At 42.0% G+C, this 288,358-nt stretch overlaps 2 protein-coding genes across 2 annotated transcripts; one reads left to right on the top strand and one right to left on the bottom strand.

Annotated features, from left to right (window-relative positions):
* The first annotated feature begins 37,121 nt into the window (after positions 1 to 37,121).
* On the top strand, positions 37,122 to 73,309 carry HAPLN1 (hyaluronan and proteoglycan link protein 1). Its single transcript, XM_054986824.1, has 4 exons — positions 37,122 to 37,236; positions 54,641 to 55,009; positions 63,279 to 63,581; positions 69,911 to 73,309. The coding sequence occupies exons 1-4, from the start codon at positions 37,137 to 37,139 to the stop codon at positions 70,198 to 70,200; spliced, it is 1,062 nt and encodes a 353-aa protein (XP_054842799.1). The 5' UTR covers positions 37,122 to 37,136; the 3' UTR covers positions 70,201 to 73,309.
* Positions 73,310 to 105,042: 31,733 nt separating this feature from the next.
* On the bottom strand, positions 105,043 to 263,945 carry VCAN (versican; the record flags this gene model as incomplete). Its single annotated transcript, XM_054987095.1, has 14 exons — positions 105,043 to 108,494; positions 108,959 to 109,141; positions 110,988 to 111,132; positions 155,035 to 155,117; positions 164,716 to 164,874; positions 182,892 to 183,005; positions 185,958 to 186,071; positions 188,604 to 194,027; positions 220,293 to 222,458; positions 234,576 to 234,869; positions 245,679 to 245,806; positions 245,924 to 246,098; positions 257,617 to 258,040; positions 263,922 to 263,945. Coding segments are annotated over 14 exons (9,564 nt in total), but the record flags the coding sequence as incomplete, so codon positions are not given.
* Positions 263,946 to 288,358: the final 24,413 nt, after the last annotated feature.

Genomic DNA, 288,358 nt, shown 5'->3' with positions numbered 1-288,358 from the left:
GCAGTGGAGCTCTCATAAGGCAAGAGTGATGTGAGTGTGTCCTGTGAACCAGAAAACTGCCCCTGAATCTCAGAGGACTCGAGAACTCAGTCACTGGGCAAGTGGGGCTTGATCAGTTTGCTGGATATGAAGCAGAGTGTTCAGACTGTAGTTTTAGATCTCAGACTTGGCATAGTAACACATCAATACTCGGATGGAGTATTTCCTTTGATAGAAGGATTTGTGTTGGTGGATTGCAACTTCCTCATGTCCCCCCTCCTGCTGCAACCTGAACTTTCCCCTGAAATGCTTCTCCTGGGGTTTCCAAAGTGTAGAATTTCCAGGAAAGGTATTTGGGACTGCAGCAGGAAGAACGATGAGAAAAAGCCACAGAATGTCTCCTGTCAGCTGAAACACTCTGTGGGATGTAAACTAATAGTTGCATGTTTTACCATTGCATCAGAAACTTCCCGTCAGGGTTGCCAGGTCCCCCATGTCAAACCAGGGGGCGAAGGGCATGGGAGCTACAAATGTATGTGTGTAAAGTATGTGTGCCCACACTGACAGGTATTAAATCGTTTCCAGCATGACCCAGAAGCAACAAGTTGTGCTGGGATTGATTCTTTTAAAATTCTCCCAAAGCACTATGTTTTGGGCATGTTTGGGCACTGGAGTGACCAGAAAGTGCTGGGTTGCACCAGGAATGATGTAATCACAGAAGTCTGCCAGCCTGCCTCTCCCATTTCTGAGTGTATCTCCCCACCCCACCAGCCAGGTGAGCAGTGATGAGGGTGGAAGCAGTGGGGAAGTGAGTGAGCCACCATTCTAGCAGGGCACCTGACAACCCTTCTTCCCTTCCCTAGTCATGCTCCCCGATGTCAGTTATAGTCAGTCCCACCCAACTGGCACCCAGTGATTCAAGACAGACAAAAGGAAATACTTCTTCACTCAACCAGTAATTAACTTGTGGAATTCCACGGTCATCATGACTAACTGGAACTTCCATGTTCAGAAGCAGCAAACTTCTGAGTATTATTACTGGTGGGAAACAAAAATACTTCATCTTCCATGTCTGGTTTTAGGCCTTCCAGAGGTATCTGATCCTGAAACAGGACAGTGATCAAGCTGGATCCAGCAGAACAGTTCTTACATTCTTATACCTGTACCCTGTTAAAGGCCCAGATGATACCGTTTGTTGTGACCATTTAGCAAAAAGTATCTCCCTCACCTCACCTTCTTTATGCACCTGTATTCCAATTCTCTGAATTCCTGTGTCTCACAGGATCAATGGGATTTGCTTCCCGTTAGTGTAGTTAGGATGTAGATAGGTAAAAATTAAGTCTGAAATAAGTATTTGTCTTTGTACCAAAAATGATTATTAAAATGCCATGAAATATTTAAAATGGTCTCACTTTTTATACATTGTTTGATTGGAAATCAGCAAGATAGTCAATATAAATCAGCACCTTCTGTCCAAAAATGTTTAAAATGTATATATTTAATCATTTTCAACTTACAAACTTCTCTTGTTGCTACTAAGGAATTATTAGACATTCTGGCTCCACAGTTAGCAACTGTTACATACAGTCATGTACTTGAAAAGGCAGTTTGTAGCTTGTAGGTAACAAACTGTTCTTTGGGGTAAGGGGGAAAAAACGCTGAATATACTTGGGATTTTAATCAATGGTGTTGAAGCAGGATTAGAGGAAACATCTGGCTGAACAAATATTGGGCGTAGATGGGATGCAATGGTATAAATTAATAATGCTGGTCTTTATTTATGCCATGAAAGGGAGGTTTTGTGGAGGTTTAAGGTACTAACAGTGGTCACCATGTGCCATCTGGTGGATAGTTCAATGCTTTACTATCAAAAACAGTGTTTTAAAAAAGGCTACACATGTGCAGCCAATCCTGTTATGTTAGTCATTAGCACCCGCTAGGCATGTTTCTTTCCTTCGTGTAATGACTACTGCATCCATTTAAAAAATAAGTTTAATATTAATTGAATATAGCAGGGCCTTAATTGGACTGCTGGAGTTGTTAAGTCACATAATATTTAAAAATCCATGTATTAATAGCAATAGCCATTTTTGAATCCACGTTTATCTACAGCTACCATGGAGAAAGGAAGAGTTTAAGAATGTTGAGCCAATGTGGTAAAAACATAGAAAATAATAAGTATAGAAAATAGTAGTTTTCTGCCTTAGCCAAAAAAAGCTTTATTACTTTCACAACATTTCCAGAACTCCTCCTACTCTTTTACCATTTCTTACTGCAAAATCCAACTCATTTGGTGGCATTTACTGTTGTGCAAAGAATTGGTTATTTTTCAGGGTTGTCAACTCTTGGTAAATTCCTCGAGATTTGGGGATGGAGTAGGGTTGGCAGGCTTAGGGTGGGAGCAGGGAAATCGGAGGGAGGGGGGAACGAGTGACATTAGCTATGTTGTAACACAGCCAATGTCATTTTTCTCCTGCTGGCACTCCAAGCAGGGGTGGGCAAATGAGGCTACCAGTGGTAGGCCTGAGAGCCCTAGTATGAGGTGGGATTTGGACAGGAGAGGGACCTCAGGGGAGTATAATGCCCTAGAGTCTACTTTCCATAGCTGTTCTTGTAGCCTGGAGATCAGTTTTAATGCTGGGAGATCTCCAGGAACCATTTGGACAGCAACCGTAGTGGTACTACAGCTTTATTCTGCAGTGGATTCTTGTGTTCCTTCCACATCTTCTAGAGGAGGGCAAAAGTTTGGAGCATATATAAAAGGTATCCAGTCTTCAAGCACAAATATGGAGATTTCTTTAAACACACAGTGATACTGTGAATAACATGACAGGCCTCTTTTCATTTTTGTCATTTGCTGGAAAACAGCAACTCTGCCATTGTGTAAAAGTCTCCTTCATACAGCTTCATAGTTTCTTTCCTTTTAATTAGGACAACAGTGAAAATTCTAAACATGAGCAACTGCACTGAAATCAAACATTTAAAAGAGGCGATATGAAGTCACAGAATCAATTAAAAAATTCTACATGTTTTGAATAAAATTGCTTGGAGTTATAAGAAATATAACTTTAATAAGCTTCTGTGATGTACGAGCTAATGGTTAAACGAAGCAAAAACCTTCCTTTCTCATGAAATAGTGAAGTTTGCAAACCTAAAACAGCTTAATAAAATGCCTCAGTAAATAATAGGGACAACATATATGATTCCAGACTTTATAGGAGAGGAGACGTGATCTGGTTTCACAAGTGACATTTGTAGGATGCTACACTTGGGTCTTTAATCTGAGATTGGAAATCTCTTTCAAGATCAGGAAGCCTGGGAATGAATGAAGTTTTTCATTAAGTTTTTTCTGTTCAACTGCTTTAATTCTTCTGCCACAGATACAATGAGACAATATGAGTCCTTAATCATATGGTACTGGGTAATAGAAATAAAATTATTATATCGGAAGGTTGCTACCAGGTATTTGACTCCTGCTTAGAAAATAAATGTCATTGTGACATTTAGCTAATAAATAGCAAGACACTGTTATCTTGGCATGGCATTCTATTAACATATCTCTTAATTGTTTTAAAGACTTTACAAAACACAAGGAACCACAAGGACAATGGAGATAGGCTACATAAGAGCATAAACTTGAGAATCAATAAATAAATACTTCAAGGGAGAAAAATTACTTAGGGAGCAATCCTAAGCAGGTCCCATTTTATTCATGGGGCTTTCTCACAGGAAAGTACCTTAGGATTGCAGCCTTAGTTCATATAAAGATTTGATCAGTATCTTAACATAGTGATGGATATTATACAAAAATTTCCCATTGTGAGTTTTGGCATGATCTCTTCTTCTCCCCTTAATTTAACACATCAAAGATAGTGTCAAGTAAACCCTACCTAAGGCATCTACATCTTCTCATACTTACTACTTCTTGCAGCCAGGCCAGATACCAAGTCACAAACAACGTAGCTGAGTCTCTTGAAAAGCCTCTGCATGACGACTTCTCCACATGGAGGTTCCAACGATAACTTCATATTGCAAGATTTGAGTCCAGTAGAACCTTAAAGACTAACAAGATTTCCAGGGTGTAAGCTTTTGTTTTGAGAGTCAAAGCTCCCTTTGTATGACATCTGATGAAGGGATCTTTGACTTTTGAAAGCTTATACCCTGGAAGTTTTATTGGTCTTTAAGGTGCTACTGTACTCGAATCTTGTTCTTCTACTGCAGACCAACATGGCTACTCACCTGAAACTATCTTTATTTTGGAAGTGTCCTGCCTACAACAGGAATATCTGACAGTAATATACATGCAATGGGGGTGATACAGTATGAAGTCACTATCTGTAATGTATTCCATATAGAATGTCTGCCACACAGAACTTGTTTCATGTTGCCTCTGGTTACTAGTTGTACCATACAGAAAGTTTTATTGCAAATCTCATTGAGTCTCATTAGACATTAAGTGCTTGAGAGCAGAAACGATTTTCAGTGTAATCCATTGCAAGGAGAGTTACATACTGTCTATTAAAGTCAATGGGTTTATAAGGATATAATTAGACTTCAGATTGTTGGTTGAAGTATATTTAGGGGTCTAGAGCTATAGTTTGTCCCACCCTTTCCTCAGGAGTGAAAAATAGTATAAAATAAACAGAAGATGCAGTAGTGGAGACTGTTGATAGCCAAATCTAAATATTAAAATTATCTCTTATGTTGCTTAATTATGCACATTATCTTCTGTACATGTATTTCAAACCATATGCATGTGTCTGTATATAATGGAAATTGATTTTATCTGCAAACAAAGCCTTTTGAACTTAGGCCTTGTTTTCTCTGTTCTTCCTGATTGAGAATTTATTGTAGTAAGCTGTATATTCTTTCTTACTTATGGTTCTTTGTACACTGGCCATTGTTTCCCATTGATTCACAACTGGTATCTCATTGTTTGCATTGCTAGAGGCTGGTACTGACCGCTACCATTTTGAATCTCATTTCCGAAAAGCTTGTATCACAATGCAGACCTATTCATTTAAGTGTTGGTCTGATGAATAATAGCGCAAATCAATGGTTGCAGACCTAAGAGTACTTTCCTGGGAACAATCCCCATTGAATAATAGGAGTCTTTTGAGTTGACTTGCTTAGGATTTGTCCCAAAGGTAGGTTCAAAAATCAAAAGTTTTCAAAAGAATGCAGGATGGATAAATTGGAAGTTAACATCATAAAAAAATTCCTTTGCTCTGAAACTTTCTCACATATGGAGCAGTTTTCTAGAAGAGTGCTACTTAGAGATGGGCATGAACTGAAATACGAACTAAAGTTCATCACGAACCAGGCCAGTTTGAGTTTCACGAACCGATAGTTTGTCAGAGCCCATTTCTGATGAACTACGTTGAACTTTAGGCCTATTCGTTTGGTTCTTTTTTTGGTTTGTCACTGCAGACAGCCTGGCACTGATCAATCAGTTTCCTAGGCAACTGTGGATGGGCTTTCTGCAATAGAGGTGTGCAGCTGGCTGCTTCTCAGTTGATGGGAGGGGGATCCCCCATCAGCTGAAAAAAACTGCTGGCATTTGAAAGCAGCAACACTTTTCTTGTGCGGCAAGAAAAGTGTTGCTGCTCAAACGCCTGCAGCTTTTTTTCAGCTGAGGAGAGGGGGAGGAGAGGGTCCCTCCTCTCCCTCCCCTCCGCTGAAAAAAATGGGGTGTTTGAAAGAAATGCGGCAAGAAAAGTGTTGCTGCTTTCAAATGCTGGCAGTTTTTTCTGCTGATGTATTTCTGGAGATGGGGACTGTCCCCAAAGACTTCCTGTAGCTACAGTCCTAGACTTACAAGATACACTAGAAATTAGACTGAACACAATGTGAAAGTCTGAGATAAGTGGAAGTTATTAGCTTTTAACATAAGAAGAGCCTTTTTGTTCACACAGTGACCAATCAGTTATCCTGGAGGGCCAGCAATCAGGGCAGTTGCTCTGGAGGATGAAAAAAGGGAGCACAGAGACCAAAGCATGGGTGGTCTAAGTGAATCTGGGCACATGGGCAAAGTCAAGAATGAAGCCCCAGAATCATTGAGTGTGATGGATGAAAACTTCACCCTTTGCCATCATTACCTTCAGACTTGCTGCAGCAGCTTCAGGGCGGCAGCTGGTAATCAAGAGTTGAGTGATTGGAGAGAGGCCGAGCACCCAGCTGGCTGACTGATGTTGATGCTGCCATGACTCCAGAGGCAACAACTGTTGAGGGGTGGGGACTGATTTCCAGTCACTGTCTGAGACTTGGGCAGTGGCCTACAAATGTCATCAACTGTAGGGTCGACAGGGGCCCCCTTCCACTGCCTTACAGCTAGTTGTCACGATCAGGGCTGGTGCCAGAGGTTCTGGCGCCCGAGGTGGCGCGCGCGCGCTCTGTGCGCGCACACACCACGGCCTGCGTGATGACATCATCACAGATGTCATCACGCGCCGCAGGGGGGCTGGGCAGCTCGTGGAGCCCCAAGCAGAGAAGCTTCAAGCTGCTGCTGGGGCAGCGCGCGGAGGCTGCTCCATGCGCCACCCCAGCAACAGCTCACGGCTTTTGCGCCCAGCTGGGACAGAGGAGCGCGCAGTGGAGCTGCCGTGGCTGGCTGCTGTTGCTGCTGCTGCTGCTGCAGCCAGCCAGCCAGCTCTGTGCCACCACTGCCACGCACCCCAGCTGGGCGCACAAGCCACGAGCCGCTGCTAGGGTGGCGCCCGGAGGCTGCGACCGGCTGGGGTGTGTGGCGGCAGCGGCGGCGGCAGCAGCACGGAGCTGGCTGGTTGGCTGCATCCCAGTCATGCCAGCTTTGCTGCATGCACCTCCGCCCCCGACACCCCCTCCGGCGCCCCTCCAAACCCTGCGCGCCCGAGGCCACCGCCTACCTGGCCTCCATGGGCGCGCCGGCCCTGGTCATGATTGCTGCCAGAGTGATGCCTCTTGCTGTCATTGCCTGAAGCAGCAGTGAAAACAACAGTAGTGGTGGCTGGCAACCAACACACTTTGGCTATTGGGGCCCCCCAGTGCCAGGCCTGGAGCAGCTGCCAGAGTTGCCCTATGGCTAAGACCATCCTTGTTTCAGCGATTTGCTGCCTCTAAATATGATGGTTCCCTTAAGTCACCATGTCTAGTACCTACTGATAGACAGTTTTCCTCCATCAATCTGTCTAACTACCTTGTAAAGCCATCCATGCTTGTGGCCAGCACTGCAATAATTGGCAGTGAATTCCACAACATACTCATTCAGTAAGAATTCTCTTTTGTATGTCCTGAATATATCACCCATAAACTTTATGGGGTGCTCACAAGTTCTTTCTAGGCACTTCCTTCACCCACCTAAAACAGTGGAACTCACTCTGCAGTTCATGGAGAGCCACCTTCACAATCACCATCAGTCAAAACAGTCTTATTTACTTCCATACCTGACTTGATGCCTGTACCTCAGGGAGGCTACAAGTTTTCCCATTCCTCTATCAGCACTTCTCTGAAACGTGGCAGAAGCCTCATGCCACAAGTGATAACAGCAACAACAACAACATTGAATTTGTATAACACCCTTCAGGACAACTTAATGCCCACTCAGAGCAGTGGGCATAACAATCACCTTGTGAGGTGGGTGGGGGCTGAGAGAGCTCCGAGAAACTGCGACTGACCTAAGGTCACCCAGCTAGCTTCAGAGCCAGTTTGGTGTAGTGGTTAAGAGCAGTGGGACTCTAATCTGGAGGTTTGATTCCCCATTCCTCTGCTTGAACCCAGCTGGGTGACCTTGGGCCAGTCACAGCTCTCCAGAATTCACAGCTCTTTCAGCTCCACCCACCTCACAGGGTGATTGTTGTTGTGGGGATAATAATTATATACTTTGTAAACCGCTCTGAGTGGATGTTAATTCGTCCTGAAGGGCGATATATAAATCGGATATTGTTGTTGTTGTTGTTATTCAAGCAGAGGAGTGAGGAATCAGACCCAGCTCTCCAGATTAGAGTCCTGCCACTCTTAACCACTACAACAAACTGGCTCTCAGGTAGCATGTCAAAGAGCCATATGTGGGTCCCAAGCAGAGATGGGCATGAACAGGACAAAAAACTGAACATGATGTTCGTTGTTCGTTGCCATCCACAAACAGGGATTTATGAACATCGACGAACATGACATGTTCACAAACATGCTCATAGTTGGAGGTTCATGGGAGCCAGAATGGCCCCCTTGGGACTTAGCTGAACTTGAACCGGGGAAAGGAGAATCCATGGGTCTCCCCCCTCCGTGTCATTTTCTCTTCACAGTGGCAAAAACTGGACTGTCTGCTGGAAGCTAATTGAGGAGTTACAAACTGACCTTCCCAATATCCAATACCCACCAAATTTGCAAGAGAAATAGTCTTCACTGTCCTCTGAAGACCCCCCAAGTTTCAGAGAGGTTGCACCCCAAGAAAGGCATGATCCATGGGTCTCGCCCTTTCATGTCATTTTCTCTTCACAGTGGCAAAAACTGGACTGTCTGCTGGAAGCTACTTTGAGGGGTTACAAACTGACCTTCCCAATGTCCAATACCCACCAAATCTGCAGGGGACATAGTCCTCACTGTCCTCTGAAGACCCCCCCTCCCAAGTTTCAGAGAGATTAGACCCTGGAAAAGCCATGATCCATGGGTCCCTCCCTTTCCTGTCATTTTCACAGTGGCAAAAACTGGACTGTCTTCTGGAAGCTACTTTGAGGGGTTACAGGCCAGAAGGAAAGCTGGAAGGAGTTCAGACAGTCCATGCCTATGTTGCCAGGGGAATTGATTGAAAGGCACCAGACTGTCTGGCTTTACGAACGGCTGATGAACGCCACAAAGAGGGCTTGGAATGAACATATGTTCGCCAGGAACAGGGCCTCATGAACAGCTTGCTCACGAACAGTGGATTGGGCTGTTTGGGGGGGGGTTGTTTGTATTGCTGTTCGTGCCCATCTCTAGTCCCAAACCACTGAATGTGTATCACAGATATAACATCTCTCTTTTTCAGCTAAAATCACCCTTTCCCAACATCTGCAGGAATGTCCTGCTGCCAGAGGAAAACAATATTAGATAGAACTTATTAAGACTCTGTTCTGGTGAGGACTGTTTGTGTAATACACAAGAGTAGTTTGGATGATTTCATATAATGGTTACAAATTAATATTTTGATTGGGATTACTGAAAATGGTAGAATAATGCTGGAAGGACACGTTGAAATAACAAGTTTTGCTTCTGTTATTCTAAAAAATATACACACACTCATTAAGCAAATAGGTTTTTTATTCAGATACTTCAGAATGTTATTTTTAAAAGAATATAATCTCATAAATTTTGATATGATGTTTGTATAGGTATTTATAGAACAAAGCATAATTTATTTCTATAAGTATCTTAAATGAAAATATTATAATATTAATTCCCAGTATCTCAGGATGGCATATCAGAAACAATAAACATAGTAATGTAACCATTCAATTCTATTTGTTTTGTACAGTGGTCAAAGCTGCATTATTATTTTGTGTTTATTCGTGTTTATTATGCTGCCACCCAGTGGCATATACTTTTATCGGCCAAGATACTGTTGTCTTGATAAAAAAGAAGTTTGATGTTTTTTAAAAAATGTGTTTTCAGTATGTTTTACACAACTGCATAGCTGAAAAAACAAAAAATCCAAAATTCGCAGAATCAGGCATGTTGATAATGCTGCTTACCAACAGACAGTGAAATCAGTTAAAATACTTACCATTTTTAAAGTGCACTCCTATCCAGAGTTACTCCAGTAATTTCAGCAGGCTGTAAAAACTGTGTGTAGGGTTGCACTATTAACTATGAAATCCTACCCCACAGTATAGTTGTTAATCTACATCATTTTTAAGTTGTTCTTATATTTGTGTGACTAGAAAGCCCTTTTATCCCACTAATATGAGTTCAAACAAACAGGTTGCTTGATTATAAAGAATTGCACCAGTGTCCTAGCCCCCACGATGAGAGACTAAGTCAGACAGCACAGGCTCTGGGGAAATGTGTATAGGAACTGGTTCCAAACATGAATAACGAAAGCCCAATTAACACAAACTTTGATAGTGGGGAAAGGTATAGCGGTTGACTTAAATTGAAACTCTTGGTTTCTTTGCATGTTTTGATTACATCTTATGAATAGCTCTATACATTTCCAGATGGTAACTCAACACATTCCAGTTCTGCCTTATATTTGAAGATGTTGTGTTATGATTGAAGTGCTTTATCCATTTACAGAACTGTTTAACATAAGATTATTGACTGAAGAAGCTGATATTGAACAAGTTTTAAAGGGAAAAAGTTACATTAACTGAACATAAATCAACTTCAGAACACTATGGAAAGGCAGGGTTGTTGGACCTGAGATTTATTTATTATAGTAAAAACATGGCATGGTCCAATGACATTTCATGTTCTACTTTCAATTATATATTTATTCTTAATTCCTTGTAAATTTTGTTGATGATGCATCATTTATTAGCATGTTAACTTAAGGAAACTCTCCTCAGAAGCAAACATTCATTTCTGGAAATTTATAACTTTGAAACTGTTTGCAAAATGTTTGCTGAGGCATAGGAAGACATTTTGAAAAGCAGCCTATTTGCTTGCCTGTTGATATAGAACAGGGTTTCCAGGTCTCTTTGTCAACCAGCAGGGGGCAGGGAGACCATGAACTGTAGGGGGAGACTTACTAGCTGCCACATACACTCCCCAGCAACGTAATGACATCACTTCCGGAAATGGTATCATCATGTCACTAGCCTGCTGGAACCACTTTAGTTACCAGGGGGAATTATGGTCTTTGCCCCCCTAAAACCATGGTTTCATTGGTGACGTGCTGACATCACTTCTAAGCTCAAATGAAGCGACATCAGCACATCTGCTGGTGACATTATTACATTGCTTGAAAGCATGGGCACAGGGCAGTGAGTACCCCATTTTTCCTTTAACCCTCCCCCCCAGCCAGGTGGTAGGAAGTAGCAGTTGGACAGCCCTGGTATAGAATAATAAGATTCCTAACCATTTGGTCTACTTGCTGAGAGCTGAGGTGTTGTCTGTTTTGAACATTCAGAAGAGCAAAATTGTTTCTGTTGTATCTTACGTCTTTGCTAGTTCTTACAGTTACTGGCATACCTGGGGTGGTTATTGATTCTGGTATAGCAGAGGTCTAAATTCCCATGATGGCTTCTGGAAAAGGCCCCCTCTTAGTTTTTCCCCACTCAGTTTTGCTGTCTTTTTTAGGTCTGCAGAATTGCAAATCCACAATATGGGTGTTTTAATTTATGAATTATTGCTTATCATTATAAAAATGTAATGACCTCTTTCAACTTAAAATGTCTTATACAGTAAAGAATAAATCTAGGCTGAAGAAATGAATACAACAGGAAAAACTGTAGGAAAAAGGTCACAGTATAAACAGAGGTTGTATCCTGATCACTGTTGTCATATCAGGATAACTTACAGTGTACACCTCAATCAAGGACCAGTGCCTGTCCATCATCAGAGTTGGGAAGAGCCTGTGGCTCAGTGGGAGACCATTTTCTTGACATGCAGAAGGCCCTGGTTCAGTCCCCAGCATCGCAGGTTGAAAGGCCCAGGTAATAGGTGACATGAAAGACCTTTGCCTGAGACTCTGGAGAGTCTTTGCCAGTCTGAGTAGACAATACTAACCATGATGGACTGATGGTTTGATCCAGTATAATGCAGCTTTATGTGCAAATCAGAAATGTGCTCAATTCAAAGGAAGATAAGGAAGATGAATTTACTTACAACAACCAAGCACCCCATTTAGTTTAATGAGACTTGCTTTGGATTGGAACTTTTTGACTTGTGGTATGGGACTGGTGCTTTGAGATGGAATTTGACAAGAATTCTTTAACCCTGACTGAATGAAGAGATCAGGGTTTACCTCAAACTGAATGAAGAAAATGGAGGTTGGGGTACTGAATTGGAATTCTAACTGGGCTACCCATCTCCCGCAGTTAGAGTATATAACAACAACATTCGATTTATGTACCACCCTTTAGGACAACTTAACACCCACTCAGAGCAGTTTACAAAGTATATTATTATCCTCACAACAAAACACCCTGTGAGGTGGTTGGGGCTGAGAGAGCTAGAAGCTGTGACTGACCCAAGGTCAACCAGATGCCAATTGTTTGGGGAACTGATCAAGAAAATATATGCATATATTTTGGAGAGCAGGAGTAAGGTATGCCTCCATCTGTTATCCAGAAGAAAACTACCCGAGGAATTAAAAGCTTGGGATATACTGTTTTAGGCAATAAAGTACCTAGAATGGGCATATGCAGCAGCCCTAATCCCTATTTCTAGTAGAAAGCTACACTTCCTGTGGGTAATACTGACTTAATAGTCACGTTACAGAAAAAAAAAGAAATTCAAGGGAAACAATATGTGTGGACACGTTTATGCTCTTAGCAGGTACTCGCAATATGGAAATAGAAGGCTCATAATTGAGCATATCTTCCTAATGCCTAGCAAGCAGCTTTTCATTGGTGAGCTTCTGCTTCCCTCCCAAAAAGCAGCTCTTTTTACAAGGGCAGCTGGGGATAATCTTTAACTTCAAAGTGACTGTAAATATGCTTGGACTACTTTGTGTTGCTGCCCAGCTCAAAAATAATGATTTGTGCATGCTGGATTGGAATGTTTCTGGTACAGGCAACTTCTTTCTTCCTTTTGAAATACAGATGACACAGGAATATGTCAAAGATGCAGCTGCATGAAACAGATAAGTTAAGGAACTGAAAGACAGCAGTATCTATAAGTACAGATTTCAATTTAATTGCAAGCAGGAATCATGGTAGAATTTCTTATCAGGCAACAGTAGATATGTCCCAAATACAGTTCCTTCAGTGTCCCCTGACCTTCTGCCACTGGGATTATGGATTCTTAGAGCAGAAATTGCAGCACCAGCAAATCACTAGAGGGAACCTTCAATGCCAAGGATTTTGCAAGTGCCATTTCAACAGTGCATTAAATTCAGATGTACATTCTTTAGAGCAACAAGGGTTATCCAACCCCCTGTGGAAATTCTTAAAATGGGAAGAATATTGTCCATTTATTGTGTCAAATATCTAGTATGGTATGGATGTAAAAGGAAATATCACTTTGTGCTACCAGGAAAAAAAATATCAAAGTTTCCCAAAGTGCTTCACAATAGAACGATTACGTCGTCAGTGTTAAGAAACATGCAAACAACCCACTTTAATTAAGCACGTGCAGTTTTTGTCTAGAATGCAATACACCTGCAGAAAGCCCACAGTGTATATCAGCAAGGGATACATGGTGGGTGAAGTTTTTTTCTAGCATTCAGGTTAAAAACACTTTAGGAATTTAAACTTATTTTTGTGAAAGTTAAATAGTGCAGTTCATGATCTTACTGTCTTGCATTAAATGAAATTATCAGTAGTTTAGGTCGAGTAGCTGGTCGCAACCCAATCCACAAATTTTATTAAGTTTATGTTAGTTACAGTCTGCCTTTCTCACCAAGATGCAAGGAAGATTACACAGTATAAGTCAGTATTAAGTAGAAATCCAATAGAGAGTTGAAACAATGCTGAAACAAAAGCATAACTAAATGAGGTGATATAATAAACAACATGAAAACTATCCAGTAGAAGCATATTTACAGCAATAGGTGGTACGCAATAGTATAGTCTACAGTTTCTATCCCTTTATTCAGCATTCTGAACCATTTCCCCACAGCACAGATCTATTATCTGTGATAAAAAGCCCTCCTGAATAATTCAGTCTTGCATAGTTCGCAGAAAAGCAGGAGAGTGGGAGCTTTCCTAATTTCTTCAAGCAGGCCATTCTGTAAGATGGGGGCTACCCCAGAGAAGGTGTATGTATGGGCTGCCCTGGTGGGAGATCTGGGGCCTGGCTTCTACCTTCAAGTTTTTGCTTCCAGCTTGTGTGGGTCACGGACCGCTGTGGAAGTGCTCCTGCGCTCCCCTGGGGGCCAAATTGGGCTGCTGTGGAGTGTGCCAGCATTCCCACACTGTGCAGCAGCAGGGAGAGAGGCAGTCCTGCAAATATGAGGGGCCAAGGCTATGAAGGGCTTTGTATGTGATGGCCAAAACCTTGAATTGAGCCTGGTCGCTGATGGGAAGCCAATGGAGTGGCTGCGGAACAGGAATAATATGTATAATTCCCCTAGCTCCTGATAATAATTGAGCTGAGGCCTTATGCACCAACTAGTGTCTCTGAACTGACTTCGAGGGAAGACAGTAAAGTGGTCTAGCACAATACAGTAGTCTAGTCTCAGTGTTATGATGGTGTGGATCCTGGTAGCCAGAATGGCCATGTCAAGAAAGACTCAGAGCAGAACCACAAGTGACAAAAAGCACAGATTGGACACTTGTCAGCTTCCCTCAAGTTTTGATGGGAAATGTAGGCATCCTAGTCTTGAAGCTTGGCTCTCTGACTGCTGTCCAATGGACTTTTCAACTGTCACTTGTCCAACATTCCACCAAGCTGCCAAGCTTTAAAACAGTAGGTAGCACAACCCTACCTAGGTCTCTCAAAACACTCCCGTTTTCTTTCCCTGTGAATTATTGTCTAGCTCAGTCATCATTGTATTGTCGAAGGCTTTCACGGCCGGAGAACGATGGTTGTTGGGGGTTTTCCGGGCTGTATTGCCGTGGTCTTGGCATTGTAGTTCCTGACGTCAGGAACTACAATGCCAAGACCACGGCAATACAGCCCGGAAAACCCCCAACAACCATCAGTCATCATTCTTCTGGTCTGCTAAAGAGATGGCTATGCAAGGATTCAGAGCAGAAGAACACTTTAAATCACAGCTGTCATGGGCCTTAACTACGCTATCCCCAAGCGGACATGTAGTGGGAGCTTCTGGCTGAAACTTAAGACTATCATGTGTGTGGAAGCCAATCTGAATTGTTCATGCAAATACGCAATGTTTAGTTTTTTCTTAATTGAGTGGATTTTTTAAAAATATTGTTCTTTATTTATGCCCTGGCTTTCTCCCTAGTGGTGACACAGAGCAGCTTACTCTGTTCACCTCTCCTCTGTTTTATCTTCTCAGCAACCCTGTGAGGTAGGTTGGGCTGAAAGTGTGTGACTGGCCCAAGGTTGCCCAGAAGCTTCCATGGCGGAGTGGGGATCTGAATATGAGTGTCCCAGATCCTAATCTAGCACTATAATCACTACACTGCACTGTCTCTAATTATTGTTCTGAACTACTGCCAACATATAGTATGCAATTATTTAGTGGGGAGGGGAGATCCTGGTTAAGAAGGTAAATACTAAAAATGAGATAGGATCTGCAAGCCAAAAGAAGACTCAGCAGTCCACACTGGGCAGCGGGGGGGCAGGGGCGGTGGGGTGGAACTTGAGTAGGAAGAGGTGAACTAGAATGGAAACATGTTTTCTTAAAATATATGAGTCTGTTATTAGCTATTTATGGAGCACTTGATATATAAAACAATCTAGACATTAGTGAGCACGTCATATGGCTTAGAATTTTTTCATTGTTATAAAGTGTGTTTATTGAGGTCATCAGCATTCTGGGTAGCCATTTGTTCTGGAAATTACAATCAGCACTCTCTGCTTCAGCGTGCACACGCATTGTAAATGGTACCCTTAGGCATGGCTATTTATAAGGAATGGTGCAGAGCTGCATTGCAGACTCTGTTCCAGTTCTGAACAATTTTCCTCAAGGTTAGGTAGCAATATGTTATGGCTCTTGCCCAGTTCAGATGATTCCCTCTGTCACCTGTAATGAAAATTCATAGAGCTGATGTCATCATTACATTTGTGCCCTTCTTGGATGAGCTAGTATCAATAAATTGCACTGATAACTGCTTAGTTGTATTGCTGCAGTTGACTCATCAAGCAAGGCTAAGGCAAAATCAGAATGAAGATACACTCTGCATAGTATTAGGCAGAAGAGAACTAGATGCGTGGAATTCTCTGATGAATTTAGTTTTTGTTACACTGTTTCACTGATGAGGGGAAGCAACTCAGTTGCGTCCCCCAAAGAAAAAAATGTATTGTTTAAGGAGAAAAGAAACAGAGGTGGTTCATTAAGAAATACTTCTAACTATTGTCCTCTTGCCCTACACCTTTTTATGTCTGCTTTGGATAAAAGCAGGAGAATGTCATATACTGTAGGAAAGGGGGAGGGGAATTGGGATGCAGGAGGCACAAATAATTTTGAGATAAGAGACTTCTGCAAAGTCTGCATGGTGACAGCTGATGTTGGTGGCTAATCTTGTGTTTTTTTTTCAAAAAATTATTTTTATTTTGTTTATTGTTGACTTAATTTTTTTCATATTCCGTTGGTCTCCGATTTAGGGATGAAAGTTCACTCCTGGTATTCTGAGTACAAATTCACTTATAATCTCCAAAGATAGCCCATAAAACTTTATTAAAAGGCAGCCAGTTAAAATCCTAAAATAAAAGAGCATCCAAGCACACAGATAAAAAAAAACTATATGGCCAAAAACCATAATAACATTCTCTATCAAAACATAAAAATCTGACATGCTCTATCCAAAGCATATTAACTCCGTAAAACGGCAAAAGGTCAAGAGATAAAAACAGAATAATATAATTTCTCTTATTTCTGGATGGCCAAAGCAAGGTGAACGTCCCAAGGTAGGGAATTGCTGAGGGGAGGGGACACCATTGAAAAGCCTGACTCTACATACAGATTTACAATAGAATGAGGCCTATGAGTATGGCATCCTAAGGATGTGAACTACAAACTGCAAAGCATATCAACTGGTGTACTTAAACCAAGGTTAGTCACATTTATTGCAGTCAGACTGATCTGACAACTGCAAAAATGCTAGCTTCATAGCGGTTTGTGGAATGCAGCCATTAGGACTCAAGGTACTCCAGTAGCTTTTGGAACCCACCCCTAAAAACCATCTGTTGAGAACCACATGCTTCAGATCAGAAACACGCACCCCCCCCCCAGCATTTTTATTCATTCCTACATGTTTTTATATGAGGTGCATCTCTGCATAGGATGAATTATTGCTTTTCTTTTTTAGTAGCACAAACATCTTTCCAGATTGTATATGTTGTAGCCATAATGTAATGACTTGAAATACGTTAATCATGCTGAAGGTGATACTGATGTGTATAGTGTATTCATCATTTTCTGTTTATTTTAATTTTAAAAAAAATAATAATTAGATATTTTCTTTCATAAAGTATTTTGTTCTGTGATTTTAACAGCGCATTGTATTTTAATTGGCTATAACTCTTGTATATTGTATGTACATAAGTATACAGAATTAAACTTATATATTGTTAGAATGGTGTGAAAGCTCTCTATGATTTTTAGGACAAAGGTTGTGTCAATTAAATGGACTGAAGTTGTACATCGTTGCATTTTCTTGTGCCATTTTGCTTGTTTCCCTAATCAGTTGTGTTTAGTGGAACTTACTTGGTGTGTGCTTAGGATTTCAGTGGGATAGCTCTTTTATGTATAAAACCCTGTATGTGCTTATTCATTTGGGTAAGGGATAGAATTAAGGCTGAGAGACAATTTCTTCATAAACCTGTTCAGCATTGAACTTGCCCTGTTTGATACAACCAGACTGTGAGCAAATCAGATATATATTCAGATTGCATTGACCAACATGTTTTATTCTGGCACATGTTGTAATTGTTATAAACTTACTGTGCTTAATATTTTGCATTTGTGTGATGTATCTTAGTCAGCTTCAGTTCCTTTTAATATGTAACAGATATGGTGTATAGTGACAAAGGGTCTGTGGGTAAGAAAAAAATTGCATTTAACATCATTCCAAAAGTTAACAAGAATAATGTATAGCATACAGGTTCACAACAACAATGTATATGTGGCGATATCTGAGTAATTACATTACATACCTTCTGTAATGAACATTTAGCATAGCACAGAATTTTTATCCCTTTTGATATTCTGAGATAATTCATCATGTGCAATAATACATATTCCCCAAATATGTTTTGAGACAGTTATAGCTTGTAGGCAGGTTAGGGATCTGGCTGTATCTTACAGTTTCTTTAGACAGAGGCAAACCCATTTAGTGTGGTGACCTGTAATGGGACACACAGGTTTAAAGCTCACATACACAGTCTTTCTGATAAAGGGGCTGAGGTCTGTGAGTTTAAAAGCTCTAGTGTAATTTTAAATAGGTTAAGAAATCTTACAGAAACTTAGTACTCTTGTCATTCAGAAAGTATTCTTGCAGTTTCTGGCTAATTGTCCATACTGAAACTTGATATTTTGTGAGAAAACTGTATCTCAGTGAGTAACATTTGTGTATAGTTGATTGTGAATGCCCACAACTTATCTTTCCTTCCCAGAAAAATAAATTTATTTCTTGTTGTACTGAATCTCTCTTTTTTTTTCCTCCTTGGTATTTTTGGAGGACAAGGTTGTAACTGGAGTTTATCAAGGCAGGGTATCTCAGAGCACCAGATTGTGTGAGAATGTAGGCTCTTGGGTGGAGCAAACAAATGACTTAATTTGCATGCTGGGAGGAGTGTATGTAGCTACTTTGTTCACTGTAACCGTGATTGGTTGTGGAGCATGAGGGCTGGCTGTTTTGAACTGGGAAAAAGGGAGAGGGGGGAGCTTTTTAGGAACCCAGATTTTTGATCCTAGCAGCTTTCATTGCTGAAAGGCTTCAGCTGAGGAAGCCACAGGCAAGAACTACAACAAAAGCAACCTCTACTGGACTGTCATTCAGGAGGACCTTGCTGCTGAGTTGATTTCTGGTGGTGTGGGTCATCCCTCCAGGCCTCTCTTTGTTAAAGTCACTTCCTGGACAAATTGTCTTTTTGAATTGAAGCTAATTGCTTCTGGCGTGGGCCCTCCTAGCTGAAGTCACTTCTTAGAAAGAAGCAGGCTCTGAGATCTTTTATTCAGATTGGTGGCCTGAAACTCAAGAACTGTGATGCATTAACAGATTTTGCAAGAAGTCAGCGCTTCCAGGAGAACAGCTATAAGGCAACCACAGACATTAGTTGAGAGCTGTTGTCTTAGAGGACAGTGAGTAAGGCCCTGGCTTGATAGGCTGTCATCCATCATAAGACTCTGAGCCTTTGGTTTGGGGAGGGGAAGGAGTTTGGGGGGTGGGGAGTACCATATCCAACATTACAATAAATACAGTTTTGCGTATACCAAGGAGTGTGAGTAGAAAGTGGGGTACTTTAAGAAAGGAGACCCTAGGCTGTGAACTTGCTCTTGCACCTGGAATGACATTGGGAAAACACTGTATATAGAAATGTCAATAAGAGGCCATTGTTTTTGGCCACCATGTCAGGCACATATATACTGAGGCGCTCGTTCTCCCATTCCTTGCTGATTTTGAGAATCAAAAACATAAAGATTCTTCTGGGAAATGGACACTGAAATCAGAACGCATCCACAGATGATGCAGTGCTGCCTGGAAAAATGCCAAAGCTGGTTCAGTTGACGTGTGTCTGAAAGTTGGAGGAAATTTCATTTGATTATCCTTCCAAGCTGAAATATCTTGACACGCTCAGCTTCTGGACATCCTTCTCATTTAAGTATTTGTTGCAGGCACTCCCAATTTAATACCAGTGTATAGGCCATGTGTTTGAGGCTTATAGTAAAGAGATTGCCTCATATTAAAAGCTGAAGGGTAGAAACGAGTTTTGAACAGTTAGCAAGCAGTATGTTCTCTCAATGGCACAGTTTCTATGCTGAGGAAATGTACAAGAACTGGGAACTTTATATAAACCAGTGGTAACCAGCTGGGCCCTAAGGAATTACCTAATTTCCTAATTTCTCAGGCCAGGAAGATTGTGAGCTCTGGCATGAATGCTCCAGCTGGAACTACTTGTGTTTCCCTTCAGCAGCACTAGTGGCACAAAAAGTGTGAAATGACAACTTGATCTCACTGTGATGTCTGAACCACAACATGTATTTTAAATCCATTGCAATCCAGTAATTGTAGCCATCCAGTGGATCATTCTGAATGGTACAGAAATACAATTCACATCTTTTTAAAAAATATTTTGAGAATAGATGCTGAAGGTTTCTGAGCTCTACCAGCTACATTTAGTTGTGAGACCAAAACTTAAATGATTGCATTTCATTTCTGTTCTGTGACAATGAAACAATTTGAAATAGTTAGACCAGCACTTCTACTCAAGTGTTCTTGAATAAATATATGTAAGCATTAAAATAAAGTTATATTAATGGTTGATGCAGATTTGGATGAATGACTACTTTTAGCAATTCTGTATGTAAGTGCTAGCATATCTTTTTGCTGTGCCAACATAACATAATACTGTTGCATTTACTCAGCTGTTAGTGTATCAAAATATGAGCACTCATTACATCTTTCGACTGTTTGTTAGAATAGATTAATATTCCATTATTTAAAAGCACTTGAAAATGAAATAAAGTTACATTTTAGTATAATTCCATTCAGAAACTTATTCAAATCTAATGATGGAAAAAACAAGGCAACCACTATTAAATTGATGGTTTAATTCTAAATATGGTTGAGCTGGTTCCGGTTAACCTGGAATGTGTTGGAGCTCTCTTCTGTCACCATTCTGTACCCCTCAAAGCTGCTCTTTGAAGTTGGGGGACCCTCAGGAACTGAGTGGGATGCAGCACAGGAAAAGCTATGGATTAAGATATCAGAAATCAACTTGGTTCCTTCTTTTTTGAGCACTTTCATGAATGCTCATGCAAGAGGATTCTATTTCTGATTATTATTTATTGTTTGCTGCAGCTCTTCATGCATTCCATTCTGTTCCCAAGGATTGTCTGTCCCTCAGGAAACACTTGGGGGGGGGGGGTAGAGGATGCTGGAAGGGGCAAAAAGGAGGAGGAGGAGAGACCTATGAACTTGTTCTGTTTGTGATTCACTGTATTCACTCCCATTGTGTTGGCTTGTGGTTAGAGTGACAGACAAGGTTCTTGGAGACCCAGCCTTAAGTTCCCATGCTGCCATGGAATTAATTGGGTAACCTGGTGAGCCGGTCATGCACTTTCACCCTAAACCACTTCACAGGGACATTGTGAAGACAAAGTAGGGAAGGGAGAAATTTATATGGTGCTATGAGCTCCATCAAGGATGAAAATGTACTGTATAGTAATATATCAGATAAGATATTAGCCTTAGCAAATGCCATTCCAAAATACTGGAACCTTCCTAAAATGTGGCAGCAAAATGAAATTACAATTGCATGAAAAAGCAAACAGATTATTTACATACATATGTGTAAATTACTTTTATGTTTCTTTACTAATGTTAAGTGTTTTTATGCATGTTGGTGTGTATCATAGAATTCATTCGCCTTCTGACACAAGCGATTGTTATAATTTATTACTTTTTATTGTACAGTATTTAATCTAGAATTTTCTGTAAATGACAAACTACAATCTTTATCTTCTGTATTTGAATTCAATAAAAACTATTTTAAAAAAAGCAAACAGAAAACACAATGTTGTTTTCTACATTTATTTTGCTTGCTATAATTGGAAACCTTTATCTGGTATAAATTATATGAATCTATAGAATATATGTGTGACAATGCATGTGAAAATTGGTTGCATGCAAGCTGATAAGCATTTCATTATTTGGAATAGATCCTGATCTTCATCACTGAGTCTATCAAGCTACCAGAAAGCTTGCTGTTACATCTGCAAGTTGAATATACATTTAAAATTATTACAGGAATTCACTATAGTCAGCTCTTAATAGATCCCAAATAAGATTGCAAATGGTTTACAAGCAGTCTGATTACCTAGTTGGCAGAAGTACATAATGCACACACAGATGTTGGCTTAAGATTGCAAGTAGACTTGCGGTCTTGCAAGTTTTGTCTCAGTGAAGAATGCTCTACATAAATCTTTGTTACCAAACAGTTTTATATACCAGCAGAGGATTGGGGAAGAGCCATGGCTCAGTGGCAGAGCATCTATTTGCTATGTCTAAGGTCCCAGGTTCAATCATTGGCTTGTCTAGTTAAAAAAAAACACAGGTAGTTGGTGTTACAAAATTCCTTAGCCTGAGACTCTGAGGAGCCACTGCCAGTCTGAGTAGACATTACGGACTTTGATGGACCACACCTCAACATGCTATTACATGTGAAGATTGACCTGTTCTGTTCATGCCTTATGATGGTGCTTTATGATGCAAAAATAACATTTTTTCAGACTTCTCTGAGCGGTCAACACATCTTGAACTATTTTTAAATGTATGAAGCATTTTATTACAGAACATTTTGTGTATGTTTACTGGTAAAGATGGAGTACCAATAATCTGCATTGAGCTGTAACCAGAGGGCTTGTCCAGAAGGCATTTTATAGCAACACAGAAGTACATTTTACCCTATTTAGTATTTTCTTTTGAATGCTTTTCTGTCTGGCAGGAAATGTCTTATTTATTTTTCCTTCTCTGGAAGTTTGTGTGACTAAATTGTTTACTTGGGAACTATACAAAACTTTGGCCTTGTAATTTTTCTTATGCTAGTGCCATTTGCTTGCATATACTAAGTGTTTTTCAAGGTGAGCAAAACCACAGCAGGAGGTTTGCACAGTACAAAACAGATGCCCTGTTCTCTAATTATCTTTGCCAGAGAAAATTTTTTTCATGTGTTGTTAGCCACCTTTCCCCATGTTGTGGACAGGAGTCAGCAAAATAGAGACTATCTGTCCTCCACATTCTGCTGACAGTAACTGAATAGCTCCATTCTTTTGATGTTGTTCATAAAAAGGAGAACAGGAAACCCCTCACATCTTAGTCAACCTATTTAACTATTCACAGATAGCGAAGAGATCCTTAACCTTCCAGGACAGTTACATGTATGGCAACTAGGAAAGGCAGGTCCCTCCAACAACCAGTGGGAGAGAATGTTGGTTACTTACCTTTTCACACTTATGCTCACACATGGGACCTGCCAATGACATCACTTCCGATGTGACTGGAAAGCAACAGCATCACACTGGTGCTGATTCTTTAGGAATTAGCCCAAAACATGGCTCTGTTGCTTCTGGGTCACACCAGAAGTGATGTCATTGGCTGGGTATGTGGGTGTGTTTGCCTTTGCATCCATTTTCCAAGCCTTCTAGCAAGGTTCCTTCAGATGGCAAGCAATCTCTATATGGCCTGACTTCTGCTGATTACCAGTGATCGGCGGGCAAAGGCTACAGTTGCCAGGAAATTGCCCTTCATTGGCAGGAACATGGCAAGCATAATGGGAGCCCAGAAAAAAAAACATTTATCTTGTCAACTTGTTTCTCAGCAGAGTGAAGTGCTACTGGAGAGTGGTGAGGAGTGGATAATTTCTAGAGGGATAGATGTGTATTTTAGTTAAAATAACAAAGAATATTATGGCACCTTAAAGACTAATGGATTCTGCTGGGATGAGAGGGCTTGCTGTCAGCAGTCAAGCTGTCAGCTACACCTATCGTCCCCAGTCCATGCTGTGGCAAGACCTGAGGAATCTAATCCATAATGTTACGGCCTAATTTTTCTTCCATGTTGTTTTTCTCTCAATCCCCTTCAAGCTGGGCCAACTCCAGAGGGCTGCTGGAGCCTTAAACTGGAGCAATTATTGTGACCAGGTGGAGATGGGGAAGGAGGAGATGACCCAGATTTAGCTCACCCAAGGAGTTTTCATACTGCTTTATGAGGCTTGCCCTCATTTAGCCATCTATATGTCAAACGGGGCAGGGCAAACATACCTAATGGTCAGGGTCCAATTTGGCCCGAACTGCATATTTAAAAGAAGGCAACTGGAGGAGGCTGGGCAGTCTGCCAGCAAAACCCACTCCCTTACCCATGCTTTCATATTTTAATTCTTATGTTGCTTACTATGTCTGCAGGGGGGTGATGGTTAACAGGGCTAGGAAGGAATTTTACACTTCCTTCTGATTGGCTAATAGGCCAATAACCATCCCCATAGCCAAAGAATATGTTATGTTTATGTTTGATCATACTGTTGAATGAGCATGACCATTACAACTGACAGCTGGAGTTTAACTATTAGCTGATGGCATAGGGTGTGCAGAGGTGGGCTCCCTATATGACCCAAAAGGGGGGTCCTTTAAGGTGCTTTTGGGATGAGGGGCATGATAGCCACCTTTGGGGTTGGCTGTGATTCTGCTGCTTCCGTTTCTAGGACTAGATCTCTTTCCTTAGTTACTCCCAACAGATGGGTTGGAATAGGTTGCTCACTGTCAGCAGTTCAGCTGTCAGCTGCGCCCATAGTGCCCAGCCAATGCTCTGGAAATACCGAGGAACCTGTAATCAATAAAGTTGTGACCTGATTTTTCCCTGTCCTGTGTGTCATTTTGTTCTTCTTGCCCTCACCTTGAGGCTCTTCCTTACTCAAGACACAGTGAAGTGCACCTCTTGAAAAAGCCCCTTAGCCTCTCCCCTTTTCCTGCCTCTTTCTTGCCTCCCAACTACCATCCAGCCAACATTTATCTATCCCCACCTCCATGTCATCAGCTTTCTTTCCATCCCTCTCCCTGGCAGCCTCTACCTGGGAAAGCTGGCCCAGTTACATGGTGCAGAACCTTGCGGGAGGGGGCACCTCACCTGCATCCATTCCCCACATTAATCCTCTTTCCCTCCATGTGGCAACTCCCACCTTCCCTGCTTCCTTCTTTCTTCCCACCTAACTGCACTTTACTTTTTATCTGTCTTCCATATTTAGCTATATTTGTTATTTATTTACTTCATTTAAACCCTGCCTTTCTCCACAATGGGGACCCAAAGCAACTTGCATCATGGAGCTTCTTTCCATTTTGTCTTCACAACAATCCTGTGAGTAAGTCAGACTGAGAATGTGCAAGTTTTCATGGCAGAGTGGTGACTCCAACCTGGGTCTCCTAGATCTTAGTCTGAAACTCTAAACGCTATACCACGCTGGCTTTCAGGTAATGGCTGCTCTTGAGCAGTAGCAAGCAGCCAGTCCTGGATAAATCATGCAAGTCAAGTGGTATCAAGTATCCTGGTGGTATCTGGCAGTCCTGGCCCCAGTGAGTCCTCCCTCAAAGACACAAAGCAGCCCTGGAAAAGGCCCTGCCCCTCACTTGTCTTTTACTGACAGAAACCAAGGCTTGAAGGCTAACAAAACTGTTGTGGTTTCCTAGCAGCAGCCACTGAAGACATTCTTTTCTTAAAGCTACATGTGTTGCTTCTATTATTTTGGATGGTCTTAACCTCTTAATGTATTTTTATTCAGATTTCAGATTTTTCTGCAAACCTGGGACTTTTTTCAGGTTTTCAGAAAGATCTGTCTTGTCTGTTTATCACTCCATCCTCAGGATAAGTATCCACAGATTTTGCCACACTGAAAATTAGATAAATTGACAGTACATTCTTGCAAGATCTACTAGAAGTGCCTTACATTTTGGTTCAGTCGTCAGAATTTTCTGAAAGGCTGATGATCCTAAGAACCCCAAAGGAAAGAGTACTTCAAGGAAAAGATTCTGCCCAGAATCCTGTTTCCATAATGATTGATTCATGTCCCGAAAATGAGTGAGGTTGGGATTTCTAAAGAGTAGATATACTATCTTAGCCAAATTTAGCTGCAGAATTATGTTTCTCTCTGTGGCAGAATTGCATTGGTACATATGGCTTATATGATACGATTATGCAATTCTATTTTATCAATGTTGCAGGTCTATATCTTATTATAGAGTTTAGCCATCACCATCTGGATTTCAGATATCGACCATAAATTCACTCGGAAAATTACAAGACTTTGAACAGGAATGCTTCATGTAAGATGTTCTCAGTGGCCAGGAGGAAGATACGTGGATACAAATGGTCCGTGAACCTTACTTACAGTACAGTTCTAAGTTGAATTAATAATAACATTCAATTTATATACTGCCCTTCAGGACAACTTAACGCCCACTCAGAGCAGTTTGCAAAGTGTGTTATTATCCTCATGACAATCACCCTGTGAGGTGGGTGAGACTGAGAGAGCTCCGAGAAGTTGTGACTGACCCAAGGTCACCCAGCTGGCTTCAAGCGGAGGAGTGGGGAATCAAACCCTGTTCTCCAAATTAGAGTCCTACCACTCTTAAACAGTACATCAAACTGGCCATTCTAATCCCATTGAATTTCATGGATTTAGAAAGGCATAACTGTGATTAGGCTTGCACTGTTAGAATTTTAATCTTGTTGGTATTTGTTGGGTTTCTAGCAATTGTAGAGACTTTTAAAAATTTATTTGTATATTTTGGCTTTAAAACAATCTGTAAAATCCCTTTAAGGACAGAACTGAAGAGAAGTTTAAATAAAATATATAAATAAGTCAAAGTTACTGGTTGAATGGTTGTTGGGGGTTTTCCGGGCTGTATTGCCGTGGTCTTGGCATTGTAGTTCCTGACGTTTCGCCAGCAGCTGTGGCTGGCATCTTCAGAGGTGTAGCACTTTTGGTGCTACACCTCTGAAGATGCCAGCCACAGCTGCTGGTGAAACGTCAGGAACTACAATGCCAAGACCACGGCAATACAGCCCGGAAAACCCCCAACAACCATCGTTCTCCGGCCGTGAAAGCCTTCGACATTACTGGTTGAATCTTTTTCTCCACTCATGATTTGTTGTATAAGTAAAAAAAAGGTAAAGGTAATGACCCCATGCAAGCACCGAGTCATTACTGACCCATGGGGGATGTTGCATCACCATGTTTTCTTGGCAAACTTTTTACGGGGTGGTTTGCCGTTGTCTTCCCCAGTCATCTACACTTTACCCCCAGGAAACTGGGTACTCATTTTACCAACCTGGGAAGGATGGAAGGCTGAGTCAACCTTAAGCCGGCTACCTGAAACCAGCATCTGCCAGGATCGAACTCAGGTCGTGAGCAGGGCTTGGGCTGCAATACTGCAGCTTACCACTCTGCGCCACGGGGCTCCTATGGTTTGCTGTATATTTCTTTTAAATATCATTGTGTTCACCAGGCTTTCTTAATGAATACTTACTTGGAAATACTGAGCAAATTTATGCTGTTTTTTAAATCAGAGTTAGCATTCCAGGTACTTGCACACCTTAAGACTTAACTGAACAGTGAAGCCATGAGTCCAAAATGACCTTGTAGCTCAAAGGCAGTCTGTTGAAACAGTCTCCGTTTCTTGGTTAACAAACTGGCAGAGCACACTCAAGACAGATATGTATTAGTGAATACCCATAATGGCACTGCAGCTGTCTGAATATCAGGAGGCATGAAGTTCCATAGCAGATTATCAAAGGAATGTTTGTCCACCCCTCTAATGAGCAGAGATCAAGATATGTCATTTTTCTCTGTGCATTACCATCAAAGGAGTGAATAGTTCATGATGATGTTTTCTCAGTACAAGCTTCATTATAATAATGCAGACAACATCTGGCACTACTACTTTACAGGATTTCTTGCCATTTCTAGTTGAAGCCATGAAACTCAAAGCAATGGTTCACAATAACATGTTCATTCAGCATATCTACAAAAAGTTAAAGCTGTGTAATATTTGTTTTCTTTATTACCGTGTTATTTAATTGAAATGTAGACACTGTTGTTTTGCCTTTGTTTAGCTTGAGTTTCCATTTGGTTCTCCCCTTCCTCAAAACAACTAAAGAGCAGTTGGTCTGCAATATACCATGCTTATTAGTTCTGTAGGTTTCTAAAGTTTGTTGAAGAACATGCTGATTTTGTTGTCGCCACTATCTTCTCAGAGGATTTCACTGAGAATGAAGCCTTAACTATCTTGATGTTATAGGCAAAATAAGAATCTGGTAAAATGTTTCTATGCTTGGTTTGTGGATGTAAGTCTCTGTTATTAGTACTACCTTTTCTTGCAGCAATGAAGATAGTTCTGTTGCATCTTACAAGATTTGTGTAAATTTGCACAGCTTTGCTTATTGCAAAGAGTGGATCTATCTATGCCCATTTAGCCAATGCAGAAAGAGGGGGGAAAGATGCTAAGTTATTTGGTTCTGTTTAATTCTACTTAACTTGTGTGAGTCCTGGCTGAGTTAGTACTCATGTTCTTGATGGCTAAAAAGAACAGCTACCGATATTACTGAAATGTGGTCAGCCATTCTTCAAGAACCATGCATGTTCACAAAATAGGCTTCAGCATCCTTAACTTCTTTTACTTCTTCACTCAAAGAATAAGTAACTAGTAGAATTCTCTGCCACAGAATACAGCTATGGTCACTAGTTTTGTTGACTTTAAAAAGTGCATCATTAAAATTCATGGAAGATGCAACCATCAATAGCCATGTTCAGAGGCAATAATCCTGTGAATTCCAGGGCCATGTACTTAGTAGGAAATGAATTAAGACCATTGTTTTCAGCACTGGCTCAGGAATTGATTCTACCTTGGCTCTAGAGGCTGCAGCATGATTTCCGTGGTTAATGATGAGCTGGCTACAAGATGATACAATGTTCTTCTTCCCTAGTGCTTATCAACGTAGTGTTTATTTAGCACCATATTTCCTTATGATTTTCTCCCTGTTCCTGGGGAGGTAACTTAAGTGGTGCCACATTACCATCTTTTACCACTGGATCCTTTGGTGCTTGCACTACACAGAGGATTACTGCAGAAAAAGTCCATAGCTTCAGGCTATATTGCTTCTCTGGTGAAATATTGATGGTCTTCTGAGCTGAAGTGACTGTCTCCCCACATACTTCCTTCCCCATGTGTGCAGCTTTAGTCTTGTACAGGAGGCTCCATGGGAATCTAGGGCAGGGGGAATGATGGCAAAAATGCAACAGGCCCTTTCCTCCACCTCCTTCTCCAACTTCACACAAGAGAGATGAGATCCAGTCACAAAGATTCCCCTCCATGCACGTAATTAATACCTTGTTGTAACAGATTTATTCAGTAGTGTTTTAAAATATATTAACATCTTCCTCGAATAGTGGGGCTGTTGATCTTCCTTCTCTGGAACACAAGAATTAGAAGAAGATTGTACTCCTGTGAGGGTATTAAATGCAAATATTATGCATTTTTTTTAAAAAAATTAATATGGATAATATATGCATGAACCTTAATGAAGATACTATAGTAGTCTTGTGAGCAATACATTCGCTGATACAAATATATTTTTCATTTTTGTTATTTTTAGACATTGTTAATGCAGTTCTCAGCATGTCTGCTCAGAAGCGTGTCCCATTGAACTCAATGGGAAATACTTCTTAGTACATTTAGGATTGAAGCTTGTATCACAAAAGAACGCCTCCTGAAAATTTTCAGGCAGTTAGGAGAAAGGATATTGGTATTACAGGCATATTCAGGCAAAACATATTTATAATCTATTTCATTACGAAGTATATCTCAGAGTGTTTCTTCAAAGAAAGTGTTGCTTCCTACCAAACTTTAGGCAGATAGGAGAAGAGGCTATTATAATTTTATCTCATAGACCCCAGAAACAGTATTTCATGGGATGCTTTGGGCTGTAGCAGGAAGGGAAGGCAAGAAAATCACACTGTGTGGGCAGAACTTCCATGCATGGAAATGTTCAGCTAGATCAAAGCCAATATGCATCAGAAATATTTGATATGTATGTTCATTTCATTGGTTCCTAGCTTTTCAGTAATTCCTAGTTTTCTTCCTAGCTCAATGAGAAATTATTTTTCATTCAAAAAGGATCTTTGCTAATATTGTTCTGTGCTGAATACTGCAGAACAATTTAGTTAAGGTTTTTTTTATTTATTTGCATTCCACTGTTTGTCATTTCACAAAGTTTATTTATACTAGGGAGTACGTTCATAGTGTATGAAAAAAGAAAATGAAAATGAAACAAAATGAAACATTCAGCTGGATCCAAGCCACAAAATCCTACTGACTCATTATGCATTAATTTTATATTGTATGACCGTTAAATATTCTTCACCTTCCACCACATCCCCTCCTGATATAATGTAAAGGTTGTGATATAGTATGTTCTGTAATTGTAGGAATATAGATTGGTTACTCAAGAGCTCTTTCCATGGTATGTGAGTAGAATGAAAGAGTCTTAATGAGGAGCAGATCTGTAGCAATAAATCCTGCTCTATATATGTTGGCAGGTGGGTAGACCTCACCTCCACACACCCAAGCCCTTCACACACCTTTGTTACCCACCTCAAATCTCCCTTTTCACAGGTTTGGGGCTTCCCAGGCAGGTAAAGGCTGGGAGTCCACCACCACATGCCACCCATCTAGCCTCCACTACAACAGGCAGAGAGCTCTGACCCAAATCCTCACAGGGTCCTCTCTCTCCTTTTCCATAGGTTCCAGCAGACAGGCAGACAGTTCCTTGTATGTACCTTCCCTCACCCAGCTACAGCCCAGGGCTTTTGGGGAAAAGAGAACTCAAAGATACTGTCCTTATATATACGCTGCCACCATTTAATTTGCTAGGCCCTTTTAATGTGACCAGAGCATTTGAGTGTATGTCAGATATTTTCCCTCAACCAATGATTTCAAGCCAGCCAGTGTTAAACTAAACAGAGTTAAACTTATTTACATGATGGAACATAGGAGTGAATGGATTTTAAACTAAAAACCATACTGGGGAATTAAATAGGGAAGGTTTCAGTATAAAAGAACAGATTAATAGCCTATATTTCTGCTGATTCCTTTAGCAATGTTCTTCCCTAGCTGCTCTCAAGAGCCTCCTTTTCCTTTCAATGGATACTCACTCTGATTGGCTCAGCATTGTGCCTGCTCCCATTAGCTGTATCCGGAGAGGTGGAGCTGGAACCGATCCTGTCTGTCACACTATATTTTTTTTCTAAACCTGAGATTCTTTTTCTCATCTTCTTGAAATTGGCAGTAATAATCCTTTGTTGGGGCATACAGTCTCAGAATTTCACTAAAATTAGATGCAGAACAAAGAAGTTACAACCAAAAATGTGTCTCCCATTGTGCCTGAGTTACAGTTTGGATTTGTATTGTTATCTCCTCTGTGTTTCTCTTATTTTACAGGAGAGTAGAGTGATTACATGCAGTTTTTAAAGAGGCAAATCCCAAAACAGGTTTGATGGAGAATTAGAGGGCCATCAAGCAAAAATCAAAGCTTTGAGTTGAAGATGATATCCTCATCTTAAGAAAAACTGGCCTTTTTGTTCACTTTCTGTTGCAATCTGTAAATGGTACATTAATTAAATTTCTATTGCTGTGATCTTTAAATAGTACATTAATTAATTAATAACTATGACAGACACTACAAATGGTATTTTGCCTGATATTCACTGGCAGCAAACTATAATCCTACAATGAAATATGACTTCAAGTAATTACACAAAAGAGAAACAAGCATCATTATCAGTTCCATGGGGTTCATGTATGTGATTATGTGTGTGTTTGTATGTGTGTCTGTATGTGTGTGTGTTTTAAATGAGAAGTCAAATGATCTGGTCAAGGTGATCAAGTATTTTATGCAAAGGATATATAAAAGAGCCCAGCTTTGATATCAATTGCCTGTTTCATTATTTACTTTATCTGCCTCTGATACTCTGAAATAACCAAGTGGCCTCACCCTGTAACATCTTACTTAGTCTGAAGACAAACTTCAGATTGATGTTATCCTTCTTTTGTCTAGCAATATTGTGTATCCATTTGCACATGTAAAACATTAATATACATGTAGAGGTGAGAAGAACCATGTATTCCACATAAGAATATAAGAGGTGCTCTGCTGGAATAGTCCAGCATTCTGTTTTATCTCACAGCTAATTAATTACCAGGGAGGACTTATAAACAAGACAGAAGCCAAGACCTTCCCTTGATGTTGCCTCCTAGCACTGATATTCAGGTTTAGTGTCCCTGGATATTGAGGTTCCATGGCTAGTAGCCACTGATGGTCCTATCCTTCATAAATCCAGTTCCCTTCCTTAAACCCATATATCTTGGTGGCCATTACTAGTTCCACTGGCAGTGAATTCTACAATTTAATTATTGAGCCCCCCTGAGTAACCCAGAAGAAGGCTCAAATTAAAAATGGGATAGCATAACTGTGCAGTCAGAAGACTCATGTCTGTGAGAATGTGGCCCTAATCTACGCTGAAATAGGCTGAGTGTAAGGAAGAAAAGCTTTATTCCACCAGCTCTCATTTCTAGATTAAGGAGCTGCTGGTTTAGGTTCTACATCCAATTTAAATGATGTAGGCAATCTAGGAAAAAAATCCAGACAATAGTAAGGGATCTTTTATCTAAATGCTTCTACTGGCCACCAAGATCCAGAGATAGTAAAAACTGAAAGTTTATTACATGAAATAATTCCCAATCAAGATATTCATATTGACAATAGGAGACCAGATTACTTGCTATAGCAGGAGACCTCCCAGAATTGGCCCCCATTCCCCACCATTGCTTTTCTGGCTGGTGTGGAAAATATCAGAGTGGTGGAGGGCGGGGGGGGGGAGCTCATTGGCATCAGTGCAACACACCACGTCATTTCTGGTAGAAAACTGTAAGTGCTCTCATAGTTTACTATAGATGCATGCACAACCGTCCTCACCCCCAGGGTCTCCTTGTGGGCCCACAGAATCTCTTGGCAGATCAGCACATAATCCAAAATGCAGAAGGCAAAATTACATTTAATAGGTGGTACTTAAGCAGATACACCAATACAGGTTGGTTAGAGCCTGTCAAAAGAATGCTTGGGGGACAGGTTCTAGCTAGGGATTCTGAGAACTTCAGTGTGATTCCCTGCAGTCTTGTCTTGATTGAACTGTTCATTTATATATAAATCATACCTCTTCACCAAATGCATCCTTGAAGTTGCTGTTTGCTGTCTGACCCCAACATTGCTAAGCACATGAAGTTGCTTTATACTGAATAAGACCTGTGACCCATCTAAGCAGGGGTCATTTTGTAGAAAAAAAGAGCTGGAGGAACTTATTAGCATAGCTGATTTGCATATGCCACACCTCCTGATATCACCTATCCTGGCTGTTTTGGACCCAATCCTGGCCATTCAGGGCCAAAATTGTGCCCAAAATGGCAAAAAGGGGCTGAAAATGGCCAAAAAGGGGCCCCAAATGGTCAGAATTGGGCCACTGCTGAGCAGGAGAGTGATCCACCACCCATCAGGCCCGACCTGGGCCATTTCGGCCCCAATCCAGGCCAAAATAGGTTCAAATGGCCGAGAGTCAGGTGGGCAGGGCCACCTGACATGTGACCTCTTCGGGGAACTACCGGAACTGCGTTCTTGCGTGTTCCCCCTCAAAATGAGCCCTGCATCTAAGTTAATTATTGCCTCTACAGACTGGCATCAGCTCTCTAGAGTCTCAGATAGAGGTCTTCCCATCACCTACTGCCTGGATATTAATTGGAGAGGATTGAACTTGGGATCTTCTGATTGCAAAGCAGAGGCTCTGGCCAAAGCCCCTCCCTAGGTCATGTGCCTTGTTAGATAAGTTTGTGCCTTGTTAGGTAAGTTTCATTTGCATCTGTGTTACAGTTTGCACCTGCGTTTGCACTCTGCGCAGTCAGATGTCCAGCTCACATGATTGCTAACAATAAGTAGGATATGAGCAGAACTATGAAGTATTTCTGAAAAGGCCTTGATTATACACCAAAGAGCTTGGTCTAAAACCAAAAGATTTTATTCTTTCCTAGCTTGAAAAGTAGGGAGGAGGCAACACAACTGACCAGATATCCCATTGGATTAGAAGTAGGAGATAATCGGGTGGCTCTTAGCCCTGGAAAGTTTCTAGGTAGGGAGGGATGTATTTGGAGCCTTGGTATGATCAAACAAGTAGGCAATCAAAATTGGTTTATGTTGAGAGTCCAATACCAGAAAGCTATTATTTGGGAAATGTTAATGTGATAGGTTTTTCCATGTGGCTAAAAGAACACCAACTAATCTCAAGATAACTTGGCTAAGAAACTGATCACCAGACACTAGGCAAGCTTGGGCTTCTTGGGACAGCCTATTCAGCTAGCATTGTGAGATGAGGCTTGATTCTTTTCTGTTTACCCATGTGTCACTGAAAATCCAAAAACATGTTTTCTGTCATGCTGTGACACAGAGAGAGGAAATGGTCCCAGCACTCAGATGGACGGGCTTCTAATAATAGAGGGATGTTGTAGTCTACTATATATGAATGAGGCATCTTTTCCCAATGGACATACAAAATTCCATGGTTAGAAGTATTCAAGAACACAGGAATATGCAAGATATTCTCTGGGCTCTACAAGTCATCAGAGAGCAAGGGCATGGGAAGGCAAGGCAACAAACAGAGAAAGAACAGGTTTGCACATCTCTTCTGTACAGGTCTTTTATAGTGATCAGTTCAAGCAGGAAAGAATCCATGGTACACATATGGTGTCATAGCTCAGCATGTTTCATTAAATCTATGAAGCTAATGCTTGCCCTGTGTTTCAGACCCTCTGTGTCTACCATTGGCACAAAATCACTGAATGTAATGGAAAGTGAGACATCTTTGAAATACTGTGTCTGTGGGCAAAGTAAATCCAATTACTGCCATTTTATGAATTTATAAAACTTCTAACGGGGATAGTGAGTCAGAGTTCTCTTGTATTTAAATAAAGAAGTACTTTGCAGTGTGTGCCACCACACATGTTTATTCAGTTCTATTTCAAATCTGTAGTCTAGCAGTTAGTTGAGAATGGGAGAAAAAAATAAGGGTAAATTAGTGTTGAGTGATGTCACCTTGAGCTTTTGTGGATGTTCAGCTTATTCCTGATTTTCTTAGCAGTTGATCCACAAACGTTGGAATCAGTTTGGGTATGGTTCTTCTAAATGTCTGTTCTTCCTCTACATTTTTACAGTTTTGGAATCAGTTTATTTTTTTCTTATGTGCTTTAAATCATTAGAATTTTCAAGCAGGGGTGCTGTCATCATTGGTGGCACCACAGCACTCTCCCTTTTTATTTTTTGCACATCATATCATTATATCATTACTGATACATCAACATAAGGGCAGTATTAAAAATACAAGGTTGAATATGAACATGCTGCCTGTACTTGCACAGGGAAACCTTAAAGGGGAGCACTGCCACCCATCTCTAATTCCCAATCCCAGTGGGCCAAACCAGAGTGCCCCATCCAAGCTAGCTGACCCAAAGTGAGGAGGCAGAGGCCAGCTGGCCAGGAGGGCAAACTAGACTCAGAGGGGATGGAGCCCAGAGCAGCAGCAGGTATGTCCCTTTCAGGCCATGCCATTTTTATGGTGTTTGAAGTGCCCCCCACCAGGCCACAAGAGCATTGGCAATTTCCCCCCCTAAAGTGGCATTAGACTATCATTATATTTGTATACCATTTTAACGATAGGTGCAGAAGGTTATCTGAATTCCCAGTTTTTTGTCTTTTGTTTTTTTAAAAAACAAGTCTCTAGCCCCTTCTTTGCATAGATGTAAGGAAAAGGGTATATCTGCACTGTGGAAGGGGCTAGAGACTTACTTTTTAAATGAAAGGTGAGAATTTGAGAACCTGCTACACAATATATTAGTATAAACACTGAATTTAAAAAAGATTAAAAATGGAACTAGGAGGGGGAAGAAGGAAGGTGGTAGGGGAATGGGTTGATACTGATGAATGTCCAATAAGCTAAAGTGGGTTGGAGGTGGGTGGGACAATGGTGATCAGATAAAGTCCCTGCCTTTCCCCACCCATCCTATCCCATATCACTAATTGTTTGGCCAGAGATACATGTGCAAATACGTGCTTCTGGATTAGGGCATTGTGCTTAGTGTGTGATACTGCTACACTGCCTCCCACAGCTGTAGTTGCATAAAAAAATATCCAGTATCAAATACAAAGCATATAGGATTATACCAATTTGTCGGATTGGTTGAAACACATAGCTGAGTTAGGTCAAGTTCAAATTCCAATAGTTTCCCTTCCTTGGCTATTTGGCATGAGTTACAATAGTATTGCCAGTGCAGCAATGCTGACATATGCAGTTTCTGCAGGATAACCTCATTGATTGGCTCGGGATGCAATTGCAGATATCCTATTGCAGAAGCCTTAATATCCATTCCTAAAATATATTTGCTAGAGCAGCATTTTATGGCTTTGGAGAGTAAAATAGCTGCAGACTAAGGTAGGTACTGTCTGTAAAATCAGAAGTTTATGCAGATTTTGATGGAATGCTTCTTATCTCCAAGTTTATTTAGATCTTGAATTTTGTTTGAGATCCACCTCAAGTACTAATTTGAACAAATGAGGTGAAGTGTATTTTCTGTATCACCCCTGTACTTTCTTATCTGCAGAGCCTTTTCTAAACACATTCTCCTTCAAGAAATATTTCCAAACACTTTTTTTAAAAAAGGGAATTAAGAGCTATGAAAATGCCTCTAAAGAGCGTAGCAGCCTGAACTTCCTGCAGAGAAGCTCTTGAATTTTGTGCCTTCTTATCTATTTTCGGACTTCATTTGCCTAATTGCTACTCTGAGACAGGCAGAGATTTCCCCTGCAGCAGCTCGGCTGACTGCAGGGACCCTACCTGGCACACAATTCAGTGCGTCAGCATTCTAGATAGAAATGAATGAAAAATCAATCAAGGCAACTGCAGCAGTAGCACATGCAACTCTAGCCTACTTTGTGCATGGTTTTCAACATTTCACTGTAGACTAGAGACTCTAAAATGGTAAGTGTATTTGAAACAAAGTGTTGCTTTTTCTGGTCAGCCTGGAACCTCCTTAGATAAGATAAAGACAGCACACCACTTTGCTAAATTAACCGATGCAAGAAACCCCCAAAATATATTAAATTGTATAGGTAAAGACAGATAACAATACAAGTATATCTGAGACATACATGGACGTTTTATGGACAGAAGTGTATTTTTAATGCAAATCCAAAATACACCTACCATTTAAGAATCATAATTATTGCTAATTAGCAGATTTTGCGGTTTAGGAAGGGATTATTGCATGGTTTTTAAAAATTCTTTTAATGGGCAGTTACTCAGTTGCATATCTGATTTCCAAATGCCTATGAAGTTGACTCCATGATAAAAACAATCCCTCTTTTTAAGTTAAAAAAGACACTAGCCTGCAGTAACTTTTCAAGCTGAGTGGGTTAAATTTTTAGAGTGCAATGAGAGAATGATGGGACTGTAATAACTTGTGCAGTGCAACCCTGTTAAGGCTTCCAAATTTCACACGTTTCTTTATATGTGGTACTCTGACAGTGAAGAAGACTCTTGGACTATAGAAGATGAAGAGTCTACTTTTTCTGGTGCTGATTTCTTTCTGCTGGGCTGACCATCATGCTGCCAACTTCACTCTGGAGCATGACAGAATTATTCACATCCATGGTAAGTAAAATAAATTAAAGCAGCAGAGTTATGATGTGATACTGATACAAGATTTGCAGCATTTTAAAACAAACTTATTTAGCCATTTTTATTGCTGTGTTGCATGAATATAGTATGGAGATTTTGAACTGCAGTTTCACACTGAAAAGCTGCAGTGATTTATAAGGTTAAAGCAGTATTTGCTGAAATAAAAGCACACATACTAAAAGCAGTAAGTAAACGACTGGCTTATACTTTAATACAGTTTGCCTTACAGCAGAGTAAATATGATTGAAAACTCATCCTACAGAAAGGATCTGGCAGTAACTGATTACTGAAAAAATAAGCATACAATTTAAGCAGGATAGAAAGAAGCTTACCTCACTGAAGAGATGTGTTTCCCCATAGCTTTCATGCATAAAAAATGGTGTATTATCCCTCTGCATAATCCTGTGTGTCCATTTGTATCCTAAAGCTTACGGCTGTTAGGAGGCTTTGAGGCTGCAGTGCAATGCAGCTGTTTTTCAGCCCCAGCTCAAGCAGTTGAGGGTCATCCTGCACGAAGCAAGCCAAAGCATTTATTAGTGCAAAAGTGACAAGCAAGTGAATAGTGTTAATTCTAATAACACTGCCTATTGAGACCTATGAAATTTGCAAGTTCAGGGCATTTCTTTAACAGTGTCTGTGATTTTCATTATTCTATACTACCATTTGCTACCAAGAAGTGTTTAGCATTTGCTAGCAGGAGTCAACGTTTCCAAGCACCAGGCTATGTTTGAAGGTCAAAACAAGAAGCTGCACAGGATTTGGGACAGTGGGAAAGATTAAAAGAGGGTGTGAGCAGAGGGTGTCAATTTATATATTCCAAATAATTCACTCTTTCACTTCAGTTAGCTATTGTTCCTTTTGTAACATAACTTTTAGAGGAGATGGGGGAAAGAAGAGGGACTTTTTGAACATGTGGCATATAATGGAATTTCTAAAATTTCTTATTTGATTGCTCTTTAAGTTTCTCACTGAAAATGTTGCTCGTAACTCATCAAAACTTTGTATTTAAAACATGAGTAAAATAATATTTTATAAGGGGTTAGAAATTTTTGTAAGTTTTGAGAGGAGTTCATAACTAGACTCTTACCTAAACATCGCTTAATAATGATTTGTGCTTTCTAAAAGTCTCTTCCAGAAACAAATGAATGTGTTTTACAGATGAGCTAGGTAGTTAACCAATGACTATGTGTTTGCCTTTGCCAGTTCAAACAGCAGTACCCTTGCTTCCATATGATCTTTTAGCAGCAATTCATCGGCCCTTCAGATGACACCCTATCTCCAGACCTAGAAATTAGGGGCTTAAGTTTCACACCCTACATAATTTTGCTTTATTTTGTTATTTTCCTTCTGTACTTCTGTTTTTATAATTGAGGTTTGGGGATATTATGAGGCATATTATGAGGAAACTAGCAACAGGACCCGTTGTAAAAACAAATATAATGGGCTCTATCAGTGGGGCTTTGGGGGGGCAGCAGGGCAGGCTTCTCCCCGCTTTTTTCCCTGCATAGCTGAGTGGTGGGCAGGCAGGCAGGCTCTGCCACCACTTTCCCCTCACCCACAGATCAGCTGGGTGGGGAGAAAGCTTTCCTCCCTCTCTAGGCACTGGATGACGTTTCCCTATAGACGGGGATTTCATGAGTGGCAAGTATGAACTTAATGGCCTGAGGAAAGAGAAATTCTCTGAAACGGGCAAAGGAAGGAAGCCGGCACGGCTCGTTGCCTAACTTACTGCTCTTGGAGCCTAAATTCTTGAGTTTGGAAACTGCTGACAGCGCTACACCTGCTGTTTGTTAACGCCTTTGCGTCCTGCAACCACTGAGCAGCGCATTTCATGTTGGATTGTTATTGAACGTATCTGTGCGGACTTTTCTGGAAACACATGTTATGATATATGATATAACGTAGCACTTGTTTATTTATTGATAATATAATTCGCACAGTTTATTCCTTTGTGTCTCTTTTGGTGCACTTCCTCGAGCCCTTTTGCTCTCTTTTGTTTTGGCAACTTTCTAGAGGAAGACTTTCCTGTTTTTTGCGATTATTATCTTCACAACAATTACCCTGTGAGGTGGGTGGTTTTTGAGAAAGTTCTGAAAGAGCTGTGGCTGACCCAAGATCACCCAGCTGGCTTCAAGCAGGGAAATGAGGAACCAAACCTGGTTCTCCAGATTAAAATCCTGCTACTCTTAACCATTACACCAAACTGGCTCTCAAGTATCTCATGTGTTATCAAGTCATCACCGACTTATGGTTAACCATATGAATGAAAGACCTCCAAAACATCCTATAATTAACAGCCTCTCTGAGATTTTGCAAACTGGCGGACATGGCTTCCTTTATTGAATCAAGTTGTCTCATTTAGGTCTTTCTCTTTTCCTACTGACTTCCACCTTTCCTAAAATTGTCTTTTCCGGTGAGTCTTATCTTCTCATGATGTTACCAATGTACCATAGCTTCAGCTTTGTCATTTTAGCTTCTAGGGAGAATTCAGGCTTATTTGATCTATAACATATTTGTCTTTTTGGCCAGTTCTAGGTATTCCTAGTTCTATCCTCTAGCACCACATTTCAAATGAATCAATTTTCTTCCTATTAGATTTCTTCACTTTCCAACTTTCACATCCATACATAGTAATGGACATAGATCCAGAGGAGTTAGCCGTGTTAGTCTGTAGTAGCAAAATCAAAAACAAAAACTCTGTACATTGGACAAACCAGCCAACCTCTACGCAAAAGAATAAAACGGACACAAATCTGACATTAGAAATGGAAATGTCCAGAAACCAGTGGGAGAACACTTCAATCTACCAGGACATTCCACCAAAGACTTAAAGGTCGCTGTGGTTCAACAGAAACCTTTCAAAAACAAAATCCAGCGGGAGGCTGCTGAATTGGAATTCATATGCAAATTTGACTCTGTCAAGATGGGACTGAATAGAGACTATGAATGGTTATCACATTATCACAGGTAACAGATTTCCTTTACAGAGGCGTGGTCTGGGGGAGCCCAGTGTCGCCTGGTGTGGGCTTTCAGGGACCACAGTTCTCTTTGTCAGATGCATCTGGCAGGGAGAGCTGTGGTTATCGAAGGCTTATACTACATAGGAATTGGATACTTTCCAAACAAACACGGCAAACTGACTCCACACCAAAAGGAGATGTTTACATTTACTACCAAATGTTTGGGTTGCCTCCACGCTAATTGCATCCTGTCCCCTTGTGATATATGTCCCCTTCTTTCCCTCTCTCCCCTCCTCTTCTGTATGTGGCCAGTTTGGATCAGGCATCTGACGAAGAGAACGTGATTCTCGAAAACTTATGCTACAATAAAATTGGTTAGTCTTAAAGGTGCTACTGGACTCTTTTTGACATAGTAATGGAGAATACCATAGAGTGGATTATCTCAGTCTTGGTCCCCAGTGACACATCCCTTTAAGGATCTTTCTAGTTCCTTCATGGCAGCCCTCCCTTCAGCCCTCAGTCTCCACCTGATTTTTTGGTTGCAGTTCCCTTCTGCTTGATGTCTGAGCCAAGAAATACAAAATCTTTAACAATTTCAACGTCTTCATTGTCAGCTTGGAATTTGTGTAATTCCTCAGTAGTCATTACTTTTGTCTTCTTGATGTTCAGCTGTAATCCTGCTTTGGCACTTTCTCCTTTAACCATCAGTAGTCGATTCAAGTCTTCACTATTTTCTGCCAGCAATGTGGTGTCATCTGCAAAAAAACCCCAGTTGTCTACTTCTGGATGTGCAAATACTATTTGCTAATCAAACTCAAACCCTACAACAGTAGAAGTTCATCATGGAGTGCTTCCTGCAGTAAACTACTGGTAAACTGCCACTATGATGTCAAAAGTTTCAACAACCCCAAAAAACATTAATGCTTAAAGTATTCTGCCCGCATTCTGTTCTTCAGTGTCCCTCCCTCTGTGCTCCTCTCCTCTGTATATGGAAAATAAATAGGGTAGAGTAACATCTCAGTTAAAACTAATCTGGCTAATGTACATAGGTCAACGTTCAAATTTAAATCTGCCCACTGACTAACACTTAAACTAAGCATGCACACACAGGTAGACCAGCATAAAAGCAGACCCCCTACTAATCAAAGGATGCAGACTTTAATTAAACATAGGGCCAAGCTACAAGTGACGAATGACACTTGAACGGCAAGTGTATTTCTCCCTGTTCACTTGCCCTCCACTCAATCCACTTGCTGTTCAAGTGTCATTCATCACTTGTAGCTTGGCCCATAGAGTGCCAGAAAACCACTAAGGAGACAGTGAGAAGTTTCACTGATCAGTCTCTGAAGCCATGCTTGGATTATATATGCTTGTGGCACTGAGATCAAAACCTGAGACTCTAACTCCAAGCTGTTGCAAGGACCGTTTTTTCATGCATCTGGGAGCCCTTTAGAAGTATTGTCGAAGGCTTTCACGGCCGGAGAACGATGGTTGTTGTGGGTTTTCCGGGCTGTATTGCCGTGGTCTTGGCATTGTAGTTCCTGACGTTTCGCCAGCAGCTGTGGCTGGCATCTTCAGAGGTGTAGCACCAAAAGACATGAAAATCATGATCATGAAAACAGAGGAATACAAAAAGAAGATTAAGGAACTCCTGGACCCCTCCACCTACAAAAAACTAAAACGAGATCCTACTTGCAAAATCACCAGGCTAACAAATGCGCTGATCAAGAATTCCTCACTACATCCCGACACGCACAGAAAACTATGCAAGACTGAAGCACAGCCACCTAGACTATATGGACTCCCCAAAATACATAAGGATTCAGTCCCACTCCGACCCATTGTGAGTGCCATTGGTTCACCGACATATGAATTAGCTAGACATCTGGCAGATCTCCTGCAGGATCACATCGGGAAAACCTCGTCTTACATCAAAGATTCAGCAGATTTCATCAACAAAATCAGTTCTCTGAAACTCAATCCACAAGACATACTTGTCAGTTTTGATGTTGTATCCTTGTTTACCAAGGTTCCAGTAAAAGACACTATTGCACTTATTAATCAGATTTTCCCAGAGGATGTAACAGCCTTATTCCACCATTGCCTGACAACCAGTTACTTCCAATGGGACAACGAATTCTATGAACAGATGGATGGGGTGGCCATGGGGAGCCCACTCAGCCCAGTTATAGCAAACTTCTACATGGAACATTTTGAAAAAACAGCTCTAGAATCAGCACCCCACAAACCTAGTGTATGGTTCCGGTTTGTGGATGATACATTTATCATTTGGAGCCATGGGGAGGAAGAACTGATGGGGTTTTTGAATCATCTCAACAACATCCACCTGAACATACAATTCACCATGGAGAAAGAAATCGAGGGAAAACTCCCATTCCTGGATACCTGGGTCATCCGCAAAGCAAACTTTCAGTTAGGTCACAAGGTCTACAGGAAACCAACTCACACTGATCGGTACCTACACAAAAACTCCAATCACCATCCCCGACAGAAAAGAGGCATAATGAAAACATTAGTGGATCGTGCAAGACGGATATGTGAGCCGCACTTGCTAAATGAGGAAATTAATCATCTAAACCACGCACTTCAGGCAAATGGCTACTCCAGAAATGAAATCCGAAGAGCAATCAAACCCAGGATGAAGCAAACAACCAAAGAAAAACAGTCACCTACAGGAAAAGTGTTTTTGCCATATATCAAAGGAATTACTGATCAGATGGGAAAGCTTATGAAAAAGCATAACCTTCAAGCAGTATTCAGACCCACCCGAAAAATACAACAGATGCTACGATCAGCAAAAGACAGTAGAGACCCCCTCACCTCTGCAGGAGTATACCGTATACCCTGCAGCTGTGGACAAGTTTACATTGGGACCACAAAGCGTAGCATCCAGACAAGAATAAAAGAACATGAAAGACACTGCAGACTTGGACAACCTGAAAAATCAGCAGTGGCTGAACATAGCCTAACGCAAACAGGGCACAGTATCTTATTCCAGGACACCAAAATACTGGACAACACTTCCAACTACTTTGTCAGACTGCACAGGGAAGCCATTGAAATTCACAAGCATAAGCAAAACTTCAACAGGAAAGAAGAAACCTTAAGAATGAACCGAGCATGGTTGCCAGTTCTGAAAAACACCAGGCTAACAAAACATTCTATCCTTGACAATAGCCCTGCAGAGAAGATTAGCACATCAAGTACCAATCCATATGCAAAAGAACCTCCTCAGGATACAGTGAAGCCTCCCGCCATTAGCATTCCACACCCTGGGAAACTCTTACAGGATGACTCAGCTCAACCCCACCCCTCCTGAGTAGATACAAATGACCTACATCTTTTCCACACTGTGACACTGAGAGATCTCTGTCTTTTGGTGCTACACCTCTGAAGATGCCAGCCACAGCTGCTGGCGAAACGTCAGGAACTACAATGCCAAGACCACGGCAATACAGCCCGGAAAACCCACAACAACCATAGCCCTTTAGAAACCAGGCTTAGTTTAAACCAGTATAATTACGAGGGAAAGTGGTCCCCAATATACACTAAACAAAGGAGGAAATTCCTAAGAGACCACTAATACAATAATAAAGACTGTCTCAGTATCAATTAATACAATTTATAGATCAAACCAAGTATAGCGATATTTTGGCCAAAGCATATATAATAATGTAATATCCTTCTACTACAGTAGAACAATGGTTTGTTCATATGACAACCAGAGCCTGTTGGAGAAATCGTATTATGAATCAATTTCCACAATGTCCCTTTCAAGTAAGTATCAATCATCTGTTGATATTCAATACATGTCTCTTTGATATGTTTTTTTCTGTTTTAAGGCAGGATTGCTGCTGATATCCAACAATGGATGAGTATGCTCCAGGAGGAAAAATTCCCAAAATTCCTGGGCACTTGGCAGTGTGTTCCAGGAGGAAAAATTCCCAAATCTCCTGGGCAGTTGGCAATGGGTGTGCCAGATCTTTAGACAGCCCATTTCGCAGTTTCTTTTTCAAGCCAAGAATTCTACTGCTCCATTATTCCTGGTCTTTTTATGTAAGGCAATGGTGATTCTCTATGCCATTTTCTCTGAGCACTCAAGGACCTTTTTTCAGTCACTTGCCCTTTATCAAGCATCTGGGAGCCCTTTAGAAACCAGGCTTAGTTTAAACCAGGCCTCAGTCTTGAGGACTTCATTTGTAAACTAGGATTTAGACTTGGGACTTGTGGAGTAACAACATCAGCATTTCAGTTACCATTAGATAACTACACCTCTTAGGTTTGGGCTCAGAGTCCAAGAAATTAGAGTACAAGGTCTCCAAGTCAAAAAACATAAGATCTTTGGAAAGCCCAAACAGAATCTATTAAACAAATAAATTAATGTTCAGAAAACTGTAGATCTTGATACACTTTCTCAAATTAACACAGAATTTGAGCAATGATTTCAGAAGATCTGTAGTAGCACATGATCTTATTCTTAACATTGGTCAGAGGTTCCACTTTATAGTAAGGTGCACTTTGTTTCTTTCCCATTACATAAACTGTTGTTCTTACTGATATGATCACGTTCAATCTGAATTGCTTCATCTGGCATTTGTATCTTGAACTAATGAGAGATTGCTTATCAGGGCCCCCATCTGGCCATAATCCTTACAATAATAGTGGATAAAATGATTGTTTTTTCTTTATGACAGTCTGAGGATGGCTGCATAGAATTTTGGCACATAGTTCTTTTTCTCATGACCAAAATAAAGTAAGCCAAATGAATGAGCCAAATTTGAAAAATGCCTTTTTTGGTAACATGAAGAGTCACATATCCCCCCAAAAAAGCCAAATACACAAGATAAACCAGACATGCTGGCTTCCATAGAACATCACTGTGATAGTTGTTGTGGAATTTCCAGGCTGTATCGCCGTGGTCTTGGCATTGTAGTTCCTGACATTTCGCCAGCAGCTGAGTTTGACACTGAGAGATCTCTGTCTTTCGGTGCTACACCTCTGAAGATGCCAGTCACAGCTGCTGACGAAACGTCAGGAACTACAATGCCAAGACCACAGCGATACAGCCCAGAAAATCCACAACAACCATCGTTCTCCGGCTGTGAAAGCCTTCGACAATATATCATCACTATGATAGTTTCTATGAAACATAATTGACTCCCAGTGCAATCCTAGAGTTATTCTAGTCTAAGCCCATTGAAATAAACAGGCTTAAACTGAAGTAACTCTGCTTAGGATTGCCTTGTCCATCTTAGAGCCAAACTAAACAAGATGAATGGCACACGAACGACACATGAACGAACTTACATGTGTCTTCCCGTTGCTTTCCTGTACACTCGCCAGCACGGCCAGACTGCGCTTGATCCCGTGTCCATGCTGACACAGGTTTCTTCTGCGCTCCTCCAAGATGCAGGAATGGTATCCCATCATGCACTGCTAGTTTACGCATGCTTAAACCATCCCGTATTCCCTATTGCCTTTCTGTGCTGGAAGAGGGAAGCGGAAGCAAAACAGAATCACCACTCTGCAATGGCGCAACTCAATGATATTGACCGCAGACACTCGCCAATGTGACTACACGTAAACCACTTTTTTGCTGACACGTGCACAGAGCAGAGCCACGGACACAAGTTCACCAGGGGTAAAAGAGACACGGGAAGGTGAGGAAAAACAATTAATCCAGCCCCTCACATAGACTCGTGTAATTCATCTTGTCTAGTTCGGCTCTTAGTGTATCTGTTAGATGAGGACTACGGTTTCTGTTCATCATAGGTAAAATAATTGAATGTGCTTCCCAGTTTAATGCATACACTGAGGTTAGCATGAAACTGCTTATTCTGTAACCAAAACATCTGTGACATACTCATCCTGCCTTTCCATGAGAGCTGTTACATACTTCCCATCAACATGTAGTTTACTGCCAGTCTGCTTTAAATATTATGGCATTATATTATCTGCAACTGAGTGATGCTAGCTTTTGTTAGAGGAATAAGAGCTATTTCAGGATTCACTGAAGAGGAGTTCCTCTGCTCCATGGGAAAAAGGAATGAATTGTCGCCTATGTGCTACATCAGTCTGCGTTCTGACTCAATGACTCACACGACACCTTTATTGGGTTAGAAAATGGCCACAACTTGATGGAGCATTGGCCAGGCATCTGGGCTCGGATCCCCGTTGGCATCGGCGGGCCCCTTTCCGACCGATGCATTCTCCTCCAGCCTCCTGCTGGCCCACTGTAGCAAGTGTCATCCGCTGCCACCACATGCCAGGCGGTCTTCTCTTTCCAATCCGTCGGGGTGAGAGACCCGCGGCCCCATTCACCCTAATGGGATCCGGCCCAATGCCACAAAACCGCCACTGGAGGAGAGCCAAAGGCCCGACTCCTGCCAATGCTCCAACTGCTGCCACCAAGAAAGTTGGAGCCACCTCCCTCCCCTAGGGGTCCCAACTTAGATGACCAGAGGAAGGCGAAAAAACCCCAAGAGGCCCTGTCCAATCTGGCCCCTTGTGGGAAAAATTCCTTGCTGGCCCCCGCAGGCAACAGGCTCAACTGGCCCTCGGGATCTCTGCCGGGACCCAAAGGGGGCCCCCACTGCATCCCCCAGACCCGAGCTTCTGCTGCGCTGCTCCTCCTAGTGTTGCCACCACTCGTTCGCTGCCATTCCCTGGGGGATGCTGCACCTGCAACTAGATCAAACAATGTTAGTGCCTTCTCTTCAACCTGACACACAGCCACTCCGGGAGCCCACTGGCCAATTGCCTCTTCGGTCTGCCGGTACCCCTCCCCAGCTCCTGCCGAAGCTCCTGAGTGAAATGGCGTCGCCCCACGAGGCTGGATCTGAGGTGGGCTGGGCATGCCGCCCCTCCTGGTTGACCCGCCTCCACGGCATCCTTCACCCCGGTGACAGTCCTGCCCGCTGGTGAGTCAGCGAGCTTCTCTTGTTCAAGCCCGTGATGTAGATATGCACTAGGAATGCCTAATAGAAGAACCTTTTTTCTTTTCTTCTGGAACTAAATCTGTCTTGAAGTGAAGCTGATCCAGATGTCCCAGATGTGAAATTTCTGAAAAGAAATCTGATTCATGAAGTCTACAATGAAAATTCTGCAGTTAACTAAAACAGTGTTTATATAAATAAATAAATACACATGTATTCCATGTGTATACTGTTAATGTTATTTTCACATTCTTTTCATACCAAAGTCTAAAAGTATTTGGGAAACTTATAACAGATTTTTCTGTGATTACAGATTTTATATACTGTTTACATTGGTCTGTTTGATATGTTGAAAATGATTTTGATGCAATGCAATGTTCCCAAAGAATTTAATTTTTCAGCGTTCTTGTAACCAGTGTGCAGGTTACTAAAAGACGAGTCCGAAGCTGCCTGTTACTTATTATTAAAGTATCATTAACACGATTCAGTTTCAAGAAGAGTGTACTTTCTATGGGTTCTTCTCCCAAAGCTATATGATCATATATTGAATTTTAACACTTGTTCTAATACACGAGTACAATAAACTGTGTATTATGGGACTCTTTATGATTTTCAGAGATGCATCCTGCTGCTCTCATCCTTCATTTCCATCAAGATCCTTTTCTTGCCTGTCTCTATTGTTTCCTTGCTAATCTGGTCTGCATAACTCTAATTTCAGTCTATCCATAACTGAATACAGAGCACTATAAATGTCTACCAGATTTATATTTTTCCACATTGATTCTAAAACAAGAAACTTCATTATTAATGGCACATGGAATCAGTTTCTAGATAGTTCATGGAAGATGTGAATTCATGGAAGATGTGAATATGTGAATTTTTTTGTCTCTTTTAAAACACCTACCTTTTTGACAAATTTCAGCAATAAGATCTATTTTTCTTGTATTGTATGGATGTTTTATTTTTCACTACTTTGTATTCCTCAGTATCTGTAACGATAATAGCCGTATCTGCAACCCAATCTAAACATTTCTAAATAATGTGAGATAAAAGGTATCAGAAGGATAATAAATGAGAGAGCTGTTTATCCTTTTCAGCTCTGAGTATTCCATGGATTTCCCAGAAGGGTGTGTTACAAAATGCTTATGACTCAGAGAAACTATACAATTCTCAAGATTTTTAAAAATAACAATTGACCAAGCTAATTGTCTTGAAAATGTTAACATTCTTAAGCGTCATCAAATGTACAAGAATTGCCGTCAGGCAAAAATTGGTTATATTGATAACTAGAAAGTTTGCAGTAGACGGAAGGATATGTTATTACTCAAATGCAAGACTAGGGTTTTTCCCAAGTATACCATCAAAACAAGAAAGGGGATCATTTTACAAAACTTTTTACAGTTATGTCCAATAATATTTTTTATGTGTCCTACATTCAGGGTGGTTTTCCTTTCAAGAAAAAACAATAGTTGGTTGGTTGTGATTTTTCAGCAAGACTTACCCCAAGTAAAAACTGTTAGGCTGTTAAAAAGAAAATTGAACACCCTTCATAACTTTGCTTAAGGCAGCTTTCAATAAAAATATCTGTCATGAAAATGTAATAACAACAGCTAATAGAGATTAACAGAAAGAAAAAAACCACAGTCCTTGCTTGTCAGAATAGTCCTGTTTAAATAGCTTCATCTATCCCAATATGTAATAACTTACAGCTACTTACGAGAGATGGTATATAAAAAGGCTAGAAGCTGGAAGAGGGGTAAAGGTTTATGAAGTGACGGTCATTAATGGCATACAACACAGCATGCAAATCTAGTCAGTGAAGGTACTATGGAAGACTGTTTTAAAGGAAGGATGCCAGTTTGTTGTAGTGGTTAAAAGCACAGGACTCTTAATTTGGAGAACCGGGTTTGATTCCCCACTCCTCCATTTGAAGCCAGCTGAATGACCTCTCTCAGCCCCACCCACCTCACAGGGTGATTGTTGTTGTGGGGATAATAATGACATAGGCCATTTTCACGCACCCGTAGCCTCCGGAAAACCACGCAAAAACTCATGGAATGAAACAGGCGTGATTTCCCATCACGATCCCGTTTAATGGCACAATTTCTGATGTCATGATGCCATTAAACGGGAAATCGTGCTAGAAAGACGCTTCATGCCATGAGTTTTGCACGATTTTCTGGAGGGTTACAGGGGGTGTATGAAAACGGCCATACTTTGTAAACTGCTCTGAGTGGGTGTTAAGTCATCCTGAAGGGTGGTATATACATCAAATGTTGTTGTTGTTGTTATGCAGACAATGAAAATCCAAATCTTACAGGGGACAAGTATGCCTCCCTGAAAGTAAGCACCATAACAAGATGTAGTAGCCCAAATGGAATGGTGAGTGGATCGTTTTGGTAGCCCAAATGACATGGTCATATGGCGTGTGAGTTGAAGGTCATTAATGACTTTTAAGATTTAAAACTAGCACATTGAATGGCACCAGGATTCATATCAGCAACCAGTGTAATTTTGCAAGGTTAGAGTCATATACAATCAGGGCCCAAAACCCAGCTCAGCATTTTACTCAAGTTATTGTTTCCAGGCTACCTTCCAGGTTACCAGCTCACGCAAAGTGCATTATATTAGTCTAATCTGGAGGTTACAGAATCATAAATCAGTGTTACTAGATCCGCAGGGGAAATAAAGGTCCATTCCACACAATACACTTTAAGTTGATGATGCTAAGTATTCACTCCAGTTGGTGCTGAAACAACTTGCAGTCCCATCATTCTACACTCCTCGACCTCAAGGCGATTTGGTGATCAAATTGAGATGTGTGTGTTTGGAGCTGTTTGGAGCTGATGTCATTTTTTTAAAAAAATTGCATACGTTGTAACATTGCAATGTTGGAACCCATCCCCCCCCCCCCGCCCATGTATTTGTTGATTGGGTTGTCCTATGCCCACTGGAGAGGTAATTGGTGGCAGAGTTCTGGGAGAAAACATGCTTGTTCTACTTTCATTTATTTTTTTAAAGCTAAGTCAAGAAAGGGTTAAAATGCTGCTGCTTCATTCCTTCCCAGCAGCTTCCCTGCTACTGTGCAAAATCCTTGTTTTTTTTCCTCTTTGGCATTAGGAGAAGCCTGAAACACCTGGGAGGGAGGGGGGGAAAGCAATTTAATCCTTTCCTGGCTTTTAAAGCCAGGAGGAATAACCAGTAACGTTATGACTCATTCCTGCCTTTGAAAAAAAAATGAGAGTTTGCGCATACCCCTGAAGGAGGAAGAGAACAACAGCCATTAAATGCTTTCCTGGATTTTAAAGCCAGGGGGAACGAGCAGTAACATTACGACTCTTTCTTCACTTTGGGAAAAAAATAAGAAAATGAGCACATACCTGGGAGGAAGGAAGTGAGCAGAGAAGCAGCCTAATGACCCTTACCTTGCTTTACTGTTAAAAATGGGGGGGGGGGGTTCAAAGAGCTGAGTAGAGTAGGAGTGGTTATGGGGAACAGACCAATCAACTCCTGGGAGAAAAGAAGAGGAGGGTATGAGAAGCAGAACAGGAGTTTTTGATCCTGCACAGACCAGCAGCAACTAGGCAGTGGCTTAAAAAAAATCACGGATTGTGTGCAGGGGAAGAAAATAGGAAAAGACAGACAAAAACCATCTCTGCTTCCCATGACTTCCTTGCACATGTGGAACTCTGGAGAACATGGGAAGCAGAGTACGTTTTGAAATGCTATAAAGTGACCACGTGGAAAACACCAAAGTGTCTTAAACAGATGAAAATGATGAAAGTCATCCTAGCAGCAACTCCAGCCTCAGTGTCAAAACACTGACAGGAAGTGCTAAGCTTTTCATATGATCCAAAATGTTGAATCAAAGGGTCTAACCCTTAAAGGACAATTGTCTTTGCAGTTATCAAGACATCTATCCAGAGGCTCTCAGTCATCCTTTGTTTGCCTGGGAGCAATTTTTATCCAATGGTGGTGACCAGGAAAACAATGGGAACTGTTCAAGATTTGATTTGATCCTCACGGTGTGGTTGTTTGTTTGTTGTTGTTGTTAGAGAATACATTTTTAATAATAACTTAGTAGCATTTCTGTTTCTCCAACCCATCCATGCCCACCATTTTGAAGCATTTCCTGGCTGCATCTACATACCTGAGCTAAACTGTAAGCCAATCTTGAGTGTTCTTCTGCTTTGTATGAGGCAAGTGCAAATGCTGTACAGTAGCCCTGATGACTGGAATAGTAATAAATGTGTTCTACTACTGTTAGTTGTCCCTGTGCTGGCATCAGAGTACCAGTTACTAGAAGCTTCAGGCAATGGCATATATAGAATTCTGTGAAAGATAGCTTTAAAAAAAACCACAAAAGTGATAACCCAGTACCCAGTGTTTACAGTTGTACATAGCACACACATCTGATTTACCTAAAGCAAGGGGGAGGATTCAAGGTATTGTGGGAGAAGGAAGAGTTTGGTAATCTCCCTATAACAGAGCCCCCCCCACACACACACACACATATACCTTAAGCAGGCTAATTTCCTTCTTCATTTTTTTTCTTTTCCACTCACCTGCTGTCAACATTCCCTGTTCCTGAAACACATTTTTTTCCTCCTCAGGCCATTTTGGGGGGTGTTTCTTTTGGTTAATTTACAAAGTTTTTCTTCCTACCTTTGGAGTTCTCCAAGTAGGTAGAGATCTCACTCACATCTGTGGGTCGCCAGATTTTGCTATTTTCATGGTTGGTAAGTGTCAGCCACTTTACTGCTACTGTGATATAATAATATAATAATAACATTCAATTTATATACCACACTTCAGGACAGCTTAATGCCCACTTAGAGCGGTTTACAAAATATGTTATTATTATCCCCACAACAAACACCCTGTGAGTTGAGTGGGGCTGAGACAGCTCCAGACAGCTGTGACTAGCCCAAGGTCACCCAGCTAGCTTCAAATGGAGGAGTGGGGAATCAAACCTGGCTCTCCAGATTAGAGTCCCATGCTCTTAACCACTACACCAAACTGGCTATCTGGAATAAAATCCACCAATCCGAGCACACATTCCTCTTATGTTGTGCCAGCTGCACTGGCTCCCAGTGGAGTTCTGGATACGGTTCAAGGTGTTAATGGTGTTTAAAGCCCTTCATGGACTGGGACCTGCATACCTGTGGGACCGCCTCTTCCATTACGTCCCCTGCAGGGCATTGCGCTCTACAGACAAGCAACTCCTGATGGTCCCCTTGGCAGCCCGAAGGACATCCGTCTGGCCTCAACCAGGGCCAGGGCTTTTTCTGCCCTGGCCCCAGCCTGGTGGAACACGCTCCCACTGGAGACCCAGGCCCTGCAGGACCTGTTACAGTTCCGCAGGACCTGCAAAATGGAGATGTTCCGCCAGGCCTTTGGCTGAGTGTCAGCGGGTGTCCCCCTTCATCCACCTAAGACTACCACTTTTTCTAGGATTGCCCTCAGCCATCTGCTATGCCCATATACGGATTCCCAAATATTTATTTAAATAGCCTGTGCCTGGACTATTTTAATTGACTCTTAAGATTATTATTGGTTTTATGGTTTTGTGATTGATTCGCAGTGTTTTATGAATGTTGTTAGCCATCCTGAGCCCATTTGTGGGGAGGGCGGGGTATAAATCAAATCAAATAAATAAATAATAAAAAAGGATAACTTTATTTAGTTACCTTTGCCTTTCTCACTGAGACTCAAGGCAGATTTTGCAGTGTAAATCAATAAAGTCAACAAGATAGGACATCCAATAAACAATGCTGTAGGATTAGGATTGCAGAAAACTGAAACCAAGCAGAAATCTGAAATAGATCTGAAACAAAGCATAAGGATTAACATTTTAAATGATCCAAAAATTGCGTAGTAGGACAGTGCATACAGCAACAGAGGTGTGTATTATGTGCCATCAAGTCGCCTTTGACCTATGGTGATCCCATGCAGAAAAGACTTCCAAAACATCCTATCATTAACAGACTTGCTCAGATCCTGCAAACTGGAGGACGTGGCTTCTTTTATTGAGTTAAGCCATCTCGTTTTAGGTCTTCCTCTTTTCCTACTGCCTTCTACTTTTCCTAGCATTATTGACTTTTCCAAAGATTCTGGTCTTCTCATAATGTGACCAAAGTACGATAGCCTCAGTTTTGTCATTTTAATTTCTAGGGAGAATTTAGGCTTGATTTGATCTAGTACCCACTTATTTGTCTTTTTGGTTGTCCAAGGTATCCACAAAATTCTCTTCCAGCACCACATTTCAAATGAATCAATTTTCTTCCTGTCAGCTTTCTTCACTGTCCAACTTTCACATCCATGCATTGTAATGGGGAATACTTTTGTTTGGATTATCTTGATCTTGGTCCCCAGGGAGACATCTTTATCTTTAAGGATGTTACCTAGCTCCCTCATAGCTGCTCTTCCCAGTCTCAATCTCCTTCTGATTTCCTCATTGCAGTCTCCCTATTGGTTGGTGATTGAGCCAAGGAATAGAAAATCTTGGACAATTTCAATTTCCTCATTGTCAACTTTGAAATTGTGTAAATCTTAGTAGTCATTAATTTTGACTTCTTGATGTTCAGCTCTAATCCTGCTTTGACACTTCCTCCTTTAACCTCCATTAGTAGTTGTTTCAAGTCTTCACTATTATTAGTCAGTAACGTGATATCATCTGCATATCTCAAATTGTTAATGTTCCACCAATTTTTACTCCAGCTTATTCTAGATCTAGTCCATCTTTTCTTATGATATGCTCTGCATAGAGGTTGAACAGGTAGGGAGATAATATGCATCCTTGTCTGACACTCATGCCACAGCAACAGATAGTATGTACCATACATAGTAGCATAGTCCACAGTCCCTATTCCCTTATTAAATCATCTTTCTAAAACATTCCATTATAGTACATCCTTATTACCTGTATATGCCTTCCTGAATAATTCAGTTTTGCATAGTTTGTAGAATGCCGGGAGAATGGGAGCCTTCCCCACCTCATCAGGCAGGCCGTTCCATCAAGTGGGTGCATGTGTATTGGTATTGGTATTGGTGCCCATTTGCAGGATGGCACCTGCAGAACCGTCTGATCAGACAAGTGAAGCTGTTGTGGCAAAGCATAGGGGAGAGGCATTCCTGCAGATATGAGCCATGAAGCCGTGATGGACTTGGTATGTGATAGGCAATACCTTGAATTGAGCCTGGTAAGTAGGCAACCAGTGAGTGACTGCAGAATGAGAGTAAGATGTGTGTTCCACCAAGCTTCCAGCTGTGGCATTCTGCATGAACAAGAGTCTCTGGGCTGACTTAATCAGCAAAAAAAAATTAAATACTCTTCCTCTTTAAGGTGCCAGAAGACTCTTTGGTTTGTTTGTTTGTTTTGTTTGCTTTAACACATTAATCTAAATATCTGTCTGGAATATTTTGTACTGATCAGTGTTTCTTTCCTTCCCTGTTGATCAGAAAATGGACCTCACCTTTTTGTGGAAGCAGAACAAACTAAACTTTTCTCACATCGTGGTGGCAATGTCACACTGCCATGTAAATTTTACCGTGAGCATGCATCATCTGACTCAGGAGCCCATAAAATTCGGGTCAAGTGGACCAAACTCACCTCAGATTACCTCAAGGAAGTGGATGTCTATGTTGAAATGGGATACCATAAAAAAAGCTACGGAAATTACCAGGGAAGAGTCTTCCTAAAGAAAAGCACAGAAAATGATGCCTCTCTTGTAATCAATAATATAATGCTGGAGGATTATGGGAAATACAAATGTGAGGTGATTGAAGGGTTAGAAGATGACACAGCTGTAGTCTCTCTAGATTTACAAGGTAAGTGATTCTGGCAATACAGAAATCAGCTAATATAAATATGTTAATATTAATTGTTAATAGATGGGGAATCTGGGAGAATAATTTTGACTTGGTATGTCATTCTTCAGACAGTTTACAGTGTTACTTTATCACTTAGAAATACATGTAACAATGTTACAGGAGTTTTTTTTAAAATTGGTTGATTCTGTGCTGTAGCAGCAGACTTGAATCTTGACACCTTCGTTAGCTAGTTTAAGTCAATTATATCACAAGTTTTATTGATTGAAATGAAATGAGGATTTTGTCTCATTTTGTGTGGAATTCAATAGCTGCTTTAAAGTGAACAGCTTTCAGTCAGGTCCTCAAACATTTATCAAGTATCAACTCAAAAATATAAGTAACCAATCACATAACTAAAGAAATATCTAGTTGTGTACTTGAGTGCAAATAAATGAAGGGTGCAATGCCTGGATTGTTCATTCTTATCTTCTGTGTAGTTTAGTATTTATTTTATTTTTGTTGTAACAGAGATTGGAATGGATTTCTCAGTGCCTGTAAGGTTCTGACAATATTGGCATGTTGGCAGTGGCCAAGACACCATAGGAAACCTATGATATCACCCTGGCAGGTAGATATTTCTTTGCTTTGGATTGGGTTATACATAGTATCAAATTTGTCTGATACATTTGTATCAGTGTATCAAATTCTCAATATGGCCCATCTGTGGATATTTAAATCTAGAGATTGGGGGTCATGGTCAGACAAAAAAGATCTTTCTACAAACCAGAGAACAGCCCCAGGTTTGTAGAAAATCTGAAATTTAAAAAGAGCCAAAACATTGGTGGATTGGAGTGCCTGTAACTTTAAGAAATGAATGCTCTCAGTGGCCACTGCTAAATAACAGTATTGCTAGCCATCAAACCTTGGTTTCTGTCAGCAAAAGGCAACAAGAGTAGACAAGGCCCATTCCAGGGCTACTTTGGGCTTTGAGGGAGGACTCATTAGGGCCAGGCCTGGCAGCAGCCACCAACTTTGTTGCTACCAAGGGAATTCCATGACTCATCCAGGCCTGACTACTTGCTACTTTTCAGCAGCAGCTAGCTCTTTAGCCGGTGTACTGTAGAGGTTAGAGTTCCAGATTAGGATCTGGGAGACCCAGGTTTGAATCCTTACTCTGTCATGGAAGCTCACTGGGTGAGTTTGAGCCAGTTACACTCTCTGAGCCTAACCTACCTCACAGGGTAAGGATAAAATGAAGAAAATGATGCATGCTGCTTTGGGTCCCCATTATGGAGAAAGGCGCATTATGCATGAAGTAAATAAATAAATATAGTTGAAAATAGGGAGGAGGGAGGACTGTGTTCTATACAATTATCTGTGTATATTATTAAAGAGATGCCCCTTTGATAGATATTGGTTCTCAACTTCCAGCATTCACTTTTATTTCATATGTTGTCATGATGTATCTTCAACCTACATAATTTAACTCCAGCGGTCTGACCTTATGATACTGTATCAGAAATAGTTGCTTACTTCATAGGAGCTGCCTACAACAGCATTTATAATTTGCTATCATGATTCATACTGTCTGCCCCACTTGCTATAGAATTCTTTTGGTCTATTTTAAATGGTGCAGTCTTCACGGGGAATTCTTTTTTCTTATATGTGATATGCTTGTTTGTTTATGATATACCATAGATATATGGCATGGTGAGTTGGTAGTTTGCCACCTCCAGAATCCATCTTAGGAACTGCATGTTGGTTTCATGTGATTAGAATGTTTGTTTTATGTTCCTGGGAGTTATTATTTTAGTATCTGTTAGCCATAGAGTTCTGATTGCAAACTGTCTGAAAAAATGGAAGGTTATTTAGCCATATTTGTGTCTGTGGTTCTGAATAATGGCTTATACAGCTTCCTTTGCCTAGTTAGCAATGACTAATGTAATATAGAGCCCCAGAGCTTGTGGGGAGAGAGCACATTGGGTTAGAAAAGGTTTTTTTTAAAAAAAAAAAAAACCTTTACATTATGCAATGCAAATCATTTGCAACAATGATGCAATGCATGCTACAGACCAGAAACAAGGTAAGCTGCATTGTGTAGTGCAGGACTTAAAACAAGAAGAAAGTGGTGTAGCATTACAGACCATAAGATACCCCGGATGATTTGTAGCATGTAGAACAAAGGGTTCTTCTGTAGAATAACAGCCCCTAATGATTGCTTCCATGGTTTGGATGGATCTTGATTTCAGGGACATCTGTTTTCCAGACTACACAGATCCCCTGGAGAAAATGGCAACTTTGGAGGGTGGGCTCAATGGCATGACATCCCTGCTGAGCTCTGTCTCCTCCTCAAACTCCACTGTCCTCAGGCTCTGCCCCTAAAACTCCAGGAATTTTTCAACCCGGAGTTGGCAATCCTAATTAGAGGATTAATACACTGAAACAAAAAAAATATAAAAACTCCTACTTTCAGAATACAGTTTCTGGATTTACCACCCAAAACAGACTGTTCACTGACACAGCAGGATTTGAGTCCAGTGGCGCCTTAGAGACTGACAAGATTTTTAGGAAATGAGCTTTCAAGAGGCAGAGCTCCCTTCTTCAGACAGGTATCTTAAGTAGGTATCTGGTGTCTGGACAGATAATCATTTGGCTAACATGAGTCATTACAGTAAAAACAGGTAATCTCTACTTCAGAGTGCCTCTTGCTGATGCAAGGCATCCAGTTTATAATCTGGAGCAGGGGGTGATTTAAATGTTAAAGCATTCCCGGCGCCATTTGCCAGTGGTGCTAGGAGCACTCTACCTCCCCCCTTGCATTTTCTGGTCCATTCCCACCTCTACTGTCCATGTAATTGAGAGTCATGCATACATCTATACAGATATTTATTTATTTGCCCATTCTCATTCCACAGTCTTCAAAGTTTGGAGCAGTTTACAGCATATACCAAATCATAACATATAATGAAATAACACTTGGGTTTAAAATAGACCCTAACAAGCAGACATAAACCAAGGCTTCAACTGGCAATTCTGCTGTGGTTGTCAAGCAAAAGCAACAAAAGGTTTTTCCCCCTTAAATATATAGGCACTGCTTTTGTTATTTTGGTGGTGTGCAGATTGCATATTTTGGTGTAGTGGTTAAGAGTGCAGGACTCTAATCTGGAGAGCCGGGTTTGATTCCCCACTCCTCCACTTGAAGCCAGCTGGGTGACCTTGGGCTAGTCACAGTTCTCTGGGGCTCTCTCAGCCCCACCCACCTCACAGGGTGTTTTGTTGTGGGGATAATGGTAACATACTTTGTAGACCACTCTGAGTGGGCATTAAGTTGTCCTGAAGGGCAGTATATAAATCTGTTGTTGTTATAATAAAAAGCCTGGAAAGGCTGTACACCCTCAGCTGCAGGACTGTTAAGAGTTAATCCATCACAGAATCAGAGAGCTTTGAGTGACTGGCTACTCCAAGGGATCTGATTGGGTAGCATGAGCTGGAAAAAGGAACTGGAAAAAGGAGGGTCTTTTTCAGCTCTAGCAGACTGAATCGAGTGTGAAGAGCTTGGAGATGGAATCCTAATGAAGAGCAGTTTTAATAATGATGGGAAAACTGGGGAAAAGTTGGCAAGGAGGTTTGGGAAGCAGGTGCAGACTCTCAAATGGGCCGAAGAAAGGGGATAGCTCTTCTAAGGAGAGGAGGCTTTCCCTACCCAGTCAAACAGGGAGGTAGCTCTGGGTAGTGAAGATCCCTGGTTAGGTGTGGCTGGAAACTGCCTGTGGAGACAGATCATTCATAAACCAAGTGAATATGATGGAAGGTTCTTTTAGGAAATGTACCAAATTCTCTTCAATAAAACCATTCTGGGGCACCCCCAGTCTCTTTACTTGATTGGATAATGTTAACTGCACTCTATCCAGCAAAAGCATATTGATCACTTCTGGAACCCTTGCTTTCCAAGCCACCATCAAGATTCAGTTTCAGTTTCTATGCATAACTTCCAATGGATACTCATAAGTTGGGGTAGATCTTGTGGATTAACTAACTTAAAAATGAAAACGAAGAAATCTTCCAGGATGAGTACAAAGGATCATCCATGCAAATGAAAGGGGAATTGTAGCCTAGAAAAAATAGTAGGGAACCATTTGGTCTGCAAAGTTCTCCTAGAGGGAAGATGCAAGTTGGTCAGAGAAATGAGCATTCCAGCAGCACCATGGCACTCTTCCTCCACCCCCATCAGGACACTTGGAGATGACAATCAGTCACTGTGAGGAAAAGTGCTGTTGGGAGGAGTGAAAGTGATGTGTTTGATCAACTGAATTTGATAAAACCCTCTTTCTGTATAAATGGCAACAAAACCCCAGCTATATGACAGTTCCCACCTATTAATCAACCAATGTCATTTTCTCTTTAGGTTTCTGCAATGCCTCCCACCCCATCTAGCATGCAACCGCCAAAACAAATACTATTTAAGAAAAAAAAAAACACGAATTCCCCACAGTCCCAGGATACAAAATTGGAATGGTGTGCATTCAGACACTCATACAAACAACAGTACTCATATGTGTTGTGTATTATTGAAGTGTGAAAAGCTATAGAATTCCATAGCAGTGGGCTGTGCATTTGTGAAAGTACCTTAGTTCTATAAAGTAAACTCTTCCTATAGGGAGCTTTATTGTAATGAGTTGAGAGAATTTGACACATTATCATTATGATGGGAAGAGAGAACATTGTTAACCTCACTCCCTAGTTATAATTGGGATATCATATATAATAGGAGATAAAGTGATAAATTCTCAATGACTGCAGTAAATTTTTTACAGATTTACAGTAACACATCATTTGGAAAAATTCTTGTTAGGGCATATTCATGCCAAGGTAAGATGGTTACCCTATGGTGGAGTGTACAGCAAGTCCTACTGTATCCTATGTTGACTCTGGCTACAAAAAGTCTGACTCTTATGTTTAGACTAGTACCAAAGGAAGCCAATTTCTTTACTCTGGCTAAAGTTAGCCTCTTTTTTCCACAGAGATGTAAGATACAGGAAATTTAAGTTTCTCTGTAAATACAGAGTGGTTACTCTTAAAACTTCTAATTTACTCAGCAGCCCCAGTATTCTTTGCAAGCATCACAGTAACAATCCCAAGGCTGATCAGCAAAAGCAGACTGCCAGTTTGAAAGTGCCGCCTCTCTAGACAAAGCATATTGACGTTGGTCCCTAAATACATAGAATATAGAAGTATCTATGCAAGATACTCTAAGTTCTTTTTTATTGGGAGATTATACATATCTAAGGGGATATCAAGAAATCAATCTTTATCCCTTAATTTTCTCTCACCAGCATGTAGGGATAAAGCAAGAGTGTCAATGTATTGAGCTAGTTAACTGAGCCTCAAGATGAAATAAAGCTGGAAATACATGACTAAGAAAAACAACTTTCTCTGTTGGCTGGGTCTTCCAAGTTGAAGAGCAATGTTCCTCAGTGTTTGAATCTTGGCAGGGATTTGGATGGGACACATGAATATTTAAGAGCCCGTTCTTGGCTGAGAAGACCAACGTTCATTACATAGTGAAGACGTTTAATACTGCTCTTAAATTGATCTTCACTGCACAAGGCCTCAGCTTATAAAAATAATAGAGACTGCCTGGTCATTAATATTAGCTTAGGTTGCCATGTGCTGAGGAACTGAACAGTGTAACAACTGAATGACCACATATATCAGGTTGTAATTTTCACTTTTATTTGAAGGTCAGGATTAAGGCAATTCACTCAAGTTCCTGCTATCACGATCATGCAGCAGAGACTGGCTGAGATCATTGAAAATATTGGCTCAGTGGTAAAAAAAAAGCAGATGCTGGGGATTATTAGGAAAGGGATTGAGAATAAAATGGCCAATATTGTAATGCCCATATATAGGGCCATGTTTTGGCTTCAATAGAAATACTGTGTAAAGTTCTGACTGCTGTGTCCCAAAAAGGATATTGCAGAGCTGGAAAAAAGTACAGAATAGGGCAACCATGAAGGGGCTTGAGAAACTTTATATAAAGAAAGGCTAAAAAGTCTGGGGCATTTTTTAAAAGATGGCTGTGGAGAAAGGTCCTCTACCCAAGAATTCACCCCTGAATTTCAAATGTGGCTGCTTTCTGTCCATATACAGGAGCTCAGAGTCAGACTAGTAGCTCGCAGAGTAAAAGGGATTTGGAGAAAGAAGCCATCAGGCTGCCAGCACAGAGCACTCGAGCTCTTAGTCATGCTAGGGCTGCCAGGTCCTCTCTGGCAACCAGGGGGGTGTGCCACAGGGGCTCACTTACGACATCATTACATCACCAGCAATGTGCTGACATCACTCCTCATGTCAGCATGTTGCCAGGGATGCTCTGGTATTCAGGCAAAAATCTATGGTTTAACCACAGAGATTTGCCCAAATACCAGTGTCCCTCATTGTCCACTGGCAACAAGCTAATGTCACTTCCTAGAATTTGGGGAGTGACACATCAGGAAGCTGCTCACACACACACACACTCACCATTTCCTGCCAATTCCCCTCCCTGCTGGCCAACTTGGCAGTGGTGGACAGCATCCACTGGCAGCAGGGTACCCCCCACTGCTGGCAAATGAATAGAAAGCCTAGGTTATGCTAATGAGGCTGGTCAAAGTAGGACAGTGGTTTATTACCTCACAGTAGTGCCTGGTTACACCCCAAAGGGACAGAGACTGCGAATAGCCAAAATAAACTCTTCCTATAGTGAGCAAAATAAACTCTTCCTATAGCGAGCTTTTTCCTCCTCTTCCATAATATTAGAACTCACAGCTACCCAATTAGGTTGGTGCACAATAGGTGCTCCCAGCTAGAGGTGGGCACGAACAGAAAAAAAAACAAAAAATAATGTTCGTTGTTCATTGCCATCCACGAACAGGGACTCACGAACATGGCCCTGTTCACGAACATGTTCATGGCTGGCTATTCATGGGGGCCAGCAGGCTCTCCTCCAGCCATCATCCAAGTTTGGTTAAGATCCCTACTGCACCACTCCCAGAAACCTGACCTGAGCAGGCACCAGGAAAGGTACCAATAATAATCGATAGCTTTGCCCCACAGCCTGGCAGCAGCCCTGGAACTTGAAGGGGTAGATCCCTACCGCACCACTCCCAGAAACCTTACCTGAGCAGGCAGCAGGAAAGGTACCAGTAATAATAGCTTGGCCCAGAGCCTGGCAGCAGCCCTGGAACTTGAAGGGGTAGATCCCTATCCCAACACACACAAAGAAAATTCAAGTTCCAATGCACTCTCTCTATCAAAATGCCAACAGCAACTGTATCTCTCCCTCCCCACTGTCTGCAAAGTCAGAGCTGGGAGCCCCCCTCCCCCCTGCTCTTTGCTCCCTTGTAACAAATTTGGAGCTCCACACTTGAAAGGAAGACCTGCCTATGAAGCTAAATTGAGCTTAGATTCAGGTTTCCAGGGCAACATCAGGAGTTCAGACAGAGTTCAGACAATCCCTGCATAAGTTGCCAAGGGAATTGATTGCAGGTGCCAGACTGTCTGGCTTGACGAACAACAATGAATAGCAATGAACGAGGCTTGCAATGACCACCTGTTTGTTTAGAGTGGGGCCTCACAAACAGCTTGTTCATGAACAGCAGATTGGGATGTTCGTGCCTTTTTTTTGTTCGTATTGCTGTTCGTGGCCATCTCTACTCCCAGCCACACACACTGCACAGTGCTGTTGAGGGAAGGATATGCAGGTGGTCGAGTGTGGGAAGTGGGAAGGGTCATGAACAGGAATGAAAAGGAAACACGCAATTATGAAGGGGAAGCCATATACAATAAACATACAATACAGTACAAATATATAATAAATATACCACAAAAATGACCAATTGTATTACAGAAAATAAGTATATTTTATTAATATTACGCACCCATCATTGCCTGTCCCTGTTTTCTTTGCTTTGCCCATTTCTTCCTTGAAAAACACTGTTCTAAATAAACACTAACTCAATTAATTTAAAACAGGGATAATTAAAATACTTAACTGACCAGTGACTGAAATACTGTTGTCTGAGAAGACAGTTAGGCAAAACTCTCAGACTAAACAGACAACTTGCTGACATTTTATATCCTAAAATATAGAACTTAACAGGTTGCCATTCTGGTATGACATATACCCTTTCTTTTTTTTCCCCCTTCCAATAAATAATCCATTTTTGCACACGCACCTCCACACTTGTCTTAATGTTTAAATATTTAATAGCCACAGACACACACTTTTATCTTTCTACTTTTCTTTTAGGCATTGTATTTCCTTACTCCCCACGCCTGGGTCGCTATAACCTGAACTTCTACGAGGCTCAAAAAGCCTGCCTGGACCAAGATGCAATTATAGCTTCATTTGACCAGTTGTACGAAGCCTGGAGGTCAGGACTGGACTGGTGCAATGCAGGCTGGCTCAGTGACGGGTCAGTGCAATATCCCATCACAAATCCCAGGGAGCCTTGTGGAGGAAAGAACACAGTGCCTGGAATCCGGAATTATGGCTTCTCTAACAAAGATCAAAGCAGATACGATGTCTTCTGTTTTACGTCTCATTTTAATGGTAAGGAACTTTGACTCCCTTTTTTAAAAGGGAAGCTTTGGTTTTTGAGAAACAGCAGTTTCAACTTATCACTGTTTATCATTCCTTAATTTTTTATTTATTTATTTATTTATTTCTGCCCTATCTTTTGCCTGTACACAGTTCAAGATGGCCAATTTGGAAAATGCAAATTCAACAATAAAAATGAAAACAAGTGAAAACAAAACATAACTAAAATAATGGGGGGGGTGGATAAAGCAGCACTAAAATCAAGTAGTCAGTGAAAATAGCAAGAAGAGGTGTTCTAAACTATATCGAACCAAGAGTTCCTGTAAAGAACACAGGCTTAGTTAGGCACTGAAAAGTGAAAGAGCACCAAGTGAACGTATCTGAGCCACAACCTGTGCACCATCACAGAAAAGACCCTGTCCCTGTGCCCACTGATAAAATCTCTGATGGTGGAAGCAACAAGAATAGGGCTTCTGATAGTGAGCAGCAAATAGATAGGAATGTGTACTGTGGCAATTGGAAGACCATACATTCCTGATATTCAGGTCCAAAAATACTGGTTTAGTATTCATATCTGGGATTTTTGAAGAACTATAATTGGCTCTGTTGTTCTATGGAGGAATCTTTCTGGGGAGCATTTTTCAAGCAACCTAAATCAAAATTGCAGTACAGTGAGGGCTGGCTGTGCTCTGACGATCTCCAAGTTTCAAGAAGATTGTGTCAAGGAGTTCAGTTTTATGGGCTCCTGAACAAGGTCCACCCCCCCCCCCCGCCCCAGCTATTCTCCATTGTATCCTGGAGGGAGGGCAGAACCCCTTGCTTTCTCCTGGACAAAGAAGCCCTTAGCCAAACACACAAGAGCAGCCACTGACCCAAAACCTCCCAGAAAGAACTCACAAAGCCCAACAGGACCAGAGAACCCCATCACACTTTGTATCACATTTGAGCCAGGATTACGAAATATACCTGAAAAATAATGATGAGATATTTTTTTATTTTCAAACTGGGTATACTAAATTGTACACATGAGTGCATTTATAGTGCTGAAAGTTATCCATCCAGTTATCCATTTCTAGTCCTTTTCACTAGAAAAAAGCAACAAAAAGTGTTTGAAAGCACAATAATTAAGGGGAACATAATTAACTATGAAAGGACCTATCAGTAATAGTAAAGCCACAAAAAAAGGTTTTTTAATTGTCATTTTCCATTCAATTGCTTGAGAGAAGTGTACTTGCATGATAAGAATGGGCACTGGTGAATGTAACTTGTGCTGCTGGTATTGCCTAAAGAAGTGGGTAATGGAAAGTGCAGCTATCAACTAACTAGAACAGCTTTATATATTAATTTTGCTGCCATTTGGAGCTTTTTGCCATATTCATGGTAGCATGCTTTTTAACACCATGGTTTGGATCTCATGCGTCCTTTCTGAACACATGAAGCTGCCTTCTACTGAGAGCCAAGCTACAAGTGACGAATTACACTTGCCTGGCAAGTGAACAGACTCGCGTGTTTTCCTCCCTGTTCACTGGCAAATGAACGGGGAGGAATACACATGAGTCTGTTCACTTGCCAGGCAAGTGTAATCTGCCACTTGTAGCTTGGCTCTGAGTCAGATCATTGGTCTGTCAAGATCGGAGTTGTCCTCTTGGACTGGTACCAGCTCTCCAGCTTCTTATGCAGAGATCTCTCACATCGCCTACTACTGGATCCTTTTAGGAGATGCTGATGGTTGAACCTGGAACCTTCTGCATGCTTAGTCCCTAAGCCGTGCCCCCTTCCTACTAGTTCTCCTAGTGATGGTGCTTTCCTCCAGTCCAAGGATTCTAAGTTCTAGTTGGAGCACAAGAGAAAGTTGGGGGGCAGGGGGGGGAATAGACCACTTTTCACTGGTTCTGTAACTAAACATATGCTGTTAAAATAAGGCATGTTATCACACCAAGCACATACCCCTGTTTGTATGGTTTGGGAGAATTAGACATAGAAAAACTGGTCTTAAAACATAAATATATGAAAGCGCTTTCAATCCATATTCATAGATGAGGAAGGAAGAAAAGTGCTGCTACAGGTAATTGATGTCAGGGATTTATCTGTTGCTAAGTCTCAGCTCTCTAGCATCTGTTTCCATTGCCAGGAACTAACCCTGAAAAAGGGGAAGACAGAAGGAATGTAAAGGGACCCTAAGCAGGTGCAGAATGCATTCCTGGTACCCTAACTGTATACACAGCAAAGCTCCCTGAGTGTTTTTAAAAAATAAAATGCAATGAAATATAATAAAGTTATTCAACACTTTAGCTCATGAAATCCAGAGCCCCTGACAAAGTCCAAGGCTCCTGGTCACTCTCGGGACTCATGGAGCCAGGCTGGTAATAGGGTTTTTTTAAAAAGTGTTGTTTGGGTTGGTCTGGCTGATGCATAGGGGACAGGCAGCTCTTGGAAGGTCTGGGGGGAAAAAACCCAACAAAAGTACAGAATAAAAGACAAAAGATGCTAGGTTTTAAAAACATCCTCAATTCAATTAACAGCTCATTGAAAGTTTTCCCCCCTGCCTGAAAACACCTAGACAGAAAGCCAAGTAAAACTTCCTGTATAAGAAGTTCTATAGCTGCGGCATCTTTTTGCCCTTTACAATCTTCCAGTGAAGACCTCTGCAGGCTACCCTCTTTGGCAGATGCAAGACAGGCATCCTCCAGGGGGGCAGGGCTTTTGTGATGGTCTCCCCAGTACTTTGTAACTCATTCTCCCATGATGGTCTTTGTCATGTTCATGTATCATATTGTAAGAACAGTAGAAAACTCTTCTTTTCTCTAATGACTGGAATTTTTCATGCCTCTTCTTGCTGTTGTGATTTATGATTTTAATGACTTTATAATTTTAATAGATCCAGAGGAGTTAGCCGTGTTAGTCTGTAGTAGCAAAATCAAAAAGAGTCCAGTAGCACCTTTAAGACTAACCAATTTTATTGTAGCATAAGCTTTCGAGAACCACAGTTCTCTTCGTCAGATGCATGGAGGGCAGAAAGAAACTGGTCAAATATAGAGGAGGAGAGGGGAGGGGAGGAGGAGAGGAGGGATGTAAACAACTTCTTTGATATGGAGATGCAAACAGCTCCTTTTGATGTACAGCCCCCCAACCTTAAACAACTTCTCACTTACAATCATGAATCAGCTAGCAGAGTCACCAGCACAGGTACCAGGCCCTGCAACAGACCCAGATGCCAGCTCTGCCCCTATATCTACCCAGGGAATACAATTACAGGACCCAATGGCATCAACTACACTGTCTCTGGCTCTTACAGCTGCTCATCCTCCAAACTGATATATGCCCTCATGTGCCAACAATGTCCTTCTACTCTGTACATTGGACAAACCAGCCAACCTCTACGCAAAAGAATAAATGGACACAAATCTGACATTAGAAATGGCAACGTCCAGAAACCAGTGGGAGAACACTTCATTCTACCAGGACATTCCATCAAAGACTTAAAGGTCGCTGTAGTTCAACAGAAACCTTTCAAAAACAAAATCCAACAGGAAGCTGCTGAATTGGAATTCATATGTAAATTTGACTCTGTCAAGCTGGGACTGAATAGGGACTATGAATGGTTATCTCATTATCACAGGTAACTGATTTCATTTACATAGGCGGGGTCAGGGAGAGTCCAGTGGCACCTGACATGGGCTTTCGAGGACCACAGTTCTCTTTATCAGATGCATCTGGCGGGGAGGGCTGTGGTTATCGAAGGCTTGTGCTGCAGTGGAATTGTATGGTCTTGGTGGTGCTGCTGGACTTTTTTTGATTTTGCTACTACAGACTAACACGGCAAACTCCTTTGAACCTTTACACAAGCAAACTGATCCCCACATCAAAAGGAGCTGTTTGCATCTCCATATCAAAGAAGTTGTTTACATCCCTCCTCTCCTCCTCCCCTCCCCTCTCCTCCTCTATATTTGACCAGTTTCTCTCTGCCCTCCATGCATCTGACGAAGAGAACTGTGGTTCTCGAAAGCTTATGCTACAATAAAATTGGTTAGTCTTAAAGGTGCTACTGGACTCTTTATAATTTTAATATGTTCTTAATATGCTGGATTTATATGTTATGAACTGCTTTGAATTTTTAAGTTACAAAGCAGTGTAGAAATTCTGTAAAATAAATAGATACTGTTATTTAGGCTTTTACACCTTACTTTTCTTACTAGTGAAGGCACTTTTTATCTTCACAACAAAACCCCTGTGGAATAGGATAGGCTGAGAGAGAGTGACTAGCTCATGGTCATGAGATTTGAACCTGGAGATTTGAACCTGGATCTGTCAGATTCACTACCCTACTTTGGCTTTCAAATGATATGAGAGCATATTGCAAGGGAGCATCCTAATGCAATCGTTCTGTGTTGGGGGCAGCAGGGAAAAACATATAGGATGAATAATTCTTTAAGATAGATTGATCTTTGGTTATGTAAAGAAATTGCCTTTTGTATGTCCTATAAAAATACTTGTACTGAAAATGGGGAAGCAGCAGTAGTTGAACCACAACCTGACCAATCAATAAATGCCTAGAAACCACTGCACTGAATAATAGCAAATAAGAAAATACATAAACTCCACAGGTTTCATCTTTCAGCAACAAGTTGGAGTCTCTTTTATAACACACATAGGGCCTCTTGCATGAGACTTAACTTTGATGCATGCTGCAGAACAGATGTTTGGCCTGTATCCCGCAAGCTAAGAGATGCTCACAATATCTGTTTATGCGCAGCATTTATTTGCTTTAAAGCATGCAAAGACTAAACACTTAGTTTGCTTTGGGCAAGGATGCTTCAAGCCTGAGTTTGCATCTCCAAAACAAACATCATTGAAAGCCAGAGTTAAAACACTGTGCAAATGTTTACCTGATCTATATCCAGCTTAATTGTTCCATAACAGACTGATTATATTGATACAAGTATACCATTTATGTAGTCTGTAAAAATGGGAGATTTTTTTTTAAAGACTAAGGTCAATCAGCATTGAAAATGTAATTCACCCTCTGAAAATGTATATAGGCTGTTATTTTGTTGCAGGAGTTAACCACATTTCCCTGTGGCAGTGACCGCTATAAGACAAGTCACATGTTACATTCTAGCAGAAACAATAGTTACTACTACTGGGAGAAGAGTTAAAGCAGAGGCTTTGCTGTGCAGATTGCTGAGACAGGGTGAGCGTGCATCTGCTGATTTGGCCATAAGCCCGAGTTTCTCCTGTGCCTCCTCCTCACACACAGTGCATGCACGCACGCACTCACATAATGTAATTGCAGAAGCTGTTGCATTTGCACTCAAGTTGTGTTGGGGGGGTTGGTTCTACCCAGAAAACACAATTTTTCTTTCAAGTTAAATTGCAAAAAAAAAAAAAAACTGGTGCAAGAGTATCTGGGGAAGCTCTGGTGTAATTTTGAAGGCTTCGCTTTTAAGTAAATCTGACCCCCCCCTTATGATTCACAATGGATTTGTGAACGACTTCCAAGATTTTCCAGATAATACTAATTTTAAAAGGCTTTTCATGAAAGTTCTGAAATCTTAAAAAGTTCTGGCCCATTCCAATGGGGCCCATTCTCTGCCTGCCCCTTACCGTTCCCAATATCCCCTATGGCCAATTTAGCTCTTGCAAGAAATGGAGGAAGAGTGTTCTGTGCTATACATCCTTATATTTTCCCCAGACATAACTTTAGGTAACAGGTGATCTGATCCTTGGGGCCCCATTAGGCCTGAAAGCCTTACCAACAGAAACTTTCCAGTTTACTAGTATCTGGTAACTGTAGTTTATCAGGGTTTCTAAGATTCTGCTAAGCTTATTTGCAAGCCTATTCATAATTTAAAGACATTTTTGGTGTAGAGTATGAAAAGCTCATTGTTTCTTATCCCATTCCTCGGACAGTGTAGTATAGTGGTTAGAGTGTCAGCCTAGGATCTGGAAGACCAAGGTTCCAATTCCTACTTTACCATGGAAGCTTGTCGGATGACCCTTGTCCAGTCACACAGTCTTATCCTAATCTCCCTCACAGGGTTGTTGTGAAGATAAAATGGAGGTGAGAAGAAATATGTAAGTGACTTTGAGTTCCCATTGGGAAGAAAGGCAGGATATAAATAAAGTAAATAAAATTCCAAAATTTAGCAACATTATTGTAATATGAGAAAACTTTGAGTAGCTTCTATAAAAAGCAGCAATTATTTTTAAAAGAGCTAGAATTTTACTTGATAGTTTTACAATTATATTCCTTTACTGAATCAAGAAATACGTTTTATTTGTACTTCATTCATTTCTCCATGCATCTGATATGAGTATGTATTTCTTTTTGCTTTCATAAGGTCGTTTTTACTACCTAATACACCCAACCAAACTCACCTATGATGAAGCCGTGCAAGCCTGCCTCAAAGATGGTGCACAGATTGCTAAAGTAGGTCAAATATTTGCAGCCTGGAAACTTCTAGGATATGACCGCTGTGATGCCGGCTGGCTGGCTGATGGCAGCGTCCGGTACCCCATCTCCAAGCCAAGGAAACGCTGTAGTCCTACTGAAGCAGCAGTACGCTTTGTGGGCTTTCCAGATAAAAAGCACAAGCTCTATGGTGTCTATTGTTTCCGGTCATACCAGTGAACATACCTAGAGCACAACAATTTCAAATCCATCAAGAACATGTGAAAGATTTTCTTTCAGTATGAACTCATGCAAGTTACAAAAACTGTGATAAATCTTTTTTACTTACTGTAAAAAGTCATTTTCATAAAACCAGTCCATTAATTTTTTTGATTTTTTTAAAGCTATCATTCAATAGATATTTTAAATTAATATAATTTAAAGGAACCTCTAGGTAAGGAAGTATTTAAAGTGTAATTGTTTAAGCGACATCATTCCATAAAACATATTTTGGTGAATGGGGCATGCAATAGCTTGAAGATTGCTATGACTACATTAAGGAATGTAAGGCTACTCAAAGAAAAAAAAACTTTCCAAGGACAAAGTTTACATATTTGTATTATGTTGAAAAAGACCAGAGGATAATGACTGTGATCTGAGGTCTAAACTACACTCTTTTTCTTAACTGGCATTCCATATGGTTTTGAATGGAGTTGTTTTTTAAGACAAACAAAATTTAAAGCCTCAGTGTTTATGAAATCTATTTAAATTATGTTTTAGCAAAACAGCCAGTTAAATAATTCCATAACATTCCAGCAAGCACAGTTAAATCTTCTGAAAACTTCATTCCTGGTTTTATTGTGTATGCAGTAGAAATGTGTGTATGAATAATTAAAGAGCAGACCCTACTTTCTTCTTAATATAACCTAAATATGGCTGAAATAGTTTGCATTACTTTCGACTAGCTGTATGGAGGCTTTTATTTAAAAAGAATTCAAAAGGCCATTTTGCTAAGCAGCATTTAGCATCTACTCAGGGCAGTTATGTATTAATGAACTGCTGGACAGAAAACAAATGTATTAAATTTAGCAGCTTGATTTCATGTTAGCTTTTAAAATATTATTGTCTTTATAAATGGATCATTAAAATATTTAATACTTCTTTCTTAGTTACACAGATAAGAGTTAAACATTTCAATGAATTTTGAAAGTTATCCATTCTGTGATTTAGAAGATCACTTGCAATCAGTTGCAGAAAATCACTTTCAAGTGATTTAGATCACTTGCAGGGGAAATATCTCTATCCCTCAACCAGTTCCCCATGTTCATTCCAATTTGTAAGTGTCTGAAAGTTCTTGTATGAGTATTTCCATTTGTTTTAATGGAGATGGCAGCAGCTCCATGCACGCTTTCCTTTTGCTATGGAGCTGTCTTACCACTGAATGAGGAAGCTCTTGAGGAGCAAGATTGTGGTATGTTGAGATGTTTATGCTCATAAATGAGCCCTGGATCAGGAAGAATGTGGCCAGTTGTACCAGCAGTCTTCACTTTCACTCCCATACTAAACATCATGGAGACTTTAAGACAGGGGTCCCCAACATAGTGCTTGGGGGTGCCATGATGCCTGCCAACACCTTTTCTGGTGCCCACCAAATGTTCTTAGAAAGTGGGCAGGGCCAGGTGGGGCTGTTGCTCAGCAAGGCTTCTGATTGGCCTTTGGAGATTTGATTGGTTGTGCAGATTTTTTAAAAAAGTTACTTCAGCAGCAGCACAACACAAGGACTGTGTGACTGAAGGTAAGCTACAGCACTTTTATGGCAGGCTCCACCTCCTGAGGCAGCCATTTTGTGGCTGTGCTGACTGCACTGTGTCAGAATTCCAAAGGTGCCCACATGTTCAAAAAGGTGGAGGACCCTTGATCTAGATCAGTTTCTCAAATTTCACAGTTTATAGGAGAGATTTGCCTTTACTCAGATGGAAAATAAAAGAAGCCATGGAGCCGTATCTCTGATGGAAAATATCTCTTTTTAATGGAGCTAAGTCTCAGAAGGAAAATAAAGGAGCAATGTATGCTATATAGTAGATAGACTTGCTTACAAGATTAACAGTCCTGAGCAGAGTTATACACTTCTATGTCCATTGAAGTTAGTGCACTTAAAAGATTGTAATTCTAGTTAGGATTTCACTGTCAGGCACAAATCCAATAAAAATTACTGAAGATTTAAGTCCCACTGAAAATTATGGAACAAGTTAGTCAGAAATAATTTCAGTGTCATTGCTTTCAATTGGACAGTCACAATGACTAATTGATCTGGACTGTGGCCATACACTTCTGATGCCAGCTCTGCTTTCAGGAACATGTTTTGCTTATTTCCAGATAGTTTTGTAATATTATGCTTATGAGGTAAGGAACATTGAATAGGAATGCTTGGGGCAAACATGGCCAATAGATTGTTTCCTTGATGGCTTGCACTAGAGGAAGATGGGGGTGATACATTATTGAAGTTATATTAGAAGTACTCTATCATCCCACTTGGCAAGCTATCACTGAAAGCAATAGAGCAATGAAAGGTGGCAATGTCAGAAACCCAGGGTAATTTTAGATGTTGCTTGAATTCAATATGATGAAGAAACAAGCTGGAGGGGAAATGAAGGCACACCGTTTTCCAGCCTCTGAGCACACAAGCCATGTGGATGGATCAGATTTTGGCAATTTTGTGTGGTAATAAATTTGTAAAGATTCAAAAAGGATGTATTAAAAATGAGTAGATACCCTTGGTGCTGGTTAACTATCGCTATATGAGTTGGTTCTGCAGTTTTCATTTCACATCTTTTGTTTCTTATACATAAAGCACCGACAGCAGGACTTCTTTTTGCACACTGATTTAATCTGTATATGTATAAATATTGAGTGTCATTTGTTTTTACTCTACAGTCTTCCCCTTCAAGCACCATACTTATCAAAAGAGTGTGTTTAGGATGTTGTTGTCATTTTTGAAAATATCTGTTGCAGACACCTTATAAAAACAGAACCGAATAATGATGGTCAGATCTCTTAGGCATTAGTAATGAAGACCATGTGGAACTCTTTCCTTGGCTTCATGCTTCTTGATTCAAATAGTTCAAGAAAAGCAATATTTAAACTGAACAAAATTTTGCATTTTTTAAATGCTTTCCATATATAAATGGAATAGAACAGGTTGGCTGGCATGCTTTCATGAATGTTTTTGTGGGGTTTTCGAGAGAGAGAAATAATACATTTGTTTCTTGAAATGTTAATTGTTCAGTATGAAAGACCTGTTGTTAACTAGGCTAATAAATGTCACAAAAATGAGTGTCACAAAAATGAACTGTAGCGTGGAAGTATTTTAATGGTAATTAAAACCTGATTTGCTGTTCCACATAAGAATTATAGCTTTGTATGAATTTATAAGGCATGCAGATGAAAGAATATCAGTATTGGTTAATATGTAAATTGCCACAAGACTATTTGGCTATGTTTAGTTGTCACAAATAAACCTTGGTTTGTGGTAGGGTTGTTAAGGGAAATTCTCTCGATTCCACTTTACCCAGTTTCTCCTTGAAATCCAGCAATCCTTTTCCTCATTTTAGAATTTGGAGTGAGTTTTTAATCAATTCCTTTTAGATCAAAGAGAAGAGAGACAGGAAGAGAGGTTTTCCAGTATTTCAGAATTGCGATCTGTAGATGCTCAGAGGCAGGCAGTGTCTTCCCAAGCCTTCCTATCTTCCTGCAACAACATAAAACAACTGCAAGGGCTAACATTACAAAAAAGTGCCTTGATTTCTCTTTGAAGAGAAATGAAATAGAAATCCTGCTCTTAAAAGAAAAAAAAGAGAATAAGAGGAATCAATGGCTATTTATAAGAAAGTGAATTTCAGAAAAATAATTTTCCCACTCCATAACGACCCTAGTTTGTGACATGTGGAAACTAGGGTCACACACTACCATCTTCTGCTCACATCTGGCTAATTTATTAATTCCTCATCTCTCTGCAATTTGTAGAGATTTCCAAATTGGGAAAATAAATTATAGTTGTGTTCTCTGGCCTATAGACCACAGTCCAGGACTCTAACAGTGAAATCCTAAGCAGAGTTACTCCAGTCGAAGCCAATTGGGTTGTTAAAGAGCCTCAATACAGGCCTCAATACAGCCTCAATTGGGCTTAGACTGGAGTAACTCTGCTTAGGATTTCCTTATAAGTCAGAATTAAATGGTTTAGAACCTTGGTTTGTATGCAAAAGAACAGCAATTTGTTGCTTTAGGCATTAGGAAGGGGTGGGATATGCAAGCCAGAAGACATCCTGATTTATTCTGATCATATTTAACATTTGTGATACCTGCATGCAGCCTTGTTGCTTTTGCCACCAAAGACTAACATGGCTATCCCTTTGGAAGTTATGAGCCAATGTTTCTAGATTATGTAATTATCACACTGTGTTTGTACTAATTCACTCCCATCAAATATCACCTAGATTTTGAAGGTTCTGGTCCTACTTACTTGGGCATTTTGCTTTTGATGGAGCTTTTCATTCCAGCCATTTATTACTGGGAGTTTTTTACTTTGCAAGGTAGCCATGCAGACAGGCAGTTGTGGACATTAAAACCGCTGATTTTTTTTAAGTTAATAAAAACTGTATTGCGGCTCTTTAACAACCTTGAAAATTCCCTGCTGAGAGGAATAAGGAAACACAGACTGACTGAACATCAATGCGTTCCTTTAATACTGTGATCATAGACACAAGGGTACCAAGATTTCTTTGGGTTACAGATCTCAATACATTAGCTGGAGGCTAAATTTATCAGAAGATAATAGGCAGGTATTGTTGGGCACGTCAACAAACTTAAGTGAAGCAGAGACTCCACATAAAAAACAATTTAACACAAAAGACTGTTCATGCAACAACAACAAATCATGCATAGTATATTGACTTCCATGTGTCCTAGAGCTATATTTAAAAAGTTTAGATATACACAAATTACATGGAAAATCATGTAGCCCTGGGGGGAATAGCTAGTTTTCTATAACAGCTTAGTTGAAGATCTCCTGAACTGGATTGGGATGAAACTGATACGCTTCTGGAATTAATTGTTCTTCTGTCCAGGTGATCTATTTTCCACTATATATACTTCTTAGCAGAGAATCTAAGGGTGAGAAAAGGGTTAAACTCAACTGCTACTTTCCATTCACTAAAACTGGTTTCTAAATACACGTACTTTTTCATGGATCATTAGCCAGAAAAAAAATTAAACCAATTGAAGGAAATGCATATGCACAATTTACAAATTTAATTATAGAACATTTCAAAGAAAACCCAATGACAGTGTTGAATATAGTGCACCACCAATGGACAGAAGACTACCAAAATAGCTCTGGGAAAATCTACCCACTCCTATCTACCCACTCTTTTTTCTTTTTTTGTTTTAGAAAACATGTGGAAATATTCTCTTAAAACTGTAAACATCTGTCAGTACAAAATGTAACAATGCAACTCGCAAGTTAAAGCAAGGAAGAACAATAATAAAGATTACCATTATAAAGATAGTTAGTTAACCCTTGTTTCCACCTCCAAATATCAAAAAAGGTTCCCAACAGTTGCGGGGGGAGAGAGGGGCTTTTGTCTTCCATGTCACAGATGCACTAATTCCATTAATTAAGACAGCTTAACATGAATAAACATACTTCGTTTATTCATGTTTTACTATTCAAGTTCTTAGTGTTTTGACATTTTTGCAATATTTTAGTTGTACTAAAAAGATTTGGAATAATGTTCCAATGACCAGTTGCAATATACTTACTTAAACGACCCTCTCCCAAAATATTAAGGTCTTTCAGAATTTTGTACAGGTAGAATTTTCATTATATAAACTATAAACCATAACATAATAGCTGTAAACTATAAACAATAAACAGAATAAGAAAAAACACAAAAGACACATTAACAATACATACATCTATATAATTAAAAAGAAAAAAAAACCTAAATTTAACTACAGGTTGAGTCCCGTTTTTCTCCACAACAAGTATATATCATTTCTAGAGTCACACTTATTCTAGGTTAGTCACAAGCCCCTCTTTTTTCTATTGTTCATGTTTCTTAACCCATAAATCCAGATGTCATCAAATCCTTGTTATCCATTTCATGCAAAAGGTCTATAAAGGCCTTTCAGAATGTTGTAACCTGTCATAATTTCAGAAATGGCTTTGTCCCAGAATTTTAAAATAAGTGGATATGGCCATCACATGTGCTTAAAATACGCAGCCGCTGTTTCCCATTTCCACTCACATATAGCTATCAACCCCATAAACTTTATCAAGTTTATTGGAAGTCAAATACTATTGATAAATCATGTTAATGCAAAATAATGGATAAATTATATTAATCCAAATAATAGTGGTAGAGCCAGATGTAGCCTTCCATTCATCTTCCCCTACTGAAGAATTAAAGACAGATGTTATCAATAAAATTGACCTCAATAAATACTTTGCTTTTCTTCTTTTTATACAGTAAAATTTCAAAATCTGTCAATATCTAAGTGATACTCAGATCTTTCCACTTATGAAGCATAAATGTAATGGTATGTTTAATCAGGTTACCCTCTTTATAAGTACAAGCTTCTGTTTCAGTGAACAAAAAGGAAACATCCTGATTCTGGTAGCCATATTTGGAACAAGGAAAAAGATTCAAGTAACCTTGAAATGTTGGCCAGTCACTGACAAAACCAGAAAAAATGCAGACTGTTTCTATCCATCACACAATGATGCAATAAAAAAGACAATCCTGCATATAGCTGCTGAAGCATAGCTTGGGCTATGAATCAGCACTCTAATGGTTCGAATCCCACTACTGCCATGAGCTCAGTAGGTGGCCTTGGGCAAGCCACTCCCCTCAGCCCCAGCTCCCCAGCTATATCGTGAGGATAATAACAGACTTTATTCACTGCTTTGTGACACTAATCTGTCCCGAAGGATGGTATATAGGCACGCTGTTATTATTGTACCTCAGTAACAGCATCCTCAGTAGTTCTGTGTGTCAAAATGTATAGATAATTTACAGCAGCTAAGACAGTCCAGAGGAAAGCCTCAGACTTACCAGGGGCCCAAGTTTGTGGCCCATGGGGGATAGTGGAGTGTGGTCCATGGCTACTGCCGCTATTGGTGCCCAGCAGCTCCTGGCAGCCTCCTTGGGGCAGGCATGGCAACCCGTGGTTCAAAATGCTCAGCCAGCCAAACAGCAGTGGGTTGGCTAAGCTTGAGGGCTTTTCAGCCAGGAGACCTGGAAAATGCAATCTTCATTCTGGTCCACTAGCTGGGGGACAAATTTGCAGAGCCAGCCAGGCTCCCAGCATTATGCTCCTGAACCAGCTTCCCATCCATCCCACCTTCATTTCTAGGGATTTTGGGGTGTTTGTAATGGCTCTTGGCTTTAAAAAATCTCAGCTTGATGGTAGCTTTCAGGATCTGTAACATCTTTGGGTCAATGTGATTTTATGCTATAGGCTATCCTCTCTCACACAACTGTAGAGGGAGGGGCTGTTTTGGCATTGGGCACAGATCCTTTTAGGGCAAAACAAGGCCATAAGTCCAGTTTCCCCAGACTCGGTGATCCCCTTAAGGGATCTTGGGAGTATGCATTGCAGGGACAAGCCGGGTTAGTGGCTGTCAGGGCATGTTCACTCCCAGGTAGCAGAGAGATCCACGCAGAGGTTTGCACCCATGTGGAATTCCACAGCCTGTCATTCTGCAGTTTTCCCCTTCAGCAGGCAGGTTGAAGCGGTGAGGGGGTCATTGATCAGCAAGTGGGTTGGCTGATGCTTGTATCTGTACCTTATGTGGCACCAAGGCTCCATAAGCTGTAAACCAATAAAGCTGTGGGCTATTTCATTCCAGCAAGTTGCCTTGTGTCTTCTGTCATGTTTCCCTCACCCCCTCTCCAATGCTGAGCTCGCAATCAGCTGCCAACAAAATCTGAAAATATTAGGGACTGAGATTCAAAGAAAAGAAGATATTCATTTCTCTATCTCTCTGATTATTGGTTGCTGAACTCTGATTTTGGTTATCTAGCTAAGTGTGACGTAAGATCCGTCATTGTTTCATTCAGCATCTCCTAGCAACTTCCAGATACTTAGATCAACTTGTTCTGTTATGGAATACACTCAGTACTACCCATTACAAAACTTCTTAAGCTGATAGCAGATCTTGACCACTCCATATAGATCAAGGATTTTGAGGGGGCAACAAGGTAAGTCAGCACCACCCATGATCCTAGCATTAGAAAAGTTTGCAAGTCAAGGATCCTGGGGGGAGAAAAGATTAAATCATTCTGAACAATTGTGCACTATAATGATGATCTTTATCTTAGATAGTTGGAAATGTTTCCCAGGACCTAACATAATTCAAAGTAACACCACTGAGAAGACCTTCATGCTGAGAAAATAATCACATTGTTTTTAAGAGAGAATGTGTTCCATCATAAGTATTCTAACTTAAGCCAGGCTAGCCTCAGGTCACAAGAGGAACTATAGCTTTGATATATATATGACTGCATAACTCATACAATGCGGATTTGGACTTTATGGGTTTGAAAGTCAAGATCTTGAAGGACGTTCCATTTCTAGTCCGGAAACGGCGTTTTAAATATAAAAAGTTTGCAGCTCTTCTGAGGGACCATGGAATAAAGTACAAATGGTTATTCCCGGAAGGAATATGGTTCAGATATAAAGATCAGGCTTATAAGATATTATCAGAAGATCAACTAAAGGATTTTGAGAATAAAAACCCAGAACTCTGCTGCACCGAGAACGAAGAAAAGGAGGAGCCGGAGGGGGGGGAGGAGGAGGAGGAGAGCACCGCAACAGCGGTTGCACAGAGAGAATTGCGTCCGGGACCTAGAAGGGGGAGGAAAGTTTAATCAGAATTTGAAATGTTTATTCTCTGTATGATTAACCACTCCATCATTATTCTATGGAGCTATTTTTGTATTATGACAGTATGAAGGGAAACATTGAAGTGTAGTGTTTAGTGTTTGTAGTTCATTCCCCCCCCCTTTTCTTTTTCCACCCCCATTTGTTCCTTCCCTCTCCCCTTTCCTTGTGATAGTCTGGTGTAGTGTTTTGTAGTTATGAAAATAAAAAAATTTATAAAAAAAAAAAAGATATATATATGACTGCAGACAGCAACATGTTACATTACAAGAAGATGGTTTTTAAAAAAGAAGCAAAATATGATTGCAAACATTTTTAGGACTTAGAGAGCATTCCTCAGTAGAGAAATGGTTCTTGGACAATACCTGAGGGGAATGCTTACGGGCTGGTTAATATCTGTGCTACTGTTCTTAGAAAGGCAGAAGCAACTGTTGATCCTAACAAGAATGAATTAATGCACTGGGTCATTTTTCTTGTATGTTATAGTGTCTCTAACTTTTAATGTTTCCCAAATGGCAACAATTAAATCATGTTGATCTTTTCAATAACAAAATTTCTTTCTTTATGGAGAAATGATACTTTTATTGACAAATAAAACTGTATCAATGTCTCTTGTGCAACTAGAATTTGTGAGGTAAGTAAGAAATAAAGTTTAACATATCCTAAAACTTCTTTTTTCATAGTACACAGACAATTATGTCAATGAATAAAATTGTATAAAAATTATTATGGTTGTGCATCCAGCCCTGGATATAATGCTTACAGTCAGGATAAACCACTGTTTACCGCCAGTAAACCAAACGCTGTGTTGTGTCCCTCTGTCATCTTCCTATTGCTCCTTAGAGCAGCACCACAAGTGACAAAAGGCACAGATTGGACACTTGTCAGCTTCCCTCAAGTTTTGATGGGAAATGTAGGCAGCTTGGCGGAATGTTGGACAAGTGACAGTTGAAAAGGCCATTGGGCAGCAGTCAGAGAGCGAAGCTGCGAGACCAGGATGCCTACATTTCCCATCAAAACTTGAGGGAAGCAGACAAGTGTCCAATCTGTGCCTTTTATCACTTGTGGTTCTGCTCTCTCCTGCCCCTTCTGGCCATCCTTGGAACCATGGCAGGCACCTCTCTGTCAGCTTCAACCTTGAAATCTGGACACGGGAAGTAAGGATTAACTTTATAACGCCTAGGCAACACCACAGTATTTTCATACTTCTCTAGAACCCAGGATCACATCTTGGTCTGTTACACAGTTCATTAAAAAGATTGCATTACTAAAAATAGTAGCAGTTTCTAAAGCAGGCACCTAAAATTACAGGGAGGGCTGATATCTCAGGGTAATTGTCCCATTTCCCAAAAAGGCCTTATTAATAAAATGTGAAAATTAATTTCTATTGCACATTTCTTACTGAATAACACTTTTTAATTTTTACTAACACCCTTCAAAAGTTGAAATACTGTAACATATTGCTGCTTTTCTGGATCACTGGCATTCATACTGATGTAGGCAGCCATTAATTGAGCCATTCGTCATCTTGGTCCTACACAACAGCCCAGTAATAAAAAAGATTCATTGGCAATCGCCAACAGTACTTATATTAGAGAAAGATTGAATGAGTCACATCTTAGTTCCTCAGCATTTGCTGATGTAATTGTTTCTCTTTGGTAGTACATAAAGAAACCAAGCAAGTATGATGTAGAACAATTCCTCTCATTCGGCAGTTTTATTATTGGGAAGATTATTTAAAAGCTGTGCTCATACTGTACAGTATGGGTGTCAAGAACACCCACAGAATTCGATCCTCCCGGCCAGTCGGCAATGACAGCTTGAGGCCAGAGGCCACGTTTGCCACCCTGGAAGGGAAATGCAGCAGCTCTCAATTCCCAGGCATATGGGGCTCAGCCTGGGGGCAAAGCGAGGCACTTAGTGGGCAGCTCCACCTTCCAGGCTGGCAGGTGATCTTTTGCTTCTCAATGAATATCACCCCAACCCAGGGCCAGCTCCAGCATCGCCAGCACCTGAGGCAGCTTAATGGCTGCCTTTGTGTGTGTGTACGCATGTGTGCGCCAGGCTGGTGCGTGCGTGGGGGGCCTCCCGGGCCTCCCGTTCAGTTGCTCTGTGAGACAGGAGCAGCCGGACACCCTGGCCACTGGCAGCGCCTGGCCTGCAGAGCAACTGAACGGGAGGCTGGCCGCTCAGCTGCCCCATGCTGCTGCCACCGCCAGCATGCGCTCCTGGCCTGCGGTGGTGGCAACTCTGTGGCACACACCCCTGCCTCCAGGCTGGCACCCCTCTGGCACCTTAGCGCCCTGAGGCGGCTACCGGGCCGGCCTCAATGGGCAGGCCAGCCCTGCCCCAACCACCCTGTGTGCTCTCATCTCTGAGAATGAGAAAGAGAAAGAGCTATTCGGTTCCTGTCCAGCCTCCTTGTCCCCCAGAGATTTGTGGATGGGGTGGCTGCGCAGCCACCTGCAGACCTTGTAGAAAAGCAGAATGTCCTGCAAGTGGTGCTGCTGAGGCAATAGTTTGCTGTTGTGAGGCAAGCTGTTCACAAAATACCTGCTCACAATGCAACATAAGCCTATTGATTTCCATGGATAAGCACATCATGGTCTGTGATTCATTATTGCCCATATTTATTTACTTACTTCATTTATACACCACCTTTCTACACATTGGAAAACCAAGGTGGTTTACATAACTTACCTTTCCTCTATTTTATCCTCACAACAACTCTGTGAGGTAGGGAGGCTAAGAGTGTGTAACTAACCCAAAATCACACAGCAAAATAGGGTTCCCAGATCCCAATCCTGACGTGTTCAGTGTTTTGACAATTCTGCAAGATTGCTCTTGCAAATGTATTTAATTATTCACTAGGGGTTATAAGCGGTCGGCTCGGCCTCCACCATTTTAATAGCAGTTTTATATATGGCTGCTTGTAATATTAAAGATGTCCAGGCCTCTGGAGTTAAAATGGCTGCTGTTTGGCCACCAGGGGACCTCCAGCAGCTGCTGAATCCTGCCCGGGAGAACATGGCATGCATGGAATGCTGCACAGGAATGCGGAGTGATTGAGAAGCAATTGGATTTACTATCTCTCCAGCCCCGCAGGTGCCCAATGCAACAAAGGCCTCGCAGGATCATCCCCACTTAACACATTCCTTTCCCTCCTTCCATGATGAGATCTCCTGTCCATAACTGAGGAGCTAATCAAATGACATTCATAAGTATATACAATCATTCCTGGAACTTTGCATTCCCCACCTAAATTCATTAACTTAGCTCCGGTGGACTTCTTCAGCAAACTATCCTTTTTGTGCAGCTCTAGAACTAGTTTTACATTTGTATTCACACGCCCCAGCAGCTACCACTCAAGGCAATCATATCTTCTGTTAAACCCAGGAACTGACCATTGTAGTCTTTGTTCTGACTGCTAGGTGGGTTCTCCCACATCGGGGCACATTTTATCTATAAAGGTAGGCCCTGGCCTCATTCAAATCGTGCAAGCTTTCTGGCTTTTCCCTTAGGGTCACTTCTCTAAGCCTCTTGCTCTCTTGGCCAAGGATGTTGGTGTTCGAAGCTACTCTTTTTCTTCATGGACTGGACCCCTTCTCCAGGATAGGTAGATATATTTACTCCATCTCTCTATTCCCAACTTCGGGCTACATTTCCTAGGAGACTCTGTGTGTGTGTAATTATTTTCCCCAGTAATTTGTGTGTATGTGCATGAAGCCTTGTTCTTTAATAAAAGTTATTGTTTGATATTAAGCACCAGACTTTCTTGTTCTATTCGGGAGGGGACTAGGTTAAAGCTGGTGATATGGTCCATGCGGTTACTGCCTCTCATATAGCTGTCTTCCTTGCTTGCTAATTCCCCACAAATCATTTTTATTGCAAGGAGACCACTTCCAGTAATAGTGTGTACAGAATGAAAAAATGAGCCAGAAATACACCTGAAAAATGTGGTTTTGTTTTGTTAAAGCAGCTTGCAGAATGGTAAATGAAATCTAAGAAACCAAGTTATAACAGCACACTCCCACCAAAAAGTTTCTGCTTCGTTTCAGTTCATGCCTTACAGCAACAGCACTGGGCACAGATAAAACTAGAGTATGAAACAAAGCTTCACCAGTCTAAAACATTTTGCTGTTCTGATTTTCTTTTTTTCTTACAGGGTTTTCCCCAGGACTGTTTCTCTCTGTACAACTTAGATCCAAGTTGTGTGCTGCAATTGCTACACCTTCTGACCCTAATTCTCACCAGCTTATCACAACCCACTTTGGAATTCCTTTTAAGATTACATCGTAACACAACAACACAACAATTCAGTTATGCATTGGCATTGGTATTCAGATTTTCTAAGATTATTTTCCATTTCTGTTTTCTGAAATCTAGAGATACATCAACTAGAACAAAAGGAGCTCTATAGTTTTATAGCTTACTTTTAAAAACAGAAATGACTTATTACATATGGTGGCATCATTTTTTTTTTAAAAGCCCTCTCTACTTTCTCTTTTTAAAAATGCATTTTTATTTTAAAAAAGAATTTTGGCATAGTGAAATGAGAACTTAATCAGCATGTGCAAATTCTTGTTTGCCAAGAAAACCAATGAAAATATAATTTGAATGTTGTTGGTGATTGTATTAAATGATTGCCAGGCTTTGCTCAACAGCCTGCCTCAAGAGACGCTGCTGAATGCTCTTATTTTCTATTGACTGTTTTGTGTTATCTTACTGTTCCATAGTCAGTTTTAACTCTTGCTTTTCCTACATCTTCTCCTCTTTTTCAACACACCTCTACCAGATGTACTGCTTAACAAGGCAAAGATCATACTAGAGAGAACAGAAACAGGGGGAAAATTACAGTCATCTGTGTGAATCTGCTATAGCAATAACAAAATAACAAAGCCTGTCACACAGCAAATACTATCTTATAGTGATATAAGCTTTTGTGGACTAAGCCTGCTGAACAATTCTTTATTATAGTACTTATATTTATACACAGACACAGACAAAAAAAATAAAAGTGTGGCACAAAAAGACTATTAAAGAGTAGTAGTCCACCACACATAGTTCAAATGTATACCAGAGCAGAACAGACAAATCTACTTATTTTAACACTTTAAAACTTTGGTATCCATCTTTAAAAACTTTGGTATTCACCTTCAGTACCAAAATTTTGATATCTATCTTCTAAAAGGAGACGTGTGGAACATAGCAGTTTTGAAGGGGTCAGGGATGGAACATGTAGTTTTGACAGACAAGGAACAAACCATGTCTATTTGCTTTAAGAGGCTAGCTAAAGAAACGGATATGATGTCAAAAAATCCAGTTTTGTCCAGTTGTTTCTGGCACCCAAAGAAGAAAGAGTGTCAGTGAAAAAGCTGGCCAGCAAAAAAGCTGGCCAGCTGACCCTGAAAGAGAGAAGCAATGGTGACCGGATGGGCATTTCTGCTGTTTCCTACACCTTTTGCAGATCACCACAGCAGTTCATAAATCATTTCATGATAGAATGATACAAATATATTTTCAGCATAGAACTTGCAACAAAACCAAAAGAAGACAAACCAACATCGTTTAAGAGAAAATAATCTGTTACTGAAAATTATGCAACAGCACAGAACCGAAAAAGATACTGCATTATTTAATTTATGTATTTATTTACTTCATGTATACCTCACCTTTCTCTCCAGTGGGGACCCAAGGTGGCTTACATAATGCTCCTCTCCACCATCATATCCTCACAACAACCCTGTGAGGTAAGTTAGGCTGAGACTGACTCAAAACTACCCAGCAAGCTATCATGGTAGAGTGCATTAGCTCAATCTTACTGAAGCCCAGGCTTCATTCCTATTGATTTCAAGTCAATGGGATTACATCTCATAGCTCCAGCCCAAAGGAGCTCTATCAGATAGACCAGAGGCTTCCCCACTTACTTTAATGTCTCAAACAGCTTAATGTATGCAATAAAAGGAACAGTTAAGCCAGTTATTGGCAGCTCATTTTCAACAGAGATCGCATTGTACTATTGAACATCATGTATTATTTGCATTCTTAACATTCCAGGTACAATAATTCTCAAACATGTTTTGCCCATTCACATTACCCGATGGAATATTAACGTAGAACCATCAGTCATTCTTTTGCAGCATTATTGCCCAAAGCATATGTGTTACTTTGCCAAATTTGGTGAAATTACCAGAGATGGTCTGCTGTAAACAAATAAAATATTGTGTCAATGCGTGTGTTGAATTTCAAGTAAACCTGCAATGCTATCTCCATTGCTTATTGAAGTTAGAAACCAACAGGGAAACATCAAGAAAACAAACAGGATTTAGGAATACAAAAATACTTTCTTCAGAAACTTACCTTTACCTGATAAGAAGTTTAGCAACTAGGCAATATTTAAAGAGTAAATTTGTACAAAAAATTGTGTCCCAAACTCAGCTCTGATAGTTAGTCAATATACTGATGCAGGTTCAAACACAGAGAATTGATGTTCATTGTTATATTAACGGAGCCTGCCGTTTCCTAGCATAAAAGGGGGAATCTTCAACTTTGGGAAAAGGAATAAGAGAGACAATTCTGTCTGAGGAGGTAAAGACCTAGGATTGACACATCATGACAGACTAGGTACACAGAGGCCTGAAACTCCTGGCCAATGACACAGGAACCTAGTTTCACAGTCTCAGATGAATTGATAACATGGTCCATATTTAACACAACATTTTGAACTTGTTCTAGTTATCTAAACAGTGCAATAGAATACCCCAAACATTTAAAAACCACCCATACAGATTGTGTGGCCCATATGTCATTTCATATAATGTAATAATATTCGATGATTTCAAAAGGACCACATCCCATTAAAAGGAACACATCCCTGCTAGGCATCCCCTTCACCTGTAATGCACCTCTGAAGATGGTTGGGCAGGTTTATGCAAAAAACATGAAGCCAGTACTTTGGATTCCAGTAGCACCTTTAAGACTAACCAACATTACTGTAGCATAAGCTTTCGAGAATCACAGTTCTCTTCGTCAGATGCATCTGACGAAGAGAACTGTAATTCTCGAAAGCTTATGCTACAGTAAAGTTGATTAGTCTTAAAGGTGCTACTGGACTCTTTTCTGTTTTGCTACTACAGACTAGACATGGGCATGAACAGCATTACGAATGGAAAAAACCCACGAATAGCCTGTTTGTTCACGAATGGGCCGTTCGTGAGTCGCCATTCCAGACGAACAGGTGGTTGTCACAAGCCTTGTTCATTGCGTTCATCCACTGTTCGGGAAGCCAGACGCTCAGCCGCCTTCAATCAATTGCCTCAGCAAAGGAGGGAGGGACTGCCTGAACTCTGTCTGCACTCCCTCTGTCGCCCTGGACACCCCAGTCAAAGCCCAACTTAGCTTGATGGGCAGGTCTTCCTTCCAAGCGTGGAGCTGCAAATTGGTTACAATCGGTAATGTGGGAGCAGACACCGGGGGGGGGGAGGAGGGGGTGTTCTATGGCCATGGAAATTCCAATCTCATCCCTGCAAAACCCTGTTAGGCAGTTCTGACTGCCAACCACAGACCTCCCGCGTTTCTCAATGAGACCTCTGCTTTTAAAAGGGCACTGCGCTCCCAGTTCCGGCTTTCAGTTTCAGCAAGCACTGGAGTGGGACAGAGCTGTTGATAGCTTTTTGGGAGAGAAACAGGGAGAATGCATTGGAGCTGGGCTTTTTTCTGTGTGTGGTGGGTGGGATAGGGATCTATCCCTTCTGGCTCCAGGGCTGCTGCCAGGCCCTGGGGCCAAGATCAGTGGGCACCTCAGCTGAGGGCTCGCATTATCATCAGTGCCTGATCTGATCAGGTCTCTGGGAGTGCTGGGCTAGGGCTCTAGCCCCAGCCTCTGGTTTCAGGGCTGCTGCCAGGCCCGGGGCCAAGCTGAGTGGGCATCTCGGCTGAGGACTCACATTATTATCAGTGCCTGATCTGATCAGGTATCTGGGAGTGCTGGGCTAGGGCTCTACCCCCTCCCCCTTGTTCCAGGGCTGCTGCCAGGCCCTGGGGCCAAGCTCAGTGGGCACGTCGGCTGAGGGATCACACTGTTGTCTCCTTTTTTTACTCCTTGTTTGCTGGCACAATGAGGCTTTGGGTGGGGGCAAAGGGTGGTCATGGGGGGAAGTGCAAAGATTGTCCTAGTTGCCCCTTGGGAAGCAGTACTGTGCAGGGCTCTGCGGCAGCAGAGACTCCTACTCCCCAAAAATCACCTGTGGGGGCTGTGGCGGAGGCCAAAGAGCTCTTTCCGCCGGGGGAAGAGGAACTCTTTCAAATGTTTGAGAAGGAGGAGGCTGAAGGATCCATGGAGGAATGGTTTGGGTTCAAGGAAACATCCATCCCATCCCCATCCCAAACTCCCAGTGCTGTCTCTGCCTGCAGTCCACCCCTCACTCCGTCTTCCATTCCCAGCTCCGCAGCGCAGCCAGTAACCCTTCGTCCTCCCTCCCGCAGAAGAGTTAGTGGGCCACGGTTCAAATAGGCTACAAGGAGGCCCGGGCCCTTCCGAATGACCTCCATGTGGTGCAGTGCTATGTCTGTGATGGCCTGGTGCACAGCGGTAGTGAAACAAAGCACCTGTCATCGACAGTCCTGACCAGGCACCTGAACATGCACCACCCGAGCCTGTGGTCTACATCCTCAGCCAGCGAAGCATCCAGAGGGGGGATACAGAGGGCTACCAGCTCCTCTGAGCCAGGATCAGTGGGAGGGTCACCGGAATCCACCCCAAGCAAGAAGCCTTGCCTCGAGGGTGCTGCTGGTGGGAGCAGAACGGTCAGGCAGGCCGCTCTTGGGGAGGTAGTCAGGGATAGTGCCATTGAAAAGGGTGACGTCAAGACCTCAGGAGGTGGGCATTCATTTGGTGGTGGAAACGATTGCCCTACAAGGATTCCCCCTATCCATCATAGAGGGTGTGGGCTTCCAAAGGCTGCTTCAGCACTTTGCCCCATGGTTCTCCATGCTGTCACGGCGCACCACTTGCTGTTGAGTCCTGCCTACCCTCTACCAGTCTGTGAGAGATACGGTGCTCAGAGAGTTCTTGGCTACCAAAGGCCATTCCGTACACTTCATGGCCGACCTCTGGAGCGGCTGCCATCATGGGTACCTTACCATCACCACCCAGTGATGGCAACCAGAGGACCTCCATCGCCCCAAGCCAAGAACTTTTCCCCGGAAAAAGGCGCTATGCTTGACACCAATCTACAGGGTAGTTCTTCTCTAGGCCCGGGGGATGGACGAGATCCATACTGGGAAGAACATCTCCACCACTGAGGGACTGGATGGTGCGGGTGTAAGGGTTTGTTCGTGGCTTCATGGTGACGGACGCGGGAAGCCACATGTCGGCAGCCCTGAAAGAGGCATCCTTCCCAGGCCTGGTGTGCATGGTGCACAAGCTGCCCCTGGTGATAAGCGACATGCTCAGGCTGGGGAGCAAGCCAAGGGACATCTGGGATGAGGAAACCTTGTGGACGCACAATCTGCTGGAGAGCTGCTGCCACATCGCTTCCCACTTCTCCCACAGCATAAACTCTTCCCGCGATCTGTTCCAGAGGCAGGGGGAGGGAGGAACCCCAAGCACCAACTCTTTCAGGACCTGCCCACCCACTGGAACTCCACCTATGACATGATATGTCTTCTGGTGGAGCAGAGGGGCCCGTTGCAGGACATCCTGTCATCTACAGACATTCTGAGGAGGTGAAAGGAGCTGAACCTCAGCTCCATAGAATGGAGAGTCCTTGGCCAAATGTCCCGGATGCTGAAACCCTTTAAGGAGGCCACTGAGCTCCTGTGCTCCTACAAAGCCAGCCTGGGTCAGGTCATCCCCCTGATCCACATTCTCGACCAGTTCCTGGCCAGGGAGCTCGAGCACGAGAAAGAGCTGCTCCCCAGGGTCTGGGATTTGGTGAAGAGGATCCAGGCATGCATGGCCGAGTGCTTCCATCCTCTGTGCCATGGGGTGCCATACCAAATGGCCTCCCTCTGTGATCCCTGGATCAAGGGCCGCATTGCCATGCAGGCGGGTCAGGTGCTGCGCTGGAAAAAGGAGCTCCGCAATGCAGTGCTCCTTACAAGAAAGATAGGGGCTGCCAGAGGGAACCAGGCAGGGGCGAGGGGTGAGGGGCAGGTGGACGAGGAGGAGGAGCAGGAGGAGGAGGAGGGGCGGGGGCAGTTGTGAAGAGAGCCATGCCAGGAGAGACCCACCCATACGGCCCCATTGGATCTCTGGGCCTCGTTGTTGGGCTGCATGGTTGGCCGCAGCACAGTTGGTGCATCACTCACAGTGGAAGACTCAGAGGGGGATATGGTACGAGAGTACCTGGCGGAGCCCACGAAGCCCCCCCCTCTAATCCCTTGGAGTATTGGGCGAGAAAATCTTTTGTCTGGCCCAACCTGTCCATTGTGGCAACCAACATCCTGTCCTGCCCTCCCACCAGTGTGCAGAGCAAGCGGGTGTTCTCCCACCTGGGAGACCTCCTCCGTCCCCACCGTGCACGTCTGCACCCAGACCTGGTGGACATGTTAACCTTCGTGAAGGTCAACCTAAACCTTCTTAGGCATCCCTCCTTGGACCTGGACCTATCTTCCCTCTGAGCCTCCCCAAGTGTACTGTGGCTCTCGACCAAGCTGCTGTGCAGCGGGCTCCAGCACTCCTCGCTTCTCGGGGCTGCTTCCACCACTGGCAACCTGTGGTCCTCCTCTCCCAGACAAGTTCCCCGACAGTCCCTCTTTCTCCCTCTCCCTCTCTTGATGGCAACTGTACAACCCCTCCCCACAACCTGTCCTGCCCATCCTGTCCTCTAGCTGACAATTCCCCAGACAGTTCCTCTTTCATCTTAGCCATCTGTGGTTGCAACCGCATGGACCCCTCCCAACGACCTCTCCTGTCCTGCCTGTCCTGTCCTTTCCGCAAAGGCAGGAAGGTGGGTGATGTGAGCTGCCGCCGCTTTTCAACACAAGGGGCAGCTCAGAAGCTGTTGCAGAAACGGTTGAACCGCACAGTGCCCCCTATCCATAGAAACCTGCTGTCTCCTATTAGCAGGGGTAAATGTGTCCCGCCACGACTCACATCCTTTCCACGAAGGCAGGAAGGTGGGTGCTGTCTGCTGATGCTGGTTTTGTCCACGAGGGACAGCTCAGCTACTGTTGCAGATTAGGTTGTACTGCTTGGTTCCCCCTTTCCATGGGCACCTGCTGTACCCTCTGAACAGGGGGGAATGGGTCCCGGCTGCAACACCCGTCCTTTCTGCGAATGCAGGAAGGTGGGTGAAGCTGGCAGAAGCCTGCCTGAACTGCCTTGACAGGTAAGCTGTCTCTGATTGGAGCAGATTCTGTGGAACTGCAGTCCTCTGTTGGGGAAACCTTTGCCCTCATCTCCCAGACAAATCCCCCTTCCCTCTTTCAACCTCTCCCTCTCTGGATGGTGCCAATACCACCTCACCCCACAACATGTCCTGTCCACCTCATCCTTTCTGCGAAGGAAGGAAGGTGGGTCATGTTAGCTGCCATCGCCTTCGAGCATGGGGGACTACCACACCACGGCCGCCGTCTTTGGGCCTTCCCAGTCCTGCTCTGCGATGCCGCTGTGACAAGCAACCCGTTGTCCTCCTCTCCCCGGCAAGGTCCTGGATGATTCCTCTGTCGACTGCTCCCTCTCTGGAACCCCTGGACCCTTCCCAACAACCTTTCCTGTCCTGCCCACCCTGTCATTTCTGTGAAGGCAGGAAGGTGGGTTATGCCGGCGACAGCCTCCACTGCGACACAGGAGGGGTGGACAAGCCTATTCCGGAGAAGTCTGCGCAATCCGACATGGTGAATGTTGGGGTCCTCTTCGTCCTCCTCTCCCCATCAAGCTCCCCCTCCCTCTATGAAAATGACTCTCTCTGGAACCACTCCAACCTTCCCCAACGACCTCACATGTCCTGCCCTTCCCATCCTTTCCACGAAGGCAGGAAGGTGGGTGATGTGAGCTGCCGCTGCTGAGCACATCAGTGGGTTGCTCGGAGGAGGCCTCGCAACTGTCAGGATCTTCCCAGTTCCCGGTACCTCTTTTGACCTATCCCTCTCTGGAACCAGTCCAACCCTTCCCAACGACCTCTCCTGTCCTGTCCCTCCTGTCCTTTCCACGGAAGCAGGAAGGTGGGTGATGCTGGTGGGAGTCTACACCACTTATTTGAAGTGCCTGTCCTGCCTGCGCAGGAAAAGTGTCTCTGAGTGGTGTGGACTGCTCTATCACCACTCAGTTCTTGGGGATGCTGGTCCCTATTTAAACTTCTCCCTGTCCAGAACCACTCTGACCCTTCCCAACCTCTCCTGTCCTGCACATCCAGCCCTTTCCATGAAGGCAGGAGGGTGGGTGCTGCCTGGTGGTGCTGGTTTTGGCCACGAGGGGCAGCTCTGAAGCAGTTGCTGTATGTTTTGAGCAGGGGGGAACGGGTCCCGTGACTTCCGTCCTTTCTGTGAAGGCAGGAAGGTGGGTGATGCAGGGGGCAGCCTACAGCTGCACACCTGTCTGCCCACAATCTCCTTTCCTAGGGGAAATGATGCTTCCCCCACAAGGGGGGGAGGGCATCCTCCGCCACCTCGATGGCCAGCACATGAGCCTCTGCTTCTACACATTAGGGGCGGGCCCCACCTTCCACTCGTTCTTTCCTACCAACTTTCCAATGATGAGATAACGCAGATAGTAAGGCAATCCACCTGTCTTCCCAATATCCCTGAACACGGTATCTGTCTCTCCTGTCAATCCAATACAGGTATTCCATGTATCCATGCATCCTTCTATCCTATACACCTATCCCATACAGTTATGCACCTGTCTATTGAGAAACCTATCTATCCCATGCACCTAAACATCCAACACTCCATGTTCAGCTGGTGCGTTTGTGCAGTAACAGCCTCTGTACCACGTGCGGTGTGGACAAGAGCATTGGCGCCAATACCATGATGTCCCCATCTGGTGGACATGTGTTGGTGTCTCTGACCCACCAGGGTGTGTGTTTGTGTGTGCAAGGCCTCCGCACATGCCATCATGTCTTGCTGGAGGGTTTTCTTTGCAGACTGTTGCTGGATCATTTGGTTATGTGGTGGCTGCAGGCATAACCCACAACTGCCTTGGCAGAAAGTTGCCTCGGGGAGGCATGGCAGGCAGGAATATGGGGGGTGCCACCGGCCAGTGGTCAGACCCCCTCCCCCTACAGGGGAGGCAGCCCACCTTCAGGTCCACTGCACAGGGCCAAAGTGAACTGGGGAGGGTGGCTCCATTTGTATTGAATGGGAGTTTCCTGGGGGTGTCGAATTTGGGAATGTATAACTCCGAGATCCATACTGCAATCTTGACCAAACTTGGTTGGTGGCTGGAGGAGAGCCTGCTGCACATTCTCTGTGAATATGGGCTCTCTAAGTGCTAAGGGGGCGACTCTGGTGCCGACGAACAACGAACATCGAACATGTTCATTGAAGGGACATGTTTGTTTTCGTTCATCTGTTCGTGTCCGTCAGCGGCAATGAACAACGAACAGCATGTTCATGGTTTTTTTCCTGTTCGTGCCCCATGTTAGTTACAGACTAACATGGCTAACTCCTCTAGTACTTTGGATTGTTTCTCAGCTCAGAGATTAATGGCCAAAAGTGATGACCACAACTGTGGACTGAGGTTGGTTGAATTCTTAGCCCCTTCCCAGGAAGTCAGTGCAGTAAGATATACATTACTCTGTTTGCTTGATGTAGAGCAGCTGTTGCCCCAGGGCCACCTTTGGTCTTCTGCCATCCTGTCAGACCTCCCACAAAGGGGCTCCCTCAGGGACCTGCACTCACAGTGGCCAAAGAAATCAAAGGAGAATGTAAGGAAGAGCTTGCAAGCTGCCTAGGAGCAGTTGAGTAAGATCTGCTACACGTACTTAAAGCCGGGGTATGCCCTAGGTTTATACACACATCCTTATCTTCAAAGGAGGAAATGAGCATGTACATATCTTTGTTTTTGTATGCTGCAGGAGCTCCAGTTAACCTCCTAACATTTTCCTCCTGCCATCCAGGTGAGCTGGAGCAGGATACAGCAGTTGAAAGTGGGGTTCTCCCATGCTGAGTGGGGGACTGGCAGCCCTAGTAAGCTTAGAGGTGCAGGCTCATGGCCTTTGGGTCTTAGCATGAGGGTCATAACCTATATCTGAGAGGAAAATCCACTAACAGAGAGGGGGGAAAGATCAGCTTCGAATTCAGAGTTGTATTTCCCCCTTTTCTCCTGTTTGTTTCTCCTGTGTTTTTATATAGCATTTTTGCATTGTAAGCCACTCTGCTGATGATTTGCCTAAATGCTATCCTTTGTAGCTTGTGCACACACAAGCTTTTAAAACTCACACAGAATTATTAGATCAGAGAAATAATGTTTTTTACACCACTTATTTGGTCAGATGTTTTAAAACCCAAGGTAAGACATAGATGACATCTTTAGAGGTAGAGTAAAATAAGGACAAATGAGCAAGAAATAGGCAAATGGGATATAGAAGAGGGTGCAGAGAAAGTCGAAAGTAAAGCAAGGGTTAGGAAAAAACAGGTTGGGAGCACCTGGAACATATATTGATGGAGGTATTCAGAACCCCTCACCTCCAATAGATTCTTCCTGCTTACAGAGAAGCTCAACACAGTGAAACTCCAGTAGCCTTATCTAAGCCTGGCAGAGTGGTCTATAGAATAGTGACTTATAAACTTTCCTTAAAATAAAAGAGATAAACTTTCCTTAAAATAAAATGATTCATTAGTAAAGCAAAAAAATCAGCTCTGTCCATTAAGTAAATTAGTGGTAGGTCCCAAGAGACCAGAAGTCAAAGCCTGTTGTGTAAGTGTGCTAGACAAGTAACCACAACCAAGTTGCTATCTCTCAGGCTGATTGCCAATATATATATATGACCAGCTTCAACAAAGACTTAGCGTTTCTTGTTCATTACAGGTGTTAACTAGCTTAGCATAAGCAGTGAATGGTCTTAATTTTTCTTATTTAGATTTTAATTTTACATAGTCACATTTTGCTCTGTACTTCCAGTATTTAATAGTCCTTTGATCTTTTTTTTTTAAATACTGTTAACCATTCCCAATTGACTGCATAGGATCCATTCATTACATCTGAAGAAGTGGATTGTAAGCCATGGAAATGAATATTGGTATAAAGTAGAAACGCACATTATTGGGATTCTAATTCTTTTCCTCCACATGATATTTTCTACTAAAATTTCCTGAGCCATTTATTTTCGTGCACAAAGAAAAAAATACAAGTATCTCTACCTTTCCACCTTGTAGGGAGGGCAGGCTAGAAATTGAATAAATAAACAAATTAACTAACTAACCTGGGGGGAGAAGGATTTGTAGCATAAAAACAGCACAAAGGGGAAGGATTCCCATCACATCACCTCTGCCTTAAATTACACCAAGTTTTTGTTTTACTTCCTATCCTTATGGATGTATTTTGTAAAACAAGAAAAATACATACCACAAACTGGGAACAATCAACACATGAATGAGCTTCACATGTAATTTTGACCTAAATTCCCCAAGTGTAAAATGAGAACAAGGTTGTACTGTTTCATAGAACTGTTCTCAGAGAGACTGGACAAAAAGATTGACTGTAATGCACTTTGCATTCAAGGGCTGTAATCCTGTGCCCATTTATAGAAGAGCAAAGGCACATCTAAACATGACAGTGGTCCTGGGTGTGACTCAGAGATGCTGATGCTATTTTAGAGCATAATATATGCAGTTTAAAAATGCCACCTTGGCTCAATCGTAATCAGGCCCACTGAGCAGTGGGTACAGGTGCTGATTCCCCCCACAACTTTTAAAGTGTCAAAATTGCTGCCTCTCCACACACTTGTGATCAAGATCAGGCCCTCGTGGCATCTTTAAATGCTTTAAAGTGGTGGCCATGGCCCAGGGTAAAATCTGGGGATGTTGTAACATATAGTTTGGCCCTAAGGCTCACTGAATTCTATGGAACTTGCTTGTAAGGCCTCCCGAATAAGCTTGGGTTGTAATACAGCCACATAAATGATTAATAAAAGTCTATATACATGTATCTACACAATTCTCTTAATTTTGTTTTCCAGGGATTTCATATATTGTTTTGTTTCCCTAAGTAATTGCAACTATTATCCTCACATGTTGCCTGAATATCCTTTAGCAAGTACACATTCCTTTGGTGGCCTAGAAATCTCACTGACAGGCAAGAATCTTGTTACAAGAATATCCCATTACCTATCCATTTCATACTCATGGGACAGTATGCTTAACACAGTTCAATGTTTCCGATCTGCCTTTATAAAGTATTTAAGTATTCCATTAGAGTCATCAGGGAAAAGTGTGTTCTGTTGTTGAACGTCCTGTACTTGAGCATGACATAGAGGAAGGGGGAGGGGAACTGCTCAACCAATTATATTGACTTTAAAGAGGTGTCTCCAGTATAGAAAAGAAATATAACACATGAAGTGGTCTCCAGACTGCATGCACTTTTTAATGACAGCCATATACAGGGCAGTCAAATTTTCAAGCTCAAGAGAATCACTCAATGCATAGTCACATTTCTCCATGTGTTTTAAAGTGCCTTGAGTTATCACATTTGTTTCTCGCATTATTCCAAACAGATAAGGATGGCATAGATGTGGTTATTCTATTTTTTCCTTAAACCACAATTGTATGAGGTCAGCTGGGCTAACAAGCACCAGCCTGTCCAAGTCTATCCATGGCTGTGTGACCTCCATGTCTGAACCCAGGTCTTCCTAATCCAAGTGCAACACTCTACTGATCACAAACCTTCTGGTCCTCCTGAATGCTTCTATAGAATGGAGACAAGGTTGTGTAAGCTTCAAACCAGATCCTGAACTTGGAGACCTATGCTAAATGCAGCTGTTTCCCAGATGTTCATGAAACAGTTATCTTTATTGGAAAGTAGAGCAGTTTCCCTTTGATTTGTTTACTATAAAATGATTGCAGTAAACTATTAAAGGTTTTTGTTTTTATTTATGTGATCATAAATTAGGGATTTTTTTTCTTTAGAAAACATGGTGCTTTTTTTGTTAGCAGGGTGGCATATGCAAAGTCCTCCTCATTTTAGCTTAATATTCCATACTGTTTAAATTATAGACTTTAGATGAACTAATACAGGTTAGTGTGGAGATAAAAAGGAGGATTTTTCTAACCACAGCACAAAATTTACATATAAATTCTCTTATATGGAAGTTTACCTCCAATCCAAATGGTGGATGTGTGTGTGTGCATGTGTGCGTGTGCACCCACCCACCCATGGGGAATTATTGCCTTTTGATATGGAGGAAAAATTATTCTTCTTCTGTAATATGAAAAACAAAGAATAGGACTTTTAATTTAGTGGAAGCCTATTTGGGGTATGGGGGATTTGTTCTCCAGAAACACCAGACATTATGGAACCAACTCTAAATTACATACATATTTGGATTTTTTCCCTGTATATGTCATTTCAAGGGCAGGGCCAATGAGGAGCCCAAATATCCCGTTACAGCCAGCATAGGCCTTGGCCCTTGCCCTAGATAAGGCACTGGAACCGTTCAATACCAGAGCAATATTTCTCTGCCCTTCTGCTGGAGTCATTGAGTTGCCACAAACCAGCTACTCAACACTTGAAAACAGAGAAAAAGGCTTTTTAGATATAGAAAAGGATAGAGATAGCCAAGTTTATGAATCCTGAAAGCTTACATTTTTTGTCTTTTTACAGAACTTGGTTCATTAGAAGCTTTCACCTGACTAATTATTATTCTTTGCAACATAACTAAAAATTGAAATGACAATGCTTGAGCATCAAAAATTTTGGATATCTCTGACTCAAAAATTTGAATTAATTATTTTATCTATTAAACATATCCCATACTTGACCTTTCTGTCTGATTTCTTTCCCTGATGTTGTTAAATAGAATGTACAACCATACTGAGAAGGTGAGTGATTCAGGATTTCTTGTTTGTAGTAAAATTCTGGCATGAGACCTATGTCAGGGGTCAGGACTAGACATGGGCACGAATGGGGGGAAAATTCCGAACACCCTGTTTGTTGTTCGCCATCCACGAACAACAAACAACGAACAGAACCAAACATGTCTGCTTAACGAACATGTCCGGTGTTCGTGTTCATGGCCCTTTAAAGATCCCTTTAAACTATCAGCTGGCAGGTGGCAGGGGGGGATTTCCCCTTGCTGCCTGCCAGCTGATAGTTAAAAGGGCCCTTTCCTGCCACGTGCAAAGGGCAGGGCCCTTTAAACACCCCACAACCTCCAGCCCCCACCCCCTGCCCCACCCCAGCACCACCGGCTGCTTCTCACACCCAGCAGCAGCTGGCGCCGTGGGCCAGTTCTGCCCACTATCAGAGGGACAAGGAGGCTTGCATCCCTCTGACAGTGGGCAGAGTCGGTGGCGCTGCGGGGCCGCTTCTGCCCACTGTCAGAGGGATGAGGAGAGACTCCCCTCATCCCTCTGACAGCGGGCAGAGCTGGCGCCACCGTGGGGCTGCTTCTGCCCACTGTCAGAGGGAAGAGGAGAGGCTCGCCTTGTCCCTATGACAGTGGGCAGAGCTGGCTGTCTATTTCTCTTCTGAGTGGCAAAAACTGGACTGTCTTCTGGAAGCTGAAGGGTTAAAGCCAAATGGAAAGCCAAAAGGAGTTCAGAGTTCAGTTCTTGCCATTGCCAGGGAAATTGATTGAAAGCACCTGAGTGTCTGGCTTCCTGAACAGCGGTTGAACACAACAAATGAGGCTTGCAACAACCACCTGTTTGTTTGGAATGGGGACTCACGAATGGCCCGTTCACAAACAAACGAACGGGCTGTTTGTGGGGGTTTTTCGTTCGTATTGCTGTTCGTGCCCATGTCTAGTCAGGACTCTCGCATTAAAATTCAGTCCCGAATTCAGTGATCTGGGCAGTATCGTTATTTATTAATTCAGTACCTTAAAGTATCCTTAATATTGGGACATTTTGCAAACACATTCTAGTGTATACTTTCTTTTCATCCTTAGGTAAATTGTTTAGGTATAAATCCTTCATGCAGAGAACTGTTTTGCTAGGGAACAAGCCCAGTACTTAACACAGAATTCTACTATGTATTTGAAGGATCTGAGGGCCAAGCTACAAGTGACGAATGACACTTGAACGGCAAGTGGATTGAGTGGAGGGCAAGTGAACAGGGAGAAATACACTTGCCATTCAAGTGTCATTCGTCACTTGTAGCTTTGCCCTCAGATGTTACATCCATGTATACAGCTTCTTTTATAATCCTCACTGAGAAAGCCTTGATTTCTCTTTCCTTTGACTATACCTGCAGTAATTGTGCCATACTACACAGAGAACATTACAGCTGCCTTAAGTAAGTGAAAAGAGGGTGAAATGAAATCATAGCTGGGAAATCATAGCTGGGAAATCTATAGCCTCTGCACAACACAACAGTGTTGTGTTTATTTTGGACTAAGAAGAAATTCTGGGATGATTCACTTGACTTTTATGTGGACACTTCAGTAAAGTTTTTTTTGTCAATCTGTTCTGTCTCATTAAATCACAACTGGTTGTGTGAGTAAGAAAAGATACCTAAATTGTCCTAATGCCAACCAGTGGCTGTGCCAGTTGTCACACAAAACTGTGGATAGGTATTTGGCAATACCTTAAACATTACCTACCCCAGCATGCTGATTCAAAAATGTTTCAATTTAGCCTGAGAAGAATTAGAAGAACTGCAGATTTAATACTTTCTGTCTGTCTTTCTTACTGGGTATGATCCAGTCAAAGTTGATCACCTTCAATTCCACTGAATTCAGCAGAAGAATTAATTACATTCTTTCCTATGTTGCCTGAATAAGCTATATATTCCTGCTCTTGGCGAAGCAAAGCAAACACTTGGCCAACAAGCAAAATAAAGTAACAGTGTGTCTTTGTCCACAATTTTAAAGCAAGCTTCCAAAATAATGTGCCATTTTCCCCAACATTTTTCTTGGGTGTGTGAGGAAGGTGATTCCCTTTCCACACCCTCAACTAAAACATTTACACAGAACATTTCTGCCGTTACCTTCAAGAAGAATTTTTCTATGACTATTTCAGACCTACTGTGGTAGGGGAAAAAGCCCTAAAACTCTTTCCCTGACTTCTTTTTTTTTGCTGGAGAAGAAAACCCTTCAAAGTGTTTCTAGTCCTATAGCCAGGGTGGTAATTGGTAGGTGCATGTACTGCCTCACAAGGAATAGTGTTCAGTCACCTAAGACCTCCCCCCCCCCCACTCCATGTATCTTTTAACTTGTGACAAGACACATTACATTTTTTTAAAGGGGTTTGGTTTTAGAAGATGGGGGAAATCAGGTTTAAAAATCCCCATTTTGCTACTATGACTCTGAACATAGCAAAGTGTTTAGTAGAAGTAAGGAGTAGCTTAAAGCAGGGAGCAAGTTCTATATGGTATCCAGAGACTACCCAGCCAGGTAGTTCGGTTCAGTTCCTTTCAGCATGTGAATGTCTGAGGACAATCTGGCTCCATCTGGAAATTCTACCACGCCTCCCCAGCCCACAGTGGGTAGCACTGGCTATGGCCCTTGGTGTTCCTTGTTTTCTAATGGGTTTTAAGCTCGATATGGCTAAATAGAAAACACTATCTTTTTTATACAAGCATAAAATGTAGTATTTATTTCTTAATAGGCACTGAATCTATAGTTTACCCCAAGTTACTAAATGTTCATCTTGAGGGAAGACCATAGGCAACTGCTTTCCTACACAACTAGAACTAAGGCCTACAAACAGCTGTAGTATATCACTGAAAAAAATGCCCACACCTGCTGTGAATGTAATCTTATTTTCACAACATAGATACTCACAACTAGGGTCACTTCCTCGTCCTTAATGGAACAGCCTGCCAACAGAACTCTGGCAGGTTATTTCACTTATTACACATGTCATTGTTTCCCATGCGCAAGCAGCTCATGATGATCCTGGTTTTTAAGCATTTTTGTGAGACCTGTTTTGGTCCGTCTTTATTTTTGATGCCCTTTTTTTCACGCGATTATCTACCATATCAATGTATGTGGAGGCTTTTTTGTGCTTTTGAAGTGCCTTCCCAAAAATCTCCAACCCCTCCTCTTGTTATTACCCCTCCCACACATGTGTCTGGCTTGCATGCACAATCGTATAATCCCCCCTTTTAAACTTTTTTTAACAGTCCTTGCACTATCACGATATCTACATATACAAAGGGAATCATACTGTAGTGCTTGCTACATTGGATCACTCAGCAATCAGACTATCAGTCTAGGAACAACATTGAGAACAGAATGCCATTTCTGATTTTATTTTAAGCTAACAATAAGGCCTGTTGTTTGGGAAAATACAATGTGCTCTAGCAGTGCTTCCCCCTGTGCTTCCCCCCACAGCATCAGTCAAGGGGGCGGAGATCAGGGAAGAGAGTGGGGGCTCCCTCCTCCTCCGACCCCTCAGCTGCCACTTGGCTTGTGCATGGCCCTCCCAAGGCCCTACGGAGGCAGTGGGGAGCCCCATCCCTGCTGCTGTGGGACCTTGGGAGGGTCTCACTGCTGCACTGAGCCTTCCCGCAGCCTCACTGGGCCCTTCCGGGCATCTGGAGGGCCCAAGGAGGCAGCAGGGAGGCAAACCATTTTGCCCCTCACTCGCTTCTAATCCCTGCATACTGCGCCTCTGCAGGGATAAGGAGTGAATGGTGCAGCACACCGTTTGCCTTTTATATAGTAGGATATGGAATCACACAATCGCACTACTCTACTGTTCACATATTTATTAAACAGTTTTGTATTTAAAACTTTGAGCAGGAAATCAATGATAGAGAACAGGGTACTATGCTTGCCCAGTTTCTACAGAAGGACAACAGTATAGCGCAATCCCGCATGAGCTCCAAAAAAAAAAAGGAAAGTTGGTCAGGAATATGCCAACATCATTTGTGATGAGGTGCAGATAAAGAATGTCTTTTCTGTTTTGGGACTTTTTTCCCAGCGACAAACACCACACATGAGAATGATGCATGTAAAAGGTGAGTTCTTGAAGTGGATCAGGAAGATGCAGCTTTGGAATAGGAAACCCCCCCCAAAATTGGAACGTGTGGAAGTGGCCTATGTGAATTGATCTCTGGTGTCTAGAGATCAATTGCAATTCCAAGAGATCTCTAGACCCCACCTGGAGGCAGTCAGCTCTACAGTGTGAGCTTTCAGATTCACTACAACTCTTCCTCAGGCAGGATACTACAAATCTTCAAAAAATGAAGGAAAATCACCCAGGACATGGTGCTGAGTCCTGATCAAGCCTGCATTAAGGGGTTAGATGCAGAGCTGGTTCAGATGGTGCTAGTTTCAGGTTAGCTCTTTGGGACAAGAGGAAGTAAATCAAACTCCATAGCCATTAATGGTGGAACCAAGTTTTTAGTTTCTTCCCTAACCAGTGAGACTCAAAAGCTCTTTTCAGAAAAGAGAACAGAAAACACTTGGCAGTCATTGTATTATCATGTGAGTTAAGTTCAACTAGCCTGAATTACAGCTATCTGCCATCAGATATTACAGTTCTTCACACATTACAATAAAAGTAATGTGGTTAGCCTTGGGGATGGATTGGTCTTGGAAAAATATTAAGAAGCTTCCCCAACAGACCATTCTACACCTCTGAAGAGCAGCCTCAGTTCAGAGCCAGCCCAGCAACGACGCTCACTTTTTCCAGTCTTATTAGAGTGCACTGCTCGTAGCTCTTTGTAACATTACGCCATGGTCTTGAATTATTGATTTGATTAAAAGGCTATTTAATAAGTTGACTTGACAGAGAAGCTGTTTTGCAGTGCCTCTCAAGCAAAGACTATTAATGCCTGCCTTTCCTCCAGTCAGATAATTCATACATGACCTTTTAATATTCAGACATAGAGCCTTGTGCCTAAAGGTTACACTATCAGTAATGAAGTCCTCTTTCAAAAGAAATCCATGTGAAATTAAATGTGTAGGTTAACCATTTTGTAAGCTTATGTTTTTTGGTTTGAAATTAATCCTGTCAGGGGGAAAATCTCGTGTAATCTGAACTTAATCTTTTAATTTGTAACAGTATCTTCCCACCTCCAGAATCGTTTTGACAGCTGTTGTTGTAGTACATTTTAAAATGACTTGCTTTGTTTGACTTTAACAGAGAAGGCCACAGAGGTTATGTGCAGCTGGAAAATAAATGGAGCTACAACCACCGGCAAGTCACTGTGGGAGAGAAAAAAAGGGGGAGACTGCCTGTTGTAAATTAAACAGGAGACACATCTCTTCAAATTAAACCCATTTGCCCCATTCTTTCACTGCTGGGCCTGGCTCCGAGCTGTAAATTGTATAGTTATCTCCTAACGATATTACTTCTTTGGGCCCAGACAGACTCCAGCTACCCAATTCATCCCATTCCAGTGTAATAAGCCACTGGATACAAGGGCATTTGTGGCACAATTCAGCACCACTAAATTCAACTGAGCTTTTCATGGACTCCAAGGAGAGAAGGCTACATCTTAAGGGTAAACACTGCTATCCTTTTAAAAGCAGATTTCAGGAGCTTCAATGCAATACACTTCCTGTGTCTGACATCTAGTGGATGCAAACTCAAACTACAGTTTTTGGAAAAAGGAAAAAATGTTCATATTCAAGTCTCAAGAAACACAAAGCATCATCTTACTATGACAAAACAACACTGTAAGGCAGGAAAGTGGGTAACAGAGGAACCGGGCAGAGACTGATAGAGAACGGCTTGCTGAAGTCCACCATTGGAGAATTAGGCTGACTGAGATTTGGGGTAGGAAGGGACACACACTCCCTTCTATCACATTTCACTACTGTAGGGACTGCTAGACAAGGAGGGCGTTGGGTGTTTGAGGGGCATTGGGTGTTTGCTACACTTGCTTTCTGCAAGCTCCCAAACATTCATAGATTATCTGGACTGATCCCACCTGCCTGCATGGCTCTGGGAATCTTCTCATGGTTTCACCGTAGTATGCCCAGCTGGGATGTGGAATGGTGTAAATGAGGCCCGTATTTAATTTATTTGCTAAAGACGGAGTTTCAGGTATGACAATCTGCACTTGCCAAAACCCTCTTTACACACAGCTATTAATAGTACAGGAGCTGTGTCTGATTTTGCATTCCCATATATGAGTAATCTGCCCACTCTTCTCTGCTATCCATGTAGTCAAAGCCAAAAAGAAACACCAGCTATATTGGAGCTTGACAAATGTTTTAAACTGGGTTGAGAAGTGTATGTGGAATTGAAATATTTCTCTGGCCGCTCCAGGTACAGAGACACAAACCTTCTTCAAGAGCATGCCCTCAATTGGCTGGTCCTTCTGAGAATGTTTCTTGTAGCTGTTGCTCAGTTCCTGGTCCAAATTAGCTCTGTCTGGGTCATCCCTCCTGTAATACGATTCTTTAAAAGCTAATAGCATCCATGCGCTACAATGTTTCTTGGCTCTTGCTTTTCTTCTTAGATGCAAAGAGACCAGATTTGGAAGTGATTTTGGCACCATAAATCATAACATTATCCCTAGGCATTGTTCTTTGAAAGCTTCCTTATTAATTTTGGCTATTGTTCTCTGATACACAGTTCATTAAAAAAAGAAATTGTGCATCTAGCAATGATACAATGTTGATGGTTTATGCTATGAATGAAAAATCATGCCATCAGTGCAATTTAAGTTAAGTCATAGCAGTTTATATAACAGACTTAGATGGCTTTTGGATTTAAGGGGAATACGCATTACATACAAATACGTGTAATGAAACCTTAGCAGTTTTAAAAATTAAAAGCAGCCGTAGAAGGCTGTAATTTTGAAAAAAAATAATAACTAGGGGGAAGAAGGGGTTACATAATATTCATAGGCTGCTTTTCATTTCAAAATCACCTTTATGCAGCTTTTTCCTCTGCAGGTTTCCAGATGCATTTTTGCAAACATAATTACACAGCCAGAATCCCACAGCTATTTGTGGGATGATTTTGAGAAGAAAAATGATTCCAATCTCTACTCAACTTGCCAAGATTGCTTTTCCTTTAAAACCAATGAAGCTTGGTTCCCTGTGTTTATATTATAGTTTGTCCTAAATAAGACCACTTATTTGTCATTGTGCTTTTGACATCTTTCCATTCAGATGGAATCTGGGAAGGAGGTGGCAGAACCTTGAATGATAGCAAAGTAGAACAGTAAAGACTCAAACTGCAAGGGGTGGATTCCATTTTTAATGTTCCATTGGTTGTGTATGTGCCATCACAGCTGACTTATGGCCACCCCAGCAAGGGGCTTTCAAGGCAAGTGAGAAGCAGAGGTGGTTTGCCATTGCCTTCCCCTGCTGAGTTTTCCTTGGAGGTTACCCAAGGTTATCCTGCTTATCTTCCATGAGCTGGCTATACCATGCTGCCTTCCCTCCATTAACATTCTGTTACCATCAGTATTCTAAAGAAACAATTCATACATTCAGCATAGGGCCAACAATAAGAAATCAAATAACAAAACTCTTACCTAAATTAAAGTTGCATGGGGTTGCCAAGTGCCTTGAGGAAAAGTGTCCTGTCCATTTAACTGAGGTTTAGTGGGATGTTATTTACATGATGATGTAATCTACCTCTCTGCCTCCAGCTGTCTATTTCTGTGTATTAAGCCTCTATTAAAGGGACAGGACATTTTTCTCCAGGCTTTTCAGCAACCCTGTCCCTGCCTTGGTAAGGCTCCAGAGCAGAAGTCCAGACTTAACAAAGAAAGCCACTATAAAGGAGGATAGACTTGATCACAAAATGAACTTCTTCATTTAACTCAAGCCTAAATGATTTTTGTTGATATCGCTGATAAAATAAAGAACTCATAGTTTGCAAAGAATATTCCGTTTTTCAAATACTTTTGTAAATTTTTGTTTTATTATTGACTGAGTCAAGCTGCAGCAGTTGTTCAGGTTCCATTCTCTCACTTACCTCAATCTGACTCCCATTCAGTAAGGCACCAATATAACAAGGTCATTCCTTCGGCTAGCAACAAACAGGTCAAAATATGTATTTTTGGTCCATGATAAAGTCCACAATAGTGTGTTTTTGTACAAAATGTCTTATGTATATCTTTCTATATACTGTTTATTGGGAATAATCTCAAAGTTTACAAAGCTTTATTATACGGTATATTATAAAAACAGATTGTATAAAACATCTCTTATTGACTACGGTCTAATCCATTTCCCATCAAAAGTCAATCAAAATTTGACCCTGGTTAACCAGCTAGAAAGACTAGAAACATAAAAAAATTAGTGTTTGTATTTCCCCGTATTTGCTGTTCTCAGTAATCTTACTTACCTCATCACTAGAAGTGACATTACACAGACTGAGTTCAAAGACATGCAATAAACAGGACAAGTCACAGTAGAGCAAAACAAGGTTTCTTTGGTGAGCCAATATATAAAATGTTCACAAAGTTTCTAGACTTTCTTCCACAAGAACAAACATTCACATTACACTCTATACAAAAGAGAATATAAATAGTGAAAAAGCGTCTCTAGTATTAGAAAAGAGGGGGACGTACAGATCCAAACAGTGGCAGCTTAACAAGAGAGACCATGGAAAGCAAAAAAAAAAAAAAATGATCAGGAATTGCCTGATTTTTTTTAGAGTAGTTTCACATTTCACAAAACTGGTCCCACCTAGGCTCAATCTAGGATCCTTTTGATCTAATGTTTTGGAAGGGTGAAGTTAATAAACATGCAGAAAAATATACAGCAAAATGGACTGGTTAGTTATGCTCATTCTATATTTTAACACAGCAAACTTAATCACCAACTACTACTGAATACCATGTTGTTTTAAGAATCTGGGAAGTTAACCCAAGTTCTCCCAATGCCTGGTAAGTGTCTCTGCAATCATCATCACACAGCGGGCTTTTGAAATGTCCATTTAGACTCTGATTTCTGGCAAGATATACTTTTGCCTTGTGGCCTTGAAGCAAATTATAGCTCCAGGCATTTTACTTGATCCAGCTTGTTGAAAACTCCTCCTTTTTGTGTCTACAGGGAATTGTGTGCACTTGGAAAACTAATTTTATGAATCCATCATAAATTTGCACATTACAAAATTGGCTTCAGGTCATAATGACATGTTTGCTTTCATTTGAATAATTCATTGGAATGTAGCTATGTGTGGTGAGAGATGTTCATCTACTAAAACCAGAGTCAGCCCTGACCATAAATACCAGTTCACACAATCTGCATTCAAATGAAGTAAAAATGATTGTGTGGAATTGTTTTGTCACTCAGATAAATGGCCATTTTGTGACATGTGAGAGTATGCCTGCGTTACTTTTACACTGTGGCTACTTTACACATTTTTTAAAAAAGTATCAGCTGTAGTTTATGAAGAATGACTTCCTTGACAGCCCTTATTGATGGATGTTATTTTCCTTTAAAATGTGCTACCAGAAAATTAGAAGTACAGAACATTAAAAAAAATTCTTATCTTTTCTTAAGTTGAAAATGAACAATTACATTGCAATAGGAAGAATATTATTTTAAAATACCACTTCTTGCACCTAGGGAGCAACCCTAAGCAGGTCTGCCCAGAACTAAGACCAAACCAAACCTGATGGCATCTATGGAGCTGACCTCTGGGTGCCAATGCCATTTTAAAGCCTAATGAGATTATTTAAAATACCACAAGGGCCCGATCTTGATCAGCTAGCAGCATGATGGGATGAGACACTCTTGTTTCCCTGAACCTTTTCCCATGTGGGGTGCATGCAACCATTTTGGCATTTGACAAGGCATGGTGGCGGGGAGAGCAAAAGTGCCTCATCCTTCCACGCTACAGGCTGATCAGGATTGGGCCCTTGTGGCATTTTAAAACCTTAAAAAATTAAGGTTTAAAAAGGTGCCAGCATCCTCAGGCTAGCCCTGTGGATGCCATCACATCTATCTTGGTGGCAAGTCTGAGGGCCAAGCTACAAGTGACAAATGACACTTGAACGGCAAGTGTATTTCTCCCTGTTCACTTGCCCTCCACGCAATCCACTTGCCGTTCAAGTGTCATCCGTCACTTGTAGCTTGGCCCTCATTCTATTTAGTGGTGCCTCCTCCCGGGACAGTGTTCTTAGAAAGGCAGCTAGAGTGCAGCTAGCCAGAGCAGATTACCGACTGGGGTACATCTATCTCCACCCTAGATGTCTTCTTTGAAGAAAATTCTATAATATTTCTATGGACACATAAATATTATTAACAAAGATGTTGCTCACACAGCTCTCATTCATGTTATCTCAGACAAATAATCCCATTTATTAGCATTTCCTTCTCATGTCAAAACATTTGAAACCAAGTCTAGCTCTTTCAAACACATTAGTTGAGTTTGGTAGCTAACAATGAGTTACTAAGCTATTTTAAGACAGAAAGAACATCCAATAAATTATCTCAGTATGGCTTACTTCATTTATTTATGTACGCTTCACAGCTGCAGCATTCATACGCAAACATTCATTACTTTATAAAAAGGATTAAAAATGGTTATATATATTTATATATACAAAATTATTTACTTTTTACTTTTTATTTTTTACAAAAAAGGTAGGTCTATCTATCTCCATCTTAAAAATGCAGAGAGCTGTAACTTAGACCTATGGTTAGTGTTGTAAAACATTTTTTAAAAAGTGGCCCTGGTTGAAATTTATTGTATTAGCACTTTGTATTCCTACAGGCCCTCCTTGTCAAAAAAAAAATCCTCAAGGCAAGTCCCTTTTGGTCGATGCCATAGCTGGAAAGGTCAAGTTGCAGTCCCCAGGTCAGGTGTGATCCCACTTGTGCTCCTTAGGAAAGGTTCACATCATGTGCATCATGTAGTTTTATGTGGTACCTCTTGTAGAGACTGCACCATCCATGTTCCCTAAAGCAAGGTGCTGCTTCCACTGTCCATCTTCTATTTGCAACAGCTTTTTTCCTTCCATTTTTTAAAAAATCAGACAACAATCTAAAACTATTTCCAGCATGGTGAAGTACCTCAAGATAAACAAAAAAAATGATTAAAGACCTCTGAGGCCAGATAGCCATAAATAAGTCTGAACTTAGTGTGACATTTCATTGTATATACAGGTTTTTGAACACAAGACACATTTAAACACCATTAAATCATCTTATTTACATTATCATCGGTGCTAAAATGGAACAGTTCTAATTATTGCAAGATGCTGGTTTAGATCATCAAATGGTCCCTTAATGATTAATATACTGCATAGGCTGGAAATGGATCCCTTTTCAAATTGGCATATGTAGCAATTGCTGATATGTGTTGTGAGTACTGCGGTCCTTAAGTTTCCACAAATTCTCAATAATACTTGTATAACTGAAAAAGAAAGGCACAGTAACTTAGGACTTTGGCTGGTCCGGCAATTGTCCTAATTTGACCAGAGTGTCTTCAACGCCTTGAATCCTGCCATGTCCTGATCCAACGATGAAAGTGTTTTGATGAGTTTAATGAATTTCCCTTTCCTGGTGAAGAATGTTTATAATAATATTTCTTAGAATAAGTCCTTTGGAATGAAGATGCTGAAAATGAAAGAGAAGGAAAGATTTACAAATGTGTCAGCAAAACTAGAAGCAACATTAATGGGTGCCACATATATACCACAGGTTCGGACATTTATTGTTTCAGCAAGAGGCTTCAGATTCCCCCCGCCCCTTCATCCATCATGCAGATAATCTTACCTATGATGAAACAGATACCCATAATTCTTTTCCCTCAAAAAAGAGAGTTGGTCAAGCAAATCAGGCATCGCAATGATCAAGTGCTCCTGTGGAACACTTCTTATCATATTATGGAAGCAATCTTCAGGAATTCTATTCAGAAATAATTTTTCAGTGAGACTTACTCCCAGGAAATGGCCATAAGATTGCAGCCTACACTGCTTAAATGGTACAGTAGAAAGGGCACATGGGTCTATGAAGATTCTTGTTAGTAAATACCTGAACTGGACTTTAGACTTTATGTATATTTCCCAAAAGTAACTCACGAGTCATGCAGGTAATTTTAGGCAAATCCCATCGTCCATTCCCTTGGCACCGGATGGTTGGAACGTGACGCTGGATGAAACCATCTTTACAGTGATATCTGATCAATGAGTTAATTTCATAACGAGGCTTCATTTTCCCAAAAGTCTTTGCATTTTCTACAACTGGAGGCTGGCCACAAGCAACTGAAAGATAAGGCACAAATATCAGTTGATGGTCATGGCTAGCCCAATATGATGATTCATATGTTTGATCTCTCCATTCACACTCGGTTGTTAGTGATATTTTATAGATTCTAATGAAAGGAAAGAATGATCAGGACAATGACTTTCATTTCTAAATATTGGGACTAGTCACAAAAACAGAATCTGAGGTTAAAATTCTCTTATGGATTGAAGTCACTGGCCTTTTGCAACAATTTAAGTCATTAGTTGACAAAAAAATCTTTACCTATATCTCCAATAACAAGTTGCAAGTTTCTGAAAAATTCTGCTTAAATTTCAAATGTATGTGGATTTTTGGTTTCATCAGGAAATGTTTTAAACAATCATTCAATAACATTCAGTAAACCAAGGATTCAGTCAGAAAACATATTTCATTGTAAAATGTTTAGTAGTCTAAAGTGTTTATGTGTTTCCCATGCATAAGTATTAGGAACATGTCAAGTAATCATTAACTTTGAGATAGCACCAAAAGTTTTGGCTTGGATCTATCCATTTTGGGGTGAATGGATTTCTTTCCATGGAATACAGCTTCTTACCCAGGGGTGTTCTTAGTGATTCTGGTGCCCTGGACGAAAGTTCAGGATGGAGCCCCAGAATCACTGCCACCCACCCCCCACCCCCCGCCCCTGCACGGGATGGCCCTGTGTGAGGTGCTAATTTGGTGAATCCTTTGTGGCTGCAGAGGGAGAGGGAAGTGAGAAAGTGACACTCCATGGACAGAAATGCTTCACTAGATCCAACCTCCCCCACTCCATTGCTGCAATATGAGAAAGGAACAAATACAGAGGGGAACACTGTGTGGTAACAGAAATAATGAATCAAAAGACCCACAACAGTAAGGACTAGCAACTTAACATAAAGTCTACAAAGTACAACACACACTTATGGTGTAAGTTACTAACCACTTTTATGAACAATATTAATCACAAAGGCCACTAGCCTGTTCCTTTTAAATACAAAATGAACACAAGGATTGCACAAACAGAAAGTCCACACTCCCCTACGGGGAAGACGTCCCAAAATTGTCTCTTAATGAAGCGAGTCACTCCTTTTTACTTAATCATGGTGGTCAAATGATGAACACATTCCAATGACCAGCCCCCAGTCAGGAGATTCTGCAAGGAGGACGCCAACCCTGCAGGGAGGACAGAAAGCCACCGTGCGCTCAACAGGGCGCAAGCTGAACTCCTGTTTCGTATCTTCTTTATCAAGAGTGCTATATACTGGTGGTTGTGCGGTTCCACAAAGCTGCACTCTCTCCTCTAGCTCCAAAATAGATATCAATGGATATCAATTGTCAGGTGTGTATATAGCACTCTTGATAAAGAAGATATGAAACAGGAGTTCAGCTTGCGCAATATGAGAAAGAGCTTATAAGTGCTCCCACTGAGTGATAATTCAAATGTAGAAGCATCTAACAGCAGCAGCTAAAAGTACAAAAGAGCACCTCTTATTTCTGACCATTGCAGACTGTCAGATTCCAGAATGCTAGAAAAGGTTCTGTGATCTAGCTGGGGGGGCGGGGGGGGGCACAGCCAGTATATGTATATACGTCATTGGCAATGTAACAAACTTCTCACCCTGTAGAAAACAAATAGTTAGAAATATGGCTTAGATCTTTCCCTTTTCTTTTCACTCGATTGTAACACAAAACTGCAAGAAAGCAGTGGGCGCCACTCACATAGCCCAGCCTTGTCAGACATCTGCTGGTTTTTGAGCCTGGGTGTTTAATTAAACTAAGAAAAAAAGACAAAAGTTCTTGAGAAATTCAGAATGCAATTTGTGATTCTTCACTTAAAGACTTTACCTGTTCCTTTCTTGCAGGTGTATGTGAGATGATAATTGCATGGCACGTCATTCCACTGACCGTTCTCATGCCAAATTATAACAACACAATCCTCTCCGGAGGAAAAGAAACTGTCGGGCTGGTTTGGTCTCCAGTTTTCATATTGCTGAGGAAAATAAGACATCAAGAATAAGACATTAAGTACCTGAATTCTATGTTGTCCTGACATCTAAGAGCAAACTAAATTATGCCCAGATTTACCAATTTACAAATAGCCAGTCAAACATACAAAAATGTGATTAGAATAGTCAAATACTTAGCTGGGATATTAGCAGTGGTTTTAAAATGCGACAGGTTTGAGAACAGCTTTATTTCGGCTTCTAGTTTCAATGCAATACTGTTCACGCACTCAGTCCCAGTCCTCTCCTTACTACAGCCTTCATTCCACATACCCTGACCTGGATAGTCCAGGCTAGCCCAATCTCTTCAGCTCTTGGAAGCTAAGCAAAGCTGGCCCTCACTGAAATTGGATGGGAAGCCACCATGGAAGTCCAGGGCTGCTATGCAGAGACAGGCAATAGCAAACCACCTCTGCTCATCTGTTGCCTTGATGGGTCACTGTAAGTCAGCTGTGACTTGATGACATCTAACACACATTTCACATGGCTTTTCTCCATGAAATTCCCATGACTCCCAATGTAGCCTTGGGATGGGTCAAGGGGTGAGGACTAGATGCTTATATTTATACAGAAAAAAATAAAGACTGTCAACCTTCTAATAAAAACACAATGAGTGGGGAAAACAACAGGGTCAGACTGTGCTGAGCAGTCTGCAAAAGCTACAGTTTCTCATCTTTACAAAGACAGAGCAGGGGAAAATTCTTGCCTTTTCAAAGGTATGTCTTATATTCTTCTGGCTGAGCTCTACATGTATGTATTTATTGTGTCCAGCTCTATTATGAAGAAATAGGTCTAAACTAGAGTAAGTGCTGCAGTCTTATTCTTTGACTTGGTTCTTCTTTAAGTCAATATAACCGAGAAAGGGGTAGGAGGGTGACGGACAGGCTTAAAGAAACCTATTTAGCCATTATTTTTGGTGCTATCAGTTTGTCATTGCAAGTAGGATTTAATGCAGATAAAAATAGGTTTCCAGAAGGGCAAGAATTCTCATAAATGCCAAGCACTTTCCAGGCAATCTGTCCCTTACATGGTCAAAATGATACACATCACAAGTGCTTTTATTTAATTTCCATGCTTACATTTCAGAGCTAGTCCACTTGCATGCTTACAAAAGATCCAAATTGTTTTGCTTTAATCCTTTATAAAGTAATCCAAACACAATGTCTTTCTGAGCACATTTTATTAATAAAGTTAATGAACCACATAGATGTTCTGCTTTCTTACTGGGGCTGTGAAAAAACTAAATATATTTAAATATTTCCTACACTGTGTCACTTTATCAATCACAGGGCTTTGATTATCTAAGCAAGGGAACTGTAGGATTCCAGACTGCACTGCATTAAAATGATTGCCAGTGGTAACGAATAAAACTTTATTTTATTGAAAGATGACTACAGCTACAAGTAAGGCTCATTGAATACACCAGGACCTACTTATAAGTAAGTACACTTTGGATTTGGCTATAGATCCAGAGGACTTAGCCACGTTAGTCCGTAGTTGCAAAATAGTAAAGAGTCCAGTAGCACCTTTAAGACAAACCAACTTTATTGTAGCATAAGCTTTCGAGAACCACAATTCTCTTTGTCAGATGCATGGAGGGTATGAAGAAACTGGCCAGAGATATGTAGGTGGTGAGGGAGGGGTGACTAGATGCAATCAGTTGCAAAAGTCAGTTGCAAAAGTCATGAAAGAGGTGGGGTGCACAATTTAGGCTGGGTGTGACCCCCTCCCCTCCATAGCTGAATCTGAATGGAATGCCTGAAAGGCAGTTACTTCTGATAATGAGATAACCATCCAGAGTCTCTATTCAATCCAAGTCAAATGAAGTCAAATTTACATATTAATTCCAATTCAGCAGCTTCCCATTGGGTTCTGCTTTTGAAATGTTTCTGTTGAACTATGGAGACCTTTAAGTCCTTGATGGAGAGTCCTGGTAGATTGAAGTGTTCTCCTACTGGTTTCTGGATATTGCTATTTTTTATGTCAGATTTGCATCTATTTATTCTTTTGTGCAGAGGTTGGCTGGTTTGCCCTAGGTACAGAGCACTTAAGGGCATATATCACACTGGAAGATGAACAGCTGTAAGAGCCAGAGATTGTGTAGTTGACACCATTGGGTCCTGTAATTGTATTTTCTGAGTAGATATGTGGGCAGAGTTGGCATCTGGGTCTGTTGCAGGGTCTGGTCTCTATGCTGGTGATGACTCTGTTATCCAGTTCATGGCTGTTAGTGAGAAGCCATTTAAGGTTGGGGGGTTGTCTGTAAGGAGAGGCAAGGCAAGGCAAGGAGAGGTCTTCCACCCAGGGCTTTTGAGAGAGAGGTATCATTTTGTAGGATGGGCTGTAGATCACTATTGATACATTGGATAGGTTTGAGCTGGAACTATAGGCAACAACCAGTGGTGTTCTGTTGTTGGTTCTTTTGGGTTTGTCCTGGAGCAGGCTGTTTCTGGGTACTAGTCTGGCCCTGACAATTTGTTTCCTTGCCTCATTTGGTGGGTACTGTAGCTTCAAAAATGCTTGTAAATCTCTTAAGTGAGAGGCCGATTCCACACCACCTTACCTCCCGCTTTTTTCCCGATATCATTGCGTCATGTTCAAGGGCGCAATAATCACGCACGTGTTCACATCACCTTCCGACTTCTGTCTTTTTCGCATGACACCATGATCACATCCCCTCAACAAAACCCGCAATGAACGCGTGGGGGCGTGGTTTTGCTCTGAAAAGTCATGTGCCTTTTTTAAAAAAAAATATATTAAGGCGGTCGGTATACCGACACGATACTATCCTGTCCTGTCGAAACCACACCCCGTTAATTGGCACTGATTGGCTCTTTCTCCTCCCACCATCGATAGTCTGCAGTGATTGGCCCCCTGTTTGGGCAGGCAGTTTTGAAATGTCTTTCAATACTGGGTCCGTGGAGTTTTCATCTCTGTGGGTAGTAGGCGGATTTTGGGATTGCTTGTCATGGCTCCTCATGAAACCATCCTGTGACCAAATGACCAAAATAAATATCTTCTGATTAAGGCGAGTGATCGCCTGTGACAGGGGAGGCGTCACCCACTGCGGACCCCTGTTTCCACACTACATGACACTGGTTCCGTGAGGGGCAATCAACATCGTTGTCCGTCCTATGCATCACTCTCCCCAGCTTTCATCTGAAGATCCACTCTTGCAACATGACGGAGCAGTCAAGCCGAAAGCTGACATGACAGCTTGCACCGAAAAATGTTACGATTGTTGGAATATATGTGTGTTGCAAGGTCTGAGATTCAGTCATTATGGGGTTAATGTGTTTACCTACCATGCTATTGTTTAGATTGACCTGGAAAGGGAACCTGGCACAAAGCTAATAATCTGCAAGCCCAGGAAACTTGAGAGTGTTTGTAAACTGTTATTGGTCAACAGGTCAGGTGACTGTCCTTTCAGGGTCAAGAAGAAGGAGGAAGAAGAAGATTCTCCATTCTATTATCTCAGTTCTTTGTTGTAAACAGTAAGGAAAAATGTAGCTCCAGGTGTTTGTTGTTTTGTAGGCAACCTGTGACCCTTTTCCCTTTAGAAGTAAATGTTTTTTAAAAGCTAAACTCGTGTGCTGACTCTCTATTGATTCAAGATCCATTGCACCTCTGATTTAAAGCAATTGTAACCTTTTCCCCCAACAATGATGCAGTCCGTTCTAATTCCGGATAGGTGCATGGAGGTTGATTGAGTCGCGGTGTCGGCATACCGATGAATTGCCCTTCTTTTTTTCCCTTTGTGCGGGGGCGGGGCCGCGGAGATGAGGGGTGCGTATTGATTGGGTGATGCTTTATGGGATGGACGATTTAATGAGCTCATAGCGCAATGAAATCACAGTGGTCTGCTGCGATGCCGTAGCGATACCATTACGATTTTTTTTAAAAAAACGTGTGAACAGAGGAATGTGTAGCACGGCGGCAGCGAAAAACTAGCGCTAAAACAAGGTAGTGGGGAATCGGCCAGAGTCCCGATCAAGAACATTGGAGCAGGTACGATCGTAATGTAAGGCTTGGCTGTAGACAATCGACCAAGTGGTATGTTTGGGGTGGTAGCTGGAGGCATGAAGATATGAGTATTGGTCAGTGGGTTTCCGATATAAGGTGGTCTTTATCTGTCCATTATGTAGTTGTACAATGGTATCCAGGAAGTGTACCGGTTGTGCAGAGTGGTCCAGGCTCAGGTTGAGCCTGAACCACTCTACACAACAGGCTCAGGTAGAATGGTTCTTGAAAGCTTATGCTACAATAAAGTTGGTTAGTCTTAAAGGTGCTACTGGACTCTTACTATTTTCGGATTTGGCTGTAAGTGATTATTTCCCCCCTCCAGTTCAGAATATTTCTGATCGGATATACTATCTCCAGGACTTCAGCTAGATCAATCCTATTTAAATCACCATGTACCTTACGTTTTCTTATTTTTTTAAAGCTCAGCAACTTATATATCAACAACATAGCTATTTTAATTATAAGTATCCCCTTGAAGTGACAGGAGAATAAGTCTGGCAGTTTTGACAGCATAGCTTTCCTTCAGAAATACAGGATCAAAGCCTGCATCTTTCTTTTAGGTAGACAACTTTCATTCTGTCTTTTAATAAGGAAGCTCTCCTTTGTCATTTGATTTGCAGTTCATCTTACTCCTAAGATTCAGGACAACAGGTGTAAGTTTTCTGGGTATAGCTAAGCATTCAAACATGCAATCATATACCCACACTCTATACTCAGCACACAAGAAGGGTTAATACTAAATGATTTTTCTAAACATGTAGCTCTGCCCTCCAGGCCAGTATAGACAGAGTGATGAACACAACTGATTCAAACTCAAATATAAAACTTCCATCATAACAGTCCAGAGAGCCAGGAATCACTTTGAAAGCCTCTTCCAAGACAACTAGCTGACTTCTGTCACCCTGGAACCAGTTCCTAATGCCTTGTTCTCCCTAGAGGTTGAATTTTCATCTGAGTTTCCCAGCGCTAGCAGGAGATGTATTTCTGACAAGTGATGACCACCTGCAAATCCTGGAATTTCCAACACTTAAATGTCTGATTCAGCAGCATTTCAAGGAGTTATATGTGGCTTGTAATAATAGCAGAGATCCCTGGCTTGAACTGGCAAGGGCTTATGGTTTCATGCAATAGATTCTGTGGTTTCACAAGAATGTTTGACATCTCCAGGCATGACATGTTGTTGCCTTACATCTGATACCATCGCTGTGCACATTTACTTTGGCTCTCTCACTCTCATGCTGCTTTTTGCTAATGCCAGAACCACTTAACAGAGGAGGGTCCAGACTTCTGAACTGCTTTCTTAACCCTCCACTTCATATGAATGGAAGATTTTCAGTTCCTTATTGAGACAAGCTTCATGGATTGGGAGATAAGCCTTTTAAATGGTTCTCACATCTTGCATTAAAATGCTTTCTAAAATATGGATAGAGTCTTTGAGAAGTAATGGAGTCTGACAGGTAGCTGGGAAGACTCATGCTGAATAGCAGGTTATAGAATACAAACAGCTCATGCTACTCAGCTAAACTGTAAACTTTTCCACTGTTTGTTGTACATGGGCAACATATGAGGATAGGAAGAAAAGAGGTGGAGACAAGTCAATCTTCCACTAAGCTCAAAAGATTTTTTCTGGCACAAGAACTTAAGAGATGAGATTTGGCAATAACAAATAGATTCTAAGTCTTTCTGTGGGTAGATCTACCAAAGTGTAAAGTGCATGCAATTATAAAATTGTAAATTTAAAATAACAATGATAAAGTATTCATCTTTACTAGATTTCACACCAGATTTTGCAATAGATTGATTCTCAGAACAGGACTCAGTGGGTTGACCCCAGACTCAATCTTCTAATGACAGAATGGAATTCTCCTGCCTCCGCCACCTATTGCAGCCCACTGATCTCCAAAAATGCTGCTCCTGAAGGAAAGGGAATCCTGAGAAACGACAGGAGGGGTGTGTGCAGTGGGAAGGGATAATCAGTAGAAACTACCAATTTAGCCTGGATCCAACCCATTGTACTGGAATTACACAGGTTTTTGCACGGTTGCTTAAAAACACCTTAAAGTCTATTATATCCCACTAATGTATTCTGAGCATAGTGGTAGGGGATTGGAAAGGGGTTGTCCATGAGTTGGCTCCTGCCTATGTTTCACAGTGCAAAGAGGGGTGATTTTTGCCAATTCCTCCTCCTCCTATAGCAGCCCAAAACACACCCTGAAATGCTGCTACTGTGCGATGATGGACCCTCAGGAATAGCTCAGGAGAGAACCAAAGGTCTCTTTTAGTGGGAAGGGATAAGTTAAAATCACTTATCCCTTCCTGTCACCTATGCAAATCTATGGGAAATTCAAGCCCATGGTTGTGCAATTCCACAATTGCTCCTATAGCTAAGGTTCCCAATTGAATTCTCTAAATATGATATGTAAAAAATAATTATATTAGAGAATTCTGGAATGGACTTTCAAATGTTAAATACCCAGGGACTTATAATTAAACTACTGGCTTGCTTTAATGATCCCAGAAGAGGCAAATCATGCATTTATAGATTCTCCACAGGTCACAAGCTACACATCAGGGAAGACTTCATGCTTTCTGCCCCGATCTGACATTTACAGGATCACATATCCATTTTCCCCAAAGTCTATACTCTTTGAGGATCAGAACCTTGCAATACCTCTGCCAGGCAAGTTTGGTGTAGTGGTTAAGAGCATGGGACTCTAATCTGGAGAGCTGGGTTTGATTCCCCACTCCTCCAGGAAGCCAGCTGGGTGACCTTGGGCGAGTCACAGTTCTCTGGAGCTCTCTCAGCCCCACCCACCTCACAGGGTGACTGTTGTGGGGTAATAATAACACTTTGTAAACCGCTCTGAGTGGGCATTAAGTTGTCCTGAAGAGTGGTATATAAATTGAATGTTATTATTATTAATGTTATTATTACTAATGGGCTTTTTTCTGGGAAAAGAGGTGGTGGAACTCTGTATTATCATATGTGTGTGCACAAAGTGCACATGTTCCTGGAAATGTGTGATGGCGTCACTTCCGGAAGTGATGTGATGTCACTTCTGGAAGTGGTGTCGCTTACCAGATGTGACATCATTGCGCAGGGTGCAGCCACCCCCCAGGAGCACTCGCATGATTCAGGCCCACTTGCCCCCCAGCCCTTACAGGCTGCTGCAGCATGGATTGGGCTCAAATTGTCCCAGAACAGGCTGCTGCCACATGGGAGAGCAGTCCCCCACCAGGCAGTGGCCCAATCCTGACTGTTGCAGGTCAGATCTGGGCCATTCAGGGATTGAATTGGCCTGGAACGGGCTGCTGCCACACAGGAGAGCATGCCCCTGCCAGGCAGCAGCCTAATCCTGGCCATTTCGGGCCCAATCCTGGGCATTTGGGGCCCAAAATAGCCCAAAGGGGCTCAAAATAGCCAGGATCAGGCTGCTGCTGGGCAGGGAGTGTTTCCTTGCCTGGCAGAGGACCGAACCTGGCCATTTTGGGTCTGATCCTGGCCATTTTGGGCCCTAAATGGGCCCAGAATTGCCAAAATGGGCCCGAAACGGCCCTGATTGGGACCAAATCGGCCTGGAACAGACTGCTGCCTGGTGGGGAAACCCTCTCCCTCCCAGAAGTGGCCTGATCCTGGCCATTTTAGGCCCAATCCGAGCCATTTCAGGCCCAAAATGCCCCCAAAATGGACCCAAAAGGACCCTGATCAGGCCAGTCTGGAATGGGCTGCTCCTGGGCAGGGGAACCCTTCCCTAACTGGCAGCAGCCCAATCCTGGCTATGTTTGGCTTGATCCAGGCCCAAATGGGCCCCAAATGGCATGGGCTTTTTAAAGATACCCACGTGATGTGGGTATTTTTAGAGGTGCAGTAACACCATTCCGGGGCATTCCGGCTCAAAAAAAGCCCTGCTAATGAGTACTGAATGGAAGATCAACACAATTCAGCAGAAGAATATTGTAGCACTACACAACTAGCAACCAGAAAATAGAACACAATCAAAACAGAATTGGTGGCACGCGCTATTCCTTAATTAAATCCTGTAAATGATTGATAAAGATGGATGAATGTGTAATCTGATTAGTAATTAATTAAAATGATTATCTAACTAGACTACCACTGGTCATTTGAAAAACACCTAATAACTCTAGCTCTGGTAAACAACTGTTCATGTTATCAGACATGCTTCATTATCAATTCATTATTTTTATATATTTTACACTTTACACTTTTTATTTTCCACCTTTTTTGAAAAGCCTGTCTACAAATACCTTAAGGCAGGTTCATTAAATGAACCATAAAACACACTAATATCATAGCAAAAACAATATACCCTTTCAAACAGTTCAGTATAAAATATCAAACCCACTACTGAATGACAGACATTCAGCAGAGAAAACCAAAGCAATTTCCTGCTGCCATAAAGAAAAGGTGGCGAAAAGCCTTACAGAAGAACACTGGAGATACCTCAGGAGTGAGCTGCTGAAATTTGCATGACCTGCTGAGAAGGAACAACAAATGGAAACCAATAGGCTGTAGATGCCCCACAGACTCATACAGAAGTAAAGGCTTCTATGGAGATTTCGGGGCTGTTGCCTCACCTCCAGAATACTCTGAGGTTTCCCCATTACCTCTCTCCTCTTCTTGTTGCTTACAAGTATTATTGGGGGCTACAGGAAAATCCTAATTCACGTCAGTATGAATTAGGATTCAGTGAGGTCTTGGGTTCTCTAATGCATGAAGATGAATCTGTGATGGCAAGTGATTATCGGAGCTAAAGCAAGGAGTCCAATCTGGGAGGTGGGGGAATCTGTATGGGAAAAGAATCCCCCACTCTAATCCAGAAAGGTCCAGCCAATGACAGAATGTGTTAACTAATCTAATAATATGGTCGGTGTGGCTCATGTACTTGTGCATGCCAAATAACGACAAAATGACCATAGTCAAAATGACCATAGTTTTGAATTACTTAAAAAAAATTCAGTAACTTCTTATATTTTAAAGATGATTGGCACCATTTCTTAGAAGCGTCTTTGATTCATTCTTCATTGAAATAGATAGGATTGGTACAAGAGCATGCCTGTGCTTTGGCGTATCTCCCATTCACTTTAGTGGGGATTCTGCAAGAGATGATCCTGCAGTTTGTGCTCCATTTCTTTTTACTTTCTATTTTATTCTATTTCTGTATTTTTTCAAATAACACATGGCAGAAAAGCAGAACAGTTGATTTCCAATTCTTTTTTGGCACAGTAGATTATTATTATTAATTTTGGGGAAGTTTAACCAGCAAAATGTACAGATGGGTAAAAATAGAGTCTTTGTTCCAGTTAATTTCCTGCTGCATCTTCATTAAAATACTGTATTCCATAGTCCAGTAGAGCCATCAGCTGAAGTGGGTTTCACTTGCCCAGAGAATTAGCAAGATTCAACATGGGGTTCAATTAGCTGGATGTGATCTGCAAATCCAGAAGGATGCTGAAGAATATAAAACCAAATTCACCCAACATCCAGGACTGAAGAGACGGTGATCCCTTCTGGATTAGATCCTCACATGTCTCCTCTAATAGACGGTTGCTGCTGCTACCTTTTGAATTTAAGTCTACCCCTTCATTTATTTTATCAAATTTATACCCTGCCCTCCCCATGAACAGGCTCAGGGTAGCTAACAACATATATTATACAATTATACAATTAAAATCATATACATATCTAAAAAAACATAAAAACAATACAGATGACTTTGCTGCACCACTCCCGATAGATAATCATTACTATCAAACCTGGCATTAATAACCAGGGTCATAAAATATAACCTAATTTTGCCCACCATTTAAGAAACAATTGTTATCACGACATTAGCTAAGGGAGTAAGGAAGTATGTAATTCCAATCTTGTCTCTACCGCATACCCAAAGGGGGCTTGGGCTAACCACAGTCTCTTTACAGTTTGTTTCTCAACAAACAAGCCTGAGGTCCTCGGGGTCATACATTCCCTTCCACTGTCCCTTGTGCACAAAGTGAGACTGAAAACTTCCTGGTTTAGAAACTACAACTTGCTACTGGCAAGAAACAAACCTCTGTTTGTTAAACCACTTGATTTTAGACATTGCATCAAACTACAGTTAGAATGAAGATTCATAGCAGGGCCAAGTCCAGACTTTGGAGGGCCCTGAGCAGTACGTGCCTAGGGCCACCCTCCTGTCCTCCCTCCACCAGCCCCCTTCTCGTGCCTCCTTTCTCATCCACTGACCCACATGCCTGTGTGCTCCCTTCTCCACCCCCTCCCTACTAGCACTCACAGATACCTACCCCACCCACATTTCCACTCCCTGACTATGCTGGGCAGTGTGCACAGTTGCTAGCATAGATTGTAGAGTGCTTCCAAGCAAGCGGGGGGGGGGGCCTCGGGGAAGGCCCTGCCAAAATCCCTGGGCCCTAGCAGCTGCCTAACTCCAAAGTACACTGACACTAGACCTGCTTCCTAGCTAGAAACTCATCATTCTTGGCTCTGTGCATGAAGGGAGGAGGTATGAAAGTACATGAACCCAATGATTTTAGGCACATTCACATTATGAATAAATTATGGTGTTTGTGCCACAATGCAGTCTCCATCTTACTCCCCCCCACCCCATTCCTGTCTTCCTTTTCGGGCTTTTGCAAAAATCACTGAGATTATAGTAAAGTGCTTTTTCAAATGTGCTATATATCAGTATTATCCTAGTGCATAACCTGTACTGCTGGACAGGAAAAATTGTAAAGATGACCTGGACAATGTATTGTCGAAGGCTTTCACAGCCGGAGAACGATGACTGTGACACTGAGAGATCTCTGTCTTTTGGTGCTACACCTCTGAAGATGCCAGCCACAGCTGCTGGTGAAACGTCAGGAACTACAATGCCAAGACCACGGCAATACAGCCCGGAAAACCCACAACAACCATGACCTGGACACCTCCAGAGGTGTGCTAGTACAGAATGATGTATACATAGTTTATTTAAAGCTGGCAAGAGTGGATGGGGAGTGTGAGAGGAACAGTCTAAGTGAAGGCCTTGAGCTGCCAAGTTCACTTCTGACACTCTGAGGTCCTTGGGTGGAGGGGAGAGGGTTAGCTGGATACAGCAAGAGCAGACTCCATGGGGAAAATGCTACCCCTTAAGCACACTGTGTCAGGCAATTGTGTACTCTGAGATTCTGTCCCAATATAGAGAATGTACAGGACACTGGGTACAGAATGCCGTATCTTAATCTTGACTTTATGCTACAAAGGAGCAAACTTTTAATCCCTGCAGCTGTGAAATTACGTGGACAAAAAACCTAGTGAAATCCAAGAAGCCAGAAGGGTGGATGAATGCCATTTCCATTGCTCAGTGCTCTACAGCTCCTTGCCCTTTTCCTGTGCTAGTAGAAGTGGAATAAATTATGTCAATTTCATAAATGTGCAAACGTCCCAGTGTGCATAATTTGCACAAGTCACAGGATACAGCTTTTCTTGGCATGTCATTCGGCTTCTCTTGGAACACACAGTCCGGATTGATTTCCCCCCTGTACTGCATACTCATACTACACCTCTGAAAACAATCTAAAAATGGTGGGTTTTGCTGAAGATTTTTCTTTTGTTGTCTGCCTATTGACAATATATCCCTTTGATCCTTCTTCACAAGGTTCATTACAGAAAATTAGGCTACCTTCCAGCTACTAGCTATTTGCCTCTCTAAACTCTTCTATTTATCATCATTTCAGATCAAACAGCATTTACTGTGTGGCAGTTCTTCAAGAACTAAAGGACTGTATTCCTATCATCTATTTTCAACCTTTACATTGCGATTAATTCCTTCTGTTCTCTGCCAATGAGGATTGCTTCAATTTAAAGGAAGCATCATCAACAACTTAGTTCATTTCATGAGTGACTAGCTATTAACCTATTAGCTAGTCATCTACAGTATGTCCTGACTTGGAAAGCCCAGGCGAGGCTTACGTCATCAGATCTCAGAAACTAAGCAGGGTTGGTACTGGTTAGTAATTGGATGGGAGATCTCCAATGAAGCCTAGGGTTGTTAGTCTGTTGTCATGAAAAACCCACCAGGGGTCGCCATAAGTCAGTTACAACCTGACAGCAATCTCTACCTTCACCAATCATCTACAATGTACAAGTTTAGCTTCCCTGTCATAAAATCTTTTGCAAATATCCAAATGTGTCTCAGCTAGACATGGGCACGATCTGAATTACGATTTCAAAAAAAACCCAATTTTGGCGTTTGTGCCATCGTGACTCAGCTAATCGGTTCCGTCCACGGCAACCGTCCGGCAGTCGGGAGTTTGCTTGTTCGGGACTTGATCGGACATATCGGTTTCTGTTCGGAATTGCAGACACTCTTGCGCAAGTAATTTATTCCCGGGACAACGGAGTCAGGGGAATGAGCTGTGTTTGCCCTCCTTCTGTCGCCCTCGAAACACGAATGGAAGCCCAGCTTTCCTTGATTAGCAGGCTTCCTTCCAACCACGGAGCAGCAACCCAGGGGAGGGAGGGGGAAGGGGGTGTTCTGAAGCCATGGGCACAAAGGAAAGGCAAAAGGCAGCGCGGGCGGCTGGGAGGCTACCTGTGCCGTTCGCCTTTCCCCAGGACAAGGTGTGCGCGGGCAAGCCGGCTGCCCCTTGTCTTGCGGGGCAGGTGAACGGCGTGGGCAGCCGCCGAGCCACTCGTGCTTCCGCCAGCTCCGCAGCACACCAGGACAGCTGGCTTGCTGCATGAGTGGGGGGGGGGCGACCCAGGAGCACACGCGCGTGCACAAGAGCCTGACTACAGTTGCCTTGGGCGCTGGCAACCGTAGATCTGGCCCTGGGAATGTCCCCTCCCTGAGGGGAGGCGGCTCGTTGCTGGGTTAAAAACTCCCCCCCTACTCTAAGTGTGTGTGTGTGTGAATGTCCCCTCCCTCCCTGAAGGGAGGTGGCTCATTGCTGCCTCCCCCTACCCGCTGGGCCTGGCGGCCGCTGCCACCAACCACCATTCCTATATCGCTGGAAACAGCGGGGCACCCTCCCGCTTTGGCCTTCCCGATTCCGGATCGGAAATGGGACTTGATCAGTTAGAATTGGTGGCCTGGGTTTGGCAGCGGCCCGGATCCATGAACGGCTTAATCAGTATTTTGGGGGGGTATCGTGCCCATCTCTAGTCCCAGCTAAAACTTAGTTATAGCTTAGTTGTTTGCTATCTTAGATCTTTGTATGCCATTAAAGGTATTTGAATTGAATTATAGCTTAGTTATAGCTGAATTCTAAGTAGAATTACACCTATCCACTGGGATTAGAAAAGTATGACTCATCTTTGGATTGTGCTGTTACAGAACTATCCCACACAGGGCTACTCAGAAATAAGTCCCATTTTATTCAGTGGGGCTTACTCCCAGGAAAGTGTTCCTAGGACTGCAGTGGACAAAACTTTGGCTGGAAATAAGTTATGCTGACTAGTCTTCAGTAGGCTTTACACTACCTGGGAACAAGCCCTACTGACTACACTTCACTAGGATTCCGAGTAGATTTTAAGGAGTGCACTGTTAGTCACTTAACAACAGATTTGGTCTATCAGTTCTTTGATAAAAATGATCCTTATGATTGTTAAAATGTTTTGATTCTGTCAAAGTGAATCTGTCACGACTAGCAAGGCAACAGTCATTCATTACAGTTAATCTTTTCCTCTATCAAATGGCTATCAAAGACTTGGGATAGATCGCCTGGAGTACACATTGCAGTTAATTTCCATATGCATCAGACTGCTATTTCCTGATTAATTGTATTTATCCTACTTCATTACATTTTTAAATTTGTACCTCAAGAGAGACTGGAACGTGACCTCTCCCATCATCCATTGTGTGTTACATCCAAATCTGTTCCAGTCTTTTACACATGCTGAAAGATTTATGACAGTATTCACACCAAGTCTCTTTCTGTATCTCATCTCATCTCTTTCCCTCTTCTTCTGTAATTTTCCCTATAAAAATTCCCCAAATGATTCCCCCTGCCAGAATGGTTTTCTTTTCACAGCACCTGAAGAAGTGAGCTCTGACTCACAAACATGAATGCAGCAATGAGGTTAGTCTTTAAGGTGCTGCTGGATTTCTGGTTTACGTTTCAGAACAGTCAACCAAGCACAGTGTGTAATGAACCTCACCTATATCAACTGCCAGTGCAAAAGAATAATTACTTGATCAGTCAACGTGTGAAAAGCTAATAATCCCCCTTTACAGATCAAGGAAGTATTTACTGAAAATAAGTCCCAAATGTCGATGCACAGCTCACCTAGTTTTAAGCATCTTTAAATTCCTCATTAGAGAAAACAAAGAGAAACGAGATTTCATCTCTTTCCCTACAGTCTTCCCGAAGACCTTTGTCAATTAAAAAAAAATCCTGATGCTTTCTGCCACAGAAAGAATATATTAGGAAGAGAGTTAATAAATGATTGATGACTAGAGTTTATCATTTGGGTTAAAGCTGATTATGGGAAATTTTGAGCAAAACATTAGCTAGTTTTTACCTTACAATGGCTGCATTCACACAGCATGGATTCTCTAAGTAACTCTTATTGCTACTGCAAATGCAGAGGCATTCCCAACAAAGAGTACACATGGCAGTTCGTAGGAAGTAGCCCAAAGGAGCATAAGTATGCTTTTGCAAGGGGGAGGAAAGAGGTTATACACCTGAGTCCCACCCTGGACAGGATTAAAACATTTGGCAGATCAGTTGTGGTTCCCTGTGCTGACTGACCTATGAGAGTGTGGGAATGCTGTAGCTGGACTGACTACATGTCTGTAGCTGGGCTGCAGGAAGAGATGGGAGGCTTGCTGAAGGATGTTAATTCCTGGGCTCCATCTGAATATACCACCTGCCTCCTGGGGAGAAAAGAACCAGCTGCCTTCTGGCAAGTTGCATGTGAGTGCTGTCCACATGAGCCCAAGGCTGCATTGGCAGGTGGTGGTTGGCCACAACTGAGTGTGCCACTCAGCACATTGATCCATAATTGGTGGATGTCTCTGATAGTATTACCAGACCATCAGAACCTTGTTGACGGGTGTTTCTATCACTTATTTCTCCTCTGTGGAACAGCAACAGTATACTGACTAGTGGTGTTGGTGCCACAGTGGCATGCTGCTGGGGACTTAGGGTGGGGCTGCACAGGTGCTGGCCTCAACCCCTGAGGAACAAAGCGCACTGGTCTTGGTCCATCTACTGCATTCCCAATAGTATGGGCAGCTGCATGATGCACATAGGTAGGGCTGGATCCACAACACATGCTGCCTTTTGCCTTTCCTTTGTGCCCATGGCTTCAGAACACCCCCTTCCCCTCCCTCCCCTGGGTTGCTGCTTCGTGGTTGGAAGGAAGCCTGCTAATCAAGGAAAGCTGGGCTTCCATTCGTGTTTCGAGGGCGACAGAAGGAGGGCAAACACAGCTCATTCCCCTGACTCCGTTGCCCCGGGAATAAATTACTGGCGCCAGAGTGTCTGCAATTCCGAACAGAAACTGATCCATCCAATCATGTCCTGAACAAGCAAACTCCCAATTGCTGGATCGGTTGCCGTGGACAGAACCGATTAGCTGAGTCACAATGGTGCAAATGCCAAAATCGGGGGGGGGGGGGGGGTGAAATCATAATTCAGATCGTGCCCATCTCTACTTCTTAGCACTCTCATCTCTCTCTACATGAGCACAAGATCTATTTGCACCCACATCAGTTACTTTTTACACTTTGTTCTTGCAGTTTTTCTTCCTTTAGTATCTTTTAGAATTCTACTTGGTCCTTGACTTTTAATCTCCAATCCTCGCCACACTGCAAATAAAGTATTCTTAATCACATTTTCATACACTGAGCAAACGTGAGCAAACTTAGGTTTTCAACTCAGTATACAATGGTTAGGGAACTGCTTCTCTGCAGTCATCTCATTCAAACATTGCATTTTAGATGCACACTTAAAAAGCAAGATATTAATCAGTTTCAAGGGAGACTTAGCTCCATACTGGCTGTGCAGTGTGGCTGGCTGGTCGCAAAAAGCTAGGGGAATTGGTACAAACTTTACAGAACAACTCTGAATCCAGGAAGAAGAAAAGCAACACAAAATATAATGACAGGCATTTTCCCATTCCTGCCTCCATTGTCAATGATTTGGTGTGGGCCACAGATAGTCCCATAAAGAGATGGGAAAGCACAACAAATAGTAGCTATAGAGAACTCCCCACCACCACCAGGAAGCTAAAAATAGTGAATGAAGGAAGTCAAATTAAGGTACAGTGAATGAAGGACATAAAATTATCTTGTGCAGACTTAACCTAGGAACATGTTTAAACCTGCTACTCCGTCAGCCATAATAGGAGAGTGATGGGTGCATTCAGAAAGCAGCTCCCTCCCTTAAATGGTAAATAGGAAGTGAAAGAAACAGAATGCACAAACCAGAGGTACTGCTTTTTGATTACCCATAGTCTGCTTTTTGATTAGTGAGGAGATGGCTTGTGCACTTTGATACTCTGGATTGGACATCAGACACCTGAGAAATCCTCCATATGGTCCAATAAGATTTAGTAGAGTTTGGTGTTTCTGATTGCAGGCAATGTCAGCCTCAGAACTTACATTTTCTAAGACATACTAGTTATCTGTCTGGTGATGATTTCATCTGACAACTGAAATAATTGTTTTTGCTTTAAGGAGAAAGAAATCCTGACTTCATATTTTGTTATGGGAAATAAGTCATTTGGATATTTAAAATTATTCCACCACCACCTCACCCCATGTGCATTTCGGCTTTCTGAAAGCCGAAAGAAAGCCGAAACAAAAGTGTTTCGGCTTCTTTCAGGTTAGCCGAAACGTTTCGGGCTAAGCCAAAACGTTTCGGCTAGCCGAAAGAAAAAAAGCCGAAACGTTTCGGCTTTAGGCTTTTTCAATGGGAAAATGCCTCCGGCGTCTTCCCGGACGTCTGGGGGAGGCATTTCCCCACCGAATCAGCCCAAAATTGGTGGGGAACTTCCTCTAACCCCCTCTCTACAAACCCCCCAAGTTTCAGACCGATTGGACTTTGGAGGGCCATGTTATGGCCCCCCAAAGCAGGTCCCCCTATCCTCCCATAAGAAAGCGAAGGAGCAGCATATTGTTATCATGCTGCTGCTCATCTTCATCATTATTTCCTATGGGGAAAAATGAAGAAGCAGGCTTCCTTTGCCAGGGGTGGCATTTTGCATGCAAAATGCCCCCTCACCCTCAGGGGCCCTTCTCCCACCCCTCCTCCCACCCCCCACCAAGGCTCAGCCTGCTCTCACTTGGGGGGGGGCATTTCATGGCCTCCCCAAGTAGGTGCTCTAATCTCATTCTCTACCACTGACAGCTGGGGGAGGCTTGTCTTGCCAGGGGTGGCATTTTGCATGCAAAATGCCCCCCAGCCCTCTGGGGCCCTTCTCCCACCCTTCCTCCCACCCCCCACCAAGGCTCAGACTGCTCACACTTGGGGGGGGCATTTCATGGCCTCCCCAAGTAGGTGCTCTCAGCCCCCAAAGTCCACCCCCTACAGCCCCACACAAACCCAATTCCCCCCCAGCTGCCACACACAGACCCAAATCCCCACATTAGCCCCTCACAGACCCAAATCCACCCCCAGCAGCCCCACACCCATAACCCCAGGAACAGGCTGGCAAAGGCCAGCCCTCTCCCTTTGTTCCCTATGCTGGGAACTTCTAAACTCTCTTTCCCTCGGCAATTCTGCACAGCCCAGGGGTGCCACAATGGTGGGCACACTTCTGAGTGCCAGCTGGTCCCTGTGAAAGAGCACCTGAACCACAGACACCCTCCCTCAAATTCCCCCACCACCTACAGAGATGGCTGGCCAGCCAGCCCCATTGTTCCCTATGATGGGAACCAACTGCACAACAAAGAATAAAACAAGAACAACATAAAATAAAGTTTTTAAAAAATTATTTTCTCCCTTCCAAAGTACAAGTAGGCAAAGCATAATGACACATTACACCAGCAGTCCCCCACGCAGAAAAATAACACAACTCACTTAACATCAGAGAATCACGAAGCACGATTCCTGTCAAAAACACTTTATTTCTTGAACAGCTTTAGGTTACACAGCAGGGGGGAACACCAAAGGGCATGGCAGCACTATCTTACACAAAAATAAGACAACTCACTTAACATCAGAGAATCACAAAAGCACAATTCCTGTCAAAAACACTTTATTTCTTGAACAGCTTTAGGTTACACAGCGGGGGGGGGGCCACCAAAGGGCATGGAAGCAGTATCTTACACAAAAATAACACAACTCACTTCACATTAAAGAATCACCCCAAAAATTGCTGTCAAAAGCACTTTATTTCTGTAACTGCTTTAGGTTACACAGTAGGAAGGCACAACAGAGCAGGAAAGCAGTGTACTACACAAAAATAACACAACTCACTTCACATCAGAGAATCACACAAACACAATTGCTGTCAAAAACGGTGAAGTGGGTTGTATTATTTTTTGTAGTACATTGCTATCATGCCCTGTTGTGCCCTCCTACTGTGTAACCTAAAGCTGTTCAAGAAATAAAGTATTTTTGCCAGGAATTGTGTTTTTGTGATTCTCTGATGTTAAGTGAGTTGTGTTATTTTTGTGTAAGATAGTGCTGCCATGCCCTTTGGTGTTCCCCCCTGCTGTGTAACCTAAAGCTGTTCAAGAAATAAAGTGTTTTTGACAGGAATCGTGCTTTGTGATTCTCTGATGTTAAGTGAGTTGTCTTATTTTTGTGTAAGATAGTGCTGCCATGCCCTTTGGTGTTCCCCCCTGCTGTGTAACCTAAAGCTGTTCAAGAAATAAAGTGTTTTTGACAGGAATCGTGCTTCGTGATTCTCTGATGTTAAGTGAGTTGTGTTATTTTTCTGTGTGGGGGACTGCTGGTGTAATGTGTCATTATGCTTTGCCTACTTGTACTTTGGAAGGGAGAAAATAATTTTTTAAAAACTTTATTTTGTGTTGTTCTTGTTTTATTCTTTGTTGTGCAGTTGGTTCCCATCATAGGGAACAATGGGGCTGGCTGGCCAGCCATCTCTGTAGGTGGTGGGGGAATTTGAGGGAGGGTGTCTGTGGTTCAGGTGCTCTTTCACAGGGACCAGCTGGCACTCAGAAGTGTGCCCACCATTGTGGCACCCCTGGGCTGTGCAGAATTGCCGAGGGAAAGAGAGTTTAGAAGTTCCCAGCATAGGGAACAAAGGGAGAGGGCTGGCCTTTGCCAGCCTGTTCCTGGGGTTATGGGTGTGGGGCTGCTGGGGGTGGATTTGGGTCTGTGAGGGGCTAATGTGGGGATTTGGGTCTGTGTGTGGCAGCTGGGGGGGAATTGGGTTTGTGTGGGGCTGTAGGGGGTGGACTTTAGGGGCTGAGAGGACCTACTTGGGGAGGCCATGAAATGCCCCCCCCAAGTGGGAGCAGTCTGAGCCTTGGTGGGGGGTGGGAGGAAGGGTGGGAGAAGGGCCCCAGAGGGCTGGGGGGCATTTTGCATGCAAAATGCCACCCCTGGCAAGACAAGCCTCCCCCAGCTGTCAGTGGTAGAGATTAGAGCACCTACTTGGGGAGGCCATGAAATGCCCCCCCAAGTGGGAGCAGGCTGCGCCTTGGTGGGGGTGGGAGGAGGGGTGGGAGAAGGGCCCCTGAGGGCTGGGGGGCATTTTGCATGCAAAATGCCACCCCTGGCAAGACAAGCCTCCCCCAGCTGTCAGTGGTAGAGATGAGAGCAGAGCACCTACTTGGGGAGGCCATGAAATGCCCCCCCCCCAAGTGGGAGCAGGCTGAGCCTTGGTGGGGGGTGGGAGGAAGGGTGGGAGAAGGGCCCCTGAGGGTAAGGGTGCATTTTGCATGCAAAATGCCACCCCTGGCAAAGGAAGCCTGCTTCTTCATTTTTCCCCATAGGAAATAATGAAGAAGATGAGCAGCAGCATGCTAACAATATGCTGCTCCTTCGCTTTCTTATGGGAGGATAGGGGGACCTGCTTTGGGGGGCCATAACATGCCCCCCCAAAGTCCAATCGGTCTGAAACTTGGGGGGGTTGTAGAGAGGGGTTAGCGGAAGGTCCCCACCAATTTTGGGCTGATTCGGTGGGAAAATGCCTCCCCCAGACGTCCGGGAAGACGCCGGAGGCATTTTCCCATTGAAAAAGCAGAAAGCCGAAAGCCGAAAGCAAGCCGAAAGCTGAAAGCCTTTCGGCTTATATGAAAGAGAATCCTCTTTCGGCTTTCTGCTTTCGGCTTTAGCCGAAAATTTTTGGCTTGCACACCCCTATATAGGATACAGACTCAGTGGTAAAATAAATATATCAAGCACTACAAAAACTGTCCAGTAGATGGAGCTGTGTAATCATTACTAATCCTGGATAATAAATGTCCTTGATTAAATGAAGGGTAAGAGCCTAAATACACTGGAAAGACGTGATTCTTTTAGTGCCTGGTACAAATGCCAAGGAAATCAATCAAAAGCTTCCATTGCCTTCAATGAGATTCATATGCTTAATGGTACAGTGTCTTTTAGTGTGTATGAGTAGGACAAGGAAGGGTGGGAGAGAGCGAAGGGGAAAATAGAGGAACCAATGGAGGAAATTTTCAGAGCAAGAAAATAATTGTTTATGGTACACAACGTTTTTAGAAGAGTGGTTTGCACAAGACCCTTATCATTCAAGGATCTCCTCTTACAGAAATCTGTGATGATTCATACTATAAGAAATGGCAGGAAATAAAACAAACACCATTCATCCATTACAGTTGCCATGCCACAGCTTGCAAGCCCTGGGAGAAATTGGGGGCTGAGCCTGGTGTGCTAGGGTCACACTGGTATCACTTCTGGTAAACAATGGAAGTGATGTCATTAGATGCTACAGAATCTACAAAACCATAGAGGTTTTGTAAATGCTAGCGTATCCACTATGTCACTTCCAGTTTTTACTGGAAGTGACATCAGCATGCCAATGTGATGCTGGGTCATGCTTCATTTTCATCACCACCCCTTTCCTCCTGCCAATGCCTCAGTGCCAGGATGCCAAGATATTTCCAACAATAGCAGGAGACCTGGCATCCCTATCATCCATCCATCATCTTTGTTTCTATATTACATGCCACTTTTCCATATGCTCTAAAAGGCTTGCAAGTTGTCAAAACTATAAAAACAAAACAATAAAAAGGAAACAATTCAACTAGTTCAGTAGGCCAAACTAAGTAAAACACAACATCCAATTCTGTCTGCAGTTCTGTCAACCTTCCCTCCAAATGCCAATCAAAAAAGGAAGCCTTACAACTTTGCCTAAACAGGGAGAGGGAAGCAGACTTTCACCTGCAGGGAACATTCCAGAACCTCAGAGGCAAATGCTGTAAAGGCCCAGTTTCTCATAACTGGGGTCCATAACTTCTAATTCATATTCTGATTAGAATAATATAATTGATGTGAGGGTTAATGAGGCTGCCTTTGGTGCATGTAGGTCCACATCAATGAAGATCTTTAAAATTTAGAATCAAAACTTTGAATGGGCTAAGACAGACATAGGAAGCCATTGCAACTAACAGGATGCAGAATGAATGTGCCCTAACATTCGTATAAAGCATGCAAATAATAGACAAGCCTAGAAAATAATGTAATAGTCTGGTGAAATCCTATAATAGGAAAGGGTGGATCTATAAAACATTCTTCCAGTAATATCTATAACTGTTTATTTAAAACAAGGCCAAATACGGGATCATATCCAGGTTCCAAACTTTTTCAGATGGACAAATTCATTCTAAGGCTGAGGGTTTTCCGCTAGCGCCTCCAACATCTCATCTGGATCTTTTCTTCTCCATCTGTCCAACTCCTGCCTCCAAGAGCTGGCTGAAGACAGGGACAGCAGCTCCCAGATGTTTGGTCAAAGAAATACAGACTTGAGAGTTATCAGCGGGAAGGAGGGGGTTCTTCCTGCTCAGTCCTGATTTGGATTTATCTTTAATCCAAGGTTTTGCTGAGATGATCTTCCATTAAATTTCATGATACTTCAAAGAACAGACCCCAAGGATTAAAGAGAGAATGCTCCTCACCTTTTGCCCAGTTCTGTGGAGACCATGGAAGAGGCTTTTTAAAAAAAAGTTCTACAGGCCACAAGCTTAATAATCAAAGATCCTGCAATAAATGCACCAATATGTTCCAAAGCAAAACAACAACAAAATAATGGAAAGTCATCAAAACTATCTGTTTATTTGACAATTAAGTGAACTAAAGACATAAGGTTTTCAGCATGCAAAGGGGCTCCATTTTTCTAATGTATAGAAGAGTACAATTGTGGGCTTCAGCAACAGAGAAACAAAAAGTATCAAAGTCCTTCAAACCTATTACTCGATGTGCCTGTAACTAAAAAAAGAGAGAGAGAGAGAGATGTTTATAATACACATAGTGATGATTTTGAAGGGGTTTATATTACTATTATTATAGTCAGGGGTCATTTCGTAGAAAAAGAGCTACAGGAACTCATTAGCATAGCTCATTTGCATATGCCACACCCCTTGCCATTACCGGAAGTGTGTCATTAGCATAACTGATTTGTGTATGCTCCACCCCCTGACATCACCTATCATGGCTGTTTTGTACCCAATCCTGGACATTCAGGGCCGAAATTGGGCCCAAAATGGCAAAAAAGGGGCTGAAAGGGGCCCAAAATGGTCAGGATTGGGCTGCTGCTGAGCAGGAGAGTGATCCACCACCTGTCGGATGCCTGATCCTGGCTGTTTCGGGACCAATCCTGACTGTTTGGGGCCTGATCCTGGCCATTTTGAGCCCAAATTGGGCCGTTTCAGCCCCGATCCAGGCCACAACAGGCCCAAAACGGCCAAAAATCAGATGGGCAGGGCCACCTGACATGTGACCTTTTTGAAGAACTACCAGAACTGCGTTCCTGCACGTACCCCCTCAAAATGAGCCCTGATTATAGTCTGTTTTGTGGAAGTGCAACACTTTGATCTTCTGTAACCTAGAAACAGAACAATTAATAGATACCCCTTCCAAGATCTACTACTGTGTCAGAAATCTTACTGCCCTGTCAACCTTCAGATAAAGATCACCCAGCAAAGCTGCCTGTATCCTATTATAACCAGCCTAGAAAGCTGAGCAACTTTAGGGTTCCCGGACAACATATTTTTGGGTGTCAGCCAGGAATCATGATGTTGATCTGCCACTTTATACTCCACTAACTTCCCAAACAGGTTTTTAGCATACTGAAAGTTGGACACAGATCTAAAGATGGCACTATCCTGGATGCAAATTAATGATCTACCCTACTTTTTAACTCCAGTGAACTCACTTCTCTCATACATTTCTGCTCTTGATTATTCCATCATTTAAAAATATAAGATCTGCTTTGCCAGACCAGCCAAAGCTCCATTCAGTTCAGAATCAGCACTGTGTTTCTGGCAGAAGGCAGCCAGATGCCTCTGAGAGCTTACAAGCAGGGTATGAAAGTGTTGCTTTCCCCCTCTTGCTTGACCCCAGCACTGGGTGCCAAAAGAGATACTTGGAAGCAGATGCAGGGCTAGAAGCCTGACTGCTGCCGAAAGCTGAAAGGCAGTATGAGTGAGTGAATGTGTGGGATTGGAGAAGAAGCGTAATCTGAAGAAGCTAAGCTGTAGGCAGGAAAAGGTCCCTCACCCACTAATTTCCCCCTGCAAAACCGTTCCTACCAACTATTTCCCTCTGCAGTGTGACAAGCACCGATCTGGGAACCAGAAGGGAACAAATACCGTCCCTCACATCGAATCCACTGAATATCCACTTCAGTCCTACTAGTCAGAAGAACACTAAATCTGATTCTGACACTGCTGAGATTTGTTTTAAATAATTGTTATTATGTGTCCATCTATCATTCTGTCTCGAGGCCTTTGACTACACGCTCTTCTGACCTACCTTACAGAGTTGTCATAAGAATTGTTGAGGTAATATCTGTGAAGCATTTTGAACAATGTATTTGAAAGCACTGTAGAAATGCAATGTGTTATTAATATGTGCTTCCGGCATGAACTGTAATATTAGATAAATGTTGATAACCTATGCTAAAACTGTGGGAAGTGAATTCAAAGAGTTCAGCAGATGAGTATGTTTTAAGTAAGGTGCTGGAAGAACATGTGTAACTTGAGCATTTCATTAAAAATGGCTATACAAAACAGCTGTTCTTTGTGTACAAAATAATAAAAACAAGAGAGGGATGTCTGCCCACACTAACATGTTAAGCAGGAAAAAAACACTCCCATTTTGTCATTCCTTCCATCTGTTACTGGAGTTGTAAAAAATGTATGTTTCAGGCCAAAGCCATTTGTAGGTAATGGGCTACCTTGTTTTACTAGCCAAAAATACAACCAAAGGCCTTGTGTGAGAGGCCTCCTTACTAGTTTCAGCTTGGAACATTATTTGGTCATTAAATTATATATTTTAAGTAATTATAGCAAGAGGTTTCCCCCTCCTCAGAGCAGGTCAAATGGGCATCTTAAATAGAAGCTGTACCAAGTGAAAACCAAAATATTTGCTAAGTTTTAAAATCCTTTTATTCAAGGATCTCAAGGGACTCTGGCACAACAGGCTTTTTGTCTGCAGTCTGCCTACAGCACTCTCAAGCTAGTTTGTTTTATTTAACTCTCACAGGCAACTTTCCTCCTTTGGAGGGGCCCTTTCCCCCCCCTCCCCCTCTCCCTCTTTAAGGGGCACAGACACCGATTTATGCATGGTAAAACTGGAAAGACCAAGAAAGCTTTGATTTTAACATAATCAAGCTTTGGTTATAGCATAATCAACTCCCCCCCCCCCGTTGCATCCTCTCACCGACAACCTGAAGTCCATTATTAGAAATACGTGAAAGGTTCCTGTGTGGAAGGAAAATAAAATGAGCATAAGGGCTCTGGACGGTTTTAATGTGGCAATGTGCCTGTTTCCTTGCTGCCAGCAAACTAGGAGTGAGACACACTCTGGCTGCAGAGACTAGCCTGCTCTTTTAATAAAGCACTAATCTTGTGTAATGGGAGTGAGCTCACTGCCATACAAAGCACTAATTATCAGCAGCATTTTCCAAAGGATATGAATAACTCCCCCCTTCCCGTGAGAAAGAGGCCCAAGGCGCAACCCTGAGTAGCTGTAAGTGCTTAATCCATAACATGAATAGTTCCAGTGGACTCCTTTACAGCTTGCAAGGGCCCTGAATAGCAGAACGGTAATAGTCCGAGTTCAATAGAAAATGTGCCAAAAACAATACCTGCTTTTTCTATTTACATGGTTAGGCTTTGCTGATATCAAAGTTGGCACTCGCCAACCTAATTGAATTATTTGAAATTCAATTTCCCAAGGTTTTTAAACTCCTCTAAATGATGGCTGAAGGCTTGTATTTACTCATGTCAAGTGCATATGATTTTGTGTTTACATGGTTCTAACCAATTTGAATGGAAAAAAGGTTCCAAGTGATAAAATGTTTGGAAGAACTTTAGGAAATGTGACCTCAGTTAGAAGGCTTGCCAGGCTTAAACTCTGATTTATTTATTTTTTTGCACTGCTTCGAAAGGAAAAAATGGAACAAGACAGAGCATTTCATGAGGAGAAGTTACATTAAGGTCTAACTACACATTATATTGGGGATTGATGGTCAGATATCAGAGCATAGGGCTGTTTATTTATTTTGTTCTATTAATATAACTTGTTTTATTGTTTTATTGCTATTTGCTTAGTTCTGTGTTACCAGTTTTAGTTGTGAGCCACCTCAAGTAGGTCTGGCAATGCCACACATAAATCTAAACAAATAAATGCTCCTGATGTTTTCTAACTTTTCAACCCTTGTTAAGAATTAGGACAGAACTTGGTTAGGCTTAACCACAGTTAACATGTATGTTGATATCCTGCTTAGGACCTAGCTACATGTTACATTTCATTACATCCTGCTCTGTGATCAGAGCTAGAATCATAGAGTTGGAAGAGGCCTTATAGACCATCCAGTCCAACCTCCTGCTCAATGCAGGAACAGCCTAAAACATCCTTGATGAGTATTCGTCCAGCCGCTCCTCAAAGACTGCCAATGCGGGGGAACCCACCACATCCCTAGGCAGCCAATTGCGCTACTGAATTTCTTTTAAGGGGGAGTTTTTCTAATGTCAAGCCAGTACCTTCCCTCTTGTTTTAAGTACTATACTCTATTGCCAACAGGAACAGCTCCTTTCCCTACTCTAAGTGATAGCATTTTAAATACTTAAAGAGTAATCATGTTTCCCCTCAACTGCCTCTTCTACAAACTAGGAGCATGCACACCAGAAAGATTCAGTTTGATCTGCTTCAGTATGCTTCATGAAGATTCGAAGCACATCAAAACTTCCTGCCCACAGCTTATTTCACCTGATGGGAGGGGAAGAGGGGGAAGTGGGCAGCATTTCCCACGCTTCAGCTGGGAGGCTTCCCAGCTGAAGTTTAAAGAACCAGAAGCCACACTTCCCATACTTCAGCTGGGAAGGGGGGGAATCCCTCTTCTCCCAGCTTAAGTTTAAAGCACCCGTTTGGGGCTTCCCTGGGTTTCAGCTGGGAGGGGGGCATTTTTCTCCTCCCAGATGAAATTTAAAGCACCCATTTGGGGATTCCTTGGGCTTCAGCTAAAGTTTAAAGCCCCTTTCTGGCACTTTAAATTCAAACTCAAAGGCTGGCTCTGGCTGACCAGCAGAGGTGGGAGCTCCCCTGCTGGTCAGCCAAAGCCAGCCACAGAGTTTGAAAGGCCTCTTTGATTCAGCATTTCCAAATCTTTATGAATTGGGTCCAGTTTGGGTATTTATCCCAGATCGGAAACCTGAATCACACACCCCTGCTCCAAACTGACCATTCCCAGGTCTCTCAGTCTTTCCTCATAGGACTTGGTCTCCAGGCTCCTGATCATCCTGGTTGGTCTCCTCTGCATATGTTCCAGTGTGTTCTCATCCTTTTTGAAGTGAGGCCTCCAGAATTGCACACTGTCCTCCATGTGGGACCTGAACAATGCGGTATATAGTGGGATAATGACACCCTATGATTTGGATGTTATGCCTTTATTAATACATTCCAAGATTGTCTTTGCCTTTTTTGCTGCTGCATCATACTGACTACTTATATTTAGTTCCCCATTCACCCGTGTCCCAAGATCTTGTTCACCCAGGAGTGTATCCTTCATTCAGTATATATGCTTTGCATTTTTGTTACTCAGATGGAGAACCTGGCACTTAACCATGTTAAATTGCATCTTATTCAAATCTGCTCACTTTCCCAGTGTGTTCAGATGTCATTGAATTTATCCCTGTCTTCAAGGGTGGTTTGCTACTCCTCCCAGTTTGGTGTCATCTGTAAATTTAATGAGCAATCCCTTCACACCTTCATCCAGATAATTTATAAAAATATTGAAAAGCACTGTGCCCAGAACAAACCCTGTGGTGCTCCACTGGGCACCTCCCTTCAACCAGACACGATGCCATTGACAGCTACTGTATGGGTGCCATTATCCAGCCAGTTCCCTATCCATCAAACCATCCTAAGAGTTCAGTCCACAGTTCACCAATGTACCCATCAGAACATCATGAGGAACCTTATCAAAAGCTTTACTGAAATCCAGATAAACTATACTGACAGCATTCACATGATCCAGTAAGCCTGTCTCTTGATCATAGAAAGAGATGAAGTTGGTCTGGCAGGACCTGTGATCTGTTGGGGACAAATCCATGCTGACTTCATATCACCACCTTATCCATTAGATGCTTGCAGACTGATGTCTTTAACATCTGTTCCAGTATCTTCCATGGAGCAGAAGTCAGGTGGACTGGCCTGTAATTCCTAGCATCATCCTTTTTCTCTTTCTTATTTAATAATTTTATAAAGATCTTAGCAATATAATATTCATTTTTGGAATGATTATAGTATGTACAGTATTCACATAAATTATCTAATTAATACATAGGTATTTCATACCCTGCGGACATAGCTCAACTGTACACTAAAGGGATGTCCCTTTTATCTGGCAGCTTCTGCTACTTAACATAATTTATATTTTGAACACAATTTTTTTTGATGAAGAACTTCCATTGCCATGATCATATGTGACAAGCCTACATATGTTTACTTTATTGCATATATTCATGGCAGTTCATCTAACTGGTTGTGACAGTGGATTTTTTTTAAAAAAATTACTTCATTCATATCTTGCCTTTCTCCTCAATGGGGACCCAAAGTAGCTTATATCATTCTCCCACTGCTCCATTTTCTCCTCATAGCCACCATCCTGTGAGGTAGGTTAGTGTAAGAGGGTGTGACTGGCCCAAGGTCACCCAGCAAGCTTCCATGGCAAACACGTATCTCCCACATCCTAGTTTGTGATGCAATAGGGCCCTCATTCCAAAGGGTTAACAAGAACATTAGCTGCTCAGCTCTCTTGATAAAACACAACTGGTCTGAGGCACTTTTGTTCCTTCATTATCTCCCCAAGGTCGAACATCTTAATTGATTTAAGAGTTGGGAGGGGGGAAGAAAGGAGTAATGATATGAGACTTCTGGAAAGTACTTAGAAGCAGGGGCTTTTATTGGTCAATGCAAGTCATCTGGTAGAACAAGCCAAAACTTATAACTCTGAGCATAGGTTAGTCTATATTTTTTCCCTTCCACTTATTTTTTACCTATTGCTTTATAGGAAGTGATGTCATCACGTTGGCACCTGAAGCATGTGCTCACTTTGCGTGTGCACCTGTTATGCCAATATAGATTAAAATTATATGCCAATAATCAATACTGAACAATACTAGGCCTAGCTTCTGTATTCTCTAGATGAACTTTTAAACTTTGCATGAACTTTCAGTGTATTGTCGAAGGCTTTCATGGCTGGAGAACGATGATTGTTGTGGGTTTTCCGGGCTGTATTGCTGAGAGATCTCTGAGAGATCTCTGTCTTTTGGTGCTACACCTCTGAAGATGCCAGCCACAGCTGCTGGCGAAACGTCAGGAACTACAATGCCAAGACCACGGCAATACAGCCCGGAAAACCCACAACAACCAACTTTCAATGTATTTTTTCTATGTGTTAGGTAATTCAACAGGTATGCTTTCATCCTTTGACAATTAATTAAAATAGTGGACTCTACCGAGATTGATGTTCCTCTATCAGAGATTCAACCAATGGTGATCACCCAACTTAACTTTTCTTGACACTTGTCAGAGATTTATAGTTTTCTCTTGCAGATCAGACTATGACATAATTTTTTAACTAATTGGAAGGCTGTACTATGAAATTATGAATATTCAGTGAAGTGTCAAACCAATCATTATTTGTTTGTGCTATCATGTGAATAGACCTTAAATATTTGCATATGATGAGGTATATAATTGCAAACACAGATAGAATAAGCAGGGTACTGATGGAAGAGATCTCTTGGGAGAATCTAGGTGAGAACTTATTCTACCTATGTATTTCATAGAAACTTTGAGCATGTTAAACTTAGGATTTATTAAGAAATGTTAGTGAACTTATTTCTTATTGCTTTTCTATGTTCTGTTTTTATAGGATTCATATTAATAGCCATTTATATTTTGATTACTTGCTTCATTAAAAAACTAGGGTGTATTTTCAATAAAGTGAAATAAACTCTAGACAGGTGTCTGTGTGTTTGATAACGAGTTGCATAGCAATATTGAACCCTATATAAATACATGTACTGATAAACAGCTGGTTCAAAGAACTTATCTGTTTGACAGGTCTAAAGACTAACTGCTTTCGGCTTCCCAGGAGAGAGGTTCATCTTTTTCCTGGCTAGTTGAAGCTTAGTTTTAGACACGGACAAAGGCTCGTTACACACCTAGATAAGCTTCCTGGTAAATACTGGGTGTCCCCCTCCCTGCTGTAAGGGTATAGGAACCTGGGAATCCTATTCTTCAGGGGACCAAGCACTGGCACCAAAACAACACCTCACCCCCAGAGCATTTAGGTTCAGCAAGGGGGTAAAGTTTTTATATAGACCAATATTCTAATCGCTACACCACACCGGCTCTCCACTGTATATACACAGTAAAACAGACATGCAAATCTTCTAACAGATAATATGGGGTACTTGAAATTTCATGAAAAGGAGTAATGTCTGTTTGTTGTATATTGAACATTTGTTGCATATTGAAGTGGCTCTAAAAAGCCAAACAGAACACCCAATGGACAATTTGAAGGGTATATATTACTTGAGACATTCCACACTAAACTGGATTACTTTGGGGATTGTATCCTCATAGATGACATAGCTTGATATGATTTTTTTTGGTTATAAAAGAATGAAACCTAACTCCAAGTGTGCCAAGTGTGTACAAATGAGAGATCCTTTACAAGACAGCTTGGTGGTGAGATGGGGAAGATTGCCCTTTTATGCTGGAAAAAGAGTTTTTATACAGTTTAAAGTTCTTCATAGTTCATTGTTTCCCTAGACAACAGCAACAATTTTAATAAACTGAGACATGAACTCCATAAAAAAGAACTAAGGTACTCTCTGCATTAGAAACCCCACTGAATTAAAGGTACTTTAAGGTACTTTAAAGTCAAAATATTAGAAATTGTTCTCTCTCTCTTATTCTTGGGTGGTTTCCCCCAAACTTAAAAAAAGAAATGTAAGAAAAACTTGAGGTATTACTGGGTTGATGAAATAAAGTCATTTAATTTGGCCCATAAAGAACCATACTACTGCGACAGTTTTGTGTTTGGCTCTGAAATGACCTCAGCTTTTTTCCTTCTAATGCTTTGCTTGGTCAATGAGCCCTTATGGATTAGAAGCTTACTCCACTTACTGGAATTATTTTGGTTAACTTCATCTACATTCCAGTCAATGTATGGAAAAAAAATATGCATTGCAGAAGTCTGGTATTTTTACAGTTGTTAATTTTGGTAACTTGCCAACAGCTGATTATTTCCATGGGAAAAAATAATCCAACAGTAGGCTCACCCCTACATAAGACTCACTATATGAAGGATCCTGTTAGGATGACAGTATTCTTATTTGTTTCAGACTAACCTGACCAGTAGAACCCTATGGACAGGTGACAACTCATAACTTACTGGACTGAAAAAATGTGATTGCTGAAAACAAGAGAAATTGATGAATACATGCATGTAAACACTAAACTATAAATCAAGTAGCTTCTAAGCAAAATACATAAATATATAAATATTCTGTAATAAATAAATGTAATGAAATAATCATAACATATAAAACTCAGGAGATAAATGACCATACAAGTTTCAACAAACCTGTCTTTATTAATGACCAATCATACAATTTTTTGAAAGATGAAGCTGATTTCTATATCTAGAATATATGTAAAACAAATAATTGCACACAATATACCCCGAATTAAAAATTCAATAATATAAATTGTGTATACTATTATTGTTATTGTTATTATTAACAACAACAACAATATTTGATTTATATACTGGCCTTCAGGACAACTTAATGCCACACTCAAAGTGGTTTACAAAATATGTTATTATTATCCCCACAACAAAATACCCTATGAGGTGGGTGGGGCTGAGAGAGCTCCTGACCCAATGTTGCCCAGCTGGCTTTCAAGCAGAGGAGTAGGGAATCAAACCCAGCTCTCTAGATTAGAGTCCTGCTGCTCTTAAGCACTACACTAAACTGGCTGTGGGATCATGGCTAAAGACTCTTCCTTTAGACGCAGTAGATTAATTAATACATTAATAGATTAATGAATAGGTTAATGAAGTTATAGGTACTGAAAAGTATCTATAATTTCATTAATTTATTCATGGTGTTTCACTGAAAGTCCATACAGAATTCTCAGATGCTGGAGTAAAATCTCCTAGCAAAACTATTTTGCCATTACCATTAGAGTATATCAATTTAAGGGCTGTTAAAAACTCATTAGGGAAAAGACCACAGCTTGCTTATAAGTAAATTATATAGAATGGGCTAAGTCAACTAAGACATGGCCACTACTAATTCCCAGCATTAAGATCACAATACGATTGCTAACAGAAAAATAACAGCTACTTCTGATAGATGCTAATCAACAAGTTAAATAACGTTTCATGTGAACCAAAAAATGACGACTTTCCTAAAAGGTTTAAATCACAATTTTGGGATTCAAAATAGATTTATTTGATAAAATCCAGATTTAGGTGCCAGAGCTCATATTTTAGACAATTATTTACCCTGGCCCCCCACCCCGTCCCATCCTTCTCCATGAAAATCTACCTCATTGCAATTTCAATAGCTGTGACTAAAATATGCATAACTCCAGAAATTACAGGCTTTCTTGACTGAAGAATTTCCGCAATTCCCTCAAAGTCATTTAACTGAGTTGCAGATCAAGCAGATTATACAGTAAAAATTCACTCTTGAACCACTTCATCTGACTCAATTTCCATGTTCTAAACACCTGCAAACACCATCAATTTAACAGGAGCTGCTATGTATTCAGAACTTCTTTCATTTTCAAAGGTAAGAACAAGTAGGTACTCTCAATACAGGCAAGCAGAGAGTTGGAGATTGGCATCTATACGACATTTTATGTTCTAAATGTCTGCTGCCAAAGAGCTTCCATTAGGTAAGTACTCTAATGTAAAGTAAATAATCCTTTTTAACAATAAGGGAATTCTCTCTCATTTTAACTGGGCATTTTTATTACAAAAAAACCCTCTTTTGCATTATGATACAGATGAGAGATTTATTTGTTTTTTTATCCATCCCATCCACTTATATTACTGTCATCCAAGGAACATCCAAGAAACATCAGACCATATCCTTTAAAACTATTTCATATATTTTGTACATAGTTGCTGTCTGACATTTGTAAAGTAGTTCACCATATGGATTATTTTACCCTGTGGGAAAATGAAACAATGGCAGTAAATGAAGTACTTATGGAAACAAAATAGCCAGCACCTTTCAATATGTGTCTTTTTCATGGGCAAACCTTATCGAAGCTTCTGTTTCACATGCTTTCTCAGGGCCAGCATAGTTGGTCCACCAACACCATTATAAAGCCTGGATTTTCACTTTTTAAAACATTGTAGGGGTCTGATCCTTCAGGGGACATGAGTGGGGCAGGGAGGTATGAGGGGCTCCCCATGCCATCTTAAAAGCTGGAATGGCTGCCACTTAAGAGCTTTATTTCATCAGCTGCTGTATGAAATATCCATGTAGAGGATTATGGATTCCAGACTTATGTTTTAAAATGTTTGAATGAAGCACTTTAGCTATTGTTTGTTCCTGTTGCTATATGACAGTGAATATCTTAATAAGAGGTCGGAACAACAATCCTGTCTAATTATCATTTGTATACTGAAGAATATTCCTACAAAACAGGACTACATCTGGATTCTAGCATCTGTGCCACTTTGCACATGGGCAAAATCAACAGATGCCCATACACATCCATTCTCTGTGACTCACTTTATGGAACAGTCTACCTGAAGAGGTTAGGAAAGCTCCCACTCTCCTGGCTTTCTGCAAACGATGCAAAACTGAACTGTTCAAGAGGGCTTTTTACTCAGATAGAAGGGCTGTACTGAAAGGGAGTGGTCTCAAAAAGATCCATCAGTAAAGGGATCAAGAGGAACCACCGATTTTACTACTATTGCTGTAAGTATGATAGACCATAGAGTCTACTATTGCTGTAAACAATACTTGGTAGTTCCCATGTTGTTTAATATGTCATTCTTAGATTAGTTTATGCTCTGTTTCAGCATGTCTTCAGCTCCATATTGGATTTTTGCCAGTTGTAATCTTTGCAAATGTGCATGTATATAGCCTATTCCATTGTTCATTGAAATGTCTTTGAAATTGACTATACTGACTCAAGATGTGTAATCCGCCTTGAGTCTCTGAAAAGGTGAACTATAAATGAAATAAATAATAAATAAGTGCTGATAAGTGCACCTGAAACTAAGGGCCAAGCTACAAGTGACAAATGACACTTAAACAGCAAGTGGATTGAGTGGAGAGCAAGTGGAGGGCAAGTGAACAGGGAGGAATACACTTGCCATTCAAGTGTCATTTGTCACTTGTGGGTTGGCCCTAATAGTAGATAAACATCACTCACAAGCTTTGCTCTCATCAGATTCCCCCTCCCTTGGTAAAACCATGGCAACACCAATCAAGAGAGACTGAGCTCTCTGTTCCCCACCACCCTTGGTGCCAGATTTTTCTGGAGAATGTTTCTGTTTCCTTTCTCAAGAAGCCAGGCCAAGCTGTCTGAGGAATAAGTTTCATATTCCTCTTCCTCACTGTAGCCTGTCTTTCAGAGAAATCAGTGGAGTTCAAATATTAGGAATCATTCTAGATATCCAGAACAATAAAATTTGGATTCAGAGATATTCATAACTATTCCAAATATAACATTATTTGGTGCTTCTAAATATTTCCAAATCCACATTGAGCATCTATATTATTTTCTATCCTCTAACCTTGGATCACTTTTTTGCAGAGATCAATTATATGTTTCTTTCCTTCCCAATAAAGAATAATCTGCTTGTAGGATCTGGGAACTGGAGAACAGTTCAATTTATGTGAGACAAAAACAATGTTTATAATTGGAGCTTAGATTCTGGATTGGTATGAAACTGCTAATCTATGGTTCTTCAATGCCCTGATAGAATTTGCCTAGCTGTTGGTATTTTGGACTTTCTCTCCCTTCCCCTTCCCTTTCTTTTTAGCAAACTTGTTTAGTTACATTGCATGCTGGGTCAGCAAAAAAATTGGACTAGATAACTTAAATATTTCTTAGTTTTAAAAAATTCCATACAAAAAAGTTGTGCCAATTCCTGGCAAAAGAATGTCCTTAAATGGACAAAATGAGAAAGTTTAGGGCTTCCTGAGTTCATGTAAAATGTGTACTGAAGCCCAAAGTTAATTCTTTAATTTGCTGTGGACATTTCTAAGATTTAGATTGATTTGTTCTGTTTATATGAAGGGAAGAAGATGAGATGGAGGAAGACCATGAAGATGTTGTTGTGATATCTGAGCTAACTAAATTGAGCAAATATTTTGCTAAGGTTTCCACAACTCATTATTTGTTGACTTGCTTGCTTGCTTACTAATATTAGAATATAAGTACATGCTGGATTAGACAAATGGTTCATCATCCAGTCTAGTATCCTGTTTCCCCATAGTGGCCAGTCAGATGCCTATGGGAAGCCTACAATCAGGGCTCTCAGACAACTATCCTTTTCTTCTGATTGCATCTGACAGTCACTGGCATTTTGTCTCTGTACCCATGGCTTACATTTATTTACATTTAATAATAAAAATAATAACATTTGATTTATATACCACCCTTCAGAACAACTTAATACCCACTCAGAGTGGTTTACTAAGTATATTATTATTATCCCCACAACAATCACCCCATGAGGTGGGTGGGGCTGAGAGAGCTCCGGAGAGCTCTGACTGACCCAAGGTCACGCAGCTGGCTTCAAGTGTAGGAATGGGGACTCAAACCCAGTTCTTCACTTTAGAGTCCCATCGCTCTTAACCACTACACCAAACTGGCTTTAGTTTTCCTCCATAAAACCTACACACACAAAGACACGTTTACGTTTAGCACACAATTATGTTTAGCACACAGTCTAATCATTATAAAACAACTGGGCTGCCAGAATGTAATAAAATGTTGAGACTGGCTGTTAGGGAGGAAGTACCAGTTCTAAATTTGAATACCACAAAGAAGAGTGAGACATTAAACAGATAGGTAGATGCACTGAAATCAATAGCACCTGAGCGACCAACAAGATTTTCAGTGTATAAGCTTGTGAGAGTCAAAGCTCTTTTCTTCAGATAACTTAATTTTGTTGGTCTCTAAAGTGAAAAACTTGCTGGTCTCTGCCACTATTCTCAAATCCTGACATTAAAGAGAGTGTGTCAATAACTTGGAATACAAGATATGATGAAGGGCTGTAATAATATGCAAAATGTACAAAGATTTTAGAAATTATTAGCAACATAGATGTGATAGGTGGGGGATTGCAAAGATGAAAGCCTCTGCCATGTCTCTCCACAAGTTAACTGTGTTTTCTCCTATTCTATCTAATTGCTTCCACTCTCTCTCAATTCTCATAAAGGGAACATGCCTCATAAATTCTACCTTTTCCTTCAAGAAACTATAGGAAAACATCTGTTATCTGCTAAATAAGCAATGAGGTTTTATCTTGAATTTCTCCATCTGCAACAAGCCAGGGAAACCAGGTTGCCACTGTGGGTAATCAACTACAGGAGCTAATTTTTGGCTTTCGGGTCCTCCACTGACTTTTGCTAAACTCAGTATCTGAGAGCTTTCAGCTGTAAAGACACAGCTTTCCGCTGTCAAGATACCACAAACTGACTTCAGTATTAAGCTCCTGTTAAAAAAAGATTTGAAAAGATAGGTCTCAGTAAGAGAACACGTGACCCTGAGAATCAAGCTACACTCCCAGTTTGCAAACAGAAAATAATTGGTGACTATTTTACTCCAAAGGAGTTTGCAACTTTCAGCTTCCCAACTGCTTATCGTTATGCTCCTCTAGCAGATATTGCAAACCTGGAGGAAACTCTCAGTGCAGAATTTGACAATCTACCACAAAATATTTCTCAAGAAGAAAGAAGTAAAGTGGGAGATAATCATGCTTTGAAAGAGCTCTCTCTTTTGACAGCCCAAACAGTAGACCTTATATTTTACATGCTCAAGCAAACCAACTCCAAACTTGATCAACTCCTAAGGACTGTGATAAGGCCAATGAGCTTATCAGGATGCAGTGGAGCAGAGCCAGTTTGGTGTAGTGGTTAAGAGCATGGGACTCTAATCTGGAGAGCCGGGTTTGATTCCCCACTCCTCCACTTGAAGCGAGCTGGGTAACCTTGGGCTAGTCACAGTTCTCTGGAGCTCTCTCAGCCCCACTCAACTCACAGGGTGTTTGTTGTGGGGATAATAACAACATACTTTGTAAACCACTCTGAGTGGGCATTAAGTTGTCCTGAAGGGCAGTATATAAATCAAATATTATTATTATGTTGTTATAATTTTGAGGCTGAAAGAGATAAAGTAGACATGGACCTGAAACAGCTAAAAGATAACAGAAGATAGTATAATTTGACCCTGTAACCATACAGGCTCTGCCTCAGTATTTGCCAATACAAGGGCCAGACATCTAATCGGAGTATTAAAAAACAAGCTATTAACCATTTAATATCACTATTCCTGGAGAGCTGCACCCAAATAGATCTACACTCAGTTGAAAGGCTGAATAACCTGAATCAAACACAGAGATTGTTGATTTTCAGCACTTCAAAAGTACCTTCACTGATGCTCCATCAAAAAAGCTTTCTTGAATCCAGAGGGATTTTCCCAATAAGGGTCTTTGAGAACATTATAGCATCTCCCCTGCTCCCCAAGCTGCAAACAGCCAAAGCCCAAGCAGAAATGGAAGATTTTCTTCTGAGGGTTACTACAACCACTTGTAAAAAAGGAGCACTAGTCAAGGCCGTCTTCCACAAAGCTCCCCAAGACACACAAGGTAGAACCGAAAATCAACATTTGGAAAACTCAACTGAAGAAGATCTAATCAGCTCCTTCCTGGTTCTTCTAGAAGCAGAGAAATCAGTAATACTGGAAAGATTAGACTGGATAAGGTTAAAGCTTTCAAACTCAAAGGAACCATGCCAAGAGGCCAAAACTTGCCCAGAATGCGATTCATCAGCAACAATTTTGATGGTCCCATCTGAAAAGCTTTCGTCAAAAGCTCCTACAAACATTGAATTGCAAATGTTACCAACAGAGGCACTCATCAACTTTCAAGAATCCATCAACAAAAGTAACCAAATTGACCAGGGTGAAGTTTTATCATATAAGAATCCCTGTGTTTTTCTGGACCCAGAGGGTGATTTAAATAACCTATCTAATGCCAAATGACAATTAAAAATTTTATCCTGGAATTTGGGGTGTGGGAGTGGAATAATAAGCTGCATGATTCTGACTTCTTAACTTTTTTATCTAGTCATCATGATATACTTTGTTTACAGGAAACCTGGATCCAGAATCTTGATCTTTTTATGCAAGGGTATAGGGCATTCCCCATTCCAGCTCAAAGGTACGTGGAAGTAGAGGATTGGTAACTTTTATTACAGTTGGCTTGAAAGTTGGAGTTCATCTTAACATTTGAACCATCAATCTCCCATTATTTAATTTCCCACATTATTTTATCCAAATGCATTCTTGAACCTAGCTCTAGATCATACAGAGAGTTCTACAACTTGTGTTAGGAGTCAAAGGTGGTCAGAAAAACCTTTTAATGTCCTATCTCAAACTTTTAGGAGCCTAGAGATGAGCTCACTGCAATCAACCCTTCTTCAACCCAGTACTGATGCTATAAAGATCTTTGATGATATTAACAGTCAACTCAGGCCCCTTTTTATACATAATAGGCCTACCAGGTCTGCCCCATTTGTAAAAAACAGCTGGTATGATCACAAATGCAAAGAGCTTAAAAAGGTTCTTGTCCACACTATGAGGCAAGTCAGACGTAGTAAAGAGGGGGCATCGATATCACAATTTCTGAATCTTAGATCTAAGTATAAAAACCTAATTGAACAAAAGAAAACTGAGCATGTGAACCTTCTTTGGAAGGAGTTAGAACGAGCTGTTGTTGAAAAGAATGAAGCTCATTTCTGGAAATTAGTCTCTCTGTACGAATGACGTATTTTAATCTGAAAGGGAGTGGTTTTTATATTTTAATGATGTTTTCAGTTCTCACGTAAAACAGCAAGCAACGTAAAACAGCAAGCAAATATTCCTGTAGACCATTCGAACTTCCCAGAAAGGGACACTGTTTCAGCAGCTGAGATTAGAGGCCTTATTGCTTCACTAACCTCTGGCAAATCACCTGGAGAAGACTTGATTCCGCCAGACTTATACAAGGCTTTTCCAACTAGTGGGCCCCAGTGTTGGCCAGAGTCTTTATACAAATTAACAACACTGATTTAATTCCCTCCGGTTAGAAATTAAGTATTATTATCCTCATTCATAAAAAAAGAGGACAGATCAGTTCCACAAAATTACAGACCCATAAGCTTGCTTCATATTGCAGCCGAATTATATAGCAAACACTTGCTTTCTAGACGAGAGGACTGGGCAGTAGACATGGGCACGAACAAAAAAAACCCGAACCACATGATTCATGGTTCGTAGTATTCCACAGAACCTCGAACCACAAACTTTCGACCTTTTCCCAGTTCAGGAACTGGTTCGTGGTTCTTGGTTTGTGGCATTTCAACCGCCTCGCACTGGCTGCTGAAGCCGGTGTGGGGCGTTTGAAACGGACAGCCCCTTTTTTTCTGTTGCCCAGGCAGCAGGAGAAAGGGGCTGTCAGTTTCACAGACCCCGCACTGGGTTCAGCTGCAGGGTCTGTGGAAATGGCAGCCTCTTTCTCCTGCTGCCCGGGGCTCTCAGTTTCACAGACCCTGCACTGGGTTCAGCCGATGGGCAGGGTCTGTGAAACTCTGAACCGGCCATGGAATGGCTGGAAAAGTTTGTTTGTTCCAGAAAAACGTGGTCTCAAGGAACACGTTTTGCTTCAAACGAACCAGCCATTCCGGATGGAATTTTGTTCCATGGTTCGTTTTGTGCCCATCTCTACTGGGCAGATGAGAGCCAATTATTTACCCAGTCCAAGCAGGTTTTAGAAAGGGCCTAGGGACTGTTAATCAGTGCCAAATTCTCCATCATTTGGTATATTTGGGTATTAAATAGTAATATTGTGACTACATGAAGCTGCTTTATTCTGAGTCAGACCATTGGTCTATGAAGCTCAGTATTGTGTAGTTTGACTTGCTATAGCTTTTCAGGGTTTCACATCGAGATCTTTTACATAAAAAGCTCCTTTAACTGGAGGTGCTGGAGATTGAACTTGGGACCTGCTGCACACAAAACAGATATTCTACCACTGAGCCACATCCCCACCCTATTCTCTGAAACTCGATTTTTTTTTCTGGGTGGGAAGTAAGTTTAATGTACATATGAATGGGGGATACATTTTAAAATGGGTAACTCTTCACTGGCATGAACAGTTTGAGACAAATTCCGTGTTTCAAAATCTCTTTTATAAAAAGTTTCTATCCAGGAGAACCTAGTACAAACCAATGTGCATCTTTGGATAATCATGATGCTATTCATGGTTAGTCAAGTCTAGAATGCAGCCAGAATGTGCTATGCTTTCAGAAATATGAGAAGTGCGGTAGGAGGATGTCCTGGATAGGAAAAGGATCTCTCCTGCTATGTTTCAAGAGAAATGGTGCCTCTAGGTGCAACAAAGTCCAGTTGTTCCAGCAATAAAGCATTGCGGCAATAAAAGTTGGAGAAAGCCTTCCATTTTCTAATCTGTCACTTGAAGCAAGCAGCAAATCTGAAATAGACCCTTCAACAGTAAGTGACAAAAGAGATAATCTTTTAAGAGATAACCCATCAAGGAAGATTTTACAGTGAATTCTTTCTGGAGCAGCACCGTACACAAATGACCTATGGCTGTCAGTCTGCAACACAAGGCTCAGATGTTTTCCTGGAGTCCTGACTACAGCATTAACATTGTGGGTCACCTGCATCTCTCAAAGAAGAATGTTGGCATTTAGGCATGGAAAAGCTTATGACACATATTAAAGCAAAAGGACAGCTATGTGAGTTGAAGTTATTCTCCCTAATTTGATACACATGTTTTCTGTTATGCAAAGCAAGGCGACATTTAGAATGAGACAACTAGTTTCAAAGCATCTGTATACTGGAAGGTACCCTAATTAATTAGAGCACAGGACTCTAACCTGGAGAGCCGGGTTTGATTCCCCACTCCTCCACTTGAAGCCAGCTGGGTGACCTTGGGCTAGTCACAGTTCTCTGGAGCTCTCTCAGCCCCACCCACCTCACAGGGTGTTTTGTTGTGGGGATAATAATGGCATACTTTGTAAACTGCTCTGAGTGGGTGTTAAGTCATCCTGAAGGATGGTATATAAATTGAATGTTATTATTATTATTATTAATTCACTTCTTTCACTCTATGAATACCACAGACCAGTGCACTTAAAAAGAACTATGTGGAGCCCCTTGAGGGGATGCATTTTGCAAGGCCTAACTTGCATAAGGCATTGGTTAGATGCTCACTCTTATTACTCCTGTTTCTAACAATAATTAATAACTGCCCTTATATACCACTCTCCCGCTCAGAGCGGTGAACAAAATCAACATTATTATTGTAAAGAAGCTCATTTATTTAATTTGTTTCTTGTTCAGTTTAAACATTCTGGCTCAGGCTTTTGAGACTTCCCCCACCCTCCTTTTGGAATCCTAAGGCTGGTTGGCCTTGTCAGTTTCCAGAGTCTTAAGAGTTCTTAAGGACAGAGGCCTAAGGGAGGCTGGGACCAGCCTTCAGACTTGCTATGGGCTGGAGTAATTAATTTTTTTTCACCTGTGAGAATGAGTTACTGCAGGGCTTGTCATCACAGGTTAAGCCCTTTTTGATTGGTTGAGTTATCTGGACATGCTGCAGGCAGCCAGTCTTTAAAAAGTTGACTTTTAGTCTATCTTCCCACCACCTCCTTGGGAACACTCCAGAAGGAACCTTTGCCCCTGCTTCTGAACGCTGTGCCACTGGTTGCTAGTAGCAACCTTTGTGCTGTTATTTTCTGGATTTCTGGACCTAAGAGCGAAGGTTCCCATTTGGATTCTGAAACTTGCTAAAAGGTAATATCTACAATAGGTTTGCGAGTGTATGCTAGCCTAGCTAAATAGACTTATTTTTTCTTCTCTTACACACTTCTCTGCTTCTTTATCTGCTATTTGCATTTTATTTAATAAATTTTCTTTATCTTTATTTTCATGGAGTTATTAAGTGTTGTGGCTTCAGTCTGAATCCAGTAGCTTGGCCAATTTGCCATAAGCTACATAGTTATTTGTTCTTTGAATCAAGCCTGCAATGTTTTGCCTGTTAGCACCCAGAGGGCTTCAGGCTTGCCTCTTGGGTTTAAGCTGTTGTTTAAAAGAGGCTGGTGGCAGCTCTCTATCCTGGCTAGTGAGGCTTCACTTGCCAATCTTTTTGGAATTTTACCTTTGACACCATCACTGGGACATAGTATCAGTGAAATCAGGATATTTGTTTGAGACAAATGCTTGATTGGGAATTTGACTATAATCTCCTATTAGATTTTAAGTTGCTCACTAGAACTAGAGCAGTGGTTCCCAATCATTTTGGTATGGTGACCCACAAGTCCAAATTTGCTGGTACGTGACCTACTTAAGAAAACACACACACAAAGCATACACCAATCAATACATCTGAAAAAGCCAGAAACCCACTTTCAAAGGCCCCATGACCCACTTTAAGTTGGGACCCACCAGTTGGGAAATGCTGAGCTAGAGCATCTGAAGAGACCAAAAAGTCTTCTGATCTAATCCCCAAGCCTATGAAATTACAGTATGGTCCTGTCCAGGCAACAAGCAGGCACAAGCATGATGGCCATGCCCCCTGCCTTCCCATTACTGCTGATTTATCTGCTCAGTGCAAATGTTTGGAAAGGACATGTACATGGGCACTTCCTCTGAGTATTCACATCGTGCAGATGACTTGGCAATCATGCAGAAGGGTGGGGCAGTGCACTCATGCCCACTCTCCCTTCCTTTGCTGTGAGTCAATCTGCAGGTGGGTCATCTGACAAGGTTACTGCCTAAAGTATTCTCAGGGGGTGCCTATAAAACTTATTTAAAGGCTCCAAGGGAAAAAAGACACTACCCCCATGGAACATCTCACCTGCATTTGTGGATTACCTACAGTGGAGAACCTTTCCCACTACCTACTTTATTGTCCATTATATAGTGTACCCAGAGCTAAATTTTTGGCTAGAATCCTATCAGTGACAAACACATACTCTGAAATCAAGAAGATTGTGTTTTTGTTATCATCTGACACTGATAATCATGTGTCCTATAGAGTCTCTCAGTTTGCACTCGGAGCCAAAAAGATAAGATCTGAGGTGGTACTGAATGAGGCTGTTTCGTGACTCCTGGGATAGTTTGGCATACTGTATTGTTTTTAATTAATTTTAGTAACCTATACAAACTGTGATAAGGGATTTAATTGTTTATTAGTCAATGTTTGGTGAATTGTGACGGCCTATGGCTATAGACAATAAACTCTTTTGACTTTGACTTTGGCTACCGTCTTGTTCCCCATTTTTAGTGCTTCAAGGAGCTTACAATTCAAATTTATATAGAAAATAACAGAAAAGATGGACTGGTGGATGAAGGCGATCAGTTATGTTAAAAATGCTTATGTAACCTTTTTTTTTGCATGAATACTTTTTATTTTATTAATAAGTTTAAAATCCCAATAAAAAGGGAAAAGAGAAAGAAAAGAAAAAGATATAAAGAATAAGGAGAAATAGAAGAGAACAAAAATTAAAGAAAAATGAACAAAGAAAAATAATACATATATAAGAAATTGTTATGTAACCTTTTTGTCTAACAAACATGCTTTGCGTTTCCTGTATCGTGGCTAAGGGGTTAAGCCATAGACTTCCTTGGGAAAAGTAGCTGAAATTTCCAGGGGCAGAGGACAAAGAAATGGTTTGGAACTGAAGGTCTGAACCAGGAACAAGACAAGAGTCTGTGCTGATGCCTGTTGTGGCATGTCATGTGATTCAAATCCACCGCTATCACATACTAGGGATTACAATTACTAGAAAAAGGAAGCACCCTATCACACAAGAACTGGCTGGCTGATTGTTAGAGAGAACATTACTCCACTGTTAATTTCTCAATAGTAATGTCACAAATAAAACAAAAAATCTAGAAATAATGTATAGGTTTCTTACCAATATGCTGCCGTCGGTCCAACGGAAGTCATTCTCATACATCTTATCATTTAAGCCAATCCATTGATAGTCATGCCCAATACCTGTGTAGGGTAGGGAAATATTTTTTACAAACTTTCCTATAAATGGGAATTGTCTCAAAAGAAAACATTTTCACACACTGAATCAAGTTTCCTGTTTTGCTTTGTATTTAAAGTATCACTCAGAAGACAAGTTAATATATGCAGAGCCCTCCCTCCTCCATTTTTGCCCCTGAAGGTTTCTATAAACTATAAACGATGGTTTCTATAAATTGTGTTGACCTCACGTTTTCCTGTTATCAGAGAGCTGTAAGCTATAAAATACCAAGCAGTGGCAATTATATGGGAGTACCTGCTTTAGCAGTTTGTTACAATTAAAACTTAATGGTGTTACTATATCAGACCAATAATTCATCTATAGACAAATATGTATCCATGATTACTACTGCAGCCTTTTCTAGTTATAATTTCTGTTTTATTACGCACATTTTAAAATGAGATGCTTATGAATGAGCATGTTATACAAGTACTGTTCATGCTACATAAGTACTTGGTCCATAGCACTTAAGTATGTGCAAAAGAAAAGAAAAAGAGAGAAGCATTAAAATTGGCATGGGTCCAGCTCAACAAGGCCACTAAACTTAAAGACCCATCTCTCTTCTGGAAATTTGACTCTGGAAGTATTCATTTAGAGGGTCCAAAATGTTCTTGTAAGATCTCTCCTAAAATTTGGGAGGCCCATTTTTCTGCACTATATGCTGCCTAGCCTACCCAAGCACTCTGCTCTTCAGTTAAAATGGATAATCTTCTACCTTGGCCCTTCAGTTAAAATGGATAATCTTCCACCTTGGCTGCCAGTGTCAGCCGCAGAGACTTGTAGCTCAGATATGATCGGTGAAGGCCCCTGAGAAAGGTATGATTCCTCCTGAGCTGATCAAATCAGATATTGAATGGTGGGTCCCAGTCCTTGCAGCCCTTTTTACTTATATTGATCAAATTGCCAAGATCCCCAGCAATTGGGCATGGCTGTTATCATCCCCATATATAAAAAAGGAGTGAGATCTGACCCTTCTAACTACCGGCCAATTAGCCTGCTTAGTGTAGTGGGTAAACTATATGCCAGACACCTATATTGGAAATTACAGGATTGGGTGGAGAGGGAGAACATCTTACTGGAGGAGCAAGCAGGATTCAGAAGTGATCATTTCACAATGGACTAGAGATGGGCACGAACAGGAAAAAAACCCGAACACGATGTTCATTGTTTGTTGCTATCTACGAACAGGGATTCACAAACATGGAGGGACATGACATGTTCACGAACATGTTCGTAGTTGGAGGTTCATGGGAGTCAGAACAGCACCCTTGGGACTTAGCTGAACTTGAGCCGGGGAGAGTCCATGGGTCTCCCCCTTTCATGTCATTTTCTCTTCACAGTGGCGAAAATGGGACTGTCTGCTGGAAGCTACTTTGAGGGGTTACAAACTGACCTTCCCAATGCCCAATACCCACCAAATTTGCAGGGGACATAGTCCTCATTGTCCTCTGAAGTGACAGAAAGGCGTCAGATTGTCTGGCTTTACGAATGGCTGACAAACGCCACAAAGAGGGCTTGGAACGAACACGTTTGTTGGGAATGGGGCCTCATGAACAGCTTGCTCGCGAACAGCAGATTGGGCTGTTCATGGCTTTTTTTGGTTCGTATTGCTGTTCATGCCCATCTCTACACTGGACCAATGCTTGGTCGTATGACATCTGGTGTAGAAATACACAGCCAGACCACATGGGGTCTTATTCGTAGCCTTTGTAGATTACAGGATGGCTTGTGACAGTATCTCACATAATAGACTCTGGCTAAAACTCAAAGACTCTACAATAGTTCGTAGGTTCCTTGCTCTTATACGAACATTATATGAAAACAACTATCTGGCAGTGAGATGTAACCCACAAGGACAACTGTCCCATAAGGTTCCAGTTAGGAAAGGAGTTAAGCAAGAGTGTATCCTTGCCCCATTATTGTTCAACTTCTATATAAATTTGATGGTGTAGATTCTATCCAAGCCTGACTTACACCCACCAAATATGGCGAATAGGCCAAATACTATGCTCTTAAATGCAGACAACACTGCTATCTTGTCATATACTGAAGCACGGTTGAGAAGAGCCCTCCAAGCACTTATGCTGTACTGTAAAAAAGAGCACTTAACCATCAATTTTTCCAAAACAAAATTGCTCGTATTTTCCAGAAGGTTTGTAAAGCACAGGTGGCAGATAGATGGTCACAAGATCGATGAAGGCAAAGTGTTCAACTATTTTGGGGTTGCCTTTCAATCATCTGAGAAGGTTGATAGCATCAGGGAGCGCCTCGCTGAGTTTAGGGGTAAAGGCAAGGCCTCCCTGTTGGAACTTCAGCAGCTTGTTGGCCATTTGAACTTTGTGTGCAAGACGGTTGCCCCCAGCAGACCTTTTTTGTGCAGGTTGTGTGATGCTATGTCATCACTTCTGCCCCCCCCCCATCAGCTGCGTAGGGCATGCAGGCAGACATTGAGGTAATTGTGTTACCTTTTGGAAGGGAGGACCTGCTGATGGGTGCAGAGTTGCATGTGTCTTCTGACGCCTTGGGATCCACAGGCTTTGGTGTTTACTTCAGGGGGCACTGGTGTGCTGACCAGTGGCCTGCTAAGTGATTGGTTAGTGAGTTAGTTAGGGATCTTACATTCTTGGAGTTTGTTCAGATGGTTAATTCCCTCTCTTCCAAGTCTGCCAGGGTAATGTGGCTGGTTTGGGCATTCACATTGAAATGCCTTCAGTTAAATATTTTGTTTAGGGCTAGGCATGTCCCAAGTGTTGACAATGGATTGGCGGATGCTTTGTCTCACCAACAGATGGAGCGTTTTTGGAGCCTAGCCCCCGGGGCCAACAGTCTTCCAGCCAGAATGCCCCCAGAGCTGTGGCATCTTGAGAATACGAAGTGAACAAAGGAATCCAGCTGGCTACTGCACCCAGCACCCAAAAGGCTTATGTATGAGTGGTAGGACAGTTCCGGAGTTTTCAGGTGGAGGCTGGCTTGCACCAGCTGTGGTCTATCCTAGCTGAGCATTTGCTGCATTTTTGTGTGTCTCAGCGAGCATAGGGTTTGGCTGTCAAGTCGATTAGGGGGCCGCTTGCAGCATTGGCATTTGTCAGCAAGGCTCGGGGCTTACTGGAATTCACTGGTGATTTTCAGGTGCGTAAGATGCTTGAGGGCTGGGCCCAGGAGTCGGTAGTTCCTAGGGATGAGAGACAGCCTATTTCCCCTGCCATTCTTCGTGGTCTGGGATCAGTCTAGGGATTAGTACGCTGTTCGAGTTTTGAAATAAAACTCTTCTATGCGGCTGCGCTGACAGCATTTGTTGGTGCCCTGCGCGTTAGTGAGCTAGTTATATAGTCATGTGGGGATGTATCAAGTTGTGCCTTGTGGGCCCAGGATATTAAGTTCAGCAATGGCACAGTGTCTATCAGGATTATACATTCCAAGTCTGATCAGAGACAAGTGGGGGCTGAGCTAATTTTGGGCCTCTGCAAGGAGAAGGGTCTGTGCCCCATTAAAGCCCTCCAATGTTACGTCATGGTGAGGGGTGATGGCCAGGGGGTGTTTTTTTGTCATGAGGACTTATCCCCTCTGACACATTACCAAATTTGGACAGTGACGTCCAAGGCTTTGCACCAGTTGGGGTTGTCAGGTGTTAAGTTCAGTACCCATTCCTTCCAGATTGGGGCAGCCTCCACGGCTGCGGCTATGGGATATCCGGGTGCGGCCATTCAGGGGGTAGGCAGGTGGATGTTGTCTGCCTATCAGTCCTACATTCGGCCATTGCCTTCCTTGGAAAAGTGTAATGATTGGTTTATTTTCCTAGATGCAGCAGGTCGCCTGGAGAGGAAGCGGATCCTCATTGTGGGACATCGTATGGTGTTCTGGGTGGCCACCCATGCCAGGAAGTCGCTGGTTGGATCTCAGCTTGGGCTGGGTGGCAGTGCCACAGTGGAATGGCGCAGCTGGCAGGGCCTTCGATGCCTTGGGGCAGGGTTACTGCATCTTCTGTTTGGAGGTAAGACAGGTCCTCCTCCGCATATTGTGGTCATCCACTTGGGTGGTAATGACCTTGGTTTAATGAAAGGCAGGGCCCTATCTTTGCAGGTGATTGCCGATTTGAGAGCAATCAAAGCCCGTTGGCCCAGTGTTTATATTTTGGTCGTCAGGTCTGGAGGGAGACCCTTGACCCTAGGGGTATGGCTTGTGCTAGACACAGGGCCAATAGGGCTATTCAGAAGGTGTTAGCGGGGGGGGGGGGCGGTTAGGAATATATTTGTCCCACCCTAGGATTAAGGCCACACTTGCCACCCTTTACAGGGACGATGGGGTTCACCTGTCAGTTACTGGCAATGACATCTTCATAGATGACCTGCGGCAAGGGCTTAGGTTGGCAGTAGGCCACCTGTAGGGTGCAGAGACCTAAGCTGAGACTTGGCCTTTTGCGTTGGCAGGAGAAAGTTGGGAATAAGGAGTAGGCTGGTGAGCACCCCTTTGGCATTTCCCCATAGGTGGGGGAAAGGCGTCTGTCAAGAAGGAGGGTATGCTTCATGGCTGCCATCACCTGTCCAGACCGCCTCCAGGGAACCCCAGGTGCAAGTCCTTCCCTCATGCTGTATGGCTGAGGCTTTAGGAGCTTGATGGGGGGAACCCTTTGCCTGGTCGGCTGGGTCCAGACCATTCTATGAATGGTGCAAGCCCGGGGAAGTGGGGCCCAGGCAGATCAATGCGGAGGTCCTGGAGTGACCCCATGGCTTGACCTGTACCGCCAGTTTGCCTTTGCTGCAGTTTAGTGTTGAAGTTGTATTTAATAAAGCGGCCCATAATTCCAACTGTCTCTTTCTTCCAACTGGGGGTGGGGGCAATTGGATCATCTTTATAGACTCAGGGCCATAAGGAGGCTTGGAGGAGACTGGAGTTGTGGGCCTGCCAGCTGTCTCTGGAAATTGGGTTGTCTTGTCCTGTTTGTCGGACTAGAACAAAACTGTTGATCTCTTATATGAATCTGATTGGCTTGTGGCATGACCATCATCTGCAGCCAAGAATCCCTAGGTTGCCATTGGAGATTTGCTATCAGGATAAGAATGAATTGTTGAGATGGTATCCTCTGTCCCTGGTCCTACTATGTTATTGTTAACTGTAGATATGAAATGATTGTATAATCATGGTATATCAATTGGAGAGATGAACTGAGTACATGTTGTATTATGTTGTAATTAACTGGGGCTGAAACTGGAAATTATGTCTGGTAGCTGAGAGTGGGGGGTGGGAGGTATTGAGGGTAATTAAGACCAAATGTTGGTTCAGATTGTATATATTAGCTTGTTATACTGCCGTGTATTAGTTGATGGGGTGGAGAGTGGGGAAGTCCATGAGTGTGATGGTGGAGGCCGGGGTGGGGCTGGGGATCCCAGTGCTCCAGAGAGAGGTATAATGGTGGGGCATTGGGCTGGAAAGGAAGGCTACAGAGACATGGTAGGGCTCGATGTCCTTCCAACCTGCACTCCATCTTGAGGTATGCTGGTTGTGGGGCTAGAAAGATGAAATGCCTCCCTCTGGCATTGTTGTTTTGTAATGCCAGGTCCATAAATAACAAGACCAAAACACTGCAAGATTATATTGCAGCAAAAAATGCGGACCTGGTATGTGTGACTGAGACCTGGGTGAGGGATGGCGAAACAGTTGCCTTGAAAAAACTGCCCTCCGGGTTCTCAGTCCTTTACCAGTCCCAGATGGATGGTCAGGGGAAGGGTGGCGATACTCATTCGAGAGTCTTTGTCCTTCAGGTCTCTCCCCACACTAAAGATTACTGGCATTGATTGTGTTGGCCTGACATGGGATACTGAGGAGAGTTTGGCTATCTGTCTGATGTACCGACTGCCTAGCGCACTAGCAGCTACCCTATTGAGCCTGTTGAAGGTGGTGGTAAGTTGAACCTTGGAGCACTCCAGGTTATTGGTCCTGGGTGACTTCAGTGTCCACATTGATGATGCTGCCTCTGTACACACTTTGGACCTGGTGTCATCCATGGCAGCAGTGGGACTTTCCCAAGTTGTTTCAGTTCCTATGCATCAAGCAGGCCACACACTAGATTTGATCTTTGGGATGGAGATACAAGTGGACCTTGATGCCGTTGAAGTGGTGCCATGATTGGACCACTTTGTCCTGAAGGCTCATTTGGGAGCACCAGCCTCCCCCCGCAAAGGCAGCGAGCTAATTTATGCTTGCCCACGGAGACTAATGGATCCAATGAGTTTCCAGGATGCTCTGTGGAATCCGATGCAGTTCATTGGATGAGCTGGTGGGGGACTGGTATGACTGTCTCTCTGAAGTCATCAACAAAAGCACCCCGCGTCGCCCTCTCCATTCCTGTGCTAGACTGGCTCCCTGGTATACGGAAGAGCTATGTCAGATGAAGCAGGAACTGAGATGGCTTGAGCAAGTGTGGCAGCGGAATCGAGGTGAAGGGACAAGATCATCTTACAGAGTGTTTATGAAAGCCTATGAGGTAGCTGTGAAGGCAGCAAAGAGGGATTTCATGTCCAGCAAAATTGTTTCAGGTGGTCTGATCCTTGGTCTCCCTCTCTCATGGAGACTGCCAAATTAATAATTTGGCTATTAGCTGCAAGGCTTTGGAGAGCTTTTTTGCAGATGAAATTTTCTCTCTCCATCATGATCTGCCAGCCACAGTTGACACAGTAAGGGAACTGGAGGCCCCTTGGCTGTCTTCCAGCCCTTATTTAGATCACTTCAGTCTAGTCTCTCAGGAGGAAGTTGACAGGATCCTGTGACAGGTGAGACCCATTACTTGCTCCCTAGACCTCTGCCCTTCGTGGCTGGTGAAGGCCAGCGTGGATGGGTTAGGAGCTCAATTGGAGGTTATTATTAATCAATCACTGAGTTCCGAGGTTTTCCCTGGAGCACTGAAGGAAGCCATGGTGAGGCCTCTACTGAAAAAAAAATCTTTGGACACCACCAATCTGTCCAATTACTGACCAGTCTCAAACCTCCTGTTTCTGGGAAGGTGATTGAGCAGGTGGTGTCAGAACAGCTGCAGGTCTTCCTGAAGGATTCTTCTGTCTTGGATCTATTCCAGTCCAGCTTCCGCCCGGGACACTGGATGGAGATGGTACTGGTCGCCTTCACAGATGAATTTCACAGACATCTGGATCAAGGCGGATCATTGTCATTGATTTTGTTGGATCTTTCAGCAGTGTTTAACACGGTCGACTATGAACTGTTGACCCACCACCTCACAGAGGCAGGGATCCGAGGGACTGCCTTGCAGTTGCTTGTCTCTTTTATCCACAGTCGGGGACAGAGGGTGGCACTTGGGGAGAGCTTATCTGCAGGCCAGCCTTTGGTGTGTGGCAGCCTGCAAAGGGCAATACTCTCCCCCTTGCTATTCAACCTGTATATGCACCCACTTGCCCAGATTCAGACTGGGTTGTCACCAATATACGGATGACATCCAGTTGTATCTGTTGATGGGCAGCCAGCCTGACTCTGCCCCTGATGTCCTAGTGAGAGCTTTGGAGGCTGTGGCTGGATGATGTTGAACCCGGTAAAGATGGAGGTCCTGTACTTGGGCCGGGGGTTGCCAGTTTTTGGAATCTGGCTCCCGACCTTTGATGGGGCACCATTAGTGCCTGTCTCATCAGTCTGGAGTCGTAGAGTGATACTGGATTAATCGTTATGGAAGACCACGTCATGGCAGTTGCCCAGTCTGCATTTTTCCATTTTCAACAGGCCAGGCAGCTTGTGCCCTATCTGTCAACCCATGACCTAACTACAGTGATCTATGCAATGTTCACCTCAAGAATAGACTACTGAAACTCGCTCTATGCATGGCTTCCCTTGAGCTTAACCTGGAAATTACAATGGGTCCAGAATGCTGCTGCACATGTCCTGATGGGCACACCATACAAGGCACATATTACTCCCATCTTGCAGCAGCTGCACGGGCTCCCTGTGGAGTTCCGAATTAGGTTCATGGTTTTGGTTTTAACCTTTAAAGCCCTAAACAGACTTGGGCCAGCGTACCTGTGGGACCGTCTCTCCCCATATGTACCCCAGAGAGCATTAAGATCAGCAAATAAGAACTTGCTGGTGGTCCCCAGCTCCAGGGAGGCCTGGCTGGCCTCTACCAGGGCCAGGGCTTTTTCAGTCCTGGCCCCAACCTGGTGGACTGCTCTGTTGGAAGACACCTGGGCCCGCCAAGACCTTATGTCCTTTCGGCAGGCCTGCAAGATGGAGTTGTTCCACCAGGCATATGATTGAGGCCAGTCTTTGACTTTCTGATTGTTTAGGAGCTTCCCTACCAGTCTCCCACCAGAGGGACTACAAAGTCATCTGCCCCCCTATAAGCACAGTCACCAGAATATTACCAAACTATGGTTCCCACCCACTCTCCTTGGTTTGTTTATGCTATGGCAGGGGAAACTGGAGGGGGCCTCCATCTGATATGCAGCTTTATGTATTTATGTTTTCTGGATTTTAAAATCTATTTATATATACATATATATTTTAAATGCTCACTGAGCATTTTATTGTACCCTGCCCTGAGCCTGTTCACGGGGAGGGTGGACTAAAAATTGAATTAAATAAATAAATAAAAATAAATAAGAATTCCCTGCTGTGAATGTTCACTGGTGCAGATAATTTCCCAGAACAGGGGAGGATTTCCTTGCACACAACGGAGTTCTGAATATCTGGCTCAAGACAAAGAAACACTGGTTCTAAACAACCTCCCCCATATTAGTTTTATTTACGTTTGCTGAAAAAGTAGAAAATGTTTATGAAGTATAACTTAGAAAAGGTGCTCTTGAAATACCCATGTTGTTTTTTAAGTTTTCTAATCATCTCTCATATTCTGCTTGAGTGTGCTAGTATTCTCAAGGATCTATCCTCTTTGGTAACATCAAGCAATTCTCAGGAACATTTAAAAATCAGCAAGTTATTTGGCAGAAAACCAGTGATTTGGAAGCTTCCCAGATGGCAATGCAAACTTGACACATGTTTTTTGGAAAGAAGATACTGACGGGCTGTACATCTTACCCAAATATTGACACATATAAGGAAGAGCATTTGAAAAAATAACACCTAGGACATTAATATGTAACATTACTCTGGTTTTACACCTGGGACAGCAACAAATGTCTGCTACTTGAGCCTGACTTATAAGAGAATATAAAGTGACGGATGGTATTGTGCCTGAGAGGAACAGTATTTTCAAAGTGCCTGGAAATGAGATTGTCTAAATAATCTCATTTCTAAAAGTGGTCAGAAAAAAATGCCTTTTTTTGTGTGAACAAAATTGTTTAGGATTGTAAAAGGTTATTTCTTTCAAAGATCATCAATTTTCCCCCACCCCAGCTAATGAGTAAGACAGATGTGGAGCTGGACTGAAAGGAACAAAGAAGCAGTAGTAGTTGAGGACAAAAGGCTGCTCTTTTTAGGGATAAATGATAATACATGTTTCAGAAAGAAATACGTAAAGAAAGTATTTAGAGGCCTGGTGGGTATTTTCTTTACAGCCATTTCATTCCCTTTGCATTGATGGGCTCAACTTTGGATCAAAATGCCACATACGATTCACAAAGAGCTGTTCTTCATGAGACAGGATGCTGGTCAGATGGGCTCCCTGGAGACGGCATTCTCTTTCAGCTGCATCCCACGTTCGACGATGAGCAAAATATTTGTAGCATTGCCCTTGGAACTTATGCCAGCCATAATCACAGGTTTCAGTGTCTGCAAAGAAAACAGTGCAAAACTCTTAACTAAACAAAAATTGCATTGGGTATGTTTATTTGTTTTAAGAGAAAGGACAAAAGATGATGGCCAAGACTGCCTATTGGTTGTGTCCATGCTGAAAGAGTCTCAGTCAGAGAAGTAGACTATAAATACAGTAAATAAGTAAGTAAAATATTTAGTCAGTACACACAGGCACACATGCCAAGTATAGCTGTGGAGTCGGTGGGGGGGGGCAGGCACAGTCACACTCTCCTTCCTATGCATTGATAAGCATATTGTCCAGGCCTGCACAATATTTCACAGAAAACAACAGAACTTGAGTTAGTTGTAGGTATTGTTCCATTGGTTTTGTTAGCAACTGAATTTTAGCTGAATTCCATCCCAAATGCTATAAAATACCTTTCATTATCACCTCTTCAAATAACACAACACAGTGTACAAACTTTTGAATTCTTCAGAACTCTCCATTAGTCCAGATGTTTTTTTGGGGGGGGGGAGTTTCAGGTAATGGTCTTAATGCCTCCTAACCACATCATGTGTAAAATACTGTGCATATAAAGTGGTGCTGAGAAGAGCAAGAATCAGCTCGAACCTCTGGCTTTCTAGGAAGAAGGGAAATGTCACCTTCTTCAACTGAAAATATAAAAACCAGTAATTGATCGAATGTCTTTTTGGTATTAGAGAAACATTTACTGGGTTTTACAGGAGGGAGACATTTTCCCTTCTTCCATCCAGAAGGCCAAGAATACAACCTTACAACTATTCCACCATACCACTTTATCTATCTGGCATTCTACACAGGATGCAAACAAGAGACCTTAAACATCAGCTGTTATTCCTTTCTATACTTTGTTAAAAACATTCAGAGCTCTGGAGAACACAAAGGCTTACACACTGCATTGTGTTATTTTGGTTACTCCTAATAAAAATTATCATGTGATTTTTATATTGTGATGTTGCTTTGACTAATGTGGCTACTTGCAAGCTTTAGCTAGATTGAAGTTAATATTGAATGCAAACATTGGAGGAGGACATACAACTTAAAATAACAGATGCAGGTGAAATTCTTTGCCCTATTTAAATATCTTGCTTTCCCCACCCCCACCCCACCCATAAAACTATTATTTGAATTGTTCATTTTAATTATTGTGGTCTGGAATGACAGATGACTGAAAATAGCTACTGATCATTGCATGGTTTACAGATGAAATGCAGTAGTGTTACCTCTGCATCCAAATAGGAAATTTTTATTAACACAAAAGAGTATTTTCTGAAGGCAGCTGTAATGTTGGAACATACAATAATGAGATGCCCATTGTCTATGTTCATATAACTTTTGATTTATATAATAATAACATTTGATTTATAGACCTCCCTTCAGGACAACTTAATGCCCACTCAGAGCCATTTACAAAGTATGTCATTATTATCCCCACAAGAAAACACCCTGTGAGGTGGGTGGGGCTGAGAGAGCTCCAGAGAGCTGTGACTAGCCCAAGGTCATCCAGCTGGCTTCAAGTGGAGGAGTGGGGAATCAAACCCGGTTCTCCAGATTAGAGTCCCACGCTCTTAACCACTACACCAAACTGGCTCTCAGTATCATATGATAGATGATACTGATAAGATTGCACAGAATGGAAGTATTCACACCAGACAATAATTCAATTCTGCTAAACAGAAATAAATATAAAACTTGAAACTAAGCTTGCCAACCTCCAGATGGGAGTCATGAGGTCTCCTGGTATTACAATTGAGTGTAGAGTACTTCAGAAAACAGAAGTCAATTATCCTGAAGAAAACAGCAGCTCTGGTGAGTGAACTCTACGGCATTATACCCCTCTGGGGTCCCTCCCCTCCCCAAACCCCTCCCTCCTTAGGCTCCCCCCTCAAATAACCAGGAATTTCCCAACTGAGAGTAGACAACCTTAATTGGATCTGTAGCACTTTTTAATGGGTTGTTTTCTATTACATTGTCAAGTAGGCACAAGATGCCATTGTTCCTTTGTGTTGTGCCTACTTCTTTTAAAGATGGGGAAGTGGGCTTTTACCATGCAATGGAGTCTGTCCTCAGAAATGTCGGAGAACTAGAGGATGGACACCACAGATTTTTTCAAATATTAGAGGGGCTTTCCTCTAGTGGAAGAAGCTTTCCCCTATGCTACTGGAAGATACCTGTGGGATCGAAACCTATAAATAATTACTTATGCATTATTGCAAATATTTACAAATTGCTTTTCTGTGAGAACAAGATTCGGGTTCAGTAGCACCTTGAAGACCAACTAGATTTCCAGAGTATGAGCTTTCAAGAGTCATCTGACGAAGAGAGCTGTGGTTCTCGAAAGCTTATGCTACAATAAAGTTGGTTAGTCTTAAAGGTGCCACTGGACTCTTTACTCTCCAGAGAAGGTGCCACTGGACTCTTTACTCTCCAGAGAAGAAGCCTGATGGGGTGAATGCATGAGTGCTAGGAGCTGGGTGTCAAGACAGACCTCTGGAATGTAAGAGCTTTCCCTCTGTCTACTGCCCCAGCTTCATTCGCATGTACGCACCCTTTCCTCTTTGGGAAGTTCACCTGGCTATTGGCTGTTGTGCCAGTGGAATTGCCATGTCTGCTTCCCGCATCTCAGACATGGAGTAGTGGTGGTGACAGTCTAATTTAAAATATCCCTCACACCCTCTGTTCGGATTATAAGGACTTCTTCCTTTTTCCACTACTCATATCTGCCGAAGGGAGCTCTAACTCTTGAAAATTCATACCCCGGAAATCTGGTTGGTTTTTAAGGTGCTACTGGACCTGAATCCTGCTCTTCTTCTACAAACCAACATGACTACCCACCCGAATCTCAGAGAACAAACATCCAAAGTATTGTGTAGTAACATTAAGATAAACATTTTAAATACCATAAAGTCACTTAAAGATGGCATACCAAATATACTAAAACTAGAGATTATGGTCTCAAGGCTGAAATTCCACTCACACCAGGTGAAATTAAGACCCATTGTATACAGTGGGACTTTCTTCCAAATAAAGATTGAGCTGATTAGTCTGCTCAGCCTATAGAAAACAACAGGACTTAAGATTATCAGGAAAAAACTTGTTGCATTGGTATTAACAGGCCTACATCACAACTAACATTAGTTAATTTGAGGTCACAGTGCCTTGTACTCTGTGGGTACTTCGTAATATGCATTTTTAAAACGTTCATATGGGAATGTAACAGCTGTTGCAACCCTCTGTTTCATTTGGCATAGTTATAAAATGGCATCTCCATTTAAGGAAGAAACTCAGTTATGATTCATGCTGAATATTATGCCTCTATCTGATCTACATTATCAGAGTGTGGTCACCTCCCTGCATAACCTTCTTAACAGCCCCAGATATATTTGTAACATGTAACATATAGCATTTCTATCTTTGTGATAGTCATAGGTGATAAATAACAAACTCAGAAAGAACTTTTATATAATGAAGGGAGAACGTTAGGGAGAATGATATGAAGAACGTATATAAATATATACATCTAAAATGTACATTTTAATTTTAGGTGGATATACAGTAGATAAAGATCCTCTTTAATACAAGGACAGTTTAACAGATGTTATGTTTTATTTTGTGGTACTCCTGGCTGCTGCGCAGCGGCTTGAGCTGGGGACTATATTTTGCCCCCTCAGAAGGAGGAGGAGGAGGCAGAGGCATCTCCCAGGCATATGGGGATTGGCTGGGAGGCAGAGACAGAGCCTTCAGAAGGCAGCTCCACCCTCCCGGCTAGCAGTTGCTTTGCATGCTTGGCCCACCCACCTCACCTTGTAGTAGTGCAGGATTAGCCCGCTGCTGTACCCAGAGCCAGGTAGGAATTTTTTTTCTCCTCTCCCCATATTGGCAAGGAGGGAGAGGTGTTTTTCCGCCTACCTTGAACTGCAGGCAGAGGTTTGAGGTAATTGGAAATGGTGGTACATCGTTGTAAGTCACTGGCAGAAGACAGTTTGGGGATAGGGAGCAGACCAGTGAGCACCCCTTGGCAATTCCCCATTGGTGGGAAAATGGTGTCTACCAGGAGCGGATGGTAGGCTTGTGACAGCTACCACCACCTGGAGACTGCCTGCAGTGAACCCCATGTGCAAGTCCTTCCCTCATGCTGTACAGCTGAGGCTTTAGGAGCTTGAAGGGGGAAACATTTTGTATGGCTGGCCAAGGTAAAGCCATTACATTGATGGCTCCCACCCAGAGCTGTGGGGCTCACCAAGACAGTTCAAGGTGGTAGTCCAGGGGTGACCCCGTGGCTTGACCTGTACCTCTAGTTTGCCCTTGCCGTATTTAATGGCAGGTGTTACATTAATAAAGTGGCCCTTTAGTTCCAAACTTTGTGTCTGCCTCTTCATTCCGACTTTGGGGGGAGGGGCAAAAAGCCACACAACATTAGCCAACCAGTAACAGTGAGGACAAATAGATGACCATTTCTTCTCTAATGTGTCTTGATTTAGATTGTAAGCAAGACATATTTTATTTTTAATGTTTGTATAGAGTCTAAACAAATAAACAGCATTTCCTTCTGAATGTTATATGGAGAGTAATTTTTATTTAAAAGAAAAGATAGGATATGACAACAGAAAGTGCATAATAAAGCTTATACAGGCAGTAGTTGAAATTAATTTGAGACATACAAATGTAGTACCTTTGAAATTAAATTATAACTTAAACAAGCACTACATTTAAAATTGAGTTAAACTGATAAAACTTAATTGTATAATAAATCTTCTTCCCTCTCCTTGGTTATTTATATAAAATTTACTATCAGCTATTTTACTAATCATTCCCTGTGTTTTATCCTTTTATCTTTATACTATGTTACCTTAATTAATATTAGTTCTGGCCAAAGTAATCAAAGAAATCCCTCCATTTCCCCCAAAATTCAACTATTGGTCTATTATGTACACAAGTAGTTAATTTGGTCATTGAGGCATATTCATGAACCTTATCTGTCCAATCTGACACGTCTGGAGAGCCATCTGCTTTCCATCTCGCTGCATATAGCACTCTAGCTGCTGTCGCCATATAACAAAAGAGGTCTCATTGCTCTTTTCTGAGAGCGGGACCACAAGTGACGCCTGACACAGGTTGGACACTAGTCAGCTTCCCTCAAGTTTTGATGGGAAATGTAGGCATCCTGGTCTTGCAGCTTGACTCTCTGACTGCTGTCCAATGGACTTTTCAACTGTCACTTGTCCAACATTCCGCCAAGCTGCCTACATTTCCCATCAAAACTTGAGGGAAGCTGGCAAGTGTCCAACCTGTGTCAGGCGTCACTTGTGGTCCCGCTCTGATATTATTTGGTAAGATATCTAATAACATGTTTTTTGTTTGAAAATCTTCTGCATCTCTTGACGTATTTTTATCCAATATTTTCGCGCTTTCTTACAAGTTCACCACATAAGTAAAATGTTGCATCCATGCACTGACATTTCCAGCACTGTCCATTATAGCCCTTAGTAATTTTTGCAAAGTCTTTAGGGGTGATATACCATCTAAAAACATTTTATACCAATTTTCTCTTAGTAATTGACAGGCTGTAAATTTTATATCCTTAGTCCATAGGTCTTCCCATAGGTTCATCGAAATAGTTTCTCCAAAATTTTCCATCCATTTTATCATACAGTAATCAGTATATTTATTCATTTCATCATACAGGTTTTGACTTGCTCCATTTCTGTGTAGTGTTGCAATATCTTGTAAATTTTCCCTAAGAGATGTTTCAGATTTCCAGATATTAATAGTTCAAATTCAGTTTTTCCCGTTAATCTACAGCCTTGTTTAAGAAATTGTTCTTTTAGCCTCGATACCGTTTGGCGATACATCAGCCATGGAATTTTTCTACCTTGATCTTGAATTTCTTGTCAGGTTTTTATATTTCCTTTCTCATCAGTCATGACTCACAGCTGAACTGATCAATTCTGCTTCTGGTGGCTACATTATAGTATGCATTTAATGGTGACATCAATGGGGAGACCAGCGGGCTCAATCTGTTTCTACACTGAAACCATGTTTTAAGTAGTCCATCTCTTAGTATGCGAGTCCCGTCCTGTTTTTGGATCGATTTCAGTGATTTCTTAAGCCATAGATAATTGTGGATACCTTCTTTGGCATTCTCTGTCTCCAGCTGGATACATCTACTACTTAGATTTATAATCTGCTATCCAAACTAGTGTGTATGGCAGTTATTATGGCATCTGGGATAGGGAGATCTGGATGGGCATTTCATACGCCTTGGACTCATGGATTCCAGACATTCCAGCAACTTCAGATCACACTTGTTCATTGCCTGTCCATACTGCAGAAGGTTAACATTGTAATGCTGTCTAACTAGTCTGTATGGCAAGGAGACCTCCTTTCAGTTCAGGAAAAAACCACCTATCTTTTTTGTTTTGTTCTCTGCTTATCTAGGTTTTTCTTTCTAATCTCCTATGCTCTGTGTATTTTTCAACAATTTGTTCCCAATTCCAAATTCTGGTCTGCAAGATTGCAATTACATGAACACTATTAAACACATTTTAAACCACGTTTTTCTACAAACACCAAAATTACTCATCTTGCCATGAAGTGAAGAGGGGAATCAGAGAATACAGCGCACAAATCCAAAGATTCAACATGCTGGCTCATTAGGAGCAAAACATGTTCTATCATTGTATCTGAACCAAGTCAATAAGAAATGGGAGTAGGGAGGTGAAATGCCACAGAACACATGGGTCATGGAACACGAAATGACATGTTGTCACAGGTATAGCTAGAAATATAGGGGAACTGTTGATGGATTTGGCCAAGAAGATCCTAGAAGAAACACAGAAACAGAGCTACCCTGGCACCAGAGGTAGACATGCCATGAAAGGAGTCTGGAGACCTAGAATAGAACAACCTTGGAGAGAGTCATGAAATAGAGAGGTAATACAGTTCTATAAGCAGATTAGAAGAACCATCTAAACCATACCAATAGATACTATGTGATGAGGCCTAGGTTCAGAGAGCATCTGAGAGTGACAGGAATGTCCAACTTCACAGAAGTTGAAGATATAATTCAAGGATGGATGTATTGGTTGAAAGGCCAAAATGTATTAATATGTATGAGAAACTTGAAATCACTAAGCTTGCCCCCCCCTGCCCAGGATGGGAGATCTCCTGCCCCCACCTGCCATCTCCCAGCCTTGCTCACCTAGCTAGCAGGAGGAGGTGCTTGGGGCAGGCATTCCCCTCTGGAGGCAATTTTTAAGGAATCTATCTTTAGTGCAACCTGCAGCTCCTCTGTCATTCCAGAAAATGATGTCATTTTCCAGTGTGGCAGGAGAGCATGGGAGTGTGCACACACTTTATGCAAGCGTGGGAGTTAAGCACCCCACTGCCCCTCCCAGTTTGCCCCCTGGGGCCCTGGTTACCCCAGTAATACCTAATTTTGTTCACACTTTGTTAAGATAAAATGTTAGAAGAATGAACTAACTATTTTTGAGATCTTTCAAATATAGATAACCTTGTATAGTGCTTGAAGTTATAAAATAATTAGTTTCCTAAGAATGTGAGCCCTTATCAAGAGGGGCAGTCAGTTATTGTTAAGAGATGGTTCTGAAACCCTATAAATATGAGAAACTGAATTGATTCAGAGCTTCTTCTTAGAAAGGGCTCCTTGCCTGTGACCTGCTTATCTTTGATTACATGACGTGTAATCTTTGATTACATTACATTACGTGTGTATTATGTGCTGACAAGTCACCTCCGACCTATGGCAACCCTATGAATGAAAGTCCTCCAAAACATCCTATCATTAACAGACTTAATCAGATCCTGCAAACTGGAGGGCATGACTTCTTTTATTGAGTCAAGCCATCTCATTTTAGGTCTTCCTCTTTTCCTACTGCCTTCCACTTTTCCTGTCATTGACTTTTCCAGAGAATCTTGTCTTCTCATGATGTGACCAGAGTACGATAGCCTAAATTTTGTCATTTTAGCTTCTAGAGGGAATTCAGACTTCATTTGATCTAGTACCCACTTATTTGTCTTTTGACTGTCCACAGTATCTGCAAAACTCTCCTCCAGCACCATATTTCAAATGACTCAGTTTTCTTCCAGTCAGCCTTTCTTCACTGTCCAGCTTTCACATCCATACATAGTAATGTATGGATGTGATTATCTTGATCTTGGATCCCAGAGAGACATCTTTATTTTTAAGGATCTTTTCTAGTTCCCGCACAGCTGCTCTTCCAAGTCTCAATCTTCTTCTAATTTCTTCATTACAGGCTCCCTTTTGGTTGATGACTGAGCCAAGGAATAGAAAATCGTGAACAATTTCAATTTCTTCATTGTCAAATTTAAAATTGTGTAATTCCTCAGTAGTCATTACTTTTGTCTTCTTGATGTTCAGCTGTAATCCTGCTTTGGCACTTTCTCCTTTAACCTTCATCAGTAATTCGTTTCAACTCTTCACTATTTTCTGCCAGTAGTGTGGTATCATCTGCTTATCTCAAATTGTTAAATAGTAAAGAGTACAGTAGCACCTTTAAGACCTTTAACCAACTTTCTTGTAGCACAAGCTTTCAAGAGCCACAGCTCTCTTCGTCAGATGCAGGCTCTTTAAAGCTTATGCTACAATAAAGTTGGTTAGTCTTAAAGGTGCTACTGGACTCTTTACTTTTTTTTTTTTTAGAAAAATTTTATTAGGTGAGAATATTAATATACAACTTTCAAATAGCATCTCATTATCCTTTTCCCCCCTTTCCCTCCCCCCCTTTCCAAGACTTCCAACAGCTTTCTAACCCTATAGCCTAATCTATTCCCAATCTGTCCCCTTTTTCTGTAACTCCTTATCTCATGTTTACTTACTCTTTTATTCAACTAAGCCCTATCTATTAACTTCAAAAATATTGTTATAAGCTTAAAATCTATTATCTATTACTTTATATTAGCTCCACATATATTTAAATTTAAACTAACTAACAGTCGGATAAAATATCTACTTTAGTAATTCTAACAATATCTATTAACTCGAAGTCCACTTACATTTGGGCTAACAATTAGCTAATACTTCACTTCATATGGTAAAGACTCTATCTCTTCTGATAACAAATCCATTCTAATAATTTTCAAATTGCCATAATTCCCTCTTTACGTCCCACTTCTTTTCTAAATATGTTTTCAATCTTCCCCAGTCCGTAAAAAATTCCGCTGGATTCTGATCTCTCAGCTTCCTTGTCATTTTATCCATTTCTGCCATGTACAGCAATTTATGCATCCAATCTTCAATAGTTGGTATTTCTTGCACCTTCCATTTTTGCGCATATAAAAGTCTTGCTGCCGTCATCATATAAAACAGTAATGTTCGGTATTGAGTAGGAACATCTTCCATGCTTAAGTTCAATAGCAATAGTTCTGGGTTCTTCTTTATTTGAATCTGCAATATCTCATTTATTACTTCTATAATATCTCCCCAGAACTGTCTGGCTATTTCACATGTCCACCACATATGATACAATGATCCTTCATGCTGTTTACATTTCCAGCATTTATCTGACATGTTAGCATTTCCAAGCGCAATCTTCTTTGGCGTTAAATACCATCTATAGATCATTTTATAAACATTCTCTTTAATACTGGTACAAGTTGAAATCTTCAGTGTAGTTTTCCATAAATATTCCCATGATTCCATTGTTATTTCTTTATGACAATTAATTGCCCACTTCACCATCTGTACTTTGACCATCTCATCCTCTGTATACCTCTTCAAAAGTATTTTATAAATCTTAGATATCTTCTTTTTGCTTTCTTGTAGTATAGTCTCTTCCAACTCTGAGTTTTCCCATTTAATTCCTTCTTTTGAACAAACCGAATTATAAAGGTCTCTGATCTGTCTATATTGGAACCATCCGTAACAAGAAGATAACTCTTCCTCCGATTTAATTCTTATCATTTTCTGTTCCATAATCAATATCTCTTTATATGGTAAACATTGTTCTTCACTGTAGATAGCTCTCGGATCAATCACTTCAAACGGTACCACCCAAGAGGGGATGCCTTCACCCAGATATTTTTTATATTTTTTCCAGATAGTGAAGAGGCTCCTTCTGATATAATGATGCAAAAACATAGAATCAGCTTTTATTTTATCCTGCCACAAGTAGGCATGCCATCCGAACAGCTTCTTATAACCTTCCAATGTTAAGAGCTTACAATCTTTCAGTGACATCCACTCTTTTAACCAAACTAAACATATTGCTTCGTGGTATAGTCTAATATTTGGCAACTGCAGTCCACCTCTTTCTTTAGCGTCACACAAAACTTTCATTTTTACTCGTGGTTTCTTGCCTGCCCACACAAAGTCAGAGATCTTCCTCTGCCATTTTTCAAATTGTTTAGTGTCTCTAATAATTGGAATTGTTTGTAATAGAAACATGATCCGTGGTAACACATTCATTTTAACTGCCGCTATTCTTCCCAGCCATGATAGATTTAGTTTATTCCATTTAATCATATCTCTATCAATCTGTTGCCATAGCTTTTCATAATTATTCTTAAATAAATCAATATTCTTCGCAGTTAACTCAATTCCAAGATATTTAACTTTATGTGTTACTTCACAATCGGTAATTTCCATTAATTCTTGCTGCTTTTGTTTAGTCATATTCTTACATAGTATCTTTGATTTCTTCTTATTAACATAAAATCCAGCCAGATCTCTGAACTCTTTTATCAAGCAACTTTGGCATATTTTGTATTGGATCTTCCACTATAACCATCACATCATCTGCAAAAGCTCTAACCTTTTAGGTAAATTATTTAATCCTTATGCCTCTTATAGCCTCATCTTCTCTTATTTGAATCAATAACAATTCCAAAATCAAGATAAACAACAATGGAGATAATGGGCACCCCTGTCTTGTACCTTTTCTTATTTCCAATTTTTTTGTTAGCTCATCATTTACTACAATTGCCGCACATTAGTCTCTATATATTGCTTTTACTGCTTGAATAAAATCTTTTCCCATTTGCAACCATTCCATTGTGGCAAACATAAAATTCCAGTTCAAATTGTCAAATGCTTTTTCTGCATCCACAAAGAAGAAACCAAATTCCCAACTCTTTACTATTTTGCTACTACAGACTAACGCAACTAACTCCTCTGGACAGGGTGGATAAAAATCAATGATTTTTTAAAAAAAATAAAAAAAATCAGATTTTTTTTATTTAAATAGAATTTTTTTTATTTAAATCGGATTTTTTTAAATAAAATGCTTTTTGAGGAAAATATATTACCATCCAAAGGTTATTCCATCATGAAATAAAGATTAGCTTTTAATTATGTAGAATAAGGCTGTATATGTTTAATTTTTTTGGTAAATAAATTCCATTAATCCATTCACAATGTCATGCTCTTCCAGAGGTTTTTTGTAAGATTATTGGGCAGTTTCTCTGCCTACAAGATATTATCACAGATGCTTGGTTTTGCAGTTCTCAAAACTGAATTTGTGTCAGCTCAGCAGAGATCACATGCCTCTTCTTCACAGCAAAAATGATATAACATGAACAGAGTTGAGAAAAAGACCTTAATCCTATTGTTCTACAAACCTATGAAGACAGAATCAACCCCTTCAGTGCTAAGTTTCAAGAAGTTCAGTGAATAGAAACAATATTTTTCTGATTGTTTGGAGTGGAATAGATCTGCACAAGAAGAAACTAAGTGTGAGGAGGGAGGGGCAAACAGTACAAAATGAAAGTGAAACTTTTTGAGCACAATACTGCACAAGTCTTTGGATCTTTTGTGTGTATGACCTGAGGTTTATCACATTCTTTCCTTGGAGGAAAAAACCTATAATGGCAGCAGGCCATAAAAGGGACCCAGTTTGGGAATACTTTAATGAAGTTCCTTTACCTATCGGTAAGGCAGGCATCTACTTGCATATTAAAGTTATACCAGCAAGAATTAGTCTTTATGTAGAAAACTATGATTTAAATCAAGCCTTACTGACTAGTGATTTAAATCGTGATTTAAATCGTGATTTAAATCAGTTTGATTTAAATCAAATCCACCCTGCCTCTGGATCAAATTGTTAATGTTCCTTCCACCAATTTTCACTCCACATTCTTCTAGATCTAATCCAGCTTTCCTTATGATATACTATGCATAGAGGTTGAATAGGTGGAGAGATGACTTCATATAGGAAAGCTAACTGAGACTCTTAGGGGTTCTTAAATGCACCCCTGTATCTGAATCAAACCAGACCACAGTCACTCAGAACAGTATGTTGGGGAGGAGAGGCTTATGAACATTTAATAGGCCTTTTTATGACACCTCAAGTGTTTAAGCATCACCAGTCATGTGAACTTTTTAATTAGAGAGAAAATCGTAATATTGTGTATTACTGTACAACTCTCCTCCCAGACTGGTGTTCATAGAGAGCTACAATGGCAGGAAGAAAGGTTCTAACCTAATCTTAGCCTTAACATAGTAGCTTTTGTTGCAAGGGATGGTTTTGTTTACTTAGGAACAAGTCAAATGTAAGGTTGCCAGGGGCCCCAGGGCCAAAGTGGGGGTACAGGGGGCTGTGCTCGCTCCTGTGCTACCCGATTGTGCCAGATAAGGACATCATTTTCCAGCATGATTGAGGAACTGCAAGGGTTGCTCAGTAAATTTGCCTCCAAATGGGCGATTTTTACTGAGCTGGACTTCAGCATGCCTCCATCACCAGTGTGACAGGAGCGCAAGAGCACATGCATGTGCTCCCCCTCCCCAGCCAGGTGAGTTGGGCGGGGGGCAGCAGGTGGAGGTGAGGGGATGGCAAGCCTAGTTGGATGTGTGATCCTTCACTGTTGGTTCCAGATAGTTTGAGTTCTTTTATACAGCACTTTTAGTATATATACCACATAAGACAGTATTTTGTTCATTAAATTATTAAGGAAATTGCCAGTTCAAGAACCAATTTTATGAATTGTTTAGATCTAGAAACATTAATCTAGTGCATCCATGTGCATAAAGGTACTTTATTTCCTAATCTTAACATCCAAGACATTCATAACAAGAACGTATTACACAGATAAAAACTGAAATACTACTTGTCATCTTTATGGCATTTTAAAAGTTGTTTTGCTAAATCCAAGGATCATTATTGTACAGAAGTACATTTTCATTTATGGGTTCCTGACATCATAAAGACATCATTTACAACAACTACAGTGTAGTATAATCTTCCAAATATTATGCTACGTTTTATACCTTCCAGATACTAAACAGAAGAATATATCAATTTTTTTTATTATTTTAGGTTGGCTCGGCTGAACAGTCATACAAAACTAGTGACAATGTTTATATTGTTTTTTAAAATCCCTTGTAAATACTAAGAAAATGAGTAACTTCAATTACTTATAAGTAGAGGTGGGCATGAACCAGGAAAAAACCCGAACTGTGCAGTTCGTGGTTTCTCCCATTTCATGAACCACGAACCGTGCACTTTCATGAACTTGCCCCAGTTCGTGAACCGGTTCATGGTTCATGGGATTTAAATACCTCTTTCCGTGCTGCTTGGATCAGCTGCTTGTTGGGGATCTCCTTGTCAAGCAGCTGATTGGGGGTTTTAAAGGCCCCTTTCTGTGCTGCTTCACAGCAGCAGGAAAGGGGGCATTTCACCCCTGCAGGCTTGGATCAGATGCTTGTCGGGGAGATCTCTCCAAGAAGTAGCTGATCGGGGGGTTAAATGCCCCTTTCCATGCTGCTTTGCAGCAACAGGGAAAATGGCATTTCACCCTTGCCGGCTTGGATCAGCTGCTTGTTGCAGATCTCCCTGCCAAGCAGCTGATCAGGGGTTCAAATGCCCCTTTCCCTGCTGCTTTGCAGTGGCACGAAAAGGGGTATTGGTGGGATTTAACACGAACCAAACAAACTGGCAGACCAGTTTGTGGAAGTTCATGGAAAATAGGCTTCCACAAACCGCTGGTTCAAGAAGCACGAACTGGCCCAGTTCGTGATGAACTTTAGTTTGTCTTGCAGTTCGTGCCCATCTCTACTTATAAGCAATGAGCAAATAATCCAGCCAAACCTGCCCCAGAAGGCTGATGGATAAAATAGGGGCTTGGATCCAGCACAGCATTTGTGAGTGAACAGATTTCTGCTTGTGCAAAACTTTCATTCTGCTTATCTCCTCCCACTGGAGCTTGAAATGCCCCTAAAACTACGGTCCTGGAGTGTGCCTGGTCAAGAACAGTGCATAAGAAGTGCCCTGCTGGATCCGACCAATGGTCCGCCTAGGCCAGTGTCCTGTTTCATACAGTGGCTAAGCAGGAGGACCAACGAACTGGTCGCAGAAGCCATGACCTTCCTCTGTTGTCTCCTCATACAAGTTCTCAGAGGTTTACTGCTTCTGATGATGAAGTTTTCCTTTAGTCACCATGCCAAGAATCCAGTGATGGTCACATGGATAGTATTATGACAATTCTATGACATATGCATTGTCTTCCAACCTGTTTCTGGTTACCCGTTAAAATAGTTATTTCTTCTAAAGCCTTAAATGATTGAAGCAAGGCTGTCTCAAGGACTTTCTTCCTTCTTTTTTGTGTTGCCCCAAAGTCAGTACAATTAATGTGATAGAGGGCCTTCTCAACAATGCCAAGAGTCTGAAATGACTTCATAAGGGAATTCTGCCTTGCTCTACCTTTCCTCATATTCTGATATCAGGTAAAGCTGGTGACTTTTCAGTACAGCCCTTGATGGCTAGGTACATTGTGTCAGTTTCCCTGACTTTTGATTTGTGTTTTTCACTTATACTCTGTCTTGCAGAACATTCCATTTTTATCTTATGAGTGTTTGTTTTTGTATGAATTTTACATTATATTGATTATTATTGTTATTGTTAGTAAGCTGAAAGGTGCAATAAGTATTTTAATAGAAAAAATAAATAGGTCTATGTAATGTGTACACATCCTATTAACATGCCCTTCTCCGAAAAAGGTTACTTTCAGATTCCTAAGATGACTGCCCTTTGGGGCTTGGGATGTCTGAAATGCTGGAGCAAGCTTCCAAAAGAAAGATTTGGGAGGAGTCTAATTTAACTAAATGCCTTCTAAAAGATATTGCTTTCCTAGTACCTCGGAGCTGTGGGAACTCTACTAGAAAATGTTTCCAAAGAGAGCTGGTTCTTTTCTTCCCAACCTACAATGACTTCCAGAATAAAGCCTGTAGGCAAAGGCAACTGTAATCACAAACATTTGGATAAGAATCCTTTTTATAAAACCAAACACTTTTACTAATGAAGAAATCTTTATTTTGCTTAGGAAACCTAGGGAAAAAACAAAGGGAGAAAGAAACCTTGCCTTAACTATACAGTTGTAATGAGAATAGTCTGTACAATTTTGGCAGAAGATTAAAATGAACATCTGCATTCAGTAAACATTGTAAGTTAAAGAAACATAGATACATAAAAGTGCAATTTTACTTTTTAAAAATAATATTGGGGGGTGGTGGTGAAATTTTTACAAGTGCCAAAAACGCTACTGGGAGAATCAGATCTTTCCAGGTTTATTCTGATTAATAAAGCATGCTGGAAAAATAAATCAACATGTAAATATTGACAGTAGCCACCAATCTATGCCCTTCCTACACCACAAGAACATATGTTCCATCTTTCTGGCTTTGCTTTCCAATCTGGTTCAGTACCAAAAAATTAGAACTCCTTGCCAAACATCTGTTTGAATAGCCAAGATAAAAAAATATCTGGAAAATCTGGCACCAAATGTCTTCCTGAAATCCCAAGCCTCTTTGAACGGAGCAGATTTCAATTCTGAAGCCTGAGTAGACGTCTGTGTTAAATTGAAAAACTAGGGCATGTTCCCATTAACTGTCTCAAAAGCACTCCCGGGTTCATCATAAACTGAAAATTAAAGCAACCATGATTTCCAGGCCATTTGGTATTGCACATTTGTTGGGGGAAATATTTTCAGAATTAAGCTTCTGCTGTAAAAACACTGTCAAATTCTTGTCTTAAAGAACAGATTTCACAAGAGTTTTCCAGGCTAGGCCATACAACTGAAAAACTGAAATGTAATTAATGCTGGATCTAGTCCTCTTCCTGAGGTTTTAATACTAACCAAAAGGAAAAGAAAAAAGTTCCTTCAGGCTCATGTGGTTTTTTTCAAGTGCTTGTGAACTCACAGCCTTTCACCCAGTAGGCTTATGATGAAAGACAAGTCTGAAATCTGCCAATATTTATGTAATTATGTCTGGAAGATACTCTTGTTCCAACTTCGAGAGAATCCAGTCAAAGCAAGATTTTTTATTTAAAAAAACCCCTGCATCTTGTGGATATGGGACAAATTTTACATCATTTATAATTTACAGCTCATTCTTCTTGTATATTTCTTTATTACCATTGAACTGGACCTGAACCATGATAAAAAAAAACCCTTGTGTTTACTTGGTAACATAATCTACCTCTGAGGGAGGCGAAAAATAATATTAAAACAAGTTCAAAATTATGGCAATTTACATCTTCTGAAGTTCATTATATTAATATGTTCCTTATGATTCATTTACAACCACAGAACTTAGGATCCAGACACAAAAGGACATAGTGTGAACTTTGTAAAAGGATTCTTGGTTTCTAAATGCCTTTTATGAACTGCATAGTTTGTTAAGTTAATTTACAATGCGATCCTAAGAAGAGTTACTCCAATCTAAGCCTATGGAAATCAATGGGAGTAGACTGGAGTAACTCTGTTTAGGATTGTACTGTTAGCTTCTCAGTGTTCTTCCACTGTATTGCTATGTAGTCTCCATCATAAGATCCAGGCAATTGGCCCTATAAGACACAGAAAATCTAACTGGAGAGAGATGTCACCAGGCCAATTGGGGATGAAAAAAGAGAATAAAATTGCTAAATTACAAAAAGGCTTTAAAAAGTACTTTGAACAGTTCACAAATTTGTGACAGATTTTTACAAACTTAACTTTCATTTTTTTTAGTTTATATTCTTTCAAAAATCCACAGATATTCTAGGAGTTTTATCCTAACTAATCAACAATGAGGGCTTCATCTTATCATTTGTTTTTACATTGCACAAGCAAGACACAATGTTTTTTCAGGAACTCTTGCACAATTATGGTTGTATGAAAATTTGTGCAATATGAATAGCTGTGATAAACAGTGAAATCCTAAGCAGAGTTACTTTTAGCCTGGACTAACTCTGTTTAGGATTTCACTGAAAGTTTCTAGATTTCCACTGGTCATAGAATAATTAAATTTAATTAATTATTTCATTTATACCTTGCCTATCTCCCTAATGGGACCTAAAGTGGTTTACATCATTCTCCTCTCTTCTGTTTTATCCTTACAATAAACCCGTGAGGAAGGTTAGGTTAAGCATGTATGACTGGCCTAAGATCACTCAGCATGCTTCCAGGCAGAGTGTGGATTCTAACATAGTTCTCCCAGATCCTAGTCAGCTCTCTAACTACTACATCACAATGGCTCATAAGAGCTCCCAGTTTTTTATCCCTCCTGCACACCTACTTTAGCTACTGGCATACTAAATTTTAATTTCATTTTGGGGGAAAACAAACTCTAAAATCTAACCAACCAGAATACATTTGCAAATAATTCAGATTTATGCTGTTACTTTTTTCTCTTTTTAATACTCTAGAGGGAAGAAAGGGCTCAACCACAAACTAATAAAAAGAGGAGGGAAGATTTTAGGTCCTGGAGAGTAAGTGAGATGATGTTTGCATAGTAAAAATAATTTTTGGAGGCAAAAATATAGAATACAATATGGTAAGTTAAAGTAATGCACAAAGGAAGCTGCCTCTGGAAACTGGCTTCTTAATAAAGGGACCAAATCAGTTTTTTCCAGTTTAAGACAATCATCAAGAGGGGGCAAAACAGCTGGAAATCCAAAGAATTACCTCTACTTATCCTCTGAAGGAGTACTGGCAGGTTTGCATATTTGATTGCATTGTAAATGGAACAAAGTTCAACATGAATTAAAAATAGTCCTCTCACCTTTTTCACAGAGACCGCCAACGTAACTTGGAAGACAAAGGCAAGTAAATGTATTGACCCCATCAATGCATGTAGCTCCATTTCTGCAAGGACTTGACTGACATTCATCAACATCTGTCCAAATAATAATAATAATAATAATAATAATAATAATAATAATAATAATAATGTATGTCAAAGGGGAAGTCTCGCTTGAAAAAGAGTATTTTACACATGAATCCTTTATAAGAAGAATCCAGAAACAGAAGTCAGAGATTGCAATACTAAGATCCTAACTACTCTAATCAATATTTACAATACCAAATATTCACATTTTAGGATGATGAGAGTAATTTTTTTAAAAAAAAAATCTATTTACCTTGCTTTTTAAAAAGTTTCTTGTAAAACCCACTAAGTCTGTAATCTACAACTAGGTCTGTAATCTACAACTTCAATTTCTGCCTGTTGTAACTTGTACTGGTGGTGGAAAGAGTGTTACTACTACCTCTACTACTTCTACATTATCATCAGGATTCAGGGGTCATTTCGTAGAAAAAGAGCTGGAGGAACTCATTAGCATAACTCATTAGCATAACCCATTAACATGTGCCATGCCCCTTGCCATCACCAGAAGTGTGTCATTAGCATAACTGATTTGCATATGCCACACACCACTGACATCACCTATCCTGGCTGTTTTGGACCCAATCCTGGCCATTCAGGGCCGAAATTGGGCCCAAAATGGCAAAAAGGGGCTGAAAATGGCTGAAAAGGGGCCCAAAATGGTCAGGATTGGGCTGCTGCTGAGTGGAAGAGTTATCCACCACCTGCCAGAGGCCCAATCTGGGACGTTTTGGCCCCAATCCAGGCCGAAATGGGGCCAAAATGGCCAAGTCAGGTGGGCGGGGTCACCTGACATGTGACCTCTTTGGAGAACTGCCGGAACTGTGTTCCTGCGCATTCCCCCTCGAAATGAGCCCTGAGGATAATTATCTCTGTGAACTGTCTAACTTGTTCCAACCTGCAACCACAAGTTCTACAAACTGCATATATTCCATTTACTAGATGTATACATTTGCCTGTTAATACCATACAAGAGGAACCAATGATCTCCTGTACTTTGTAAAACAGAAACTTCAACATATAGGAATACCAAAGATACTGAATAGCTGACTGAATAGCTGGTCCCAGAGTCAATAGGTCACCATTACTGCTGCCTGCCTCTGTTTTGAAGCTGTTTACTGGATTAACCAAACAAACAAAAACCCCATTCAGTCATCTGGTGATTGTTCTTTTAGATTTGCCAGTAAAAGGCAGCCCTAAAGGCTTTATTCAGTAGATCAGATCTTTGTTACTGGGGATGGCATTTGGAGTTGAGTGGGCAAAACTACTTACCTTAAAAGTTCCATTAATCTGACAATATCTCTGGAACTTTTATAGAGATATTAGCAGCCTTTATAAATATGAAACATATATAATTATATAAAACCACGCATTAACCATGCTAGTGTATTTCCACAAAATTTACCTGTGTATAATTTGTACCTAATCTACAGCTGGAGAAGCTACAGAAATTTACACAGAAGAACTGTTAAATCCACAGAGAAACACTATATTGCCAGACACCATCGATCATGCCTCAAACTGAAGGCTTTTCTGAAGGCAAAACAGATTTGCCATTTAAAAATTTATTCCAATGCACGCATTGCATTTACTAGGATGAATCCAAAATGCACAATGTTTGTGAGTGAGCATACGTGCGTTTGTGCCCACTTTTGTAGATGCAGCATTCCTTCTACCTGCTTAACCCCGTGAGAATCTTCTGTAAGTCTTGCTGAACATCATATAGTTTGATTTCCTATTCTACATAATAAACAAACATGTTCATTTTATATCATGGTTAGTATCAGGGCTTGTTTGGAGCCGGAACGCACAGGAACGGTGTTCTGGTAGCTCTAAAAAGAAGTCACGTGGGTTTTGGCCCCGCCTACGTGATTCCCTTTCCTGGGAGTGAATGCCGAGTGCTGCTGGGCTGCAAAGGAAGGCAAGGTGCTTGCATTCATTCTGCTCTGCTCTTTTATGTTCATTTCTGACTGAGCAGGGGGGGGGTGGAGAGAGAAAAAGCATGAATGCTGAGCGGTGCTGAGCTCCAAAGGAAGGCAAGGTGCTTGCATTCATTCTGCTCTGCTCCCCTAGTTTCATTTGTGACTGGGGCGGGGAACGAAAATGAGTGAGTGAGTGCAAGCCAAGTGGTGCTGAGCTCCAAACTAATGCAAGCTGGTTGGAATTCATGCTGCTTTATTTTCATTTGTGACTTGAGAGAGTGAGTGAGTGGCTGCAAGAAGGGCTGGCTCTCCAGAGGAGGGTAGGCTGCTTTGAGTTAATTTTCCTTTAAAGAAATACCTGGAGACTTTTGCTGAAAGGGGCCTGAGGGGTGGATGTTGCCTTCTGACACACTTCCGGTGATGTCAGGGGGTGTGGCATATTCTAATGAGTTATGCTAATGAGTTCCTGCAGTTCTTTTTCTAGGAAATGACCCCTGGTTAGTATCCTATGTGTCTCAGTTCCAAATGGATTCTTCTGAAGTACTTGATAATGTTTTTCTTCTGATCTTCTTCCTCATAACTTGTTTTGTTCCCTACTCTTGTCCAGTCAGTCGTGGTGGGTTCCCAATTTTTTTGTACAATATCCACAAAGGCAGCTTGCTTTGTAACTTCCTGCTTAAGTTTTGCTAGTGGAAGGGCAGAAGCCTCAGCAATCTCCTAGCCAGGTTGTTTCTTTTCCTGTTCTGCCATCTCTACTTTCACAAGTTGCCATCAGACAACAGAAGATAGCATTAGCAAGACTCTCTTTTTTGCCCATGGAATCAAAATCTCATATTCCAACAGAGACCATCATGAGTAAAGAACAAATTATACTATATTTGACTCCCTTCACACCTTCGATTGCAGGGAAGATACTTGGAGGCAGAGATCCATGGATACCATACAAACAAAAACCATGCTACCACAAGAAAACCACTTAAATAAACAACATAATCACAGAACGAAGATGTAAAGCAATTATTAAAATGCTGTTATTTCTTACCTATTTCACACCGGTCACCACTGTAGCCTGGCATACATGTGCAAATGTAGAAAGAGTTCCGTGGATAGCAAGTACCACCATGTAGACAGGGATTACTTTTGCATGGATCTTGTCCTGTAAAATGAAGTAATTGAAAATTGCTATATTCTCGAAAATGGCTTGATGAGTGCTGAATAGCTCTAAGCAGAATGATGTTTCCTACTTCTTGATTCTATTAAATTTGCTACAGTTACAGAATAAAGAACAAAAAAAACCAATTCACCATAATATGCAGTAGTGCTATTAAATCAGCCATCAGTTTTCTATATTGGCACTCCAACTTTACTCATGGGTGAAAACAACTTACTTTCAGCAATATTTCATTTTCTTCAAATGACATTTTGTATTATTTTTGGCAACTGTAATATTCTATAGAAGATTTAGTTGGCATGACACGACAATTAATTATAGCCGAAAACAGTTAAAACATATGTGCATGGTGAATGAAATATGCATTTATCTGAACAGGGTTAGTTTATGTGGAATGACTGGGTACACAGAACATGCATTCTTATACCATACTTCTTGTATGCCCATTTTCTGTATATCATATTTGGCCCACAAAGTCTTATTTTATACTATCATTTTTTCTAAAAACACATTTCTATTCCTTTAAAATACCATGAATGAACTGTATAAATCTAAACCAGAATATGTGTTTAAATATTTACATGAGATCATACAGTCATGTTATATGCAGGATAGTTACAATTATATAGAACTTTTGTGATATGTTATCACATATAAAACCTTTTTACAAGCAGAGAGCAATGCCCATCAACAGGGAAAGATGTTCGAATGTGATAATTAGAGATGGGCATGAACAGCAATACGAACTAAAAAAACCCACGAACAGCCCAATCTGCTGTTCAGGAACAAGCTGTTTGTGAGATCCCATTCTAAACGAACAGGTGGTCATTGCAAGCCTCATTCGTTGCTGTTTGTTGCTGTTCATCAAGTCAGACAGTCTGGCACCTGCAATCAATTCACGTGGCAACTCAGGCAGGGATTGTCTGAACTCTGTCTGAACTCCTGCTGTTGCCCTGGAAACCCCAATCTAAGCCCAATTTAGCTTGATAGGCAGGTCTTCCTTCCAAGTGTGAACCAGAGCTCCAAATTTGCTACAAGAGGAAAAGACCAAGGGGGTGGGGGGCTCCCAGCTCTGGCTTTCAGGGAGAGACAGCTGCTGTTAGAGAGACAGGGTGAGTGCATTGGAGCTTGAATTTTCTTTGTGTGTGGTGGGATAGGGATATACCCCTTCAGGTTCCAGGGCTGCTGCCAGGCTCTGGGGCCAAGCTATTATTTATTATCGATACCATTCCTGTTGCCTGCTCAGGTAGGGTTTCTGGGAGTGGTGCGGTAGGGATTTACCCCTTCAAGTTCCAGGGCTGCTGCCAGGCTCTGGGGCCAAGCTATTATTTATTATAGGTACATTTCCTAATGCCTGCTCAAGTAGGGTTTCTGGGAGTGGTGCAGTAGGGATCTTGATGGCTGGAGGAGAGCCTGCTGGCCCCCACAAACAATGAACAACAAACATGTTCATGAACAGGATCATGTTTGTCAATGTTCGTTGTTCATTGTTCATGAATGGCAATGAACAACAAACACATGTTGTTTTTTTCTGTTCATGCCCATGTCTAGTGATAATAAACATAGTAAGTGGTCATATGAATCCACTCTGCCAGAAAGGTCCCAAAAGGCCCTTTTATAAATTCTTATGCAGAGCAAAGACTGTGCTTGAAATGTATTGATTGATTGCCATTTACAGGTAAGGCTTCATATAAAAATCCACACTAAGAAACAGTAGGATATTTTCTGTTTAGTTTTAAGAATTTCAGCTAAAGAAATATATGTCTAACAGAGTTTGAGAACATTTGCACACATTTTTACAATTACATATGTAAACATCTTCAGAAAAATTTCCCACCCAATTAATCAACATTTCAGGTACAATCAAACCAAGAAAAGTAACCATTCCCACTAAGGCTACTAAATCATCCACCTGATTGTTCTCACAATGGGAGTTTGTTCATGCTTCACATGCATAAACACACACTGTCAATGAAATCCTAAGCAGAGTTACTCTGGTCGAAGCCCATTGATTTCAATGGGCTTAGACTGGAGTAACTCTGCTTAGGATGTCACTGTGCGTTGCAAAACACATGAGCAAATGCACAGATCAAGGATCACAGTATTATCTACAGTTGTTGTCCACTGTGAATAAGTTTTTGGTCCAGGATCTGGATGTAAATGTGACTCTTATCAATAGTACCATGTGTGATATTACTGTACTACTCATGCAATAGACGTTTGCATTTGAGCATATCCGCATCGAATGAGAAATATCAAATACCAACATTCTCAACATACTCTGCTAATAGCAACAACCTTTCATTTTGTTACCCTAAAAGTTTCATGGACAGTTCACACCACTTTTTTTCATGCAAGAATGACTAACCATTAATATCCATTAATTAATAACCATTATTGTGTGAACTGAACCTAAAGATTACCTTCATTGCCTTCCATATCCTATCTGAAGACAAGTCTTTTCATGGGAATACCAACACATTTTGAAGGAAAAGGATATAACAATTTAACTCTTACCTGGTATGTGAACTGCTGTGCCTTCAACTGAACCCCCACCTGTGCCAATCAGGAAATCTGATCCATTAGTAACATCCAGAAGTAAAAATGGTGGTGTTACAAGTTCATTGGTGTTTAACTCCTTGGTGTTTCTTGTCTGCTTGTTATACTCAGGAATGCTTTCAGGATGTGGGCTTTTGGTTGCAGTATAAAAAGAAAATGCTGTAGGCTCTTTCTGCACATCCAAATCAGTCTGAGTGTCTACAGGGGGTGAAGGTAAAATCGGCTGAGCACTGGCTTCCTCATCAGCATCAAACACTTCACCTGTTTTACTTTCATGTGGAACTGAAGATGTCGTGTATAACCATGGCAAGGCTCCCGCAGCACTGTTTTCATCTAATTGATTTAATTTCTTCACACTTTCAGAAGTGTCTTCTTCTGAACTGTCTATTAACACTTTAGTATTTAACTGTGTAAAGGCTGTTGGTTTAGATTCTTTTGAAAGGTACTCTCCGGAAACAGTTACTTCTTTCCAGGCAAACAGTTCTGATGAAGACCTTCCTGCTTTTCCTCTGCTTTGAGTTACCTGTCTACTAGAAACAGCTGTACTTTCAGTGATTGTACCTTCTGATTCCACTTTGGGAGAAGACGTTAATGGAAACTGAATGCCATCAGATGATTCTTTAGGGGGAGGTTTATAAGTTGCTGTGATATCAGCACTGGCTTCTCTGAAGGATTGAGTCAATGACAAATTATGTTTTGCAGAATCTACTGATGATGCAGTACTTAACGTGATTTCTTCAGGATACTTGTTAGCTCCATTTAGCAAATGGACCGTTACAGGAGATTTTGGTGTTTCAGTTACATGAAGAAATTTTTCTGAATCTTTTTTGATGGATTCTGTGGATGCAGTTTTTATTTCATCATTATTTGTTTTTTCAGTCACTATGGCACTTTGGGAAACCAATTGTATGGAAACAATGCTTGCTTCTTCAGAGTTTGTTGTCAAAGTTTGTACAGTCTTAGTAAGTAAGTATGGTGGTACAGAGAAAGGTGTGATGTCTTTCTTTTCATCCAACTCTATTTGTTCCTTTTCTGAAAGGCCAGAAGTAGAAACAATTTCACTTTCATCAGCTATTGCTTGGTTGTCTGACAATGTCTGTAATTCAGAGTTGTCTTCTATAGCAGTTTTAGATGTAAAATCTTTAGTTTCCAACTGTGACATTTTTTCATTTTTATCAGTTCTGGGGCTGGTTGGAGATGATATGGTAGAGCTGGCAAGAAATGTTATGCCTGGAAACAAAGTAGCTATCTTAGGTAACTCATGTGTGATGGGACTTCCTGTTGTAAAAGATATAACATCTCCTGAACCCATATCATCTGGCACTGGTGTATGTTCAAATATTATTGGTTCACTGAATATGAACTTCTTGGTTTCAGGTGTCCCTCGACTATCTCCAAAGCTGCCTAATTCATCATCAGTAAAAGCAAATTCTGGTGATGTGTTCTGAATCGTCATATCAATAGTTGTGGCAGTATTATGATCATATGATGAGTGTGTCTCAGTAAGCACCATTGTTTGGGTACTTGTGTCTTCAAGTGTTGATTTCATGAAATCAGCATCTATAATTGTTGTTTCATCTGATATTATTCCATGGTGTGGTCCAATTAGGGTAATGTCACTAAAATTAGAAGCATCTCCAGAGTAATTCTTTTTGTCATCAACCATTGGGATAAGTTCCTCATAGTCTCTCATGATATTTGTAGAAATTTCATCAACTGATGTCTCTGAGAGATCACTGCCTGAAGTTGGTAGCTCTTGTTTTTCTTCTAATGGTAACACAGTTTGTGATCCATCTATTGCTACATCTGGGTTCACAATCTCGGAATAATTTTCAGCATGGGGATGAGATGCAAGTATTATTTCTCTTTCTGGGAACTGAGTGGGTGAATCAGAATGCTTTCCCATGCTATCCAGCCAGCCAGATCCTTCTCCAGAACTTTCATAAACTATTGTGCTCAACATTTTGGGTTCTGGTGTGGTAGTAAGTCCTTTAGAGGTTCCTCTAATCCATTCAGATACAGTAGTTGTATCTTTATGCCTCATCATATGAGTGGCCTCCCCCTGGGAAATTCTATCCCTAGCTATTGTAATCGATGATGTTATTCTTCCTTCTTTCTGATAATAATCTTCTTGGTTTTGAGACTTTTCAGGAAAGGACAGCTTTATAGTTGATGCCTCAGTATCAATCAACCTTGTTTCTTGGGTGGATGCAAGAATAACAACTGTATCTTTTGTTGTAGGCACTGTTTCTGCTGTAGTATGTAATAATTGGATTTTGTTGCTAGAATCGTCATCTGGTTCACTGGGGTGACTGTGAAATGCCTTTATTTCCTCCTCTGAATTTACTCTTGATGTTTTAGAGTTAGGAATATCATAATTTAATCTACTTGAAGTTCCATGTAATATAGCAGAACTTGCAGGCACAATGGTGGATGGAACTGTAAGTAATTTATCTCCAGAGCTTTGTTCTGAGGACAGGTGAACTTTATCAATAACTGTGGTGGTAACTGATTTAGATGTGAGTGCTGAGAGAGTGTGCTTAAGAGAGGGTGCCTCAGTAGCGTAAACATTTTGTACCATCAACTCTTTTTTCTCCCCCAAAGTTGGTGAACTGCTTACAGTGTTGTTTTGAAATATTTTAGATTCTATATTGAGAGTTTTATCAAGTGGAGACAGCATTGTTTGCACAGACTCAGTAGAAGAACTGACATCAAATTTCACATCTTCTAAGTTTGGTACAAATGTGAAAATACTTGAATTTCTTAACTGTCCAGATTCTGTAGTCTTTATGTAAGACTCTTCTGTTCCCGCACTAGATGAAAGTGGCATTTTTCCTGATGTTTCTGCAATGTCTTCTTCACCAGAACTTGTTTCATCTTTCAAGACAGGTCTTACAGCAATATCTTTTATTTCCAGCTCAACAGGTGCTTCGTCTTCCATTCTGTGTACATTAGTATCTTTCTGTACAATTCCTGTATTGGTTGTGGTGATGTCAGTGTCACTATGTATGCTTAATTCTGTAGGTGCATCTGTAAACAAATTATACTTAGATGTTACATGACTTTCTTGTCTTACATTTGTTATTGTTTGAGTTCCAACTCTTTCTACGAGTAATCGGGATACAACTGTTGTTATTATGGAAGGATCTGTAAAAGAGTCTATGTCTCCAGAACCCTGTTCCATCAATGAAAATTGAGTATTAACCATTCTTTCATCTCTGTCTTCATCTCCTGAGCCCACATCCATAAGGGAAGTTTTCTCTGTAAAAGTAGTTGGAGAAACGTATCTTGTACTTCCTGACAGAACAGGTTCTACAGTTTCATGTTTTGTCAATATAGAGTCTCCTTCTTCTAGAACAATGCTATCTGTCAATATTGTAGGAGAACTGGGGGAAGTTATTACAGCACTTTCACTTTCAATAAGTTCAGTTACTGGATTTATGTTTTCAACATCATGGGTAATGTTCATCAAAGGCACCACAGATGATGCCACATCTGATGTTTCAAAGAAGTCGATTTTCTGTTTTGTTGCTATAGGATACACTGTCACCTCTTCATTTGACTCAAGGATAGATTTTTCACTAAATGGCAACAATGTAACTGTATTAGTTATATCTGTTAGTCCTTCACTATTTGTTATGTTCTTTGATACTTGACCTTTAGTTATAGTTTCCATTGCCCACCTATGTGATTCAGTACTTAACATTGGCATTCTGGGGTCAACTGTTACTGCATGTTTCACAGATGAGGAATCTGTGATAAAAATGTCTCTTTCTTTTATTTGTGTGTCAGTGTTTTCAGGTCCAGACAATGGAAATGAAGTCATGGTAGCCTGGATCATGTCATCCATTTCTCCAGAACCAGGTTCAATAAATGGGGAGACAGTACTTACCACTTTGCTTGTGGGCCCCTTAAAAAGCACGCCTGTGCCAAGTTTCCTCCAAACATCTGTGGATCCATCTCCAGATATTTCTTCTATAGGCATTCTCTTCTCAGTGAAATATTTTGTTTTGGGTTGTGGAGTATCTGTCACTGATATGGTTTTGCTGAGGGTTATAGATTCTTGGCTCTCAGTTCTGGCCTTATCACTAAAGGTCACAAATTCATTACTGAATAGCAACTTTTCTGTCTCAACAGTAACTGGATATTCCAAAGGTGAAGAAATGGTGCTCACAGTGTCATCCTCATCTCCTTCCAATTTTATTGCAGTTTTGATAGAAGTCAGACCTTTGTTCTTTAAAATTAGTTCAGTAATATATTTAGTAGAAGATTCTACAGAACCTTGCTCAGTTGTAGAGGTAGCTTCCTTGTACAAAGAAGCAGGATGGTGTGAGATGCTAGAGCTACTTGTGGTAGGAAGGGTTTTGCCAAAATTTGAGGAAGTTTCCCAACTGGTAATCTCTTCTGTTTCTGCTGTTTTTATTACCATGGTTGCATATTTAGAATTATCTTCTTGCTCATCTCCAGAGCCTTCTGGAATACTCAATGAATTAGGACTTTTGGTTGTTTCAAAATGTTTTAGTATGGAAAGTATCTCAGGCCTTCCTGATGATTTATAATCATTTTGTAGAGTGGAAGCTTCCTTTGATATAGCCTCTTCCATGCTTATGGCTACAGCAGTGGTAGCAGAAAACTTACTTGGATCTGAAGGTGTAGCAGAAAACCTGTTTGACTCATTTAATGTTGTTTTCCCAGTATGTGAAAAGACATCACTATTTAGTTTGGAGTCAGTACTAAAATCTCCTGAGTATTCTGTACTGACACTAGGTTGTTTGGTTACGGTCTTATAATGGTCTTTTCCAGCACGTGTTAATTTCTCTGTAACTTCTAATAAAGAATGGTCATGTATTGATGTTATTTCAAGGGATTTATCTGTAGTGGAAACTTCTGATTCCCCACTAAAGATCACTTCTATTATGGCAGACTCAGCCATTGGGTTTGATTGGCTAGTTATAGCTTCTGTGGATTCATTTTGCATTACTGTGCTGGAGAATTCATTCTCAGGGACTATGCTCGTTTCATTGATTTGTGAAAATGTTACATTTTTCAAATGGGATAAACTTTCAATTTGGTCACTCCGTGCTTCTTCAGCTTTTGTATCTTTAGGTGCAGTTGTCACCTGCTGCTTTCCATTGATGAACTGCAATGCAGGGGGAGTTGTAACATCAGTAGTATTTTCACAGTCTTCTTCTTCTTCTTCTTCCTCTACAAGATTGTAGATTTCTGCGAAGAAAGGGTCCAGAATTAAGATTTCTGATGACTCTTCATCAGGGGTTGCTGTGCAGGGTTCATCATGAGTTGATTCAGTATCTATGGGGGGTTCATCTATTTCATTTGGATGAATTGAGTAACCAAATAAATCCCAAAGTCTGTGCAATGGATCTGCAAAAAAAGAGAGCTTTTCATAAATATTTTAGCAATCTGTTTGACATGGGTAGTATCAACTGTTACAGTAAACCAATGTATTGAAATAAGAAACAAAAAGGTATTCCCTTTTCTTCCATTAGAAGAATTTTCACTAGAATATTTCACTACCTCCTTATTTTCAAGAAAATAATTTTCAGTTTTATAATGCCATTAAACAAAATCAGACCACAGTTTCAAACCAGAGAAATCCCGCCCCCCCCCTCACTTGACCCATTGGAGATACCATAGTCTATGAAAATACCATCACAAATTATTAATAAACTATTCATCATATCAAACACATACATTGTTGCATACATTGTTGTCATAAATTAATCTTCCTCAGGAAGTTATGTGAAATAAGGAAATATACAGAGTATAATTCAACTTTGTGATACTTACAGTAACATTATAATTTACTCTTTGAACAGTCTGTTCTTATTTTTCAGCCAACTACTAAATCAATTGCCCAGCGGAAACTTGTTTTAGAAAGGGACTAGGTGACTTGCACAGCCTAAGACTTTGCTAATACAAGAGTTCTAATTTAACTAAATACAAGAATGATTGAATGTGATGCCCAACTGGCAGGTAGTTCATGCTATCTCTCAGTGGACATTTTATTATGCACCATTTGTAACATGAGGGAGAAAGTTCAATCAATTTGTGCTCTGTCTATATTTTTAGCAAAGGTCTAATTCTGCTCAGAGGTCAACTTGGGCTAGGGTTGCCAGGTCCCCATACCCTCCTAATGGGAGAGGGGACTCAGCACACTTCCAGGAGCATGCCACCAGTGGTGCAATGATGTCACTTGCCTGAGTTGCCTGCTGGTGGCAAACCCCCAGGAGATTGCCCACCACCAGCAGACAACTGGAAACCCTAACTCGAACATTTCCATATAGTTCAGGATTTTCCTGAAATATTTTTTGCCCCAGACAGACCCTGACTTAAAGGCAAATACACAAAAAAATATTAAAGATTGTGGAGCTGTCTGCAATGGAGTAATAAGCTGACTGTAAGACACTCAATTTCCTCTGCTAACCTCACTATGATGAAGCCTAACAAGCTTCTTGTGAACTGAAAAAATTAGCAATAACTTTTCTTACCAAGTTATAGTTTTCAATAAATTGGAGAGAAAACAGCTTAAATCCTTTGTACTACGGTTAAACAGCACTTATACAAACCAAGTTAAAACTTGTGAATTTGAGTTCTTACTAGTATAAGCAAAAAATTGTAGGAGAGCGGGAAGATTAACAAGTTCTGACCAGTGAATTATTGTTCTAATAATACACACCTGGGAGACCCACTGATTACTGCCTCAGTCTAAACCACTTAGAGTAGGCAATAAATTTAATAAAAAGCATCTGTTCTAGTCACAGACAGAAGATATACACAAATGTATATAGCACTATATCAAACAACAAACTACTTACATCAAATCACTTTATCTCCCTATATTTTACAGCATCGAATGCAGACACACATACAAAAATAATTTTGCACAGATGCAATTCTCTGACATAGTTTGGACAAGCTTATAACCAGATACTCTTCTAAAATATCAAACAATTCTTGACAGCCTAACAGCTACTTTGAAGAAAATAGTACTGTATAGCCTGCAGCATTGTAATATTTCGTTGTACATTTTCTTCATGTTGCACTTTTTGTAATTTGGCTCTAATAATCAGTTTTTCAATTCTTATAATATTTTGTCAAACAAGGTAGATATAGATTGAAATCCACCATAAAAATATTGTAATTGCATTATTTTTTCTGGAAAAGAAATTGTATACTATGTGGTAAATACAGCTAATATCTGCAATGTATTAATAATAAAACCAGTATAAAAATCTAATAAAAATAATTTACAAATAATAAAACCAGCTAGCGACAGAATGCTACTAAAAGAAAAGAAAAAATATCATCCAATACACAAATTTAGATATGCCCAGCAGAACCTTTTAGCTATGTCCTTAACCAGGAGATTATATACATTGTAATATCTGGCTGCTCCTCTGCTTTGGAATGATCGGCCAAAATGTGCGTGACAAGCCCCTTCTGGCACTTTGAAAGGCAAGCAAGATGACCTTGATTCAAAGCGCCTTTTCTGATGAATGGTGGGAGAACTGGAACTTGGTTCTTTATCTGAACCTCTCAGAACTTTATAATCATATAACCCAACAATTTGTACAGTATTAAATTTCATTTTTGGAAAACATGACATTGAGTAAATATTATATAATCACATTACGTTTGTAATCTAAGGAAACCAAAACGAAACTGATTCTCTAGGAAGTAGAGATAGGTGAGATATGGGAGCTGCCAGGAGGACAAGAGGAAATAATATGGGGGATGGGATACAAATCCCTCCCCCCAGTCCTTGCAGGTTCTCTATTGAACAACTAGGCCTGGCCTACCAGCCAGCACCATACCACTCGTTTACCCAGATAGAGGATGCCAGGGAAAGGGAGGGTTAAAAGAGGTGATAGGTAAAGGTAGGTTGGCTGGTAGGTGAGAAGGAGAGAAGGAAGCAGGAGGGGGAGAGGCTACGGGGGCTTTTATAGAAGGGAAAGGGGAAATGATGTGGAAATGAAGAGGAGGGCAAATGTTCTGCTGTTCTCAATTTAAGCATCCTTGATGCTTTTCTTGTGTCTTCTGTTTCATTTATGACTGTAATATATTCTTGGCTTGTGTAAAACAGTTACAGTAGTCTTAATATATATTTCATTGCAGTTCTAAGAAAGTTTAAATTAATGCCACACTCATTCCATATTGACAATGCAATGGTAGTTTCTGCAGCTTAATTTAATAATTAGCTGCGCTAGATTTTTATTTTGAGACTGTGGCTGAAATTCTTGAACCACTTACTCCGAAGCAGGGCCTCTGTAGTCTGTGTAACTGTTCCCGGAGAATGTTGTTTGAAGCAGCAGCTTGTGGTGATTGTTTAAGAGAAAGATGTGTTGTGAACAAAAGAATGTTACAACTGCAAAAGCAGCAGGAGGTTGTTCTAGTTCTGAATATATTGGTATTCATGTAGGCATACACAGTGCAATTATTAACATATGCAGGAGGCAACAGTGACATTCTAACTTCCAGTAAACATTAGTGAGGTATTGCTCTGATAAGCATTGGTCAAATACCACAAAGATGTGTAAGTGGTAGAATCCCATTGGTCACAATTCAGTGTTAGTTTTGTGTTACTGAATTATGTTTTTCTGGGTGTGATTTGCTAGTTCAGAGTTTCTTCCCATTGCATTACTTATATTCAGAAACCTACACTGAATCTATCAATGTAGTGTGTGCCAGGTTTTAAAGGCCTCTCAGCTTGGCTCAGGCCACAGCCCACCCCATACATTCAATAGGAAATAGGGGCTCAAAGGAAACATGGGCTATGTTTGAAGCTGGTTCTTAGAGAATCAGCCACTGGGGCTCCCGTGCACTCCTGCATTGATGGAAAATGATGAATTTCCAGTGCAACACAGAAACATTAGGTTGTGCTAGGGGCCGATTATCTAAAAATCAGCCTCTGTCACAACCCATTGCTTCTGTATCATGCCAAAAATGGTGTCATTTTCTGTTATCATGGGTAAGCACATGTGCTTTGCACATGTCTTCAGGGCTGCCTCCTGTTCCCGTGTGTCCTTCCCTCCACCAACCAGGTAAGCCTCAGTGGGGGGCAGCAGCTAGTGGGGGCTGGGGATTTCCCATTAGAGCAGGGGACCTTGCAGCATTGCTTCCCATTCATGCATATGCATGTTTATGTGTTTTGTTTAAACTGTTTAAATTATTTATTTTATGAAAAATTAACTTTTTAAATTTGTCCCCTTGAGGACCTTAAAAATGTTTTAAATAAATAAATATGCTTTTACACAACATACAGCTGCAAGGCCCGCCAGTGTCATCTGCAGGGCTACATCACTTCCAGAGAAAACCCAGAAGTAATGTAGTACAACCAGGGCCGGCGCCACCATTGAGGCGGTGAGGCGGGGGCTGTGGGCGCTGCATGGCCAGAGGGGGGGCCAGAGGGGGGGCCGAGGGTGGAGCCACGCATCCTGTATCACCGCTGGCCAGCCCCGTGCCGCTGCCGCCGCCGCCGCCCACCCCTGGGCAAGCGCAGCAGCCATGGGCCAGGGACGACAGGCAGCTGGGGTGGCGTGCAGCATGCGGGCGGCCTCCTTGCTCTGCCCCAGTCACCCACTGGCGGCACTGCATGATGACGTCATCACACAGTCCGGGAGCGTGATGCTGGCCTCCAGCGCCAGAAACCCTGCGCCGGGGCTGAGTACAGTTCTAGAAATCATCAGCAACTCAGCCTGGAAATCCTAAAACAACACACAGGGACAAATTTGTGCACTGTAAATTTGAGGCCTCCATACATCTAATATCAAGAGACAATATTGTCTTTAGCATTTTAGATAGCAAGCTCAAGAAGAGGCTTCTGAAAAACCCAAGCAGTTGATATATGCAGACTAAAGGCCCTTCTCAGGTATTAGCAATTAGCACAAAATCTAAAATCCTTGCAGTTAAGCACAGGAACAAACACCCAGACACCTTTAACAGGAACCAAGCCACTGGGGCAATCCCCTCCAGAAGAGACTATCACAGCGGTAATGAGGAGATTGGGGTATGTCCAGCCTTTGGCAACCATGCAATAAGTGTTCCAAGAGGAATTACTCTGCTAAAATGTGCAAAGGGACCATTTGGCTAGGGACTCGAATACTGTATTCATGTGAACTAGGGTTATCATTCCCCTGCCAGGGGCAGGGGATCCCCTGCTCCCATCCTTCCACCCCCTGCACCCACTTATTTGGGTGTTGAGGGCGTGCTTCCCTGAGCTGCGCTCCCAAGCCACGTCCCCGAGCTGTGCCACATGCCCCAAGCTGAGCCAAGCCATGCTGCGCTGCGTGCCCTGAGCCAAGCTGAGCCGCGTGCTGTGGCTCAGCTCAGGGCACGCAGTGTGGCTTGACTCGGGGCATGCAGCTTGGGGCACACAATGCAGCTCAGCTCAGCTTGGGGTGCGTGGTGCGAGCCAAGCCAAGCTGCACGCTTCGAGCTGAGCTGTACTGCACTCCCTGATATGAGCCAAGCCATGCACTCCTGCACCCACAGTGGGCCCGTTTTGGGGAGAATCATGCTCTGCAGGGCCTGATCCAGCCCTTGGTGAGTGCAGGAGCACTCCCAGCCAGCCTTTGACCCCCGTGCGATGACATCACTTCCGGAAGTGACATCATCACGCAATCCAGGCGCATGCACACGCACAGGGCGCGCACAGAAAAGAAAAAACCCTGAGCGGCAAGGTAAGTGCCAGGCTCCCAACCTCCCACAGGGGGAGTAAGGGGACTTAGTAAACCCCCAGTTGAACTCCAGGGGACCTGGTAACCGTAATGTGAACAATAAGTACACACCAAAAACTAAGATTATACAGAGGCCAGATACCTAGTATAGCATGGTGACTGTGTCCAGTTTACCAATCCCTTTTCAACTGGACACTTTGGCTGAAATCATTACAGTAGAAATGTTTCTGGTATGATTGCACAGTACGCTGTGCATTCTCAACAATCTTGCAAAAAGCCCAGTTGCCTTGTTTTAACCAAGAACTACTTCTTTAACCCCTTTAATCAATTAACAATAATCAAGTTACAAAAGAAGCTAAGAAATTTATTCAGGTTTGCTCTCCCATTATAAGCAAATAGTCCCTGTGCTCCTGTTCTGACTCCCACAAACCAGCCACATATCTAAAAATGTAACCTTGGAAGAATTTGTTCAACAAAGATGAGTATCTTGCTTGGTATCAGGCTTGACAATGTCAGTGTCTTTCTTGGAAGCAACAGTAATTTAAATATACTAATTCCTGGCTAAAAGGATATGACGCTCAAATTATCTTTGCATTCCAGAAGCCTGAAATTAGGACCATAAAATGAGAAAATAAAAGGTTCTTGAGAAGTCAGCATAGTTTATACGACACTGATTCTTGCCCTAACAAAATGCTCCAAGACTCACTAAATAATCCAGCATAGCATATAGGACTGGTAAAGTAAGATAAAGACAAGAATTCATCCTCAGTTGAAGTAGTAGAATTATTGTAAATCCACCAATAGAACTGAAATATTTACTTAGGTTTTTTCACTCTAGCCTACAGATTCTTCTGTGTGCTTGAAGAAATGTTATGGCACATCATCATATATTCTAATAGTCAAGTGTGGCCTCATCTGAGGATATTTAAATCCATGGATTGGAGCCACAATGACACTAAGCAGTTTTGCAAACCTGGGGGATCACAGAAAAAATTGAAAACCAGAAAAAAATACACTGAGGCCTCCTGTCTCATTGTTGGGCTTAGTGGGGCTACCTGCCTTACCGCTGGGCTCAGCAGGGCTACCTGCCTTGCCTCTTGGCACAAGAGGGAAAAAAACCACTGGGAGTTCATGGAAAGCTCACAGCTTCCCTAAAACACTGTGAGTTCAGCATTATTGATATTGGAAACTTTAAAAGTCTTCTGGTTCTCTTACTCATTTAACTTGTTCCATAATCTAGATTTTGTGCTCATGTTGGCCTGTTCAAACAAATAGTTTGTTGTGAGCATATTCCATTTAGATAACTAAAAAGTCTGCCTGCATAAAGTATGTCACTTCTAAAAAGTCACTGCATAAAATACGTCGCTTCCCAGAAGTGATATCATTGCACAAGTCAGAGCATGCGTGCACACAGCGCTCATATACACAGGAATGGAGCAAAGTAAGTACCAGGCCCCTGATCTCCCACCAAAGGAGTCAGGGGACCTGGCAACCATACTCAGAGGTATTGACTATTGTTCAAGAAACACGTGTAATAGCCAGAAAATGTGATGTGACAAAGAAACATTGGTCAAATGGGCGGTCACCATTATTTTTGTCATTGTTACTTTCTTGACAAAACATCACAATATTATTTTGCTCCAGAAGAAGAGGAGCTGCTTCAGTATAGGAATGCACTCATTTTAAATCAAGTCTAGTCTATTTTGGAAGATTAACAGGACATCATAGTACGAAAAAAGACAAGGTAATTTTTTATTTTTATTCAGTTTTCTAAAAACTCTAGATATAAATCTATTCCTCTTCTGTATAGCCACATATATGTCTTTCAAAAGTGAAATCAAAAAGAGTCCAGTAGCACCTTTAAGACTAACCAATTTTATTTTAGCATAAGCTTTCGAGAATCAAGTTCTCTTCGTCAGATGCCTGATACAGAGACTGGTCAAACACAGAAGAGCAAGAGAGGGAAGAGGCAATTAGGGGGGGAGGGGGAGGGAGCAATCAAAACATTCCTTTGCTAGTATATGTAAACATCTCCTTTTGGTGTGTGTATCAGTTGGCTTCAAAGGAGTTTGCCCTGTTAGTTTGTGGAAGCCAAACAGCTAGACCATCCAATTCCAATGCAGTATGGGCCTTCGGTAACCACAGCTCTCCCTGCCAGATGCATCTGACAAAGAGATCTGTGGTTCCCGAAAGCCCACGCCAGGTACCACTGAGCTCCCCCAGACCCCACCTCTGTAAAGGAAATCTGTTACCTGTGGTAATGTGATAACCATTCATAGTCCCTATTCAGTCCCAGCTTGACAGAGTCAAATTTGCATATGAATTCCAGTTCAGCAGCCTCCCGTTGGATTTTGTTTTTGAAAGGTTTCTGTTGAACTACAGTGACCTTTAAGTCTTTGATGGAATGAAATAATTGACAAACAACAACACCTAAAGCAGAACCTCAGCCATGCAGAAAGAGATGCCATAAACAGCCTCCAAAACAACTCTGGCATCGTAATCAAGGAAGCCGACAAAGGTGGAGCAGTGGTCATCATGGACAAACAGAATTATATACAGGAAGCAGAAAGACAACTCTCCAACACAACATTCTATAAAATACTACCTGCTGATCCTACGGAGCAATATAAAAGAGAACTCAATAAAATATTGAAGACTTCCTGTGGACATACAAGAATGCATCCATACGGACACACCCCAGGAACCACGGCCAGGAAAATTCTACCTACTACCCAAAATCCATAAACCGGGTAACACAGGACGCCCCATCGTCTCAGGAAGAGACACTATCACGGTAGGAGTCTCAGGATACATGGACTCTATCCTCAGGCCCTATGCCACCAGCACACCCAGCTATTTACGGGACACCACTGACTTCCTCAGGAAAATACAGTCCATTGACAACCTACCTGATGACACCATCCTAGCAACCATGGATGTGGAGGCTTTATACACCAATATCCCACATGCGGATGGACTGCAAGCCATACGGAATATTATCCTGGACAAAACCACAGCACACCTCGCCACTGAACTTTGTCACTTCGTACTCACTCACAATTACTTTGAATTTGGTGACAACTTATATCTACAGATTAATGGCACAGCCATGGGCACACGCATGGTACCACAATATGCTAACATATTCATGGTGGACTTGGAACAACGCTTCCTCAGCTCCCATCCACTGGAACCGCTACTATACTTAAGATTCCTGGATGACATCTTCATCATTTGGACCCATGGGAAGGAAGCTCTTGAGAGATTTCATCAGGACTTCAATAACTTTCACCCTACTATCAACCTAAGCCTGGACCACTCTACACAACAGGTACACTTCCTGGACACCACTGTACAACTACATAATGGACGGATAAATACCACCTTATACCGGAAACCAACAGACCGATACTCATATCTACATGCCTCCAGCTACCACCCTAAACATACCACTCGGTCTATTGTCTATAGCCAAGCCTTACGTTACAACCGTATCTGCTCCAATGCTCTGGACCGAGACTCACACTTAAGAGATTTACAACAGGCATTTTTGGGACTACAGTACCCACCAAATGAAGTGAAGAAACAAATCAACAGGGCCAGACTAGTACCCAGAAACAGCCTGTTCCAGGACAAGCCTAAAGGAACTAACAACAGAACACCACTGGTTGTCACCTATAGTTCCCAGCTCAAACCCATCCAACGTATCATCAGTGAGCTACAACCCATCCTGGAAAATGATACCTCTCTCTCAGAAGCCCTGGGTGGAAGACCTTTCCTTGCCTACAGACAGCCCCCCAACCTTAAACGACTTCTCACTCACAACCATGAATCGGCAAGCAGAGTCACCAGCACAGGTACCAGGCCCTGCAACAGACCCAGATGCCAGCTCTGCCCCTATATCTACCCAGGGAATACAATTACAGGACCCAATGGCATCAACTACACTGTCTCTGGCTCTTACAGCTGCTCATCCTCCAATCTGATATATGCCCTCATGTGCCAACAATGTCCTTCTGTTCTGTACATTGGACAAACCAGCCAACCTCTACGCAAAAGAATAAATGGACACAAATCTGACATTAGAAATGGAAACGTCCAGAAACCAGTGGGAGAACACTTTAATCTAGCAGGACATTCCATCAAAGACTTAAAGGTCACTGTAGTTCAACAGAAACCTTTCAAAAACAAAATCCAACGGGAGGCTGCTGAACTGGAATTCATATGCAAATTTGACTCTGTCAAGCTGGGACTGAATAGGGACTATGAATGGTTATCACATTACCACAGGTAACAGATTTCCTTTACAGAGGTGGGGTCTGGGGGAGCTCAGTGGTACCTGGCGTGGGCTTTCGGGAACCACAGATCTCTTTGTCAGATGCATCTGGCAGGGAGAGCTGTGGTTACCGAAGGCCCATACTGCATTGGAATTGGATGGTCTAGCTGTTTGGCTTCCACAAACTAACAGGGCAAACTCCTTTGAAGCCAACTGATACACACACCAAAAGGAGATGTTTACATATACTAGCAAAGGAATGTTTTGATTGCTCCCTCCCCCTCCCCCCCTAATTGCCTCTTCCCTCTCTTGCTCTTCTGAGTTTGACCAGTCTCTGTATCAGGCATCTGACGAAGAGAACTTGATTCTCGAAAGCTTATGCTAAAATAAAATTGGTTAGTCTTAAAGGTGCTACTGGACTCTTTTTGATTTTGCTACCACAGACTAACACGGCTAACTTCTCTGCATCTATTTCAAAAGTGAAACCTTTAAAATAAAACCAGTAAGAGAGTTCTGTCCTAGATAGCCTAGTCAGCCTTGCATCAGGGAATCCCCAACCCCCAGTTCCTTCTGCCAGTGCTGCAGCCAGCAAAAGAAAATAAAAAAATTAAAATTATGATGTTGCCATCACTTCTGGGAAAAACCTGAAAGTGAACTCAGTCATCTCTAGGAACCACGAGAAACTCCATGATTTTACCATGTAATTCTAATGATTCTTGGAGAGTTGTGATGCTACTTCTGCTTTCTTTTCTGGAAGTGATGTCACACCTGCTGCCCAGGCTGTCAGTTTTACAGACCCTGTACCGGTTCCAGCGTGGGGTTTGTGAAACTGACAGCCTCTTTCTCCTGCTGCCAGAGCGCTGGGTTCAGCCAATGGGCTGAAACTGGTGCGGAGTCTGTGAAACTCCAAACCGGCCACAGAACGGCTGGAAAAATTCATTTGTTTTGGAAAAACATGGTCCCACGGAACATGTGTTCCATTTGCAGCCTATTGCTAAGGGTTTCGCGGAGGGCAGCGGCGCGGCAAGAACTACCCCAGACACAAAACGTGGAGGAAAATGGCCAAACTTTATTGACAAAACAGCAAACAGGAGCATTGGCAGTCATGAGGATCGGATCCCACAAAGCATCAGCTGACCCGCCTGCCAGCCGATGACCCCTCCCCCCCTCAGACCCGTGCTGAGGGGGAGCCTCCAGGAGTGGCATTCAGCGGGGAGATCATCTGGGTGTACACCCCTGCATGATCCCCCCCTGCCACCTGGGAGTGAGTCTGCCCTGACAGCCCCCAAGCTGGGCATGCACCTCCGTCCTCACTCCCAAGATCCCATAAGGGGATCCCCTTCCCGTGAACCAGGGCGAGCCCTGATCCCCGAAAAGAGATCCGATCCAATGACCACCGCCAAACAGTCTTAACAAACCAACAGCAGTAAAACCATAACAAAAGGGGGCGCGGCGGGTGGGATGTTGCTGCCGAGCCCGAATGCAGGGGCGAGGGGTCGGTGGCTGGTATTTATGCCGTTCTGCCGGACCTGAGGGAAGACTGCTTCCCCCAGGTCCGGCAGAGGCCCTGCCGCTGCAGCGGGCCGGGCGGCCCCCTGGTTGGCCGCCCAGCATTTGAATTTACTGGCTGCTGGCCGGCCCGAGGCATGCTGGGCCAGCCAGCCGGGCAACGGCCGCGCCAACCCTCCTCTTCCCCCCGCGGCAGCAAACTACACGCCCGGTAAGTCGGGCGTTCGCGCTTCAAACTAACCGGCCATTCTGTATGGAATTTTGTTCTGTGGTTCGTTTTGTGCCCATCTCTAATGTAGAGACATCATGACTGTTTCAAATAATTAGGCTCCCAGGATAACTGTAACTATCACAGGAATACTGTGGTTGTCAAAATCTACCTTTTCCTTTACTTAGAAAAACCCTTTACTTCATTTTTCCTTTACTTAGAAAAGAGAATGACACCTCCATTTTAATCATAAAATGCAATAGTCTATAGGATACTAGGCAACTCATTATATAATTTGTTCACAAAATATACTACACAGATGCATTATATCAGAGATAATAAATTCCTAGCTCATCTTCCCCGAATAGGAAAGGAATAAAACCAGCTTTATCACTAGAGATCAAGGTTCACTGAGGGATTCACTAGACATAACAGGAAATCCATTCATAGACTTCTACTCCTCTCAGCCCCCAGCTCCGTGCTGTATTGTGGGGATAATAATAACAGGTTTTTCACCTGTTTGAGCGGGGCATTAATCTGTCCAGAAGAGCGATACACAGGGCTGCCAGGTCTCTAATATGGTTGCTAGGTCCCCTAACCCTCCAGGCAGGAGGTGGGAGACCTGGCACTTATCTGAGTGCTGCCCTTGCACGTGCTTCCAGCCTGCATGTTAATAACATAACTTCCTGGAACTGATGTCATCATGCAGGCCATGTGCTGCCCCTGGGAGAGCTCCCATGCTCCGCAGTGGGCCAAATTGGGCCCGATTCAACCTGAAAGGGGCTGCTGTGGAGTGTGGGAGCACTGCCAGGGTGGCGTGATGGGCCCTGGATTGCTCTTGCACTCTGCAGCTGCCTGATTTGGGCCAAATTTGGCATGTGGGAGCACATCACACCACCCAGGAGCATGCCCCAGAGGATGTGTTTCCCCGCATTTCCCCCCAGGTAAGCAGGGCAGGGAATGGAGGGTGGGAGTGGGGGAGCAGGGGACTGGCAGCCATATCCCTATATCCTCCCAAAAGGAGAGGGGTCCTGGGACTTTCCTTAAGTAGACTCCTTGCATGCACGCTTTATATGTACATGCTCCTGATGGGGCATGATGACATAACAGGAAGTGACATTATCATGTCTGCCATGTGTGTGTTCCTGTCCTTTGCGTAGGGCCAAAATTGGCCCTAGCAAAGCATGGGAGCACACCAGCCAGCACGATGATGTCACTTCGGACATTCTAAAGGCGGGGACATTCTAAATGTGAGGTTGCTTCGCAAAACCCTTCTGTCTGGTTGCTACCTGCCTCATGTCTGCAGGCAAGCAAGAAGACAGCACAGCTTGGAAAGAAGCTTTTCAATTTTTTTTCTCATGGGACAGAAAGAAATCTCAAGGGTACAAGTGTGCCTTGCAAAACAAATTGATTTAATTTCAGATGTGGGTATTATACATGGCATGATTTTCAGTATTTGCTTCCCCACTCCTCCACTTGAAGCCAGCTGGGTAACCTTGGGCTAGCCACGGCTCTCTGCAGCTCTCTCAGCCCCACCCACCTCACAGGGTGTTTGTTGTGGGGATAATAATAACATACTTTGTAAACTGCTCTGAGTGGGCATTAAGTTGTCCTGAAGGGCGGTATATAAACTGAAAGTTATTATATTATAGTATGCTGGAATTTGGAGAGGATCCCATTTTAGTCATTTTGGGGGCACAAATTTTCACATTCTGGAATTATGGCACCCAAGAAGTGTGCCCTGAAAAACATACCCTGAAATTAAAAAGAAAATCCTTGCCTCTCGGTGGCCTTTTAACTTTTGAACAAGAAGAAAGGAAGGAAGGCATGACTTACTGAGCTGGCCTTCATCAGCTCACTGGTGCCACTCTACAGTTGCATCACAGCTTCCACTGTCTATTCATTCTATTTATCATCAGAAGTCAGTGCAGCCTGCCTGGACCTTGGCAGCCAGAGAATGGGTGGATGGTTACCAGGCCAGCACGGGGGCTTTTGCCTGTAAGTTGTGGTTTGCCAGAGTATCATGAGGCTTCAAAAGCTTCTGAAGACTCACAAAGCCCTAGCAGACCAGAAGTTGCAACCCGGAGTCTGCTCACAAGCTTAGTGGCCTCACACCCCTTCTCTGGCTGTTGGGGACCACAGGTTCACTGACTCCCACTGATGGAAGCCAGAGGGTGGCTGCAGTGCATCCTGAGAGAGCTTCCAGTGGGTCAGTGAAGGCCAACCTGGTAAGTCATACATGCCTCCTCTTATTTTCTGTTAAAGGGCCATGTGGTGTAGGAGGGAGAGACCTGCCCATCCTATATCCTCCCTGAAACAAACCTGAAATTCTGAGAGATAAATTTTTGTTACCCCCAGAATCCTGGAAGTGATCAGATATACCAAAGCCAAGCCAAAATGGCTAACTCTTCGCTGCCGGAATCGCCGGGCTCCTTGGTATACGGAGGAGCTGCGGCAACAGAAACGGGAGCTAAGACGACTTGAGCGCGTGTGGCGGCGATCTCGTGACGAGGAAGCAAGAACATCTTATAGGCTGTTTATGAAGTCCTATGAGATGGCGGTGAAAGCTGTGAAGAAAGAGTATTATGCAGCTTCCATCGCATCAGCTAGCTCTCGCCCAGCTAAATTATTTAATGTGGTCCGTTCATTGGTCTCCCAATCAGGTGGAGACCATCAAAAGTTGAATTTGGAGATAAGCTGTGAGGCTTTTGCGAGCTTTTTTACTGATAAGATCTTGCTTCTCCGCCACGACTTACCAGCCACAGTTGATACAGTAAATGAACTAGAGGCCCCTTGGCCGTCTTCGGGACCCATATTAGATCATTTCAGCCCTCTTTTCGGGCAAGAGGTGGACAGGATTCTGCAGGTGGTACGGCCTACCACGTGCCCCTTGGACCCGTGCCCGTCATGGCTGGTGAAAGCCAGTGTTGACGGGCTTCGGAATTCCTTGGAGGCGATTATAAACCTGTCCTTGAGCTCTGGGGTTTTTCCCAAGGCGCTGAAGGAAGCTGTGGTACGGCCTCTTCTGAAGAAATCATCATTAGATCCTGCTGACCTGCTTAATTACCGACCAGTTTCCAACCTTCCGTTTTTGGGGAAGGTGATTGAGCAGGCGGCAGAGAAGCAACTGCAGAATTTCCTGAAGGAGACCTCAGCCCTAGACCCCTTCCAGTCTGGTTTCCGCCCGGGACATGGGGTCGAGACATTGTTGGTCGCCCTCACAGACGATCTCCGCAGACATCTGGATCCGGGCGGATCAGCACTGCTGATTTTGCTGGATCTGTCAGCAGCGTTTGATACGGTCGATCATGAGCTTTTGACCCACCGCCTTGCCGATGTGGGGATTCAGGGGACAGCACTGCAGTGGCTGGTCTCCTTTCTCCACGATCGGGGACAGAGGGTGGCGCTCGGGGAGAGGGTGTCATCTCGTAGGCCACTGGTTTGTGGTGTGCCACAGGGAGCGATACTCTCTCCATTATTATTTAATATCTATATGCGCCCCCTCGCCCAGCTGGTGCGGAGTTTCGGGCTTGGGTGTCACCAATACGCGGATGACACCCAGCTTTATCTGTTGTTGGACGGGCAGCCTGGATCAGCCCCTGATGCCCTGGAGCGTGCTTTTGAGGCTGTGGCTGGTTGGTTGAGACAAAGTCGGCTGAAATTGAATCCCACGAAGACGGAGGTCCTGTATGTGGGTCGTGGGGAGATGGCTTTGGGACCCCGGCTTCCTACACTTGATGGGGCAGCACTTACACTGGCCCCGAGGGTTAGGAGCCTGGGGGTGATTCTGGATTCCTCCTTGAAGATGGAGGACCAGATCACTGCAGTTGCCAGGTCTTCCTTTTATTATCTTCGGCAGGCCAGGCAGCTTGCCCCTTATTTGTCTCCCCGTGACATGACTACAGTGGTCCAAGCAATGGTCACCTCTAGGTTGGATTACTGTAACGCGCTCTACGCTGGGCTTCCCATGGGCCTGATCCGGCGGTTACAGCTGGTACAGAATGCAGCAGTGCGGGTCATTGCTGGAGCACCGGTGTGGGAGCATATTACACCGGTGCTACGCCAGCTGCATTGGCTGCCAGTGGAGTACCGAATCAGGTTCAAGGTTTTGGTGTTAACCTACAAAGCCCTACGCGGACTGGGACCGACGTATCTGAGGGACCGTCTCTCACCATATGAGCCCCGGAGGACTCTCCGCTCTGGCGGAAAACATCTTTTAAGTGTCCCTGGCCCTAGGGAGGCCCGCCTGGCGTCGACCAGGGCCAGGGCCTTTTCAGTCCTGGCCCCGACCTGGTGGAATGCTCTGTCTTGCGAGACAAGGGCCCGGCAAGATTTGCTTGCATTTCGCCGGGCCTGTAAGACAGAGCTATTCCGCCAGGCATATGGCTAACGCCGGGCAGTGCCCGCCCCCCCCCCCCGTGAAGGGGGGGTTAAACCATCACCCCTATGCAAACACAGAGGCATGTATGAACCACTGGGCAGCATGAATTGTTATATTTAATGTTTTTAAATGTTTTTAAATGTATTATTTAATGTTTTTAAATGTTTTTAAACATGTTTGTATTTGTTATCCGCCCTGAGCCTGCGAAAGCAGGGAGGGCAGAATATAAATATAATAAATTAAATTAAATTAAATTAACTTCAGGTATATTTTCAGCTCCAGTATGAACAGATGCACACCTCTACTTGAAATCTAATGAAAGAGATCGCAAAAATTGCATACTCCCACACTACAGTCCAAATCCAAACCCTTCTCTGCCCCACAGGTGATGTTTAAAAACTCAGAGATCCATTCACACATCTCTTCCGTTGCATCTTGTTAAATCTTGAGAAGTGAAGAGTAAAAATTTAAACACAGGCATGCATGTCTAAGGTTGCCAGGTCCCGAACCCCCTGGGCAGGAGGTAGGAAGTCCAGCACCTACCCTGTGCCGTGCCAGTCACTGCATGCATGTGCTCCCGACCTGCGTGATGACATCACTTCCAAGAAGTGTCGTCATCGCACAGGGCACATGCCACCCTGGGAGAGCTCCTGCACTTCTCAGGGGGGCCAAATTTGGCCCTATTCAGTCCAATTTGTGCCACTGCAGAGCGTGGGAGTGCTCCTGTGCTCTGCAGTGGCTGGAATCCGGCACAATTCACCTGGATTCAGCCAGATTTGGGCCCAAAACGGGCCAGATTGGACCACTGAGGAATGTGGGAATGCTCCTGCACCCCACAGTGCCCAGATTCAGGCCCGAATTGGGCTGAATCGGGCCAAAGAGGATGCGATTTGCCCCAAATCCAGCCTGATTCTGCCAGATTCAGGGCTGAATTGGGCTGCTGTGGCACACAGAACCATGCCGCACTGCCCGGGAGCATGCCCTGGGAGGCATATTCTGCCCCCCCGCACTGGCCAGGTAAGCAGGAGTGGAGGGTGGAAGTACCCCCAGTGGGTGACTGGCAACCCTATACATGTCTGATGAAGTTGGAATTGCCAACCCAGTAAAAATAAAATTATTTGAGGGGCAGCAGGAGAGGAGGTTGCTTTTAGGCAGAAGAGAGGAATTTTTTTCTCTCTTCATGCAACATCCACCAGGTCCAAGTTCTGATTTCATCTATTTCTGGTCCCTGGTTCCACTTTCATACCCACTCTATATTCAGCTTCTTGAGACTGCCCAAGCCTTCCTCAGTTATTAGATATACATATTTTTCCCCCAACAGTTGGCAATACAAGGTGAAGATACCCATTTTAATGTCTTAGGTAAGGGCATCGTCTGGTTAAACAAGAACAACATGGTATAGTGAGGGATTCATTTTCTTTGTAAGGGTGTCTCATGCCTTCTACTGTGTCAATGTCAGAAACTGCTTCTGACACTAACAACTTCCAGTAAAGTCGTGGACATACCTAACAGTAGTAGAGATTTTGTGACATTTAATATATTAAAGGAGAAGAATTAAGTGTTAAGAGCAGCAAGCTCTCAATATGTATTGATCATTGTACTTAATAATCAGAAATATTTACTGTCATTTGCTTTTTACCATAGAAGTGCATTTGGGTTTATGGTGTCAAATACCAAATTTGTTCCAGATTTGTTTTTATTATTTGTAACTATGGCCGTTTCCACATGCTGTTAAAGAGATGGGCTACTTACTGAATGCTGGCGGGTTTTTTCACAGATTCCAGACACCTCCGATTTCAAAGCGGAAGCAGGCAGTTTGGCTTCCGTTTGATCAGCGTCTTTTACCCGGCACAGGAAAGAGTGGGAAATCCCGTGTTCAATAAAGATGCTGAACAAATGAAAGCCAAACTGCCTGCTTCCGCTTTGAAATCGGTGTCTGGAATCTGTGAAAAGAAATGCCAGCATTCAGTAAGTAGCCCGTCTCTTTAACAGCATGTGGAAACAGCCTATATCTTGGTATTTCCACTGAGATGACAATTAGGCAAAATTTTACCATGGATGGTAGCAAATTCTATGTCTAAATGAACAAAGTACACACTTATTCAAGAATATTTTTTGCTCAGTGGAAAACTGAGGAAATTTTGTGAGCTGCCTCTATATCAGATACAAAAGTTATTTGTTCATAAGCACCACAGCTCCTTTTCTCTGCGTTCATAAAGCTTTGCAAATGGATTTTTCTATTTTGAGATGTGAGTAATAAGAATGACATGGTACCTATGAATAAAACAGTCATTCATTTATCTCATGAATACACAAAGGGTAATAAGGAAGCCTCAAGTGTTTAATCCCTGTGTGTAGGGCCATGAGGTTTCCTTGGCAACAGTGTAAAAAGCAGTGAAGAATGTGTATATATCTTATGGACTGTGAGTGACACAAGGATGCTGTTTCCTAGTATCTGTGGATGTCAGTAAAGGAATGTCAGTGAACAAAATCATCATTTTATAGTAAGTTTCTCAGGAACAATTTACAATGGACATCAGCCAGTTATTTGCAATACAATCCTATGTAGAGTTACTCCAGTCTCAGGCAACTGATTTAAATGACATTAGACTGGAGTAACTATGCATAGGATTGCATTGTTAGTCATTATTTATGCTCTTAAAAATCTTTAGTTTTACTGTAGGTTAACAATGGATATGAATGAGTTTTCCAACCTACACTTTACATTTCAAAGGAATAAAGGGAATAATATACAATACATATGTTATCTCTTTCAAACAAAATCATTTCTCAAATGAAAATCCAAACTCTGTTCACTGTATTTAGAGAGAAATCTTTAATACTATTAAAACATGTAATAAAGTGGTCTCATATATTCTATCTAAAAATTCTGTGAAATAGATATTCATGTGGAATGTGACTAGGGTTGCCAGCTCTAAGTTGGGAAATTCCTGGAGATTTGGGGCATGAAGCCTGGAGAAGGCAGGATCTGGGGAGGAAAACAACTTCAGCATGGCATAATTCCATAGAGTCCACCCTCCAAAGCAGCCATTTTCTCCAGGTGAACTGATCTCTGTGGCCTGGAGATCAGTTGTAACTCCAGGAGATCTCCAGCCACCACTTGGAGGCTGGCAACCCTAAATGTGATCACGCCAAGTTCTCTTACTGCACAGAACGTACCCTGATTTTTATATGCTTTAGAAATAGCAGTGGCTCTGTTTCAACTCTAACCTCAGCCATTGTGTCATAATCCCTCAAGCTTTTCTCAATAATCAGAAAAGTTTTGGCTACCATATATTGCCTCAGTTGAAGTCCTTTTCACACATAATTGTTGCACTGCACTTGCCTTTAGGCTTCTGAATTACATTATTATCTCTCCACACAATAAAGTGCTTGTCTGATGTCGTGTTTATATTATTCAAACCAATTCTAATAATGCTAGGGAGACCTCTGTTTTGGAGGAGAAGCTATTCCTTGGCACAATTAATCCAAATAGTGAGTGACACAAACCACTATTTACCATACCAAACAGTATCTGCTTTAACAAATAACTGTGTATGGAGATGTCTGTACATTACTGATAGCAATATACCACTTTTGTTATCTCTTAATAGAGCCTTTAAAAGGGAATCTAAACTATCTAACCTTCGAAAAGCCAATATAACTAAGTATCTTAGTTCTAAGAAAGCAGTATTAATTACTCCAGATTCCAGAACTGGCCATACTGTTTTTTTCACACAGCAGTACATGAGGATGGCTTAAACTACAGCTAGCATGCATACTACCACTAAAATTCATAACTTCAATCATGTAGCTATTTAGTGTCTATCAACAGGCCCCTACAATATAATGACTATGCAAGTACACATCATATTCAGCTCAAAGAATAGAATGGCTTTAATAAGGTGTTTCCTCTTTTTGTGAAAATTAAGACTTCAGTTAATTTTCCTACTCTGCAAAAGGCACATTCACAAGTTTCACACACTTGCACATTGTGGAAGTCAGATGTACACAGAGTAAAAATATGTGGTATTTGAAAGGTTCCATGCTCTTTCATAAAATTTTGCATTCAAAAGGCAACAGTTCCCTCAGTTTCAAAGACAGAGGAGTAAAAAAACAGGCACACTTGATATGAAACCAAGGCTCCAGCAAACCCTTTCAAGCATACCAAATAAACATTTCTGAATACCTCCACAAGATGCAGGTGTGCAAATAACTCCTGTTACAGAAGGAACTCCTGCTTTCACTATCCCTTTAACCACTGTTAAGTGACAGTTTTATCTCAATCCCAAGTATTTTTCTAGGGTTGCCAGCTGGATGAGAACTTTATTTTGATGTTTAAGTAAATTTGATTTGATATTTTGAAATATGAAAAAACAAAGATTAGATAATTCAAAAAAGACAGGAAAAATGCTTCACTTTTTTTCTTTACGATGTAAGTTTCTCTCTCTCACACACAAACACACTCACAGAGCTGTATAGCATCTCTTTGTAAATAAAATTTCTTGACAATAATATAGCAGTAATTGAATTGTGCTCCCTGCTATTAACTTTTTATGGCCTGTAAACATTTTCACATGTAGGGGTTCCTTGCGATTTGAAAAATTAATTTAGGGGTTCAAACATGGGGAAAGTGTTGGGAAACTGGTATAAACTTTCAACAGTCTAGATCTCTTAGTCAAAAGTATATACAGAAACCTACAGACAGAAAAACAGCCCCCATCACAATGTAGTAGTGGGCACTGCATGACTGCTTTTTAAAGAAATGTGCATAAGAATGTCTTCCTACATCTTCACTTTTTCCCTCATTAATTTACACACCTGCTCTGGAACTCCTCATGACCCACAGTAATGATGCACTTTATTACTCCTCATTAACTTGTACATCTGCCTCAGAATTATTCTTGAGCCACTGCATGAGTTGCTTGTACAATACATTTTCTCATGGAATACCACAATATTCTTGTACCAAAAAAGTGAGCATTTTAATCCCTTTCAACATTTTTGTGTAGCTGCCAGAATAAGACATAACGAGCTTGATTTTCAGCCAGATCTCAATCAGCTTCTTGGTTCTACAAGCAAAATTCTATAACTTCAACTGAATTCTGGAACCAAATAGATGGTACAATGGGCTATCTGTACAATTTAAGGACATAAGAAATAGACTCCATCTATCATTATGTCTAATTCTGAACCACACCATAAAGGCTATGTTAAATAGAGCTGGAAAATGGAGCTGAGGGGAGACTGGGGGAGAGGGGATTTCTCTACAAACTTAAGGAAGTGCCAGAGTTGTGCGATTATCTGAAATCTAAAAAATAGAATAACGCACAGGATTACAACTCGCCAAAATAGTAAAAACAATGCCTGTAGCGCTAAGAAAAGAATGCCCATTGAGCTGTCAGTGGCTATCTTAGAAGATGCTTAGGCAACCACAACAATATACCTGACCCTTGCAAGCTACATTATCTATAAAGGAAAGCCTGAGTGGGATGGACTAGGAGGCCAAAACAGCCCTAGAAAGGTCCTGCTCCCCTCTCCTGTTGTGCCTTCTGATGTAAGAGAACTTACTGGCGACTGGCCTATGGTAACTTAGGGTTGCCAGGTCCCCTTATCCTCTTGGTGGGAGGGCGAGACCCAGTACTCGCTTTATTGAAGCACTTTGCATGCTCGCTTCTGGTGGGGCATGATTAACATCACTTCCGGGAATAACATCATCATGTTGGCTGCAAGAATGCTCCCATGCTTTGCATGGGGCCAATCCTTAAAGAATTGGCCCATTTGGGGTCCAAATCAGCCCCAAGCAAAGCGCAGGAGCACTCACACTACCAGCGATAACATCAGTCCTGGAAGTGACATTGTTACACCCTGCCAGGAATGCACCCGCTGTGGGCTTGCCCAGGAGGTATTTTGCCTCCCAGGCCTGTTCCCTGTACCTTTCCCCTCCTCACTAGCCAGGTGAGTGCTGGCAGGGGGTAAAGGCTGGGACTGGGGAATCCCCCTCCCCAAACAGGAGTCTGGCAGCCCCGGTCTACTATTGGAGATTCACTACTTAAACAACTGGGCCCAATGGTGTAGCCTGGTTTGGCAGTGCCCGGGACATCTCCCGGCAGGTGGTGGCATCCCTGGCACCACACATGCATGCACTTTGCATGCGTGTGCTCCCAGGACTGTGTGATGATGTCACTTCCAGGAAGTGAGGTCATTGCACAGGGTGCAACTGCCCCCTAGGAGCACTCCCACGATTCGGGCTCGCCTCCCCGCCCCTTACCAGGCAGCCCTCCCCAGCAGCCACTCACAGCACCACTGCCAGCTTGCCACATTCCTTGGCTGCAGGATAGCTAGATCACCACCCAGCAAGCTGGTTGCCCCGTCAGCATGGCAGGCAGCCAGAGCGCTGCTAGCAGCATCTCCTCAGTGCAGCGCCCCCTAAAAATTATGTGCCCAGGGTGACTGCTCCTCTTGTCTCCCCATGATATGCCTCTGACTGGGCCTGGCCCAGCCACTGGCACTACACAACTAGGATGGACTTTGCATGTGGACAGGCTGCCAGCAGGAGGGACAGAGGGCAGTGATGGAAATAAGGGTAAGTTATCTGGTGGGTGTAGGTTCGCCAATTCTGGGTCCAGAAATTCCTAGAGGTTTTGGATCGGACCATGAGGAGGATGGGATTTGGGTAGGATAGATCTAAGTGGAGTATCATGCCATACAGTCCACCCTCCAAAGCAGCCATTTCATCCAGGGGGATTGATCTGTGTAGTCTGGTGATCAGTTGTAATTCTAGGAGCTCTCCAGGCTCCACCTGGAGGTTGGCAAGCCTAGGTAGGTGGGAAGGAGAGAAGTAGGTTTCCCAGTTGCTGACTGGTGACAGGCAATCTCCCAGAGGTTTGCCCCAGTCACTGGTGATTGGCAGGAGGTGGCAAGCCCCTGAAGGTCACCCACAATGGGCAGGTAACCTGAGAAAGAGCACACTTGCCACACACCCAGTGGGGTGCAGCAACATTGCTTCCTGAAGTGACATCATTGCACTGGCTGTGGGCAGGCTCCCATGCTTTGCTAGGCCAATTTTGGCCCCAAATGGGCTGAATTTACCCCGCACAACGCGCGGGAGCAAGTCCGTTGCCAGAGTGATGGTGTCACTTCCAGGAAGTGACATCATCAAGGAAGCACTGGGAGCAACAATGACAAGGCACAAGGTAAGTGCCAGGTTTCCTCCTCCCCGTGCCTGGAAGAGGCAGGAGACGGAGAGAAACTGTGGGGAACTTTCAGGGAAAGGAAAAAGGAAATAGTAGGGAGTGGAAAGTAAGATGGCTTCTGCAAGTCCTGGCAGGTCCCCCCTGCTTGTAAGCACATATTTTCATGTCATCATGAACACACACAAACACATGATGCTGCTTTACACTGATCCAGCCTATTGGCTCATCAAAATCAGTTTGCCAGGGTCTCAGGCAGAGAACTTTCACATCACCTCCTACCAGATATTTTAACTTAGTGATTCCCAAACTTTTTCTTGGCCACTGCCCCCTTGATTCCATAAACTCATTCCCAGGGCCCCCTGCCCTACCCTATAAAAAGCATTATTCAGAATAGTGGTTTTTATGACCCACTAAGGAAGATGATAATAATAAAATCCAACAATAAAAAATGAAATTCAACACACACAGTGACAACAGTTTTTCAAAATGTGGCTTGTATACTAAAAATTACTTTGGTTGTGTGTCCACTAAAAATTCTGATAATTTCCACCAGATTTCAGCACCCTGGAGAGGAAAAAAACTGAAGGAAAGAAAGTGTTTTACTCTAAGTTCTAGCCTGGTCAATCATGAATTAGTGAACAATGTGTTTGGATGGGCCCATCTCCACTTCACCCTTGCCACTCCCTTGCCTCTAGCCCCTAGTAGATGTTCATGAAATAACAATTGGAAAACAATATCTGTTTCCGTTCAATTCAAACCAACTGAGAGTGAACCGCCATGAGTGCCAGTGAGGGTTGTAGGCGTATTCGGACAAATGGCAGTCCTGGTGAGCTGCTTCAGAACTGGGGCTCAGGTATGTCAGTTGAAATGAATTTGCCAGACACAGCTTTACTGATGAAGCAGGACATGGGAAACAAAGAAAATTCAGATAGTTCCACATGGGACCAAGTGGCTTGTGCTCTGGAAAAAAGTTTAGCTTCTCCACCATCCTTGAATTCATCTGTCATAGTGAAGCAAACTACTAGAGCTATAAACTGTAGCACTGACACTATTACAGCGACTGCTATTCCTCAAGTTGAGCCTGCTGAAATGAAGAACCAGCGCATGTCATTCAATCAAACTTTACACAAGAAAAGTACACAAGAAATTCAGTCGAAAACAGTCACACAGAATTCTAGTGCATGCCTTCCAGAGAGGCATGTGTTGGGCTCATATCGTGGCAAGATAGTTTCATCTAAGGTATTCTGGACCATGAGAAACCATCAATCAAGACTACATCAGTGAATAAAGTGGCTACCCAAAAAATGGCCAGTAAGAAAATTACTCTCCTCCAATCTACAGAAGCAAGAAGGGCTCAACTGACTAAATGGCAGGCATCTAGGGAAAGCATTGAAAAAGCCACATACTCCATGACAAACAGATGCTTGGCAGGCAGCAGAGCCACAGCAAACTGTAAAATAACCATTTGAATCCTTCTGGGTTGCCCTAGCAGAGGAAGATGAACAAAACGTATTCAGTGATATGGTCAATAAAACCCTTAACTGAGAAGGGTTCCTCAGCTGATAAATTATATTCCTCTTTGGAAGAGCTGATAGTGAGTGTTCCCGAAGCAAAAAAACATTGCCAAGTATTGGATGTGCCGAATGCATCTCAAGCAATTGGGCACCCTTGAAAAGGTCATGGCTGTCTACAAGGAAGCAATTTTAGCAGGAGCACAGCCTATGGATGAGTTATGTAATACACTAACAGATGTCCTGAAGGATATAAAAAATCTACCCAAATCTGATGAGGAATGTAAAAAGAAAGGATTCCAAGTCACACAGAAGAAGCTAATTTCAATGAGAAGGTAGAAGTCCAGTCAAATAGCAAAGTGAAACCTAACAATAAAGAGGCTACCCTGACAGAAGCATGTTCGAAGCCTGAACAATACAGTGTTCTGGGCAACGAAGAGCAAAGAATTGAAGAGCAAAGCCAGACACCTGCAGCATGTGAAAAAAACCAGAATGTTATCAAGTCACAGAAAAATGGAATCTTAGAGTTTAAAACTCCTGAAAATAATGCAAGGTCATACTCGGTTAAGTATATTGTATTGGCTACTTCCTCCTTGGAAAGGAAGAAAAACTGCAGTGTGAAAATTGCAGCTTTGCTGTTAAGGATCTGAAAAGTATAAACCCAATGAGATGTTCCTGGTGCCTACAAGGGAAGGTGTGCAAGTTACTAGAGATGTTGAAAGACCACAACTCTTGTGTTTCTTCGTTGGAACCACTTGGAGATGAAGCTATTGCTTTCATTGATAGATCAAACAGTGCACTACACAAAGTCTTGGAAGGGCAAGACAAAATGTGACCTTAGAGACTGTTTGCAATCTTATATTGTGTCCCTTTTAATATTTTATAAATAGTTTGTATGAAATGCTTGTATTCTTTTTTTTAAAAAAAACCTGTAACTTGTGGCCAGGGGACATATTCATAGGATAAGCTGTTTAACACTATGAAATAGTGAAAGTTACAAAACATTTTTGAGAAGATTTAGTAAAATAATAAAGAACATTAATACTCTATGGTAAAAAAAGAAAACAATATCCAACAAAAATTACTGGTTAATAAGAGAATATGAAAAAATATTATTACAAAAAATTGACAAGGGAAGATATCCAATAAACTACCTTGACTACTTTCCCTAATAATATTTCCAGTTTATTAAAATATGTCACTCATGAGATCACTAATAGCCATTATCTGATCTCTCTTCTCATGATACATTTAACAATTCTGTTGCACAAAAGAAATCCTCATGTAACTATCAGTTCAGTTCAGCTAAAATCTCTGTTCTGGATACCCAAAGGATTAAAGCTGCATAGACAGTGCCCTCAGCTAAAACACACACACCCTTCCCATTTAAGTGTTCTGATTAAAGTCTGCCAATTCCACACTATATTCCTTTTCCCTCCCCAAATTTGACAGTATTCTTTAATTAACCAAAAAGAACAATCTACTATGTAATTTAGCTGATAGCACTGAAAATGCTATTGTTAATAGCTACAGACTAATGAAGTGTTAACACACTCTAATGCTACACTCAGAAGTAGTAATGAGTGGCATGGAAGCTATGGAATTAAAAATGACTTGTTCCACAGATAATGGAAGTCAATTCAATGGTCTAATAATACCAAACAGCAAGCTCACACATATGACTGTTGCAGCAATATCTGACAACAACAATAATAATGTTACGACATATACTGCTTATAACTAGTATCAGTTATCTATCAACCATTTTCAAAATACAGAACATAAAATAAAAGCACAGTTTTTCGGACATTTTGAGTACACTGCCAAATGTCCACAATCTTGGGGATTTGGCTTGAGGCAAACACTTACCTGTATCATTGCCTGAGATATCAACAACAAACAGATCTATATCAGGGCTGCTTTCCACCCCTATGTCAGCATTTGAAGTAGGAGGCGGTGGCTCTTGAGATTCTAAAACCTCCTTGGGTGGTCCTGTGGGCTGGGCAATTGCGGTAACACTTGATGATGTAAAATATTCTGTATCAATTTCTGGTTCTACCATCTTCCCTGTAAAATCATCATCAGTAGTGGTTTTAACGGAAGAAATAGATTCATCAATTATTACCATGTCTATGTTTGTATCCTCATCTGGTTCCCTGTCAATTAAAGGCGGTTGGGTTTTGGTAATTAAAGGCTTGGATGCTGAAGTAGGCTGGACTTTGTCTACTGCAGCAACTGTAGATGTAGTTAAGCCACTCAGCATTGTTGGTTTGCTTGTTGCCGTAACTGAAAATAAAACAGCATCAGTTCCTATGGCATCTTCTGTTATTCCTGAACCTTCCGGACTAAGAGTTGTAAGGCTATCTAATTTTACCATATCAGTAGATTTTTCAGCTACGGGAGCAATAACTTCTGTTGGACCTATAGATTGAATTGAGGGTGCTCTACTTTCACTTTCGAATGTTGCCTTCACATCTGGGTCCAAAGCCTCTGTAGGTGTGTATTTCTCATCATATGCAGATCCTTCAACAGCGACATCATGTTCAGGTGACAAAGGCATGGTTGTAGTGTCTGGGACAGTAGCCAGTTTTTCTATAGCTTGGTCTTTAGTACTGAATTCCTCTTGAATAACTGCTGTAGCCTCTGTTGCTGTTCCTTTGATACTTGTATGAATAGTAACAGTGGCTACATCTTTAATATATCCATATTCTGAAGTTTTGTAAATGAGGGTAATACCAGGTTCTGTCTTTGACAGTGAAATTGAAGTAGTTACTTTTTCTGCATCTGTAAATGTAACTGACTGTGTGCCTGCTATGCCTTCAATGTTCACAGAGGGAGAAACAGTAGCTGTTTTTCCGGGTGTTCCTAAGTCTGGCTGCTGCTCACCAGCACTTCCTTCATAAGTCCCATCATATTTTTGATCTATTTTTCCTTCAGTCTTCTCGGATTTCATTTCTGGTGTGGGTGCAAGCATTGTGATTGTGTCATCATAATGCCTTGTCATTTCATCTCTTTCATCTTTGGTAAAGCCTCCTGTCTGGTTCACGACATTACTTGTGTCTGTGACAGTAGACATGTCTCTTGGTAACTCCATAATGTCTGATGCAGGAGTAAAAGATGTCATGCTACTTTCAACTGGTGGCACTTTAGATACTGTGATCACCTCTCTATCTAAAGATGTATGTGTGGGAATAAGTCCTGCATGATCTTTACTTTCATATGAATCAGCAAGGGTCACTGTACGCTCTTCATCCCCATCTGATTCTGGAGAACCCACATGTATCACTTTAATTTTATCTGTTGCTGTAGAAACTGGTGTCTCAGGGGTCTTCGTCGCTGATGGTTTCTTGATGCCAAATAAAGTTATTGAGGACAACTCATCTGGTATAGGTGTAGCTTTTTCATCCAAATAAGTCTTTGACACTTTAACAACATCTGGCTCTGGAGTACTGCTAGAGGTCACTGGTCTATGATCAGTCATAATATCGCCACTGTCATCTTCTTTTAAACTAAGTTCATGATTATCAGTGAGCAGCTCTTTGGGAATGACAACAGTTGTGAGTTTTGTGTCAGTTTTTGCTTCCATTGATGCTTTTGTGGGATGGATGCCAAGTTGTGTTTCTTCCCTTTTTACAGCTACAGAAGTCTCAGCTTCAACAGGATCAGTCAAGTTAGCTCTAAATACAGTATCTACAGATGTTCTTATTGGTCCTACCTCTATCTGTTCAGTTAGCCTTTCAGAACTCAAGGAATCATCTTCATGGAGGTATGAGATAGATGGCGTAGGTGTGGACATTGTATCCAGTTCTGTCACTTCTGATGAATCGGTATAGTCTTTAACAGTCTGAGGTAGAATAGTAGATAAACGAATGGGTTTTTTAGGTATGTTCTCTTCCTGTTTTCCTCCAGGTGTGGCATAAGGCTGAATTGCTGCTTTGGTTGGTATTATCTTCAGTTCAGTTAATAAACTGCCTGATCCACTTTCCAAAGGTATATGTAGTTCGACAGATGTAGAGTCTGATACGTTCTGTTTAGCTAAGTAAAAGAAAAGTGACATAAATAATTAGTTTCAGGTAGATAGCCCTATTGGTCAGAATTTCCACTGACCAATTCCACTGACATCTTAGAAATCCACAAGATTTTCATGGTGTAAGCTGTTGAGAGTCAAAGCTCTGAAGAAGGGAGCTTTGACTCTCAAAAGCTTATACCCTGAAAATCTTGTTGTTTCCTAAAGTGTCACTGGACTCAAATCCTGCAGAAATAATTAGAAAGTTCAGCAATTTAAAAATTAGTTTATTTCATATTTTTTTTGGTTTAAAGAATTAAATTTAAATCATTTTAGAAAGATATATTATTTGAGCATAATGGAAATGGTATCTGGTCCAGAATGTGGCTGCCAGGCTGTTGAGAGAGGCAAACTCTGAGGAACATTTATCCTATTTTGTACGATCTGTACTGACTGCCAGTTAGTTCTAGGCATAACACAGATCCTAAACAACTAGGGCCACCTTTTACACTTGAACGCATCTAGATACTGAAGTAATTTTTGTAGATCCCAGTATGGTGTGGTTTCTAGAAATCTGAGACTTGGAAAACCACAACTCAAATGCCAGTTCAGCATGAAACTCACTGAATGACTTTGGATTAGTCATTCTCTCACCCTAACCTACATTTTAGAATTATTAAGATGACAAAAAAGGGTAAGAAACAACTATATATGCTAATCTGAACTCCTTGGAGGAGGAATGGTATAATAATATGCTACAATTAAATGTGAACAATTTTCAAGTGGCTACTGTGAACCAGCTTGTATTCTTGCTGAATTTTTATTATTATAGCCAAGTTGCTTCCATAAGCAAATCAGAATTTAAACAACTGAAACAGAAGTGCTTTAATCAGTCTTATTATAGATCCCTAAAAGTAGTGTGTTTGTAATTCTGCATGAGTAAATATCCAGGCTTGGGTGACCTGAAAACCAAAATGCTCTTATTAAAGAATAAAAAGCAGTAAAACACAAATATGGATAGCAATAGAGGGTCAGAACAGTTCCGGGTAAAGAAATACCATGCTACCTCTACTGGCAATCATCAAAATTCCCAGCAGAAGCAACTTAAACATATTTACAGTGCAATTCTAAGCAGAGTTACACCAGTCTAAGCCCATTGGTTTCAATGTGTTTAGACTGGAGTGACTCTGCTTAGGATTGCACTATTAGTTTTATAACTGCATTATAAACCTTCCAATGGGCAGCACAATATTATTCTCTAATATCTACAGAATAACCAGAGGTTGCACTGCCTGTGGAGTGAGAGAAGGCTGAGTTCCAATGCCAGAGCAGGGAAATAAAAACAATGAGGTCCTAGCAGACAATCCCAGTGTCTTCTGGCTCTCACACCAGATCACAGGATCAGGCTGTAAGAAAAGGAAGCTAGAGTTCAATCTTCAAGGATATATTACCTATTTCATTTTCTTAAGGAATTCACTGCCAGCAGCTGATAACCAGCAGGAGCATGGCAAAACAGGGATATTGGCTGGGAGAGGTGCTGGTGGCATTTTACCATATTTTCCAGCAATTCCGAGAACGTTCGTATAACAATTTCTGTTTTGTTTTAAACCTTGGTTTTGCACCTTTGTTACAGCTCCTCCTTACGTTACCTTAAACTTTTACCTCAGGAGAACCCTGGTCACAACCAACACTCTTTTAATGTCCATTCACTCAGAGGTTCAGGAGATCTCTACTTTATCCAGGCTTATACTTCAAGGACACCTTCCCATTGGGGTTTGAATCCCATTGTTAACTCCATCTGTGGCAGTTTGCCCTGTTTGTATGACCTATCTATTGCTGCTGCTTAAAAGATTTTTCTGCCACCAATGGCTTTCATCTTAGATCTCTACTGTTTAACTGGTATTGCAAGAAGGCTTGTTATAGCTATAGAATGACAGAACAGACAGAGCATGGGGGAGGCTGTGAGGTAAAAAAAAGAGGATCTTTTCTTGCTTAATCAGAAGTGAAATTTATTTATAAGCACATAAGCATGATGGTTGCAGAGCACTGATAAGCATATTGGTTTCAGAATAGTTCTTAAGCTTGGCGGTTTCAAAAATAGTTGTCTTCTTAAAGGTATATTCACAGATCCAGTCATGACAACTTATTTCCCACACAGATCTTCACTAGCATCCATGCTGACATGTATTTACTCAGGCCTCCTCACACAGCTTGCCTGATTTACGCAGATTAACCTCTCTGAGCTGTACACAGACTGACCCAGGCACATACACCCTTTGTCTGACTTAGATAGAATGAACACTTTTCTCTCAGCACTCAGGTCTGCACTTAAACTCACAGTAACCAATATTAAAACCTCCTCATTAATACATACAAATTTATTTACATGCAAAACGTTACAGTTTCCATAGGGTTTCTAGCGATTTTAGCTAGAAACAGGCATGACATCACTTCTGGGTTTTCTCTGGAAGTGATGTGATGCCACTGTGGGGACTATTCTTTTTGTTTATTTTCCTCCTGTCAACCAACAATGAAGCAGCGGGCAGCACAGATTGCCAACAGGAGACCTGACAACCCTACTGTAAGGTTTAGAGTTCACAGAAGTCAAAGGGTGAGAGAGAGAAGAGATACGTGCATAGTAGGAATATTTACCAATAAGTAGAGTTGCACGTATCTTTTATCCAAAGAAAATTGCACTGATACGTTTGCCTTTCCAAAATATTTATCCCAGTTCAGATTGCTGGCTAATTGTCTGGGATTTGATTTTGGAATTTTGATTTTATTTAAGCAATGGTTCTCTGTTCAATGTTGTGCCACCAATGGTAGATTGTTTGGTGTAGTGGTTAAGAGCGCGGGACTCTAATCTGGAGAATTGAGTTTGATTCCCCACTCCTCCACTTGAAGCCAGCTGGGCGACCTTGGGTCAGTCACAGATTCTAGGATCTCTCATAGCCCCACTCACCTCACAGGGTATTTTGTTGTGGGGATAATAATAACATACTTTGTAAACCTCTCTGAGTGGGCATTAAGTTGTCCTGAAGGGTGGTATGTAAATTGATTATTGTTGTTGTTGTTATTGTTGTTATTATTACTATTAATTCCAATCCTGACATGCTACCTGTTTTCTTAGGATGTCTTCCTAAACACTTCTCTATCCTGTTTTGCCTATACAACAGGGATATTTTCTCCTCTGTGCCGGAAAACTGGCAGGGAGGATTCTTTAGAAGTCAGGAACAATATCTGAGAATGGACTTCCTATTGAAAACAATGGAGAAACCCCCAATTTGTCTTGTTAACTGCCTACTTTTTAAACTCCTTTAATTCCAAACTGATATAAAGAATTAAAAATTATTTTTTTAAAAAAAAAATGTACTTTAGCATTATTTTAATGTAGTTATTTGAATAGTCCTGACTATCCTGGAAGCTAAGTGTGGTTGGCCATGGTTAATACTTGGATGGGAGACTCCCTAAGGAAGACAATGGCAATCAATCTCTGCTAATCTCTTGCCTTGAAAACTTCATGAGTGATTGCTATAAGTCACTTCTGATTTTCCAGAATTTAATTATTTATTATATTATTTCATTGTTCAGCATCCTGACCTCAATAGCCCAGATGAGCCTCATCTCGTCAGATCTCAGAAGCTAAGCAGGATCGGCCTTGGTTAGTAATTGGATGGGAGACCTCCAATGAAGACCAGAGTTGCAGAAGCAGGCAATGGCAAACCACTTCTGTTAGTCTCTTGCCTTGAAAACCCCAGCAGAGGTCACCATAAGTCAGCGATGACTTGAGGGCACTCTCCATCACCAATGTTCAGCAATGCCAAAGGCTCCACAACATGGCCCATATGGCACACACTTAGTAAGGCTCAACAAAAAGTCTCCAATTCATTCCTGTATTTAGCTTTCCATATAAAGCTCGTTCAATTTATCTTCAGCTAACTGGCAAAACACTAAGATTGGTTTCAGCTGACTTGTTCTGATTTGCAGCAAGATTTGAATCTAGAATTATTTCAGCTTCATTAGAATTTGCTTTTGCACTAGCAAGGTTCAGAAGATACAGATTTTTTAGATTTGTGAACTTAACTATATAAAAGGTTAGTGTGATGGAGCTGTTTATTCTCAGGGATTAATTTGCCTTTTCCCTGAAGAAGACAATTCCATCAAGAGAAGGTTGATTCTTCTAAAACAGGCTCAGCTCCAATGTTCAATGGATGCCTTCTGTACAGATGTCTTGCATTACTGCACTCCTTGAACCATGTGTTCAACGGATTATCTTCTTTGTGCTTCTTCTGAATCAAGAAATGAAGAAGTTTTTCCTAATAAACTATTCACTTCTAATACTGCAAGAAAGCAAATTATCTCACCGACAGCTGCTTACATCAAAGCCTATCGTGCATTCTACAAAATGTATTCTTTTTACATTACGCACAGCCCAAATGAAGTTGATTTGGAACTGGGAGAGATTTAAGAGCTTTTTTAAGTTCATCCCTTGCATGTTTACCTTATGCTTTTACTTTGGAACAAACTTCCTTTTTCATTTGACACCTTTTTAAAAATTCAGCAAAGTAACAGCTATGAATAATATGTTTTATTTTCCTGAAATATATATTAAGGAACTGGATCACATAATACTTTTTTTTATGCCACAGGCTGACCTTTTTCAGGACAGTCAAAGCCTTTTTAGGTTACAGATTGTAAAACTGAAGTCAGTGGGTGTAGAAGGGGATAAGTCTGCATAGGACTGCAGTTAGAGTAACATAGAATAAGATTTATTTCCAATGTGCTTACTAAGGAGAGCACTTATTTGAATTAGACGATACACCATTTGCAATAGGGCATAAATCAAAGATTGTACACCTGAAACACTCACTATGTGGAAGCTGTTTTAACAGCTCCCCAAGCTTGGCTTTATTCACAGACTTGAGGTTCCCATCTCAGTTTCTGTTAGGCTTGCCGTTCCCATGGTGGGGGTGGGGGATCCCCAGCTCCCATCCTCTGCCCCCCCCCATTCACCTGACTGCCGTGCTCCTTGGCGGCAGTGAGACAATGTCACTATTGGGAGTGACATCATCACACTGCCCCAAGAGCACCTCCACACTTCGTAGTGAGACAATCTGGGCCCCAAACAGGCCAAATCAGGACATTTTGGGACCCAGATTGGCCCAGTGGGAAGCTCGTGCTCATGCAAAGCACACACACACAAAGAAAAATAATAAAGTGACTGCTGGGTTCTCCCCCTCCCATCAGGAGGTTAAGGGGACCTGGCAACCCTAGTTTTTGATATCAACACTGGTCAACCAACAACGATTTGTTAGTGGCTATAACCATTAAGCGATCAACAAAGTGCCTTGTTCCCAGGTGTATTTTCCAATTCCAATTCCAATTCTCCTACAGAAATTTTAGACACAGAAATTCAACTGGGGACAGCATGGAGGAAATGAGGCCCTTGAGAGAGAGAAAAAAACAATGGAAGAATGGAAGAATGAAAGACGATAGCTTTGCATAATGAAACATAGAAAAGGCTTACTAATCCTTCAGCCTTGCAGGCATTCACTGACATTGCAAATCTTGATTTTGGTGGAAAGTCAGCATAGAAATGTTTTTTTAAAAAATAAATAATACTGGGAAGTCATTTAAAAACACACAGAAATCAAGATTAGCCTACATTAACTCAACTGTGTATAAAGTACTCCAATTATATGCCAGCCCAAACATTTAAGAAGCTGAAAATCTATTGATCATGAATAGACATGGGCACAAACCGCATTACGAACCAAAAAAACCCCATGAACCGCCTGATTGTCTGTTCACGAACCAGCGGTTCATGAGGGTCCATGGCCAATGAACCAGCATTCGTTGGAAGCCCGGTTCGTTCTGTTCTTCCGTGGTTCGTGAAGCCGGACAGTCAGGCACCATCAATCAATTCCCTTGGAAACGGAGCTGGGGGAATGCCTGAACTCTGTCTGTACTCCTTCTGTCACCCTGGAAACCCGAATCGAAGCCCAGCTTACCCTGATCAGCAGGTCTTCCTTCCAACCATGAAGCTGCAAATTGGTTACAATTGGTTACATGGGAGAAGACCCCTGGGGGATGGAGGGGGGAGGGGTGTTCTGTAGCCATGGGCACTCCAATCTCATCCCTGCAAATCCTGATAGGCAGTTCTGACGGCCAACCCCTTGTACACTGGGCCAACATCAACTGGTGGCTCTAATTGTATCAAATGGGAGTTTCCTGGGGGCCTCAGATTGGAGAGGGGATAACTCCAAGATCCCTATTGCAATCTTGACCAAACTTGGGTTCTGGCTGGAGAAGAGCCTGCTAAACATTCCCGGGGAATATGGGCTCTCTAAGTTCAACAGGGGCCATTCTGATGCCCACGAACCTCCAACTGGTTCATCAGTGGGAAATGTTTGTTGTGGTTCACTGGTTCAGGTTCGTCGTCGGCACCGAACCACAAACTGCTGGTTCGTTAAATTTTTTTGGTTCGTGCCCATGTCTAATCATGAACCTACTCATACTGAACTCATGCTGAGATCCAGTTCAACAATCAGAAACTGATCTGTGGCTTCCCCAAACAGTAGGGATAGAAAAATAGAAATATATCTCTTATTTCCTCCCCTCGTTTTTTTAGACAAGCAAGAGTAGCTCTAGTGAGTTACTTCCTGGGCTTGTCAATCTAGAGATCTGTAAGAGAAATCACTGCTCTCTGCCAATCATCTATTTTCCTGCTACACTGCTTTGTTTATATAAGTACATGCATATGAACTATGAATCTCTGTAAGGTACTTAGATATTTATACTTTAAAAATAAGAACATTTACATTTCTTAATTATGTCCAAAGCTGTGGCCACATTATATAGGGGAATGCCTTTGCTCATATATAATCCCAACTCTCTACCCATGAATTAAAATGTGCTAGATACATTAACAGATTTACGTAACCCAGCAACCTGAGATTAATCTCTACCAGAAACATAGGGATGTTTGTTGTTATTGTTGATTGGGGCATCTACTTAATTAAATTTTTCCTGAAGGAAATTTGCCAGGCCAGCTCTAGTGTAATTTTCAAGAGAAGAACAGTGAAAACATTTTTAGTTTGCCAGGCTTCTTGAGGACTGAAATTGCTTCTGATTGAATGTGGTGGACTGTTTCTAATGTTTGTGCACTGTATTTTGCTTTCAATGACCACTTTATGCTTTAGTATGATTTTATTGTCTGCTGCTTTGAGAGCTTTAAGCAGCCTTAAAAGCTAAACATAACAAAACAAAACAAAATTTAAAGAAAACTGCTTTAGCTTTGTACATTTGGGCCAAAGATAACAAACTCAGTGGACAGACTGCTTTTGACTTCATTGGGGTTAGGTCCTAAGAAAGATAAGGGAAATGTTCCAAATACTCTGTGTTTGGCTATAAAACCCATATCCATTAAGAATCAATTGATTTTGGCAAAACTGATGTTTTAATTTTACTACAGTCTAAGAAGAACCAGTGTTCATTTAGAAGTTCTTTTTAAAATTATTGTTCTTCTCCTACTAAAGAAAAGTCTTGATATTTGGTACACAAAAGCCATCCTTTACAAAAAAATCTGGACAGCATAAGCATAAGTTCATGTCCTAATGAAATTACTTTAACCATGTTTACAAGACCCTTACTTTCTTTTGAAGGCATCTGAGCATGCAAGCAACTAGGAAGAAATACAATTTAAAGGATGAGAAGCACTTTTATGCCATAATATTGGTAGGAATGATTTTGTGCACATCCTCCTTAGAGAATTGGAGGCAACAGGCACTGGGGGTGGGGCAAGAGGGCCAATGAGAGGGCTGAAAACAGAAGGCTACTGTTCCTTCATGCTTTTTGTCAGCCACTGATGGCTGCATGGTCCCAGAGCTCTGGTGCGGATTATCTCTTGGCACTGAGCATCAGCACTTGGACCTTTACACTGCACGGTGTGTGGGGATGAGGTTGATGAGCAACAACTCTTCACAGACAAGGAAAAGCAGGCATAGCCATGTCAAGTCTGAAGCCAGGGTGAGTTGCCCAAATGCTGACAAACCCAATGGGCAGCCTCTTAGGGAGCCCATACAATGGGAAGCATGAGTTTAATATACAGTTTGTATTAATTAATAAACCCTAGTTTGATACATGGATTTTGTCTGGTTTCTTCATTTTGGGGTATGGTGGCAAATGTTTTGAGGTGAAGGAGTATTGAGAAACTAAGAAGGGACTGTGACAGGGAAGCACTATTCAGAACCACTTTTTATATAAATTTGAAAATCTACTGGGATAGGAGATACACATGTGTAAAGTACAAAGAAGCTTTAGGCTCTCATAAGGTCAGTGGGATTGGCTTCTAGAGCCAGCAGTGCCATTAGTAAAATTATTGGCATTCTAGAAAGCCACATGACTCCCAGGGAAACACATTTGTGAGCAAAATGATCAAGGTCATTGTTGTAAACTTACAGTGACCAACTGCTTTTGAACCTGATGGCTCCAAGCACAAAAAGCAATCTGTTGTTCAGGGTGTTAAAAAGCAAACTAAGAATACATGCACATCTGGCACATCTGGACGTGGGGTCACAGCCTTTCTCAAATTGCTGGATTCATTGGCTAGTGCTATTTATATCCTAGGAACTGCAGTTTGAAATCACACTGAAACATAGGCCGAATCCACACTTCCTTTTTGTTTCCGTGCCTTTTTCGCAACCGCGGTGCTGTTCAAGCAGATACAAGCTTTCCCATTCTGTGTGTTCCCCGCCATCACCACGCCACAATTGCGCCTCCTTTCTGTACCACGTGATAATGGCGGAAATCTATTTTTGCCTGGCACTTTTTAAAAAAAATTGGGTTTTCATAGCGCATTTGCAAAATAAAGAAAGGTCGGTATACCGCAAAACCCACTTTAGTGAACAGCGGTTTGTGCAGGAAAAGGCTAGGACCATATTGGCTGTGCTGCGAAGCATGCCAACCACAATCTGAGCCATCATTAGAAATATCACGCTCTGAGCATCCATGTTGGTGACTACTACAAGCAGAACACCACTGTAAACAACAGGGTTTCTGGAGAATGTTTTAATGTGACAAATTATTTTCAAATTTGCCCTCCATAACCACCAGCCAATTGTTAGAAAGTGGTCTGTGACGAGCAAAAAATGGGCCAATCAAAGTTGAAGGGGAGGGGACCTTGCCATTTCTTAGAAGTCGGAATATCAGTATAGCGCAAAATTAACTTTTAAAAAAAGAAGAAGAAGTGTCATGAGCCTTCAACACTGACGACGAAGAAGGGAACCGCCCCTATAACGCTTTACTCAGTGGCATGTGGAGAACTGATTGCACCACGAAGACGCACTGGGAGGGTGAATGTGATGATGCACAGCATGGTAGCGGAATGAACCCAACTTCCATGACTGCGCAAGATAAGCGGATGGTGAGTGTGTGTGGATTCGGCTGTCACATTCAGGGCATAATACAGATAATATCTTGTGTTTACTAAGGCTGAAACAGACATGCAAGAGGAGATCATGACCTGCCTTTGTATTTTGCTTTCTTACTTTAAAGCAGCTAATTAGATTTCCATTTTGATTGGAGCAGTAGTGCTGGGGTTTAATCATTTTTTCCACCCAGAAGCTGTTATCAGTCTCGTGGTAAAAAGGTATAATATAGGGATCTGCATTTTTCCTGCTACCAGGCTAATAGTGACTTCATGAACACATGATGCTGTTAGCAGTCAGACTCCCTTCCCATGCTATAAGGGTAGTTTATAGAAATGGAATATCATAAACCCCTTGCTATAACTCCTAGACATTGCCTGGCCCCTGGCAGAGAGAACGCCAGCTGGTCTGGAGACTGGAAAGTTACCAAGTCATCAGTCATAGGGGGAATGACTGACTGATGGCCCTCTACACCCCAGAAAGCAGCAGAGATAATGAGGCTTCCTGAGAAAACTCCCTGCCTAATCCCATCAACACCTCCCTCCACCTTTCCTCTCCCACTTATCTAATCAGAGTTACTCAGCACATCTGATAACCTTCTTGCTCGGTACTTACTGGGTAATCAAGCAATATTTTTACCTACAGTCCATCCCAGATAGTCATATCAGATCTCTCCCAAGTTATTGTCCTACCTCCGGACAAGCCATTGTTTGAGGGGCCCATCCCTGAAGATGTCTATTTATATCAAGAAAATGGCATGGAGAAAGAGTTCCAACACGCTTAATTAGAAATCAAGAGCCCTCAGCAGTTGATTTAAAAAAAATTTTTAAAATGGCACTGGGAAATCTAGTCACAGATGTTTGTTTCAGCTCTGGGAATTCACTGAGAATTTAGTACCCATTAAAGAATTTATCAGTTGGACTTAGGGGAACCTAACTTTTTCTGAATTGTATCTGATATTTTACATTATGAACTATAATCTTGAAATTTAAATTTATTGAAATTATTTTTTCAGATGACACTTTCCAAAACAGTGAATGATTTCTCTCCCCTGCCCAAGCTGGAAAAAATATAATTTATTTTAAAATGTTCATACAATAATTTTGTTCAAAAGGAAAGTGTGACTCAAAAGCAGCTTGAGGCTCAGCCACAAAAAATGGTTGTCTCCTTTGTTAATGGCAATGTTTTTATCATTAATACAGATGCCCCTTTTTTGGCAAATAACTGTTGCTTTCCTGAATGCGAAGATGCCAGCATCTACTTGGCATCTGAGAAATCCCATTCACTCTGCCTTTGCCTGACCCCCTTTTCACTTCCTGGATCTGTTGGTACTGACACAAAAGCAGATCTTTGTATTAGTGATGCTGGAACTAGTTTCAGGAAAAGGATGGTAGAAATTTAAAGCAATCTGGTGCAAAAGTACAAAGATAGAGTAAATTCTCCAGCTTCAAGGCAAGAGGTAAAGAGGCAGGGTGAAAAGATGACATCATTACTTTTTATTGTACAAACATCTGTTCTACAGACTTCAGGCACTGCTGCTATCTAGATGTCTTAGCTAGATCTTGTCTTTCTTAGAGCTGAACAGTATATTTTCCATTCTTTGCTCCAATTAACCATCTCTAATGCCATTACAAAAATGTTTTGTTTTCTATTCTAGATGTACTCTTGAAAACTGCTTGTTTCAGTAGACAAGAATGAAGAGAGACTGTAAAGATTTAATGACAGTGACAACACAGTGTGGTGTTTTGCTTCCTGCTCAGTCGACCTCTTCCTCCACCGCCATTGTTTTCCCTTCCGCTTCCATGGAAGAGCTTCTTGAAGTGAAGCAGGTCATGCTTCTTCCTTCATTCACTGCTCTCTCCTCCTTCCCCATCTCTTCCCCACCAGCCCTCTACCTCTCATCTCACAGCAAGATTTTCAGTTTCCCCCACTGCCTTCTTTCCAAAAGGCATAAGGTAAAGGGATATATAATTAAGTACAATTTGGTGGTTCTTGATCAAGTTCATTATTATACGGAAAAATTTTACTTAATTTGCATTGTGTTGATCATTTGCATTATTTCACTCTCCCTTCTGAAGTTATTTACTTAAGCTCTCTATTTAACCAGAGGAAACACTTTTCAGATGTACGCTTTCAGGTCACTCAGAAATGCTGGGTCCATGTGGATGAGACATATATACCAAGTTTGGATGTCCAAGCTAGGAGCAAGTTAAGTATGGAGGTGTGAAAAGGGTAAGCAGTACAGAACTGCATGAAAGGAGAGCAAAGAGCCACCTCCCAGTTGTTGCACGCGTACTTCTTAGGAATCTATGTACCCTGTCCAAAAACTAGCCGGAATAGTATCAAGATTGTTGCTTGAAACTTCACAATAAGACATGCTTCAGTTAGCCGCTGAACCATCTGTTACTTTGCCTTAGAGAACTGCAAGAAAGCCCTTGGCAGCTGATGAAAATTGTTTCCTAGAGGTGAGCCCAGAAGAATAGAGATGAAACATCTACATTTCTGTCCTCTTTGTTCTGAAATATCTGTGGATGATTAATGTTATTTCAAGATTGTTTCAATGGAGTTCCTCTGCCAAGACTGCAAAAAGGCCTCAGCCATGAGCTGCTTTTATTACAAACCTGTAAGAAAGTGACTCCAGCAAATTAAAAAGGATACATAACTTTTAAAAAACTGAAATAGTTATGCACTCTTAAAATAAACATCAAATAAACTTACGTTTAAAACAGTAGGCATCAAATCGACTATCTGGGTAAGGAAACCCTGTTTGGTTCTCATAGCGAAACAGGGTTCTCACACCAAGTAAGCCTCCTCCACACTGGATTCTTGCCACAGAAGCAGGGTAGCGCACGCTGCCATCAGCCAACCAGCCATAGTCACATTGGTCAAAGCCATTCCTCCAGGCAGCATGAAGATCACCAACAGAAGCAAGAACTGCATCCTGTGCTTCACACTGCCTTTTAGCTTCTTCAAAGGTTAGCTTGTTGGGCACAGTTACATGGAAGACATCACCTAGGGAAACAGAAACAATGCACCATTATAAAAGAACCAAAAGTGTGGCATGAACCAAAGTGTACAGCTATGTCACATTTCTAAAGGGATTGAAATGGAAAACATGGCTTCCAACACATCTATGGCTGAAACAAAAATGCGCCACGAGTCGGATTTCTTACTAAGATCTTTCCTTCCACCAATATGTCCTCATCCGTGACATTTGCTTACACAACTCTTGTCTTCTTCATCCATATGAAGGTGCCCATTATTTACATATTTAGTTTATTTATTTAAAATATTTATATCTCTCTTTAGACTCAAGGCAATTGCAAGGACACAGTAACAGCATAACAATACATTAGGAAAATGCAGCCAAATCTGACCCAACAGTTATTCTCCACCAAATGCCCTCTGAAATAAAACAATTTTATATGCTTTCCTACAGGAAGGAAGTAAAGGCACCTTCTGGACCCACTCTGATAGGCTATTCTGGAGGACTTGGCCTACTAAAGAAAAATTCTACAATCTGTTGCCATATGTATGACCTAGCTGTTGCCATATGGACAATCCTAAAAGAGGGCACCAGAAGGAGAAGGTTGTCAGAAGAACATAGCTGGCACATGGGATTATAACAGAATGTCCCTCCTTGCAAATGCATGTGATTCCCCTTCTCTTTCCTCCAAACTTCTCAAAACTGTTTTGCGAAGTCTTTCGTTTAACTCAGTAATTCTCATGCCCAGTTCCCAATGCTAACCAAGCTTAAGTTCCTGTAGCCTCTTTGGCCATCTCGCTTTTGCTACCCTCTTCCAATCCTCTGTTGTTTCTCCCTCTATCAAAATTTATATTTTAAGATCATTAGGCCAAGGATCTGTCTGTGAAACACCATGTTACAGCACTGCATTAAACAATAATAGCACTTTAATAGTAATTTACTAATTACTATAGTAACTGCTAAATTTTTACAATAAAATGATTCCCCCTTCTGTTAGCCTTTCCTTCTGTGACAAACAGACTGTAATGGGGGTAGATCCCCAATTCACTTTCTAGCTCTACTCTACTACATCTATCTGTAAAAGAAGGGAGCCAAAAACTGATAGATGCAACTGGAAGACACAAAGAGGTGCAGAACAGCGAAAAACAGAAGCTAGGTAGATATAACCATTCTACAGAGCAATGAGATCTGTCTCATTACAAGCACTAACAATGGCAGATTCAGCTTGCCATTCATCACTAGCTGGTAACAAGACATGGACTGGCTCCATGCTGTCTTTCTATTCCAAATATTTGTTTCCTCTTTGCAACACCCTTCCATCTTCCCTGAATCACAGGAAGAGAGACAAAGAGAGCAACAGCCTTAGACTAAAACCTTAATGGCTGAGGCCTAGATACCAGGAATGGGATGACATCCTAACTGTGTCACCAGTACTTTCAGCCATATAATTGTTCCAGTGAACCTCTCTGCTCTGACAGAGTAACAGGATTCCACAGGGTGTCCACTACATAGTGTTTATAGGTCCAGGGATCACTAAAATGTGCAAGTCCTTCTTCTGTACAACCCATATTGTCAGGAAAAGAGAACAGCAGATACAAAAAGACAGCTATCTCCATTTCAATAGCAGAACGTTGTTTTCAAAGGGCATAATGGAAGAGACTGATGGATATAATATTTTGTACCATGATGCCACAAATCCTGAGCTTTCTTCTTGTAAGGAGATATGTGGACACTAAACGTTGCTTTCTTCCATGAGGAATCTTGGGTCATGTTTAGAACCAGATCATTCTCAGTGTCTCCAATAAAAGGGTACTATTATTTATATGACCAAAGAACAGTATAGCCTTCCACATAAACAAAGAAAATGCCAAAAACAATAACCACCACCACATTTTGTCATGCTATCAACTATTTTTTTTTTAAATTCCTGTTAATATAAGAACGGTTTAATTATGTTAATGTGCCTAGTTGCTGACATTCAAACCAAGCAATTACATCTCCAAATTTCTAGTTTCAAAAACAACACTAAGCCAATAAGCACAGCAAACAAATTCCCATTAATGCTCCTTGTCACAAACAGGCATTGTGCCTACAAACAAACCATCTGCTTACAAGGAAACTACGAATCCATGTGTCAATATTAATCTAATCTTCATCTTAAGAGCTGTAACAGGCACTGCAATATGCTAACAAAAATATTATCAAAGAGAAATGGGCAAGGATTGTTTGAATCTGGAAAAAATGTTCAAACAATTCTGCAGAACTACAGATGAAAATATGTTTGTCCCATTTTTCTGAAGAATGCAATTTCTGAAACAATTCAGAAGGTAATAAAATGTTTTGATCTCAGTTTGACTTGAAATGGAATAAGTGTCTTGTTTTGGAGCTCTTTCACTTTTTACAAAATAGTGTTTTAATTATTGTTAAAGAGCAAAAAGCAGAAACAATTAGAAATGCTCAGAGATGTATCATAAAGATAGTTATTTGGAAGTAAATCCCAATGCAATCAATGAGTCCTATCTCTAAGTAAACAAGTTGAGGAGGGTTCAGGATGTAAGTCCAGCTAAGGCTTAGGAGGATACAAGTGCTTTATGTTGCAACCGTGGGAATAAGTGATAAATGGTACATAGTTCTGAGTAGATCTGCTTGGGATTGCTTCTTAAATGTACCAGTACTAGGAATACCTGACTTCTCTGAAATGCTTCTAAGGATTTTACACACCAGAGGCTTACAAACTGTAAGCATAGAGGCTTCCTATTAATAGGATAGAAGTTAGATACATTAAATTAACTTCTCTTTACTGGGAATGATTATTTTGCTGTTAAAAGCTCATTTTGCCTTGCACACACAGACCATATTAGCAAAGGGAATGATGACTGATGAAGTTGCATTGGTGACATCTGTATTCACTTTCTGTAACAACTACATTTTGTGAAAGTTGGGTTCCTAGCTAACCTATGAGTGCCTGGTCCAAAAATTGTATTTGCCATTCATCTGCTGGCCAAGGAACTATTGACATTGCAATCTTTAAGCATGTTTGCTCAGAAATCAGCTCCCCCCAAGTATAACCCACTGTGAAAACTGGAGCTTACTCCCAGGTAAGTGTAGATAGGATTGCAACCTGATTGCAGACTTTATCAAAGACCCATATGAATTTATTCATTTAAGTTATTAATAGTCTTCCTTTCTCACTAAGACTCAAGGAGGATTTCACAGTGTAAATCAATGCAATCAACAGGATGGGACATCCAATAAACAATGTAATGGGATAAGGATTGTAGAAACCTGAAACAAAGTATAAATATTGACATGACCTGTTAAACTGTGCAGAAATTATAGCTGGATAATGCACACATAGTACATACTATGAAGTTATCAAGCTTTCACAAAAATCAGTGCATAATGTAATAGAGTTGTGAAAATTTAATACTGGAGATTATGGCCATCCAAGGCAGACCTGTACAAATTACAACCACCAGCTACTTATGGTGGCTCTGGCCCAATAAACCTTCTAGTCAAATAGGGTTGTCAAGCACATAACATGTCAGTAGATGTGGCTGGTGGACTGCCTTCTGCTAGGTGGGTCACATGTTGTTCAGGTCTGAATTAAGATCTGATTCACAGATGAAATGGGAAAGCAGCTCTACATAATAAAAGCGCTCATCGGTAGAGATGGGCACGAACAGCAATACAAACTAAAAAGCTGGTTGTTGTGGGTTTTCCGGGCTGTATTTCCCAAGACCACGGCAATACAGCCCGGAAAACCCACAACAACCATCGTTCTCCGGCCGTGAAAGCCTTCGACAATACATCAAACTAAAAAGCTGTTTGTGAGGCCCCATTCTAAATGAACAGGTGGTCGTTGCAAGCCTCGTTAGTTGCTGTTCGTTGCTGTTCATCAAGCCAGACAATCTGGCACCTGCAATCAGTTCCCTTGGCAACCAGAGGCAGGGACTGCCTGAACTCCTGCTGTTGCCCTAGGGTTTCTGGGAGTGGTGCAGTAAGGATCTTGATGGCTAGAGGAGAGCCTGCTGGCCCCCATGAACAACGAACAACAAACATGTTCGTGAACAGGTCATGTTCGTCAATGTTCGTTGTTCGTGGATGCAACGAACAACGAACACCATGTTCATTTTTTTCTTCTGTTGGTGCCCATGTCTACTCATCTGCTCTTTGAGTAAGACAAGGTACAATGGAGATGAGAACAGAACAGAAAGACCTGAAAAACACAGTTCCTGAAAAAGCTTCTTAATGGAAATCAAAGCAGTACAATAAAGCATGACATTTATATCATAAACTGCCCTCTAGTGATATATCTCTATCTCTTTCTCTATCTCTGTCTCTATCTCTAGCTATCCATCTATATATCTATATCTATATCTATATCTATATCTATATCTATATCTATATCTATATCTATATCTATATCTATATCTATATCTATATCTATATATGCCATACATATCAAACCCACTAAAATACTAATTTGAACTGGCACCAGGAATAACTAAAGTAGGCTGGTATTTATGTCCTTTTCACTCATTCCATAACACCAAAGGTGAATGATTATTTGGACCTTTGAAATAGATTTCCTTCTAAAAGTATAACTCCACTAATGAAAACAATAGAAGTATTAAGAGCAACTTCTCTAAAACCAGCTTTTGCTCTGTCTACAAGAGTGTTACATTCCACATTTAAGTGGGGGATTAATCCCATCATACAGTCTGAGTTGTTGAACTATGAATCTGCAAAAGCTATGGCTTCCCAAACACAGAGAAAATCCATCTGGCAAACTTGTGAGTGACGTAGCCTTCAACATTACTGTGATGAAGAAATATTGGGGGGAGGGAATCAAGAGTTAAGCGATCTGTAATGTTTTGATAGCTGGAATCCACATGGAGGAGTAACTCAGCAAAATGATCAAGGCAGACACCAGGGCCAGGAACAAGACGGGAAAGGGAGCTTAGCTCTGGCTGTGTCCTGCAATAACAGAGGAGGCATGGAAACCATGACAATGTTTGGATTACAGACAGCAATGCAGTTTGTATTAGTTTTGGCCCCTGTTTTAGGTTGATTGCCTCTGCTCAAAAGTCAATGCACTCTAAGAATCTCCAGATTTTCCTGGTGTGTGTGTTAAAAAAGCACCTAAGCTTCTTTTTATTGCTGTTAAATGCAGCAAGATAGACTTGGCAGTCAATGAGACAGAAAATTGATTCCCCTCTGCACCATGCCAAAAAAACGTGTACCCAGGGAGATTACCAACTAGTTGTTTTCACAGAACACTCTTCTGATGTTTTGGTCATGTATTTTGTTGCAGGTGGGAAAAAGAGCAAAACTGATATAAGAAGGAATATCTATGTTTCATTGTTCTTAGCCACTTGCCTACACTAGAGTATGGCCAGAAGTCAGGGGTAGTTTGGGGTATATCTGACATGTCAAATGCATTAAAACATATAGGAATAAATTTAAGGAAAAGGTGACTGACAACAGTTCTGATTAAATGTTTCCCCCATATTAGGTATAATTATTCAAAGTACCTACTGCCCATAATCCAAAAGGAGACTGCTAATCTCTGTGTTGATCACTATACTGATGGGTAAATATCCCTTAGTTTGCTTTAGAATCAGACTGGTATTTGTGTGCAACTTCCCCACCCCCCCAATGTCTTTGTTATGATCAGAGTCTAATGTGCCTTTTCCTTATTTTTAAATGGATGGAAGATTGGTCTCACCAGAGCAGTCCTAAACATGTCTACTCAAAAGTCCTATTTTATATCATTGTTCTTACTCTTGGGGAGGCATCCTTAGGGTTGCAGCTTCAATGGCCATTAGCAATGACAACTATTTGTAAGTTATAACTTAAGTATTTTGATTATCAGATGCTCAGAACAAGCTGTAGGAACATTGCTGTGGGAGTTTGCAGTGCAGCAACAATTCAAAATGGGTTCTTCTATTCATGCCTATGTGGCTACCTTTGTACATACCTGTAAACATTCAGACCAGGAAGGACTGTACTGTATCCCAGTCCTCAATGAAGTTCTTACCCTATAGAATAGTCCCACTTGAAGTTAATAGAAGTATACAAAAGTGAGCAGTTTAATATTTGGCCCTTAAGATCCTGGCTGTGGCGGCTCAGCTCAGTGGGGGGGGAGGGTCAGGGATCAAGGATGGGGGCATGGTATCACAGACTACAGCAGGGGCAGACCCCAAGAAGTGGCTGCAGGAGCCCAGGCTCAGGTGAAAGCTGATGGAGCACGAACAGCATGAGCACACCTGACATGGTCAGGCCGGAAAGGCACAGGGATGGGCCAGGAGAAACACTGGGATGCTGCTGAGGGAGTGGGGTCCAGGCAGGGAAGCAGAAGGTTCAAATGGGAGGCTGGAAGGGAGAAGAGGCAGTAGCGAGGAGAGAGAGGGGATGGTAGCGAGGAGAGAGCAAGAGAGGGAGCAAGCAAGGTGCAAAGCACAAGGAGGAAAGCAGACGGATGGAGGAGGAAAGAAGCGAGGGGGCTCTGGCGAGGGGCAAGGGCTGGCATCCGGCCAGCAGAGGCTTGCCTCCCTGGGTGGAGAGTCAAAGGGTGCAGGCAGGCTCAGAACCTACAGGCTAGGCAGGAAAGCAGCAGCTACGCCACTGAGAGGACCAGGAGAGTCCAGAGAATCCCCACCACCCCTTCCCCTCACAGATGGCATACAATAGAACTTTTGCCTCATGGAGCACAGCCAGGTTGGTGAAGGGAACACAACTGGGTGAGGCCGGTGATGAGAAATCAGAGATGCTGACAATGCAAGTCAGAGCGTCCTGTCTCTGAGGCCTGGGGAAAATCTTCACACTGGCCATAAACATGTTTACTTCATGATCACTGCTGCCAAAATCAAACTTCACTTACATCCGTTTGCACCCATACATTCTCCAGAATTGTAGCCTGCAGGGTAATTATTGTTCTCGCAAGCTTTCTATTCAGATATTTGAAACTGCAGACCTGTGTAAAGCAGTCCGCCCTTACTTTCCAATCGGTTGTGAATGCACACTTACTAGTCTTTCTGAAATATGGAAAATATGCAAGAAACATCTGGATTTACACTACTCTTTTTCACTAAAGTCATGAAAGTGCATCATGGGAAATTACATGTCACAATTTTCCATTACCTCTTCATAAAAGAACTTTCCTACCACTCCCCTGATTACGTATTATATTTGCATGTTTCAACAGGTTCAGCGTGGTAAAGGAGATCACATTCCATGTGTTTTGGATCTGCACCATCAGGGAGAGATGGAAAATAGACTTCATTAAGAGTAAATTTTCCAGTTTCCACTTGTACCAGCCAAATATTAATGCCATATTTATTAAAGGGGGGGGGTCAAACTAAATAAACATTCCTCACTTGTTTGGTTACAAATACTTGAAAAGATCCAATTGGCCATTATTTTATGTTTCAGGTCCTTAAACGGACATGCCAGCAAAACTTCTGATTGTCCATTCATGTACCTTTTGTGATTTCTTTAGTTAACTGCGTTAAAGAGGAAACATTCAAAGAATATTGCAAGCACACAATTTCAGATGTAGTTTTAGGTTCTTATTGTAACAGATGTTTATTACTAATCTTGCATTATCTTAAGCAAATAAGTTTGATTTTAAAACAAACTCATGAGCAGCCTGTGATTTTCACAAGTTTTTTGTAAAAGTGGGCAGATAAAACTTCAATGGTATTATGGATGGCTATGGAAGTGCTACTGCGGGGTGGAAGGTTTGACCCAGAAAATGGGATAACTTCTGTTCTGGATGGGGTTGCAAAAGTGGGAAAATGTTCTCTGCACAAGCACAGACAATGTAAAAGAAAAAGAACACACAATGCTCAACTGTCATTTTGGAGGTTACACAACAACCCTAGTAAACATTGCTATAGTGGTTTCAGGTGGGTAGCCATGTTAGTCTGTGGTAGAACAGCAAGGTTTGATTCCAGCAGCTTCTTAAAGACCAACAAGATTTTCAGGATATAAGCTTTTGAGAGTCAAAGCTTTCTTCTTCAGATACAAGAAGGAATGGAAATCTCTGAGCCTTTATATCCCAGCCAAAGGTGGGTGGGGTGTTGCAAGAAAGGGTATTAGGTTTTAAAGGTTCAGTGGTACAATGCAGCTTGTTAACAACAGAAATTAGCATCTGTAGAGGGATTAGAATCCTATGTGGGATGGGGGGAATCTATTGTTTTGAACTATGAATTAATTCCAGCAATCTCATCTTGTAATGTTTCCTTGAAGCTTCGCTGTTTGAGGACTGCCACAATATTGCTATGGTGGACAGAGGTAAAGGTAGCCCCAATAACAAACAAATTGGGCAAGCAAGGGGAACAGGTCAGCAGGCAAGAGGGGTCCACTGACTGGCCACAGAGGAAGGTAGGTGGAGGAAGCCACTACCAATCAAAGAGAAATAAGGCAGGCAAGAAGGTGGTCAGTGGTAGCACTGCTATGACCTCTTTCTTTCTCTAGACATTGCTGCTCTGCCCCACCTCTGCCAGGGCAGACAAGTGGTGGAGCTGGGAGGGAGGGCTGTTGCAGTGATGCTACTGCTGCTTCTTTCTCCTACTCTCCTGTGCTGAGAGGACAGCTGCAGAAAGAAAGAAGGCAGGTAAATGACGGTGGCTGCTCTGAGCTAGATAGCCCAGGAGAGCCTGATCTCACCAGATCTCATCAGATCTAGGGAGAATTCAGGCTTGATTTGATCTAGTACCCACTTATTTGTCTTTTTGGCCATCCACGGTATCCGTAAAACTCTCCTTGAGCACATTTAAATGAATCAATTTTCTTCCTGTCAGCTTTCTTCACTGTCCAACTTTCACATCCATACGTAGTAATGGAGAATACTATAGTTTGGATTATCTTGATCTCAGTTCCCAGAGAGACATCTTTATCTTTACGGATAAATTATATGCCTGGATGTTAATATTACTTTTTATTGTATCTGATCCTTTGAGTAGACAGAGTTCCTGAAAACTACCAACAATTCTTGAAGTATTCTTCATTTCATAACAATCTAAAAATATATGTGTCAATTCCACCATCTGTTTACTGGCTTACAGATTTTACTAGCTGCATTCTTTCCCAGCAAGTAAGCCCAGTAGACATGGGCACAAAATGGAAAAAGCTCCAAATGAGAGTTTTGTGTTTCGTCGCAATCCATGAATTGTGAATCATGAAACTTCATGAAATTGACATGTTTGCTGAAACGATTCATTAATTTCGTGATTCGTCAGAACTTGGGGCATTTCAACGTACCCAGAGATGCCAAACTCACAGGGAGACTTCAGCAGGCTCTCCTCCACCCACCCTCTCAGTTTGCAATATGTTGATCAGGAAGGTCAACAGAAGGATGGGAAGGGAAGTGCTGCCAGAGTGCATGACTGAAATGGGGACGGGGAGCTGCTGGATCAGAGGAGAATGAAGGACCAGCCGTTCTGGAGCTGGGCTGGGAAGACGGAGTAAGGGGTGGGGTGGAGTGGAGGAAAAAAGGCACCTTCACCCAAAGACCTTCCCACAGCAAGGCCAAGAGCTGGAAATAAGAGGCTTCTTTTAGTCTCTTTAAAGCAGCAGCAGCCAAAAGCACAATCCCAAATCCTTCCACATACTCTCCCACTCCAATCCCAGCAACAGGTCCTCCTCCCTCTCCTTTTGTCTACTGGGACTGAAACACGAGGCAGAGAGGTGCCTTTTATAAAAAACGCTAACATAAAGCAGGTCTGTGGTTGGCTGACAGACCTGCCGAACAGAGTTTGGAGGCATGAGATTGGTGTGCCCATGGCTACAAAAGGCTCACCTCCTTGGTTGCCTAGGGGATTGACCCCCAGCTCCTGGCTGTATAGGGCAGAATGGAAGCTCTCCAGATGGCTAGGAGAGCTGCCAATCAAGGGTAAGTGGGCTATGATTGGGGTTTCCAATGGGAACAAAAGGTCTGGGTCCATTGTTGCCTAAAGAATCAATGGATCAGCGCCAGCCTGTCTGCAATTATGAATTGTTCACGAAGCTAACGAAACAGGCCAAAAGTCGTGAATTTCGTGATAATTTCATGATAACTGCAGCCCCACAAAACGCTGTTTCGCAACACACAAAACGGCCTGTTTCATGATGAAATTTGCTTCGTATTTCTATTCATGCCCATGTCTAAAGCCCAGTTCTCCACACCCCTGCACAAACAACAGGGCCCCTTCTACTGGTAAGAGCCAGTGTGATGTGGTGGTTACAGTACTTTACCATGAAAGCTTGTTAGGTGACCTTGGGCCAATCACATTCCTTTGGTCTCACCTCAAAATGCTTTTATGAGGATAAAATGGGGAAGGGAGAATAATGTACCCTGAACTTCTTTCAGATACAGTGAGATGAAAATTAGATGATAGATAGATAGATAGATAGATAGATAGATAGATAGATAGATAGATAGATAGATAGATAGATAGATAGATAGATAGATAGATAGATAGATAGATAGATAGATAGATAGATAGATAGATAGATAGATAGATTCAATAATTCTGTTTTGTAAGCTGAAAGAAATATGAATCATTACTGTGAAACTATGCTTGCATGATGACTCTTTACAGTGGTTCTAACCGTAAGAAGAGTTTTACATCAGATAAGGTGAAGAACAAATGCTGGTATTTCTTCTATGGATCAAGACAGAAAATAAATAAAAATCAGCATTTTAAGTATTTTAAGTATTTCCAGTACTTAAAGTTTACGACCATGATGGTTATAAAAGTCACATACACTATAGCTGTACCCCTGCTGCTTCATTTTAATCAATTTTACCCACCATGTCCACCACTAAAAATAAGAGTTTTGCTTACCATTTAAGTGTCCCACATAGCAATAGGCATCATAGGTTTCATTGGAAAGACGATATCCATAGGATCTGACTCCTTCCTTTCCCATCATGTCTCCATAGCAGCCAACTCTGGGTTGTCTGATGGGGTATCTGTAATACAGCAAATGAATGCTAGTGAAGCTCAAGGTTTCTTTAAGCCATTTCCTGTTAAGGATGTACAAAGGCACAGTTGGGTTGAGCAATTAAGAGGCAATCTGATTTTCTCACCTAACAGTCTGGTCAGACAACCAGCCAGCATCACACTGTTCAAATCCATCTTCATAAGCAGCTTTCAGTTGATCAGGGTTTGCTATAACAGCACCATTTTCCAAACAAGCCTCTTGAGCCTGTTTGAAATTCATGGTATACCTGCTGGTGGCTGCACGGTAGTGGAATACAACACCTGCAGAGACAGGAAACCCATGCTAGTCACTCATATTGCACCAACACTCACTACTCTTGTAGTGATTTCCTAGTTATACTAGGAAGGTAGATATTCTATGTAACAACAAGGACATAGCACAACATATTTCTCCCAATACAATTTCAAAACTAAATTAAATGGAATCTTGTGAATCATCTGCTATGCATTCCAATGTTCCACATGATCTCTTTAATAAAAATATTGTAATACAGCTTATGTGTTGTTGCAGGACTTACAATATAGTTTGTGCAAGCAGAATTGTGCTATGTACATTTTCCTTTCCAGTCATGTGGAATACATCCCACTGTGTACTTCCGTTAATGTCTGTGTGTCTGTCTGTCTCTGCTCTGTCTCTGGCTATTGCCTTAAGCATAAATTAAAATGGGAAGAACCGTACTTGATATTATGTCTTTGATGTTTAATTATAGCCCCTATACATTTTGCCACAGAAAGAGTAACGGAATAATTTGTATCTGATAATAATCTCCCTGAATTCATCGAAGAGGAATGGTTCCAGTGTAGGTAGATTGTGCATTCTGACCCTAACGTTGAATGGTGACATTGGAAAGCAGTCAAATGTCTTTTCATCTGTATTTTTAATCACAGTTAGGAACAGGTATATTCAATAACCTTGTGCCACACATGATATGTGTTGCTTTAACCCAAGAACTTCAGCTAGAACAGTTAGGTTTCCCACTAAAGTGGGATGCCTCCTACTGGCAGCCCCCAACCCCTCGATAGGGCAGTGGGGGGAAATGTGGGCAAGACTGCTATTGCTTTGATGGCATGATGCCACTCCTTGCACAAATTATAGAGTTTTAGTGAAATCCTAGAGCATCACCCTGATGCAATGATATCATTTCTGTGTTTGCACCAGAAGCGACATCATGCCTTTGGAACAATGGTGCAAGATTGCAACCATAATGCTGCTGAAATGAGTAGAATTTAGGCATGCTTAATGGAATGTGGTATTGTATTTCTCTGGAAAACATCTTTACCTTTTCCACATTGTCATTTCAGGCTCTACTTTCACATGCAATAAAAATATAAAATAATCCTAAATGTATAATTCATGTCATTTCAGACTCTACTGTCACATGCAATAAAAATATAAAATAATCCCAAATGTATAATTCATCTAAATTTACACTTAGGTTGCCAACATTTGGTCAAAGCATTTGGGAGAGGGCCTAAATCCTGGTATGCTGTTAATCTTAGAAGAACATGGCCATAGTATGTGGATACCACCCTGGAATTTCCATGTGTTATCCAATTTAAAATAAATCCAAAGTGTAATCCATTTTTACACTTGCACAACTATCCATGCAACAGCTGTAATAATAATCATTTGCTAATACTTGTTATTTAAATATGTATGTCCATTGTTAAGTCAAGAGACAGAATTGCCAGCAACTTAGAGACTTAAACTGCATTCCTGTATTTTGAAAGTTCAAGATCCATTGATGGCAATTTTAGTTTACTCTGATCTAAAAAGTAATATAAACGTAAATATCTCTTGAGGCCCGTGGTGACTAAGTGGCAAGGGGAATGGGGTGTAACAATAACAAATCCTGTGCAATAACAAGCGGAGAAGCGCTACAATATTCCATGGTTGGAGTAACTCGCAGACTCTTCCTGGGCTAAAGAGATTGAAGATGCTTCTGCAAAGAACTCTTGATCTGCATTCGCCACCCCACTCTCATTGCAGTGAATGGAATGGACAATGTCATTGTGCTTTTGCTAATCTTCTGGGTTCTCCCTGGCACCACTGTGATTTTTCCCAAACCTGCTTTGGTACAATATTTCCCATTTGTACTCAAAACAAGATTGGGCAAGTGTAGAAGGGAAGATGCAGATTCCCACATCTTCCCATGCACATCTGGTGGCTGCAACATAGTAGTTGAGTGGTCGGGTTGTAAATTGGCACTCTGTTGGTTAAAATTCCACTACTGCCAGGAGCTCAGTAGGTGGCCTTAGGTAAGCCATTCCTCCCAGGCCCAGATCCCCAAGCTGTATTGTGGTGATAATATGTCCAGCGACGCCGGCCTTTTGTCCACCCTCACCACCAGCCCTGCAGCAGCAGGCACCCCCTTTAGGTCCTGCAGCACAGCCTCTGGCAGTACCTCAGTTGCAGGAGCCCCTCCAGGCCTCCAGGCCTCTCCCACCCTTAGGCCAGTTGCAGCCGACGCCCAGGCACAACTCTGGGGAACAGCCTGCAGCCACTCAGCAGACTCACCTGTCTCCTGCAGTTGCCCAGATGGCTACATTTCATCCAGGCTCACAGGAGGTTGCCATCAGCACAAGACAGGCAGGCGCAGGCTCCAAGATGCCAAGGGAGCCACTGGGGAAGGTTCAGAAGCAGCAGGGGCGAGCCAGGCAGAGAGCAGACCAAATGCCACACCCTAGGTGGGGGTGGAGGGGGTGGAGCCAGAAGACTACAGAGTCTACCCAGCCCTCCTATCAGATAGGCTGGGAGCAGGGCCAGTCAGGGAGACGGGGTGATGATTGGGGCCAGAGCCAGGGAGGTGGGGCCAGGGGAGGCCTTTAAATTCAGGTTCCTGTGAAGGCCGGGGAGGATTTTGCAGGGAGAGACAGCTGGAGCGTGCTGCTACTCCCAGGGCAGGAGAAGGAACAAGGTGGTGCAACCCCCTTCCCTGCCCATCTGAGGCCGGAGGACACCTGCCTGGAGAGTTGGTAGGATGGCAGGCCATCAGGAGAGGGTGCCAGTGAGGGAGGATCCTCACATAATAATAATACTGACTTTGTTCACTGCTCCGAGTGGGGCATTAATCTGTCTAGAAGAGTGATATATAAGCACAGTTATACTACTACTACTACTACTACTACTACTACTGCTACTACTACTACTACTCCTAGCAATAAAGCCCGTTGTGTTTAACAAAACAATGCGCTCTAGTGGGGCCTTATGAGGGCATGTGCCCTCAAATGGGCCAAAATCGGGACAGTGCAGAGTGCAGGAGAATTCAGGGCCCATACCAGAAGTGGAGGAATGGATTCAAAAGCTGTTATATATGGCAGAGATGGACAAAATGACAAGGAAACTAAGAGACCAGAATCCAAATGAATTTCTAAGTGACTGGAGAAAATTTAAAAATTATTTGGAAAATAAATAGGACGTGAAAGGACAACTGTGGATTTTAGAGAACTATTGAGAGTTGTGGAGAATGAATATGAACTTTACCTTTGGTAATAGGGATTATATTGTGAATAGAGGTAATGATAAGAAATAAAGGGGTTTTAGTGCTGTTGGAAGTTAAAAGGGGGAAAGGGGGAGGGGGAAGGGATGGGGGCATATACATGAATTTAAAGGGTAATGAAATTGTAGATTTTAATGAGATGTATGTTTAACCCATTCAATAAAATGTTTATTTTAAAAAAAGAGAGAATTCAGGGCCCATCAGCGCCACTCCAGCAGTGTTCCTGAGCTTCACACTGCCTGATCCAACCTCAAATAGGTGGAAATTGGGCCAGTGCAGAGCATAAGAGCACTCCTGGGCCCATTGCATGGCCCCAGCAGTGTTCCTGTGCTCTGCACTAGCCCAATCTGGCCTCAAATGGGTGGAAATTGGGCCAGTGTGGAGCACAGGAGCACTCAAGGGCCCATCGCACCACCTCGGCAGCATTCCTGCGCTCTGCACCAGCCCAATTCAGCCTCAAACAAGCAAAATCAGGTCAGTGCAAAGTGCAGCAACATTCCAAGGACCATCGCGCCACTCTGGCAGTGTTCATGAGCTCTGCACTGGCCCAATTCAGCGTCAAACAGGTGGAAATTGGGCCAGTGCAGAGCACAGGAGCACTCAAGGGCCCATCACACCACCTCGGCAGTGTTCCTGTGCTCTGCACTGGCCCAATTCAGCCTCAAGCAGGTGGAAATCAGGCCAGTACAGAGAGCAGCAGCACTGCATAGCCCGTCATGACACCCCAGCCTACTCGGGGGGAGGGGGAGGGCTGGGTAGGTGTGGCGGGCCTACCTGGTGCCTCAGTGGCTGCAGTGGCACAACCTTCCAGAGACCCTGAGGAGGCTGGTGCAGGAGCACAGCCCTCCCCGCTGGCATGCCAGGTGGTAGCCCCGAGCCTTTCCACAGCCACTGCAAAGCCTTGGGAGGGGCACGCTGGCCCTTCCCGCTCCCTCCTAAGCAAGCCGTATTGGCAACAACTCTTTAGACTCACGTAGGCCAGAGTGAACCTGCGCAGGGATAAAAAGTGAGTTGTCACCAATACGGCTTGCCTTTTATATAGTGGGATAATTATTAATGTTCAGCTTATATACCACCAGGACAACTTAATGCCAAACTCAGAGCAGTTTTACAAAGTGTGTTGTTATTATCCTCACAACAATCACCCGGTGAGGTGGGTGGAGCTGAGAGAACTCTGAGAGAGCTGTGACTGACCCAAGATCACCCAGCTGGTTTCAAGCAGAGCAGAAAGAATCAAACTCGGTTCTCCAGATTAGAGTCCTTCCACTCTTAACCATTACACCAAACTGGTTCTGCATCATCATCATCATCACTACCACCACCACCACATCCAGAGCCGTTTCCCATGCCACTCACCTTTTACCCCTGCCAGCAGTCTTTAAAAAAAATAGGAAAAGCCTGTGGGGGGGAGTGTTGGCAGACAAGGGGGTAAAGCACTGTCCTTGTGTTGAATGTCTTTTGCATTTGCAGCAGCAATCATTGCAGAATGGGGGGGGTCACCCCCCATGCAAAAGCAACTGAAAATCCGAAGCTTCTGTGGTTTCAGCTGGAGGTTAAATAAGAAAGCATGCACAGAAAAATCTGCTGTTCAGCTTCATTCACTTTGAAACACCCATTGAAGTCTATCCTTTCATTATGTCTCTTTGTTCCAAGAGTTTCACCACAGAAGCCAGTTACAGTAGCATAATAGTTTTGCTGAAATTTAGATTAATGTAATTTCTAGAGATTTAGATTTCTTGCTCTGCAGAAATTTAGATTAATATAATTTCTAGAGGGAAAGCCAAGAACAGTTCAAGGAAAACTGATATTGGAGTGTTTTACTTTGAGTTAAATTTGTTATGCTTCAGTGGGATTATATATTGCTGGTCTATTTTAGGTTTGTAGAGCTCATTTTTATATTTTGAGTTTTTAAATGTTGTAACCTGCACTGAGTTCTCAGAATAGAGCAAACTTAAAGTTTCAGATAATGAAATTAAATTTTACTTCAAACAGTAAAAATTTATTGCTTGATTGACAAGACCACGTGTTATTAGTCTTTAGTTATTTCTGTCTTAAGGAATCTTTAAAGATAGAGAAGGAGGCTCGTTTGAAAATTCACAGAACTGTGTTTTTCAGGATTGGGTGGTTTTCAAAAAGAATTTTTTGTTGACGTATCTATAGATAGTAAGTTTCAGTTAATAAAACTGACATATTACAGTGGCCTGCTAATCAATTTACGGTTTCAGTGGAACATTTATGATTCCTCTGATAGCCTTTACACACTTAGGTTTAATTGCGTCCCCTGCCAAAAATATCTTATGGTTTTAAGGACTGATTTATTAATTTATATGCTGAAAGAATAAGAACTGTTAAGTAGAGAGAAACAATCACAAGGTGGTATTGTGTTGAAGCAACCTGAGGCACTGAAAATCAGATTGCTAGATACTAAAATCAACTCTGCATAGGATTACACTATTGGCCACTTCCTGTGCCTTTAACAGCAGCTTGCTCTGCAGAAATCAGAAGATGAAGCAAGGAGATCTGGTGACTTGTATCCTACAAAATGCAGGAGCAGAGCCAGATTCCCTGACTCCCCCCTCCTTCTGTAACCCTACTTCTAGAACTTTTCCCCTGGTGAGGACCCTGGCAAAGTAGGAGTCTGCAGAAGGAGGAGGACTCAGTGAATACTCTGACTCCTCTAATGATGGAATGGGAGATAGACTGTAGTATACAAGCCACCTGCTAATGTCTGTCAATCAGGCAGCTGTTAAAGGCATAAGGGCAAGGACTGGTAAACTCTTTGGCAACCATTTGGCTAATTGTTTCCCTTAATTTAAGAAGTAAAAACTCTGTACATGTCACTAAAAAAGCTTGTGCTGAAGGGCACAAAAATTTAGAAACATGGAATGGGACCTGTGCTGCTGTTGAATGCTTTTCAAACTCCTGGACCAGCTGCCTAACCAATACCACAGTGTAGCTGTTCCAATCTAATCAAATTTTGCAATCAGCCCCCCTTCCCCCCAAAACTTTTACCACTGAGTGCAATAATGTTACACTGATGTCAGCTCTGAAAATATGGCTATTTAATTCAAAAATGTATATGAATTAGCCAGCTGCTTTTAAGACCTTATGTGAGTACATTTATGTGAGTACATTTAAAATATGGTTTTTACAGTACCTGAATATACTTTTGTAAAATCAGTAATCAGATAGTAGATCCATGTACCTTCACTTGTGATTAAATGCAGGCTGCTCTAGTATGATGTATAAAGTGGATCTTATTACTGGGACAGTGAATGCCTTATAGACTCTTGCCATATTTAGGAAGAAGTGAGAGATAGGGTATGGGGAAAAAAGAAATTGATCATAAAAATAAGTTGTTCAAATTGTTGTTTGTATAAATATTTGTAAAATTAAATAAAAAGTATTAAAATATTGAACAAACATTAATCACGATGATGGATTAATCAAGATCTGTGGGGTGATGGAAAAAAGATGGTAACAGAGGTGGTGGATCTGGGAGATAATGGTGCCATGGAGAGAGAAGAAGAGAACAATAAAGGTCAGGTATAATTATCTGTGGTGTAGTTAAAAAGAAAAATAGGGGATGCAGGGAAAGAAAACGTAAGAGCAGTGGGTGCAGAGATATCCATGGTGGTATCACCATATAATGATAAAATACAAAATGGTATAGGGTACAAAAAGAAAAGATGGGTAACAGAAAGAGTTGTGGGTTAGAAAAACAGGGGGGAAAAGAGGTAAGGTGAGACAAAGTGCAGCAAGTGAAGACAAATGAGTTACGGGAAAGAGTGCTGAGAAGAGGGACAACAAAATTCTTGGGACATCAGTCACCTTGAGGCCAGGTAATTCATGTGATCTGTTCTCCTACAGTGTTTGGTTGAATCTGAATAGCATAAAGAGGAGCCCAGAGAAAACTACTTAGGGGTGGGGGCATGGTGGTTCTCAGCAGCCCTAGCTATGGGGTGAGTGTGATGGATGGGTAAAGGTCCTTACACTTTCTGAAACACACCAACTCCCTTTAGTTCTGTTTGGTGTGTGAGCAGAACAGCCAGCAGCCAATCAGGATCTCTCAAATGGCTGGAGGAGCCCAGTGGGAGGGGGATTGAGACCAGAAAAGCTATTACATGGTCAGCTCAAATCAGGTAGGCTCTGAATCTTCAAAGGAAGAGAGATTAGAGGGATCCAGGAGACTTTGGAAGAAGATCTGTCTTTTTTAATAGAGCAGTTATCTCAAAGCTGAAATTTCTGAGGGAATCTACAGAAATATTTATGTTTTTTGACATTAACACTGGCTGATTCCACACACATTGGATAATGCACTTCCAATCCTCTTTATAGATCATTTAGAATGGATTTTTTTGTGTGTGGAACAAAAAATCCAACTCAAACGATTGATAAAGTGCATTGAAAGTGCATTATTCAAAGTGTGCGGAATCAGCCACTGTGAGAATCCGAAGACTGAGGGAAGGCCAACATTCACCTCAAGAATATAAACTTGGATACTAACTGCTCTTTGGAGGTGGAAAGTGCCATCAAGTTTTAGCCAATGTATTGTGACCTCTGCTGGGGTTTTAAAGGGAAGAGACTAACAAAGGTGGTTTGCCATTGCCTGCCTCTGCAAACCAACCCTAATCTTCTTTGGAGATATCCTATACAATTATTAACCAAGACTGTCTAGCTTGGGCTTGCTTGGATATCCAGGTCAGGGCAACTGCTCTTGACACTCTTAAGATTTATCAAGTGTAATGTTATAATTGAATGTACCCAGCAAGTCTGTGATACACGTAAATAGTTTCTATCCTCTTCTCTGAACCACCTTATTCATCTATCCCTGGGAATAAATAAATGTTAATGGTTTTTCTCTGTTTTCCTCATGGATGCTGAACTTATTGTGTTTAGAATCCACTTGGGTTAAGTCTGTCAGGTGGAGGGCTGGGGTAGAGAGTGAGACCACACTGGCTGGGCATCACATCACATTGTCTCTATTTCAACATCATTTAAGACCCTGACCTTCACAATGGGGAAAGAAAAAGGTTTAACAGATATAGGTACAGAGATAATGTACTCTGGGATAATCAGAGTGGATTAAAATAAAATATTGAGTTAACATGAAACAAAAATGGTCCTGTCTTTGATGTAGTAGTGTGGCTTTGTTGAATTACTTTTAAAAAATCAAAGTATCTCACAGTGTGATTTGAGTTGAGCACTTCTGTTCTCCTTGAGTCTCTTGGTACCACTCTTGGTAGGCATGCTACTCTCAAAACACGTCCAGCACAACCTCTGTAGAAATCAGTATGTTTCTGTACAGTTTTCATTGATCTGAATAATAAATATTGTTTGTGGATTGTGCTGAAGTTCTCCACTAGTAAAGAAGATGGGCAGTATCCACCAGGAAGTTCTCATATGCACATCCTAATGAAAAGAATGGAAATGGAAGGCCTCTATTTCTCTGTTCAGACTTAATTCTTGCAATTTGCTATTGAATAACATGCAGATGAGCCATGAACAGTCTCCCCAAAGTGTCCAAATGTAAATACAGTGGGTTGGATCCACTGGAAAGCTGGTTTCTAATGAGGTGCATGATGGGGGGGGGGGGCGTTGGGAATCATAGCAGGGTTTGTGTGAGAAAGTCATGCCCTCCAGGTAGAGTTTCTGCCATCTGCAGAAATACTCCAGTAAATACAAGCCAGAATCTTCATAAGATCAAGATACAATAACTTGATAGCAAAATACTATCTTTGCCTTCCCAATCCACATTTCTTTAGCTCATGTGTATATGTGCACATGTGTGTGTGTGTGTGTGTTCTTATGATGCAGAGACATTCTGAACTGTGTCAATATTACAGCCAGGTACCTGGAATTGACCCCATCTTGGGACAGTTAATATCTGTTTAATTGCTGATTTTATTATATGAACCGTTGTTTTTATATCGTATTTTTATAATTGTTGTACCTAGCCCTGAGCCCGCTTGTGGGAAGGGCGCGTTAGAAATGTAATTAATAACAACAACAACAACAACAACAAGATACATCCATGAAAAAAGAATACACATTTGCAACAATGAGGATATATTATGCACATAATGGTACCATACTGATGCTGAGTACATGAACAGCCTTGCTGCTGACATAGATCTGTGTCTGCCAGTGAAATCCCACAGATATTGCTAATAGGGTTCCCCCTGAGGCCATTAAAATGTTTTAGCCAATTTCATAATTTTTGGAATCCAAATAAATGCTTCTTAAATATTTGTGGTCAGCAATCTTTCCCCTATTATTGTAATGAGATAGATACGGTATTTCCTTTTGGGATGCAAAATCAGCCCAAAGTTCAGCAATGTAGGCAAGAGATGAATGTGCATTGTCTCTATTTTAAGCTAAAATATTAATATAATTATTATGTAATATAATATTGCTTTGTAACAGGAGGTGTCAATTTTCTTTTGAGGAGTTCATATGAATCTTTGGTTCCTCCTTTTGGTTTACAACATGAATACACCTGTGAGTTAAGAAACTCACTAATGCAGTCTGTCATTTTGCTGTATGCTTGCCACCATCATGACGATCCACACGCGTAAGCTATTTCATTTTCATCATGATAACATACCAGAAACAACGTTTTGAGTTGTTCTGATCATATAAAATAAAATAAAATGACAGTGATAAAGGTAGACTGTGTGATGTTACCTTTCTGTGTACAAAATGCATCCATGAATCATTTGCAAATATATTTCTTTCATTATTTTGTTACATCTACCTTTTCCACTCAAGGTGGATAGAAATGCAAAGAAAATAGAAAAGCACATTTTATTGAATTAAAGTACGATCGCTTTTCCACCATTTTCATGAAATTGAGAAACGTTATATTAAACATTTACCATTAGTAATACTTAGAGATGGGCACAAACAGCAATACAAACTAAAAAAAGCCACGAACAGCCCAATCAGCTGTTCACGAACAAGCTGTTCATGAGGCCCCATTCTAAACGAACAGGTGGTCGTTGCAAGCCTCGTTCGTTGCTGTTCATTGCTGTTTGTCAAGCCAGACAATCTGGCACCTGCAATCAATTCCCTTGGCAACCGGAGGCAGGGACTGCCTGAACTCTGTCTGAACTCCTGCTGTTGCCCTAGAAACCCCAATCTAAGCCCAATTTAGCTTGATAGAAGGTCTTCCTTTCAAGTGTCGAGCTCCAAATTTGTTACAAGGAAGCAAAGAGCAGGAGGGAGGGGGGCTCCCAGCTCTGGTTTTGCAGACAGTGGAGAGGGAGAGACAGTTGCTGTTGGCATTTTGAGAGAGAGACAGGGAGAGTGCATTGGAGCTTGAATTTTCTTTGTGTGTGGTGGGATAGGGATCTACCCCTTCAGGTTCCATGGCTGCTGCCAGGCTCTGAGGCCAAGCTATTATTTATTATTGGTACGTTTCCTGCTGCCTGCTCAGGTAGGGTTTCTGGGAGTGGTGTGGTAGGGATCTTGATGGCTGGAGGAGAGCCTGCTGTCCCCCACGAACAACGAATATGTTTGTGAACAGGTCATGTTCGTCAATTTTCGTTGTTCATTGTTCATGAATGGCAATGAACAACGAACACCATGTTTGGGTTTTTTTCTGTTCGTGCCCATGTCTAGTAATACTTCCCCAATACTATTATGAAAGAGGCCTATCTTCTTTGTGTGTGCAAATACCATAATTGCATTCTTGTGAATGGAGCAAAGTTTCTGGTTTATATGATATAACACAATTCTGATTCCTGTGTATTTTCACTGCAAAATGGAAACAGAGTAATAACTGGGGTTGCCACAAGAGAAGGTACTTTTGATGTAGCACACCTTGTGTGCTCTGGATATCTCTGTATATAACTAATGGCAGCAGAAAGTGCATTTCATTTCTCTTTTGCCAATGCTCTCCCTCCTAAGCATGTCCCTGCCCCCCAGACTTAACTACTCCTAACTTTTTAACCACAACAGAAAAATTAACAGCATTATAGCAGAGCTGGAAGGAAAAATGGTGACAGTTCTAGTCTATACAGGAGCTCTAAGGAATGGAAGAATTAACTTAGCCATATTGAGAACAGAGTTCTTCTTAAGTGAAAACATGGGGATCCTTTGAACTATAACAATTAACTACTTCTCTGTTTAAAAGGAATGGAAGGAGGCAGAAAGTCTCTTGGAAAGGAAGATCAAAGAGTACAGAGCCTTTACATTAGGCATCTTCAACAGGATATATATACATGTGCATATGTGAACGCGTGTGTTTTAAATATCAAAATAAAACAGAATCTTACCATCAACAGCCAGTGAGATGATGTCTTGAGTATCTTCAATTCCATACATGACATCACAACGGTAAACTCCAGCATCACTTGCCCGCAATTTCACCATAGTCAATGATGCATCACCAATGTCTTCTGGATGGCTTGGAACTGACACTCTCCCTTTATAGCCTTGTCCTATCTTGATATTTCCATTCTGGGCCACCAAAACTGTGGATTCTCTTAGATCTTTTCCACCTTTATCCTGCTCAACCTTTGACCATTTGATCCGAAGAAATTCACTTGTATTGTGGTAGCTTGGGGGCAGCGTAGGCAAGGTTGAGAAGAAACAAGGAAGAACAGCTCTTCCAGCAAGGGAACCTTTCACTGGGGGGCTTTTTTCCACTTTAACTGTAAAGGAGAAAAAAATCAGATTTGTGAACAAGCAAAAGACAAGCTGCAGGGATTTAAAACAAAATACAGGCAACTCCACTTCCTGCTATTAGGTAGAGCTCAAGAGGGTAAGAATAGGTAGATCTGGAATACAGGGAATATTTTCAGAAATCCATTAAAATTTTAGAGGACAAATACAATATTGTGAAAGTTTCAGCAAAACATAAAAGCCACTTTCTTCACCAGTCCCAAAGCTTTTCTATGATGAGCTATAGCTGACATTCCACAAAATACTGAAAGACGGTTTAATGATAGCATATACACCAGTTAAGACCTCTTGAATCAGTTTTCAAAATTACTTTTGGAATTCAGGGAAATGGATTAGTTTAAATTTGTGGGATATATATTCTAATAGTTCTTTATCCTCAAGTTGTCTTCTGTTCATAACATTAGTACAGATGTGCAGCTGGGAAGTTACTAATTAAAATTCCAACAATGCCAAGATTCAGAAATATCAAAAAAGTGTCCTAAACCAACCAAAATTGGTTCCAATATTTGAATATGAGTAGTAGCCTTCTGAAGATTCTAGCACTTTGCTTTCTGGTTTCATTTCCCTTGGGCAGATTTTTATTCTGCATCTCATAAAAAGGTAAGAAGAGATCTGCTGGATCACACCCATGGTCAGTCCAGTCCAGCATCCCATTTCACAAAATGGCCATCCAGATATCTTGGAGGGCCAACAAACTGGACATAGAGGCTGATGTTGCCTCCCAGAACTGGCATTCAGAGGATTACTGCATCAAGAAGTTCTCTTTCATCACCATGGTTGTAGCCACAGAGGGACCAAATCTGCTAATCCCCTTTAAAGCCATCTGTGCCATCACTACATTTGCTAGAAAATTTAATCACTCACTGATTCAAGAAGTATTTTCTTTTGTCCAAGTTATGACCCCTTAAGACACATACATGCATTTACTTGAAATCTTTACAGTCTCATCATAAATATATTGTTTCATTGGGTGTCTTTGAACACATGTATTATGGAAGAGGGAGAAGAATCTCTCTTTATCCACTTTCTCTTCCCCAGCATAATTTTATAAACCCATAGTTTTGTTTCCTCTAAACTGAAAAGTCTCAGACTTTTCTAGTCTTTTCTCATAGGAAAAGTACCCCAGCCCCTTAATCATCTTTGTGGCCCTCTTCTGTACTCTTTCAAACTCTACAATATCCTTTTTGAGATTCAGTGACTAGAACTGTTTACAGTGTTCCAAATGAGGCCACACTTCAGTTACCAGCTCCAGGTTTGGAAATTCCTGGAGATTTAGGAGGGGGGGTGGAGATTGGAGAGGGTGGGCTTGGGGGAGGGGAGGGTTCTCAGCAGGTTATATTGCCAAAGAGTCCACCCTCCAAAGCAGCCATTTTCTCCAGGGGAACTGATCTCTATGGCCTGGAAATCAGTTGTAATTCAAGGAGCTCTCCAGCCCGCACCTGGAGGCTGGCAACCTTAGGCCACACTACACATCAATATATTACAATACATTAGGATATTAGCATTTTATTTTAAATATCTTTTCCAATAATCCCTAGCACAGAACTTGCTTCTTTCCAACTGCCACACACCATCAATATTTTCATCAAACTATCCACTACAACTTCAAGATCTTTTTCCAGCTCAGTCTCAGCCAGTTCAGAGCCCATTAGGATATACTAAAAGTTGAGGGAGGGGGGGGGGTTGTTCCACTGTACATCACCTTACATTTACCTAAACTGAACTTCATTTGCCATGTTGGTGCCCAATTTAAAAAGATTCTAAATCAGTCCATCTTGGTTTTCACTATCCTGAATAAATTGGTATCATTCGCAAACATGGCCACACTAATCACTCCAATTCTAGATCATTTGTGAACAAATTAAATAGTACTAGTCCAAACACTTATTTTTGTGGAACCCCACTGCTCACTTCCCTCCATCATGACAACTATCCATTTATTCCTACTGTTAGGCTAACTGGCCTATAATTTCCCAGTTCCCCTGGACCCCAATTTAAATAACTGTGTAACATTTGCTACTCTCTAAAATCAGTCTCTGCAGTACAGAGACTGATTTTAGTTAAAGTTTCATATACTGAATAGGAGATCAACCTGTTCTGTTAGGGTGTGTGCCAACCAGACTCAGAGACTTGGTGGTTTTTAATTTGCTCAGTAGCTGCAGAACTTCATCTCTCACCACCTCAACTTCAATTGGTTCTTCAGACTCTCTTACCAAAATAGTGGTTCTGGTATGGGTACATGCCTCACACTTTCCACAGTGAACACAGATAAAAAGAATTCATTCAGCTTGGTGAGAGCCAGTTTGATGTAGCGGTCAAGAGCGTGGGAGATACTTCTGGTGTGTTTATCTAAGAAAGTGCCAATTTATTTTTATCAGGTATCCAAAAGAAACTGCCTTTTGTCCTATATATCTAGAAAAATACCCCAGCAAGTCATTTTCATTTATTTCCTCTCCAACCTAATGGATTAAGATATCACACATCAGCATTTGTGAGGCATGGGGGAAGGGGAGTGAAGCATATAAATGGTTCCTGCTTGACTCAGATGTTGAGTTAAAGGACTTTACCATTGTTTTATTATCTCCATCTGCAAAAACTTTACAGTGAAATGCTTCCATCCAACTACAGGGGATGTCTAGGGGGTAATGCTGGCTACTAACCTGCCTACAGCATGTCTGGTGAAGGAACTTTATATTTGCTAACGTTCTGTGCCAACTCTTAATCCCTCATTAATTTATTCACTGTGGTTTGCCAATCTTTGCTACAAAAGCAAACTCTGCCCATACCCTCTCTTATGCCTGATTTTTTAAAAAAATATTAATCTGAAACTATTATGGATTCCTGCCATCTAGAAACATAATATAAGTAATTTAACACTGGCTACTGTCAATGCAAAGCAAACAATGAGCATTGGCAACATTTTGCAAGTTTAGGGATTATTTGAGTTAAAAACACAGGTCAAAATATAGAGAAGGTCAAGATGTATTTTACTGGACTAATGTATATTGATGAAAGTAAATAAAATTACAATGCAAGCTAGTGTGAAAAAGCAAAGCAAATCACAGAGTAATTTCAGTAGGAGAGAAATTGGTGAGATTATGAAATGCTAGCCCTGATTCCATCAATATACCAACCCACGCAAATAGATACCTATAGGTATTAGTAAATCCAGACAACATGGAAGTGCTGTGGATTGGACATAAAGCTGATATAGGAAAAGTTTGTTTGGACATGGTTGCATTCCCTCTGAAAGTCTAGGCTCAAACTCAGGGGATGCTGAAGATGGAGGTTCTGTGTCTGGGTCATGGAGCAATTGGGTTGGGGACCCAGCTCCCAGCCCTCAGCAGGGTACAACTGAAGCCTTCATTGATGGTGAGAAGCCTGGGTGTGACTTTGGATGCCACACTTTCAATGGAGGCCCAGTTCACGACCGTTGCCAGGTCTGCCTTTTTTCACCTTCGACAGGCCAGGCAACTGGCACCCTATCTCTCATCTCAGGATCTGGCCACAGTAATCCATGCAATGCAATGCAGTGCTAGATTACTCACTCTACACTGGGCTGCCCTTGGGCCTGATCCGGAAGCTGCAGCTGGTCCAGAATGCAGCAGCACGCGTTCTTATAGGAACACCTGTTCAAGCACGTATCCATCCTGTGCTGTGCCAGCTGCACTGGCTTCCAGTTGAGTTCCGGATCCAGTTCAAGGTGTTAACCTTGGTGTTTAAAGCTCTCCATGGACTGGGACCAGCATACCTGCAGGACCGCCTCTCCCATTACGTCCCTTGCAGGGCGCTCCGCTCCGCAGATAAACAACTCCTGGTGGTCCCTGGCCTGAGGGACATCCAGCTGGCCTCCACCAAGGCCAGGGCTTTTTCTGCCCTAGTCCCAGCCTGGTGGAACACTCTCCTGCTGGAGATCCAGGCCCTGCAGGACCTATTACAGTTCCGCAGGGCCTGTAAACCAGAGATGTTCCACCAGGCCTTTGGTTGAGGACCAGCGGGTGTCCCCCCTTATCCTATCTAAGATTGCTACCTCTTCTATGACTGCCCTCGGCTATGCATTTTACCTACAGCTATGACATATGCAGGTCTTTTATTAGTATCCAAAGTAGCCTATGTACAATAGCACAGGAGTATTTTAATATAAGTTTTTAAATCTGTTTTTAAAGTTGACTATTAATTTATTGTGTTTTAATGGTGATGTGAGCCGCCCTGAGCCCATTCGTGGAGAGGGTGAGATATAAGTCAAAATAAATAAATAAATAAATAATGCCTCTAGTCTTGTGAGCAGTCAACCCCGGCCTCCACCATGTTTAATACAGCCTATGATCTAAAAATCTCAGAGCCCCTGAATGAATGCAGCTTGATCTGCATCAGAGAAATTCCTGCCAGCCGAGTCTTGCCTGGGAGAGTAGTCATGAATGGAAAGGTAAATGTAGTCCCCTGAGCAAGCACCAAATCATTACTGACCCATGGGGGGACATTGCATTATGACATTTTCTTGGCAGACTTTTTGTTATGGGGTGGTTTGCCATTGCCTTCCCCAGTCATCTACACTTTACCCCCAGGAAATTGAGTACTCATTTTACTGACCACAGAAGGATGGAAGGCTTGAGCTGGCTACATGAACCCAGCTTCTGCCAGGATCAAACTCAGGTCATGAGCAGAGCTTGGGCTGCAGTAATGCAGCTTACCACTCTGCGCCATGGGGCTCTTTTAATCATGAATGGAATGTTCATGCAAATGCTGAGGACTAGGTGTGATTGGTTTACAGCCCCTCCAGCTGAAGACGTGCAGCTATGACAAGGAAGGTTCTCACTGAGTCACCCCACTTAGCACATTCCGATATCCTGCCTTCCATGATTGAATCCTATCCTAAGATTGAGAGTCATCAATCTGCTCTGATACGTTTCTAATTTCTCTCTGAGAACATGAGATCACAATCTAAATCCATCAACTTAGCCCAAGGGATGTTCATTAGCAAACTGCTTCTTTGCGAAGCACCAGGAGAACAATATGCGTTTCTTTTAGCACACCCTGGCAACATTAATCAAAGGTACTCAAACCTTTGTCATTCCCAGGAGATGACCTTTATGGTCTTTGTCCCAGTGGCTGAGGGGGCTCCCCAGCCTCAGGACACTTTTTACCCTATAAGAACCAGGGCTCTTGCCCCATTAAAATAGTACACATTTTCTTAGATCCGAGCACTGAAACCTTAGGGTCACTTTCCCTAAGACTCTCTCTCCTGGTCAAGAACACTGGACATTTGAAGCCCTCTTCTTCCATGGACTGCTCTACTCTCTGGACAGGTAATTATCTCCCGAAAATCCCTCAAATCTATTCCACTTTCACCACTGTTTTTCTTTCTTTTTCTTTTTTTGAAAATTTTTATTTTTTTATTACCTACATTAACTAACAATACAGAGGAAAAGAAGGGGGGCAGGGGAAGGAAAGAAAAAAAACCAGCAACATATAACAACACTACACTACAAATAATGCTTTCCCTTCATACTGCCATTATTAAAAAATTAAAACTTTGTAAGATATTGATGGAGTGGTTGACCTTGCAAAATACAGATTACAATCCAAATTAAGTCTTCCTCCCCCCCCCCTGGACCTCGGACGCAGTTCTCTCTGAGCAACTGCAACCACAGTGCTCGTTCCCTCCCCCCCCTTCAGACTTCAAATCCTTTTCTTCTTGCTTGGTGTCTTGCTGAAATTCTTGATTTTTGTCCTCAAAGTCCCTTAGTTGATCTTCTGATATTATCTTGTAAGCTTGATCTTTGTAACTAAACCAGATACCTTCCGGAAATAGCCATTTATACTTTATTCCACGTCCCCTCAGAAGAGCTGCGAACTTTTTATACTTAAATCTTCTTTTCCGAACTAAAAATGGGACGTCCTTCAGTATCTTAACTTTATTACCCAGAAAGTCCAGATCCGCATTGTATGAGTTGTATAGGATAGTGTCTCGGATCCTCTTAGATGAAAAATCGATGATGATCTCGCGAGGCAGCTGACGCTTCGTTGCATATTTTGAAGAAGCCCGACGGACTTCCAAAATGGTGCTTTTTACCTCTTCTGTAGTTGCCCTCGTGGGTGTCGCCAATAGTTCCGAGGCCAGACCCCATAAATCCTCATTTTCCTCCTCTTTCACATTCTGGAGGCGCAAAATTGTCTGTGTTTGTTCCACTTGTAGCCCGATCAGCTGGTTCTCCACCAGCTTTAACTCTTTATTCGTTGCCCTCACGAGTGACGCATTTTCCCGAGCAGACTTCTCTGCCCCCCCCCACTGCTTTCTTAATGGTTTTCACTTCGCTCTCAATTAAGCCCACCCTTTGATCTTTTTCATTCAGCTTGTCAACAAAGGGCTTTATGGCTTCGATAACCGACCTCTTCAACAAATCCTCAAGCGACTCTCCTTTCCCCTGCAGGGCAGCTGAGATTGACTTGCCCAAAGCGGGACTCTGCTTTTTCGCTGCCATTTTAGGGGGGGGGCACCGACCAAATTCTGAAACTCAGTGAGGGGGAAGAACGAGCCTTCTTAGCTTCAGATCCCACCACTCCTTCGCGTGCGCTTGTAATAACAGAAGGGATTCGCTTACTTACAGGCTTCCGCCTAGTTCTTCTCTTTGCCGTTTTCCATGGCCCGGCAGCACTCGAGGTGCCGCGCACGTCTGCCGGCCTCCATAGGGACAAACGGCAATTTACCCCCTGCATCGATTTCAGGGGGCTCTTCCCGCCGCGTCCCGGACCCTGCCTCCCTCACTGGGAGTCCTGGGGGCTAATCTTCGCAGATCAGCCGCCCGGTCAGGCTGCTCGGGCGCTTCCTCTCGGACCTGCGGAGAGGAGCGTCCGACATGGCCGAGAAAACAAAACCGAATCCCCACTTTCACCACTGTTTTTCCTAGGCATCATGTGTGTTTGTGAGCAATCTCTTGTGTGTGTGTGAGTTTTCCCCTTTAAACGGAGTACTCTTATTCAAGACCATAAGCCTCATTTGCTTCCTTGCGGAGCGGACCCCATAAAAACTGGTAGAGTGTACCATTGTTATCCCTCTTGTCAGGGCCGGCGCCACCATTGGGGTGGTGAGGCGGGGGCTGCAGGTGCCGTGGGGCTGGAGGGGGCGCTGGAGGGGGTGCCAGGGGTGGAGGCGCATGCCCCGCGCTGCTGTCAGCCAGCCCCGCATCGCCGCCGGCCAGCCCCGTGCCGCTGCTGCCACCACTGCATGCCCCCAGGCAGGCACAGCAGTGACGGGACAGGGACGGCTGGTGGCGTGTGGCGCGCGGATGGCCTCCTTGCACCGCCTCAGCCACCCTGTGGAAGCGCGGCACTCCCAGGCAGGCACAGCAGCGATGACGGGACAGGGGCATGTGGCGCACAGGTGGCCTCCTCGCACCGCCTCAGCCACCCTGCGGCGGTGCGGCGTGATGATGTCATCATGTGATGACATCATCACGCATTCCACTGCTGCCACCACTGCATGCCCCCAGGCAGGCACAGCAGTGACGGGACAGGGACGGCTGGTGGCATGTGGCATGCGGACGGCCTCCTTGCACTGCCTCAGACTCCCTGTGGCGGTGCGGCACCCCCAGGCAGGCATAGCAGTGACGACGGGACGGGGCATGCTGCGCACGGGCAGCCTCCTTGCACCACCTCAGCCACCCTGCGTTATCGTGTGATGACATCATCACACATTCCAGGGCACATGTGCAGGGCGCGCGAGCGAGGCTGCCTCCAGCGCCAGAAACCCTGGCACCGGGGCTGCCTCTTGTATAACCTACTCCTTGCTGCTAATTCCCCCCTCTTACTTGCAAGGAGTCGCATCCAGATAACAGTCTCTTCCTTGTCCCTCGATAAATACCTGACAGAGATGGCTAGGAGCACTTCATACCAGTTTAAGCAGGTCTATGAGCTGCAGCCATTCCTGGAGAAAGCGAACCATTATCACACATGCCTTAGATCCAAAGAAGACTACTGGGATGCACTGCCTGTGAAGCTACCTTTAAAGATAATTTGGAAATTTCAGCTGAGTAAAATACAGCAGTCATAATTGTAACTGAACCATGAACAAAAGCTCTACTAATTGCTTTGATTTCCAGTTTGTTTCTGAGCTCAATGCAAAGCATCATACCCCTTCAAAGCTTTTAAGGGCTTAGGTCCAGACTATCTGAAAGACCTCCTCCATCCATAGGTTCCTGTTTAAACCCTACAATATTTAAAGAGGACTTTTCCAGAGGAACTGCCACCACAAGACATTAGTGAAAGCCATCTCAGCTTTCATCCCCAAACTGTGGAATTCCCTCCCTCAGGAGATTCATTTTACCCCTTTGTTGCAAGCCTTCTAGCAGCCTTGAAAACCTATCTATTCCAGAATGGCTGTGAGTAGGTATTTTATTGCTTGTAGTTTTTTAAAATCTCTTTTTATCTTTATGAACCTCTTTTACATGCATGGCACTGAAACATGACATTCAAATTTAAGAAATCAATTTGTAATAATTATAGAATAAATAGCAGAGTAGCAGCAGAAGCAATCATGGTAGCAGTCTGGGAAAGAGTTAAACCAGTTATCATCAACATTGCAAATTAGCAGGTCTATTGTATAATATCCCTTGTCTCATTTGAGATTAAGCTACACTGTATGCCCCATCGTGGATGTATGCTGTGGAGGCTTGCAGGGCTTTCTATGCTATTTTCTTCAAAATGTATATCCTTCCCTTCAGCCCAAAGGTCCTTAAGCTTACAACAAAATTAAATACTACAATAAAAACCACACCAAAATCAATCTAAAATAGCAAAGCCCTATTGAAAACAATTAAGACTGACTTGACAGCAACCCTCACAAATCTTCTGGCAGCAGATTTAAGCAAAAGTAGAATTACAAACAATTAAGACTAACTTACAACCAAGCTCCACAAACCATATAACAGCAGATTGCAAATTTAAATGTAAGCAAATTTAAACATATGCATGACAGCAAAGAAAAGCTCGAAAACTGAAATATAAATGAATTAACCAATCCAATCCAAACAAGAAAACAAAGACAAAGACATCAGATTAAGTCACAATCCTAACAACCATATAACAAGAGCTCAGGTGAACCAAAACACCTTCTCCAATTGTTGGAAGCACATCACGTAAATAGCCTGGGGACAGGCACCCCCCAATTGTGGTACCATAACTGGAAAGGCTCTATTGCTTGTAATGTCTGCCATATGGAAGATGAAGAAGGGCCCATGACAAAGATCTTAATTGATGGGAAGGAATAAACAGTGTAAATAGACTTTCAGATATCTAGACATGAGGCATTAAAGGACACTGAAGGTCAAAACCAGTATTTTGAATTAGGCCCAGTACAATTGCCTCAATACATTCTCTATAGGAAACGCCCATCAGCATGTAATTACTACATTGTGCACCAATTCCTACTTTCAAAAGCATCTTCAAGGGCCGCCTCAAGTGCACTGTGGCAATCCAAGCTGGATGTGTTCAGAGCATGGACAGCTCAAAGCTGTAGCTGCTGATGTACTAACCCAAGCTAGTGAACAATGCTACATACTGCAGACAGCAACTGTGCCTCCAGTCCACCTCCAGAGCTAATGACACCCCCAAGCTGCAAAACTGTTCCTTCAGGGGAGAGTATGACTCCATCCAGGACAGGACAAATCATCAACCTCTGCCTGGCTCTATTACGGATGAATAGCACCTTCCTCTTACTGGAACAGCTCCAGTTTTTTTACTTGAATTCACAGCCTATGACAACCTTCAGGCAAAGCTTCTAAATATACAGCACCTTACCTGAGTGACCTGAAAAAGATAAATAAAGCTGGTTCTAACACAAGTGCCATAGGCTCAAGCAATCAGCCCCCAGGAACCACACTGCAGTGCTGATCAGTCAGACAGAACAGAAATTACAAGCACACAATGCCTTCTTCCCCATTTTTGCTAGTTGGTTCAGAAGAATACATGGTTGATGCAGTCAAAGGCCTTCTCTCTCCAGGAGGAGGTCATCTAACAGGGAAACCAGGGCAGTTTCAGTTCCAAAACCCAGTAGAAATGGGGGCTTTCAGTTTCCTCCCTGAAAGCCTAGAATTGTCTAGCCACCACTCACTTGAGCATCTTGCCAAAAAAATTGCTTGCAAGATGGTAATTAATCAGATCTTCAAGGGCAAGGGACAGTTTTTTCCAGGGAAGTCTCATCACTGCCTATTAGAGAGCAGTTGGATCTATTCTCTCCTTTAATGATGCATTTACCACTTCCTGCATCCAATTTACTAGCCCTGCCAAGATATCTTTTACACTCCAGGAAGGGCAAAGGTTGAGTATTGTGCATGCTGGACATGCTCCTCAAAGCAAGTGTCCACATCTTCAGGCTACAATCGCTGAAAGGCATCCAGGCAGCTGCAATTTGACAGAGCACTGATAAGACTCTGTAACAGCATTGTTAAAATATTCTCCTCCAAGTACTGGCAGATGCGAGCAACTTTATCTGCGAAATGCAGAACAAACGTATCATAGTGAGTTACAGATTGCTCCAAGTCTAAATCATCAGGGAACATTATTTAAAAGCCTTGTCATTACTCAGAACAGTTCAGCTGAGCAGGTTTGTATAGACACAGCAGTGGCAGAGAGTGAATCCACTTTATTACCATCACCACCACCAAGATGAGCATAGAGCAGGGGTCATTGGGGCAGGGAGGTAGCTATGAATTTCCTGCATCATGCAGGGGGTTGGACTAGATGACTTTTGGAGTCTCTCCCAGCTCTATATTTCTATCAGCTCTAACCTGAATTCAGGCAAGTCTATCTTGTGTCTTCCTCCACTTTTACTCAAGCCATCTGCCCTTACATTTTATTACCCGCAGCTCCTCAGTAAACCATCATGTCTGAGTATTGTGAAGAGGACATTTTGGAGCAATTAGGTTTTATCTGCCCCATACTATCTCTTGCCTGCTTCTTATACACTACTAATCCAGGTGGTGGCAGCCTGTCCACTCCTCCTTAGTCAGTCTTGCACGTGCAGAATCTGACAGGCAAGGTTCTTCTACAAAGACTTATACACCGAGAGCCATTTCTTTTTTTAAAGAGTCGAGGCAGCATTTTATGTGTGGATGTAGTCATCTTTGTCCACAGAGAAACAATGGAGAAAGAGCCCAATGAGGGTGGATAGAACATGAGGAATGATTAACAAGATCCAAGGACTCAGAAGGATAACAAATGCTTTTTCACCAGTCAATAAGCTAATGTGCTGGTGCCTGGCCTAACTGGGCATGCTCTGGGCTAGAGATGGGCACAAACCAAAATACGAACCAAAGTTCATGACAAACCGGGCTGGTTCGTGGTTCGCAAACCGGCGGTTCATCAGAGCCCATTTCTGATGAACCACCACAAACTTTAGACTGGTTCATTTGGTTCATTTTTTGGTTTGTCACTGCAGACAGCCTGGCACCAATCAATCAGTTTCCTAGGCAACAGGGGATGGACTTCCTGCAGATCTTCTGCTGACCCAGAAGTAGCCTTCTGCTGGCCCAGAAGTGACCTTCTGCTGACCCAGAAATGATGATTTGCTGACCTGGATGCAACATTTTCACGAACCAAATGAACCAGTTCATGAACTGGGGCAGGTTCATGAAAGTTCGTGGTTCGTGCTTTGTCAAATGTGACGAACCAAATGGTTTGTTTTTTTCCGGTTCATGCCCATCTCTACTCTAGGCTAGGCTAAATGAGCTGTTGCTTTTTCTTCCTGCAAGAGGAGCAATTTCTTTCTGCTTAGGCATGTATCCTTCTGCAGTTCTGCTGATGAGGAAGGGAGAAGAAATGTGAGCTTTATTATATTGTTTTTAAATGCATTTCTTGGCTGCTGCTGTTATCCATTCAGGCTCTATAGCAATTAACTAATGGTTTGTTAAGGTTAAATTAGTTAGTGCACTTACTGCATATTTACAGAGCATTAATTCAGTGTATAAAAGCGCTTTCACTTTTTATTTACCTTGCAGATTAGTAGTGTAATATCCCTCAGCTATACTATCAACTATTGATAGTACAGCAGACAGTACAGGCTCTGTAAACATTTATGACTGGCCAACCACCCTGCAGTTATTTAGTTTGAGGGGTAGGGCAAAATGTACATGACTGTTTATAATTGATGTATTTTAATGTTTATATTGCTGCTAAATTTTATTCTATTTACTGTATAGTTTAAAATGTGATTCACTCTTAGCCCACTTGCGGGCAGAGTGGAATAGAAATCAAATCAAATAAATAAAGCTGCTGCTGCTGCCAAGGGAGCTGCTTCCATCAAGGGCTGGGCTTTCCATCTGCCTGGCCCCGCCCCTTGTTGCTCCAGCCTACAAAGGTTGTTGTAGCCTGCACTGCTGCTGCTGCTGCTGCCAAGGGAGCTGCTTCCATCAAGGGCTGGGCTTTCCATCTGCCCGGCCCCGCCCCGCCCCTTGTTGCTCCAGCCTACAAAGGTTGTTGTAGCCTGCACTGCTGCCGCTGCCGCTGCCAAGGGAGCTGCTTCCATCAAGGGCTGGGCTTTCCATCTGCCTGGCCCCGCCCCTTGTTGCTCCAGCCTACAAAGGTTGTTGTAGCCTGCACTGCTGCTGCTGCTGCTGCTGCTGCCAAGGGAGCTGCTTCCATCAAGGGCTGGGCTTTCCATCTGCCCGGCCCCGCCCCTTGTTGCTCCAGCCTACAAAGGTTGTTGTAGCCTGCACTGCTGCTGCTGCTGCTGCTGCTGCCAAGGGAGCTGCTTCCATCAAGGGCTGGGCTTTCCATCTGCCCGGCCCCGCCCCTTGTTGCTCCAGCCTACAAAGGTTGTTGTAGCCTGCACTGCTGCTGCTGCCGCTGCTGCCAAGGGAGCTGCTTCCATCAAGGGCTGGGCTTTCCATCTGCCTGGCCCCGCCCCTTGTTGCTCCAGCCTACAAAGGTTGTTGTAGCCTGCACTGCTGCTGCTGCTGCTGCTGCCAAGGGAGCTGCTTCCATCAAGGGCTGGGCTTTCCATCTGCCCGGCCCCGCCCCTTGTTGCTCCAGCCTATAAGACTGCTGCTAGGGGACTGCTCGCCTTGTTACTGTTTATTGTTTTTATACTATGTGTGTTAGTTACTGTAGTCTATGTTGTTAATTTGGTAGGGTATTGGGGTTTTGTGTATGTTTGATAGCTTAGTCTGTGATAGTTGGTGGGCTGTTGATTTTGTGAGGGTGGTGGGTTAGCACTATGTTCATTGGTGAGGAGGCCGGCTTGGGGTCGGGGATCCCAGTGATCCGGGGACGCGGGAGGTATGGTGGTGGGAGCAGATTATGGAAGGGAAGGGCATTGAGACATGGTAGGGCTCGGTGCCCTTCCAATCTGCGTCCCATCCCAAGATATACCTGTTGTGGGGCTAGGATATTAAACCACTCTCCGACACTGGCGCTGTGCAATGCCAGGTCCATAAATAATAAGACCAAAACGCTGCAAGATTATCTTGCAGCATTGAATGTGGACCTGGCTTGCGTGACCGAGACATGGGTGAGGGAGGGTGAGACGGTCGCTTTGAAAGAACTAGCCCCCCCCCCAGGTTATACGGTCCTCCACCAGTCCCGGACAAGTGGTCGGGGGGGAGGCGTGGCTTTGCTCATTTGGGAGTCTTTCTCCTTCAGACCACTCCCCACCCCAAAAATTACTGGCATTGATTGTGTGGGCCTAGTGTTGGACGCCGAGGAGAGGTTGGCAATATGCGTGGTGTACCGACCGCCTACTGCACCTGCATCTTCCCTGTCTGGTCTCTTGGAGGCGGTGGCCAGCTGGGCCTTGGAATTCCCGAAACTTTTGGTTCTCGGGGATTTCAACGTCCATGCTGACGACGATGCCTCCATGCAGGCCATTGACCTGGTGTCCTCCATGGCGGCCCTAGGACTCTCCCAGTTTGTTTCGGCTCCCACGCATCAAGCAGGTCACACGCTGGATTTGATTTTTGGGGCAGGGATGATGGTGGTCCTGGATGCCTATGATGCAGTGCCATGGTCAGATCACTTTGTTCTGAAGGCTCGTCTGAGCATGCCGCTCCTTTCCCGGGTGGGCGGTGAGCGGATTTACGCTCGCCCGTGGAGGCTTATGGATCCAATTGGTTTCCAGGCGGCTCTGCGGGATCCGATGCCCCCTGGCAGTACGTTAGATGAGCTGGTGGATGATTGGCATGGCCGTCTTTCCGAAGCCATTGACGCTATTGCCCCCTGCCGTCCTCTCCGAGCCCGCAAACGGGTAGCTCCTTGGTTTACCGAGGAGCTTCGCCAGATGAAGCGGTCTCTGAGACGACTAGAGCGAGTGTGGAGGCGGGGGCGCGACGAAGAGGCAAGAACATCTTATAGGACGTTTATGAAAGCCTATGAGGTGGCAGTGAAAGCAGCAAAGAGGGATTTCTTTGCTGCTTCCATTGCATCCGCTAGCTCACGCCCGGCTCAATTATTTCAAACAGTTCGGTCCTTGGTCTCCCTCTCTCAGGGAGACCACCAAATTCTTAATTCAACTATTGGCTGCGAGGCTTTTGCGAGCTATTTTGCGGGTAAAATCTTGTCCCTTCGCCGTGGCCTGCCACCCACTGTTGATACAGTAAGGGAACTGGAGACCCCTTGGCCGTCTTCTGGGTCCGTATTAGACCATTTCAGCCTGCTCTCTCAGGACGATGTTGACAGGATCCTGCAGGGGATGAGGCCAACCACCTGTCCTCTGGACCCCTGCCAATCCTGGCTGGTGAAGGCCAGCTCAGAGGGGCTACGGGACCATCTGGAGGCCATTGTTAACATCTCCCTGAGCTCTGGGGTTTTTCCAGGAGTGTTAAAGGAGGCGGTAGTGCGTCCCCTCCTGAAAAAACCATCTTTGGACCCCACCGACCCGTCCAGTTACCGCCCAGTGTCGAACCTCCCGTTCCTGGGCAAGGTGATTGAGCGGGCGGTGGCGGTACAACTGCAGGAATTCCTGAATGATGCTCTAGTCCTGGACCCATTCCAGTCTGGCTTCCGTCCTGGCCATGGGACGGAGACAGCCTTGGTTGCCCTCACAGACGACCTTCGCAGGCATCTGGATCGAGGCGGGTCAGCGCTGCTTGTGTTACTTGATCTCACAGCAGCGTTTGACACGGTTGACTATGATTTGTTGGCCAGCCGCCTTGCCGACGTGGGGATTAGGGGGACAGTCTTACAGTGGCTGGTCTCCTTTCTCCAGGGTCGGGGACAGAGGGTGGCGCTCGGGGGAGATCTATCGGCCCGTCACCCTTTGGTGTGCGGGGTTCCCCAAGGGGCGATACTCTCCCCAATGTTATTTAACATCTATATGCGCCCCCTCGCCCAGTTGGTGTGGAGGTTTGGGCTGGGTTGTCATCAATACGCGGATGACACCCAACTTTTTCTGTTGATGGACGGCCGGCCAGACACGGCCCCAGACAATCTGGCCAGAGCTTTGGAGGCTGTGACGGCATGGTTGAAACAGAGCAGGCTGAAATTGAACCCAGTGAAGACGGAGGTCCTGCAGCTGGGACGGGGGCTGCCAGATGTTGGGATCCAGCTCCCTGCCCTGGATGGGACACCACTGGCAACTTTGCCAGTGGTAAAGAGTCTGGGTGTGTTCCTGGATGCCTCCCTATCGATGGAGGCCCAGGTCACGGCGGTTGCCAAGTCTGCATTTTTCCATCTTCGTCAGATCAGGCAACTTGCCCCCTACCTGACGCCCCAGGACCTGGCTACAGTGATCCATGCAACGGTCACCTCCAGGCTAGATTACTGTAACTCACTCTACGCTGGGCTACCCCTGGGCCTGATCCGGAAACTACAACTGGTCCAGAATGCGGCGGCACGGGTCCTGACTGGTATACCTTACCAGTCACACATCACACCTGTCCTGCGCCAGCTGCACTGGCTTCCAGTTGAATTCCGAATCAGGTTCAAAGTGTTGGTTCTTACCTTTAAAGCCCTGAGTGGGTTGGGACCGGCATATCTTCGGGACCGCCTCTCCCTGTACGTTCCCCGGAGATCGCTCCGATCAGCGAATAAATATTTACTTGTGGTCCCCGGCCCTAAGGAAGCCCGCCTCGCTTCAACCAGGGCCAGGGCTTTTTCAGTCCTGGCCCCAGCCTGGTGGAACGCTCTGTCAATGGAAACCCGGGCCCAGCGGGACATATTATCGTTCCGCCGGGCCTGTAAGACAGAGCTGTTCCGCCAGGCGTTTGGTGATTGAAGGGGGCGATGCCATGTCGGCCTCCCACCTTTGGGGTGGGGAAGGTTCTCCCCACCACTGCACCTTGTTAATTTGTTTTATTATTTGTATATTGATTTTAGTTTTTGTTTTTATCAATTTTAACTGTTCACCGCCCAGAGCCCCTGGGGATGGGCGGTATATAAATTGAATAAATAAATAAATAAATAAATTGCTGGGACTTAACCAAAAGCAGCAGTTGCAATCTGTTATAATCTATAGTTGTATCCACAGTCCTGAAGTGATAATCTCTTGATTAACAATAAAGATCTTGATTTTTTAAAAAAAATATTATACTGAGTCACTTCCTTCTAACCAGTCATGTTAAGGCAAGCAACTCCATCCTGCAAACTTGTGAGTTTGACTCTGAATGGTGGATAGATTTATGCAGCCACAGCCATTGGTGTATGGATATGGGATGAGAGGGGTCATCATGAGAGTATAGTCTGGAGCTAGTACGTAATCTGGTACAGACACACATGAGTCACCTGAGGTTCTGCCAGTCATTAATGGATATGCATAGAACTGGTGTAATCTAAAATGACAGGGCATCTCTTGAAGCACATAAGAACGTGATTTGAGTGCCAGAGACTACCTTAACAAATCACTCGATCAAATTACTTTATCTGCCACAGTAGGTTTAAATTTCTAGAGCTGCCTGTATTTACACCAGTTGAAGAGAGTAAAATGACTTGATCTTAAAGTCAGAACTTTAAAATTAATTTCAGCAGACTTTGAAAGAGAGAGCTTTACCCTATCATGCAAAAATGAAATCAAAATATTTATTACCATATCAAAAATACACAAGTGATCAGATGATGTTACCGTTCTTTTAACCCACTGACAGTTGGATTCAGCTGGAAAGAAGAAGCTCAGAGTTCTACTCAAATGCTAACGGAGGGCTTAATTAGCTGTAACTATCCACCACAATTCTCTTCAATAAAACCACTCACAGCTCACTGCAGATGATTAGCAGACCATGTAGATGCCGGTAGTGGGGCTAGCAGCCATGAGCCGGAAGCTGCAGTTGGGGCAAGGAGTCTTCAAGGCAGCTACATGGTGATGCCAAAGCTTTAAAAACGCAAGGTAGTCTCATCACAGACCTCTCCCCTCACATGTATTTTTAACTAGAATAGTAGGAACTCTACTGAACTTTGGTAATGAAAACTCATATCCCAAAACAGGTTCCTTAAAAAAAAAAAAACATATGGGTGTGCTATCACAAGTTACACCCATGTCTAAGGATGTGTGGAAATGCATCTTACAAGCATAGACATCTGTCTCTGTAAACTCCAAAGCAGCTTTAGGCATCTTGCCAGACAACAATATTATCTGAGAAAGATCAAGACCACCTCTTTGCAGATGAGCCCAGACAAAGAACTTTCATCTAGCCGGTAGCACCAAAGAGAGAGAACCAAAGCCAAGAGGGACAAAGGCTCAAGAATTCAGAATCAAGGCATTAGATGAGGGATTGGGGGACAGAGGCAGGGGCTTCTGCTGTCCTTTCTGCAGGGGCCAGAACTAACTGAGCAAGATAAGAGGCCTGGAGTAAGTATATCATCATATTGGAAGCACATAGAAGTACTGATAAAAGCTGTGCCAGAAGCTCAGGAGGGACAGCAGCACAAAGGCAGGCTGACTTAAGAGGCGTCAACTTCAGAGCCCAAAGCTGTCTAGAAGAAAGTCTAGGGAACTGACCAGTTAGGTAGCAAATCTTAGGCTACTGGGAGCAATCCCATTTGAAATACAAACTAGGAAGTCACAAATCTTACCCCTGTAAAATCCCGGAATACAGTGAGATTGATGGTAGCTCAGCTGATAAAGTATATTGGTATAGGGTTGAACAAGGACTGGCGGTACCCTTGTTCAAATCCTAATTCAGCTATGAAGCCTTACTGGGAGATCCAGTATGTTGTAGAGGTATGAGCATTGGACTGGGATCTGGGAAACTGGCCTTCTAATCCTCATGGTGCCGTGAAGCTTGCCAGATTACTTTTCCTTCTATGTCATAATGCACATGGACTGGCAAAGTATGAAACTGTGTGCCAACTCCACTCAGCCCAACAATTCCTTCAAATGGTGTTCTCAGTGCAACTGGCTCATATGGTAACTACCTGTACAAAAGCTTTCTCTATTGTCACCCACACTTTGTGGGAAAGCATCTTCCCTCTCAGCCTTTAGGAAGGCTTATAAATCAGTATTACTCAAGACAGCATTTGATTTATGTTGATCCTTTGATGGTATTTCTATTTGTATTTGCTTGTCAGTTCTGTGTTTAGTTTCTTGCCTGTTGGTGGATTGGAATTGTGTGTTGGATTGTTAACTGGGCAAACTTGATTTTTTTTAAAAAAGGCTATCCTGAACCACTGGAAGAGAGGGGCAGAATATATGCTATAATTAGCTAATTAATTACTATCATCCCACTCTGTTTTTGCTATGAATTCTCTCCCATAACAGGCACCCACTCTTTAGCTGAAGTATATAGAAAATACTGCAGATCAGCCACCTTATGAATAGCGGTAATGGTCTTCTGCGGGGAGAGAGATGATGGATCCAACTGCAAGATGACTGCAAGGGCTGTTGAGCTGCTTAATTAATTTAAAGGAGGTAGTTGAACAGGCAGGCAGCCCAGAAAAGCTATACATTCCACAAGTAGAATTTTTTTCTTTGAGTGATTCAGCCTTGTATAAAATCTGTTCTCCTTTTTGTTCTTAATCAGAATTTCTGGCATCTTCTGTTCTCCAGATTCAAAGGCTGTGCTGTTAAACCTCAGTGTCTTATCTGTGGCAAAACTGGAGTTTCCTTTTGAAGCTTCCCTAGGAATACAATATTTGTACTGAACCTGAGAGGAAAAAAAGGTTTCTCTGGAAATTATTGACTATTGAAAAAATACTAGAAACTTAAAATTGCAACACTATTTAATAGAAACCACAATAAACACACGGCTGAGATCCCAGCAGATCACATGCACAACTAAGCCCTATGCTACTATGAAACCACAGATTCATCAGTACGAGTTAGTCTGTAACATATAGTGAGAAAGCTTTACATGGTTATGGGAATTTCTCGACTCAATTGTTGCAGAATATAAAGGTGCAAACTAACAGCCCAGAAAATGGCCTTGTCTCTTGTGCCGTCCTGCTGTTTCCAGAAGTGAAACAGCTACAAGTTTTCCTGCTCTGGTTCCTTTGGTCCCTTCCTTTAGCAGCATCCCCCAAGACAAAAGGATGTGTGATGGGGCTGTAGTACTTTTGCAGAATAGTCCTATTAAATTTTATAGGATTTCTCTAGAGTTAATGGTCAGCAGATAATGGTCCAAATTACAAAGGAAGGATTGAGAGTCAGCATGGTATAGTGGTTAGAGTGTACAACTAGGATCTAGGAGACCCAGTTTCGAATCCCCACTCCACCATGGAAGAGGACTGATCTTTGCCAGTCCTTCTCTCTCTCTCAGCCTAATCTACCACACAGATTCATTATTATGAAGATAAGTGGAGAGAATGGTGTTGAAAGCTGCTTTGGGAGAAAAGAGGGCATAAATATCTAAATAAAATTCAACAAACTGACCTTGCTAAGGGCACTATTGCTATATTTATGTTACGTGGCTGTATTTTCCTGGAAGTCAATGATAACCTGACAGCATATGCCAAAGATCAAAACTACAAGCATCTATAGCAGCTAATGAATATGTTATATATTCAATGGATTAAGAAAATCTTGAGTGCTTAAAAAAACATGTCCTCTTTCAATATCTTTAATTGGATTCCTCAAAAATAACTGCATCTAAATTGCAACTTAAGTCCAAGTATTTCAAAGAGGAACTTTAGCATTTGTATGCCAGGCTTTCTGATCCATTAGCCATATGTGTCATATGACATGATGTTCTGTGTGTAGACTGTCATATGACAATGTATTAGTGAATTCCACTCTGTGCATCCCAAGAATGTTGGGGAGAGGGGACTATATACTTCATCTCTATGCCGCACCTCCACATATTCAAAGTATTCATCTTTACACTGGCTGCTTTCTCTTTCTATTTTTAGCTGTGGTTTCCCTTTCATACATGATGTGCACTGAAGCCCCCCTCCCCCATGTTTTCACATGACCCTCAGAATTCCACACCCACCTTATTTTAATTTTGAGGAACTCACATAATGCAAAGCTGCATAAAAATAACACGATACTTTTTTTTAAAAAAAAATTTTTAAACCTTCCATATATTTGCAGACACCTCTGTGGATCTTCTTGCCTCTATCAAAAAACAAGCTGCACTGTGGGTGATTCTCTTCTTCTTTTTTTTTACAAAACAAGCATGAGTAACACTGGATAGGAATAACACAATACCTTTAACAACTTTTTAAAAACTTGAAAGCCTCTGACAATCACCTCCCCTCTGTCTAAAAGGCAGGTGATTCTCTTCTGTTATCTTAATTGTTGCCAGGGACTGGTCCCTTGTGATCATCAATAAATGAAAAGAGTAACTGATTATCACTTCACCAAGTCCTGCAATTGCACCACTTCCCCTGAAGACACAAGAAACTGCTTGTGCTGGTAGTGTCCTGCCCAGGAAATATTTTTTTGCAGGTTTAAAATAACGGGGGTGGGGGGAATGGGGTGCGCACGAATAGAGGGTGATACCATGTGGAAACATGAAAAAAATGCACCAGTCAGGTGGCCAAAATGTGGAAAATCCCTTGGTGTGGAAACTGCCAGTGCTGTCTTGTTGTATAAGATCTTCCCTTTCTAACCGTAGCCAATCAAGTTTCTCAGAAAGTATGGGGGAAGGTATTGCCCATCTTCTATCTCTGACCTCAAGTACTTGGGATTATATAGCCTCTTAACATAATAGTCCCCTGTAGTTTTAATAGCTGATATCTAGCCATTTTAAAAAACATCTAAACTTGTTAATTCCATCGGCATGCTATTAACAAGCATATCTCAAAACGTACGTTGGGCAGCTGTCACCAATTTGGCTTTCTAATGTCTGCATGCAGGGCAATGTTCACATACGCAGGCACCAGCCAGCATTCCATGCATGTGGGACACTAGGCAGAAAAGGCAGGGACTGCACCTCACTCTTCCTTGTGTTTCAGGTAGGATTGTCAACAGGCCTCTAGAGAAATGTCCTGTCTTTTTAACAGAGGCTTAATGTGTGGAAATGGGCAGCTGAAGCTTATCATAGCATGGAGATAAGTAAAATTACCTGGTAAAGAACAACGCATTACACCTCTGTTAAAGGGACAGGACATTCTTTCTTCTCCCAGTAGTAAGAACACTAGTTTCAAGCCACTGGAGGGCATTCTTTAGAAGCATCTATACTTCTGGTTATGCTGTGGCTTTAAATCAACAACTACAACAAATGTTATTAAATTGTTATAATTCTAGCTGTTGATTTTATTGCACTGTGTAATCCAACTTGGGTCTCAGTGAGAAAGGCGGACTATAAATAAAATAAAATAAATTTTGCTTTTTTGGCAATCTGATCTTGAATATATCCAAGAAGAGGCTTTTGAACCTCTGTATAAATCTTGCAAAAGTGCACACATGCCAAAATCTTATCCCCACCTGAAAGCACAGGCACCCCTAATGGGCTGCTACCTTCATGGAAGTGCCTTCTGTGTAAGGAGTTTCATCAGGTGCAAAGCTGCCCTTAGGATCACACTCTTAATAATGTACCACATAGATTGCTAAAGCAGATATTCAGAAACATTCAAGTGTACCTGCAAAAACTTGCCCTGGGCTTTGACAATGAATGTAATAAATTGAATCTGAACAAAAACTGTTCTGTTCTACCAGATGGCTTGTGGTCTGACTTAGTACAGTTAAGGGAGGGAGGATGTAAACCAGGCCTAGTAAAGGATCAGTTACTCTTCAAAACTCTGACTATAAATCATGTACAACTAGGCAAATGTGCATTCCATATGTAACAATAATATTGAAGAGCCAAAACGTATCGGAATGGGATAGTAAGATACACCCACATACTGCATATGCTTAAGTTACACATATTCAAATAAACATGAGTGCAGGCTTCTATTATTTATTAAATATTAATTGACCTTTAAAAAGCAAATGCAAAACCTTTGATGATAGACATTCAACTATTAAAACTTCTGGGTTCTAGGACTCTCCTGAAATTAATTTCCATAAGTCTGGTGCAGAAATTCACAAAGTATGTGAATATGGGGGGGGGGCATCAGGAGGGTCCTTACCAGTCAATAAAGAGACGTGACACTTGATTCTGTGTGTGCTTATCCAGGAATCCCACTAAGTCTGCATAGTAATGCAGCCAGAGACAGTTTGGTGCTTTTACATAAAGTTAGCCCTAGACTGGATCAATATGAGATTGACCTAACAATGCAAATTAAGCAAGCAAATGATTACATGGAAGAACTAAAGAATAGATCTAGGATTTTTTTTCAAATAAAGTCAGCAAATTTTATCCCAGTATATGTTACTGAACTGCTCTGACTGTGATGATCCAAAATTTAATTAGTTACAGTTAGAAGCTGTTCCCAATAATTATATAGCAACGAGGAAGATTTTGAACTTGGAGTCAGAGAAGATTGCCACAATTAAAAAAAAAATCAGTCTGGATGTATCTGAGTGCATATCCCTAATCATTACTAGGGGTGTGCAATTCAGATCTGGGAACCAACAAAAAAGCTGAATTTATGCTGATCTGGCATAATCTAGCTATGCCGGTTAGGCAAACCCCAGATCAGAACTGGGCACTTGGAGTTGCTGGGCCAGATTATCCAGCCACAGGAAGTCACCACAGGCAGCTGCAGCAAGATAGCGCAGCAGTGGCAGCAAGAGGATAATGGTGTTGAGAGGGCAGCAGCACAAACTGAGCCAGGTTCCATGTCACTGCAGGACAGCAGTGCAAAGCTGGTGGGTGGGGGAGGAGGCAGCAGGCCGAATGGATTCCCATCCCATTCTGCCCCTCCCCCAAGCTCCAAAATAGCCCCTTCAAGCTGCCACCAGCCACCTTTTATGCAGCTCAGCAAGCCTCACCCCCTCCCCCTTGCTTCAGTAAAGAAATTCTCTATGGGATTCTCTGGTTTGATATTAGGATCCTCTAATTTGACAACAGTAAGCTTGCAAGGGAGTTCTATTAAACCAGAAAATCCCAACCAAGAGGGGGAAATCTGCAGAGTATAAAAGACTTGGAAATGTTTCCTCCATAGGAAACAATGGAGAGTGGCTAGGGTCAGCTTGTATAGGGGGCCATAGGATTAGTCTAATCCTCCTGAAATTTGCGGGGTCTTTAGTGGACAGCAAGGCTAGGTTCCCTGCAAATTGGGTGGAGATTGCTTAAAAATGCCTCTCCAGCCCCCCCAGATATTATTCCTCATAGGGAATGTGGCCGGTTAAACCCAGGATCCTCTAACCTGGTTCAGGGGATCTGACTTGGATGTCAGGGATCCCAGATTTTCTTTTTTAATCCATGAAACCTGGATCTGGATTACCTAGATTTTTTTGAGGTGCACAATCCATTCCTAATCTTTACTACTACTGATCTAAATGTAAATTGATGTTAAGATAGTCCGTGAACAGAAGGAGGCAGGTTTTGCTAATTCTCCTCTCCTGCTGCAGACTTCCCACTCTCCATCTTGCTGCTCCTGTCCTCTGCTCAGGGGGAATTTGGGGTGGCAGCAGGAATAGAGAAGCTAGGAAGTCATACTCCTCTGATGGGAATCACTTCTGTCCACGGAAATCCTCCAATCTGTGGACTAAATGTCAACAATAGCAATCCTTCGACAAAGGACATTATTCTTGTCAAGATCATTGTATTTTTGTTGTTGTAAGAATTGAAGAGACAGATGTTATTTGTACACTGGAGGAAAAAGGGCAGGAAATTTTCAGGAGAAACAGCTGCAACAGAGAAAATATGAGAAAGTGTAATGGATTTTGATGTTAAAACGTTTTTTTCTACTGTAAGGGGATTTTCTGTTTCCCATACCTCTCATCACAAAGATTACACCCACTTGCAAATATTTAAATGATGCAAACATGTATGTCATAGTTCTGTTCAGCCAGTTATTAAAGGTAATGCTTTGGTTAGACACCACAAGTCATAATGGAAATCTCCCCCTCAGTGGAACATTACAACCTATAAAAGTTTTCTAATGGTCTAATTCACAAACCAGTCAAACCAACTGAAACAAAGTAAGGGTCACTTAATATGGTATAAAACTCTTAGGCAGAAGTTGCTTTCAGTGTATGTTTTGAATTGTGTAAATGCAGTAAAGCACATGTGTGAAATCGCATGCTTTTTATGTGGCAATTTTGTAATGGGTGAAGTGGCTTAACTTTAAGTATTCTGGGTTAATTACTAAACTGTTTATGCCAACTGATGAGCCTGGTTAATGTGCGAAGATCCTTTTCAGGATGTAGAGCTTTTCACATCACAAAAAAGTCATTAATGTTTGCACATCAAACTGTAGTTAAAGACACAATTACAGTGGAAAGCCAGAAAACTAACAAACCAGAGCAATGCAAAGTGATTTACAATGCAGATGCATACCTGTCTATGTATCAGTTACTGGGCTCAAGTCAAGATACTGGCTATCACATACAAAGCCCTTCAGGGCCTTGGTCCCTCATATCTGCAGGTTCTTCTCTCCCTATGCTCCACTATAGGGCCTTCTGCAGATGCCACTCTACAACTGGGCAAAATCAATGGCTGCCTGTATACATACATTCTCTATCACAGCACCCACCATATGGAATGGCCTGTTTGTGGATTTTCACAAACTATACCAAACTGAATTATTCAGGAGGACAGCTTTTTTACATTTAAGAGGGCTGTACTGAAAAGAAATGGTTCAGGGAGATGCTTTTGTTAAGGAACATGGGCTGTGGGTTATACTACTGCATACCTATCGGGTAGTTTCTGTATCATTTAATGTGCCATGTCTAATTGCTTATGCTTTGTTTCAGCTCTGTATTCAGATTTCTGTTTGCATTCAAATTTCCCCAATCCATACTCAATCACATAGTTATTGAATTGAATTGACTCACACTGTGTAATTTACCTTGAGTCTCAGAGAGAAAGGCAGACAATAAATAATGTAAATAAAAGCATAATTTTAAAAAATGGATTTAGAAGGGTATAACTCTGCTTAGGATTGCACTATTAGACATATTTCTTTATTTATTTCATTTATAGCCCAAAAGGGTTCCCAGGTTCCCTGGGGGCCAATACAGGGGATGGAGCGCTCATGTGTGTGAGCACTCGCTCCTGTATTGCCTGGAATGGATATAATTTTTGGCATGATGGGTTGTGATGGGGGCTGATTCTCTAAAAATCACTCCCAAATTCTAAAAACCATTGCTCCAGCATGACCTGTTACTTCCACATCATGTCAGAAATGATATCATTTTCCAATGCTGGAGAAGCACATGTGCACACTTCATGCACATGTTTAAGGATTGCCTCTGTTGTTTCCTAGTACCCTTCCCTCCCTGCCAGCCAGGTAAGCAGGCAGCAGAAGCTGGAAGGGGCTGGGGGATCCCCAGTGGGGACCTATTTTCCTCACCTCCATTTTATCCTCACAACTAACCTGTGAGGTAGGTTAGGCTGAGAGTGTGTGACCGGCTCAAGCTTCCATGACACAGTGGGGATGTAAACCTGCCCCCACCCAGATCCTTCTCTGAAACTCTAATCACACTGGTTTTCCATGATGGAGGGGCCCTCTTTTTACTAAAACTTTGTAACATAGTTACCATATATGTTAACCATATTTCACTGCCACTAGGAGTGGTGTACAGCATACAACTCTATGCCTTCTCCCTTTTGCTCTCCATTGGAATTGTTCATACAAACCAGGTATGCGGACTCATGAAGTTAGAACAAAGCAATGGAGCCTCAGCGCTGCTCAAAAGAGTGCCAGGAGAAGCCAGAAACATTAGAGGAGGCCAGCACTGGCATTTAAAGTAATGGGTGGCCAAAGGACTCAGCCGAGCTAGAAGGGAAGGAGAGAAATGACAGTTGTGGGTGGCAGGGGGTGAGAGAAGATAATATAACAAGAAGGTCACTTTTATTTTATCAGTTTGTAGGAGGAGCTGGAGGAGTAGGATGAGGAGGAGACATTAGGGGTTCAAGAGCCCATTCAGTCACGTTCTTGATGATGTTATCTTAAATACAGAAATATTCAAAAATGCCATCTACCACATTTCTGCCTCTTTTGTCTACAAAGACTCTGTGAGAACTCTGAACCTTAACATAAGCAAGAGCATTGTCACTTTTTTCCCAGGCAAGGCTCTTCTGACTGTGAAATGTTCAGATACAGCTTTCTCCCATAATTGCAGGGTCCACAACAAGGAAAGCTGCATCTTACATGCAACTCGTCAAGGTACAGGAGTTTCTGTCAAGAAAGTAAATGGTAATCTTTATAATCTCAAGTGAATTATCTTCAATTTTGTAAAACTCTAGTCAAAGCAAAGAGAACTTCTAATTTACAAATATGTTACTCCTTCCCTCCTTCCCTCAAAGTACTTCTGGCATGCTCTCACCACCAAAAATCAGGCATGCTAACTTTATTTTCCTGGCAGAATGTTTGCACTTTAAACAGCTGTGTGATAGAGGGAAACTTACAAGGCAAAGCATGCTCCATTATAAACAGTGCAGTCCTATGAAAAGTTACTCCCATCTAAACCAACTGAAATCAGTAGCATAGAATTACATTGTAAATCTCCAGATGTGCTGTATTTGTTGAATTCCTGAGTGTTGTGCAATTTTTATAGGTGCATGAACAGCCTTAGTTAGGATTTAGTTGGGTAGTAGATGTTAAATATTTTATGTTCAGTTAAAAACTGGTTTGTAACTAATTTGAGGGTCACATTTCCTATCAGCAGATCAACAACTTCTCCATTTCAACAAATATCCCCAGGCATGATGCCTTACCTTTGCGGAATGCATACGCTACAGCTAGGGTCCAGCATATCCATAAAATATCCATATTTTTAAACATCTTGACCTACAAATAATGAAAATACAAAATAAATGAAAGGTACTTTAACATGGTCTTATAAAGGATTCTAATTGTTAATACTTGTTCCAGTGATTACGTATATTTATGAAATTATGGACCATTCACTGACGTCATTTAAATAACTGGGATTCCAGTCCTGACGGTACAATCCTACTCATGGCTTAGGTATCAATGCCACTACCTAGACCTTGTACTTGAGCTCATTCTGAAAGTTCCTTTATAATCTTACCATGTTCTTCTGATCATAAGCAACACTCCACCAATCAATCTTCCAGTTGCCCAACAGCACATGGTAGTTACTGTTTCTTTAAAAAGTTACCACATTTCTTTCCATTATTTTACTGCAAAGTAACTGCCAAATTAAATTATAATAATATTTCAAGACAGTAAAAGAGTTGGCATGACATCAGATGGTTCTATCAACAGGAATTTAGCCCTGTTATTGATTTGAGTTCTTCTAAAATGCAGTTGTGGGGGAGGCAGAGTTTCCTACGAATCCCATGACAAAATAAAAACCAGACACAGAAGCAGAAAACTTCATGTTAATAGTTGTCACTGCAGTCTCTTTTCAGTTACTCTGTGTAAACAGCTATTTTGCACTAATTAAAAGTAGGACACATAACCATTGGATATTGTAAGATAATGTCTTGAAAACAGCCCACAGTTGCGCATGCTTGGGAACCATTAGCCAATGTGAAGTAAATGTCAGTGACTAGGTTGGTCTGCAGCCTCTTTAAATGTACATTTTGATAAGAATCTTGATTCTCTTGAATTAAAGTATCTATGCAAAATTTCCAAAAATAACAGTAACCTAAAATGATCATTTGATCACCTGTAGAGCATTAAAAGGCAAAAAGATCAGATATGTTAGGACTAAGTAAAAAAGTAACAGTCACAATCTATTTCCATGTTTCTCAAAAGTATTTATTTCCAGCGATACAATAGAGTTTCCAATACATTGTTTCTTTAAGCATATCTCTATGTATATTTCACTTTTAGTCTCAAGAAAGGCGGACTACAATAAAGTAAATAAAATGTACCATCTGAAAACTGTAATTATATCCATATCTTTTATATATTTCCTCAGAAGTCACTCAACACTGATTGATCCAAGGAAGTATGCACAGAATTGCAGCCTACAGAACCATCATTTAAAAAGTTTAAACAGAAATAAATTACACTGAGGTCAGTTTGATTTAGTCCCTTGTAACTGTGCTTAGGAAAGCAGCTGTCATCTTGAGTTTGCTTTGTTTCAGAAGAGTATCTGAATTAGTACATTGCCCATGGCTATAGAGCGAAAAACATTGAAAAGATTACTGGAAATGAGTTTAACATAAAGGAATTCTGTTACACATCCAGTGGTCAGTCCTAAACTCTGCAAAATTGTACAGTGGCCGTTTTCACACTGTCGTTCTAGGAGCTTGGCACGATGTTCCGTGGCTGGTAAGCAGTGTGAAAAGGGCCATGAATTCCATCTCGAGAGACTTCCTTTTTTTAAATCACAGATTGGAATATTTTAATACAATTGCGTTGGAAATGATTATTGTGTCACACCACTAATTTAAAGGGACCTAGAATACAATCAAGATTTACATTCAGAAGGCTCTAGCCTGGTATATTCAAATTGGTGGTAATTTGGTCATCAAGATCAAGGAACAGAGATGGCAGGCAAAGTTGCCAGGATGTGGAACTACCAAGCTGTCGAGTTGATATTAAAATAAATTGAAATATATACTGCTATAGTGAAACACCACATGCAAAACAAAGTTTATATTTCCCAAAATATTTGTGATTTTAAGTTTCAATAAAAGCTTAACTATATCAGTGTATAAACCAAACCTGAGGACTGGTCTCTAAATCAATTACAGTGCATTTCTTTTACATCATACGTGCTTATTAGGGCTTTGAATTGAATATCATTTGCCATTTAGGGTTATAATTGTCAGTTTATTTCTGTACCATAACTGTGTGCTGCTGAAAGTCTCAAACTATGGTTTCTGGATATGGCTCCGGGAGACCCTACCACTTTTATTTGTAAGTCACAAGCCTAGGCTAGCCAACTTCTTCTCTCTGAAATAACTCCTTTGCTGACCAGAGTTGCCTGACAAACAGTCATGCATCATGTGAAATTTCCTCCACAGTATAGCTCATCTTGCTGGATGCAATTATGTATTAACCAAGGTACTCTCAACAGCTGGAAAAGGCAGGAGAAAATGCGTCAATGTTGGCTAGCAGCAACATAGGCTGAGTTTACCACTGAACTAGTTACTTACCAGAGAGCTGGTGGGAAACAGGAAAAGCTACTAAGAAAACCTAATCCAACATTGGTCCCAAGGAATCAGCTGACCATATCTCAATAGCTCCAGTCCCTGATAAAAACTGAGGATAGGAGAGATCAAGTATGGTTTCTGGAGCTGGCCAAGGTTTAGATTGGTCTGTTTAGGTTTCATAGCTATTGGAAGGCAGTGTCTCTACAACTTTCCCTTCTGACTTGCCTTCTTTTTTCTGGCTGATATCTGTCATACTATTGCCAATTTAGTTGGATTCAGTCCTGCAAGACATCATCCTTGTTCTGAATTTCAGACAATAGCAACAAGAAATGATAATACATATATTGTGAAAGAAGTTAAATACCAAATCATGTTCTAAATCAGATGTACAGTTTTGGAGTGGCAGGGGGAGGAAAGACAAGGGAAATTATATGAAACAAGTAGGGGACCCACAAAGACTCGCAGAGGACATCTCATTTCTCTCACGCCACCGCACTGTTTCCTCTTTCCCTTCCCTGGGAGCCCTACAGTTTCCCCACTTTTCCTGTTTCTTTTATCTGTCCCCATGTTCCTCTTTCCCCTCTTCACTCCCCTTAGCAGCCTCTGTCTGGGAAAAGTATGGCCCAGTTGCACAGTGCTGGCCACCAGGCTCACCTGCATGGTAGGGAGCCCATTGTCTGTGGGCAGGATTACCTCACTTTCCTCACACTACTTCCTCATTTCCTTCTTCTGGCAGCCCCCATATCTTCACCTTTTCTCTCTCTCCTTCCCACCCATCAACCAACAGACCTTTTATCTGCCCCTCATCTTCGGCTATATTTATTATTTATTTACTTCATTT

Source organism: Eublepharis macularius, chromosome 8, assembly GCF_028583425.1.
Source record: "Eublepharis macularius isolate TG4126 chromosome 8, MPM_Emac_v1.0, whole genome shotgun sequence".
NCBI classification, from domain to species: Eukaryota; Metazoa; Chordata; class Lepidosauria; order Squamata; family Eublepharidae; genus Eublepharis; species Eublepharis macularius.
Note: the sequence above shows the minus strand (reverse complement) of the source record. Positions and strands in the feature narration are given on the sequence as shown.

Bases quoted from the DNA above. Each gene is read 5' to 3' on its own strand.
- HAPLN1 (XM_054986824.1), top strand. From the start codon at position 37,137: ATGAAGAGTCTACTTTTTCTGGTGCTGATTTCTTTCTGCTGGGCTGAC. The intron at 37,237-54,640 runs GTAAGTAAAATA...CCTGTTGATCAG, and splicing joins CAGAATTATTCACATCCATG to AAAATGGACCTCACCTTTTT. The intron at 63,582-69,910 runs GTAAGGAACTTT...TGCTTTCATAAG, and splicing joins TTTTACGTCTCATTTTAATG to GTCGTTTTTACTACCTAATA.